Source organism: Diceros bicornis, chromosome 2, assembly GCF_020826845.1.
Source record: "Diceros bicornis minor isolate mBicDic1 chromosome 2, mDicBic1.mat.cur, whole genome shotgun sequence".
Classification (NCBI taxonomy): Eukaryota; Metazoa; Chordata; class Mammalia; order Perissodactyla; family Rhinocerotidae; genus Diceros; species Diceros bicornis.
The window spans coordinates 58,114,456-58,402,813 of record NC_080741.1 but is presented as its reverse complement, the minus strand read 5'-3'; the positions used below and the strand labels follow the sequence as shown (position 1 = coordinate 58,402,813).

Genomic DNA, 288,358 nt, shown 5'->3' with positions numbered 1-288,358 from the left:
TATCCTGGAATCTCGGATCTCTCGAGACACCCAGCCTGAGAGACCTGGCCAGAGCAGCCCTAGGAATGGACCCCACCTCTGCTCCAAAGGCCCAGCTAACTTCCAGGACAGCCCGGGTTTTCTTGGCCCAGCACCTGTGCTTTGCTAAGTTGCCCCTTTGTTCTAGCACCTATGTGAGGCTCTCCTACACGGAAGCCTCTTTTAATGAAACGAGAGGCAGGAAGGCTGGCTCCGCAGCTCTCTGAGCCCTGGCACACACATCTGTCCACGGATTTCACACGTGTTGTTTGCTGGAGTTCAGAACACTAACTGGCAAAGGCAGCGGTTTTCCCGGCCTGCAGCTCTGGGATGAAGAACCAGCCACATCCTTCAGGGTTCCTGCATCAGCTACCACACCACCCTGGCCTCAGGGAAACACCATTCCCCACTGCTCAGCTCTGATTTTTTTTCTTTTTTTTTTTTTAAAGGCGTGGAGCAGATCGTTGACCCAGAACTGGTGACTGATTAGACCTAGGGTGCAGAACTGGCCACATAATTTGCAGGGCCTAGTACAAAATGAAAATGCAGGGCTGCTCTTCTAAACTCGACCCTGGACAGGGTCCTACTGCCTCAGTGGGGCCCGTCCCAGGGCAGCCACCCCATTTGGCTGGCTGGTGACCCATGGGGTGAAGGTTCTCAGCCTGGCCAATCAGATGTTTTTCCTCTGGAATTCAACGGGAGAGAGAGACAGAGACTGCCCATGGGAAGTGAAAGAAACCAAAGTCATATAAAAAATTCCCCAAACCTGCTGACAGTTTTTCCCCACATAGCAGCGAGCATGACCTTTTAAAAATCGAATCCGACTCGATCTTTCCCGACTTGAACCCACCCGTCCACCCTCACTCCAAACACTCGCCGTGTCGCGCTCTCACGCCACTCCAGGCACACTGTGCCTTTTTGTTCCCTGAACAGACCGAGCTTGTTCAAGGTACGTGAGGCACACGTGCTGTCTCTCTGCCCCGAACAGCCTCCCTCCTCCTCCTCAACCGTCAGATCTTAAATGTCACCTCCTCTGAGAGGCCATCCCCGCACCTGGCTAAAGGCGGGCCCTCGCTTTAGTCTCTTCCCCGGCCCTCTGGTTCCTTCAGCGGGCTGCTCACAATTTGTAATTGTTTATTTTTATTGCTTCGTGTCGTGTTTACTGTCTGCCTCCCTAGGAGAATGTCAGCTCTGTGACAGCGGGAACCTGGCTTGCTTAGTTCACCTCTGTGTGTCCAGCCTCCACCACCACACCTGGCAAATTATAGGGACTCAAACATATTGTAGCATGCATGAACAATTTTATTATGTGTACTTTCTCAATGGTCATTCCTCTTTTACGGGAGCTCTTGATTTTGTGGACTTATTTTGCTTCTGGCCACATTATTGAATTCTCTCGTTGGCTCCAAATGCTTTTCTGTTAATCCATTTGGGAATTCTGGGGATATAGTGGTATCTTATACAAATACTAATTCTGCCCTCTCCTTTCCCAAAGTTGTACTACTTATTTCTGTTTCCTGCCTTATCGCTTTGGCAACATACAGGTAGTTATTTTAAAGATAGTGTGACTCATGAAAATTATGAAACTCTGGAAGGTTTGGGGCACAAAGGGGCTACGGGTAGGGTGAACAGCCAAGGGGCTGCAGTAGTTATCTCAGTGCATGTGATGATGGCCTGGATAAGATGAGAGCTGAGGACATAGGAAGGGAAGCGTATAGCTGAGAATTACCCAGGTAAAGGATTGGTGGGACTTGGTAATGGGAATAGGCAACAGAAGGGGGAAACATTCCCAGAACTCCACTCCGAATCAGAGTATTCTAATGCATTGGCTCCCAGACAACTTAATCCCATGGACTAAGAAAATATCCACATTTTTAAAAGGGGAGGGAATTGATATAGCCAACGGTTTATTTTGTCAAGTGTCCATTTTTAACAAACCACCAGATACTACCGCAGTCATTTTTTAAGAACCAAAAAATTAGGAGGGATATAACCTGAAAACAGTTTTGTGTGAAAAAAGAGAAGATAGGAAATTAATTAGAATTCTCATTTTAGAAGCAGTTCTAAGAATGTGAATTCAAGAAAAAAATTAGCAGATATGTCTCTATGTTCTGACACTTAATCTGGCTACATCCAAAATATCTTATAATAATTAACACTTTTTCCAGTTTACACAGCACCTTTATAAATTTTGGTCTCACTTAATCCTCCTAACAGCCCCCTGCAATAGGTAATAATAGAAATGCCAAACATGTGTCTGGCATGCCACCATTTGCAAAGAATGATCTCCCCTTGGATGCCTACATTCCCTGACATGTCACCTTGCAATTTACACCACATCAAACCCCCTCCTCCTGTATTTTCCAACCCCACTGAGCTATTACCCACTTCCAGGGTTTTGCACAGACCACCATTCCTGTCTAGTTTATTTGGAGAACTCCTGTTCATCTGTAAAAACCCCCTCAGGCAGAGAATGGCTTTCATCTTCTTCCCAGCAGGAAGGAGGTTGGGGAGGGGCTGAGAAGTGAGGGTCTGTCCATAGGCAACATGGTGGTCCTCAAGAGGGGGACTGAACCCTGGTGTGTGAGGTGGAGACACACCCCCTCAGTTGCCACATGGAAATCACATGCTTTAAGGCACTGGTGCCCCAAGACCAATCTCTCTGAGCGTCGGTGTCCTCATCTGTACAACTTCAAAGGTTTTATTATCAATTACCAACAACTGTTTATTCAGTGCCTGCCACATACGAAACACTGCCAGTGCCTGGCATACAGAAGAATCAACCTCAGAAAAGCAGGACTCATGGAAGGGGCAGAGCCAATGCTGAAATTTTCATTCTAATTACTATAAGCAGCTAATGGCCAGGCTGTGTCACCCTTTTGAGACTTTTTCTTAAGAAGTCTTGCTCGCTCTCTCACTCTCGTACTTGCTTTGGGGCATTTCAAGGATACAGAGCCAACTTGTAGAAAAGGGAGCCCTTCTGCCTGAATTTCAAGTAAACTGACAAATTTCAGGCTGCTATGTGGAAGTGAGGCCATTAAGAAGCCAGACATCTGCATTAAGATGACAACTGTCCCTTTGTAATTAGAGACACAGCAGTCCCGGGATTTCAGACTCTTTGATCTGGAGAAAGTAGAAAGCTGGACGCTTCCACGAGGGAATTTGGAACTATGGAGAGGGAAGTCGAACAATAAGGGGTGATATTTTCTTTTGATCACTGCATTTATCCAAATTGTCTTTAACAAGTACATATTGCTCTTTTAAAATATCTTTTCTTTTTCTGATACAAGCTTATTGAAAAAACAGAAACTCGAACATAATTCTTTTTATAGGAGGGAAAATTGTTTTTTTCAAAGTCAGGCCAAAAACATTTGCACATGTCAACCCATATTTTGTGACCCAGGAGCACTTTACCTCTATACCCACTTTACAAACATCATCTCCAATCCTTACAACTCTGTGCACAGGCTCAATTATTTCCATCCCACAAATGAGGAAACCAAGCCTCAGAAAGTGAGGTAGCTTGCCCAAGGCTGCACCGTAGCAGGTGGCCGAGGTCCATCTAACGCCGAAACTCTCACCCTTCAACTGTGCCCATGGGGATGGATGAGACTGTGGACCCGGCTCTGACCAACTCCCCGCCCACGTCTGCAGCCTCCATGTACTCAGAGATCCAGAGGGAGCGGGCAGACATCGGGGGCCTGATGGCTCGGCCAGAGTACAGAGAGTGGAACCCAGAGCTCATCAAGCCCAAGAAGCTGCCGAACCCCGTGAAGGCCTCCCGGAGCCACCAGGAGCTGCACCGAGAGCTGCTCATGAACCACAGGAGGTGGGAACGGCGCTCGCCTGCCTCAGCCTGGCAAGCGCCTCGGGCTTCTGGGGCTTGGGGGGGGGGTGCCCCTTGGGGAAGGCAGGGCTGGGGGTCCTCCTGGGGCTCCTGGAGGCTGAGGAGGGCTCAGGGTGCCCCACATGGTCAGAGCAGAAACCAGGAAGGTCCAAAAGCCTTGTTCTCCCACCCAGCTACCCACTCTGTGCCTGCCCTCCACATGCATTTACTGAGCACCTACTGTGTGCCAGGCCCTGTGCCCAGCGCTGGGGGTACAAGAAGGAAGGGGACCCAGTTTCTGCCCCCCAGAGCGGGTGGCTGGCTAACCAGGTGATATGATGGGTGCTTTGATGGGGGCATAATGGGCCTAGGACCCCAGAGGAGCCAAGGTCCAAGGGAGGGCTCCAAGTTGTCCTTATGGAGGAGGTGATGCCTCCGCAAAGGCCTGAAAGGTGGGCAGGAGTCAGCCAGGCTAGAAGGTGGGTGCTGGCTGGTAGAAGGAAGCGTGTTCCCAGCAGATGGATGAGCATGTGTAAATGGACAGGAAACGCAAGTAGCTCAGTGTGGCTGGAGCATAGATGGTCAGGTGGGCCAGAGGAGACGTGTGAACCTGGGAAGGGTCTCAGGCAGGGGTGTCACAATCCTGGAGGGGGCATGAGTGGAGCAGGGAGGCAGGGGGATGCAATGAGAGACAGGCTTGAGGTGGCAGGGCTGGGACTCGGGTAATTGAGGGAATGTGGGGAAGGAGGAAGGGAGCTGAGCCTCGGCTCCCAGGCCTGGGAAATTCCTTTCTGCTCACCAGTGTGTATTAGGATGCAGGCCGCGGCGCCCTCGCAGCTCCCTCTACTGGCCGGTCCTGGTATTGGCGTGGGCTGTGATTTTCATTCCTGTTTTCAGTGATGTCAAGGGGCCCTCCAGCAGATATCATTTTGTATCCTTAGTAGGGTTTTCTTTCCCACTTAGTATATCATGAGTATTTTCTCTGATTGCCTTTTAGAATCATCCTTTTTCATGTCAAAAAACACCACCACAATAAAAAAACCTAAAGACAAATCAGGGAAAATATTTGCAATATAAATAACAGACAAAAATTAATATATACATATCTCTTATAAATCCATAAGGAAAAAATGGACAAAAGATAGGTATAGTTAGTTCACAAAAGAATAAATGCACATGACTGGTAATCATCTCAAAGGCTGTTCCACATGACTAATAATCAAAGAAACATGAATGAAAACCAGATATTATTTCTTGTCTACCAGATTCTCAAAGACAAAAAAATTGGATGGTGACGGTGGGGAGACATAGATGCTCTTGAACACCTTTGACAGAGTATAAATTGGATCACCTTTCCTAAGGGGCAGATGGAAATATGTGTCCGAAATCTTTTCAAAGAGCCTGACCGAGCAATTCCACCTCTAGAAATTTATCCTGAGAAAATAAACAGAAGTAACATAAAACCTGGTCGTGCAGTCACACAGGCCTGGGTGCAAATCCTCATTCCCCCATCGTAGCTGTGACTTGGACTGGAGTCCTAAGTCCTGGGAGCCTTGTTTCCCTCCTCTGTATAATGGGACAGTGCTGGTTCCTCCTCCCGGGGCTGCCAGGAGGATTGCCCCAGATAATGGTGTAGCTTGGTGTCACTCAGGGTGCAGCCCTGAGGCTGGGGTAGGGGGAAGCTGGGCTCTCCTGACGGGTCCCCCCTCCGCAGGGGCCTGGGCATCGACAGCAAGCCGGAGCTTCAGCGTGTCCTGGAGCACCGCCGGCGGAACCAGCTCATCAAGAAGAAGAAAGAGGAGATGGAGGCCAAGCGACTGCAGTGCCCCTTCGAGCAGGAGCTGCTGAGACGGCAGCAGAGGCTGAACCAGGTGGGTGGGAACACCCAGCCCCGGCCCACGCCTCCCTCTGCGGAGGAGCTCTGCATGTGGCTGCAGCTGGCAAGAGGGACGAGGTTGAGCAAAACGAGCACTGGATCAGGAGTCTACCACTGGCCTGAGTCCTCACTCTGCCACTCACTTCGCTTTGTGACTTTGGGCCAGTGGCTTCCCCTCTCTGAACCTGTTTCCTCATCAGCCCAATATATTGCATGCTGATTCTGATTTCATTCTCACAACTGCCCCATGAGCCAGGTGGTGTTCCCATTTTAGAGATGGGGAACCTGAGGCCCAGATGAGGTGAGCGGTTTGAACTAGGCTTTACAGGGACAACTTAGTCTCGTGCTCTGTCCCCCCAGCTAGCAGGCTGGTGGCAAAACTGATCCCCACTTCTGTCTCCCCAAAGAGGACACTGGGTCCAAACCCAGTGGCTTTTGAGACTAGGAATTCCCCTGGCCCCACTCCCTTCACACCTCTGCTTTTCTCTCCCTCAGCTGGAAAAACCACCAGAAAAGGAAGAGGACCATGCCCCCGAATTTATTAAAGTCAGAGAAAACCTGCGGAGAATCGCCACGCTGACGAGTGAAGAGAGGGCCCTGTAGGGCTAGCTGCTGAAGCCCCAGCCCCCCGCAGCCCACCCCGGCCCCCACCCCCTCCTCCAGCCCTTCTGTATCTGGTAGTCCTGGGCCCCAGGCCTTGGGACATCTGTGATGCTTACGCTTGCTCCTGTAAAAATGCATCGCCCCTGGGGGTCTGCCCCCCTCCAGGAGCTGGGGGCCCTAAGCTCCCAGGCTTTCCTTCTGAGCACTCACCTCTCTGCTCCCAAAAGAAGCCACTGCCAGGAAAACCTTCAGCAAGACACCTCTCCCTGAAGGGGCTTCTGAGCCCCGCAGAAATTTTTCTGGCAGAATTGGGTAGGAGGGACAGGTGCCTCTCTGGCCTGACAAGCCCCCCATTCTGCCCAGGCCCCGTGGGGCCCTGCTTCTCCGGACCGCCCAGCTCCCAGGTCTCAGAAAACTTTCCTGCAGCCAGGTGTGGGGCGGCTAAGCAGAGCATCTGGGGACACCTGCCTTGAAAGCCAGCCGCGGGGAGAAGGGTTCACGTGCAGCCGTCCCTGGTGAGGAAGGGCAGGGCAGCCTGCAGGCGGCCTCGGGGCTCCCGTCAGGCTGGGCTGGAAGGGTACAAACGAGACAGCTTCTCTGAGTCGGCCAGCCTTTCCCCTACACCGAGACTTCTATTTCCTCCTCTCCACAGCCCTCCCTGTCCCGGCCTTGTAACCACACCTAGCCAGGGCTGCAGCCTTCCTGCTCCCAGAAGTCTAGAACAGTGCTTCTCAAACTTGATTGTGCCTACAAATCACTGGCGATCTTGTTAAAATACGGCTTCTGATTCTGTAGATCTGGGGTGGGGGCTGAGATCCTGCATTTCTAGCAAGCTCCTAGGCCACTGGTCTGAGGACCACACTCTAAGCAGCAAGGCTGGAGCGTCCAGGGGTCACATCGTCCCTGAAGCCATCTCTGCCCGCCGTGGACCTCTGCCCTGGGGGTTCCCACCCACCTCTGCAGCCCCAAGGGCTCTCGATTATTCACCCCACCCCAGGGACCCCAGGCCTGGGAAGACTTTTTTTGCCTAGAAAAGCATGTCGGTCGTGTGATTGTTGCTTTCGCCAGAGATGTATATAATTGCCAATCTGTATTTCTTACCACACTGTTATGATGCAATTCTAGCCAAAAAAAAAGAATTTTTTTTTTTTTACCTTTTCCTTAAGCCCAGGGAGAGCAAATACACGGTGATTTCCAATAGACTTCTGGAAATATGAACAGTGGTTTGAAGACCCCCCTGCCACTCTTAGAGACTGGCCCCTGTGAGTCCCCATTTCCAGCCTCTGCACCTGAGCCCCACGCCTGACTTGGTTTCCATCTCTTGGGCCAGCTCCAGTGAGTTGCCCCATTCTTCTTCCTCAAAATTCCCTTCCTACGGGAGACCAGGTGCTTCAACCTTTCGCTCCTATCCCATTTTTAAAGATTCAGAGAATAAACCAGGCCTCTTTCTTTTTCCCCTGAAGAATAAAATCCCTGCCCTGGCCTTATAAACTCATCAGCTGAGGTGACCAGACAGGGCTAGAAGAGCATTTCCTTCCATTCCCCAGAACTACCCGAGTGAGCTGCCACTGGGATGCTGATGGACCAAAGGCGGGACCTACACGAGGAAAGGGCTCATCCTGGTCTTCCTCCTAACTGGGTGGTTGGAGGGTGACCAAAGACGCCGTCCTTTTCCCGTGTGTGGTCCCGCGTAGGGGTATAAGTACAGACATGCTGCCTCTGAGTGCGTGTGTACGTCAAGCTCCAAAAGGCTCTGGAATGTGACTCTTAGTGAGAATGTGGAAACACGGTTCTAAATGTCTGCCAGGGGAGATGCACAGTCCCTAAGTAAAGACCACCACTTCCCCAAAGAAGCCGCCCTTGGGGGTCTATGCGTTGTGAAGAGAAGCAAGACAGAGTGTCTAGGGTGGAGTAGGCCCCTCCAAGGGAATGCTTGGGATTTCATTCCGTGGTCCCCAGAGGTCCTCCATGGAGGCGGGGAGTCATGGAAATGAAGCCCCAAGTACCTCAAGTACCACGTCGTCCAGTGGAGCCATGGCAGACACCCTTGTTCACTCCCTCGTGATCAGTCCCAACTCCTTCTCTCTAGGCACCTCCCACTGTAGAGGTTGTAAATTTAGATTCTCACTGATCAGCCTCCTTTACAGCTTGGGGTGACCAGGTATGGCCAGTGAAATTTAGGAGGAAGTCTACAGGGGCTTCTGGGAAAACTTATGCTTTTCTGGTAAAAGAGACAGACATGGGTAACACCTCCCTGCCCCTCCCTTCTTCCTGCTTGATTGAGGATGTGATGCCTGGAGCCACAGCAGCCATTTTGCTACAATGAGAAAAAGGGCAAGAGAATCTCAGAGACATTGACCCTATCATCATTTGACCAAGCCAATGCCAGCAGCCATCCTCCTCCAGAATTCTTGTAAATAAAAATAAAGCCTTCTTTGTTTAAGCCACTGTTGGTCAGTCTCTGTTACTTGCAGCCAAAAGCATTCCTAACTAACATAGAAGGCCAGCCCTGCTGCCCAGAATTACCTTTGGACTGTCTGAAAATCAAGATTCCTCTTTCCTATCAGAAACCTATTGAATCAGGATCCCCAGCAGTGCCTGGGATCTGTTTTTCTGCACCTTGTCCACGTAGCCTATGTGGCAGCAGTCTGAGAACTGGTATTTGGGCATCACTAATTCACACATCATTCAATAAACATTTGTTGAGTGCCTGCTCTGTGCCAGGAAGCAGGCCGTGTGCTGGGGGCACAGTGGGAAACAAAGCATCTGGGTTCTGGCAGTGGCCTCCTCCTAGCTAGTCTCCCTGCTTCTGCCCCCGCCCCTGCAGCCTGTGCTTAACAGAGCAGCCAAAATGATCCTGTTAAAACCTAAGGCAGGTCCGGTCACCCCTCTGCACAGAGCCCTCCACTGGCTCCCAGTAGAGTCCTTTCTAGAAGGTCCTATGTGTCCAGCTCCCTCTTAACCTCTGACCTACTTCCCACTGCTCTCCCCTCGCTCTCACAGCTCCCAGCAGCCTGGCCTCCACACCTCAGCACCCTTTCACCTGCTGGTCCGTGGCCAGGAGTGATCTTCCTTCAGACAGCCACACAGCCCACTCCGCCATTCTTCAGGTCTTTTTTCATGCTATTTCTAAACAAAGCCCCCATCTAATATCTTGGCATCTCCTACACACTTCGCATCCCTTCCTTCCCTGCCTTAGTTTTCCTCTTTACCATTTATTACCGTCAAACACATTATATACTTGATTTGTTTATCTTGTGTGTCTCTCCTAACGATAATGTCAGCTCCACGAGGGCAGAGATTTTTGTCTGTCCTGTTTATTGCTGAATCCCAAATGGCCTTCCTTCCTCCTTCCCTGCCAGCAGGTGGCCCGCCCTGTGCCAATCTGGCAGAGTGGGCCCCAGGGACAGGAATCCCAGCCCCATCCCACTCACAGCTTTGAGAAAAGGCAGTGGCCAAATAGGGCAGATGGCACAGAGTGGGTGCTCACTGATGTTTGTTGAATGAATGAGTGAGTGAGTGAGAAACCCCTTCCCCCACTTCTGCTGCAGTACACCCAGCCTGCTCCTGTCACCGTCACCCAGCTACCTCCTTCCTCCACAATCTTGACCCTGGCCCAGAGATGCCGGTGTGGTCCAGAAGCTCTCCCTGGTCTCTTGGGCTTTTGTCACCTGGGCCCTACTGGCATTTGTGCCCGCAGGACCTGCGTTGGAGCTGCGTCCATAGAGTTAGATCACCCCTGAAGGCAAAGGTCAGGCCGTCACCCAGTCCTGGGGACCTTGAAGAAGGACAGAGCTGCTGCAGTGGCTCTGACGTCGGACCCTGCCCTCAGTGGGGAGCGGAGAGCAGCAGGCCCCGTTCTCCCTGGGGCCACACTCTCACGCCCCCAGACCACAAGCATTCGTCTGGGTTAGGAGAGCACGCTCTGCAATGGTGGACCGGCACCAAACAAAACCCGGGAGAGAGAGGGAAGACCTCAGCGGGCCAAGGGACCCTCCCGCCCTGGTTCTGCAGTGTGAGCTCCAGGGGAGCCCTCCAAACCCAGCCTGGCCGCACTTGAGACGATACCAATCCCGAGCCCCATGAGAGCAGGCATCTTGTCTGACTCTGCTCACCTTTACCAGTCCTGACTCAGGGCTCTGCACAGAGTAGGTGTTCAAAAAAGTTGTGAATGGATGTGAGTGATGACCACTGCATTTATGGAGGGCCAGCATGTCACCAGCCATGACAATTCAGTATCATCCTCCCCGTTTTGCAGATGAAGAAACCAAGCCTCAGGTAAATTGAGGGACTTGCCAGAAGTCACCAAACAATGCCTGGGGAGACATGAGATTCACACAGAGCCATCTGTCTGGAAAGTCTGCATTTTTCCTTTATGGCCAGGCCTCGCTCCTAGAAAAGGCTCATAGGAGGCCCCTGTGCCACCCTGACCTTTTGTCACAAGATTCTCGGGAACCTATTTCACCTTCCATTTGTCCATCTGAACTTGAGGGATTTGGCCTCCACCTCTGAAAATAGACTCAGGCCAATGTAGACCAACGTGAGTCCTGGGGTGAGGGATGTCTACACACTGCCATGGCCCCACTCCCAATGTTACGCCCCCACCCCTAAAGCCAACCAGTCTCTGGGGCCAACCAACGGTTAGACTCCGTCTCAGCGGGATTCCTGCCACCTTGCAGGACTGGACCTATGGCTGAGCAGTGGCCTAAATGATTTGATGCTCAGTGCCCCCAAACACCCACCACCCCAACCACCTTGCTCCCACCAGGGCCTTGCCTTATGACATCCCCTCTTGCTGGGCCTCACAAGAACAGAGCCCTCACTCTCCCAGTGGTTAATTGCTCTCATCTCAGCCTGTCACAATTATTTGATTCGATGATCGGCTGGCACTCACTCAGACAGGACACAAGGGCTGGGCTTCTTTTCCAAAACTGGCCCTCTCATTAAGAGCGCCCATCCACTGCCCAGAAAAGACTCGCAGAGAGATGGGTAGGATTGCCCAGTGAGGGACCCCGGCAATGCTCCTGGGCTGCCTGGCAACAGCTAAGCGAGCTGGGGTTCCCCCTTCCAAGGAAAGGCTTCCTATGGGACCAGCGCACCCAACCCAACCTAAAATGCTCATTCCCCCTGCAAGGCCAGCATCAGGCTCGCCCTGTAAAGACGGTTAATTCCGAGCCCAGACCTGGATTCAAGCCCCAGGTCTGCCAATCACTATTTGCCACAAGCCTGGGCAACTGGCTGGACCACATTTTCCACATCTGTGACACAGGCGATGATTTCCATACTTATGGAACATTTAGTGTCTGTGCGAGGGACTGGGCTAAATACTAAATGTGAATTCTCTCATTGAATCCCCCAGGACTGTCATTACCTCCATCTTACAGGTGAAGAATTCAGTTTAGAGAGGCAACGCCACTGCCCAGGCACACGGGCAGCAGGGGGCAGAAGCGAGGTGTGAGCCCACGCGTGCCTGACCGGAGCCCGCACCGTCATCCTGGCAGCATCGCTGCTGGAGGCTGCAGAAGGATGTTTTGCAAAGCACCCACATTCAAGCTTTCCCATCTGTTACCAGAAACATCCTGCAAGCATTCTGAGGCCAAACGGCCTTCCTCCTTCTTCCTTCCCTGCCAGCACGTGGCCCGGCCCACGCCCATCTGGCACGGTGCGCCCCAGGGACGAGAATCCCAGCCTCATCCCACTCACGGCTTGGAGAAAAGGCAGTGGCCAAATGGAACGCAGGGGCCCACACGCCTGCCCTTGGCCCAGGAAGCTCAGAGAAGGAGCAGGAAGGAGAAAAACACGCAGTGAGCACCTACTGTGTGCCTGGCAGGTCCTGGAACGTGAGAGAACAGACACAAAGCACCTAGCCCAGGGCCTGGTCCATCACAAGGATGGAAGTCCCTTCTCCCAGCCCCCCATTCTCTCTCCTTTAGGGATATCTTCACAGGTGGCACAGCATGGCTGTTAAAAGCCCAGGCTACAAAGTCAGACAGACTTAAGATTTGGGGTGGGAGGGGAGGGATCTAGCTTTGCCACTCGCCAGATGAGTGACCTTGACAATTTACTTAATATCTCTGAGTTTTTCTCTGTTCAATGAGGGTTATTCATTTAACTCAGCCTCACAGGTCACTGAGAGGACTGAGTGAACAAGTATAAAAGGTTGGGCAAGTGCAGGCACACAGCCAGCGCTCAATAAAAGTTAATTATCATCTTCCCTCTCCTCGGTAGTTGCATTCTGTCATATCTGTCACCAACCCAACCCCTCCAAGTCCTAGTTCTACTTGTTTATTTCTCCTAGTCCCTAAGCTTGTCTGGCATCCAGCCGTCCCTCTTGGGCTACCCCAAGACCCCTGCCCTTCTCCCAGTCCCCTTTTTTGGGGAAGGCGTCACCTCAAACCTTCTCACACCCCATACTTTCTTCATCCCCATATTATCTACTCCTTTTACTGCTATTTTAAAACAGCTCCTGAGAATTTCTCATGCTTTCATCCACTAAGAACCTCCTCAAACCCAAGGAAGCCACAAGCATGTGTGTGGCAGGCATTGCCATGGCTCCCTGCAACCCGTCTCTCCTCGCCTCCCTGGGCGGCGGGAAGACTCTGCTTCCCAGGCCCTCGCCCTCAGGCAGGGTCCTGTGACTAGTTCTGGTCAATGCAAGGGGGGGGGGGGGGACACGAGTGTGACGGAGGTCTCTTCTCCACTGAGCAATGAGAAGCCCCAGGGGATCCTCAGTCTCCTTTCCCCACACCAGCAAGTACAGAAGCTTTCAGTTAAGGTGGAGGAGCCACAAAATCAAAGCAGCCTGGCTGGCCACATCACCACAGGGAGGACAGCTGTCCTGGACCGTTGCCACGCCAGCAGCCGGCTTGGCATGAGAAAGAAGCAAACTTGTGTTTAGCCACTGAGATTTGAGGGTGGTCCAGTACTGCAGCACAATCTAGCCTGTGCTGCCTGATACAGCGATACAAGCTAAGGCCACAGAAGTCTACAGCATTCCCATCTTGGAGTGCACAGCTAGGAAAAAGGATAATGTTCAACATAATGTTTCAAACAAGGAAATGACATGGATGCTAATTTAACTCAAAATGTGATTTATTCCAAGAAAATTATTGAAACACTAATAAAAATAACAGACACTATAGGGAAAAAAATGGAGACAAATGTGCCCCTCCGTGTTGGGAAGATGAAATGATATTGTAAAGTCTGTCTATTAATCTAGGGAGATTTTAATCTTTATTAGATTTTAAGTCCCCAGGAGATATTCGTAGACTTTGACAGACAGAGAAATTTTTAGTCAAGACTCTTTCAGTGGAAATGAAAGAAATCCAACTCAAACTGACTTTAAGAAAAAAAGAAATGTATATTCCAAAAAGGCCTCAGGTATGGCTGGATCCAGGGACTCATGGCATCAGCTCTCATTCTTTCTCTCCCTCAGGCAAGCTCTCTCCATGTGGGGGTGGGGGAGGAGTGAGAGGACTCCTGGTAGCCCCTGACCCTCCTCAACTAAGCAGGCACAGCAGAAACAGTCTTTCCCAACTAGGAACCATTTGGAGGTGGGTGATCAGAGAGGACAGTTTCTGATTGGCCCAACTTGGATCATGTGTTCATTCCTGAACCAATCACTTTTGACCAGGGAGATGAGATACTATGATTGGCCAGGCCTGGGCCATATGCCCACCTCTCCATCCCAGGAAGGCAGAAGCAAACCCACTCAAAGCATGTGGGTTCCTCAAAGGAAAGAAGGATTCTCTTAGCAAAATAAGGGGAAAGGGTTGCTGAGCAGGCAAAAACAATAGGTGTCCAGTATAGATATTCACCTCGAAGAATAAGCAAGTAGGAATGTCAAAGGGGGAAATGTGAAGAAATTACAGAAACACACATGTACACACAGAGATATATGCACATAAATGAGAGGCTCAACTCCACTATATTTTAAAATCTCAAAACATTTAACAAAAGGATAATTATAAAACCAAATAATATCAAGTCAAGGCAGAAATAATGAACCACTGACACAGAATTGATATTTCCAAAACAGAATCAAGCAAATATAAGAAGGTAACATATGAAGCGCTAAGAGTAACACAAAACTTTTCAATATTTACTCCTTCATTCGGCAAATGAATTTGTTCTACAAAAATAACAATAAATGTCTCTGTAAGAGAATAACAATATAAAAGAAAGAATTAATTCAGATACACACCTGATATCAGACACAGAAAACATTCTAAATGAAAGTTAAATATTTTTAAACTATAAAATTAGGAAGAATGCAAAATAGCATTTTAGTCCTACCTATAAGGAGTTAAATTTCTGTCTGTTGGCAAAACAAGACGGATGCATTTGCATCAACAGAAATTAATGTTATCTACACGAAGTATGATAAAGCAAATATTAACACATCAAGAGTTTAACCCCAAGACAAATCCAAATTGAGGGACATTCTAAAAAAACAGACAACCAATACAAGAACAGCTTTTCTGAGTTCTGTGAGTCCTTCTAGCAAATCACTGAACCTCAGGTCGATCTTTTGGACCCTCCGACACACTCAAATAAATTTTGAAGATTGGTTAATAGTAGTACTGTGTTAGTGTTCGTTTCTTGTTTTCAATAATGACACTATGGCTATGTAAGATGTTAACTTTCAAGGAAGCTGAATGAAAGGTATACAGAGACTCTGTACTATTTTTTCAAATTTTTGGAAAGTCTAAAGTTATTTTGAAATAAGTTGAAAACAAAAACTAGGGAGACGTAAGACGATAATTGTTAAATCTGGGCGTTAGGTACATATGGGTTCATTACGCTGTTCTCTCTACTTTTGTACAGGTTTGAAATTTTTTATAATAAAAAAAATTTTAAGCTAGAGAAGTCAATCATTTGGTGTAACAAATTGAAATGATCACATCCAAAACATATAGAGGGTCAGCTCCAAAGCTGATGACGAAACTATTTAAACATGGAATTTATCAAATATTAAAAGAACTTCAAGAAGTTAATCTCAAGAAAATCAAGATGTGGAAACTACAGCGGAGAGAAATTAAATAACCGCCCATGGGCAGTGACAGAACAAGTCTTGGCAGAGGCCAGGTTGGAATCCAGAACTTTCCCCTCCAAACAGTAGGGTGAAGGCCACCTTCCCTGAAGCCACCACTTTGTGTACAGCCACTGGCAACAGCAACAGGGGACCCAGGCCCACCGTGTCGCAGCAGGACCTGCTGGGTGATGTCTCAAATCTTGGGTCCTACCTCTTCCTCAAGACACAAGCTGGACACTACCTCGGGACACGGTGGGGAGCTGTGAGGTCCCTTAGTGAGCAGACACCCCACATCACAGATGGGGAGGCCGAGACACAGGAGGAAAGGGCACCTGCCCAGAGTCACCACATCTCGCAAGTCCTGCCAGGACAGGAGCCCTGCATCTCCCAACTTCTTTCCCAACCTTGTACAAATGGGTTAAGAGTCAGTCTTGGACATCAGAAGACCTAGTTCAAAGACCAGCTCTGAAATCTATTTATTGTTTAAACCCAGGCAAGTGACAAGACCTCCCTCAGCTTGCTTCCTCCCCTGCAAAATGGGGTGATGCATCTTACTTACCAGGGTTGTTATGCAATGGAGGTGAGGGAACCTATAAACATCCCACCCCGCTCACTGAGACCTGGTTCCCCTCTGGATCCCACCCCGAGCAGCGCCCAGTGCACTGCAGGTGTTCCAAAAATATTTGTCCAAGGAATGATGGGTAGGGGCACACAAATACTAATGCTAAACATAAGACAAGCCAAATTTTAGAGCAAAAACATGAGGAGAAAGGAAAATTGCTCACCTTACAGAACAACCCTTTCACAGAAGGACCACCTGACAGGAGCCTTGTAAACTCCTGGGATATTGACAGCTTGAGTTCCTGAAGGGCACAGGATGGCAGGAGCCATGAGGAAAGACCAGGAAAGGGGCAGAAAGATCAGGATCACTTTGGAAACACAGCGGGGTACACAGCTTTTTGGTACAAGTAGTCCCAAAGGAATCCCCAGCTTTGAGACTGGAGGGCTGGGTCTCATGTTGGAGTACACAAATGCGGACAAATAGGGTAGACCCACACACACACCAACCCCTACCTTTAAAAAAACTCCAGAGTCCTTCCTCAAGCTTGGCCATGCCCTTGGGGTAGAAAATCCTGATGGTTTCTGCCAACCTTTGTTTATTCATTCACCCACCAAGTATTTGTTGAGCACCTACCCTGGGCCAGGCCCTGGGCTGGGGCTGGCACTGCATTGGTGACCAGGAACAAAACACTCCTTGCTTTCATTAATGATTTAGATGAAAACCAAGAGTTAAAGAGAAAAACAGCCACCACTGTAGTGAGGGTACCAAGGGTATGGTGCCTTTTTCTAACACAACTTCTGACACCAAATGTATGGTTTTTCCACACCAACAACAAAGCATCCAATTCTCAACAGCACCTGGCTGTCCATTCAATTCAATTCTGACACTAACTCTTGGGATTAGCGCAGATCCTGCAGATTTAGGGCTAGGTCCCACAAGACTGCCCTCACTTCAGACATCAGTTGCAAATGCCAGGGGCCACTTGTACTTCTGACCTACTGGCTATAAATGCAGGGGTTCTCACAACCCCGTTGTAGAGAGCATACAAAATGGAAGAACTCATGCTAAGGACTCCGCACAAGAAAATGGAGTTATGGGTGTAACTGACAATGCCTGAAAGGAACACCCACAGACACACCCAGAGATAACCAGACAGCACAACTACAGACCTGGATAAGATGCAAAAGCAGCATAAAAGGGAGAGAGGAAGGAACAGTAACGCCAGTGAGTCATCCCAGAGAGAGGACGACTCACTGCTGGTCACCTTGCTGATTCCCATGCCTCTCGCCGTGCCCTTCGGCTGGACCGATTTCCCTTTCTGACACCCTGGACTTTGGTTCGTAACCCCTTGCATATGGAATGCTGTGTTTGGTGTTAATTAACATGTTTTTACGATACTCATCTGATTTAATATGTGATGTTTGATTGAGTTTCTGTAAAGTAACGCTGGGCTGTTACCACCGTTCCTGGACCTCCACCACTTACGGTGAGATCCTTTGAATTTACCCCAATAAATTTGGCATTGTGGAAAGACACAAAAGCGAGTGGACAATCCATTATTAACCGCTCATTACACCCCTCCACGGCTTCAATAATTTGCTAGAATGACTCACAGTACTCAGGAAAACACTTTACTTATGTTTACCGGTTTATTATAAAGGATACAATTCAGAAAGAGGCGATTGGAAGGGATGCCGAGGACGAGGTATGCGGGCAGGCAGCGTGGAGCCTCTGTGCCGTCTCGGGGCACGCCACCCACCCAGCACCTCCACGTGCTTGTCAATTCAGAAGCTCCCCAAGCCCTGTTGTTTAGGGATTTTTATTAAGGTCTCATTATGCAGGCATAATTTATTACATCACTGGCCACTGGTGATTGATCAATCCCCAGCCCCTCTCCTCTTCCTGGAGGTCGGGGGAGGGAGGGAGGGAGGGAGGGGAGTGGAAAGAACTAAAAGTTCCAACCCTCTCATTAAGGTTTGGCCTTTCTGGCAACCAGCCCCTATCCTGAAGCTATCTATGGGCCCCCAGCCATACATACAAAAGACAGTCTTATCACTCAGGACATTCCAAGGGTTCTTAGGAGCTCTGTGCCAGGAACAGGGGAGAAAGACCAAATGTATATATTTTGTTATACCACAAAGGGCAAAGACTTGGAGCTAAGAAAGCTGATCCAGGAGCTTCTAATCCAGACTGGGATGACTTCCCGAGAGCTTCTGACATCTGTGGTGAGATGAAAAGGTGAAGAGGAGCTGCACAGGGAAAGCAGGGGTGCTTGCGGACAGCGGGAACAGGTAAAGAGGGCAAGTAGGTTTCAAGCTCAAAAAAGTTACAAAGTCATCAGAAGTGGCTGTGAGTATCCCATCTAGGTCTCTTGCTCGGTCCTATTGTGACTGTCCTTCTCCCCAGCAGCCCCAACTCCCCTCTTGGACATGCCCCAAGGGCAAGGGACTAGGACAGCTTTGTTTTGTTTTGGTTTTGCTTCCTGCTGTACCCCAGTGCTTAGATCACTGTGGGCACTCAAAAATATGTATTAATGAGTAAACAAATCAACACATCCTGTGCAACCTAAGGCCTCACACACCAGCCCATAACCATCTCACCAGCAGACAGGCAAAGAATCCGAAATTCCACCATTAAACATCACTCCAGGGAGTTAAGAAATTCTTTCATGGGAAAGCAAGAAAACAGTGATAATCTCGAGTTACAAATGCTCCGGGTTTTACAGTTGACCAAGAGCTTTCCTTTAGACCCTGTGAGTTACAGACAAGGGGAGGGAAGCTTCAAGAGGTGAAGGAACTCAGAGTCACATCTCCAGGATTTGAACCCAAGTCTCTGGACTCCAGGTGAGGGCTGTGGTATTTCTTTATGCCCAGTAAAAGTGTGTGCATTTCACCAGGACCAGGCTCTGGGAGGCGGGGCCAGATAGGCAGGGAAAGGAAGAGAAAGCTCCATAGCTGGCCCTCACTGAACTGCCCAGCCAGCCTCGTGCTAAGCTATCTATCCTGCCTCATCCTCACAGCATTCCACCTGGGGCAGCCCCAGTGCTGGGCACAGTCACATCCACCGAGGGGGCAGGAGAGAACACGCAGTGAGCTCAGCCAAGAGCTGAGAGCCTGCCAGGCAGAGCCTTCAGTCTTCAGTGTTCCGGCCCCTGTAGGGGAGGAGAAAGGGGATAGGCAGCTGCCAGCAAGAGGCCTAGGCCGGCAGCTAGAGAAGCCGGGCCACACCTACAGTGCAAACACAGGACAAAGGTGAGTCAGGCTGAGGACGGGGGAGGGACTGGGAGACCCCTGAGGACTGGACCACCCTAGTAGTAACCCTCCTTGCCACTCCTAATGACTCTGAGCACTGCTTTCTTTCATTCAACACTGATTTACTAGGTGGACTCGGCCGGCGGACCCTGTCCTGTGCTGAGTGTTGGGGCTACAGGTGACAAGGATCCTACCCGCCCTCTTGGAGTTTACTTGTGGTAGGGGGAGACAGCAATAAACAAAAACGTGATAAATGAGCAAATTATCTTGTATGTTAGGATAAGTGAAAAGAGAAAAAGGAGAGCAGAGTGAGGAGGAGGAATGCCAGGGGAGGGGGCTTGGGATTTTAAGGAGGGTGGTCAGGTGGGCCTCGCTGAGAAGGTGACATTGACCAAAGACTTGAAGGAGGCAACGAGGGAGCCGGGAGGACACCCGGGGAAGCACGTTCCAGGCAGAGGACACAGCCCCGGCAGAGGCTGGGGGGTGAGGGGTGAGGCCTGGAGTGTTCCAGCACAGCAAGGAGGCAGCAGTGGCTGGAGTGGAGGGGGCAAGAGGCAGAGAGGAGGTGGGGCAGGAAGAGAGGAGATGGGCTAGGTGGCCTCGCAGGCATCCAGGGGGCAGATGATGGGGGCTCCTTGAACGTGCTGGGCCCCTTGTCAACACCCCCGTGGCCCTGCCACCCACTTAAGGGTATCAGTTTGGAAGCCTACATATGAATCCCACTTGCTACATGTGGCTGCATGACCTTACAAAGTCTCCTCCCTTCCCAAGGCTCCTGTCCTCTCTATAAAATGGTAATAATAACAGTAGCATATCAGTGGGGTTGTGGTGAAGAAGGAAGGGAATCAAAATAGTGGCCTCCTGCGGGAAAGATTTACAGCCCGCTTCCTGTGAGCTAGGCTCTTGGGCCCCAAGACAAAGCAGAGCCAGCACCCCCAGGCACTCACTGCCTTGGAAGAGGGACAGTCCAGTAAATAAGGAACTGTCCCTTATTATCCACTCTAAAAGCTCCCAATGGGGGCACTGAAGGGGTGCTCTGTTCCCCCAGGGGGCGCTGCAGTCAAGAAGGCTTCTTAGGGGAAGGGTCCTTGGAGGCTGGGGCTCACTAGGAACACCAGGGGAAACAGCGGGGGCAACGGGTAGGGGGAGAGGGAGAGGAGGCCCGGGGTAGGGGGAGCAGGGGATATGGGGCAAGGGGCGAGAGAGGTGGGGGTGGTTGGATGGCAGGGAGCATGGGCCCCTTTCCACAAACAGTGGGTACAGAGGACAGATTCCAAGCAGGGGTGGAAAACAATGTGACTGCAGTTTAAGAGCTCGCCCTAGCCGCCGGGAGAACAGACAAGAGTGACCCCGAGGCCAGGTGAGAGATGATGGTGGCCTGGGCGGTAGCCGCGGGGATGGAAAAGGAGCAGATAGATTTGAGAGATTCGAGAAGTAGAACGGACTGCACCTGGTGGGGAACAGGGGCTTCTAAGAGGCCGAGGGCTTGCTGTGAGGATGCAGGGTCCACTCTGGCTATTGGGGCCACACAGGGGTTTCAAGGGGAACTCTTCACAGACAAGGAGCAAGCTTCCTCCCCTCAGCTCCACAGTACCCCTCAAGGCGCACAGAAATGGGTCAAATGGTGAATTGGGACCACAGGTCCCCCCAGTGAGCCCCCATGATGGGGCTGTAGCCTGGAAGGAGCATGTGCTTTGTGGCACAGACATGTGGCTAGAGGACACATATTTAACCTCTCTAAGATTAATCTTCTTCGTGTGTGACCTTCACTGACTGGACGGCGTGAGCTTGGTGACGAGACCCTGTCCAAATCCTGACTCACACGCAATGAACTACCATTTACTGAGCAGTTACTGCACACAATGCCTGGACGATGCTGGTACTCAGCCAGTGCCCCCAGGGAGGAGCGTGGGGCTGGAGCGGCACTCAAGTATTTCAGGGGAGTTGCTTGCCTCCGTCAAGCAACCCTGGCTGACACTCTGCCCTGCACAGCCCCTCCCGCACACAGGTTCTCAGCACCGCCCAAGGCTCAGAACGGCCAGGCCAGCAGTATCTCTCCTCAGACGCCAGGCGGATCCAGGCGAGGATGGGCAGCCCAGTGCACCGAGTGTCAATGGGGGATACGTGGAGCAGGCAAGTGCATCCCGACATAGAAAGCGAGAGGTACAAGCAGTCCTTCGATGTGGAGCGGCTCACCAACATCCTTGATGGAGGCGCCCAGAACACTGCACTCCGGAGGAAAGTCGGTAAGAGGAGGCTGGGGAATGGAGCATCTGCTTTGTGTCCATGTGCTTTTCCTGGAAGAAGAGTCCTTCACAACAGTCCCACCTTCAAATAACAAACTTTGCTCTCAAAACTCAACTGTTAGAGATTCATTCCTTTGGACTATAAGGGCATCTTTAACATATCAATATTCCCGGAGCCCATCTGAGGGATAGAAAAGTCCTAGGCAGCAGAAGACCTGGATGCTGGCCCTTATTCCGCCACTGCACAGCTTTGTAACTTTGGGCGAGTCATTCTCCCCCCTCTGGGACTCAGGTATCTTGTCTATAAAAGGACAGTAACGTCTGACTTCCTTTCCATGTCCATGAGGCAACTGGGTGGGAAGATCTGAAGGCACCAGGAACCTCACTCAGGTCTCTAAGCCCTCTCTTCTCTGTCCCTGGCAGAGAACATCATCCACAATGACCCAGCGTTTAGCCTCAAAGATAATTATTTCCTGACCCAAAATGAATGCTATGAGGCCGCCGTTCGGAAGAAATTCCACTTCCAGATGACAGCACAGCGCCTGGGCTGGGCAGAAGACGGTCCTGAACTATATTACGCTTACAGGTGCTCACTCCCAGGGCAGCCCCACCAGAGAGGAATTCACCTGGGATTACCCAGAAACCCCTAGCCCCAGGAGCTGTTGTCCCCAACAAAGGCAATGCTTGTTGGGAACCCAGGAGGCCAGGTGCCCCTTCCCCCCCGCACCCCGTTCAAGCTAAGGGTACCTGGGCCCCTGTCTCCCATGGGCTGCTCAACCACAGCGTCTCTCCCCTACAGAGCCCTTTCTGGAAATCTGGCCTTCAGTTTACACAACATCTTCCTAAAAGCCCTCAGGAGCCTGGGCTCGGAGGAGCAGATTGCCAAATGGGTCCCGCTCTGCCACAGGTTCCAGATCATCGCGACATACGCCCAGACGGAATTGGGACATGGTGAGCCAGGCCTGCTGCATACGGGGTACAGGCTGTGCACTGCACAGTTCCAGAGGGCCCAGCCACATCTCAGTAGTCATAGATTTGTCTATTTAATAGGAAAACGTTACAGCAGATGGCAGTCAGGGGTCTTGAGGAAAGGGTGCCTTTTTCTAATCTGCACAAACATTGTATGAGCTAGCAGTGGGGTAGGTCATCCCTTCTAGACATGTCAGCAACCATCCCTTGTCCTGGGCTGGCCTGTGTCCCCCGGACAGCCCATGGGTGCAAGGAGAAACGCCTGTGGGTACAGCTGGGAGCTAGGCCTGTGAATCCATGCTGGGCTGGTGCCTGCGAGTCCAGGCCCACCTAGACACTGCTCCCCAGGTGAGAGTCCCTCCTGGCCTGATGTCTAACTCCTCTCCTTCATTCCAAGGGACATATCTTCCGGGCCTGGAGACTGAAGCCACCTACGATGCAGCCACCCAGGAGTTTGTGGTGCACAGCCCCACGATGACTGCCACCAAATGGTGGCCTGGGGACCGTGAGTATCCATCCATCCCACAGCCCCATCTGTCCCCAAGGAGAACAAAGCTGGATGCCAGAACAGCACTTTCACGTCCAACAGACCTCAGACTGATTCCCTATTCTAGGTTGGTGACCTTGGGCAAGTCAGTTCACCTCCCTGAGCCTCAAGGTTTTACTCCGTAAAATAGGTGGGATATGAAGAATTTTGTCAGTGAGTGGCTGAGAGGACCCCAAAGGAACTTTGAAGCTGCTGAGGAAACCGACTCAACCTTTAGGGCGTGAGGGCCAAGGTCTCTCTCACACACACTACACCCACACAGATACACACATGTGCATGCACACAACACACACACACCCCTCCTTGGCCTAGTCCCAGGCACTCCCACAACCCCAGTGCCTCTCACCTCCCAAAGCCTGCCACCAGCCAGAGCACAGAGCTCTGCGATTACACAGTTAGAGGAAAACATCCCTCCCTGCCCCTGCTCCAGACACCCGGAAAGGCTCACGCCCATCAGCGCCCATCAGGCCACTGGCACCGCACCTCCCCCATCGGCCACCAGGTGGCGATCGCACCGTGAGGGGTCCCACCAAGGCCCTCTTCCTCTGATTTGAGAATACTCCTCTGAGCACACATCTGTGGCACTTAGGGACCCATCTGGTGAAACACTTTTATGGGGAAAAAATATAAAGAATGTGAGGAGTCCAACCAAAGCAGAAAGAAACAGAGAGATTAGAGACAAGCAGAGACAGGGAGAAAGACTGAGCAAGGGAGAGAGAAATAGAGACAGAGGCAAGAGAAATAAGAGAGCAACGCGAGAGCAATGAGAGAGGAGAGAGAGAGAGAGAGAATGAATCACCGCTGCCAAAACTACAGACAAAAGAAACTAGCCTTTGAAATCAGGCAGTCTTCAAATCCCAGCTCTGCTCCCTCCAGAAACCTTGAACACAGCACTCTGCTTTCTGAGCCTCAGTTTCCTTCTCTGGAAAATGGGACTCATCAGACCTACCCTGGAAGAACTGGAAAGCACCAGCACAGGGTCTGGCACTACATGGATTTTGATAAACCGTAATTATCTGTATTCATTATTATTAGCTTGATGGCAGAGTGATTCATTAGTAGGTTTTCAAGGACAGAAAAAAAAAAAGCTTGCCCACTCCGCACTGCCTTTGGCAAGTCCCTGCTGGATTTGTTTGGCTTTTTGGGTCGGTTCCCCCCTCTCTGTGATCAGTAACTTTTTGAGGCCCCAAACGTGCCATCAGCTGGGGTGGGGGAGCAATGCACACATCTCCCTGCGACTGGGACCAGTGTTCTCGCCATAGGTCCTGACATACACACCCCAGCAGCTCTGACATAGAGATCCTGTCTCCTTGATTCCAAAGAAAATGCCTCAAGGGCACACACTTCAGTCAGAAGACTGTAGTAGAACCAAATTTTAAAAGATGCCAAGCTTTCCCAGATTCTTCCATTTAGGCTATTTTCATTAAAATCCATAGCCTTTGTCGAGCTTTGCTTTTGGAAGAGGGAGCACCCAGAGGGCTTGGAGGGCTTTGGTGACCTCAAGATCTCCATTAGCCTCCTTGAGCCTCCCTACCCCATGGGGGTCCTGCCTGTGTAATTGTAGGGCAGCTGCCACACATACTTGACATTTAGACCAAACCCCCTGTACCTCCAGCCACCAAATGGCTCTCCATAAATCCCTCCAACCCAGTGCATTCTAGAGCCAGACGCTCACACTAACGTTCTTTGAATGGTTCCAGTCATTTCCAAGGATAAGTCAAGGCCCTGTGATCAAGGGGTATCCTGAACAAGTATCCCTTTGCTGCCCTGAATGCTACTTTCTCCACTGCCTGGCCCCACCAAGCCCATGCAGTCCTCAGGCTTCTGAGCACACTGTTCCCTCTGCCTTGCACGCTCTTCCCTGTGTGGCTCCCCTGGAAAACGCCCCTCGCCCTCCAAGCTCCTTGTGATCCTCCCCCCACCACATCCTCTGAGGCAGATCAAACACACACCCATCCTGGCCTCACAGAGAGTCCTGCCCTTCCCCACACCACCACATTGGTTCTCCTAACCCATTACAGACTGGGCCCACATCCAGGCTCCTGATGGAGAGGGTTAGCACATCTGCTCTGTACACCAGGGCCTCATGCCCAGGGATCACACTGAGCCTCTCATCTCTCTGCCCTCAGTGGGACAGTCAGCTACCCATGCCCTGGTCCAGGCCCAGCTGATCTGCTCGGGAGCCCGGCAGGGCATGCATGCCTTTATTGTGCCCATCCGGAGCCTCCAGGACCACAGCCCACTGCCAGGTAAGCCCTTGCTGCTCCCTCCAGGCCCCCACCAGGAGGAAACCTTGCCAGGCCTCCCTGTCCCGGGCCCCAGAAGTCCATGGGAGAAGCTGGAACATGTCTCCCTTGGGCAGGGAAGGGTCCAGTCGGACAGACCTGGTGCTAACTGGCTGGGCGAGCAAGATTCAGCACCCATCTGACCTCAGCTTGGTCACCTGCAAAACAGGTGTAATAACCTCAATGTCACAGGCTTCTGTGAGGCTGAGATGAGCTGGAATATGTGTGAGGTACCTGGCACACAGCCAGCGCTCGACTGACAGACATTCCTGTCTCCATCTCCTTCTAGGAATCACTGTTGGAAACATTGGGCCCAAGATGGACCTCAACCACATAGATAACGGCTTCCTGCGACTAGACCACGTGCGGGTCCCCAGGGAGAACATGCTGAGTCGCTTTGCACAGGTGGGGGCCTCAGGAGGCTGCAGGCCTGCAATGCCTGGAGAGGGGACAGTGGCCCCCTGCAGGCTGCTGCTGGCTCTGGGTCCTCCTCCGCACAGCTGAGTTTGGGGCACCTCCCACCCCATAGAGTCTCCCACAGACCTGGGTAAAACCCCATTGTAGCAGCTGTGTGATCTCGGGCAAGTCACTTGGCCTTTCTGAGCCTCAGACTTCTCATGGGTAAAGTCTCACCTCATGGAGTGGCAGAGCAATCATGGGGTAGGGTGGCAAGGTGATCTGAGAAGAAGAGGGATGAGGCTGAGGGTGACATGCATATTTACCTGTGAGGCCTGGACACAACCAATCACTGAACAGACACCAGCTGGGTACTGGAGAAAGTTCCAGAGGTCCCCATTTTGCCAGGCATTACCTTTAGCTGTGGACTGTAGGGAGGTCTAGGGTGTCCCAGGAGAGGAGCTGTGAACCAGGGTACTTGGGGCAGTGGCACTTTAGCCACAAGCACAGATATGTTTCCATTTTAACCATCAGTGTGGCCATTCAAGTGCATTCTGGCTGTTGGCCGGCTGTGTCTGCTCTGGGTGAGCAGTTTGAGAACTCCGGTGCCTGCGGGGCGTGGAGGCCACAGTTCTGGGTGTGGGGCAGGCTAGGGAGCCTTGGCTCAGACCTAGCACCTGTCCTTGGTCCTCCAGGTCTTGCCCGATGGCACCTACATCAAGCTCGGAACAGCACAGAGCAACTATCTTTCCATGGTGGTGATGCGGGTGGAGATGCTATCGGACGTCATCTGCACGCTGCAGAAGGCTTGCGTCATCGCCATTCGCTACTCTGTCATACGCCGCCAATCCCGGCTCCGGCCCAGGCAAGTGGCACCCAGAGGCCAACCACTGCAGACAGGGTTACCTCTCAGTCCCACAGTGCCTGCCCCCTGACACCACCCCCTCTGCCAGAGCAGGGTGCTGGGAGCATGCATTACCTGCCTCACACGTCTGCCCAGACCTGGCCCATCTGGCCACATCTGTAGGGTCTCTCTCTGGCTCCCTCTAATCCCAGCTGACCACTTGGCCCAACCTGCATCTGTCAGTGTCCAGCCTCATCGGGCTCTGCGATTGTGCGTCTTTGGCCCTGTACCACCAGACCTCAGTCTGTCTGTCCAAGTCCAGCTGGGGCCGGTACTGGCTGAGTGCGGCTGGGTCAGCCAGTTGCCAAGCAGCAGGTGACCATGGCTCCTGAGTTTGTTCCGTCAGGGTGTGAGTGATTGTGCCTGGCAAAGCCCAGCTGTCACATCAGACCACATATGGCTGAAGCTGGTTCTGTCTGGCTGTGACTGTCAGCAGCCGACTGTGGTATGTCCAAGTCTGGATCCATTTTGTTGTACGTGGCTGTGTCCGGCCAACACTCCCTCCACTCCATGGCACCGAACCCCAAGGGCTAACTGTACTCTGTTTTAACGTGTGTAAGCGTAGACGCACACACGCAGACGCGCACACGCATATGGTTGCTAGATTCAGCAAATAAAAATTCAAGACTGCCAGTTAAATTTGAATTTCAGATAAACAACCAATAATTCTTTAGAATCAATATGTCCCAGTGGACACACTCAGGATGCAGCAAAGTGGAGCCTGGACGCGTGGTGCCGTAGTGCGGGCACGGGGAGAGAGGGCAGAGCTGGACACAGCACAACTGGCTGAACTCGTGTGCTGAGGGACGGGCTTCAACCTGGCAGTCCTTGTCCCAATTCTGCTAAGTGACCCTGGTCACGTCCTTTGCCCTCTCTGGGCCTCAGTTTTCTTACTTGTAAAGTGAAGAGTGAGGTCACCAGGACTGGAACTTGAGAACATCCAGTCCCAGAGCCTGGTGGTGTTTCACGCCGTGGGCTCAAGGATCCAGGACTCTAATGCAAATGGACTGAGGGTCGGATGCCAGGCAGACCTGGGTGCCACACTCAGCTCGGCCACTTGCTAGCCATGGGAGCTTAGGCTGGCCACAAGCCTCTTTGTCCCTTAGCTTCCTCATCGACAAAATAGGCACGAGAGGAGCAGTCTTGCAGGGTGGTGTTGAGGATGAAATGCAATAAAGCATGTCAGTCCCTTAGCCCAGGGTCCTTTCCTCTGGCAAACCCACGGCACCCGTGGCTGGCCTGAGCTTCAGAATCCCAGGCTAAGTCTCCTCCAGAGGACACAGGCACTGGGAAGAAGGTACTGCCGATGATGTCTTGTCTGGAGCCCAGTTTTCTGGATGGCAGAAGGGTCCCAAAGATGGTTATAATAGCCTGTGTCCAGGTGAGGGGCTGCTGGCCCAAAGAAGAGAACCAGGTTTCTCCCCATCAGCCATGGGAGGGTTCTCACATTCACACCTTCTTTCCATCCACAAATAGTTACCATGGGCCCCTATATGCTGGACATGGTCTCAGGCACTGAGCACACAGCCGCAGACAAGGCAGACGCAGTATCTACCTTGGGATTCCATCAGACCCACGTTCACATCCTCAGAGTTATTGATTAGGCTCAACATATTTCCCAGCACACAGCAAGTGCACCAGGGCAGCGAAAGGTCAAGGTTCAAATCATCAGGGGTATAGGGCCACACCCCCTCACCCAAAATCCTTGGGACTAGATGTGTTGGAATTCAGAACTTTCCAGATTTCAGCTGGATAACATGGTGCATATGCTGTAATTATATAAACCTCTCCCACAGGGGCAGCACCCATAAGCAAACATGTCAATATTTCTGCAGTGATATGAGTGGATATTCATGTGAGATGGGATTTTTACAAGATTATTATAAGCCTCATGTCAGTTCAGGTCAAGTTTTGTAATAGGATATAAAAACTCAGGTTTTAGGGCTTTTATGGCACTAGGGACATGGGAAGGTGGATGTGGCTTGTAGCCATCTTCTAAACCTGCTTTTCTTCCCCTCAGCGAGCCAGAGGCAAAAATCCTGGACCACCAGACGCAGCAGCAGAAACTCCTTCCTCAGCTGGCCACGGCCTATGCCTTCCATTTTCTGGCGAGAAGCCTCTTGGAATTCTTCCATCGCTCTCACGACGCCATTCTGGACAGAGACTTCAGCCTCCTGCCTGAGGTCTCTGCTCTCTGCTGGGGGCGGGAGCTGGGAGCGTGGCTGAAGGTGTCCTCCCTGAGGAGCAGCCCCAGTCCTACTCCCATGGGTCCCGTCACTTCCCCTCCCCAGCCCTCCAATATCCCAGGGCACCCAGGGCGAGCTGTACCCCGACATATAAATCCACCCCCATTTGGCCTCCAAAAAGCTCCAAAAACGTTAGAGGAGATAATCACACATGATATATAGAACACAGGTGCACAATGCCTGATGTGCATTTGAAACCTGGAAAGCTCTGGAAACCAAAAGGCATTTAGAACTCACTTGGTGGCACAGTTTGACCTGAACTGACCTGATTTATCCCACTGAGTGAGAGTACATTTTGCAGCAGAAACATTAATGTGTTTGATCACCAAGGCTGCCCCAGCCTCCTCTAGGGGTATTATATATGATCTACTGTAAATGTCCTACTTCACCTTTCTGTAATCCAAAAAATAATCTGATTCTAAAACGCATCTGGCCCCAAGGGTCTCAGATCAAGGACTGTGGGCTCACGTATACACTAAGAGTCCGTCTGTCCGGGCCCTGTGCTTTATAAGCATTGCTGCGTTAGCCCTTGAACTGTACAGCAGCCACCACTCAGATCCCCATTTTACAGATGAGGAAAGTGAAGTACAGGGAGGTTAAGGGACACGACCCTCCTCCCAACGACTTGCAAGTCTGAAGAGGTTTCAAGAATCAAAAACTCAAACCAGGTCTGCTGCCTGGCAGCCCCTTCTACAACCCCAGACAGTGGGTTGACGGTGGACCTCCATCCTCACAGGCCAGCTCTCCAAAACCTCTGCTTGCCAGCAAAATCCATAACTCCTGGATAACAGTGAGCCCCATCCAGGAAGCATCTTCTTCCCGAGATCCTGGAGACAGTGGCCTGGACAGTTTTCCTTTGTCCTTACTGCTCCTACAGCTACATGGCGTCATTGTGTGACCTTGGGCAAGTCACATAACCTCTCTGAGTCGCAGCCTTCTCATTCATAAAGCCGTGAGCTGAGGAAACAATTCCGACCTCACAGAGTTGTACTCAGCATACAGTAGGTGCTCAATGAGTGCATGGTTGTTACTGGAGGGCCCCCTTCCACTGCCTGACCCCCTTCCTGTTCTTGCAGCTTCACGCACTGGGTGCAGGTACGAAGGCCATGGTGTCGGACTTCTGCACCCACGGGGCTGAGCTGTGCCGCAGGGCCTGTGGCGGACACGGCTACTCAAAGCTGAGCGGCCTGCCATCTCTGGTCACCAAAGTGACAGCCTCCTGCACCTTCGAGGGTGAGAACACCGTGCTCTACCTGCAGGTGGCCAGGTAAGGCCAAGGCTGGCCCAGGTCTCTGCCTGGCCCCTGGGAAACCCTGGGGGCTTCTGCTGGGGTCGAAGCATCTGTCTGATGCCCACAGAGGGAGCCGACTTTGGGGAGCGCTGTTCAGGGACTGCCCAGCTCCCACAACCCGTCCCCAGTCCATTCACTTCTCCCCAGATACGCTGCAGCTCCCCGCCAGGCTGCTATGGCCTCCCCTGCACAATGGCGTCTGTCTCCTCCCTGCTCTCCCGCCTCCGCCCTGCCCCACTTCAGTCCTTCTCCAGAGGCAGCCAGGGGGATCTTCTCGAAGCCTAGGGAAGATCACACCTTCCCCCTGCTTAAAATTCTTCAGTGGCTTCCCACTGCTCATAGGAAAATGCCACCCTCCACACTGTGGTCCCTATCCTCTCCATCCCGCTCTCACAACCTCCAACCAACCACAGACTGTTACTTCCCTACCATGGGGCCTTCGCACTCACTTCCCTCCCCCTAACACTCTCTACCCCCAATTTATTGTTGTTCCGCTGGCTCCTGCTCATCCCTCAGGCCCCAGCTAAAATGACGCCTCCTTCAGATGCCCTCCCTGACCACTCCATCTAGAGTAACGCCACCCTGATCCTCCCTCTCAGCACCGTCCTGTTTCCTTCAGAGCAGTTAGCACAATCTGCAGGCATCTTTGTTTGTGTGAGCTCCTTGAGGGCAGGGAGTCTTACCTGCCTTGCTCACCACCGTGTCCACAGGCTTAGCGCAGGGCCAGCACAGGGGAGGCTGCAACCTGGGAGGCAGGAAGGAACGGCTGAGCCGGCCTCCTCCCACCAGGCGGTGTCTTTTCATCTCTCCTATGTCTGTGGGGTACTGTGGCTGACGAGGCCTTTCACATTACCTATTCTCCGGTGATTTCTCCACGCAGGGAGGAAAGGTTTACTGGCAAATATGCTATATAACATTTCTTAGAATTTTTTTTAATATATAACATTGGGGTTTTTTTCAAATGACAAAGGGAATACAATATCATGTATTAGACACACTGTGCCAAGCACTTGACAAATCTTATTCAGTTTTCACAAACCACCTATCAGGTGAGCATTATCATCTCCATCTAGAGGTGGAGAGACTGAGGCTGAGGGAGGTGAAGTAACTTCTAGAGCATCACACGGGTCTCAGCGGAGCCACATGGGAATCCGCAGCTGTCTGAGCCCAGAGCCTCTAACCACCGGATCATCACAAGGAGGAAGCTCAGGGTCACCCATAATCCTCCCAATCATCTTAGCATTCTTGCATCTATCCTTTTTTTTTTTTTTTTCCAGCTAAGAGCATTTTAATTTCCATAGTCACTGTACAACCCATCATATATCCCTAAATCACAAGATCCTAACCAACAGAAAAGACTGATCACATATCAAAGGGTTTATGTTCAGGATCTGAGAGTGTCTGCCAGCTTCCGCCCCAGCAGCTTCAGCCCCGTTTATTGTGAGAGAAATGACAGTCTCAGGAGGCACTTTTCTGAGGGCCCCATAGCGGGCTGGCTGGGGGGCGGGGGACCGGGGCGAGAAACTGGGTGGCCCTGGTTCTCCCACAGGGAGCATAAGAGCGCATGTCTCTGGGGGAGGGGTACTGGGCTGTCCCGCAGGGCTCCTCACCCTCTCCCCTGCCTCCACCCCCACCCCCAGGTTTTTGGTGAAGAGCTACCAGCAGGCTCAGGCATCCTCAGGCCCCACATCGCAGAGGTCTCTCCCTCAGTCTGTTGCATACCTGACCGCACCCTACCTGGCCAAGTGTCCGGCCCAGAGGGCAGCTGACTTCCTCCACCCAGAGCTCTACACCAAGGCCTGGGCACATGTGGCAGCCAGGTGAGCCAGAGCTGAGAAATCAGCCGTCCCACCTGGGGGCAGGCTCCTTCCCCCGCTAGGGCGTTTGGGATTGGCTGGATGGCCATTTGTGGATACTCTTCCCAAAACTACCCCCTTCCCCAACCTCCTCAGTCCTCTCACTTCTGCCACCATGGGCAGAGAGAAGGGGAAGTCACACCCATCAGCCATGGACCACCATCACGTCCCCATTCTGGTCAAGCTAGTAGAAGGACATCACCTCTGTGGCCAGTGCAAGGAATTTTTAATATCTTTAGGTTCTTATTGTGATTTGCAATACAAAGAATGTACCCATACGTAAATACTATGAACGTATCAGTATGTAAATACCAATAAATAAAGCCATACTCTAGGTTTGAAATAGTCCACAATCTAAAATAATTTCAAAAATATGACTATATCAAGGGATAGAATTAGTTTATTTGGGGTTTAGTAGGCTCCAGGGAACAAGGATAAGACCAAGGACTCATCCAGTCTGTCATTCAACAAATATCGTCAGGCACCCACTGTGTATCAAGAACATCCAAATGTGCCAGGGGCTGGGAATAGAGAGGTCCTGGCCAAACCCAGACACCATCACGGAAAAGATGGAGAGCTTTAACTACCTAAAAAGGAAACCTTCTGAACCCTCCCCAACTGAAACACCAAAAACAACCCAGAAAAAATATTTTCAGTATATAACAAGAGGTCTTATATCCCAACTTGTGGTCCCAGGGATAGTTAATAGTTATTTCAAGATCACAAGCAACTTGGGACATTCATTTATGGAGTCATAAATACTTATTAACAGCCTACAGTAAGCCAGGCTACGTTCTAGGTACTAGGGATCTATCAACAAACCTGTCTGATAAAACACCCAGGCCTCACAGAGCTAACATTTTAGTTGGGGGGAGGCGGGAAGGCAAAATAAGGCTGTTCAAGGTAATTAAAATGCCATGATATTGCTTTTCGCTTGGAACTCAATGTGACATCTGCTTATCTATTCCCTGACAAAGCAAAATAAATACTGCTTAATAAACAGTTTGCTTTGCACACAAATTCCAAGGGTCATGAGTGGATGGGCAGGGAATAGAAACTAAAAGAATAAAGGTTAACTAAATGGCAAATGACCAATTGAGTGGTTTAGAGGACAAGAATTGGTTTGCTTTTCTTTTTTAAGGTGCCTTCATTAACCAGTTGGTTAACCTATCTGGGACTCAGGTTTTCCCATTTTAAATTGGAAATGCCTGTCCTTAAAAGGGTTAAAGAGAGAATGTATATCAAGCATTTCCTTGTAACATATAAGTGGTCAATAAACGGGAATTACTTCTACTTCTGAGGGACCCCAGGCAGCCTGGGACCAAACTCCATCAGTCTCTTTCCCTCTCAGCCAAGAAGCTGACCCTTTTCTCTTTGGCCTTCAGGCTCACAAACGACTCAGTGCAACACATACAGATTCTGATGCGATCCGGGGCTGACGAGCACGAGGCCTGGAACAGGACCACTGTCATCCACCTCCAGGCTGCTAAGGTGAGCTGCCGGTCAGCTGAAGCCAAAAGGGCCCGTTTTGTGTCCCCAGCAGGCTGCCCTGCCGGGAACATTCGAGCTCTGCCCTTAGTCCCCAGCCCTGCTCAGCAGCTGCCTTCGTTTCACTCCCAAGGCTTTAGTCCAGGGTATTTTAATTAAAGGACTTAACTCCAAAGCAATCTTGCTGGCAGCTCTTAGGGAAAAACGTAATGAGGCAGTGTTATTGGATTTACTTCAGGTTGTTCAAATATTTCCTCCCAGAAAGAAAAGCAGGTCAAGTCTCCCCGTAGCCCACAGGCAATCCTTAGATGTCGCATTCAATTTCCACTGCTCTGTGTTTGTGCATAATGTACAGTCAGTCAGCAAATATTTGAGCACCCACTCAACACCAGGCATAGGGCTGCGTACTGGGGGCTCCACAGTGCCCATACACAGCTACAATCAAGGAAGCCCTGGGAGGGGGAAACGGGGGCTGCCATGGGATCCCAGAGCAGGTGCATCGCCACCCACCCCAAGGAGTCAGAAAGGCTTCCCAGAAGTGGCATATAGGCCAAGACTTCAAGGATGCGCTGAAATTAGCCAGGCAAAGGGTGGAGGCTATGGCTTTGGAGAGAAAGGTTTCTCGGCAAACGAAACAACCGGTGCAAAAGGAAGCGGCAAGAAAAGGCACAGTGCTTGGAAATGCAAATTCTCCCAAGGAGGACCTCACAGAGGAAGACGGAAATAAGGAGAGGAAGGAAGGGAGGGGAGGAGAAGAGACAGGCCCGTGAAAAGTTCATGGCAATGGGAAGCCTTTGCAGGGTTTGTATCAGAGAAGTGAAGTGATCTGTTTCATCCTGGATCATGGAGGCTGCAGGAGGAAGAACGGACTGCATGCTAGAGGCCAGTTAGGAGCAGGCAGCAGTAGTCTGGGTGAGGGTTGAGGGTGGTCCTGACCATGACCTCGGCAGAGGGCATGGAAAGAAGCGGGTAGATGCAGAGATATTAAGGGGGTAGAAGAAACGGACAAGCTTCAGAGAGTAATGGGGTGGCAGAGGTAAATATGACTCCTGAGCTCAAGCTTAGGCAGCTGGGACTCTGGCCCCACCCACAGCTGGAAAATCAACAGGATCACTTCAATCCTCAGGCATCAGGCCCTGAAAATGGCAGCCTTAGCACAGGAGAGCCCTGAAGGAGTGTTTTGCAGTGGCCCTGGTGGGGCAGGCTGGGCTTGAGTGCCACCTGGTGACCCACCACCTCCATCACACCCGCCACCATCGGTTCTGCTCAGTCCACCGCAGGAGCATTGCCTGCTCTGCTAAATGTCCTTTCAGTACAGAGGAGGGTGAGCCAAGGCTGTGCTCTCACCAGACTACCAAAAAAAAGGAACCACAGCCGCCCATTATCCACCCATTTTCCACACCTATGTCCTGCCTTCAAACGGACCAGACACTGCTTGCCAAGGTTACTCCATTTAATACACACAACCCTGGGAGGGAGAGCAGCATAATCTCCATTACAAGGGTGAGGAAGTAGAACTCAGTGGAGTTAAGTCCCAGAGGTAGGAAATAAGTGAGCTAAGACGCTTTGCTTTCCTTTCCCCCACGGACGGACGCAAGCCGTGCCCTCAGGAAGCCACTGTGCATGCGTGAGGGAGGTGAGCCCCAGGCTCTGGGGAAGGCCAGGGCGGGAAGCTCAGCCAGCCTGGGGGAGAAGAATAAGTCCCTGCAGCTTCCTGGGGAGGCGGTGCCCAAGCTGAGTCTCCAAAGTCAAGGGCAGGCAAGTGTGCACTTCCTGGGCTTTGTGCTTTGGGAGGCCGTCTCCTCTACAGAAACCTCAAGCACACAACCAGGTCCCATCCGGAAACCATAAATGTGCAAGTAGAGAGTGACGGCCACACAAGGGGGCAGGGAACAGTGGCAGAGGGGTGGACAAGCAGCAGCAAGCCGTGGCCTTAGTTCTGGGCCCAGCTCTGTGCATGACCTGCCGTGCGAACTCAGGCAGTCCTTCCTTCTCTGGGCTTTAACTTCCTGTCTTTAAAACAAAAGGGCATGGAAGAGCCCTTTGGGCTCTGGTCCTATAATCTCAGACCCTGCCCAGGAGAGACGTCAGTCCCTAGGACCACTGGAGCAAACGCTGGTACTCATTATAACGCAGCCTCAGTCTCTGGTGCCTTTGGCAATGCAGGGTAGCAGTTAGGAGTATAGACTCAACTGGCTGGGAGGCGGAATGCTCTGGCTTGGATCTCCTTGCTACCACCTACCAGCCAAGGGACCTTGGGCAAAAAACCTTCATCTCTCCATGCCTCAGTCTCCTCATCTGCAAAATGGAGCTAATAATAGTACCTACCTTATACGATTATTATGAAGATTAAATGAGTTAATACATGTAAAATTTAGAGAGGCACCTAGCATATAAGTGCTTTACATTCCACTCCCACCCCCAAATTACGCAGGAGGCAAGATTTAAACCCAGACACACAAAAGTAAATAAAGTTCACTGTGTTCAAAGCATGGTGCCGAGGTTTGGCTCAGCCTCTCTCTGAAGCATGGAGGCCACCTTCTCTTTCTGGTCCTCATCCTGCTTTCCAAGACAGTGGCCCAGGCCCTCCAGCAGCTCTTCATCACTCCACTCCTCAACCCAGGGCCCTGAGAATTTAAGGATACGGCCCTGGGGTTAGAACAGGGAAGCAGAGCCTAGCTGCAGAAAGTGCGAGTCTCCAGTGAGCACCAAGGACCGTTGGACACGGAGGGGGCAGCGGAGAGCAGCTGCTCCTCTTCCTCACCCATCAGAATGGCTGTGAGCACACCAGGTCTGGCGGCAGAGTGGTGTTGTCAGCACCCACACGAGGCCTCCCTGGGAAAGGCAGATTCTTTGCAAGTGAGAAACCTGATCAGGTCACTGGCTTGTTGAAGACTTTAGTGGTTCCCTGACCCTAGAGAATAAAATCCCAACCTGTCATTCACAGCCCTTCATTACCTGGGTGCCATTACCACCTCGTTATACTCCAGTGCTCCAGCCTCATTAAACTGCCTGCAGCCTCCTGCAAGTACAGCCCTGTGCACATGAAGTTCCCTCTGCCAGGAATGACCTTTCCCCCATTCCTTGTTCCCCTGGGTAAACTCCTTTGAATCCTCAAGACACTCTAAGCCTTGCCACTTAAAGTCACTACCAGCAGCATGGGCATCACTGGAGAGCTTGTTAGAATGCAAAGATTCCCTTATCCCGGAATCTGCGTTTTGACAAGATCCCAAGGTAATCTGTATGCAGGTGAAAATTGGAGACCTGTTTTCCTCCCCCAACCCCTGCCACCAACCCCCCAGCCATGGAAATCATAGATCCTATCTAATAAAAATAATTATGTGTGTTTGTCTTAGGGAGAGGGGGAATATTCAAAACACTTAACAACCAGTAGGGCAGGGGCACTGACCAATCAGAAAGGACTTCAGGGGGCTGGCCAGGTGGTATAGCGGTTAAGTTCGCCGGCTCCGCTTCAGTGGCCTGGGGTTTGTGGGTTCAGATCCCTGGTGCAGACCAATGCACTGCTTATCAAGCCATGCTGTGGTGGCATCCCATATAAAGTAGAGGAAGATGGGCACGAATGTTAGCCCAGGGCCCATCTTCCTCAGCAAAAAAGAGGAGGATTGGCAACAGATGTTAGCTCAGGGCTAATCTTCCTCAAAAAAAAAAAAAAAAGAAAGAAAGGACTTCAGGCCTAAGGGAAGCAGGGTCCTGAAGGCCTCCTGCTGGGTCGGCCATTAATGCCTTAGTTGCTGGGCTGTCGGGAGGAGGGAGTCCCAGGGAAGGAACCTGGCTGGCAGAGGGAACCTGCTCTCACCAGGTTGAAGGCAGTGGTCACCTACCAACTGGTTATTTTAACCACTGACAGAACCCAACTGTTGCAGGAGTTAATAACAGCCCTGATTACCTCAAGAGTTTATACTCTGGTTGGGATAAATTTCATGTACATCTTGAACCCCTACTTTCTCACCCCAAGGTGCACACACACATACACTCACACACCACTGCCTTGAACATGGCAAAGAATAGCTGTTTTCTTGAGAAAAGTGGTGCTTTCCTCCACAGTCCCCAGGCCAGCCTCCAGTACTCCCGCACTCTTTCTACTTTCAAACCTACTTGAAACTGCCCCAAGCAAAATGAGGAAAAGGGCCAAAGTCCATAGCCCATCAGCCCCCAACACACGTGTGTGCACACACACCATCAAAAAGGCTCAGTCAGACCACAGAGAGCTAGGAGAAAAGGCGGCTGCTGGTCGGCCTGCTGGGAAACACAGGGCTGCGGCAAGCTTACTCCAGCAGCCTTGCCATGCTTTCGGACAACTTCTGGAGGCAGAAATCAGAAATCAGCAGCTAATGCATCTTTGTGTCTTTGTAGGCACACTGCTACTATGTCGCTGTAAAGAGTTTTACAGAAGCTCTGGAGAAACTAGAAAGTGAACCAGCAGTTCAGCAGGCGCTCAAACACCTCTGTGATCTCTATGCTCTACACGGCATCCTGACTAACGCGGGTGACTTTCTCCACGATGGCTTCCTGTCTGGGGCCCAAATAGACATGGCGAGAACGGCCTATCTGGACCTGCTCCTCCTCGTCAGGTGAGTGGTGGCCCCAAACCATGGTGATCTTCAGAGAATAACCCTAGAGCCTTTGTTCATTTCAGACTCCAAAACCTTGCTCAATAGGGTCGGGCAAAAGCAGCAACAGCCCTGGAGAGGTCTACACCCTTGTGTTATTACACCAACATAAAGCATTAGGCAGTAATGAAAGGAAAAATGGAAAAAAATTAGAAATAAAAATGCTTAAGAATAAATTATCCACCTACCTCAATTGAACTGTTCAACATTGTCAAGGAAATAGGAATAGTATCTAAGGAATATGAATAAAATTAATGAGTCTTAATCATAGCTAATATTTAAGAAGCACTTATATGTGCCAGGGACTATGTGAAAAGCTTTTATATACATCATCTCATTTAATCCTTACAGCCTTTGGAACTGGATATTATTAATCTCCCCATTTTACCGAGGAGGAAATGCAGGTTTAGGGGACTTAAGTAACCTGCCCAAGATCACACAATTAGCCGGAGGAGGAGCTGGGTACAATCTGGGGCCTGTCTGAGCCCAGAGCACGGGCTCTTAAGCTGTATGTTAAGGTTAAGGTTGAGCTATTGTTTATTTCAAATATATCCTTGTCTTTTTTGAATGTGCTTAAGCAAACTCATCAAGTTGATTAAACTTACTTTAATCCTCCTTCAGCTTCAAGATGAAATATTTTTTAAAAACTAGTAATTCATATCCTGATTTGTAAAAACAATGCAAATAGTTTTAAATGCAGCATTAATGCCGTGCAGTCTAGGGTCATGGCACACTAATGTGATGCTTTCATCCTGTCACTGTACATAATCCAAATGATCACCGTAAAAACATTCAAAACCAAAGACCCAACCTGACCAGGGTACTGGAAGAAACAGAAATTAAAACCATACAAATTAGTCACCATTGTCCATAAGATGAAAAATGGGCTAATTTGAGAATACAACTTTTTTTTGAGAAAATACGATGCCTGCTGTATGGGGTGGGGGAGGGAGTGACACATGTGTGCCTTTTCCCCTAGAACTTCCAATAGTTCACATTATCAGGAAGACTAAGAAAATAAAAAGGAAAAAGATTTGAAATATTTCAAAATATTTATGACAGTGGTTAAAAAACTAGACTGAATTCTATTTCTACCAATATGCAACGTTACATATCACGTGTGATTACACAGAAGCACCTAACAGACAGTTGGTGGTCAGTAAATGTTTGTTCAATGAAATCATCAAAAACTGTCAAAAACACATTTGATACAATTATGCCCCAGGTATTAATCTTTCCTTAATATAGAGAATGCAGTGGTAGAAACTATTAACAGCATAATTGAGTATTGCAGAGTTCAAGCCCAAGTGTATCTAACTTTCTAAAACGCTTGGCACTTAAAAGCGGCCCCGTGGCTTAGCGGTTGAGTGCGTGCGCTCCGCTGCTGGCGGCCCGGGTTCGGATCCCAGGTGCGCACCAACACACCGCTTCTCCGGCCATGCTGAGGCCGCGTCCCACATACAGCAACTAGAAGGCTGTGCAACTATGACATACAACTATCTACTGGGGCTTTGGGGGAAAAAAAAAAAAAAGCACATGAAGACAATAGTGTTCTAGCTCTGATTGGCAGTGACGATTAAACACAAAAGATCACCTTAACCCCCTAAGCGTGATTTTTTATCTGCAGCAGCATTTCTAAGCGCTTGCCTTGGCTCCAGAGACTTAGAGTTCAAGACCAGACAGACAGCAGTGACACAAACAAATAACTTAGGCTCACATCAAACCCACAAACTGATATCTCACAGTATGGTTCCTAAGTAACCTTCTACCACGGCAGGGGAATCAGGTAGGTAACAGATGCCACGCTTTAACAGTTCTGTGTCACAATTCCCTGCCTTGATTATCCAGTATGGCCCTCAGATTTCTGAGATGGCAAATGGAGGACGGTACACTATTCTGAGTGACACTAAGAACCAGCTCTCTGGGTAACGGTAATTAACTGACCCAGTGTTTAGTCGTTTAGTGGTCATAAAATCTCAGTTGGAGGACTTCCAGGTAAAGATGGCAGACTGAACATAAGCACTGACTTTTGTTTCCTCCTGAAACCCTACTAAAACATCAGCAAATGGATTAAAATGTTTAAAAAGGCATAAACCCACAAAGAAAAAGAGAGCAGGAGAGGAAACATGAGAATTGGAAAGTAGATGGACACAGAGTGACTTAGCAGACCTGAGGAAACTGAATCCTAAACCAGAAGTGGGAAAAGCCAAGAAGCAACGAAGTCACACAACAGAACCCCAAGAACCAGCAGCCTTCTGTGCCTCTGGCAATGGGGCTGAAGGAAGACTGACAGGATGGGTAGAAAGGCTGTTTCCAAAGGAGTTGAATCCTCAGTTCCCCTCCTCCTCTGTGAGTAGTTTTAAGACTTCCCTTGATCCCATCCTGGCAGAAGGGTAAACAGAGGGTCTGTGACCTAGGGAATATCAGGCATAGGTGAGGATGAGGCCACTCTATAGAACAGAGGCTTGAATTAGTGCTTATAGGCCAAATGCTGACAGCCTGCTCCCCCAGCCCACTTTTTCCACTGGATCCCAGAAAATCAGCAGCCAGGCTAGTACCCTGCAGGAAGATGATAACATCTTCCTGCATCTTCAGATTCTCCTTCTCTGGAGAATCTGACCAGCCCAAAGTGGAGAGAGCTAAAGACGCTGATGCCAGGGTCCCCCACTGGTCCACCCAATTCACCCCCACAGGGATCCCCACATTGACGAGCACTCAGACTTCTAATCAGCTAGTTAATTCCCTACTCTTAGCTGTGATCAGACACTCAGGAATGAGCAGACACCTGAGGGAAGCCATGACATAAGAGACGGAACCCGAACAAGCAAGGAGGCGCCTCGAGGACACATAATAATCTGCAGGGAAAAGAAACTTTGTTAAAAGATCAGCGACATCCTCAGGAGTTAAAAGGACATATTGCAACCACAAAACAAGAGTGTCATTTCTTAAAAAGTGATATTCAAAGCCAGAAAGAGAAAGACAAACACTGTATGATCTCACTCATATGTGGAATATAAACCAACACATGGACAGAGAAAACTGGACTGTGGTTACCAGGGGCAGTGGAGGTGGGCGGTGGGCACAAGGGATGAAGGGAGTCATATATATGGTGATGGACAAACAAAAATGTACAACCCAAAATTTCACAATATTAGAAACCATTAAAACATCAATTAAAAAAAAAAAAAAAAGTGATATTCAGGGGCCGGCCCAGTGGCGTAGTGGTTGGGTTTCCGGGTTCGGATTCCAGGCACGGACTTGTGCACAACTCATCAAGCCATGCTGTGGCGGCGATCCATATAAAGTGGAGGAAGATGGGCACAGATGTTAGCCCAGGGCCAGTCTTCCTCAGCAAAAAGAGGAGGATCGGCAACGATGTTAGCTCAGGGCTGATCTTCCTCACACACACAAAAAACTAATATTCAGAGAACAAAAGTGGGCTCTATAAAATTAAAAAATGATAGTGGAAATGACAAAGTCAGTTGAAGGACTAGAAGATAAAATTGCAAAAATCTTGCAGAAAGAAAGCAAAAAGACAAAAAATAGGAGAGAAAAAATAAAAATAGTAAGAGGACTGATCCTAACTCTCCATCATCTGAAAAACAGGGCTAGAAAGAGAAGACAGAGGAACCTGAGGGAGCAAATCTTTAACAAAATAATTCAAGAAAATATTCCTCAAATGAATATACGTGTTTCAGATTGAAAAGGCCACAAATGCTTACGGACTAGAGAAGAGACAAACACACACACACAATGGTAATAAAGGCTATGAAGAAATGGACAGCAGGGAAGGGGGACTGTAGCTATAAACAGGTCAGAGAAGGCCTCCCAGCAAGGAAAGATCTGAAGGGAGGGAGGTGAGAGAAGCCACGTGGTTGGCTGGGAAACGAACATTCCAGGCAGGGAATAAGTACAAATGTTGGAGGCCAGAGAGTGCTTGGCATGTCCAGAGAACAAGGAGAGGTCACAGAGGCTGGAGTGGTGTGACTGACATGGAGATTGAGAGCAGAGGTCAGAGAGTTAAGAGTGTACTGGGAGGGGCAAGGGAGGGGGTGTAGATCATTGCAAAGGCTTAGACTTTGGCTTTTACTTCGGGTGAGAATGGGAGGGTTCTGATCAGAGGACAGACACAATCTGAAGTAATCGGACGTGTATTTCTAAAGGATCACTCCAGCTGCCATAGTAAGAGGGGAGGGGACCATAGTGAAAAGCAAGACCAGTTAGGAGGCTTCTGCAATAATCCAGGTGAGAAATGGAGGCGGACTGGACCAAGGTGATGGCACCGGAGGTGGTGGGAAGTGACCGAAGTTTGGGTGTATTTTGAAGATGGAACAGGATTTGCTGACAGATTAGATATGGGGTGTAAGAGACGGAGAGGAGTTCAGGTTTTTGGCCAGAACAGAGTTGCCATTTACTGTAAATGGGAAAGATTACAGGAGGGCCAGGTTTGGGCAGGATGGACAGGAGAAGGTCTAGAAGATCAAGAGTTCGGTTTTGAATATGTTAAGTTTGAAGAGCCTGTTAGAAATCCAAGTACAGATGTTAGTAAGCAGGTAAGTGAGACTGGAGATAAATTTGGAAGTTATTGGCATATGGTTGGTATTTAAAGCCGTAAAAAGGATGATATAACAAGGAGTGAGGGTATGAAGAGAAGAGACCCAAGTACTGAGTCTTGGGGCTCTTCAAAAATGATGAGGAGTTGATCTTGACAAGACCTATTTCAGTGGGTAGGGCGAGTGAAAACTTGAATGGATCCAATTCAGGAGAGAACAGGTGAAGACTGGAAATAGCAAGCATAAACAAGCACAACACTTTCAAGGAGTTCTGTCATAAAGGGGAGGCAAGACATGGGGTAGATGATGCAGAAGGAAATAGAGTCAAAAGCTCCATGTTTTTAAGATGGGAGAAACAACAGCCAGTTTGTATATTGATGGAAATGATCCAGTAGAAAGGGAAATTTTGACGTTGTAGGGGAAGGACAGGAGAACTTCTGGAACATTGTTCTCCAGTAGGCAAGAAGGGCAGGCATCTAGTGGACAAGGAGGGACTGGCCTGAGCTGGCAGCCTGGACAGTGTCCTATACTAAGAAGAGAGAAAGCACTGTACATATCAGTGCACTGGTGGGAACTTGTGGAAATGCTGTTACTGCTTCTATTTTATCAGTGAAACAGGACGCAAAGTCATCCAGGTAAAAGGGATGGGGAGGTGGGAAATAATCATCTAACAGAATGAAAGAGTAAATGAATTAGAGTAATGTAATACGACTGCTGGGCACGAACCCTTATTACACCAGTCAGTATTGGTTTTTCCAGCTATATACAGGCTACAAAGATGGTGGCACAAAGTTGGTGGAAAATTGGAGATAATGAGCAATTGGATTTTGCTAAACAAGTATGACAAAGCAAGAAAAGCGGAATACATTTTTGAGGGAGTGAATCTAATGGACTATGGAATTTCAGCTGGATAAGGAGGGAAGCGAGACCACAAGGGGGATGAGGGACATTAAATAGGTGGTAGGTGCCAGTAGGGTCAAAGAATTATAAACAGCCCTATACGAAAACTGCCTCATGACGATGCAGCAAGGTCATCCAGGAAGGATTAAAACAGGTAAGTCTCCCAGTCACTCAAATGCTCTGTGAAACGAGGGTTAGGGAGGAGTGTCAACAGACAATTGCATATTGTGTTTCACATCCTTTGCTAAAAAAAGAACGGAAGCATGAGAACGATTCTTTTCTAATATTCCATTCAGTAGGTGAAAATAAAACACATGTTGTTTGAAAGGGAAAAAAAAGAATTACAGAAGTCAGAATCCTAGAGGGAGTGAGCTAGAAAGATAGGAGATGGTGAAAGGAACATGGCTGAGGTTATGGAGAAGCTGCAGATGTTGGTGACGAGGCTTGGTGTGTGACCTTGGCAGAGAGTGACTGAGGGAGGCTGTAGAACAAGGTCAAAGGAGAAGATTCAAGGAACTGAGAAGCCGAGTTTTAGAGGTACATCCACAAAGACCGTGAAATCACTAAGAATTATGACAGGAGTGTTCGAGAGAGAAACAGTGAGCCTAGAGGTAGATCAGAGAGATGTGCGGTGGGGCCAGCCCTATGGTGTAGCGGTTAAGTGCGCACGCTCCGCTGCTGGCAGCCCAGGGTTCGGATCCCAGCCCCACACCAACGCACCGCTTGTCAAGCCATGCTGTGGCAGCGTCCCATATAAAGTGGAGGAAGATGGACACAGATGTTAGCGCAGGACCAGTCTTCCTCAGCAAAAAGAGGAGGATTGGCATTGGATGTTAGCTCAGGGCTGATCTTCCTCACAAAAATAAAAAAAAAAAAAGAGAGAGATGTGAGGATACAGCTCAGCCGTGAACAGGACACAAAGTCATAATAATATAAGCACTGGATATTAGTCTGGCCAAACTTATACCTATGTTGGAAGGCCAAGAGGAGGAAGCATAGGTTGGAGGTGGGAGGATGCTAGGTAGGGGTGAGGAGAGGGGTGCTAAAAATAAATCCTTATCTTTTGCAATGGAGAGTCAACAGATAATATCTAAAATTGAATAATCAAGAAGTAGCAATACAAACAAGATATTTAGAGACATTCAGGTACATACCAAAAATATCAGCTAAAAGACTGAAATTGATTGCCTGAGGGGTGGGAAGTGGAATGGAGGTGAAAGACAGGGATATGCTAATTTTAAGTAACAAGACTTAAAGAAAGAACTATTTGACTGTTTTTACTGTGCATATAAAACTGATCAAAAATAAAAACTTAAGGGGGCCAGCCCTGTGGCCAACTGGTTAAAGTTCCGCACGCTCCACTTTGGTGGCCCGGGTTCACAGATTCAGATCCTGAGCAGGGACCTACACCACTCGTCAAGCCATGCTGTGGTGGTGAACACATACAAAAGAGAGGAAGACTGGCATAGATGTCAGCTCAGGGCTCATCTTCCTCAAGCAAAAAAAAAGAGGAAGATTGGCAGCAGATGTTAGCTCAGGGCAAATCTTTCTCAGCAAAAAAAAATAATAACAATAAAAAACTTAGGGCCAGCCCCGTGGCTTAGTGGTTAAGTGCGCGCGCTCCGCTGCTGGCGGCCTGGGTTCAGATCCTGGGCGTGCACCGACGCACCGCTTCTCTGGCCATGCTGAGGCCGTGTCCCATATACAGCAACTAGAAGGATGTGCAACTATGACATACAACTATCTACTGGGGCTTTGGGGGGCGGGGGGGGGGGAGGAGAATTGGCAATAGATGTTAGCTCAGAGCCGGTCTTCCTCAGCAAAAAGAGGAGAATTAGCACAGATGTTATCTCAGGGCTGATCTTCCTCACAATAAATAAATAAATAAATAAATAAATAATTAAAAACTTAAAAATTAAAGCTGAGTTGTTTGAAAGTGAAAAATGATGCAATCTCTAATTAGGTGTTGTTATTTACCATCCCAGATTAATTAGATTCATATGAGCAATCTAAAATACTCACAAACTTGTTTTCTCTCACAGGAAGGATGCCATCTTGTTAACTGATGCTTTTGACTTCACTGATCAGTCCTTAAATTCAGCACTTGGCTGTTACGATGGAAATGTCTATGAACGTCTGTTCCATTGGGCTCAGGAGTCACCAAGCAATACTCAGGTAGTTGAGCAGAACACATTATAAATGATGTAAGAGAGTAGAGAACACGCAGTGAATACACCTCCATGTTTTCCCATTTTAATTGATTCCCATTAGGTTGGAAATCACTTGGCATAGCATGTCTGTTTAAAATATTTTGAGAACACAAAAAAGAAACCAGGAACGAGGATGTGGCCGGGCAGGAACGGAGTCTGGACTGTAATCAGCAAAATGTATTGCTCAGAATTTGGTAAAGGGAATTAGGAGGAAGGCCCAAGCTCTAAATCAGGGCTTGACATACCCAAGGGCATGCACACATGGTGGTAAACTGGCTTTTAAGTAACAAAAATAAGAAGATAAATCACTGTGGGGATTTAACCATCTTATTTTCAGCCTTTTAACTCCCGGTTTTGTGTTGATAAAAGTGGGTATTCAAAGGTGATAGGATCTAGGGCGGGTGGTCTCTCTAAGACCTGACTGCCTGCTATAGACACCTCCTCCCTCTTCACTGAGGGACACAATCCCAGGAACAAAGACGACTCCTGCACTGCCATCAGTCGCCCAGGAAAACATACAAATGACAATTAAAAGGGTTAAGGTGAAAAGATCCCTAGCTGTCCTAGGAGAGAAAACCAGAACTCTAGGTCATTAACAGAAGAGGGGGAGGACTCACAAAATCCTAACAGTCTAGGGCCAGGGTCCCAGACTCTCTGCTATGAGACTTTTTGGGAAAAGTTATGAATGTCAATGACTATACTAACTGAAGGGAAGAAATATGTTTAATAGCAGATACAGATGATCAAAACAAAGGCAGTCTATAGGTACACAACAGATTATTTTAAGTTCTATAACGCAAATATGTTATTCAGATGGTGAAGCTTACTTTTTACCTCTTAGGTCAAATTTCAGAAAAGGTGTCTTAACACCTCATCAAATTGGCAACTCGCAGGCCTTCATTCACACTTGGCATGGTGTTAGACTTGCTCTTAACATTCCGCATCCTGTTATACCTCACAGCTTAATTTAACATGATTATCTCAAGTTACAACACAACCGGTTACCCCTAACATGGTTGTCAGATAGAAGGCCAGTTCATTTTGGTCATTCCTGTCTCCAGGAGGGTATCCTTTTGACAAGGAAATATAAAGAACTTACCTAAAGGAGGTATGATACATTTACTGCTTAGTAGTTAAGCTACTTCCAGCGTGTTACTTTTTCTAATGATTAGATCTGTGTACTGATGTTTAAATCCTGGCATAAAATTACAGCAGTCTTCCCACTCCAGATCAGCTCACGTAGTCTCAAGATAAACTAGGCCCTCTGGTGCTCCAGAGAAAAACCGACCCAGCTGTACCACCAGTCAGGAAACGTGGACATATCCAGCTCAAAGCTGTTTTACTAGCAACACAAGGAAACATGCCAGTCCTCCTGATTCCTCATCTTCACTAAAATACATAAGGGGCTTTGTTGTTTTTTACTTTGTTTCTAATCTTTATAAGAATTTAATCTGGATACTGAATGAGGGCAGACTTACCTAAACAAGGGTCATGACTGACCCACAGCATCCACAGATTTGGTAAAACCTTGATGCACTTCATCCTATTCACTTTTCTCTTTTCCCTATCTCCTGCCACTTGACGGTGAACAAGAATGGAGTCTTCATCTTCCTAACTCCAGGATCTATCACAGAGTAGACACTTTGCATTTATGGAATAAATGGACATGGTCTTATGACCTACACAGTGAGATGAAGGCAACTGCTACATACACATTGCTGCAGACTCTCGCCATTACATTACCTTGCTAAAAAGGTGACAGGTACAGCAATGTGGCTCTTTCACGCACAGCAATTTAGGAATGTGAGATTACAAATGACCTTGGAGAACTCTTTCCAGTTATCTAAAATCACTCGGTTGACTGCTTATAGCCACATAATCATACATTGTTGGCTCCTTTAGAGACCATCAAAATATCACTTTTAAAGTGTATTTTTCGAGCCAGCCCTGATGGCCTGGTGGTTAAAGTTCAGTGCTCTCACCGCTTCAGTGGCCTGGGTTCGCTTCCCAGTTGCGGAACCACACCACCTGCCTGTCAGTTGACATGCTGTAGCAGAGGCTCACATGGAAGAACTCAGAGGACTCACAACCTAGGATATACAACCATGTACTGGGGCTTTGGGGAGGAGAAAAAAAAACAAAAAGAGGAAGATTGGCAACAGATGTTAGCTCAGGGCGAATCTTTCCCTGCAAAAAAAATAAATAAATGAAGTGTATTTTTCTAATCTGCTGTACATAATTTTGAAACTGCGATAGGAGACATTTTTCCTCATTTGTACTAGTAGAAAATAAGTTAAAACAACAGCTACATTGAAACATGACTTGTAGACACAAAAGTACAAGTGGGAATATATTTCAGTGACGTTTTCTACCGAAAGAAAAGTGTTATGCTAAGTTAAATGTCTTAGAATCATAAGCCAGTCTCTCTTCTGTCTGGGCAGGTTAAGTGTTGAGCCTTATCCCTAGCCAGGATGATGCACTCGCTCATGGTTTACTCTGGCCATGGTGTCTGCTTTTTGGCTCTTTTCCTGATGTGGATGCTATTTCAAGCCAGTTTCTCCAAAGTGAAATGCAAAAGGCTGCTCCCCCTCCCCACATGAATTCATAACTAAGTGATTCCCTATAGATGCAAGCAGTGGAGGAATCATTGGGGATAATTGCAAAACAAGAATCCTATTTTAACCTAATTATTCTATTGTAAAATTTGTCCAAGTCGTTGCTAGATGTGTTAAACGCATCTACTCATTCATTCATTCAGTCATTCATTCAACAAATATTTACTGAGCATATACTATATGCCAGAATCCATTCTAGGTACTAAGGATACAGTGGAGAACAAGAGTCACAGACCTTGTCTTCAAGGAGCTTGCAGTTTTAGCCTAGACAGGCAAAAAAGTTAATAAATAAGCAAATATTACAAAAGATGAGACTAGAGCTGTAAAGAAAAGAATCAAGACATTACACTAGAGAAAATGGGGATAACTATTCTGACATAGAATATTGCTTACCTGATTCCACCTTCTGGTTCCTTGCTTTGTGGTTAAAGTTCAGTTTCAAAGAGCCTCAAAAAGTCTTTTATTTGTATTAAATTCCAAAAGCAAATGATAAGCTGTTTTTTTAATTGGCCACCTTCATCACAATTTAAAATCTGCATGAGAAAAGGAAGGATGCCCTTTGGAAAAAATGGTTCTCCATATGTTCACACAAAATGAATTTAAAAAATAATTTTAAAAATTAAGAATCTTATGTAATGTTACTTTTTTTAAACTAAAAACTTAATTTGAAAGTAAAAGTCATTAATCCTGGGAGAAATAGTCTGTCTTAATAATGCACTTCTTTCTACAAACAGGGGAACCCTGCCTATGAGAAATATATAAGACCACTACTGCAAAGCTGGAAATCCAAGTTGTGAAATAATCAAGCATTCAAGAGGCACCACTACGTGATAATGGCACTATGGCATATAGATCATTAAAATTTAAAAGTACATATGTATGTATTTTTAAAAAAGAGTCATTATCTTTTAGAGAGACAGTCTAAAGTGGATGAAATATCTGTGATTTACTTCAAAATAATCCATCGGAGGAACGAGGGAGAATAAATAGTTAAAGTTGGTCAATGGGCACACAAGTGGTTACACTATTCTCTATTTCTAAATATGTTTGAAATTTCCCACAATAAAAAACAGTAGCACTATCCATTTGTAGCATCTATTTTGTTAAATACCAGGGTTTGGCTTTAGATCTAGCAAAAGCCAACAGGCTCATCAGTTATCACTGTCTTTAGCACACATTTATCTGAGGGTTTAAAAGGGCACATACACGATCCTCTCCAAAAGTATATATATATACACTGTACTTGGGTAATCTAAACAAAATGTAGATCCCTAAGAATGCGACTATCAATTTTTAAAAATCAACTCTTTCACAGTGAAAATGATTTAAAATTTCATTAAAAAGACATAATTGTCTCAAATTACCCAAATATAATCAAGCTACATGTTTCATATCATTTCCAATTACCCAAATAGAAAAAACACTCAAAATCAAACGCCATCAGACAAATTAAATTGCAAAAAAACTCAGCTGGCTACTTTTCCTAATTTACTCATATAATCATTTAGTTGTTAATAATTAATAAACCTGAGAAAATCTACTAAAAACAAACTTATCTCCAGTAAACTGAGCAAGGAAGAGATCTCATAAGTTTTTAACTTTTAAAACCTTAGAACAACTAATATTATTCCCATTTCCACACCTGTTTTCAACCCAAATCATTTTATCTTGCATTCACCTCAGCTAACTCAACAACACATAACTGGCTGGGGGTTTCATTTGTTTATCTCGTAGGTAACCAATAATCAATTTGAAGTAGGAGACAATTTTCTTAAAAGATAACCTCATACTAGTACATTTACTGAAACCATAGCAACCTGCCAATAACATTAGGAATTTTAGTTTGAAGAGGGTGAAAATGGGATAATTACAGCCTTCTGGATGTCGGTCATTTGTCAAATCTTAAAATAAATTTTCAGAGATATATAGGCACAAATGGATGTAGGTAAGTGTTCTCATCCTCCTTTCAGAGAGAATCTCAGAATCTTCTCATAGAGAGAAGAAAAGGAGTTACCTGCCCCAGGCACACAGCCTCAGAGCTCCACTCCTCCCCTGGAACACCAGGAGGAAATTACCTTCCTTTCATAAGGTGTTCTAGCAAACTAGGAAGTCTCGCTATAGTTAACATAATCCCTCCTGTGAGTAACTTCCAAGAAATGGAATCAAATGAACTATGCAAAGTAAGACTATGGCAAAATAAATAAAAGTACATACATATCTCCAACTGTTCCAGATCCTTCACTGACTGCAGTTTATTTCTTCTCCTCAGAGATAAACTTAACCATAATAATAAAATACACTTGTGAGTCACCATAATATACGAGAATAAAGTGGCTAAAGAGTCAGTTTGTCCCTATTCTCAACACAAAAAAAATAAGGGTCATATTCAGAGATACGACAATTAGTGGCTTATTGAAGAAAAATCTATAAACTTCAACATAAGTCCTATTTGAAAAAATTTGTCAGACTGTATGTTCACTGTTTAAATATGCACTCTTTTAGACAAAATTAATAATACCACCTATCTCTGCTTCAATGACACAGTCGAGTTCTATAAACTGCACCCTAAGCTTCCACTGAGTCCTCTTGAATTAAATACAAGTGTGCTATAGGCATATATATTGGGACATAAAACAAAAAATGCATACTTTAGACAAGGAATATGATTTTCCCCCTTAAGTAATAATAATCAATAAATACAAACCTAATTTTCATATTTCATTTTTTTATTAGTTTTTTTCTGGTAGACAGTACACTTGGGAATTATACTGCACCAGGCATAAGAAGTAAGATTTCTACCACAGGGACATTTTGCATTCAGAATCCAATAAATATTTCTAGTCAGACATTTCCATGGCTACAGATATTTGGTTGCTTGATTTATATGCATAGAAAGAAACAGTTGTCATAACTGTAAAAAGCAGTACTTAACAAGTACTTTTAAATGATTGGAACAGTTTTCCTTTAATATTACAATACTGCTTATTGGTTTGGAAACTAGGTCGCCCTACATGATGTTCTGATTTTTCTCAAAGGCATCATGAGTACTCTGTTTATTCTTTCATTCCCGCATTTTTAGCCTTCTAGTTGAGTTAGGGACCATTTAATCAGAAATCGTTTTAGCACTGTAATAAAAAAGCTCTGTTAAGGGTAGATTATATACCATAATGATTTTCTGACTTCTTTTTATAAAAAAGGTATCTGGAGGCTCTGAACAGGCACATGCATACTCAGGGTGAAAGGAACAAAACACAGGAGTCTGCTAAAGCACAAAACTTCCTTCTGGTCCTCAATGCCTTCAAATAAATACAAATATTAAAAAAAAAAAATCCCACACTGTGATTTAAAAATAATCAGCCTCTTCCACCTCCTGGAGAGTCAGTTTCCAGGAACTTCTAGGGGGGCTGGAGATCAGTCATCCGTCTTCCGAGCCAGCCTACAGAAAGTCCAGTTGTGCTCCACCGTGTTCTCATTGGCCCGCTCACTCATGTGATGCACCCGGGTGTTGCGGATCGTGAAACCTTGTTTTGTAATGTACTCCATCAGATGGACCCGGAGAGAGACTTCCTGGTGATAATCACAGGGTCCAAAAGTAAAGGAAACCTGGCAATCTCTGGTATCCATCATGTGCTTATTCCACTTCGTAAAATAGTTTGAGATACCTTCTAGTAAGGAATGGACCTTGGTGGTGATGGTTAGTTGGGTTATGATGACAGCTACTGGATTGGAGTACTTAGAAAGCTTCCGAGTACTAGATAACTCCACAACTTCTTCAAAAGTATCCATAGGATACAAAGGCTTAGGGTCATTGAGACACTGAATCAAGGGCTCAATCTGATAAAAATCTGCTTCTTTCCGAAGCAGATCAAATTCCTTAAAATCCAGGGGTAAGGTCAACTCTGAAGTTCTTAAGAAGTTGAGGACATATCGGAAAAGTGGTCCATCTCGATCAATGAAGTAATTGCCTTGAGGGTCTCGAGCTGTGGGGAAGTCCCCCCCAAACATGGCTCCAAGCATGGAATCCGGGTATCGCGTCAACGTGGTGAGAGACGTTGTGTACAAGTGTCCACCTACATTTAACGTGACTGGATCAGTCATCTGAAATTTTTTAGAAAATGATCAGTCATCTGAAATTTTTTAAATCCTAACTTTGTCAAATTAAGAAAATTAACAGTAACAAGCAAAGCAAAAGATTCCTTCAGGCTATAATGTATTTAGCAATCCTATAATGCAAAATAGCCTTACTTTCAGTGACAAACCCACCCAGACGAAAGGATCTAACATTTGCTTTCAATAGGGGAAAAAAGGGATAAATACAACTCTTTTAAAGATTACACTAAGAAAGGGGGGGCATGACTTCCAAAGCGATTTAATTTCAGGCCCATATCTAGAGGGAAGTTTTAGGTCAGAGTATATCATGGAAATAGAAAGGCCAAACTAAAATACACTAATTTAAGTCTCTTTCTTATTTAAAAAAAAAAAAAGGGACTTTCATTTTTTTTAAGTTAATTTAACATAAAATAGAATAAAAGTGATTGGATAACGTAAAGACATTTACTTTCAACATTTCTTTTGTTTCTCCCCCCTCAAAAAAAAGGGAACGCATAGTGAAATTTATTTGAAAAGTGAAAATTTGTGCAGACCTAATCTTCATAACTTTTTCATGTAAATAACAGTGCCAAATACTAAGTTAAAATACACAGTTTGGTCAACACAATCTCATATACCCAAAGGCTAACAGCAGCTTTCAAATTTCATAATCTGATAGTGTATTCACTTTTGTAACATCAATGTTGCAATTTGGCCTTTAACTTTGAAAAGCAAGCTTCTCTAAATAATACATACCTTCCGTTTCAGAAATCATATTTAAGAAAAAAAATAGACAGACAGACTTCAGGTACTAGGCAAGTAAAATATTTCTTACCAAAGGAAAAGAAAAATAGGAAGACATGCACATGCAAAAAAAGTACAAGTGGGAGAAGTGGCACCTTCTCAACCGTTAACCTCCCTCGCCACAAGAAAGTGTCCTCTGTGCCATTACCTACTAGACCCTTTTAACAGTCACTCTTCTAGGAAGGAAGAGTTTTAAGAGCACCATACTTTAAAGACCAAAGAATCATGACCTCTCTCAAATAAGTGATTATAAAAAGTTACTTGGAGAGTTAATATTGAATATGCTTACATAAAAACACCAAACCAAATAAAAACAATCAAAAAAAATACATCTAAATTAATTAAGGGGGGGTTGCACCAATTTATAATTTTCATTCTTACAAGATGTGTTATACTTAAGAATACACAAGAAGAGGGAAAAGACACAAAAACAATTTGCCAGCCTTCAAAATGCATCTGCAAAGCCTCTCACCATATAGCCCCAGTCTCCATTATCCATCTGCTCCAGCGCTGCGTCTCCGGGAGCCCAGGTTCCAGGGAGACTGGGGAGGAGAAAAAAACATGTGATAGCGCATGTAACTATGAAAATAGAGAAGAAAGGTTTTTCCACCCAACGGAGCAACCCAAACACTGGAAAACTACTCAGCTTTGCTCAACTAAAACCTGCTACATGGCAAAGATCTAGGGAAGAAAGCATTCCCCCAGGGCCTTCAATGGGGCCTCTATACTTACCACAGGTGCACCTAAGAGACTGACAATCTTCACAGAGAATCATCCTCTACTTAGAGGAGGAGGAAGAGCCTGTTAAGTAAACCAGTCATTCAAATTCTGTTGTCTCTGAAAATTCAGTTTTTAGAATTTCTATAGGAAAACATTATGATTAACTCTACAACCTTATGCTGGTACACACCTCTGATGATCCTTATCAAAGGATCCTTATCCAGGTCATTTAAGAGAAAAAGAGCAAGACTTTTTTTCATAGCATTTCACCTCAAACTAAACATCTCAGTAAAAGCATGAAAAACCATAAACCTCCAAGACACCAGTATCGCTTTCCAAGAGAAATACATCAGAATAGTATTTTTTACAACATAAAAAAACTAATTATACTTTTAATAATGATATATTTCACTTTGTACAATAATGAAAACAAATAGAAAACAGTTTAAATGCCAAACCATTAGAGCACAACTTGGGGCAAAAAGAACCTTACAAATCTGTATGAGAGTCACTTGGCCAGCACTTTTGGAGAGCCGGGGAGCCATTCTGAAGACACTGATAAATACCCAGATACTAATGATGCCAGTTTGAATTTATTTTTATCTACAATTCAAAAGCACTTAAACAGTTTCCCAGCTACTCAACAGCTTTAGTTAGTTCCCTCTCACACACATCATTCCCCAAATCAACCGGCAAAGCAAACTGCAGAGCAAATTTCAAAAGCTCTGGCAAGAGACAGTAAGAAACATGGATTTATCGGTATTTACCCAGGAAAAGCATAGGCTTTTTTATGTGGTCTTTGAACAGACTCACTTTTCCCACTTTTGGAGGAATCTGGCGCACTATTCCCAGAACAGGCCTCTGGCTACAGAAGATCACAAAGGCTCTTTCTCAAAAGGTCACTCAGGCATGTAGAGAACATTTGCATAGCACAGCAGGGGCTGAAATCAGAGCCTGAAGCATCTATTTCTCCACCTTGCAAATTCTTCAAAGCAAACAAGCTAAAATGTGGACCAGACAACGTGCAGTCAGTTTTTATTCTCCACACTCAGCAGCTAGATATAGATAGGCCTCCACATGCAACAGGGTGAGAAATGGAACAAATGTCAAATTCAGGGCTGTTGTGACAACCTTTCATTCCCGACTTGCTTCACAAACAGTATTTGAAGTAAACAGAACCAAGAAACAGGCTTTACCAATTTGTTTATTAGAAGCATCTGATTCAGTTACTGATACAACAGGCAGCTCAGTAACTGAGAGATTTAAAAGGCCAGTCATCCAAAAGTTCTGGAAAGATGCTCATCTTTGGCATCTTCCCATCAACCAAAGTATTCATTCTTGACAGCCTCAAAAATAATTCAGTCAACCAAAACATTTATTGTAGGTCAACTGGGGGGCGGGGGGGAGAAAAGCCCATGCACAAGGTGGATACACAGAAACAGGATATGTACAATCCTTGCTCTCATGGAGCATTCACTCTATGAAGAAAGGCAACATGTAATAACTGAAGTACAGAACAGAATTCTACAGCACTATATAATAGATCGACTGGCAGAGGCCTGCAGGAAAAAAGAGCAACAACAATTCCAAATGGGAAAATGGGAGGACTTCCGAGAAGAGCTCGCTCAGTAGAACTCTGCAGGAATATTTGGACAACCTGAGAAGAGATTCTAGAACCAAGAAACAATTTAAGTAAAAAGGGGGGGGCCTTTTTTCCCCACAACATTCCTGATACGTAAGCAGAGCGTGAATTACTGTCCCCATTTTAGAGATGCAAAATAGAGAAACAGCAGATTAAGTGACTTACTCAAGGCCCCACAGCTGAAAAATAACAATAAGAACTTGGGTTTTCTGACTCCTAGTCTAGATGTTTCCCTAAATCCCCTCCTTAGGTGGAAATCGACAGAATCTGAGAAACAAGAAACTGAAAGGATTAACCTTAAACCTCCTACAGCCATCTATTAACCCTATCCACCTAGTAGGGATTTATTTACAAATTTAACAGTAACTCAGTCTAAGTGAAGGGTCATAATGAGTTTTTAAAAATTCCCCTGAGGCAAAATAGCAAGAACCTACTCACTAGCACTATTGAAGGCTGCGGTCCTCTGTCTTAAGTGAAGTAAAGAACTCCAATCCACGAATATCCAAAAGGTTAAATGAGAAATGGGAGACCAAAGACAAGGAAAAAACCAGACATCGTCAATATTGCAGCTGTTATGCAAGGTCTATCCACTATTAATCCTTCCTTTTCTTTTTTACCGCTAAATCAAAACAAGATAACTTCTTGAGCAATCATAAAACGAAAATTAGATGATGCTCCTGAATCTGTCCACAACAAAAGCCAAGGTCCTGTTCCAGTACAAAGATGTAATGAAACCTTTAAGCTTAATAATTCAGGAAAGCAATTATAGGAATCTATATAAGCCCATGTTTCTTAAAAAGCACCCAAAAGCCTTCCTACACTCGTGTATAAGATCCATCAAAATAAAACGAAGTTACTATTAGTCACTTCCAATAACAATGACTAAACTGTCCCAAAAAATCAAATTGTTCACTAAAGAACTCCAAAGGAAAAAACTGTATTGATTAGTTTAAGTTTTACCTCTATTTCTTACTTCTAAACATCCTCTGTGGAGATGCTTAGATACAGCAAGAAACGAAAAAAAAGCAGAAAGATTCCTGGTCATCCGGAGGCTGGATAATCAGCCTCTGAATTGATGACTATTAGCAATATCTCAGAGACAATGTAGATGAATGAAATAAAACATAATCCAAAAGAATTTCCAGAATAGCTGCAATCTCTTCTACTAAATCATTTTCCAGAGCTGCTAACAATTAAAAAATGATTCATTTGCTTTTCATCCTCTCCCCCTTCTGGCACAGTCTCCAGTGGAGGGCTTAATGAGAAGTTAAATGACCACAAGAGAGGCAGCAGAAGGAAGATATTGAAATGGGCATCAAATGGGCCTGTTTTACTTGATGAAGACAAAGGAAAATCTAATATTTCAGAAAATTTGCCAGGAATGGAGAGTATGAGGGTAATGATGAAAAAAATTTTCCTCAAAAGTGACTTTCCTTACTAAATATCATTTCAAACAGTGAATGCAACCAAGCACAAACAATTATAAAGTTCAAAGAAAGGCTTCTGACCTGTAAAATCAGTTCACCTGAAAAGATCTGACCTCTGGCGCAAATAAAATTCTTGTGGAAACAACTGGCCGACCGTTCCCAAAGAACATAAAGCAATACTGAAAATTCACCCACATTTAAGCTTGAAAGGTTAACTATGACTAATGTATAAATTCTGACAGTGTAATGTTAGCAGACAATTAAGTTAAGGAAAACACACACTAGAGAATTTATAAAAGCCTTAACAGAAATTGCTAAGAATTTTCTAAAGTAGCAAACCTAAAAAATGCACAATTCAACAAGTTAATAACTTAATGAGTAACCTAAGAACCCCTGAAAGCCATATTCCTCACCACTGCAGAACTGCAATTAAAGGCTTTCTGGTTATGACAAACTAACTTACGATAAACCCAGAATATTTATGTTTTCTGCTACAGACTAAGACTAAGAATTCTCCAGGACAAAAGTCCTACTCCTACATAGCAACCTATACATTGCAATCCACACCTCCAAACTTGAATAAATAATAAAAACCTGTAATTACTGCCTTCCCAAAGTTTCCAGGTAGCCCTTTTAAAAAGTCCTTTCTACTGAAATCTTTGTATCTGGCATTCAGAAAAGACGACACAATAAATTCCATCTATACATACCTTCAAAATTACCTTTGTACTGAATTTCTCTGTTCTTGAAATGTGGGAGTTTGAAAGTGAAATACTTTTTATAGTAACTAGTTCAGCGACATCTAAAGGAGTCTTCGGGTTAACAGTCACATACAGGCTGGCACAAGTGGCCAGGTGCACAAGGAGAATGTGATTATGGTGTTAGGTTACCCTGAACCATACCACCGCAGAAATGGATTGTTTTTTCCTAAAACTAATTTTTTTTTCCTCTCTCCTCTCTCCATGTGGTCTAGAAGAAAGGTACTTTAGGTTGAAAAGTGACCTTAATACTAAAGAGCTGTCACAAATAGTCACAAAATCATAAAATTCCTCTAACCCTCAGTTTCTACAAGATAACACAGGTTAATACTGCCTTCCCCAAAGTAATGATACCACAGGCACAACACCAAGGCAACAGCTAACCCAAAGGGTAACAGATCAGGACTTGGGTTCTGAGTCACATGCAGGCCAGTGCAGAGGAAAGAGAACTGGTTACTGCTGAGGATCTGTATCCCAATTCTGCTCTGTTAGTAATTATGAGACCCTGAGTACATCATTCTTTATGGCCAGCTTCTTGTTGGCAGAAAAGGAGAAAATAAGCGAGATCATGCAGAAAAAACCATTTGTAAACTGGCAAGTATTAAACAAATGTGAAAATACTAGTGGCAGGAGCATAAACAAAATTTCTGTGGTAAACTGAGAAACTTGAGAGTGTGAACACAAGTAATTTAGAGCACTGGCATGGAGACAGAGCATATATGCAAGAGAAGCCTTCTTAATTTGTTTCCAGTCTCCCCAGATCCTCCTTTCCCCAGAGCTCCAGAAGGAGAAGTACAGGTAAAGAGGAGCACTCAGCTGTTACAGAGACCACCAGACATCTGAGCTCTCGATCACAGAAGGAACTTCTCTCTAAAGCATGACTCAGGATTATCTCCACGGTAAAGCCGAATCCCAGTAAACACGCATATTCTGTTTTAAACAGACTCCAAATATCAAAATCCAAGACACATTATAGAAGGACTCACCCTAGGATTCCTTTCGTGGCAATGCTTTGGTTAAAATGTGACTTGTGGAAATTCAAATCACACAAACCTTAGGAGTGGCATCTATGGCTGTCCTGACCACTGAATCCTTAGTATCTATCGCATTACACAAAACGAAGTAGGAGAATGGACTGATAGTTCTCAAAGAGCAAGTTCTCTCAACCTACCAAACCTGCAGACAAAAACATTTTTCCTTTTCCTAGCTACACATTTGTTCATCTGAAAACATCTCAGTCTTGGGCTCAGGCCTGTGCTAAACGCTGTCGCCCAGCTTCTTTCCTATCCTGCCATCAGTCATGTACTTGGGCATTTGTCACAGCAAGAAAATGAACATGCCAAGGGGAAACGGTAAGAGACACTCGGCTACCCCAGACATTCTTAGCCAAACCAGGTCACCCCGGGTCTCTTCGCCACTCAAACCTCTTCTATCACCAAGTCCTAGAAGTGGATTTACCAACTTGTTCTAGAACTGGTATACCTGAACAGAAACATAACTTCAGCAGAATGCCCAAACAGGATCTCTGTTTCATTTCTCCCGTCCCACCCCCAGCCAGCCTCCACGACCGTCGGCCCAGCAGGTGCTTCAGGGGCTCCCCATGACTGCGGCCATTTATCACCCCTGACAACAAGCATTAAAAACGCAAAGACACACAAATATGGGCATAAAGAACTCAGCGGCAGTCAGAGTGTCTCTTCGGGGCAGAAAACCCCCGTAGGCTTTAAATGAGGGCAAACGGTGGCTAATAAGCGCCACCCCTAAAAACAATCATTCTCGAGCAAACCTCGAGGTGTCCCCGTCCGGGCCGTGCTTCGCTGCTGCCCTGACCCGGCCCCAGCGTGGGACGGGAGATGCTCCGGGCCCGGGCGGGGGGCGCGCGCCGGAGCCCCGAACCCAGGTCCCCCGACAGCGCGCGTGCCCGCCAGGCGGCCCCGGAGCCCCCGCCCAAGCCCGGCCGCTCGGCCGCGGGCTCGTGCCAGCCCCGGAGCGCGCCGCCCGGGCTCCCCGCGGGAGCCTCAGCGCGCCCCCGCCCAGGTTCTCCCCAGCCCGGCTCCCCGGGCCGCTCCGCGCCGGCTTCTCCTCGCGCCCGGCCCTCCCGAACCCCGGGCCCGCCCCCACTCACTGCGCGGCGGCAGCGGCGGCCCGGCCGGGAGACGCCGGCGGCCCGAGAGCGCGAGCGCGAGGACGAGCGAGCCCGCGCCCGGCGGCGGCGGCGGCGGAGGCAGAAGGGACGACTGAGCCCGCGCCCGGAGTTGCGGCTCCTGCCGCCCGGCGCGGGCGGCGCCTTCCCAGCAGAGCCGCGGCGCCACGAGCGCGGGCGCCCCCTAACGGCGGCGGCGCGGGTAGAAGGCCAGAGAGCCGGACGGCCGGAAGAACTCAGCCTGGTGCAGCCTGGACCCCAGCACGGTCAGGCCAGCTTCGCTGCAGCCCCGAAGCCACACCCCGAGGCCCCAATCCCGCCCCCGAGGCCCCGCCCCGAAACCACGAGGCCCCGCCTCCGCCCTCAGTTTGGGATCAGCCCAGCTCCCGGCAGTCTTGGCTGAGTTCTCGTTCTCGGGCCTAGGGTCCCCAGAGCTGTTTCTCTTGTCATTTCACGAGCATGTATGGGGCACCGACTGTGTGCCAGGCCTGAGGGGTACAGCGGCCACCAAGACAGAGGGGGGTCGTAATGAGAGGAGAAAACAGACAAGACTCAAGGAAACAGCCGGTAGACAAAATAATGACAAGTTGTGATCATAAGTGTTGGAAGGTGCATGATTAGAGGAATTAGATAGAGAACAAGGGGAGGGGTCCTCTGCTTCAGACGCAGTGGCCAAGGAAGACCTGGACATCAGGCCTGTGGCCAGAGCTCCTGCTGGCCTTACCCTCCGTTGGGGGAGGCGACACTGTAATAAGGTCACCTATCCAGTATGGTGGGTAGGGAAGGGCAGCCAGGTGGAGAGAAGGCAGAGCTGACTTCAGCAGAGAAAATGACGGCTGCAAAGGCTCTGAGGTCTGAAGCAGCTGGCCCTGGATGAGGCGCTCACCGGTATTGTCCTCATTTCGCCGAGAAGGAAGCCAAGGCTGCAGAGGGTGCGGAATAACCTAAAGTCTCAGAGCTAATTGGTCTCCAAGTATAGACTCCTTCCAAAAGCATTCGCTTCCCACTAACCAGATCTGTCTCCTTCGGGGAGGGACCAGGTATATGATGTTGCTTCGCCATGTCCCCTTCTCCGCCAGGATAACCACCGGCCTTAGGAACTCACTTGCGTTTCATGTCTGCATGCGCGTGAGCTGGCTCTGGGGTTTAACTTTTATTGGCATGATCATCACAGTCATATCTGATATGGTTTTTCTCTGAAAACTCAAATCGATAGGTTAAATACGTAGACATATGCTTCGTCAACATAATTGAGTGCTAAATTATCAAATTCAAAAAGTCTAGGTGAGGATACAGGGAAATGTATGTAAAAACAAGCAGTGCACAAAATGGTATACCTGGTATAATCCTAATTTTATTTTTAAAAACATAAATATACATAGACAAAAATTTTGAAGGAAATACACCAAATCATTGATCATAGTTCTCTAGGTAGTAGGATGGGAGTGATAGTGACATTATTTCTTAATGTTCTTCTGAATTTTCTATATTTTCCAGAACACATGGATATTGAATTCATAATCAGAAAAATACAATTAGTTTTATTTTTCATAAAAGAAAGACAATACCGAAATTACCCAACACTCAGACCTCCAGCATTTGGTGCCACTGAAAATCCAGAACTGCCCCTGGCTTACTGGTGTCGTTGGAAGAGTCATTTCCCCTCTTGCGGCTTCTATTTCCTCAACTAAAAACTGAGAGGAATTAACTTTGTCGGTAGTTTACTCAGAACTATACCTACATATCTCTTAAAGGTTTAGTTGCTATTGTAAATTATATTTTCAAATTTATATTTTGTATTGATTATTGATTATTATTTTTATATCATAATCTTGTATTCAACAAACTTGAACTCTTTCTTAGTTCTAATGTGTTCATAGGCTGTCTTGAATTTTCTGTGTAAATAATCATAGAGTCTGCAAGTAATGACATGTGGTACATTCCTGTCCGGTCTTTATTTTCTTTCCCTTTCCTTGTTTTACTGCACTGACTAAAACCTCCAACACAATGTTGAATAGCAATGATGATAGTGGGTATTTCTATCTTGTTCTTGACTGCTTCTAATATGTCACCATTAAATATGGTGTTTGCTGTAGATTTTTGATAGATACCCTTCATCAGGGTAAGGAAGCACTATTCTGCTTTATTATGAATGGATGTTGAATTTTATCAAATGTGAGGGTTTATTTCCTCAAATATAATGAATTACAATCATGGATTTTATTATATTAAATCTTCCATGGGGGCCAGCCCAGTGGCATAGTGGTTAAGTTCATGAGCTCCACTTCGGCAGCCCAGGATTCGCAGGTTCAGATCCCAGGTGTGGACCTACACACCATTTATCAAGCCATGCTGTGGCAGGCATCCCACATAAAAAAACAGAGGAAGATGGGTACAGATGTTAGCTCAGGGCCAATCTTCCTCAACAAAAAGAGGAGGATCAGCAACAGATGCTGTTAGCTCAGGGCTAATCTTCCTCACCAAAAAAAAAAAAAAATCAAAAAACAACCTTCCAAGCATTCCTGGAATACACACACATTGATGATGTGTAATTTTTTTTAATATAGTGCTGGATTCCATTTGTTAGTATTTCATTTAGGGTTTTTGCCCTGTGAATGAGATATGACTACTATTTTCCTCCTATTCTGTCCTTGTCTGATTTTGCTATCAAAGTTACATGAGCCTCATAAAATAAATTAAGGACTGGTTCTGTTCACTAGAGCAGGTTCAGTAAGACTGAGATTTTCTGTAGTTTGGATTTTCTATAGGATTCTCCTGTAAAACCATCTTAGCTTGGGGCTCGGAGGCAGAAAGCATTTGCACTGGAAGCTGTTTTCCCCCAAAGAGCTCAGGTGGCCAGCCTGTGGGGGAAGGCCAGCTTCTGGTTTGCAGCTGTCCCCGGCCCCTCTGGGCCTCCCTTTTCCACCTGGCCTCCAAGCATCCAGGTTCCCATGGTGAAAAGATGGCCTGGATAAGCCTTGTCTGCCCCATGACCAGGCTAGCCTGAAGGGGGCTGTTTATTATGGCAGCTCCACTGTTACTGGAAGGAATGCAGCCCAGCAAGGTGCCAGGAGGACAAAGCAGAAAGCAGCAGTTGACAAAATTGATTGTTACTCTTAGAGGAAAGTGGGAATTAAGCCTGGAGTTCTGAGTCCCACCCACCTCCTCCTCTCCTTCCAGCTCTCACTCCCCATCCACCTCACCTGCCACATGTCGGGAAAATGATGCGCCTTCAGGGGACTCCCTGGCCCCCTCCTCTGCCCACTTTTGGATTGACTTGCATTGCACTGTCCTCTCCTCATAAGGTGGCTGGGGATCTGCCTCCTATCCAGGTGGCCCCTCCTGGGCTCTGGGCCCATGCCCTTCTCCAGTCCTTGAGCCTCTCTAGGTTCAGATCTGCACCCCTGCCTCTCCAGGCCCCTGCCATCAGCAGATAAACAGCCCCAGGACTCTATCTGACATTAAATAACTCTCTGACCTCTCGATCACATCTTCCCCCATCCCAGACCCCCTACCCCAGGATCCCCCTCCCTTTTTTTTGCTGTGTGAGATGTGAGATATGCCTACTATTTCCCTCTCTTATTTCCTCCTTTTATTTTTTTTTTGTGCGGAAGATCAGCCCTGAGCTGACATCCATGCTAATCCTCTTCTTTTTTTGCTGAGGAAGACCGGCTCTGAGCTAACATCTATTGCCAATCCTCCTCCTTTTTTTTTCCCCAAAGCCCCAGTAAATATTTGTATGTCATAGTTGCACATCCTTCTAGTTGCTGTATTTGGGACGCGGCCTCAGCATGGCCAGAGAAATGGTGCGTCGGTGCGCGCCGGGGATCCGAACCCAGGTCGCCAGTAGCGGAGAGCGCGCACTTAACCGCTAAGCCACGGGGCCGGCCCTCTTATTTCCTCCGTGTCTGGTTTTGCTATCAAAGTGACATGAGCCTCATAAAGTAAATTAAGGACTGGGTCTATTCACTAGAGCAGCTTCTATAAGACTGAGATTTTCTGTAGTTTGAATCTTCCGTAGGATTCTCCTGTAAACCATCTTGGTTTGAGGCTTAGGAGTGGAAAGCATTTACACTGACACTCCAAGCCACAACATTCAACCTGGCCTCAGGGCCCACCTCTCCAGCTAAATAGCTCTCATGGGGTCACCAGGAATCTCCCTGTTGCTGAATCCAAAAGAACCTCCTCAGATTGCCCCCTCCCCAGGCCTCGCTGTGTAGATGCCATTGACCACACCCTCCGAGAGACAGCCTCTTTCCCTGGCTTCGAGGATGCCCTGTTCTAGTTTTCCTCCTTCCTCTGCAGCTGCTCCTCTCAGACTCATGGAGATGCTCCTCCTCTTGCTTTCCCATCCCTTATGCCCCGGGTTCTGGCCAAGGCCATCATCCTCTCCTCTCCATCCACCCCTCTCTGTGGGCTGGCTCAGCCCCCTCCATGGATTCCATTATTGTCTCTAAGCCAAAGGATTCCCAAATCCATACCTCCAGCCCAGGCCTCTCTCCTGAACTCCAGACCTACAGCTGCTGCACATTTTATGGCCCCTCCTTTCTGCTAAGTGGTAGTGCTTTTACCCTCTGGATCAGTTCTCTGTTGCCACACAAATTATCCCAAAACTTAGGGGCTTACAACAACAAGCATTTCTTAGGTCAGTTTCTGTGGGTCAAGTATGCAGAAGCAGACTAGGTAGGTAGCGGATCTTGCAGTCTGGATGTCACCTGGGGCTGCAGTCAGCTGAAGGCTTAGCTGGGGCTGGAGAATTCACTTCCAAGCTCACTCATGTAGTATTTATCAGGAAGCAGTAGTTCCTCTTCACATGAGCCTCTCCTGACAACGTGGTAGCTGGCATCCAGAGAGCGAGTGACCTAAGAGAGAACAAGACAGAAGCCACAATGTCTTTTACAACCCAGCCTTGAAGGTGACATACCCGTGGTCCCTTGGTTTCACAGACCAACCGTATTACAGTGTGGGAGGGCACCACACAAGACGTGAATACCAGGAGGCAGGGACCATTCGGGGTTGTCTTAGAGGCGCCCACCACACCCTCACAACAACTCTGAGGGCGGATTACCCACATCATCCCATGGTACACATGAGAAGTCATTGGTCAAGCCACACAGCCGGGTGTGAGAGAGATTTGAGTACAGCTCTGCCTGTCTCCCCATGGTTTTTCCTCCTTCACAGTCGGTCCTCTGATGGTCCACCACAAGTTTCCTCACATTCAACATGTGCAAACCTGAGCCCTCTCGCCTCACCACCCCCAAACCTCCCAAGTCCCCAGCTCAGTTCAGCAAACGGCTCCACCGTCCTCCATCTGTCCAAACCAGAAGCCTTGAGTCACGCCTGCTCCTCCCGCCCCTCACTTCCCAGTGCCAGATAACCCAGCCCTGCCAAGTCTTCCTCCTCAGTGCAGCCTGGACCCATCTCTCCTTCTCTCTCTCTCCATTCCACCACCTTCATGCTGGGCCAAGCCACCAACTTGTCCGTCCTGGACATCTGCAGTAGCCCCCTCCCTGATCTCCCTCATTCTCTTTGTCCCCACACTACCCGTCTGTCCTCCTCTCTCCAGCATGAGTCACCTTTAAGAACGCAAAGCTGGTTGTGTCACCCTGCCTGCTTTCAACTCCTTCAGTGGCTCCCGCTGCCTTCAGGATCCAGCCCAAATTCCCTCGGATGTCATCCGGCCCCTGCCCACTCGTCCAGCCTCCTCCTCTACCCCCCAGGCCACATTTCGGTATCTGGGACCCATTGCACATTTTTTCACTCCAGGGCCTCCATTATGCTATTCCCTTAGCCTAGAACACTCTTCCCCCTTAGCATGCCTGTCCCCTCGTCCTTCAGCATATTGTTACCTCCTCAGAGAGGCCTTTCCTGACCTCCCAGCCAGGCTGATGGCCCCAGCTATACCTTCCACAGCGGCTGTCCTTCTCTTTCCCCACCTCAATGCTTCTTGGCTGAACTGTGAGGTCCCTGAGAGCAAAGCTGTGTCTTTCTGGCCCTCAACAGCACCCTAGAACATGCCTGGCCCTTAGCACATACTCAACAACTATGGGACAGTTTGGTGCATGCTCTCTACTCCCTCCTCTCCCCCTTGCACTCCACACTCCAGCCACTGGACAATGTTCAGTTCCTTAAAGGAAGCATGAGAGTCCTCACCTCAGGGTCTTTGCACATGCTGTTCCCTCTACAGGGATACCCTTCCCTCCCGTTTCCCTTTTCACTCAGCTAAATCCTGTATATTCATCAAGAACTAGGGTTGCCAGATTCAGCAAATGAAAATACAAGATGCTCAGTTAAATCTGAATTTCAGATAAACAACGAATAATTTTTTCAGTGTAAGTATGTCACAAATATTGCATTAAATACAAGCATCCTGTATTTTATCTGGCAACTCTAGCAGGAATCAGCACAAGTACCCCCACCTTTGGGAGATCTCCCTGGCCTCTACCCCCACCCCCTTAGGTCTGCTCACCTCCCATCCCTGGGCTCCCAAACCACCCCGCTGCTTGCTCCCACTGAGCATACAGCTCACTCTGTTTTGAAATTGTCCGTTACCACCTAGAATGTGACCTCCATGACAGAGAAGATTGTGTCTCAGTCTTCATTCAGTGTCTCTTTTCGCCTGGGACGACCCTGGTCACAGGAAATGGTCAGTAAGGTTTACCGAGTGGCGAAATGAAAAAGCACCAAAGAGAAAAAAATAAACAAGATGGAAAAGGGAACCAGCAAATGAAACTTGGCCCAAAAACCAGATGAATCTCACAGATGATTACCCACAGTGGGGAGCTCCCCTTCCCACCCCACCTCCATGCCCCGTCTTGCCTCGTTAGTTAGAGCCCCCCACCCCCCAGCCCAGCCTCAGGGAGCCTTAGGATTGGTGGAGCAGGAATGTAAAAAGAAACAGTCTGTGTCCCTTTAGCAGGTTTTCCAAAACAGCCTCTTGACCATTCAAATGGGAGGCCCTGTGGGGTGCATGGTGGGAGTGTATGCCTCAGCTGTAGATTGGAAAGGGCTCTGAGGAGCCCCTGGGTGGGGAGGTGCCCCCAAAGGTTGAAAGGTGCTGGTCCATTGCTCAGAGAGCTATTGAAGTCCAGGCAGGTCACCTGGCAGCTGAACCTACATTCAGTCCCCCTGTGGCCTTCCAATAACCTCCCATGACCCCTCCCAAGATGGGGATGGTCCCTATGGACCCCAGAAGGTAAAGGACCCTACAGCAGCTAATTGTATGGATTATCTGGACCCAAGACTTTGCTGAGCTCCTTCCAACTACCCCTCCTGGAATATTTGGAACAGCCGAGGAACAGGCCAGTGGGGAAACTCGCTCCACTCTGCATCTCTTGGTGGCGGGTTCTGTTTCTTCTGTGTCTGTCTCTCCCTCCCTCGCCCTCAGTCGCCTTTGGTCCTTGTGTCACTGGTTTCACCAGCTGAGACTCTCTTGGGGCTGGTAAAAGTGTTCCTTAGCCTTTGACTCACTGGCTGCCCTGACTGGGAACTCATTTCTAAACAGTCTCCCCCATCCGCCCCTGGGGACCGGCTCCAGTCCCTCTGCACACTTGCCCCAGCCTCTAGGCCCCCCTCCAGCACAAGTGACCCTTGCAGCCGGCAGTTTCCATTGCCTCCCCCACTTCCAGCCATGCAGATGCTTTGGTAAGTTTGACAAGGGCATTGTTCCTGTTTATAAGGCTTCTAATTACCTATTATTTCTGATCCTCTCTTTAATCAGCTTCCAGAACTCTGCTGGGAGCTACAGAACCGCGAGGAGGAAACTGCTTCTCACCAGTGTTCAGAGAGAGGCCCTGTGGTTGTCCTTGATGTCATGGTCCTCTTCGCCATTATGACTCTGTAATTAGAGAGAATGGACCTGACGTTAGACCAGGAATCAGAAGCTCTGGCTTCTGTCTTTAGTCCCACGAGTGTCTCAGGGTGCCACATCTGACAAGTTCACGGGCCTTGAGAGTCCTTATATGTCAAATGGGAATAAAGCTGCCTGACCATAGCATAGCCAGCTGGCGTGCAGGAGGCAAGACTACTCTGGATTCTGAATTCTCACCCTCCCTGACAGCTCAGTGCTCACAACGCTCATCAATAACACATTTCAGGCCTTGATTGTCACCCGCCTCATTCCTAATCCAAACCACTTCCTCTGCACGTGTTTGCTTATTTAGCAAGAGTTTATTCACTTACAAAACACAGCTCCTGCCTGTTCTGTCCAGTCTCTCCCAGGCTGAGTCTCTCCAGGTCCTATGGCCTTTCGTTCCTAATACAACCAAGGCCTCTCTTTCCACAAGTCCTCCTGCATGAATGCCCACCCCCTCCCTCAACCCAATGAAGGCGCACTCGTGCACCCCCTACCCCCCCAAATGCATCACTTTTGTCAAGGAGTTCTGCAGGACTCTGTCTGAAATATGCTTGTATTACCTTTAGAGAGTTCCTATGTTTTACACAAAGTGCAAATAGCAATATTTGTAAAGCTGCCATAGTACAGGATCTGTTCTTGTTCTAAGAGCTTCTGAAATAAAAGGTATGATTAACAGGCAGGAATGCTATTTTAAACCTATTAAAATGTCCCTTGGGTTTCAGGATGATGGTGGGGGTTAACACCTCAATGGCTAACAGTGGATCCATTGTTAGTTACCCTGGCAAAAATGAGAGCATCATGTAGAGAAGTAACTATAGTAACCGAGTGAAGAGCCATCTTTCAAGATTCAGAATTCTGTTACACATGTCACTTATTTCCTGTTACTGACGTCAGGTCCCCAGACATACAGCAAAGCACACTGGATGGGACTCCAGCTTGCTCTCTGGCTCTGTCACTCACCAGCAATGTGGGCTTGGACCCACTCAGGAGACCACAGCCTCAGTTTCCTTGGCTGTAAAATGGAATAAAACAACTCCTTGGCAGGGTTGTTGTGACAATGAAATAAGGCAATTAAAGTATGAAAAACTCTGATAATGCAGCGCCTGGCATGAAGTCGGCACACAACAAATCGGTAGCTCTTATTATAATAACTAATTGCTATACTGCTGATTTGAAAAGATAAATATAGAACTGAAACTCTGGCAGGCAGCAGGAGAACTAGGCTGAGAGAGGGGGATTTTTTGAGACTGATGATTAGATTGCTCCACCAAGGCCTCTCAAAACATCCATTTATTTTGGTTGCAAGTTGAGTATTGTCCACTTTGATAATTGTCATGAATAATTAAGGGACAATGGCTTCTTCTGACGTTCTTACAGCACTTGTGTGATTAGCTAAATATATCTTTTTATAACCCTTTCTTTATTAAGACTCGCAAAATCTAAACTAACATTGTCAAACTAAGTTGGCAGGGTGATGTAATTATACAAAATAATACATAGGAAAGTAATAACTTTTTATTACTTGGGAAGAAATGGTGCCCCCATCTTGGCTGAATTTTTTTTTTTTAGTAAATTTTGTTATTGGGGTATAACATTCATATAGAAATGTGCACAAAGCACAAATGAACGGCTTGATGAATTTTCACCAACAACCAGATCAAGAAACAGAACATCACCAGGACTGTAGAAGCCCCTTTGCGCCCCCTCCAGGCTGATCATTTCTTTTCCTGTCCTCTCTTTTCTTTTCTCCTCTTCCTCCTCCTCCTTTTTCTTTGAGATATAAGTTACAAACCATAAAACATATCCATTGTAAACATACAGTTTGATGATTTCTTTTCTAAATTCATACAGTTGTGCAGTCACCACCAGCCAGTTTCAGAACACTTCCATCACTCCTGGTGCCTGTTCAAGGTCGGTCTCACCTGCACCCCCGGCCCCGGGAAACACTGCTCTGCTTTCTGTGTCCAGAGTTTTTGCCTTTACTAAAATGCTTATATAAGTAGAGGTGTACAATGGTAGACATATAATAGTAGTCTTTCGTGTTATGACTGGTTTTCTTAATCATAAAATATGTAGATATGAACATGGCCAGGTTAGAGTTTCCCAAGTGTGACACATGAAATAACTTTAGGTGGCAGGTACATAATGATTTGGTGTTGGTTTTTTTTTTTTTTTTTGAGGAGGATTAGCCCTGAGCTAACATCTATTGCCAATCCTCCTCTTTTTTGCTGAGGAAGATTGGCCATAGCCTAACATCTGTGCCGATCTTCCTCTACTTTAAATGGGACGCTGCCATAGCATGGCCTGGTAAGCGGTGTGTAGGTCCACACCCGGGATCCAAACCTGCGAACCCCAGGCCACTGAAGCAGAGCGTGCGAACTTAACCACTATGCCACCTGGCCAGTCCCTGATTTGATATTTTAATTGTGTGTTTTCACTAGGATACATGAAAATGACTAGCACATCAAGCCCCTGATGTCACAGATACTATTGCTTAGATCTAGAATCAGATCAAAAATTAATCAATGTAAGGAAACATATTAATAACAACACAGTGCATAGGTAATGCAGCAGTTGTAAGGGTGTATGCAAATAATTGAAGCCAGTAAAATAGTGACTTAGATTAAGAAAGAGAAATCGTTTCTGTGAGCCCTGAAATTCTCTGCATATTCATCAATATGTAGCCTTTTAAAAATAATCTTCAGAATTTTAAAGCCACGTAGGTGTTTTCTTGACCATTTCAACGCTGTTTATTGAGTGCCTTCTATGTGCTAGATGCTAGATAAATGTTCATTTAGAGGTTCTAGTCAAACTGCTTTTTGTATTTATATCACAAATATTTTTTAAAGAAATCTGATGACTTAAATTAAGTCAGAAAGTGTCTATGGAGACTCAGGACAGTGACAAGGTGCCATGCTGTCCCCCGCCCCCTGCAATGCAGGGGCCACGGGGGTGTCAGGAGAGAGCCCTGGCCTGCAGAGAGTTAATGATGAGGTTGGTGAGAAAAGATACAAATGAGATGGGAAACAACCGTAAAAGGTGAAAGAATAGTCCCCCGCGATGCAATGACACACAGGAGTGTGTGGTTATGTGCTTGCATGCAGCAGTTGCCACAGAGGTTCTGGGCTGACAAGAAGAACCAGAATTCAGGGAAGGGAGAGGAAGTGTGTTTGGATGGTGAGGGATTTGGCTCAAGGGAGGGTGGAATTTAGACAGGCAGAGAAGAGGGGAGGATGGTTCTAGCAAAAGCAGAAGCAGAACAGAAAAAAGCACATTCTAGGGTCACCGAGTTGACCCTACTGCTAGTGCAGAGTTGAGAAGGGTGAAGCGTTGGGCACAAGACCAGAAGGGCTGATCCAAATGCTGACTATTCATAAACAACTATGGGCTGGACACCATGAAAGACAGCCAGAGATGTAGTCAGAATGTCTAGGCTGCCTCAATCCTTTGTGGAAGGTATAGAGGATAGACGGATGGATGGATGGATGCATGAATGGATGGATGGATGGACGGATGACGGAAGGCAGGAAGGGAGGTTGCTCAGATGGATGGATGGATGGTCATCTGCTGTAAGGATGTATCTCACATTCATCCCTGTGGTGTAAGGCCTAAAATTAAAGTTCAAGATTATGTGCTGCCTTGACATGTGGTAAAATCAGGAAGATCTCAAATGGCCTAACCACAAGTTCCCTTCCCCATTCTGCTCCCACGGATAAGGTGCCCTAGCCAGACAACCCTTCTTGTTGCAGGGATTAGGCATAGTTCCTGCTTATCCCTGAGAAGTGGGCTTCAGTTCCTGCCAGCCCATGGAGTTATTCCAACAAGCCAATCATATCCTCCGGCAGGAACTAAGGGGCACCTCACCCTCTTGATACTACAAATACTCTGCTCCCAAGTGCAACTCCCATGTGGCCCTGTGTGGCACGCGGTGTCCTCCTACCCCAGGCTGTGAGTATAGGTGACAAACCACTGTCAATCTCATCTGTCCAGTGTCAAGTGTCATGTGTTCAGTCATCCCCATAACCCTAGGGTGGAAATCCCTCCCACATTAGCAGAGTGAAGAGGAGGTGATCAAAACAATCCTCCCCATTTTTCCTTGCTGAGGAACCTGGATTTCATTTAAGGAGCCATGCTGCCCCACATGACTTAGGAAAGGGTCACCTCATCCCTGGCTCAGAGATAAATCCTAATTGGTTTAATTCCATCTTAGTGGTCCCATTAGACTCTAGCACATGACCCAGTTCTGCCCATTAAAATGTGAGGATACATCTGATGGGAGGTTTCTAGGAAAGGTGTCTTGGCTCCTAACCAGAGGACACTGGACTAAAAGCCCCTGTTCTACCTCCAGATATGGCTGTGTCTAGACATGATGCCTTTACTTGCTGCTCCAGTTAACCTGTGACCCTGAGCAGATATAACCCACTCTTGAGAAGGTTGAGAAAGAGCCGGAAAACCTCGGTCCTTACCAACACCAGTGAGCCACTGAATCAACTCGCACACCTTTGGATAATGTATTTTCTTATTATTTATGCCAGTTTGGGTCAGCAATTTCTCTTCCTTGCAACTGAAAACATCCTACTGATACATTATCTTTAAGCTGTATTGGTAAACATGAATTCCTAAATCCATCCAGAGGGATGGCATCCTTTACTTAAAGAGTTTTCAGAAGGACCTTAAGTTTAAAGTTCGAATTGATAGAATACTCTGATGAAGCTGATTTAATTAACAGAGAAAGGAACTAGACATTGAGTGCCTACTATGTACACTCACTCTATCCCTGAGGAAGGTTTTATTAATGTTCCTGTTCTGTGGACATTTTACAGAGGCTCAGAGAGGTATGGGACCAGCCGAGGTCATACAAACAGCAAGGTCCAAGCCAGGATTTAAAAGCCAGGTCTGACTGTCTTGCCAAAACCCTGCAGGGCATCCCATCCTGAGTGAGTTTGGCTGGGAGTTGGGAAGCCAAAACAAAGGAAGAGTTGAAGGAGTCAGTAGGCAAATTTTTATTTTTTAAAAAGCAGAACTGAAAGAGTTTTTCTAATTTTTTAGAGAAGACAATGCTGCCAACAACCTCTCACTTTTTCTGCCACATCTGAACCAGACACAAAATGATTTGAAAATGCAAAATTGCTTATGAGATGTACAATCGATCAGTCAACCAGTATTTTTTGAGCTTGTAACACAAGCCCTGAGCAGCTGGAGTGACTGTTGGGTGCTGTTTTATAGTCCCACTAACAGAAGGGCCGGACTATAGAACAAACTCCATAAAAATAGAATTTTTAAATGTCACACCAGGCTTACAGGTCTGGGTTTTTTGTTTTTTTTGTTTTTTTTTTTTTGAGCATCTAAGATGCAGTTGAGCACTGCTTATAAATGAAGACTTGGACTCTAGTGTCAGGAAGACTGGGATTCAAATCCCAGCTCTCCCACTGCTTGCTATGTGACCTTGAGCAAGTCTCTTATCTCACTGAGCCTCAGTTTTCTGATCTGTGAAATGGAAATCATGATAGTACTTAGTTCAGAAAGCTATTGTGCTGATTAAATCAGACAATTCCAGGTTCAGTTTGTACTCAGTAGATGTTAGAGAATATTACGATTTATCATTTTATTATTCCTTTTGAAAAAGTACACGCCTGTAATCTTCCATTTAGAAACACAGAGCTGGCGTAAAAAGAGCTGGCTGCCAGCCTGGATTATACTGGAGGGTGTTAATGCACACAGTTGGCTCTTCTTGTATTTTTCTTTTTCCACTCTTCTCATGTAAGAAGGGAGCTATCTAGAGTCTCGAGGCTTGTGGAAGGTGGTGCAACCAGCCACTGGGACAACCTCAGAACGATTCCCAGGGCCCCAGGAGGGCAGGAAAGCTGCAGAGGGCCCTGGAGCCAAGGGGGCCATGTGGGCAGGGCAATCAGACCCCTCAACCAGTCATGTGACTGATGACCCAGAGCCGGAATCACCCCCTCCCTCACCTTGGCCTTGCTTAAACCCCCAGGACTGTGTGACACTCGTATGTGTGTCTGGTCGAGGAGCGAGAAGTACGCGCCCAGGCAAGACTGCAGTTAGAGGTTTTACACCAGCTTAGCAGGGTGGAAGCCTGGACTCAGAGTGAAGTTCTAGAAAAGAAAGCTTTATTTCTTGTCCACTTGAGTTTCGGACTGAGATTCATACAAACTATGGCAAGAAGAGTTCAGAGTTGCCTGTTCCCAGGAGATTGGGGTGGATATGAAGGTCATAGATTCCAGCAAGGAGTAGGAAAGAAGGTAAACCTGTGGTCGACACTGCAGGCCCATCACCTGGAGGACAGCACACTGGTGGCAAAGATCCAGAGGCGTTTGGTCTGGGCTTGAGCACAAACAAGGAAGCAAATAAGGGAGAGAACGAACAAACAAACACACCTGGCAGAACACCACCACCATTCACCGCCTTTCACATTCAATTCTTATTAAATTCAGAGATTTAAGTTTGCAGCCAGGGTTTAGCAATTAAAACTGTCACGTTGCGACACCTTTCTGGTTTAAAGTGGTGAAGGCATAAGGCCTGTGAATTTGTGGATTTGACACCACAGCCTTCTGTGCAAACAGCTGACTCACTCTGCCCCTCCAGGGGGGAAGAAGCCAGCACAGATTTCACTATCAGCCCCCAAACCCCTCTGTGAACGGTCAGCTCTTTCCCAGAAGCAAACTGAACTACCAAATCTCTTTAAATCAGTGCTGACAGCCTAAACCCAAGTTGATGAAACTTCAGGCCACAGAGGAGGCCCTCTGCTCCAGGGTTATACCGTCAGAGGTGAGCGGCTCCAATTCAAATGAACCAGAGCCTGGATTTCACTGTTTCCATCACCTTAACATTTACATTCTGAGCACCTGGGGAAATGAATCTTTGAGACACAGAACATTAACCTTTGCTATAGCAAAGTCTTGGCTGTGTTCAAGTGCCAAACAAAAAATGGTACTCCTCATCTCCTTTCTAGCCTCAAGTCTATTGGAAAGGTCAAAACATGGGAGGAGCTCTAACAGGCAGGGAAATCTCAGGAAATCTCAGAGCTTACAGGGACAGCTGCGAACATCTAAGTCCACTCTGGCATTTTATGCGTGAGTGAACTCAGGCTGAGGAGAGATTAGGGAACTTTTGAAAAGTCACATTGCTGGATGGTTGATGAACTGTGACTAGAGTCCATGTTACCTGATTCTGTCTATTCATTCACTATAATGAACACCTGTTGGTTACTATTTGGAGACCTCTATGGTTGTGTGGGTCATGAGTCAGCAAAGCCCCAACTTCCCCTATAGAAGTCAGAGGTCCCAAATCCCTCTCCCCACTCCCTGGAAGCAGGGGTATGACCAACGGTCAGCCAACAGGACACTCCCATCCAGCCCTAATGTAATGTCCAACCTGCCCATGGCCACCATGTTGGTTCTGCCCTAGGAGCAGACTACACTGACCAGAGCCACAGGTTCTAATGATATATTTACCTGGTGACCAGTCACTCATTAACCAATTTCCATAATGAACAGTTTGCCTAAATTCAAGTCTCTTTTGACTATTTCTACATTCATTCAGCTGCCATATTCTTTTTTGTTTTGGCCACCTTTGTGGCATTTTTTTATGGATGTAAAAAATTAATTTCCTCTAAGGGTTTTTTCCCAAGCTAAATTTTGTATGTCTGATTAAGTATTTATGAAATGTGCCACCTCTTATAAACAATGGGAAATTGTTCTTTATTGTTGTGGGAGTCTTTTCATAATATATGAACCTTCAAACACACTGTAAGGGACTTTTTTTGCCAGTTTGTACAAAGACTTATTCTTCAAAGTTGTATGTTTACAGCAAGAGATCCTTACTGAATTTGATATTCAAGATATTAAATTCAGAATAATCCTACGATTTAAGCACAAAATGGAGTGCCCTTGGTCAGCAATTGATCTGACTTGAGCAATGAGATGAGACCAGTACAGCTTCTAACAATTAATGGTAATTAATGTCTGACTACAATAAATGAGAATATACTAGACCAAATGTGTAATACTGGGTTCATGTTCCGTTCAAGTCCATAAACAAGTATTGAGTTTGACTATAAGCGTAAAATAACTAATGTTTCTTAAAGGCCAACTTCGTGCCAAAGGCCGGGCTAAGCACTGTACTTGTGTTTTCTCTTCCAGTTGCTCTCCCTGAGGGCAGGGCCTCCTCTTTGATCACCACTGTACCCTCAGCCAAGCCATAGTAGACACTAGAACTATCTGCAGAATAACCCAATGGACTGTTAGCTGGTTCTGTTATTATCTCTCACCGCAAACGTACAGGTGAGGAAATTCAGGCTCAGGAGTTGTTACCTGTCCAAGGACATCAGGAAGGGTGGCATGACCCTGAGCCTGCACTTCTAACCCAGAGGAGTGTGACCTCACCCCTGTACTCTATTAAAGCCTGCAGGGTGGGGATGAGGGTGGACAGATGTATGCAAAACAGTCTTCATGCTGTTTAATGCTGGGGGCCTGGGGTCGGGGTGTGTAGGTACAGAGAGCCCTGGGAGGGGATGGCTCTGAAATGACTCTCTAAGGTCTCTAAATAACTATTATTGGGGGTAGAACATTCCAGAATGAGCCCAAGCTTCATGGGGAGCCTTGGGACAGAATATAAGCAGGGGTCAGAGGTCACGGGTACACCAAGTGGCCTGTGCAATGTGTTCTAGCTTTCCAACAAAAGGTTAGCTTGATAATGAGGGAAGAATCATTCTGAAAACTCCAGATGATAAACATGGGGCCTTGTGGGACAGCAAAGAGATTAGTCTTGACTTCTCTTTTTTTCTTCATATATATTCTAATGTATATCAAACTTACTTTTTCTAGAAATTAAAATTGTCTCAGATTCTCATGTGCCTTCGGCCTAGCGCCACTGTGCTAGCAGCAGTCAATAACATTTTACATAAAAAGAAAACTGTGGTTGGGAATGTAAAATGGTACAGCACTCTGGAAAACAATTTGGCAGTCTCTGAAAACCAAAGCATACACTTATCCTACAATCCAGCAATCTCACTCCTGGGCATTTATCCCAGAGAAATGAAAACTTATGTTCACACAAAAACCAGTACATGATTGTTCGTAGTAGCTTTATCTGTAGTAGACCAAAACTGGAAACAACCAAATGTCCTACAATAGGTGAATGATTAAACAAACTGTAATACATCCCTACCATGGATTAAGATTCAACAATAAAAAGGAACAAACTACTGATTCAGGCAACAACTTGGATGGATCTCAAGGGCATTATGCTGAGTGAAAAAAACCAATCTCGTGCTCTATGATTCCATTTATTTAACATCCTCAAAATGACAAAATTTTAGAGATGGAGAACTGATTAGAGGTTGCCAGGGGTAGGGACGGTGAGGGAGAGGGTAGGTGTGACTATTACAGGGCAGCATGAGGGAGATCTTTGTGGTGATGGAACAATTCTGTATCTTGATAGAGATAGTAGTTAGTCAGTTCTACACAGGTGATAAAACAGCACACACATGCATTGCACCAATGTCAATTTTCTGGTTTTGACATTGTACTATAGTTCCCTGAGCTATTAGGGGAAACTAGATGAAGGGGACAAGCACCTCTCTTTATCATCTTTGCAACTTTCTGTGACTATATAATTATTTCAAAATAGAAAGTTTAAAAAAAGAAAAGAAAATTGCGGTTGAAGGCATCACCGGATTTCTCAAATTTCCCTTCATAACCATTCTGAAGAACTTCTAGTAAAGTGGAAAGATGGATATGTCTGTCACATACAGAAAGCTTCTTTATTCCTTTTACAGCTTCCTAATATTCTATTTCATGGCTGTCTATATATTTTTTTTAATCCAAACTCTGAATATTTAGCTTATTTCCATTTTTTGCTATTGTAAATAGTTATCATAAATATCATTGTAAATAGTTACCATAAATCATCTTATACATAAATCATTTCACCCATTGCTTTTATGACTATGTTTGCAGTGCAAATTCCTTGAAATGGCAAAACTGGTTTTCTTAACAACTATGCTATGTTGCTATATTTATGCTGTATTTTAAGCAACATAAATTTTTTTCAAAGAGCCTCATTTCTGAAAATAGATATTTATAGACATTCTTAACGGCAAAAATTTTTAGCCTACTTCCAGTTACTGGATATATCCAACATTAATAAAATATTTCTATTTGATTAATTTAAGCTAGTCATTTATATATCAGTGTTGATTTAAAACAACTTTTTAAGTTATACACTCACTATTATAATAGAGTACATTTTTACAGATAATGTGGTGAAATCGTGTCTCCCTAAATATAACTACACATAGAATAAGACTGGTATTATTAGAGACATCTTCCAACCCATATTAAAAATGGGTTCTAATACATTAAACAAAATGGCTTTCCTTTAGTCAAAAAAAATTTTTTTTAATCTCGTCAAGTAATCAGCATCAAAATGCCTGGGATGCTATGAAGTGTCTCGTGCCCAGAAACGGGGCGTGTGATCCATCCTCTCAGAGCTCATGGTACAACCTGTGGGTGAAGCTTTCTGGGCGACCTTTCCTTCTCTCAGACTCTGCGGCTGCGAATCCAAAACGTGCGCTCTGAGTCTGAGTTTTGCAACCCACGAAGAACGTGGCTAAGGCCAGGGAACAGAAGTGTTTACGCTTTCGGAGGCCCCACTTTTCATGAGCCACGTGGCGGCGGCCCTGACACAGTGATTTCTGCTCCTTCTGCGGCTTGCTGCTGCCAGTCAAGTGGAGAGGGCGCCCTCTAGGGGTGAGCCTCGGGAACAAAATAATCACCGACACCTGGGAAAGGGACTGTGGGAATTCACCTGGCTGGCCTTTCCTAAACACCTTCGCTGCTAAAGCTTCCAAAAACTAAATTCTGTCAATGAGGTACCAGAAGTAACCTACTGGACCGATGCGTGTGCATGCACGAGTGTGCATGCATACGTACCCATAAAATCTGTGTATCTCTGGAAGGAGAAGCAGGAGCTAGAAACGGTGCTTGCCTCCTGGGAGCCTGATGTCTTAAGGGAGATGGGGACAGGAGGGAGACTGACTTTCCCTCCCCCCAGTTTATTATGAAAAACTTTCAAACATACAGAAAAGTTGAAAGAATGGTGCAATGAATTCCCACATACTTACCACTTAGATTCCACAACTGCTGTCATTGCCATATTTGCTTTATCTCCATATTAATTTGCTGGAATTATTTGATTAGAGACCCACATTTCACAGTAAAATATACCCTTTGGATTTTGTACTATGTGTATATCATCTATTCAAATACATAAGTTTATAAATAATAACCACCACCTTTCAGAGGAGTCATGGGGGAGGATTAATTAAATGAGATGTATGTAAAATGCCTGGCACAGTGCCAAGCACAGAGTACCTGCTCAGTAAATGCTAACTATGGTCATTCTCAGGTTCACCTTCATTTGCTTTTAGGTCACACAGTTAACTCATCATCTTTGATTTGACCCTGAGGTGGGCAGCGCAGATAGGACGGGACTGTTTTTGGAGCAGCGGACAGAGCTCCAAAAACCTCAGTGACTCAAAGTTGGTCAAGTACCAAGAGGCCCCCAGACAGGCCTGGTGTCTGGGCCTTTCCCTAATCCGGCACTCTTTCCACTTTTCCACACCTCTCTCAGCTTCTCAAAGGCTCCTGGCAGGCCCAGAGCAGGAGGGATAATCACACCCACAGGAAAGTGGCAGGGCCTCCAGACCACCCTGTTAGAAGCAGGCCATTGAGCAAGGAAGAGGCCCAGGGCGACCATGGTACTTAACCCCTCCATGCTGCTGCAAGAAAACTGCTTCATGTCTACAAATATCCACCTTTCTCCACAGACTATCTTGTAACGTTTCACTATTTTCTGATATCAGAAAATGTAACATAAATATAAAATATAACTCAGTATGTGGTAAAAACCAAACAGAAATACTAACTAGGTCTCTAAATATACATATCATATAATATACAGTCGTCCCCCCTTATCTGCAGCAGATACCTTCCAAGACCCCCAGTGGATGCCTGAAACCACAGACAGTACTGAACCCCATAGATACTATGTTTTTCCTATACACACCTAACCTATGATAAAACTTAATTTATAAATTAGGCACAGTAAGAGATTAACAACAGTAACTAATAATAAAATAGAACAATTATAATGATATACTGTAATAAAAGTTATGTGAATATGGTCTCTTTCTCTCTCTCTCTCAAAATATCTTACTATACTGTATTTTTGGACCACTGTTGACCTCAGGTAACTGAAACCTGGAAGCAAAATCGCAGACAAGGGGGTACTACTATGTGTAATTCGTATTACATATATATGGGATATAATATACATATATTAATAATATATATACATAAGATACATTAACATGTAACATATGTGTTATCGGATAACATAAATATAAAATACAATTCAGTATGTGGTAAAAACCAAGTAGTTACAGATTCTATGCTAACTAGGTCTCTCTCTCCACACATACGCACGTATGTACAACATATATAACACATATATTACATGTTATATACATTATATATGTATATACATTATATATATGGTCTGATATATTTTTTAATTAATTAATTAATTTATTTAGAGACCTAGTTAGCATCTCTAACTACATACTTGCTTTTTACCACATACTGAATTATATTTAGGCAGACTAACCCTTTTCCCAGCCCAGGGCCATAATTCCCGTCTCTTATTTTTCTAGGTAAACCGGTTGAGTCACCACCTGCTGTATTAGCCGCGACCAATGTTTCTCTGGGGCCTCAGTCCTTCCTGCCAACTGCCTCGAATTGGAGACTTGCTCCAGTCCTTGTGGAGAGAGAATTGGGAAACTCACCTGCCCAAAAGGGCCCCATTTTTCAGCTGTTCTGGCTCTGTTGCTGCCACACTGGGCACAAGTGAGAGTGGGTCCCTTAAAGCCATGTGTGCTTCTCCACTGCTGGGAGGCTGCTCCTCGGGGCCTGACCCTGCTGGAGTCTGATTGTTCCTAGAGGAAAAGAAGCCCCCTCTGCAGGGTTGTGGTGGACCTGGATGCATTTGTTCTGGGTGCCAATTCACAGCCACTCACTATGGAAGGGCCCACAGAGAAAACCGGGGGAAGCCTCAACAAGAATAATGGTTAGCACTTAGTGAGCATTTACTGTGTATCAAGCACTGTGCAAAATACTTTAAATACATTTTCACATTTAATTTTATCATCTCAACCCCTCTCCAAGGTAGGCATTGCTCCCTGGCTTAAGCCTTGCCCTTTTGGTAAGTTCCTCTTGGAAGACCTTAATTTATTTTTAAAAATTAACTAATTAACATTTATATAGCACTCAGTATGTGGCAGACACTGTTCTAAGCAGCTTTACAAACATTAACTCAATTAACTCTCATAACAGTCCTATGAGGTAGGCAGTCGTATTATCTCCATTGCAACAGACTGAATGTTTTGTCCCCCCAAAATTCATATGCTGAAATCTATCCCCAATGTGATAGTATTTGGAGGTGGGACCTTTGGGAGGTGATTAGGTTATGAGGCCAGAGCCCTCATGAATGGAATTGGTATCCTTATAAAAGAAACCCCAGAGAGCTCCCTTGCCCCTTCTGCCATGTGAGGACATTGAGAAAATGGCTGTCTATGAACCAAGAGGCAGGCTCTCACCAGACAACAAATCTTTAGGCACCTTGATCTTGGGCTTCCAGCCTCCAGAACTATGAGGAAATAAATTTCTGTTGTTTAAGCCACCCAGTCTGTGGTATTTTGTTACGGCAGCACTAGCAAATGAATACACCTATCTTTCTGGCTGGAGGACTGGAAAGGGAGGCTCTAGGACATCAGAAAGTATTGGGGAGATCATAGAGATGAAGGAGATCAAGAGAGACATCCCAGAAAGCTGTGTATGAACTACTGGGCTCACCCCCAGCTTGCATGTACAGATTTGACCCTAAACAGCAAACCACAGGCTTTGCCAACTGAGCTACAAGATAGCATACTGCCCAGGTCCCTGCCTGACCACTGGGTGGCGCACACTTGGGACTGATCTGAATAGCACTACAAACGCTGTCAAAACTGATCTGACTTTGGAACCACAGCCCACAGCAGGCAGGTTGAAACTTGCAACCTGAACCTAACTTTCTGGATTACCCACGAAAATTTAAAATATCGATATTCTCTAGCCAGACTGATAAAGAAATAGAAAAGACAAGGTTACTAATTTCAGCAATGAAAAAGGGGATATCACTACAGACCCCACAGATGTTAAAAGTGAATCTTATGAACAAACCAACACGTATAAACTTGGCAACTTAGATGAAATGTACCCATACCTTGAAAAATGAAACAGTCACAATTTGCCCAAGAATACAGAGATAACTTGAATAATCCTATATTTATTAAAGAAATGGAATTTGTGGTTAAAAGCTCCTGGAAAAAGAAATTTCCAGATGGTTTCAGTTACAAATTCTGCCAAACATTTAAAGAAGAAATGAAACAAATTCTGTACAATCTCTTTCAGAAAATAGAAGAGGATGGAACAGTTCTCAACTCATTTTGAAGCCAACATTATTCTAATACCAAAACCAGACAAGACAATACATGAAAACTATAGACCAATGATCTTTTATGAACATAAACATAAATCTCCTCAACAAAATATTAGCAAATCAAATCCAGCAATGTGTGTGTGTGTGTGTGTGTGTGTGTGTGTTTATATATCTCACCATGACCAAGTGGGGTGTATACCAGGAATGCAACATTGGTTCAATATCTGAAAATCAATCAAACATTGTTAACAGACTAAAGAAGAAAAATCAAATGATCATATAAATTGATGCAAAAAAAGCATTTGACAAAATTCAATGGCCATTCATGATAAAAGGACTCAGCAAACTGGAAACAGAGAGAACTTCCTTAGCCTGAATAAGGACATCTACAAAAAAATTAAAACAAACATCACACTTAGTGGTGAAGTTGAATGCTTTCCCTCTAAGATAGGGAACAAGACAAAGATGTCCATTCTCACCACTCCTATTGGTACGAGAAGGCCAGCAATAAGGCAAGAAAAAGAAACAAAGACATACATATTAGAAAGAAATAAAATTGTCTTTCACAGACAACATAATTATCTCTGCGAACAATCCCATGGAATCTACAAAAAAGCTTCTAGAAATAATAAATGAGTTTAGCAAGGTTGTAGGACATACTGTCAACACCTGAAAATCAATTGTATTTCTATATACTCGCAGTAAACAATTGGCAACTGAAATTTTTGAAAATAAAATTTACAGTAGCCTAAAAAGGACAGAAATACTTAGGCATAAATCTAATAAAATATGTGCAAGATCTATACACTGAGATGTACGTAGATCTGTATGTAGATATTTTTCATCTACAAAATGCCGATGAAAGAAATCAAAGAAGACCTAAGTAGGGGCCGGTCCAGTGGTGTAGTGGTTAAGTTCTCGCACTCTGCTTCGGCAGCCCGGGGTTCGCAGGTTTGGATCCTGGGTGCGGACCTATGAAACGCTCATCAAACCATGCTGTGGAGGAGTCCCACATACAAAATAGAGGAAGACGGGCACAGATGTTAGCTCAGGGCCGATCTTTCTGAGCAAAAAAGAGGAAGATCGGCAACAGATGTTAGCTCGTGGCCAATCTTCCTCACCAAAAAAAAAAAAGACCTAAGTAAATGGAGAGACATGCTGTACTTATGGGTTGGAAGACTCAATATAGTTAGGATGCCAGTTCTTCCCAAAATGTTCTATACATTTAACACTATTTCAATCAAAATTCTATCAAGATTATTTTTGTAGATGCAGATAAGATAATTCTAAAACAATTTTGAAAAAGAAGAGTAATGGTGGGCTCTCACTACCTGATTTTTAAAATTAGTATATATACAGCTACAGTAATCAAGACAGTGCAATATTGAAGAAGGGATAAACACACAGATCAATGGAACAGAATAGAGAATCCCAAAATAGACCCATTCAAAACAGCCAATTGATTTTTGTGCAAAGGCAACTCAATGGAAAAACAGATGATCTTTTCACCAAATTGTGGAAACAATTGGACATCTATATGCAAAAAAACCCTGGACCTAAACTTCACACCTTATACAAAAATTATGGTCAAAATGGACCATAGATCTAAATGTAAAACTATAAAACTTTAGAAGAAATCATCAAAGAAAAACTTTGCAACCTCGGGTTAGGCAGAGTTCTTAGATATGACACCAAAATATGATCCCTAAAAGAAAAATTTCATAAGTTGACTTTCATCAAAATTTAAACCTTTTTCTCTGCAAAAGACACTGTTAAAAGAATGAAAAGACATGCCACAGACTGGGAGAAAATATTTGCAAATCGCATATTCAACACAGGTCTTGTACCCACAAAATATATATAACTCAACTGTAACAAAACAAACTCAATAAAAAATAGTAAAAGATTTAAACAGACATTTCACCAAAGATGACATACAAATCGCCAATAAGTATATGAAGAGATGTTCAACATCACTAGCCATCAGGGAAATGCAAATCAAAACCATGATGAGACATCACTACACACCTATTAGAAAGGCAAAAGACAAACAAATGATAATACCAAGTGTTGGTGAGGATGTGGAACAACTGGAACGCTCATACATTGTTGGTGAGAATACAAAATGGTATTCCAGAAAACAGTTTGACAGTTTCTTAAAAGTTAAACATACACTTACCATATGACCCAGCAGTCCCAATCCTAGAGAAATGAAAATGTATGTTCACACAAAACTCTCCACAAAAATTTTTATATTAGGTCTATTCATCATCGTCCAAAACTGGAAATAACTCAAATGTCCTTCAACAGGTAAATGGTAAACAAACTGTGGTACATGCATACAATAGAATACTACTCAGCAAAAACAGAAGAATGAGCTATTGATACACACGACGACTTGGATGAATCTCAAAGGCTTTATGTTGAGTGAAAGAAGCCAGTCTCAAAAAGTTATATGCTGTAGATTTCATTTATATAACATTCTGGAAAAGGCAATAGTATGGCAACAGAAACACAGATTACTGGTTGTCAGGGATTAGAGGGTGGACGATGTGGCTTCACAAGGACAGCAGGAGGGAGTTTTGGGGGTCATAGAACCAACGTATCTTGATTGTGGTTGTCATTATTCAAATCTATCTCAGCTTCAAAACTCATAGAGCTGTGCACGCGCACACACACACACACACACACACGTGCACACACTTAATTTTACCATATGATCATTTAAAAATATTTTTTCAAAAAGCTTCTTTGTGTAAAGAAGGGGAGATACAGAGCCCTGATGGCCTAGTGGTTAAAGTTCAGCGCTTTCCACTTCGGCGGCCCAGGCAGACCACACCACTGGTCTGTCAGTAGCCATGCTGTGGCGGCAGCTCACATAGAAGACCTAGGAGGACCTACAACTAGAATATACAACTATGTACTGGAGCTTTGGGGAGGAAAAAAGAAAGAAAAGAGAGGAAGATTGGCAACAGATGTTAGCTCAGGGTGAATCTTTCCCAGCAAAAAAAAGGAAGAAAGAAAGGGAGATAACAGACATATACACTTATACACATATATATACACATACACAGAGAGCCCTCCTCTAAATACACAGGACTGAGTCATAGCCGCTGCTGTGGCAGGGGGAGGGGAGGAAGTAAGGTTCAGGGGCAGGAAGGGCGATTACTTTATTTCTTTCTGTACTACTTGAATTTTTTTCCCACAACAGGATAAATTTCCTATTTGAAAACATTTTTTAAATTAAAAATGAAATAGAAAACATAAGTGCATATGGATATATGGGAAAGAAATATGCAAAAATTCTAAAAGATATTTTACTCAGAAGTGGGATATAGAGTTTCCTTTTGGGAAAATGAAAAAAGTTCTGGAGATGGATGGTGGTGGTGGTTGAACAACAGTGTGAATGTATCTAATGCCACTGAACTGTACACTTAAAAATGGTTAAAACGGTAAATTTTATGTTTGCATATTTTACCACAATAAAAAACAATCTAATTAGTATATGAGCAAAAGACTTGAACAGACACTTCACCAAAGATGGATGGCAAGTAAACACATGAAAAGATGTTCAATATCCTTAAACATTAGGGAAATATAAATTAAAGTCATGAGGGATACTACCACACATCTATTAGAATGGCTAAAATGAAAAATATTGATAATATCAGGTTCTGGCAAGGATCCAGAGCAACTGGATATCTGATACATTTGTGGAGGTAACATAAAATGGTAGAGCCACCCTGGAAAAACAGCTTGGCAATTTCTTAAAGGTTAAACACACACCTAACATACAGTTGTACTGCTGGGTATTTACCTGAAGAAATGTTAAACTTATGCTCACACAAAACCCCGCAAACCAATGTTCATGGCAGCTTTATTAATAGCTTAAAACTAGATACAACCCAAATGTCCTTCAATGAATGAATGAGTAAAGTGATATAGCCATTCAACTAGTAAGCCATAAAAAAGAAAGAAATGTTGATACACGCAAACACTTGAATGGATCAAGGGCATTAGGCTGAGTGACAATAGCTAATCTCAACGAGTTACATATTGTATGATTCCATGTATAAAACACTCTTGAAATAACAAATTATAGTGATTGAGAACAGATCAGTGATTGCCAGGAGTTAGGGGTGGGGGAGGGTGTGACTTTGAGGAAACACGAGGAGTTCTTTCTGGTGATGGAAAAATTTTGTATTCTGATTGTGGTAGTGGTTACATGAATCTGTACACGTGATAAAATTCTATAGTACTATACACATACACACACAAAAGAATGCATATAAAAACTGGTGAAAGCTGAATAAAGTCTCTATCCAAGTTAATAGTATTGTACCAGTGTCAGTTTCTGGGTTTTGACAATGTGTATGGTTATAAAAGATATTATCATTTGGCAAATCTGGGTGAAGGGTGCATGGAAATTCTTTGTACTATTTTTGCAACTTCTCGTGAGTTTTAAAGTCTTACAAAAGAAAAAATCAGAAGAAAAAAATAGGAGTAAACTATTGATACTTAACAACAACGAGGGGCGGGCCCCGTGGCTTAGCGGTTAAGTGCGCGTGCTCCGCTGCTGGTGGCCGGGGTTCAGATCCCGGGCGCGCACCAACGCACCGCTTCTCCGGCCATGCTGAGGCCGCGTCCCACATGCAGCAACTAGAAGGATGTGCAACTATGACATACAACTATCTACTGGGGCTTTGGGGGAAAAAATAAATAAATAAAATTATAAAAAAAAAAACAAGGAGGAATCTCAAACACATTTTGCTGAGCTAACGCAGCCAGATACAAAAGGGTATACACCGTCCAACTCCATTTATTTCAAGTTCTAAAACAGGCAAAGGAAAATACGATGATGGAAATCAGATCTGTGATTGCCTGTGGGGTGATGTGTGGGGAATGATCGGGAGGAGACATGAGGGAACTTTCTGGGGTGACGGAAATGTGCATTTTACTGTATTTAAGTTACACCTAAGAAGGTAGAAGGAGTGAAAAGCCCCCTTTAATAAACCTTGTTTGCAATGACAAAAAAAGTTGGTCATGTCCATAGATATCGAAAACTGGACAAAGGACTTTCTGACAACTGACAAACCAAAGTGACTTGAGGACAAATGTTCCTATAACTTTGGAAAGATTTCATTCCAAGAGAGAAATGGCCTGATTGGCCAATATATACTTTCCAATCCCTTTCTGTAAACTCTAGTGAGCATATGAATGTAGACTTTTTGAAATGATTATGGATTTAAAATTCACACTTTTATCTTTTGTGTCTTCTACACTTAAGGGAAATTCGTGCCTAGCTTTTCCAAACTGGCCATTTATAGAGTTTGAAAGGAAAGCCCATGTACCAATGAATATACCTAATGTATTTGAAATGCCCACAGCCATCATTTCAAAAGAAGATTTTCAGCTGAGGCCAGCTGAGTCCTGTGGAGTTGCACTGTCTTCCTGACTGAGCTGGCCAGACTAGCTGCACAGACTGAGTGTTCCTGGCGATTTTGGATCTCTGTATAAATATGGCCCCAGAACACTCTCCTTTGTCTAGACAAAACAGTCCAGATTCTGGCTTCTCTTTGGGTCATTCTTCCTTCACTTCGAGATCTCCTTTTGCTTTGTAATTTTAATCCCGAAGTCTTGCAGTGCTGGGTGGTGGGAGAGCTGACTCACATTTTCATTCTAAGCAGAATCCAGTGTCCACACAAATAATCCATAATCAATCTATAAATCAAAATTGGGGGTGAATTTATTACCAGCCTGGTCTGAGAACTATAACCCAGGGAGCTTCCTTCCCCAAGGAAGGAAGCAAACCTAAGAAATGGAGTGTACAGAGTGGTTATATACTGCCTTGGAACAAACAGCATACATCACATATGATAGGAATATCTCTTTTACTACTGTCACAAGATGCTTAGCTGGCACAGCAGGTCAGTGGTCAGCAGGTCAATGGTCACGAGGTGAGCATAACAGATTGGTAATTAATCCTTAGTTTCTAGGAAGAGATGCTTATCCTTAAGGAAATGCCAATGTGGGGCGAAGCTACATCCCTATCTTTAATGGCATCATTCTTATCTTTGGGAAATTATAAATATTTAAAGCAGATGTACAATGCATGCTCAACAGGCCACATCAGGCACTTTGGAAAAACAAAGTCAAGTCAAATTAGTTTTAAATCAAATGGCTTCTTCATATACTCCAATATGTCCTATTGATTTTCATTTATTTTTCACCAGGATTCCCTGACGGCTGACATCTCAAATTCAGGGGTTTCTCAGGGATGCTGGGGCTGTGGGGAAGTGCTGAGGTTTCCTGCCAAGGACTGAAGGGACTAGATGGTGGCACCAGGTGAGGGAGACACGGAAGGTCTTGACTCCATACCTTAGAGACTATCTCTCCATTTTACAGATGATGAAGCAGAGGCCCAGAGATTAAAGGCCATCTCTATGCAGCTGTCCCCAAATTTATATTTCTAGCCCTACCTAGCCTCAAGCTCCAGACTCCTCTATCCAACCTGGGTATGGCCCAGTCATCTAAACTCAGCTTGTTCAGAATAGACTCTTAACCTCCCACCTGGTCCCAGGCTCCACCCCTCCCCCATCCACCCAACAACAACAAAAAACCCGAAATCTTCCCCAACTCTTCCCTTCCCTCACAGCAATCCTACTGATTCTAGTCCCAAATAGATCTCAAATCTGTCCCTTCCTCTTCACCCTGAAACGGCCCCCTAGTCCAGCTCTCTCTCTGCCTAACACTCCCTGGGGTGTCCCTGCTTTTGCCCTCATCCTCCACCTCATTCTCCCTCACCAAGCAGATCTAGTCACTTCCTTGTGGCACCTGGAGCCCTTAGATACAACCCAGACTCTGAGGTTGCAGACCAGCAGCATGCAGCCCACAGAAGGTTTTTGTCTGGAATGTCTTGGAGATAAGTGAGGACTGAGGGAGTCCCCAGTGGTCCCGCCTGACCCCCAAGGGTCGAACGGAGACCAATGAGAGGAAGCTTCCAGATGCTGCCCCTAGTCAAGTATTTGGCTTCATACGGTCCTCTCTAAATGCAAGTTGTTGTAACCTCCTCCCAGGCGGGACCCCAACTTCTGCCTCAGAAAGCAATGGGAAAAGTCAGACAGTCCTAAATTAAAATCCCGGCTCATTTAACCAATCTGCTTCAGTTTACCCATCTGCGAAATGGAGATAATAATAACAAAATTACCTGAGAGGGTTCCTCTAAGAATTAAATGAGCTGTAAATAAAGCACTTCCCTACAATACCTGGCATGCAGTAGGCGCTTAATGCGCCAGTGAAAGCTCTTGTTCGCATTCTAAGGGACCAACAGACATTGCTGTCCAGAGAAAAGTAGGATCGCTCATAATGCAGTAAGTGCCGCGCCACTGGAGTGTGTGCAAGCGCTACTTGGTGCCCAAAGGATTTCAGTGCCCGCAGAAGGCTGGCCCTCTAGCCTCGAGTTATGCTCCTTAGTGTCTGACTTGTGGTCCCCGCGCTTCATCCCACACCACCCAGGGACGTGTCCCCAGCGTGCAGTCCGCATGTCAGCCGCAGCGCACTCTCAATAAAGTTCACTGAAGTCGCCGGAGCAAGTGCGGCAGGCCCAGCCCAAGCGCCACCTCGGCCCCGCCCCTCGGCCCCTCACCCGGGGAGGGGATGGGCGGGGCACGCAGGCGTCGCGCCCTGCTATTGGCCGGTGCCGGCGGGGGAGGCGGGGCCTGGCGCCCCCGCGGCCCCGCTGTGTTGTCATTCGGCGGCCGCTAGAGGACACGGTCAAGATGGCGGCGGTATCTGGGCTGGTGCGGAGACCCCTGGAGCAGGTAGGCAGCGGCGCGCGGGCCCCGGGACCCTGCGCGATCCCTGCCCACCTTGCGTCCCCTCTGAGCGTCCTCTCTCTCTCCCCGCCAGGTCTCCGGGTTCCTGAGGAGACGCTTTCACCGGACGGCGCCGGCGGCGCTACAGGTAACTGGCCTGGACGCTAGCCGGGGCGTGGAGGGGCCCCTGGTCCCGCGGCGGAGGCCGGGGTCGCGCCTGCGCTGTGGCGGGTGGGCACCGAGGGCAGAGGGTGGCCGCGGGCGTTGGGCGTCTACCGAGTCCCGCGTCGGACTGGTGCTGCCTCTGTGATGGCCAGTCCCCAATCACAGCAGCATGTCACCCCCGCGAGGCTCACTGGAATCAGATGGGCGATCTGAGGAAACGAGACTACGCTTCTTCCCTGACCCCCTTTTATTAATTTTTTATTGTGGCAAAATATACATAACATAAAACTTACCGTTTTAAAGTGCATCTTGAGCGGCGCTAAGTATGTTCACCATGTTGTGCAACCATCATCACATTCATCTCCAGAACTTTATCATCATCCCAAACAGAAACTGTGCCCACTAAACAATAACTCCCATTTCCCCTTAGCCGCTGGTAACCTCTGTTGTACTTTGTGTGTCTATGAATTTATCTATTCTAGGTACCTCCTGTAAGTGGAATCATACATTAGTCCTTTTATACCTGGCTTATTTCACTTATGTGTTTTCAAGGTTCATTCATGTTATAGCAGGTGTCAGAAGTCCCTTCCTTTTTAAGGCTGAATAATAGTCCATTGTATGCGTATACCACATTTTATTTATCCATTCCTCTGTTGATGGACATTTGGTTGCTTCCACTTTTTGGATTTGAGAATAATGCTGCTGTGAACGTTGGTGTGCAAGTATGAGTCTCTACTTGGGTATATTATCTAGAACGGGAATTGTCAGATCATATTGTAATTCTGTGTTCTACGTTTTGAGGAATTCCCCCCTCCTTTTATTTTTTATTGGAGAATTCTACCAACCTGTATAGTAAAATAACTCCTAGATCCTGAAGGCAAAGTGTTTGGCAGTGCCTGGCACCTAGTGAGTTGTCAGTATGTAGTATTATTTATGCTTTCTTGACAGTTCTCTGCCCCACAGTACACCACGTGTGGAAATAAAACAAACCACTATACTTTCTACTTGGGAAACTGCCTATGAGCTGGTCTGGCCAGCAAGCAGATTTTTTAAGCTTAGGTGCACGTCAAGAAAAGTGTTCAGTAAACTTCTCATTAACACATCCAACCAAAGACTGGCTGTGTGTGATAGAAATGTTACTTTTAGAATTCTTTGAACTTTTAAAGAGAAACCTGTTCCAGTGGTAATTTTTATATGGTATGCTATGGACAGCCTAGGTGATTATAAAGAGAGAGACTCTCAATAGTATCCTAAATAATCCTTTAGCTTATTGACTGTTTTCCCATACCTGTGACAGGTGACAGTTCGTGAGGCTATAAATCAAGGTATGGATGAGGAGCTGGAAAGAGATGAGAAGGTGTTTCTTCTTGGGGAAGAAGTTGCCCAGTATGATGGGGCATACAAGGTAACCAAGATACGGGAAAGCTATACAAAACTGAGGTGGCCGTTTGCCCCCAGATACACTTAAAAGTAATGGGGTCAATGCTTAATTGTAGGTTAGTCGAGGCCTGTGGAAGAAATATGGAGATAAGAGGATCATAGACACGCCCATATCTGAGGTGAGCCTTCCATCAGGAAGCTGACTTTTGAGGGGCATGTCTATTAAAGTGTACGCTGTTATAATTTCTATGGATTTTCACTTATGTTTGTGTTTTACTTTATAGATGGGCTTTGCTGGAATTGCTGTAGGGGCAGCTATGGTATGTAATCCTCTTTATGAATCTGATCCAAAGAAATTCTTTTAACATGACCTTTTAAAAACGTTTGAATGTTGGAAGAGCGGAGGGGTTGTTTGCCACTCTTCATTGCTGTTTTTAACATCTGTGTTTTTTATTTGACAGGCTGGATTGCGGCCCATTTGTGAATTTATGACCTTCAATTTTTCTATGCAAGCCATTGACCAGGTTATAAACTCTGCTGCCAAGACCTACTACATGTCAGGGGGCCTTCAGCCTGTGCCCATAGTCTTCAGGGGGCCCAATGGCGCCTCAGCCGGCGTAGCTGCCCAGCACTCACAGTGCTTTGCTGCCTGGTATGGGCACTGCCCAGGCTTAAAGGTGGTCAGCCCCTGGAATTCAGAGGATGCAAAAGGACTTATTAAATCAGCCATTCGGGATAACAATCCAGGTCAGCAGAGTAAGCCTTGGGTCTCTTTTGAACATTAAAGAACTAAAGTGAGGGCCGGCCCCGTGGCTTAGCAGTTGGGTGCGCGCGCTCCGCTGCTGGCGGCTCAGATTCGGATCCCGGGCATGCACAGACGCACCATTTCTCCGGCCATGCTGAGGCTGCGTCCCACATACAGCAACTAGAAGGATGTGCAGCTATGATATACAACTATTGACTGGGGCTTTGGGGAAGAAAAATAAATAAATAGAATTAAAAAAGAAAAAGAACTAAAGTGAAATCTTTGCATGGAAGGAACCATTAAAGTCTTCTAGTTAGGCTTAGACATATCATATAAATGTTAATGATGTAGAGATAGAATAAAAATAGTAAAAAATGTTTTTCTTATTTCTGACTATAAGGGGGCCAGTAAGGTATAGGAAACATTTACTACACACTTACAACGCTGGTTTAACCTCAATAGATAAAATTAGGATTGACCAGACTACAAATATCAGTACCTAAACCATCTTCAAGGCTGCTGGCCAAGATAGATAGATACAAGGCTTCCTAATCAGCACAGTGAAACTTTTCACAAAATGAATAATAATGTTGTGTATACATTTTTAGTCATGTAGTTACTTTTGTTTATATTTTGCAGTGGTGATGCTAGAGAATGAATTGATGTATGGAGTTCCTTTTGAACTTTCCTCAGAAGCTCAGTCAAAAGATTTTCTGGTTCCTATTGGAAAAGCCAAAATAGAAAGGCAAGGTAAGAGAATTTAGTATACATTTAAACATTATTTGTAATCCAGCCCTTCTGTTTATGTTGGTCAAATTCAATCTAGAGGTTATTGCCCTTTGCTTTGACTAGGAAGTTATAGGATGAGTTCAAGTTAAGGATGTGTCATGCCCTGATTGCTCATACACTTGTGCGTTTCTAAATATCAGTCTGGTAGATTTTTGTTTCATTTCTAGGAAGGCTGCTACACTCCTCACTGGAATGAAGTTGAGTTGAAGATTTTACAAATGAACAAGAGCCACAGCTGTCTGCAGAGTGGTACAGCGCCTTTAGTTTCAACCTGACCTCTGATCTGTGACCACTTTGTTTCAGGGACACACATAACTGTAGTTTCCCATTCAAGACCTGTGGGCCACTGCTTAGAAGCTGCAACAGTGCTGTCTAAAGAGGGAATTGAATGTGAGGTGAGTGGACATTCACTTGTTCTTACAGAATCAGAAAGGTTCTTTTTAAATTTAAGACCCAGAAATTAGAGTTTGAGTTCTGTAACAGGTTAACTAGATGTAAAATCTTGCTTTGTCCCTCAGTTCTGCCTCTGCTTGAAGCTGGGGACCTATTTGCTTTTCACACACCTAACTTTTTACCACTTGGTTCTGGATCTTCTAGAATAGTACGTGCTTTTGCAAGTTAAGCTCCAACCTGGGAGCTGGGGGTTGGGAGAAGGGGAAACTGAGAAGTCAGTGAGTCTAACCTTTTCATATTCAGGACCTACCACTTGCTAGTTACACTTGGGCAAGTTATGTACTCTGAGTCTCGGTTTCATCAGCCATAAAATGGGGATAATATATTTTCTGTCCCATCAGGGTGGTTGTGAGAATTACACTTAGTGTAGTATCTGGTACACAGTAAGCAGGCAAATGTTAGTTATTAATTATTTTGGTGAGAAGGAAGTTAGAGCCAAGGGAAGATGAGTGAATTTAGTAAGTTAGAGCTACTTTTGGTAGAAATCAAGCATTTTGTTTTAATTACAATTTCCCCTTTTACATTTTGTTCATGAATAGGCAGGTTAGATTTTCCTAGACCCAAAGATTAATTGGAAACAAAAAAGGAAGTGGTATTGGGATAAGACTATATTTGTGATGTAGTGGCTCTATTATTATGTTATCTGTTTAGGTGATAAATATGCGAACCATCAGACCAATGGACATTGAAACAATAGAAGCCAGCGTCATGAAGACCAATCATCTTGTAACTGTGGAAGGAGGCTGGCCACAGTTTGGAGTGGGAGCTGAAATCTGTGCCAGGATCATGGAAGGTATTTCAGAGAAACGGGTTGTAGAATAGTCAAACTGTAATAAACTTTGTGTACCTGGATACTGGATAAAGAGAGCAAAAGCTAGGGGTGGCCAAACGACTTGAACTTTCAACTTGTAACTTTGGCATTTTTCCTTTGGGTAAATGTGTAAAAAAGCAAAGCCAGAAACAGTTCCCCATAATTAGCATTCCTTTAGATTTTCCCTCTTCCTTGGGCACCCACACCTTTTGTGCCAAGGTAGTGGTGCTCAGCTGGCTTTTCTTGCCTCTCTCAGTTCAGCCTCCTTCTCTTCTAGGCCCTGCATTCAATTTTCTGGATGCTCCTGCAGTTCGTGTCACCGGTGCTGATGTCCCTATGCCTTATGCAAAGATTCTAGAAGACAACTCTGTACCTCAGGTTAAAGACATCATATTTGCAATAAAGAAAACATTAAATATCTAGTTTGGACTTGAATACCAAGGCATTGAGATTTATTTAAAATACTTGCTGACACTTCACCTGGAGTGTACTCTAAGACCTTGTGATTCATAAAGTTATCTCTAAAGCAACATGTTTTTGTACTGGGAAGAAGTTTAAATGTGCTTGTATGTGGAAAAACTCTCCCCTCTCCTTCCCTAGACTCCATGCTTTTTTTTGTCTGTTATAATGGCCATGTTCTTTGAATGAGACTAATGTAAAATTGACCCTCTCACTAGAAGGACAAGGTGTGCAGGTGGCAGAGTCCTGATGAAAGATATACCAAAAAAGACAACTTATGTGTAAAAATAAAAGCATATAATCTACATTTACTGTTAAATTGTTTTGATAAGGAATAAAGGAATCCCTAACCATGACTAATTGTATTTTTATATTCTTGAAGTAATAAATGTGAGGTGGAGTCTTAAAATTCCATTAAGAAATAAGTGCCATCAGGAACTAATCACTAATCATTAATCACCTAGACTGCATCACACTTAGAACAGGAACTTGCCCACAGACTCTTCAAATGCCTAATTCTAACAGGGTGCCCTTTAAAATTATTAGGGTATTTTTCCCATTGCCAAAAAACAGACATTCTGCCATACTCTTCCCCTCTTCAGAAGTTGAGATGGAAAAGGCAGGTTTAAGTTAGTTACAGACGTGTACAACTGGTACCTAACTTAAAGACCAAGACAGGATTGTTAGCTCTTATTACTTAAGAGGGAAAATATGACACAAAAGAAATAGAGATAGGATAGGCAAGAAGGAAACTTTAGAAATACTGTCTGGATCTTTTTTTTTTTTGGTGAGGAAGATCAGCCCTGAGCTAACATCTGCCAGTCCAGTCCTCCTCTTTTTTGCTGAGGAAGACTGGCCCTGGGCTAACATCCATGCCCATCTTCCTCCACTTTATAGGGGACGCCCCCGTCTGGAATGCGAACCGGCAAACCCCGGGCCACCAAAGCGGAGCGCGCACTTAACCGCTTGCGCCACTGGGCTGGCCCCTGGATCTAGTCTTTATGTTTACAAAAGGTACTACAAGAAGTTCCCATTTAACATATCTAGCCAAGCTACAGACAACACATTTTCTTGACATGGTTTATTTTAATAAAAAATACAGCTGAACATTTATCACAGATTACATGAAACTATACACAATGACATTCTCTCTGCATAGTAACCAACACTGATGTGTATACTTGAATTTTTAAATGGATTATTTATAATCCTTTAAAGTGCAATTTATTTAAGAGTTTAAGCAAATCATAGGATAAAGGATCTTTCTAATAAATGAGTAACATTAAAAAGATGTATCCGGATAAATCTTTCAAAAATCTGAATTGATTTCTTAGATGCCAAATTTACTTGTGTTGTAATAATAATAACCCCTTACAAACCACAAACTTGACTTAATTGCTGAGGATTAAGAAGATCCTCTAACTGGCAAGAGCTTTTTCAGATGTTAACATTTTTTGTCTGTTCAATACATTCTAACTAAAAGGACTGTGAGTCGGGAGTAGTTGCTTTAGAAGCCCTGAGCTCTGTAACCACAACGGGAGTCCTGTTAGAACTTAGAGGAGGCTACCAACGTGCCCCGTTCTGTTTGAGGGGAGAAGGAACTCAGGTGCTTCACTGACTCAGTGACATAACTTGCTTTGGGCTACAGTGTTAATGTCTAAGATGAAAAAAAATGGGAGTTATCTAAGAAACAACCAGAAAATGCTTTAGAATAGAGAAATGAACTACGAGAGGAACAATTCTAGGAGCTGTCTGACGGGACAGGGGTTGCAACACAAAGGCCATTGGCTGCTATGACTGAATATTGTCATTGTTTTTGTTTCCTTCAGTTGGTGGAAATATTGATTCCAATAAGCTGCTGCCCCAAAAAGATGCCCATTAGAGGATGAATAAGACTCCTTTAAAATGGTAATAAAGGAGCAAAATATTTCTTAAGGCAGCAGTGCCAGCCTGACTTTATTCTACTTGAAGAATATTTCCCTCTTGAAAAGCCCCTTCCATCAGCATCTGCAAAATAGCACGTGGCTGTACTGGCTCAGCAATTATTCATCCAGAACAGGGTACTTTAGGGGTTGGAGGTGGGAGGAAAAAATTCTTTTTTTTTTTCCTCCCAGTGTAAACACGAAGCTTTAGCCGATCTTAGGAGCACTATGATCACAGGTTTCGGCTTTCCTCAAAGTTCCTTTTTGGAAATTCTGGATGGAGCTGAGTAAAGCTCCTCGGCTCGTGCCATTCACAGCCTGGGGCGGGAGCTGTGTGGGCGCCTCTGTGCCGGCAGGAGGCAAGGGAGCTGCTGGTGGTGGAGGCGGAGGTGGAGGAGGTGGAGGTAATGTGGACATCCCTGCAAGAGAAAGGGACAGTCACTGTCATCTCTCCAGATACCCTGCACACGTGCTCCTGCTCAGTCTGGGCAGGACAGACTACGGTGAAACTGCAAAAGTTTTCCCTCAGAGGGACCAAGATACCCAATACTGTATGTTTTTTTAAATAAAATACTGAACAAAGAAAGCTAGAAGCATCAAAGGGGAATTAATTAAAGGTTACTGTTTCTCCCAAATAACAGTCACGTGAGAAAAGACTGAACAAATATCACAGATTACGTGAAACTACATAGTGACATTCTCTCTGCGTAGACGAGGCTAACTCCATTTCCAAATTTTAGTAATGGTCCCAAAAGAAAAGTTCCAACAGCTATTTAGCCAGAACCTACAGCTCCACCTACTCCTGAGCTAGTAAAGACAGACATCTGTACGCACACCTGGGCTACCTGAATATCAATTACTAGTAAGGGATGAACAGTTCTTTAGCTGCTCCAATACACAATATTTGAAGGATGTGATTTAATATAAAATGACAAACCACTCAGGATTCTCAGCAAGGAACCAGCACCTGCTGGGTTATGGGTTCCTCAGGGGCGTCTGTCTTGAATAACCATTTCCTATTACGTTGCATTAAAGAACGGTAAAATGCTAATAATTGTAAACAGTGCAAAGCAGGGGGTAGAGGGCTCTCTCCCTGGCAGTGGTACCCTCAGGGAGGAGGCTTCCTCAAGCACCCTTCTTTCCGCTGTGGCCCAACCCAGGAACAGAATGGATCTGCCCTACCCCTACATCTTTCTGAAGCATCAGGAGAGACAATGTCAAGCTCTACCCCAGTGGGCAATGAGAAGGAGATGGACAGGTAAACTACCCTTAGCTTCCAGGCACACAAACATTTGGCACTTGAATTTTATAGTTTTGAATCAATGAATGTTTCTTGAAGTCCTGCCTTCAAGAAACTGCCTGTGCCACAGAGTTAGCTGCCCCATTTCCTGTGAACCTTGCAGCTCTCAGTGACTCCATGTTTCTAGCCTTGCCCTCTACCCGCTCCTAGGGATACGCCAGGAAGACATTCTGCTGGGTGGTTTCCCCTCTAAACTGCTACTGAGCTGTGGTGATAACAGGTAAACATACCAATCACCACTTGAGATTATATGGATGAGTGGTTCAGTATCACCAATAAAATACTCAGGTAAGTGCATCCTTTTTACCAAGTGTGACAGGCAATGTTAAAGTCTTATATCTCATGAAAATCACTTACCTTCCTTTACATCTTTTACCCAAACCTAAAGCAGCTGAAATTAAAGAATCACACAGATACACACACTCATGCTCTGCAATCTTGGAATTCTCAAATAATGGTAATATAGCAATACAAATAAACATTAAATACAGACAGATGAACAAAATGTAATTTTCATTGGTTCTATACAATAACAACTAATGAATGAAGTTCTATTATGTTCTATGCCAGGGTGAATTGTGGAAAAATGTTCCTGGCCTTATGTTACAGGGTGACAAAGATAAAAAAGACTTTAAACCTGAAATGCCTGCTGAGGTGAGAAGAGCAGGGAGAGTAAGTGTGTGATACAAGCATTCCTCTGAAGGGGTTTTTGGATAGTGACCAGTGAAACACCAGGAGGAGGGGAGACCGCCTCTGAAGGCTCTTGGAACTCAACTGCAGCACCAAGAGAGCCTGGAGGAGTGAGGGGGCACCAATGCCCACCCTCCGCAGCACTCCTACCCAATGGCCAGAAAAGGGCAGCAGAATCTGGACTTGACATTCAGGGCCCAACATGAACCACAACGAGCTCCAGCGTTTCTGCCTTCCAGCTTTGTGCTTTGATCCGGGCAGAAGAGTCACTGCGAGTTAGAATGAGAAGACAGGCTCTGGGCTGCAACAGCACTTGTGTTCTCCAAAAGGCATGGAACTGGCCAACCTAGACCAGCCACCCCTCTAGTCCAGGATTCTGGGAGGCTAGAGATGGGCTTCCGGGGCTGCACTTGGGGATGAACTGCAGTCTTGCCACAGAATAAAACTGCTTGGCCCTCATGAGGAACCAACCCTTGACTTTGGCCTCGTTAACAGGCACTCAAAATTAAAAATGCAAATTCACTATCGCAGTTTGGGAGTTGGGGGTAGTGTTCAGTAAATGGATCTTCATTTTCCAAGTAAAGGCTGAAATTGTTACCACTTTAAATGAATCTCTTTGAATATGTAAGTAGCATAAATAAATACACTGTCCAAAGTGCCACAGGGTAACCTGTGCCTGGAAAGCAAATGGGATGCTGAGGGCTGTGGGAAAGGAGAGGCTGCTCATCCAAGGGGTAAAGAGTAAGGTCACTCTGATGTCCACTCAAAGAGGGTCGGCCCAATCCCAAAGGGCCTGGTTTCCCATGAGGTCCACTTTTCCTCACTGGACCTGCAAACTAGGGCAGGTCTTGATGTGTACGATTAGGGCAAGGAAAACCAAAACTCAGCTCACCAGCTCAGAACATTCTGGAAGGGGAGAGGAGGTCCAGGGGTCAGAAGGTCAACACTGGAGGGGGCAGGAACATAGACCCAGGGACTCAGTCTCTGACTACAGGCTCCATCAATTTTTGGGGGAGTTTTTTCTTTTTGCCTTTTCTATGGTCCAGAAGCTTCCTCTAAAGGTTCATTGGAGCTTAAGTTACAATACGTTAGTAACAATGCGGGGAGTGGGGGTGTGCTAATAAATTAATATTATTAATTTAATAATAAATTAGCCAAATTCAGAGTTGGCTATTTGGCCTGTGACCAATCAGAGAAGAACTGCCTAATGCCTGAGCCCCCTCACTCCTCAAATGTGAATGAACTCCTCTCTCGCAAGGGGCCTCTGATAGCCATTATCCCCAGGCCGGACAGAGGCCATGTTAGGTTGATTGCTAAATGAATTCACCCAGCTTTGAAAAATATGGGCCTGCAACAACCCAGGATGAGGGACACTCCAAAACAGCCTATCTACAATTACAACCAGGTCAGTCCTGAGCTCTCCAATCTCACTTTCTCTCAGACTAAACCCCTGAGAGCCAACTATTCCACCCTCGCCAGAATGCCATCCACCAAACCAAATGGGAGCCTGCAATCCAGTGGAGGCCCTGGAACAGGCCACAGATGGTTGCAGCAGGAGCGCAGGCTAGATCTGAGGAGGAATGCCTTGCCAGAAACAACCTTGCCAGCCTTGGAGAAAGGACATCTGAGGGTCCCCTTACCTTGGGGCCAACTTTGACAGTGGGCAATCTACAGGTGTCTGTAGGTCTGAGTTCCTCTGTGGTCCACACAGAGGCGGGGAGGCCATGTGGCCACCAGACCAACACCAGCCACCCTCGAGAGGGAATGGAGAGCAGTGGCCCCTGGAAGCAGGCAGCCCCCAGCTCTTGGGAACTGGTCGCCTTTCACCTCAGACAGATGAGGAGGCTGCACTCATGTCCCAACTCAAGAATTATTAAGGATGCTTAAAAAACTCCTGTTTTTCCCTACTGTCGGTTATAAAAGCCAGTAAGTTGTCTCCCTGTAACCAAGAACTGAACTGCCTAACACCCTTTCCCCTTCATCAGAGTAACAAGGAACCAACATTTTTGCAGCAACAGGACTTTGAGATTCTGGTTTCCAAAATTAAAATATACCAAAATGCCATGCAGTTGATTTGCAGGTTTTTAGAGCTGTATTTTAAAACTAAAATCAGAGTGAAAATGAAGACTGAAGGTCATGATGAAAATGAAATGAATGTAGATGAAGTCACTTGGGTGCTTTTTAAAGATGCTGTATTTCATTTAAATGTTCAGATAAGGAAATCCTCTTGAATCTGCTTTCCCATTTGTTCATCACTTCAGTGATCTAGACACACTGGATCCCATTTTACATACAGAAACAGAGCATCTTTAAAGTTAGAGAAATCAGTATAGCTTACTTTACCGAAAATTCACGTTCAGAATGGTGCATGCTCTACTGAAAACAGCAAAGAGAGAGAGAGAGGGGACACAGTCATTATTCAGATTTTAGTGTCATTTAACCAAATAGTAAGAGACAGTAAAATATTAGTCTGAATCACGTGCTGATTATTCTTCCTGCCAAAGAAGGACACACTTAACCACAAAATGCACTGGTTTGTAAACACGATTGTGACCCGTTTTGGACATGGCAAACATACTAACAGTAACCAATGAGTCGCTTTCCTCTTCACTTTCTTTTTTTTCTTTTTTCTGAGCCACTTAGGTGTTATTTTTATTTATTTACAAGCACAACACTCACTCCAGGAGGCCTGTGAAGGTTTTACCTCCCTGAAAGGTAGAATGGGTCCTGGGAGTGTACTGAGTGCTATTACTGAATAAGGACAGTTGATCAAGAGGGGAGAAAAACCAGCACTCACTATTTTTTTCCAAGCAAGTCTTGTATAGTCTAAAATAGAGACTTTTCTTTGTAAAGTTGAGAAGAGTAAGAACACAGGGCAGGTCTAAGGTGGGGCTCCTGGCAGGAGCATGTGGACCCCTCCCCCTGAAGGCCCTGGGCTCTAGAGGCTGAATTGGGCAGTGAGTGGCATTCGCTTACTTAAAGCTAGAAAACCATTAAAAAAGAAAAAGGCAAGGCAAACATTTTTCCTGTCTTCTTTTTCACTCACTAGATTTCAGGTTAAATGTGAAGGATAACACTTTCCCCACCAGTGAATCCTAGAGTTCCCAATGGACCAATTGGCCCCATTGCCCAGAAGAAAGTCTCTTCCTCTGGGGAGGGGCCAGGAAGTGAGGCACGCAGGCCGACCACGCACGACTGACAGCTCTGGGAGGATGCCGGGGACACTGCCCTGCCCCACACCCCACCCACACTAGCCAAGGGCTATGGGCAGGAGCTCACACACTTGGACTTGGAAGAGGGGGAGGAGGGCTGTGAGGCGGCAGGAGAGCAGAGAGCCAACACTCTTCAGTGAAGCGCTGCAGGGCCGACCTGCAAAACGGCGACTGACTTGTGTATATGTAGGTTTTGAGAAAAAGAGGCAATTCTTATGGCCAGAGAAGTGGATTTTGAGCCTAGAACAGCTTTCAGACTTTGATTTGGCTACACAAATTCTGGAAACTCCAACATTCTAAATAAATTCATCTTTTTGTTCCTTACTTATTCTTAACCCTCCTTGCTCTCAGTCACTCTGTGCACATCAGTCTGTTTTCCCTCCTCCAGCTCTCCAGATATGCAACTTCCTCCTCTCTCCAGTCGTTCGTACAGACCGAGTTTTCTACAAACTGCCAGCTCTCCTTCTTCAAAATTATTGCTTAAAAATATACACTGCAAGCAAGAAGGGCTAGAATTCTCTTGCAGGGCATTCATAGCTTATCCCTGATAGTACTTTATTGCTTATCAAGCTTTGTCGTGTACATTACCTACCTAGTAAAGACCAGAGATTCTTTTAAAAGACAGCTTCAAAGAATGGAAATTGCTTGGCCAAGGTCACAGCAGAAAGCGGTAGAGCTAAGACCCACGCCCGGGGTTTCTGACTCTACTTTCAGGGTTCTTTTCATGCCAGCTATGCATAGTGTTTAACAGCACAGGCCCTGCAGTGCATCCGAGAGCAGGCACTCGATGAAAATCAGTGGGGTGAATGAGCAAAGTCAGAACCAAGTTTGAATCCTGGCTCTAGCATTCCCCATTTGTGTGACCTTGGTCAAAGTCCTTTAACCCCACTAGAGCCTCAGTTTATTTCTGTAAAATGGAGCTATAGTAGAATCCATTATCACTGGATAGGAAGGTACTCATGTGGATTAAATGAAACAATGACTATAAGTCACTTAGAACAGTGCCTAGCACAAAAATAAGTGCTCGAAACATGTTAAACAAGATTATTACAAACAACAAAAACAATTTAGGGTCTCCTGCTTACTTAGCTTTCCCAAAATACTCTTTTGCAAATCTGTTTTTTTAAAAAAACCACACACACACACAATAGCAAGGCACCAGGCCTGTCTGCTCCCAAAGGGAGGGTGGAAGGGATATTTGTATGTATGTGGACTGGGACCTTCTAAACTACTCAGCTCTATAAATACAGAGTTTAAACGCGAGTTGGTGACATTTACCATGAAATAAATCAGGATAAAGAATTTTAAAGTTCTTGAAAGAGTGACCTTCTAGAGGCAAGAAACATAACCTTTAGCAGAAGAGAAAGTGCTAGGAATGTTCTCTCTGAAAAAAAAGTTTCAGAGAGTCCCACACCACCTGATGGAATTGCCAGCAGATTTAGGGAAATGATATTTCTCCCATGGATTTGGTAAGGACCTCAAGAAGAGGCCCCAGGGCAGGGAGGTGCAGTGAGAAACAGGAGAGGCCCCAGCCCTTACACAAAGGCTGGAAAGGGCTCAGGAGAGGAAGACCCCTTCATTAGGAACATCTGTCACTTATGCCTCATCCTAAAAGCAACTGAGCTTAAGGCCACCCTCAGCTACCGTGAATGTGCTTAAAACTGACGCTTTCAGGAAGAAAGGCAATACTGTCAAACTGAACTTGCCTAAGTTGATCTACTGCTGAGCAACTGCCAAAGGGCAGGGTCCATAGTGGAGTCAGAGCATGCTTGACTAGAAGGAACTGTGAGATTGTCTCCTCTAACTCCCACCCTTTGGCCATTTACAGAGGAGGCAATCAAAACCCACACACGGAAAAGACTCATTCAAGGTCTTCCGGTAACTAACAGTGTATCGAGGGCTTACCGTGTGCCAGGCGCTGTTCTAAACCCATATGCATGGAACTCACTGGATCCTTGTAATAACCCAACTGGGCAGGCATTGTTATTATGCTCATTGACAAATGGGAAACCTGAAGCACAGGAGGTCAAGTGTCTTGTCCAAGGTCCCAGAACTAGCAAATGGTGGCCCTCAAGTTTAGGTTCCCCATCTCAAGGTGTAGTTCCCAAGGGCTCCCAGACCGAGTTGTATTTGAGAAGCTACCTTTAGCATGAATTCTTTTTTTAAAGCCCTTGAAAATTAAGAATTTTCCTTTATTTCTTGAGAAAATTATATTTCATCATAAAGCCAGATGACATTAACCTTGACTTAGTTCCCAGATAAACCATAAGCTTGGCCTAGAAGTAAAGACATAAATAGGAGTAAATGTGATTCCAGCAACAAGAAGTGCAGTGTGCAGAGAGGCAGTGAGAAAGACTAGCCCAAGGAGAGGCTGGACTCCTGTCCTGGAAGGAAGGACCAGCATAAGCAGGGGCTGACCAGTCAGAAGTTGCCCCTGCTAGGCTGAGAGTCTTGCCCTCACCCAGCAGAGGCCTTGAAGGCAGAGCAAGCCCAAGCAAATCCACCCAGGAGGATTTACCAATCCTCTCCGATGGGTACGGCAGCATGAGGCTACCACCTGTCTGCAGCTCCCTGATGCCTTGCACAGAACAGAAGCTCGAGATGTTGCTTGTTGGTGGACTAGTTTTTCAGGTGGAGATTCTCTATTTAAGGATGGAAACTATTCAGAGAAAAAATTACCATGGTCGAACCCAGAGGAAAGCACTTACTTGAATCATGTCTATCATTTTGGAGCTCCTGAGAGGCCCTGGAAATGTGACTCCACGCCAGCTGGGGCCTAGTCTGTCTGTGTGTCTCTGTAACCCAGGGCCAAGCACTGTGCCTGGCACACCATAGGCTCTCAGTAAATGCATCTGGAGTAACTGAATGAAGAAACTCACTGTGGGTGCCCCATTCAGGGCCTGAAATGCTAGGCTGACAGGCAAATGCATTTTTATGACATGCCTTACAACAAATGCCCAGCAGAGGTCAGAGTACAGTCTTTGGGGCTGAGTCAATAATTCCATCAACAAAACATTAAAGGAGATAAGGGAAAGAAGGAGCCAGTATTCGCTGGGAACCTCTCATCTCTGCCAGGCATTGTGCTTGGGCCTCACATATGTTTTCCCTCTGAATCCTTACAACTCCACTTCAAGATGGGTATTATCAAATTCACAGTAATGCCCCTACTGCTCCCACTCACACCAGGGGAAGTTTTTCCAACACTGACTCTAATTACAAAAGATTCCTCTTTCTTGTCTCCTCTCATTCTAAAGGTTACCTCATCTCATGCACCTGCTACAGTATGAGATAGCTACCATTCAAAACATAGGTAAATTAGAGGATTCACAAAAAAAATGCAAATCGATTGTGAATTCCCTGAGGCATTTAAAAATGAGAACTTGCAGTTAACTTCCCAGGACCACATCTCATGCATGTAGCAAGGTACTCTGTACTACTAAACAGACTTCCTTTGTCAAAGGAAGGTTTCTGGACGCTCACTATTAATTCTCTCCAATTTCCTTAATATGTCTAAGCAGTGTGAAATTAATATCCTGTCTTCTAGAAAATGGCTCAACATGATCTGGGGAGTGCATCTCCAGAAATTTCTGATCAGCCTATACAGGTCACTTCTACAAAAGACAGAGAAGTCTATTTTCTGTCTTGATCAATAATTGGGGGCTTTCTTGTAAAATCTGCTGACAAAGTCAGACAGGGAAAAGAATATCATCCCCCTGAGCCAGGTGCTTTGCTACTCAAAATAGGCCCTGGCCCCAGAACACTCGGCAGTAAGCCACAGTAACCATCCTCAGCCAGCAAGGAGAGACACCCACCAGCCAGAGGTAAGTTGTTCCCCTTACATCCGCTTGTCATTTCTTTAGGAAGGTCGGTCAGAAGCATTTGAAAGCAGTCGGGTAATGCTCTTGGTAGCTCCTGGGTGCTGCCTTAAGCCTTAATGAATATGGTCTTGTCAACTCATAAATCAACCCCAGCCAATCACTCTCCCTTCAGACAGCTGCAGCAACTCTTCGACGTTGACAAGCTCTGAAGGGCAGAACCAGCTCCTCTGACATCTAGAATATCTGGTTCATTTAGGAAGTGAAATGAGATACTGGGACCCCAATGTGCTCTTATGGGGCTTGCAAAATGATTAGGAGAGAGATTTTAGTCCAAAAAGGAAAGAAGAAGAGATAACATATGAGGCCACTCCACAGAATTTGAGATTATTTTTGTAAGTATTCCCCGAGATAAATTCTTTTTACATCTTTCAAACAAAACTCATAGTATCTGATTTAATTCACAAATGTGAAACAAAGACTACCCACAGAAAAATATTCAGATGATTAAACGCATTGCTGAGCAGAGCAGAGCACAAACAATTATCAGGAAATCAGAAACTCGGTGGTTTTTCACTCCCTCACCCAGGCATTTCACCAGTTTTGCTCCGTGACAAAACCGACATTACGGCTGGGCTCCCTAAGGCAGGAGCTCTGGCAGGACAGGGCCCCTGGGCAGCAGTGCGATTGTTCTGTTCAGCTGAGCATGTACCAAGACAAGCCCTGATCTGAGGAGCCCTGCACGAGGCGTTTCAGCAGAGAGAGCAAGCGGGAGGTAAAGGGTGATCAGCGACCCTGAAACCAACTATTGCATTCCCTGTGAAATCTGAGTTTGGACATCTAGACCCTCAGCTCTCCCAAATGACACTGCTAATTTGCATTCCCACTGGTTTCTCTGGAGAAGGCTGGTACTATCTAAACCCTGAAATGCTTGGGCCAAGGTAAGAAGAGAATGGGCCCCGATCCTCTTCCTGCTGGTAGAGAGGGGGAGCAAGGCAGGTTACTTTGCCTCCATCACTAACCTGCTGTAGAGGGTGGAGTCGGTGATGACGGAGATGTGAGAGGTGAGCTGGCCCCAGATCCTGCTAAGAAAAAACACAGAGAAACCCTCATTGGGACCAAAGAAAGACATTCGGAATTTGTTCCAAGCTGGGACCCACTATTGTCTGAGAATCTGCACTTGGCTTAGTGTGTGGACCTTGTGGTAAAAGGTGAGGAGGGTCAGAGGGTTCAGAGACTGGATCCAATGGCCACAGGCTTAGATCCCAGTGGAAGTCATGCTTCCTTCCCCAGGCCACTAAAAGCTCGTCACCTCCCACTGCTCCCCACAGCCTGCCTGGTTTGAAAACAACTTTGCGCAATCAACGGCTTATGCAATTGGCTGCAGTATCTCTTCCTGACCCAACCCCTATCCCTGGGTAATGAATGACAAATGACAGTGCCACAGCAGCAGAGGGGACAGAGAGGTGCAGAGCAGTCTGGTGGAGGCCTCCCCAAAGGAAGCGAGAGTTCCCCACAGCATCCACCCAGCAGTGCCCTCTGTAGAAGTTCCATTTTATCAGCAGGTACGTTCAATTAGATAAGGTCAGCCTATTTTGTGGATTTCCCAGGCCATTTCTTACCTCAAATTCAGTAAATACCCTTAATTACATTAAAACAACATGCATATTCCCATATGTTGCATGCTTTTTCTGGACCTAGTAACTTTGTTATATTTCAAATATTCCCAAGTTCTCAGCATCTCCCCATTGCTCAGAAATCCCCAGAACATACCCTCCTGGCCTGACATGGAAGTAGCCCCATGGGCAGACAGAGGTTCCTACATAAGCCCCCTCCCCGACATGGAGGTCCTATCGAGGGGTTAACCAAAGCTCCAGGGAGGACTGTGATCATGCCCCTGAGAAGCCCCAGCTGTTCCGGGGAAGCCTCCAAACATCCCCTCACCCACTACCCACAGGACATGTTGGGCCTGGCATGGACACCGGGCACGAGGAGAAATGTCTTAATTAAACCACGCCTCCCTTCAGCTGAATACCTTTCCACTATTTGCAATATTCTCTCACCTCCCTATAAAATATGAGAGGTGTTTTACTGAAAAAGGAGGTAAAACTCAACCCATCCTGTTTTCATACTGCTTGGTAGTGCTAACATAGATTCTAAAGGGGAGAAGACTGAACTTGTGATTCCACTGGGTCTGGAGATGATCTGCACATTTCCATCAACTGCTATTTTGCTTTCCTAAACTCCTTGAGGGCATGGTGGTGTCTTGGAGTCCTTGGAGTCCCATCTGGCTGCATGTGGCACAGAGCCTTGCAGGCAGGCAGGCCCTCAGCAAGGTGGAGAACATAGACCCAGGCTTTCTCTGCTTTATAAAGAATTAGCTGCTGGACAGAATGTCTGCCAGTTAGACATGCTGGTTGGAGACATGAATCTCAGCCTAATGACAATGACTGGCCCATGTCCATCCCATCAGCCATGGAGATCATAGACCTCCTACTCTGAAATTACCCACCGGCCACAACAGTCTCCAGCCCCTCCTCCCCTCACAGCCTCCATCCCCAAGAAGCATGCCTTGGTCCTCACTGGGACCGCCAGGGTCTGGGGCTTCCCCTCCTTCCCTTCCCTTCTAGCTCTGCCTGAGCCCATCTCTGGCTTGACTTTGTAGGCAGTGGTGTCTGCATGATTCTCACTCTCCTTCTGGAGTCTATGATCTTCTCCCATCCCAATTCTCCCAATTTCCAGTTCCACCCACATTCTCTGGCTGGGACCAGTCCAGCCCTCAGATCTTGTGCATCCCTCGTGTACTGTTTCGCCTTGTACCCCAGCAGACACCCTCCTCACCAACTTCACTGAGACGATCTGAGAAGGCATAAGCTGTGAACACCCTCAATTTCTTCCCTTCTACTTTTAAACTCCTCTGCCTCTTCACCTGCCCCTCCCAGCTCCTGCCTCCAGGAAGAGATGGATGGGCTTCCTCCAAGGCTAAGACTGACAGCTGGGCTCTTGATGCTAATCCCTTGGTCTTCTAGCCCCCGTCCCTGCTTCCCCACCCCCCAATCACTCTCTCTTTTGCATCTTCAGCTTCTCCCTCTCTACTAGGTCCTTCTCCTGCCTGAAAGTACAGCAGCTATCTCTCAACCTAAAAAACTTTCCCTTCCCTTGGCCCTCCCGGGCTAGGCCAAAGCTGCCTGGGTTAGGATGAAACCTCCCCTTCTCTGTGTGGAACTCTACTTCACAGATTCCTAAGATAGAAGAGCTGCAAGGCCTGAAGGGATCACTGAATCTGGCCCTGATTTCCAAAGATGGGGACACTAAGGCCCAAAGAGGGACAGCCAGGAGTGGCAGGGAGGACAGCCAACTCAGGACAGTGCTGTCTGTACCCTCTTGGCCCTTCTGAAATGATGCTTTTTGCCATCCCCACAGACTATCGAGTCCTTTACTTAGTCCATGCAGGAGGGCACGTCCTTCCACCACATGGGGACTGGAGCAGCGGGTAGGATTTAGGGTTGTTTCTGTTCATGTAGGCTCTACTGATAAACAGGAGGCCTTGCCTTGTAAGTTGGATTGGTTTTTTTTCCACGGCTAACACTCATCTTTGGTTGGAGTCTCACCATCAGTGAAGAGGCTGGGTTACCCAACAACCTTCCAGCACTTGAGTCCTGTGAGCCTATGAATGCTGTCACAGTCCTTCCTTAGAGACACAGTTCTTTTGTTCTCTACATTCACTACCACTCTGCCCAGTGTCTGGCCACCAGAACCCAAGAACTCTTGACTCCTGGTCCCGACCTTTGGGACCTGGCCCACTATAATCTATAATCAGGTACCTGAATTATTGGAGTTGCTGTATTTTGCTGAATGCTCCTCACTGTTTTCAACAGCGGATCGTTTTGACTTCTTTAAAAAAAAAAAAGAGAGAGAAAGAAAAGCAAAGAATAAACACATTGAAGCTGGGAGTCAGAACAAAAATATTTTCCAGGTACACAAACTAGCTACACGCAAGGTCATATTTGGCCTCATAACTCAATACAATGAAGAAGCCACAAGCCAAAACCAAAGAGGGAAATAAAACCAAGAATGCTGAGTTCACTGTCTCAGGCCAATCATTCCCCTCAATTACATTAGGCCATAATCAGTCCAGCAAGCCAGAAAACTATATGGTCCATTTCTCTGCTGACATTATGTGGCTCTTTTTTAGAAGCTACAAACCAGTCATCTGGAAATAGTTTTAGCTTTCAAGGAGATATAGCACAAAATCTGTCATTAACTAAATGCACACCATTAACCTAGAATTTTCTTCAAATGTAGTCAAGAATTCACAGAGAGAATTCAGAGAGACACCAGGCTTACCTTTCGAGCTAAAATCTTTCTCTTTTTTCTTTCTTCTTCAGATCCATGGTGAGATTGAGCTCTTGTCAGTCTTCGATGCTGGTGGATCTTTAAGAGATCACAATTTGCCACAAATGTAAGCATATCCTACACTAATGAAAATCCCTAACATGTTTTGCCAAATCAAATTATTTCGATGAAAAATCTTTCCTGGGCCGGCCCCGTGGCTTGGCGGTTAAGTGCGCGAGCTCCGCTACTGACAGCCTGGGTTCGGATCCCGGGCACGCACCGACGCACCACTTCTCCAGCCATGCTGAGGCCGCAGCCCACATACAGCAACTAGAAGGATGTGCAACTATGACATACAACTATCTACTGGGGCTTTGGGGAAGAAAAAAAAAGGAGGAGGATTGGCAATAGATGTTAGCTCAAAGCCAGTCTTCCTCAGCAAAAAGAGGAGGATTAGCAGGGATGTTAGCTCAGGGCTGATCTTCCTCACAAAAAAAAAAAAAAGAAAAATCTTTCCTTGCTCAGCCTGTCTGCCTCGAGGCTCGGGTCTAGATGTCTAGCAGAAGAATATGCCAGAGGACAAAGACCTTTCTCACTTCCCCCAGTTCCTTGCTGCCTCTCTCTCTCTTACAGAAGAGTGTGATCCCCAGCACCTTTAGAGCATGGACCATGTGTGCCTCCCTACGGCCCAGCCTGCCCTGATCATAAAGGATGGCCACCCTTTGTGGATATGTTTGTTTTCCCCCCAAGCTGAGCTCCTTGAGGGCAGGACTGTGAAGTATTCAACTGTCTCGCAGCCTGGAGCCTGGAGCCTGATTCAGAGCAAGAATGCAAGAACTGTTTATGGAATGAACAATCAATTAAAAGTAAATTACTGTGAATACCACGGCAGAGAATGCGGACACTAAAAGATCAAAGAGCAACGAGGAACGATTAGCAATTACCTGTTTCTGCTCTTCAATTAGTCTCTTCTCTATACATTCTTTGGCCGTTTTCAATGCCTCTTTTAACTTGGTGGGGATCTGAAAGAAGAGAACATGCATAATCTGTTGAGTAAAATGGCTGGAGATTCTCAAGTCCTGGTTTTAATGAAAGAGCAGCTGGTTATCAAGAAGGGGGACATCTGGAATGAAGTCGGTTACAAGCTGTCTGCTGGAATCCTATCCTGGCCACTTGTGGTATCCCCAACACATTCATCTCATTAGCATTTTTAAGCAATGAATATATAAAACTAACACATAAATAAACATGATATGTTTCAAGTATTTCAAGTAATTCTCAAAGGACCCTGAATTACCAAAACTATCTTGAAAAAGAAAATCAAAATTGGAGATCTCCCACTTCCTGATTTATTATTTACTACACACTTCCTGATTATATTATATTAAAAATATATTACAAAGCTACAGTAATCAAAACAGTGTGCTACTGGCATAAAGAAAAACACTTGCACCAATGGAACAGAACAGAGAGCCTAGAAATAGACCCTCATGTATATGGTCAAATGATCTTTGACAAGGGTGCCAAAAGCATATAATGGAGAAAGGATAGTTTCTTCAAGAAACGGTGCTGAGAAAACTGGATATCTACATGAAAAAGAATGAAGCTGGACCCCTACCCTATACTATACACAAAAATTAACTCAAAATTGGATTGAAGACCTAAACCTAAGACCTAAAACTATAAAACTGCTACAACAAAATATGGGGGAAAGCTTTATGATATTAGATTTGGCAATGATTCCTTGGACAGGACACCAAAAGCACAGGCAACAAAAGCTAAATAGACAAATGGGACCACATCAAACTTAAAACTTCTGCACATCAAAGGAAACAATCAATAGAGTGAAAAGACAATCTATGGAATGGGAGAAAATAATTGAAAATAATATATCTGATAAAGGGTTAATATCTGGAATATATAAAGAACACCTACGACTCAACAACAAAAACGTAAGTAATTAAATTAAAAAATGGACTTGTTATAAAAAATGAATTATACCACAAAAAAACCTCAAAAAAAAAAAATCAGAAAATCAAAGGAAAAAAAAAATGGGTAAAGGACCTGAATAGACATTTCTCCAAAGAAGATATACAAATGGCCAAAAAGAATGTGAAAAGATGATCAACAACTCTAATTATTAGAAAATGCAAATCAAAACCACAATGACATATCACCTCACACACATTAGGATGGTCACTATCAAAAAAACAGAACATATCATGGGCCGGCCCTGTGGCTTAGCGGTTAAGTGTGCGCACTCCGCTGCTGACGGCCTGGGTTCGGATCCCGGGCGCGCACCGACACACTGCTTCTCTGGCCATGCTGAGGCCGCGTCCCACATACAACAACTAGAAGGATGTGCAGCTATGACATACAACTATCTACTGGGGCTTGGGGGAAAAAAATAAATAAATAAATAAATAAATAAAATTATTAAATTCAGCATATTTAAAAAAAAAAAAAGAACATATCAAGTGTCAGCAAGTATGTGGAAAATTCGAACCCTTGTGCATCAGTGGTGGGAATGTAAAATGGTGCAGCTGCTATGGAAAACAGTATGGAAGTTCCTAAAAAAATTTAAAAATAGAATTACCATATGACCTAGCAATCCCACTTTTGGGTATATATCCAAAAGAATTGCACACCTCATGTTTATTGCAACATTATTCAGGATAACCAAGAAGTAGAAGACGGCCAAATGTCCATCAACAGATGAACGGATATACAAAATGTAGTATATACACACAATGGAATATTATTCAGTCTTAAAAAAGGAAATCCTATCACATGCGATAACATGGATGAAGCTTGAGGACATTAAACTAAGTGAAATAAGCCAGTCACAAAAGGACAAATACTGTATGGTTCCACTTATATGAGATATCTAGAGTTGTCAAAATTACGGAAGCAGACCAAGTAGAACTGTGTTTGCCAAAGGCTGGGGGTGAGGAAACGGGGAGCTGTCATTTGATAGGTCTCGAGTTTCAGTTTTCAAGATGATGAAGTTCTAGAGATCTGTTCACAACAATGTGAATATACTTAACACTGCTGAACTGTACACTTAAAAATGGTTAAGAGGGTAAATTTTACATTATGTTTTTTAACATAATTAAAAATAAAAAAATATATAAAGCTTATTAGAACACATACACAAATTCAAGTAATTATAATATTTTATAACTTCACAGGGATTTTCTCTGTGAAGAAATTTCACAAGATTTAAGCTTTTTCCTGCTGGAAGATACTCTTGACAATAGCCTGGTGTGCTTCTAGCCTGTCATGTCTTAATTTATTAGTTTTTCAAACCATGAGGAGTTCAGGCCTGGAAAACAGACACCCACATCATTTTCAACTTTTTGTCTCTATTATTCTTTAAAATTTTTAAATTTAAAAAAGTTTTGAGCAGGTAATACAGTCACATGGTTCAAAACTCAAAAGGCATAAGGGTACATACACAGTAAAAAGTCTCCCATCCAGTTCCCCTCCATGGAGGCAACCAACATCACCATTTTCTTGTGTATCTTTCCAGAAAGAAAATGCATATACAAGAAAGTAACACTGGTGTTTAAAATCCCATTGTCTTTGCTGCATAGACTCTCTGCCTTAGGGGAAGAACAGGCCTGATAATATTCCCTGGCCTAGATTCTCAGCGTTGGAGGAGAGCATACTTATTTACTGGCTGAATACATTTCCTGAGGAGCTTCAGTGAAGAAGAGATGAATTTAAATGTTCTTTCCTACTTCAGATCCAAAGAAACTGTCATTGTCAGAACTCCTCTAACTGGCGAAACAGGACAGAGGAAAGTGTCTCTCGCGCCTATACGATCTTCTGACCCCATCTTGTTTTTGCTTTTCTTTTCTTTTTTCCCCTAAATTTAATTTCATCATAATAGTATTACATGTTCTTTTGGAATATGGAGAGAAAGAGAATTATCCCTCATTCTACTACCCAAAATGATACTAACAGTGAGCTCTGAGGAGAGCCAGGCGCTGAACCAGGCCTCCACGTAGAGTATCGCAGTTGTCCAACGACAACAGACAGGTATTACTCACCAATTCTACACACTGAGTAAACATAGACCCAAAGATTCAGTGCTTGCCCATGGATCACTGGCTCGCAAATGGGGTGATTCTGCCCCTGTCCCCTCTCTAGGGGACAGTTGGCAACGTCTGGAGACATTTTTGATTGTCACGATGTGGGGGGTGGAGGGAGAGTACTACTCACACCTAGTGGGTACAGGGGTACAGGCCAGGGAGGCTGTTTAACATCCTACAATGCACAGGACAGCTCCCACAACAAAGAACTATCTGGCCCAAAATGTCAAATGTCGTGGCTAAGAAACCCTGCCTTAGATAAACAGCTGGTGTTAAAACAGGAAAGTAAGGCATCAACCTGGATGTTTGGGTTTCAAAGTGCCTGCTCTGTCCATGACACCACTGACAACATTGCTCCTTCCTGGGGTACTTCCTTCCAATCTGTATTCTAGACATAGGTATGTTTTTACACACTGTATTTTATATCCTGCTTTTTTTCCCTTAGCCCAAATAATAATTTTCCATGCTACTATAATGTCTTTATAAACTTTACTTTTATTAGACAAAAAACATTTTATCAAATAGCGGCACTATAAATTATTAAACTATTCCCTAGTTGTAGGACATTTAGATTGTTTTCAAATTTTCCTTAGTATAAATACTGTAACTTCTCTTTTTTGATTTAAAAAGCATTAACTTTCAAAGTCAACTTATTTATGTCACAAACCAAAAATGATGATTTGCTTTACCTTAAACTGTGGCTTTTCAGAAGTGGTTAGTAAAACATCACTGAATAACCTGTAAAGAAAAGAAACAAACAAAAAAATCTTTCTTAAACCAGGTGTACTCTCAGAACAGAATCAAAGCAGAATGTGACATCTTAGTTCATGAAGCCCCTACCACAGCCCCCAGCTCCGGCCCAATCCACCCTTTCATGTTTATCAACAAACTCAAAGGAGTTTACGGGCCACCCAGTGTGACCTTGGGAAATGCCCCACACCCCACCATCTCCAAGGTGTTACCAGGGGGCTGGGTCAGCTATGCACTGGAGGTTATGTCCCCACCAAGGGGCAACAGTCCTCTCATGTTATATAGTAAATTAATTTACACTTTGAAAAAAAATCTTTGAAAATTATTATTTATATTGTATTGCAAACGATACACGTAACAGATATTTCTAAACAGGGGCTGGCCCCATGGCTTAGCGGTTAAGTGCGCGCGCGCTCCACTGCTGGCAGCCCGGGTTCGGATCCCGGGCGCACACCGACACACTGCTTCTCCGGCCATGCTGAGGCTGCGTCCCACATACAGCAACTAGAAGGATGTGCAGCTATGACACAACTATCTACTGGGGCTTTGGGAGGACAATAAATAAATAAATAAAATCTTTTTTTTAAAAAAAAAAAGATATTTCTAAACAGAATAACTGGTTTTCCTTTTTTTTTCTTTTTTGCCCCAGAGAAGGATTAAATTTTTTCTAGAGCTCAATAAAATAAAAATGTGCAAGTAAGTAGAAAGGAATTGTTCTGATTAGAATTTAATGAGAAAATAATTTTCTTCTAAGAAAAGTAGTGTTTCTCATGCTCTCTTAAAAAAATAGCAGCTTTTAGAGTATACCAATTCTCTCTTCAAAAGTATGTAATTAAAAACAATAGTATGAGGAACTCTGAACCGTTGTGGCTAAAACAGGTGGGAGAATTTAAATGGTTGTCTAGGCAGTGCCCAAATTGCTTAAGCGAGTCTTTCCTTGTACGGCCCCCCTTTTCAAAAAACAGCAACTACATCACAAGTAGAAAAGACAGGGTTGAGGCCGGCCTGGTGGCATAGTGGTTAAGTTCGAGCGCTCTGCTGCTACAGCCTGGGGTTCGCAGGTTCGGATCCCAGGTGCAGACTTACACGCTTCTCATCAAGCCATGCTGTGGCGGCATCCCACATACAAAATAGAGGAAGATGGGCACAGATGTTAGCTCAAGGCTAATCCTCAAGCAAAAAGAGGAAGATTGGCAACAGACATTAGCTCAGGGCTAATCTCCCTCAACAACAACAAAACATAGATAATAAAATATAAGCTTTAAAAAAAAAGGGGGGGGGGCCAGCCCCATGGCGTAGCGGTTAAGTGCGTGTGCACCACTGCTGGCGGCCCGGGTTTGGATCCCGGGTGCACACCCATGCACCGCTTTGTCAGGCCATGCTGTGGTGTCGTCCCATATAAAGTGGAGGAGGATGGGCACAGATGTTAGCCCAGGGCCAGTCTTCCTCAGCAAAAAAAAAAAAAAGAAAAGAAAAAAGAAAGAAATGACAGGGTTAACTTTTCGCCACAGAGCTCCTGGGCGGCTGTGGAGGTGGAGACGTAATTCTCCCCTTCAAGGCCATTGGTCCATCTACTCCCAGACAACACATTTTAACTGAACACAGTTCACACCTCTCCAAGTGCTCTTCTTGGAGAAACTTCTCAAGGTTGAAGCCCACTGGGTAGAAAGACTTAAGTGAAACAATATTTGGCTTCCCTTTAGAACCAGAAGACTGGGGAAAAAATGTAAGAGCTTTGGAGTAAGGGGTGCAAATACAAACCCCAGGTAAATCAGCATGAATACAGGCTGTTTCCTAATTACAAATGCCTTTCGTTCTAAAAGTTAGTGTGAAAATTGTTGTTTCCCTAACTGGATCTATTTTTCCACCTTTGCATTGTTATAATGGTGGCTGGTTTGGAGAAGGATGCACAGTGTCAGTCAAATATTAGAATGTTACAACCACAGGAAGGGGCTCGGGCTGCTCTGCTCATTAGCGCCTCCCCAGGGCCAAGGACAGCGCCTGAGCTACAGCAGACCCTTTCTAAACACAAGGAACCTGACGTTATCGCCTCCTCCTCTGAACTCTGGCTATATGCACTTCAAGCTGTCCCCTGCCTTGTTTCCCCATGTTATTGTTTCCTGGGTACGCCTGTTTACAACAAGCTGGTACAGACAAAGCACTGAGTACATCACGTGTCATGTGATGTTCACAAACTATAAGCTGAATCAATATTAAATCATAGCTAACATTTAATAAGCACTTCATAAGTGCCTGGCACTGTATTAGGAATCATCTCATTAAATCCTCCCAATGACCCTCTGAGGTGGCGACTATGATTATCTCCATTTTACAGATGAGGAGACTCAGCTTCCAGAGGTTAGGAAACTTGCCCAAGGTCACCCGCGTAGAAGTGGTAAAGCTGGGTCCTCCCCCAGGTCTGTCTGACCTCAGACACACCCTTCTTAACCACTCTGCTGCCCTTCCATGAAGGGAAAGAAACAGGCACCTAAAGGCAAGGCCCCAGAGCACTATTCCCATCACCTTGATTAACCGACTCATAACCCCGTTTAAGGGAGAATGTCTTCTGACCCCTAAGCCCCTAGCACAGCGTTACGTTAGTGGTACGTTAGATATTTAATAAATGTGACCCAGTGAGTAAATGAACAAACCAGCGCGTGGGAGGCCAGAAGCACGTAGCCCTCCTCCTAGAGGGCGGACCCTAGTGAACTAGCCACAGCTGTGGGCCAACGGCCGTGCTGTCATAAAGCACAGCAGCTCGAGCGGACCCTCCTTCGGTATCTCCTGAGCAGGGGGCTGCCACCATACACGTACACAATGCTGACATCGACAGGGAGAGACACACGTGAAGACGACACTGATGTGAAAGGAGAGCAGTCAGACTAAGGTAGCAGAGAGCTCACAAGGAAAGGTCATGATATCATGCTGCAAGTGACCACCTGGTCACTTCACCTCTGCCAGGACCACATTTGAGTCTTTACCGATACCAGGCACTTAGGTTAGCGGTCCGGTGTTCAACACAGTTATGACGATTACAACCAAGGCATACAATTGACTTACGGCATCTGTAAGAGCCGGGAGACGGTGGGCATGCCATTTTTACAGGCTTCACAAGACAGCGTAGACTCCAACACGGCCACTTGAAATGAACAGATACACATTTTAGTTCCACGGAACACGCTGGCAAATCCACTTGGTGATGAAAAGTTTGACACCGCTTTGCAGCAACTGTCTGCAGGCTGATCAGGACAGTGTCAAAACTCTTCACGCACAGACAGATGGTAAACGTGGGGAGGAGGAATGTTGGCAACATTGATGTTACCGATGACTCAAAAAAACAGTTCAGAAACCACATGCTGACAGAAAGCTAAATATATTTCAAAGATAATTGGAAGAAGGATTCAAGATATCATTCATAAAAGTGTTTGCCCTCTTAAAAGTAAATACTACACAGAAGTAAAATTCTGAACCTGAAAGACATTTTGCTGCTTGCCTGCTTTTAATCAAAACTAGCACACAAAATGCCCCTTGTTGATATCTCAGCATCGAACACCTTGGATGATATAAACAAAACCAGCCAGATTTTTCTCCTCACAGGTCACTGTTCAGTTTCAGCTGTTCAAACTCAACATAAAGCAGTCTCAGGACCTATTCTCATGAACCACCTCATTTAACACAAAATTAACACTTGGCGGAGGGTTGACTTGCACAACTCAAAGGCACAGTGGTCCAATACTACTCTGCCCTCCTCTCTCTGTGCTCCAGCAGTGAGTTCTGAGCTGGCTGTGGAGAGGATGAAAGGGTCCCTGGATGAGCCTGCCTCAATTCCTACATCCCTCTCCTAAAGGTGCCCTCCACCTGCCCTCTGGCTCTCCTCAGCCCCCTCAGTAAGGCTGGAAGAGCTCCTGGATCCAATTTGCCAGTGTCTACATTCCTGTCTGCCTTTCTTAGCTCTGGACCTGCTAGGCTTTTATCTACCAGGTATCCAGCTCATGGCTCTCTTGTTCCTTGCAGGTCCCACTCCAGCCCTGGTCTGACTCCTGACACCGGCCCGCATCTGCAAAACTGGCTTCATAGTTGCCTGCTCCTGGCTTCTGCTTCTATATCAGACTCGGTCTGGCTATACTTCTCTTTACATCCTTCTGCTTCCAAAATTCTAATGCATATTATAAAATGTCCCCTGAGATGTCAGATAGCCTGACAAATGGACAAGCCATCTGAATTTTCAGTTAAGTACATCAAAGTAAATTACTCAAACCTGGTCTACTTTTAAATTGGATAAGAATTTCTGGCTGTGGAGCAGAGCAACTTCCTCTGGGTCTTTCCTGGACTCTGGAGAGGGGGTGAGTACCTTTGCAGACTACACGGCCCAGAAGATCCCTCTAAACCCCATACTGACCCACAGCCATAGATGGTGCCGGAGGGAAGGAGTCTACAGGCACCGAGTCCGGCGGTCGTCCGTAAGTCATTTCATACAGTAAGTGGCCAAAGCAGTGGACATCCACACTTTCCAATGTCTGTGGATGAAAAGAGAGCAGTGGCGTATTCATCCTTCAGTTTGGCTCTGTGAATCCCAGTGCTCCTGCCCTAAGCTTCCACTGAGAAATATGGCCCAGGGGCGACCCCACTCATAATTGATAGTGAAAACACAACTCCAAAGCCTTTTGTAAAAGCTCACAGGGCATTGCTCTGACCAAAAGTCTGGGTCCTACCCTCCATAGTTTTCCAGTCAGTGGTTCTATACCCATCCTCGTCCCATCTACCATTTCAACTAGCCTCTTGGAGATACAGCAATGCTCTGTGGGAGAAGCAGGGCCAATAGGCCTGGCCAACCCTAACTGTACCTCTCACTGCTTCGCGCATGTTTCTTACACGGGCAGGTCACGGGTGCTGCCATGGGGATAACTGATACCTAAAAATGAACCTGCTGTTTCATTACTTTCAGCAACTTACGTTGATTTTCCTGAATTGTGAGAAATAAGATCGGTAGAAGGAAGGAAGGCCCAATAAGGAATTCTCAAGGTCTAGCAGCCGACAAGTGTCCCCGTCTAGCATCACATTGGAGGCATGAAGATGCCCATAAGGGAATCCCTTGTCATGTAGAAACTTTAGTACCTATTAAAAATATGTACAGGTTACATTTTCCCCCCAACCCATTCAGATAAAAGACAGGTTAAGCTTTGTTTTTTAAGTCAATATATTTTGAAACAAAACCAAACAAGTCACTGAGGAGATTCCTAAAGGAAAATGCCTCTTCCATCCGTTTCTTTGGAAAAGGGAGTGATGCTGAATGCTTTCCAGCTGTGAGACGCAACGCCAATCTCCTTCATTCCCACAGAACAGAGGAGCAGCCTGCGTCTGCTTGGGGTTAACAGCTTTGATGCCAAAAGGCTCTACTTTCAGCACTTTCTGATCCCAACAGGCCAGCTCTCTTCAGGACAAAGTCTTGATCCTCCTGCACAGATGGGTAAAGCTATCGTCTCAGTGCTTCGGCCAGTCACTCAGGAAAAGGGGTTGAGTTGAAAACATCTCTAGTCAAATCTCTCCTCAGAATCTTTTTGGCTGTTTATTAATAGAAACACAGGACAGGCTCCCACAAAATGAAGCAAACTTTTCAACTGCCATTTAATAAACAGTGGCTCACCCAGTAATGAAATGCCTGGATAGAGCGCTGCAAAGACCTGGTGAACTAGGGCAGTGCACACCAAAGAGGGTGCCTAGGACAATTCACTGAGGACTAGAAGAAACTATTACAACTTTTCGATTTGTTTTGTTTTTAATCTCATTCTTTCTTGACTTATAACATACAGGATATATTATTAGTAGTACATTCATATAATGGTTAAACATATGCAACATTAGGGGGGTTATGCTTAAACTGTTTTCACTGATAGGGTTGCACAATCCAAGAAGCTTGGAGAATACTGCTCTAGTTACACTTCTGTAAGGGAGCCACATGGTTATATATGTGATATAACAAAATCAAGAATCTTGACACAACAATAAAGATCAACCAAAAATAACACAAAAGTTGGTATCTATACAGAACAGTTCCTAAAAATCAGACACTAAACCAATAGCTAAGCTTTTGGAATTGTGTAGATCTAAATTACTGCCTTAATTAATTAATTAATTTTGGGATAAAATATGACAGTGCCATCAGTTTATAAGTGATCAGACAACTTAAACTATTTTGGATCTTGCCTGAGAACTTTCCCAAAAGAATACTGTAACGCTGGATAAAATTTCAATGCAAGTTAAACAAAAATTAATTATTTCTTACCTCTAATATTTGCCGCCCATATGTTTTTATCTGCTGGAGTTCAAGGCCTTGAATCTTCTTAGGGTTGCAGTACTTCTTTAGGAACGGGTCTTTTGGTTTTGCCTTTGGAAAGGAACAACAAATACATAAGAAAGCAGCAGAGGGGTCGAATTCTGCACACGGCCTCCCAGAACAGATAGGACCCTAAGAGGCTGGGGTGCCAGACAAGGCCAGCCTGCAGGATGTGGGTTTCTTTCTTTTTTTTTTTTTTTTGGTGAGGAAGATTAGCCCTGAGCTAACATCTGTTGCCAATCCTCCTCTTTTTGCTGAGGAAGATTGGCCCTGGACTAACATCCGTGCCCATCTTCCTCTACTTTATATGTGGGATGCCTGCCACAGCATGGCTTGATAAGTGGCACGTAGGTCCGTGTCTGGGATCTGAACCTGCGAACCCCAGTCCACCGAAGCAGAGCACATGAACGCAACCACTACACCACCAGGCCAGCTCCAGGATGTGGGTTTTTAAGTACAACAGTCTGCATAGTTGATAGAAAGAGGCTGACCTGGGTTCCGTCCCTTCTCTAGTCCAGTGAAGATATGCCTGGTCTTGGACTTAGCAGCCCCCAAAGTCTTGTACACCTTTAGGATTCTTCAGTATTGCTTTTTTTAAAAAAATTTTTTTCCAGCTTTATTGAGATAGTTTAATATTGCTTTGTTAAGTGAAAGACACAAATTTTAAAACTGACCTAAGAGATCATCCTACAATGTAATGGACATAATCATTAACTGTTCAACCTTCCCTCATATGGGGAAAAGAATGCTCTTTAACCAAAGTGGGTAGTTTTTATTCCTAAAATAAAAACAAATTCCAAATAAAATCAAAATTAAAATAAAATCCGCAGGGCCTAGCTTCTGGAACCTTAGGGATGAAGTATCAATAACAGGTTCTTAAGGGACTTGAGAACTTCTTTATGACCATGAACTTGTACCACAAGTACCTTGTAGATCAGGTCCTTCAAAGTTCCTTTTTCATTAAACATCCTAATTAGCAATGCTGAGGATTCGTTAGCTGTGGCAAAGGTAACCCGATAGATGTAAGGATGCTGCCAAAACAAACAAGAAATTCACATTTATTTGCATCAGCATCGAGGTCATTTTAGATCCAGGAACTGGTTATGCAGAGTCACATACCATCTTGATAGTTTAGTTGCATATAAATGTGGGATAGTCCCTGAACACACGGCATTTTTAAGTTATTAGATGACTAACTAGTAACTCATTCTTTAGATGAGAGAAGGAACATAAACTATACTGACCACAGGAAGTGAATAACTCACGTGGTCAACTCTACATGTGAAGGTATCTGCTTTGGTACGTGTATTCTCACAGTGTCAGCTTGGGTGTGCATATTCTCACAATTCAGACAAAGGTGTGGAGGAAGAGGGGGGAGTCCGAGTTTTTGGAACAGTGGTTTTAATATTCTGCCTCTATAAATTGGTAAAAAACACAGCCAAATCCTAGAACAGCCCAGTGAGAACCAGGATAAACGTGTCTTTACTCACAGCTTTGCCTAACATTCCACACTGCTGTTTGGTGCCAAGCCAGGGAGCATGACAGCCAGAAAACAAGCAAAAGCAGCATCTTTTGGTATCTTGGCCCTTTTCCAAAGCAGTTAGCATGAATCTTCCTGTCCTTCTACTGGAGTGTGCAATAGAATGAGTCACAGTGTCCTCCTGAGATGGGGACATTGACGTCAACCAAGTGGGGTGGGGAGTAAGGCAAATTATTTAATGACTGAAAGTCCTCATGTGACCTGGAATTTGGGTTACGTGAACCAACTGGCTTCCGAGACGTATTACAATGTCCATTAGCTCAAAAGATTACCATGAAAATTTAAACCCATGGGAGCTGAGCTGTGCAAGAATTTGGGGGGCAGGGGTTGCATGGGTTGGGGGATGGAAGGATGTGTCCAGGAAAATATAGTAATTGATCATCAAGTTTCTCCTAATCATCACATCAAAATGGTTGCTGTTGATATTTCAATAGGTTTATTGAAATATAATTCACACACCATTATAATTCATCTATTTAAAGTATACAATTCAATGGTTTTCAGTATATTCCCAGTTGTACAACTATCACACAATCTAATTTTAGAACATTTTCATCGCCCCAAAAAGAAACCCAATGAATAAAATAAAAATCCTTAGTCAATATTTATATAAATAGATAAGGGAGAACAGGAAGCTCTTCTTTACAATAGGATGCCCACTAATAAATATAAAAGGGATAAAGGAGTTCGAAAATTTCTATGAACACTAAAACCAGTGGGTTTGATAAACAACAGGTATTTATATAGCCTCAAAATATCTCCCTACAATTACTTATTAATTAATTCCAGTTATTTATCTTATAAATATAATTAAGGATGGGTACAAATGTTCAGCTAAAATTGTTTGCTATGGCTTTTTTTTTTTTTTTTTTTTTTTTTTGTGAGGAGATCAGCCCTGAGCTAACATCCGCCAATCCTCCTCTTTTTTTTTGCTGAGGAAGACGGCCCTGGGCTAACATCGGTGCCCATCTTCCTCCACTCTATATGGGACACCGCCACAGCATGGCTTACCAAGCAGTGCGTCGGTGGGCGCCCGGGATCCGAACCAGCGAACCCCGGGCCGCCGCAGCGGAGCGCGCGCACTTAACCGCTTGCGCCACCGGGCCGGCCCTGCTATGGCTTTTTTTTAATAAGAGCAAAAAACTGGAGGTGATCCAAATGTCTAGAAGATTAGTTGAGTAAACTGAGACGCAACAAATGATAATTCTATGCAGCCAGTAATAATGATGTTATACTATATTTACTAACAACAAAAGATGTTCATGGTATGCCATTAACAAAAAAAAAGGGGCCAGCCAGGTGCCGCAATCGGTTAAGTGTGCGCGCTTCTCTGTGGCGGCCCAGGGTTCGAAGGTTCGGATCCCAGGCGCACACTGACGAACCGCTCGTCAAGCCATGATGTGGTGGCGTCGCATATAAAGTAGAGGAAGATGGGCACGGATGTTAGCCCAGGGCCAATCTTCCTCAGCAAAAAGAGGAGGATTGGCAACAGATGTTAGCTCAGGGCTGATCTTCCTCACACACACACAAAAAAAACAAGTTTTAAAACAAGTATATAATTTTTCAAAAATAATCATATAAAATTCTAGAAAAGTAACAACTGAACATTTTGCTTCATACTTCTGGTTGGCTGAGATTATGAATAAGTTTTATTTTATTGTTGCATATCTGTGTTTTCTGACTTTCTGCAATTAATACGCACCACTTGTCTGCATTGTCTTCTTTTTACAAAGCACATCCATGAAAAGAAATTTAGAATTGGGTGCTGACAACCTGTGTCACACCACTCAAAGACCATAGTATTTTTCTTGGCCACACATGACATCTTATTAAAAGTTTGGTTTTGCCAGCTTGACAAGACACTCTATCTTCAAAAATGAACTTGCCAACCCAACTGGACAGGTCAACATAACTGTGCTCAGTCCATGAGCGACTCATTCTAGGGTCCTACATCCTCATACAGACCAAATAAAGAACATCAACACTAACTCAATTTTCTAGCCAGATTAGTCTTTTTCTGAAGACATTCTGTGTATATTTTGAAATATATCCATGTGGTTCTTCCCACTGAAGACCTTGGGTTAGAATTGTGCATTAGCATAAATAATGCCAGGTCCTCTTAAAGGCCAACTAGTTAGCTAGCCTGTGAGAGTAGTAACTCAGACAGCAAAAGGGCTATTTTGCCCTTCCATCATCCAGCTTATCTAAATCCGTATTAGTTCTGTTTTCTCAGGCTAGAAACAGATCTTTCAGTTTCACTGATATAAACAAGAGGCTCAGAGAAGTGGCTGCTTTTCTACTCTGATATTTGCTTAAAACACAAAGGCTACATTCAAATTACCACATGGTTCATGGGTTGTGCAGATGTCATGAATGCCATCTAAGTGACCGCTGGGGGCAGCCCCAGCACTTTCAGTCTGAACTGAAATCCCCTGTACCTCTCCATTCTCTTGAGCCTACAGAGTATTTCCAGCTCTTCTGTCCACGGCACCCCCCGCAAGAAAACATTGTGAATCTGTCATCAGCTCTGAGAATAACAGAATGACTTGTACTCACCGAACAGGAAGGCAGAAGTTTGATTAGACACTGAAAATCTTTATCTGACAGATACTTGTCAGGGCCAAGGTCAGCCTGCAAACATGGGAGGAAATATCAGGGTGCAGCCTTGGTTATCAAATGAAAAATTCCTTATAAGTCTTTCTCTTTTTTTATTTGTCCAAAGATATGACTGGAAACTAAAGATGAAACCACACTAAGTCTTGCTGCCTCAAGGCCTTTCTGGAGAGGTAGTATATAAACATATCAATACCAGGACTTAACTGTAATCTTATCTAATCCATTAACCAAACATGTCCCTAGAACTCCCAAAGTGAGAGATAAAACAAAGTAATGCGCAAGTATTTTCTTTAAAACAAACTGCCAACCCTAAAGAAGTTCCACAGGACTATATTAAACTGTTCCTATTTCTTTCCAAATGTTTACTAATTGATCAAATATAATCACATCGATACAACCAAATGCATAATCAAAGTGACTTAAAATGACTCTCCTTTGATGTGTGACTGAGAGGCCTTTACGACATCACTCAGGAATACAATAAAATTTAGTAATTCTCTTGTCAATATCTACTTTCATAAACCTGTCTAAAGTCCCTGAAGTGAGACTGAAACAAAAAAACTTAGCTTACCCAACTTAACACTAGCCGTTCCTTTGGCTGATTTTTAATCTTCATCAAGAAATATTTCTTTCTTATCCTCCAACCTGCCATAAAACCAGAAATGTGTTTATAATTACATGATTTTTATACCAATTGATATGTTTCATGGACTAAGTAAATAATAAAAATTAAGTTTGGCAATATTGTCCAGAGCTATTTAGCACCAGTAAAACGTTTGGTAATATTGACATGGTAAAGGCTGCACTAAAAAAAAACAACAAATAAATTACTCTATTCACAGAAATAGGAAAACAGCACTTCAGTTTAGATTTAGTGAAAAAGATAAATGAGGAAGGAATGATGGTTCTGCAAGTACAAGTTACTACCATGCAAATCCTCAGATGGGGCTTTAACCAAGATTCATTAGGTATTAAAAGTTAAGGACTGCATCCTCGAGCAGTAGGGAGGCAAAAAGAAAAAGAAATCACCTGCATTTCTTATGCATTTCACCTGCATACGAGATTTCTTGGGATGCATATAAGAAAGCCTGACCGAATCCAGTTCTGTGATCTGTCTTTTTTAACAGAATGGGCACGCCCGTTTCTCACCTATGTCTTTCAGTGGTTCTACCACCTCCCACTTTGGTTCTGATCGGAAGAACATGGAAACGTGTTGTAAGGCAATCTCTGCAAAAACGTTTAGAAACTCATTAGTCAAACATATCAGGAAAGTACCATATGCTTAAGATATTATTCTTGCAAATGAAATTCTTACAGTCTATGACCTTCTTAAAAAACTTAATTACAAAAAAAAAAATGAACACAGACTAAATGCAATGTAGGATTCTAGATTGGATCCTGGAACAGAAAAAGGTCATTGTGGAAATACTAGTGAAATCAGAATAAAACTATAGCTAATGGTAACGTACCAATGTTAATTTCTTAGTTTTAGTAAATGTGCCATGCTCATATAAGATGTTAACATGAGGGGGAATTGGGTGAGGGGTATATGGAAACTCTGTGCTATCATTGCCATTTTTCTGTAAATCTGAAATTATTTCAAAATAAGAAATTTATTAAAGAAATTACTAAAGATGTGGATAAAAAACACATACATATATATATACACATACACATATGTATTTTTTAACTTATATATATATAAGTTACATATATATATTTAAGATCTAAAATACGTAAACTAGCTGGCTTAAGCCAAGAATTCAATACATGCAGCAGACCACAACCCAAGCACAAAACTCAAAACACGTTCTAAGGTCAGCCTGGAACAGCATTTAATGTTATTCCAAGTGATATTTATCCCATCTCCATTCCTCCTGAAATTATAGCTTTCACCAACAAAGAAGTGATTAACCTTAAATATATATTGGAAATAAAAGCCAGTGTTTTAGAAAAACATCCATATACAGCAACAACACGGTTCTATTGTGGGAAGTCACCATATGCCTGTTTACTGGAAAAAATCCATTCTTCTTTTTGTGTTCATTTATCATGAGAACTTTTCCCCCTTTTAAGAAGACAATAAGAAGAGGAAATTCTTTAAAGTTCACTGTATCAAGAAATTATCAGAATAACTGTGCTTTTACATTTCCTGCAAAAAGCAACATCTGTAATTTGCTATTTTCTCTCAACGCAGTGAGTAAATGAAGCCACTCTAGATTCCCGAAAGGAAACAGCAATCCTGCAAATTCATAGTGGAATTTCACCTCTGCCTAGCCTTAATTACACTCCAGGCTGACTGGTAAGGCATGAGGGAGAATGCTCAGCAGAAATGCTCTCCATATGTCAAAATGATCTAGTCTGGAATTATTATGCCAAGAGCGTGGCAACAATATCATTTTGATATATTTTATAGTACATTTAAGATAAGAGATTCGGGGAGGAAAACAATCTACTAGCTATTGGTTTACTGACTCAAAATGTAAGTATCAACGCTATCCACACAGAAGAAAACATGAGATGACCAAATACTAATCTGACTCCATTTACATTTGTGACAAACCATTTGAAGGGATTGGGTGTGGCAGAAGCATATAAATTTTCATGATCAACACTGGAAACTCTGAACCTCTTCCATAATTAATGTTGATATACAATGTTTTCAGTACTTCTAAAATAACCTGAACATAACTTAAAAAAGGTATTATTTTAAGTGAAAATCATATCAGCTTTGAGAAGGACCATGAAAAATAGTTTTCTAAATGAGGTACAATGTCATTCTAAGAGACTATAAAGGACAGTTGGTTCAAAACCAAGAGTGATTCATAATTCCCCACAAAATCATTTTCGACAATATTTACCATATGCTACTATGTACCATAAATTATCTTAGGAATGGGGGAAACAACTGTGAACAAATGGAACATGCTAGATTTGTACTGATAAATTGAGGACTGGGAAATAGTTTTTTTATCTTAGGGGGTCAGGGAATTATAGAAAGATCATTTTCTTTTCTCTGAACTATGATTTATTGCCAAGTAAATCATATGACTACTATGACCCCAATATTAATTCCCTCCCTTCCCAGATTCATGTATCACATTTCAATCCTAAACATCTACTCCTCCGCTTAGAAGCCTTTATTGGTGCCCCATTTCTTTACCAAATCAAAACCAAGCTGCTAAACGCGGTGTTCAACCTAGCTCCGGCTCTAGCTTACCTTTCTGTCTTTACCCCGCCTCTTCGCTCTGAGATTTGCCTGCCTTGGCCCCTGAAGACTGGCCTGCCCCCACCCCTCAGCATTTTCCACTCCTATCCACCTGTCCTTCGAGGCTCAGACCAAATTTGCTGCTGCCCTAGCCAGGACTCCCTCCTCTGTACACCCCCAGTGCCACATCTCTCCCACTAGACTGTAAACTCCAGCTGGAAGGATACATCTTAAGCTGGGTGAAGCCCACAGCCGTACGGAAATACTTCTTTCTCTCCTGGAGCAAGCGCCCTGCCTCTTGGCCTGGCTAACTCCTACTCACCCCTCAGATCTCCGTGTAGGTATCACCTCTTCTGGGAAGCCTTCCTCCATCTTCATATCTGGATCATCTGCACCCTTATGCTACCCTCAAGGTGCTGCCCCTTGTTACCCTGTCATAGTCTTCACCTGTCAATCTCCCTGCAGAAGTGCCTAGGGATGGGGCTGGGGGACTATTCCTTCCTCATTGCTGCATTCATAGCACCTGGCACACAGTAGGTGCTCAATAAATATTGATGAAGCAAGAACTAAGGGTTCAATACATGTTCAATGGATGTGGATGCTCTCTCCCATTAGAATATGAAATCCGTGAAAAGGAAGGCATCTGCCCTCCATTTCCTTAGCGCTGACTGACACATGGGGAAAAACTGCATGCTCAGTAAATGCTGATCCACAAGCCCCAGACAGGAAATGCAGAGCAAAGCCTCACGTCCATGCTGTGCTTCCCACAGAGCTCAGACTTCTCAGCTCAGAACGTACCAGCTGCCTCCACTGTGTGCAGCCTTTGAGCTCATACATCCCAGCCCCATGGGACAACTACAGGGAACAAACATTGACTCCTCCAGTCCTACAACTGGGCTCCAGAGCCCCAATCTACTACAGCAGATGGCATTGCAGAGGCCCGCACAGGGGACGTGGGCCTCCAACCTCTCCAGAGCATCCTGCTCTTGTTCTGAATATAATCCTCCACTCCCAATCCCTCCCTCCCTCCTTTTATCTGGAGCCCACTACTATCCGACCTATTCAAGGGATTCCTGGGGTTCCAGAACTAGAAAGGAGCTTCAGCACTCCCTGGTCCACACCCCCTCCCCCACCTCCTGTTTTATAGATCAGGACCCCGAGGCCCACAGAGGGGAAATGCTGCTCATGACAAAGCTGGGACCAGGATCCAGGCCTCCTGATTTCTGGTCCAAGTGACTTCTGTGTGGACATTAAAAACCCGGGGCCGGCCCTGTGGCTTGGTGGTTAAGTGCGCGCGCTGCGATGCTGGTGGCCCGGGTTCGGATCCCGGGTGCGCATCGAGGCACCACTTCTCCGTCCATCCTGAGGCTGAGTCCCACATACAGCAACTAGAAGGATGTGCAGCTATGACATACAACTATCTACTGGGGCTTTGGGGGGAAAAAATAAAATAAATAAAATCTTAAAAAAAAAAAAAAACCCCTTACCCTGAGGGAGTTTGAGGTTTGAGGTGGGAAGATGGCTACAGTGAAGAGAGACTTTAAAATGATAGAAGCACCTTGTTAATAAGAGGAATAAGGTAGTGGGGGTGTGCGTGCGTTTCCCAACACAAATCCCTCCTGACCAGGAGACACCCGTTTTCCCTGTACAATAGCTGGCCCTCAATTAGACTCTCTAATTCAAATGAACACCTCACAACTCCCCACCAGAGCACCAAGGACCTATATTTCCTTTCTGTGGATTTGGTCATCTGGAGAACACCAGGAAAAGAAAGGACCAGCAATCCCATGCTGGTGACCCAGGAAGGAGAGGAGGGAGCTGCTGATGTCCTGAGAGGTCCTAGTTACCCATCCCCAGGGGTTTGGGGTAGCATCACAGTCCCCTTCTACAAGGTACCTTCAACCTCAGTCAGAGCAAAAGCCAGAAAAAGTGGCCAGGGTGATTTCAGCAGCACTTGAACCCAGAACTCAAACCCTGCTAGAGTGAAGCCAGGACGTGACTGCAGATTATTTGCAAAATGATAAGAGCTAGAGATATTATCCACATTAAAGGAGGAAGCGGCCCTGCTTGGGGAAGTGCCAGAAGATGGAGGAGTGCTGAGTGCCCTCAGGCCACGCTGTGAGTTTCGGGAAGCCTGGACACGTTCTGGCTTTCCGGGGAATGGCTCAGTCAAGCCCGTGCAGAGGAGGCGGCCTGGGCTTCCCTTTCCTGAGGCTGCTGGTGAGTCAGCCTAGAGGCAAGACAAGTTCTGGCATTTCATTCAAAGGGGAAAATAAATCAACATCTCTCTGAAAACAGCATCCATCCCCTATTGTTTCACCACAGGACTGCGCCCTCTGAATAGTGGCGGCTTCTTGAGCATTTGGGTTCTGGTGGGCATCTCTGGCAGCCTTCTTATACCCCTGCCCGCACCTGCTTTGGACTCCTGACTGTCTGCCATGCTGGGGGAAAGATCAAGGACAACAGTAGCATGTGAGAGAGGTACAGAAGAAGTATAGGGATCAGACAACCTTCCAGGGGCCAAGCAGCATTTTAACTGGAAAACACTTGGACACTGCACTCTTGTACAATCATACAAATGTGCTACCTTAAGGTAAGGCCTTTCCCCTCAGGGAGCCTCTAATCTATAAAATGAGAGGGTTAGTCTTGATATGCCTGCTCCAAGATCCCTTCTAGTTCTGACCCCAGATGACTCAACGTACTTCTGGTGAAGGCCCCTGAGAGCAGGGAGCACATCTTCCTCGCACCTGCATCCCCAGCACAAGGCCTAGGCAGAGCAGACGGTCAAGGTCTGTGGAATGAATGGCGTCATCACGTGTGCACTACACCCTGATGCTTGCCCTCATGAGAACTTCAGCAGACACTCAGCAGGAAATAATGGGACAATGAATAGGGCTGGCCTGGGGCTGATTTGATAACAGTCAATCCAGACTGCGGGCTGTCTGACAATTGTGGGAACAATCGAGGTGAAGCATGGTGAAATGAAAACCATGAGAGATGCTCCTCAGAAAGAAGGCGAGCTGTCCCGGGAGCCCCAGTCCTGTGCTGCCTTCTCTCTTATGTGAACCAAAAACAAGTGAGGGAAGAATGGAAGCCTTGTAACAACTCAGTGTTCGATTTTGTAACTTGTAGTAAGTGGGAATTTGAAATAAACTTTCCTTCACTTGGTTGAATTCTGGAAAGGCCCTATAGGCACCGCCACTAGAGGATGGCAGCTACATTCTAGAACAAGGCTTATCAAATGTAAAGCGCATGCAAATCAGCTAGGGACCTGCTTAAAATCAGATCCTGATTAGCAGGTCTGGGAGGGGGTGTGAATTATGCATTTTTGAGAAGCTTCCAGTAATACCAATGCTGCTGGTCAGGCAACCACACCGTGAGTAGGAAGGCCAAGGGCTGTGGTTTTCAAACTCGGCTGCATATTGGGATCTCTTGGGAAGCTTAACAAACTGCGAGCCCCACCCACAGAGACTCTGATTTAACTGGCATGAGTGTAGCCTGGGTATCAGGATTTTTTAAAACTCCCCAGGTGATTCTATTATGCAGAAAAGTTTGATGCCTGACAAGTAGGCCTCTATTTCTCTCTCCCTGAAACAAGAATAAAAGTGCTCCCTCTAATTACTTCAAGAGCAGTGTTTTGAGGATCCAAAAAGTAGCATGTAAACAATCCATTCTCTTAGCAAGGAAAACAGCTTACTAATAATACCCAGAGTTCGACATAAAAAGACTCTAAGCATGGTTTACCTTTAACAAGTCAGAGGAATTTTAGTCATTGGTTTAGTCCTACAGTGGTTTCTATTGGTCTCTTCAAGGCCACACCAGAGTGTATTAAAAATTCAATCACTCTGAGGAAAATCAAAACCAACACAGGAACCACAATGCAAAAATATATGAAATCACCAGACCAGAAACAAAATGACAAGCAACCAGAAATCAACCCCGAAGACACAGAAATCCATAAACTAAATGACAGAGATTTCAAAATAGCTATCATAAAAACACTCAACGAAATACGAGACAACACAGACAAACAATTAAATGAGATTAGGAGTTTCTTCACAAAAGAGATTGAAATCATAAAGAAAAATCTATCAGGGCTGATGGAGATGAAGAACACAATGGAGGAGATAAAGGAGAATCTGGAATCTTTAAAGAACAGAGCTGACAATATGGAGGAAAGAATTAGTACTTTAGAGGATAGGAATACAGATATACTCCAGATGGAAGAAGAGAGAGAACTAAGACTAAAAAGAAATGAAGAAAGACTCCGAGAAATATCGGACTCTATTAGAAAATGTAACATAAGAATTATAGGTATTCCTGAGGGAGAGGAGAGGGAAAGAGGAACAGAGAGCCTATTCAAGGAAATAATAGCTGAAAATTTCCCAAATCTGGGGAAGGAGCAGGAAATACCAGTAAGCGAAGCCAACAGGACTCCTATATATATTAACAGACAAAGGCCTTCACCACGACACCTAGTGGTAAGGCTAGCCAGGGTCAACGACAAAGAAACAATATTAAGGGCAGCTAGACAAAAACAAAAAATAACGTACAAAGGAACTCCCATCAGGCTCTCAGCGGATTTCTCAACAGAAACTTTTCAGGCTAGAAGAGACTGGAATGATATATTCAAAATACTAAAAGACAAAAACTTTCAGCCAAGAATACTCTATCCAGCAAAAATATCCTTCAAATATGATGGAGAAATAGTAACTCTCCCAGATAAACAAAAGCTAAGGGAGTTCATGGCCACGAGACCGCCACTACAAGAAATACTCAAGAAGGCCCTCAGGCCTGAAAACAAGAAGAGAAAGGGAACACAAAGCTCGGAGTAAGGAGAAAAGTAGGTAGACAAAATCAGAGAAATAGTAGATCTTTACCGGAATAGGTTAGCAACCACTTAAATACTAAACTCAAAGATCAAAGGAAGAAATTCACCAAAAATAAATTTAACCTCATCACTGTAAACACACAGCCACAACACAAGATAGAATAAGGTATAACAAGAGCAACTTAGAAGGGGAAGAGGAAATTGACTGAATTGACTTAGTATAAGGAAATAGGAGGCTATCAGATAATGGACTATCTCATACAGAAGATTTTTCGCCCAAACCTCAAGGTAACCACTAAACAAATAATCAAATTAAAACCACATATGATAAACAAAGAGAAAACTAGAAGAATCATAAGACAGAACAACCAAACTGAATTGGCAGTCCAAAACAAATGGGACAAGAAACAAAGGAAATGCAAAAGAACCAGAAAATAAGTGACAAAACAGCAACATTCAACCCTCATATTTCAATAATTACCCTAAATGTAAATGGATTGAACTCTCCAATCAAAAGATACAGAGTGGCAGGATGGATTAAAAAGCAAGACCCAACAATATGCTGCCTTCAGGAAACACATCTTAGCACTAAAGACAAGCACAGGCTCAGAGTGAAAGGATGGAAGACAATACTCCAAGCTAATGGCAAACAAAAGAAAGCAGGTGTTGCCATACTCATATCAGACAAAGTAGACTTCAAGATAAAACAGGTTAAGAAAGACAAAGAAGGGAAATATATAATGATAAAAGGGACACTCCATCAAGAAGACATATCACTTATAAATATATATGCACCCAACATAGGAGCACCAATGTACATAAAACAACTATTAACAAACCTAAAAGGAGAAATCAACAACAACACAATAATAGTAGGGGATCTTAACACCCCACTTACAGCAATGGATAGATCATCCAGACAAAAAGTTAATAAAGAGATATTAGACTTAAATGAAAAACTGGACGAGATGGACCTAGTAGACATATACAGAGCACTCCACCCAAAAACAGCTGACTACACATTCTTCTCAAGCGCGCATGGAACATTCTCTAGGATAGACCATATGTTGGGAAACAAAGCAAGCCTCAATAAATTTAAGAGGATTGAAATCATAACAAGCATCTTTTCAGACCATAAGGCTATGAAACTGGAAATGAACCAGGAAAAAAAAACTGGGAAAGTGACAAAAATGTGGAGATTAAACAACATGCTACTGAACAACCAATGGATCATTGATGAAATTAAAGGAGAAATCAAAAACTATCTGGAAACAAACGAAAATGATAACATGCCATATCAAACCATATGGGACGCAGCAAAAGCGGTCCTGAGAGGGAAACTCATAGCGATACAAGCCCACCTTAACAAACAAGAAAAAGCCCTAATAGGCAACCTTAAATTACACCTAACAGAACTAGAAAAAGAAGAACAAACAAAGCCCAAAGCCAGCAGAAGGAGAGAAATAATAAAAATCAGAGCAGAAATAAATGATATTGAGACCAAAAAAACAGTAGAAAGGATTAATGAAACAAAGAGTTGGTTCTTCGAGAAGATAAACAAAATAGACAAACCCTTAGCCAGGCTAACTAAGAAAAAAAGAGAAAAGGCTCAAGTAAATAAAATTAGAAATGAAAGAGGAGAAATTACAACGGATACCATGGAAATACAGAGGATTATAAGAGAATACTATGAGAAATTATATGCCAACAAATTGGACAATCTAGAAGAAATGGATAAATTCTTAGACTTATACAACCTCCCAAAATTGAACCAAGAAGAAATGGAGAATCTGAATAGACCAATCACAAGTAAAGAGATTGAAATAGTAATCAAAAACCTCCCAAAAAATAAAAGTCCAGGACCAGATGGCTTCTCCAGTGAATTTTACCAAACATTCAAAGAAGATTTAATACCCATCCTCCTCAAACTATTCCAAAAAATAGAGGAAGATGGAACACTTCCTGAATCATTCTATGAGGCCAACATCACCCTGATACTGAAACCAGACAAAGACAATACAAAGAAAGAAAATTACAGGCCAATATCGCTGATGAACATTGATGCAAAAATCCTCAACAAAATATTGGCAAACCGAATACAACAATATATTAAAAAGATCATACACCATGATCAAGTGGGATTTATACCAGAGACACAGGGATGGTTCAACATCCGCAAATCAATCAACGTGATACATCACATCAACAAAACAAAGAATAAAAACCACATGATCATCTCAATAGACGCAGAGAAGGCATTTGACAAGATACAACATCCATTTATGATAAAAACTCTCAATAAAATGGGAATAGAAGGAAAGTACCTCAACATAATAAAGGCCATATATGACAAACCCACAGCTAACATCATACTCAACGGGGAAAGACTGAAAGCCATTCCTCTGAGAACAGGAACGAGGCAGGGCTGCCCACTCTCACCACTCCTGTTCAACATAGTACTGGAGGTTTTGGCCAGAGCAATTAGGCAAGAAAAAGGAATAAAAGGAATCCAAATAGGTAACAAAGAAGTGAAACTCTCACTATTTGCAGATGACATGATTGTATATATAGAAAACCCTAAAGAATCTGTTGGAAAACTGTTAGAAACAATCAACAACTACAGCAAAGTTGCAGGGTACAAAATCAATCTACAAAAATCAGTTGCATTTCTATATGCTAATAATGAACTAACAGAAAGAGAGCTCAAAAAGATAATACCATTTACAATTGCATCAAAAAGAATAAAATACCTAGGAATAAATCTTACCAAGGAGGTGAAGGACCTATACAATGAGAACTACAAGACATTATTGAGGGAAATCTACGATGACATAAAGAAATGGAAAGATATCCCATGCACGTGGATTGGAAGAATAAACATAGTTAAAATGTCTATATTACCTAAAGCAATCTACAGATTCAATGCAATCCCAATCAGAATCCCAATGACATTCTTCACAGAAATAGAAAAAAGAATACTAAAATTTATATGGGGCAACAAAAGACCCCGAATAGCTAAAGAAATCCTAAAGAAAAAGAACAAAGCAGGAGGCATCACAATTCCTGACTTCAAAACATACTACAAAGCAATAGTAATCAAAACAGCATGGTACTGGTACAAAAACAGACACACAGATCAATGGAACAGAATTGAAAGCCCAGAAATAAAACCACACATATACGGACAGCTAATTTTCGACAAAGGTGCTAAGGACATGCAATGGAGAAAGGAAAGTCTCTTCAATAAATGGTGTTGGGAAAACTGGACATCCACATGCAAAAGAATGAAAGTGGACCATGTGCTATCGCCATACACAAAAATTAACTCAAAATGGATCAAAGACCTGAAGGTGAGACCTGAAACTATAAAACTCATAGAAGAAAATATAGGCAACACACTATTTGACATTGGGTTTAAAGGAATCTTTTCGGATGACATGCCTACCCAGACTAGGGAAACTAAAGAAAAAATAAACAAGTGGGACTTTATCAGACTAAAGAGCTTTTATAAGACAAATGAAATCAGAATCAAGATGAACAAACAACCAACCAGCTGGGAGAGAATATTTGCAAAACATACATCTGACAAGGGGTTGATCTCCATAATATATAAAGAACTCACACAATTGAACAACAAAAAAACAAACAACCCGATCAAAAAATGGGCAGAGGAAATGAACAGACACTTCTCCAAGGAAGATATACAGATGGCCAATAGGCACATGAAAAGATGCTCAACATCACTAATCATCAGGGAAATGCAAATCAAAACAACACTAAGATACCACCTCACGCCCGTCAGAATGGCTATAATCACCAAGACAAAAAACAACAAATGTTGGAGAGGATGTGGAGAAACAGGAACCCTCATACACAGCTGGTGGGAATGCAAATTGGTGCAGCCTCTATGGAAAACGGTATGGAGATTCCTCAAAGAATTAAAAATAGAGATGCCCTATGATCCAGCCATCCCACTACTGGGAATCTATCCAACGCACCTGAAATCAACAATCCAAAGAGGCTTACGCACCCCTATGTTCATTGCAGCATTATTCACCATAGCCAAGAAGTGGAAGCAACCTAAGTGTCCCTCGACTGACGATTGGATTAAGAAAATGTGGTATATATATACAATGGAATACTACTCAGCCATAAAAAAAGACAAAATCGTCCCATTTGCAACAACATGGATGGGCCTGGAGCGTATTATGTTAAGTGAAATAAGCCAGAAAGAGAAAGACAAACACTGTATGATCTCACTCATATGTGGAATATAAACCAACACATGGACAGAGAAAACTGGACTGTGGTTACCCGGGAAGTGGGGGTGGGGGGTGGGCACAAGGGGTGAAGGGAGTCATATATGGGGTGATGGACAAACAAAAATGTACAACCCAAAATTTCACAATGTTAGAAACCATTAAAATATCAATAAAAATCAAAAAAAAAAAAAAAAATTCAATCACTCATTCTGCTGACACCAGGCTCAGGTTATTGATGGAATTGTGTGGAATCAGTACCCTTTGCACATCAGACCCCTGGCTGCTGCCCTGATCCAGGAAAGGTTTGTAAGAGGACTCCCTCCTCCTTAGGCTTTGCACTGAGCAGGTGTCAGGGAACAACCAGGAAGACACAGAGAGGACCCTTCTGAATCACTCTTGTGTTTAAAGTAATTCCCAGAAAAAACAGACATACGTTATATTTTAAATACAAAAACGGAGCCAGGGGCCGGCCTAGTGGCACAGCAGTTAAGTGCGCGCGCTCCGCGCGCTCCACTTTGGTGGCCCCGGGGTTCGCAGGTTCGGATCCCGGGCGCACACCGACGAACCCCTTGTCAAGCCATGCCATGGCAGCATCCCATATAAAGTGGAGGAAGATGGGCACGGATGTTAGCCCAGGGCCAGTCTTCCTCAGCAAAAAGAGGAGGACTGGCGACAGATGTTAGCTCAGGGCTGACCTTCCTCACAAAAAAAAAAAAAAAACGGAGCCAAATACAATCAAATTGAGATTACTGTACAGATTATTGTGGATTATTTACTCTCTGCTCTGTTAGGGAAGATAATAAAGACAAGACTGCAAGTACATAGACACAATAACTTCTCTCCCATATTTTTCTGTGCAGACATCACAAACATTTTAGAAGTAATTATTTTCTTCTTTTACGTCTATAGTAAATTACAGCCAGGTAAGAATTAGTAAATGAATAATGCCCTATAACAAATGTATACATCTCCCCGATTGTAAGTAGAGTTTCTCCCTCACGTTACCTCCAGCAAAGAACAGTGCCTCTTTAGCCACGTGACCCCACCCCAGCTCACTAGTCCCTTTGCTTACCAGTGTAGTTTGCAGAATAGTTGTTTGGATCTAAAAACTTCTTTACCAGCTCACAATTAGACAAGATATGATTCGTGGTGATAACGTTGAGATAGTTCTGAAGACCCTTCTGCCTCTCAGCTATGAATTCACGATCCATGTTACCAATCAATTTTTTGGGAGGAAGAGGTAGACTTAGGCCTGCAATCTTTAATTAAAAAAAAAAAAACTATTAGACTCATGTCATCCCCAAACAAGATACATTGTCATAATCCTGAGCCATTATATTTCATTAAGTGTAAGACACTATAGATTTTAAGATGCATCCTAATTTCAGTGATATTAAAAAAATGTGAAAAAAACTGTACATCTTAGAATTGTAAAATGCTTTATTAAGCACAGCAACTTTAAAACAATTTTTTTAATGTGTTATTTTTATCACACTTACACATGAACATGATTTCAAGAGTCAAATAGCTCTTTTTTAAGTATTATTAGCAATCCCATGACACTACCCCACCACTACCCCTGCCACCAGGTGACACCGACATTCCCCACTCCCCAGAGACAGCCACAGTCAACTCTTTCAACTGATCTTTTGGCAATGAGGAATGTTCATATTGTTACGTGTTGATTTTTCATTTTTAGGCATTATCTATAAATTTCCAACTATGGAAGATGAAGACTAAGTTCTCTTTCAAAATCCTAACCTCATCCCGAACACATCCTGTTCCCAATCCTTCTAATATAGTTATGCTATCATTTTATTTAGTGCAATATTCACCTTTACATTAGGTAAATGGTATTCACAACTGAGCCAGAGTCACGCTTACTCTTCCTTTCTGTCAACTGATAGTCTGCTTTTTAACATTTTCTATTCAACTCCAAACTCTCCAGCGAAGTCTTCTCTCAACACACACACAGATGCATCAATTTCATCTTCTTGAGGAGTGTTTTCCAGAACACACCAACCTGCTTCAAGCGGGCCCAGTGGTCCCCATACCTGCTGCAGAGCAGGCATCCTGGGACCACCCTTCCCATCATGCTGGAGAAGCTTTTGCCTTTCGCCTGCTGAATGCCATTTCTATATCCATACCTTCCTTTTTCTTAGAGAATCCCCTTATTTTTGGTGGAGCATACCCTCAGTCAGCTTCTACAAAAGGGGACAAGGGGGATAAATTTTTTGAAACATTTCCTGTGTAAAAATGTCTTTATTCTACCCTCACACTTGATTGATAGCGAATATCGCTATGGAATTCTAAGTTGGAAAGTTTGGGGGCTTTTTTTGCTCAGGAAGATTTGCCCTGAGCTAACATCTATTGCCAATCTTCCTCTTTTTGTACGTAAGCCACTGCCACAGCATGGCCACTGACAGACAAGTAGTGTAGGTCCGCGCCTGGGAGCTGAACCCTGGCTGCTAAAGTGGAGCATGTTGAACTTAACCACTAGGTCACCAGGGTTGGCCCATAAATATTTTTTCTTCAGAATTTTTAAGAACTACTGCATTGTCTTCTGGTTTCCAGTGCTGCTGTTAAAGGTTCAAGCAGCAGATTCTCAATTCTCATTTTTCCTCCCTGGAAGCTTTTAGGATCTGCTCTTTGACCTCAGTTTGTGAATTCCATGGGTCTGTTTTCATCCTCTGTGCTGAGTACTCAGCCCTTTTAGTCTAGAAACTAATATCCTTATATTCTTTGGTATTTTATTGTATTAGGTCTTTATTTCTTCCCCTCTGTGCCCTTTGCTTTCTTTTTCTGGAACTCCTATTTTCCAGTGTTGGACTTCTGGACTGGTCCTCTATTCTTACCTTTTCTCTTCTAGTTTCCACCTTTGTTAAACACTTTTTTTCTACTGAAAAAAATTTTCTGGAGTAGTTCCTGTATCTTTCAGCCCTTCTAAAGAGTTTTCACTTCTACTATTATCTTTTTTATTTCTAAGTACTCTTTTCTTTTTTTTCCTTAACAGCATCCTGAATGGAATACAATTTCTATCTCTCTGAGATCATAAAAGATAATTTTTCTAAAGTGCCTGAAATGTTCTTCAGATTGCATATATTCTGCTTCCTGAAAGTTCTTTTTTTCCTGTTTGTTTTGGTCGTTATTTTTCATGTTAAAAGTGTTCCTTAGGAATCTGGTGATCCTGGGTTGTCTGCTCATATTTAAGAGCAAAGCACCAAAAGCTGACTAGAGGCTCTGGGTAGGCAGCTGGGTTTACCTGCTGTGGGCTTTGTTGTAGCACATGATCTCACTCAGCTGTTTCACTGGAAGAAACTGTGACTTCAGTGTCTTTAGCTCTTTCCTCTTAGGCTGGGCACAATCCTCCAAAAAGAATCTTCCAGTCTCCTGCCTGGAGGGTCTAGGCTTCACTGCCAGTATTCTGGGAGCTGAGAAGATGAAGGAGGCTTGGGGAGGAGGGTGGAGTGTTGGGAGGGGCGGTGCTCCCATTTATTACATAAATGTTCTCAACCGTACAAGCATTCCCCAGTCCAATGACTGTTTTACCCTCTCCAGGGAATAAACTTCCAGTTTTCTGCTGGAAGGAGAAGGGCAGGCAAAAATGGCTCAGATGGGGGAGATTTGGGGATCTGACTGCTTCTTAAACAAACCTTCGACTTCTGATATTAACTTGACCTTGCCCCACACTGGAGGCAGCACCTTGTGCTGTCAATTGCTAAACCTTTTAGATGTTCTGTGGTGTAAACTGGGACCCAGTGGGGTTATCCACACCCCATCTCAGAATTCGGCCTTCCCATGTCTGCTTAATTAGTTAGCTCTCATCCACTGGATTTTCAGCTTCAAACGTTTTGTTGTAGTTTTCTCCTCTCCTATTCTATTTGTCCTTGAGGGTGTGTGTGTGATCAATTTACTGTTGTTTTAGAGTGGCTTCAAGAGGGAGGAAAAGTAAATGCAGGTGCTCAATCTACTATCATTTTCCAGATCATTTAAAACTTCACGAGTCTATTTTTTAAACTTAAAAAACAAATTGTCATACTGGTATCTTAATTTAACGAGGAAAATCGCTTTCAAAGAGCACTTGTACTTGGATTAGAGCAGTCCAAGTGGCCTGTGTATTGATCGAGGGGAAGGTCCAAAGAGAAGGGCATCTTGAGTTCAGATAAGGATGTAATCTAAACCGACCATGTAGGCAAACCTAACTTAGCCTGTTCCACTCTGTATTTTTCAAACAACAAGAAAGACCTTGAACTTGATATTGGAGAAGATGAAAAGGTTGGCTGACAATTCTAAATTGCCTATGTCTCCAACTTAATTATGAAAATACGTCAGAGCATACTTAGAGCGAATTTTCTACTATGGCGTAATTCACTGCCAGATAAGACATTTAAATTTCACGTCATTTTCCTCATTCATACACTTAGGCTTGACCTAATAGCAGTTTCTTTATTAGCTAAATTAAAAGCACACTTATGAAGAAAGCATATCACTCAGCTAGTACACATCCAAGCCAATCACTTTATTATTATTATTTTTGTTCAGGAGCATTGAGTAATATAGGGTAATCAAAGGTGATATGTTACTGAAAACAAACTGACGTATTTCTTTTAAAAACTCTTTTATTAAGTTGCAGTACATAATCTCTGTGTGTGTATAAACCCAGGGATAGTTACATATGCACAAAAAATGTCTGAAAGGACTCACACCACTTGCTTGAGAATAGCTACCTCTGGGAGTAGGTTAGTCAATTAATTTTTATTTTGATACCATGAAATGTTTACATTGTTCATTTACTACCTTTTTCAATTAAAAGAAAGAAAAACCCTTTTCCTTATCAAACTGATCATATACACAGCAGGGATAAAAAAAAAAATTACCATCAGCCAATATCACTAGATTTGCCTGCACTACCCGCCAACAGCAGACCCAGCAGAATCCCACATCACTCAGAATGCAGAGTCACGTCTGACATCATCAGATTCAAACCCTACTATTTTTTATTCACGGTGGGGATATGGGAATAAATTTGATAAAGTATCTGTTTTGAACTTTGTGGCCTCCAAGCTTAAACCAATCTATCTTTTCAAGCTTCATTTCACTTCAGGAAAATGTACAGATCTGTCCAGATCCCATCAGCTCTCAAATCATCAGGTGAGACAAAAAGTTCTTTGCCAACAGCTGTGGTGACAGTGTCCCCACTATGTCAGCCTGCTAGACATACTGGGGGTGTTTTCCTGCCCTGGTTTAAGATCTCACAATAGTCCTAAAAGTACTAAAACTATGCAATATGTGTGTTATTTTAAAATCTGGCCTTTAAAAAAGATTAGCATTCAAGAGACACGTATTTTCTCTTTCAGTTTTCTCCTAGAATTTCTAAAATGCTTACCAATCACAGAATATAAAATTTAGAACTCCAGTGACTAATTAGAAGGGAGGGAAATAGAATACTAGCACGTAGAGTGATAAAGTCATTAACCAGTGATTTCCTAGACACCTCCACATTGAAGGCTTCAAGCCATGACACCTCACCATTCCCTTTTCAATGGCTTTCCTCTTTAACATGCACTACAGATCCCCTTCTTGAGTTCTTTGTATAAGGGAAAGAGAACACAAAAGCCGGCAGAGAAGTCCTCAGAGTTCCATTCATAATACCTGCAGAGCGGGGATGATCGCCAAAGAGGGGTCTAGAGCCCATAGCCTGACCCATGCCAGCTTAGGAGAAACCTCTAAATTACCTGACAAATTATATCGTAGTTACAAGAAAACTAGCTTTTGTCTGGAGGAAAAACCTTCAAACTCTGAATCTATTAATCTCTCACTTCCATTATCAGATCTTAATGATCTACAAATTGTCTTCAACCATATTCCAGTGAGTATTCTAGGGAGTTCTAAGCTCTCAGTAGACCCTTAATTTGTCCCAATTTCCCGCCAGTGCACAGTAGTCTCTCCTATGTCAACAATGGGCAGTAAAATTCAAATCACAAAACATTCGTGCTACAACGGACCTGAGAAGTCATCTGGTTCAACCCCTTCATTTCAGATGGAAGGGGAAAGTGAGGACCAACAGGGAATAACTGACCCAAGGGCTCAGTGCTGCTAAGGGGCAGAGCCTGGGTTCCTTCCCACGTCTGAGGGTTCCCTGCCCAGTTCCCATCATTTCAACTCCTGCTTCTTTCTTTTTCTTTGTTGTATGCTGTCTCCCTAGATGGTTACTAATTTGATGTTGTCTTTAAAATAGGGTGGTGATTTTTCTTCACTGTTACCACAAATATGCTCACTATAAAAAGTTGGGAAAGTGCAGCTCTTTTCTATTTTTCTACTTATATAACTTACATGTGCTCATTTGTAGAGAACTTGGAAAGTACAGAACAGTATAAAGAACCAGAAAAAGAAAATGTAACCCATAATCCCGCCACCTGGGGATCACCATTGTTAACATTTTGGCATATTTCCTTCCAAACAGTTTTTCTAAACATTTCATGTAATTATATTATATTGCATGTATAATTTTACATCCTGCTTTTTTTTTCCACTTAGGCATTTTTCCTATTGGACTCAGACAACTCTGAACATGTGTATTATATTTCTCTTTCTTCAGCAGGAACTCATTTATTTGTCAGAAGGGTAATCAGACACTGAAAATCATGGTCACAGCTTTATTCTGTGGTTTTGGACTCTTTTTGGTCTGTTTTATGGAAGTTGTTTTGAAATTATTTTGTTGCCAAAAAGCTGTATGTACTTTCTTCTGTTTGTTTACTTGGATCCAGAAAAACCTCCCACTGAACTGATGTCTGGCCATATCCTGCCCAAGACAAGCCAACATCAATACACGTGGATATTTGCATTTGAAATAAGATGCACATTGACAGTGCCCATTTTAAAAGGGAAAATTACACTGAAGCAAAAATAAAATTCTACTCTATTAAAAAGGCCATAATTGAATAGCCATGGAGATTCAACCTCATATCCCCAAAGCAAGAACAAAGAGGAGATAAAACCCTCTTCCCTACCCACCAGGCTTGGGGGCTGGGCCTAGGCAATTTCAATTTCAGAAGTGTTTCTCCCATGATTCTTACTCAGCCCTGGCTGAACGACATTGGACAAGATCACTCCTCCTTCTTTAAAACTAGGCAAAGGTTCACTTGCGCACAAAGGTGAAACATATAGTAGGCCCAACACTAACTCCCAAATGCTCACGCCACTGTGGAAATGTCATATGGAAATGTCTGGAGGGGCGTGTGGGGAAAATCCACTGCTGGAATAAACTGCACATTGGTACCTTATTTACAATGTCATCACAGGCCCGGCTTTTGTCTAAGCGGAAGGAATATGCTATTAAAATCCACAATTGAAACCAATTAAACTCATCTCTGAGGAGAATTCAATCTCTGCCAATATTCTATCTGGAGATTTAAGTTGGTCATACTACAATTAAAATTTAAAAAGACAGCATGTGTCAAATGCATGACCATATGGCAATTAGATAAAGGTCTGCAGATACTCAGGCCAATCCTATCAGAAGGAAAATAAGGCATTCGTGCTTTCAGCAGTGTTGCAAATAATGTTAAAGTTTTGACTCCACAAATGCTATTTTCCAAAGTCTGATCAATAAAACATGGCCTTTTGAAGGAAAGGAAGCATTATGCTCCCTCCCAGCCAGCAGTCCTCCTGACCTTTGTGGGCAGGATCAGAGGTCACTCAGAATAAGTGATGATGGCCACCTCACCAATGAAGGGAGCAGTCCTTCACTTCTCTGCTGAGCTGGTCATAGGCCTGCACTCTGGCTCAAGTTTAAAAGGTTTTATGTTACCAATCAAATCTGAGATATGACACAAGCCCAGGGGTCTTCAGTAACCTACAGCCAAGTGAAGACATGGGTGGTACTGCTAGTATTTCCTATGGTGCTAAAGCCCCTCTAGGACTCTCCAATCATTACTAGCACTGGCAGCGTTTCTGGAGAAAGACTCGGCAGCTCACCCTTCTTTCCATTATGGCCACCACATTAGACCCAGTTAAATCAAAGTGATTTAGAAATACGTATTTAAGAGAAAAAAGTTACACTGGAAAAGGCTGAGTCTCTAGTTGCCGCTGAGTGTTGATCTGCAATGCTGACTATGCAGTTTAGCGGAGAGAGCCTGAGAGTCCCAGCTCTAAGCGAACAACTCTAGCAATCCATTTAGTCATTCCTAATCTGCAAAAAGGAGATGACACACAGCATCCCATGATGGTGGTAAGAATGCAGGCTAGTACAAAGGGACTCAGCTTCAAGGTGATTATTAGAAATCACATGTTTGTTCCCAAAAGTTTATTTTTAGAGCCATACATCGTCTGTTTAAAGTATGAGTTTATCTCTTTTGGCAGGGAAATTTGCTAATTCCTTGTTCCTGACATTGCTGTTTCCAACCAGTTTCCAAGACACCCCTAGTAATCAATGCGTATCATTGGTGTTTTAAAATACTTACCTGCAAGCTGTTGTTCAGCAAATCAAAGTCACTGTATCTCCTAACGATCTGTAAGAGACAAGACAGTGGTGTTTGGATTCAGCAAAGACCATCCCTTTTCATTCCCTTATTTAATATTTATCAGCATTCTAGAGGGGCTTGCACTAAGGATAGTAAGGCTTATACCTGGCGTTTAACCTACTTAACCTGACAAGCCCAGAAAACAGACCCAGCAATGCCCCAGAGTTGGCTGGGCCATGGGAAACTGGTTAATGCCAGCCAAATTCACAAGACGCCAACAGGTAAGAGAGAATGATGATGTATTTGTTTTCAGGGCAAATAACTCTTTAAATATCTTTCTTATTAACCAGGCACCTGGAAAGATGAATTAATGATTTACAAAAAAAAAGAAAAAATAATTTCACTGAACATGAAATCAAAGCAAAAGGAGGTAGACAGTTTTGAGGCCATTTCATCCTTGCCCTGGATAAAACTTCCCCCAGCTGAGATCCCACCACTCTAGAGACTGGACTGCACCTGCAGGCAGAGCAGCCACACCTCTCCCTGATTTCCCATGTTTCCCCTCTTGGCAGACAGTCAACCTCCCACTGTCTACACTTCTTTCTTAGTTACGTTGATGCCATTGATTACGCCATAGCCAAATTCTACTAGCTCTTCAGGCTCTGGGCAAGGAAATTATTTTGCTTTTAAATAGTTTTACTTCGGGCCGGCCCCGTGGCCTAGCGGTTAAGTGCTTGCGCTCCGATGCTGGCGGCCCGGGTTCGGATCCCGGGCATGCATCGACGGGCCTCTTCTCTAGCCATGCTGAGGCCGCGTCCCACATACAGCAACTAGAAGGACGTGCAGCTATGACATACAACTATCTACTGGGGCTTTGGGGGGGGAATAAATAAATAAATAAATAAAATTATTTAATAAATAAATAAATAAATAGTTTTACTTCAAGCTTTATTGATGATTCTCAAATGTTAGTGTGTAGAAGTATTACCTGGAGATCACCTAGGAGCCCACTCACAGAGAATCTAATTCAATAGGGCTATGGTGGGACCCAAGAATCCACATTCTTGGGCCGGCCCTGTGGCTTAGCGGTTAAGTGCGCGCGCTCCGCTACTGGCAGCCTGGGTTCGGATCCCAGGCACGCACCGACGCACCGCTTCTCCGGCCATGCTGAGGCCGCGTCCCACATACAGCAAGTAGAAGGATGTGCAACTATGACATACAACTATCTACTGGGGCTTTGGGGGAAAAAAGGAGGAGGATTGGCAATAGATGTTAGCTCAGAGCTGGTCTTCCTCAGCAAAAAGAGGAGGATAAGCATGGATGTTAGCTCAGGGCTGATCTTCCTCAAAAAAAAAAAAAAAAGAATCCACATTCTCGTTAAGTATTCCCTGGGATTCTACGGCATTGGATCTAGGCCACTGTGATCACAGACTGCTTAGAGTGAGAGGTAAGGTTCAAGCTGGGCTGTGAAGAACAAGGTAGGATCTGGAAGATGGGAGAGGAGGGGGTTAATTATAATTACTAAAACAGGAAAGAAATGGCCCTATACAGAAGTCAATCACTCTCTGCAAATCAACTGGGATGGGAAGGACCTCTAGATCTATGAAGGAAGTTTTTTCTCTCTGAGGCCACCACCAAGGAAAGCAGAGCCTGGGGCTGTAAGAAGACCCTCCCCTAGATCCATGAGGGAACTAGCACTAGAAATTGCCCATGAGTGGACTTGGGAGTCCATGAAATGCAATGTTCTAAACTGTATAATGTCCAGCACACTGTCTCGCCTTTCTACCTGGCAGACTGAACTCTAACCTCCTCCACCCAAACCATAGCTGCAGGGGAGGAGGTTTGAATTTCTAGGAACAAAACAAATAATTTGCCTATCCTACTTACTCTGAGTCGAGCTAGAGTACAACAACATCTGTGGCAACATCATATGCGAATTTAACCAAAAAACTGGGAACAGAAAAGCCTTTTATAAGACATGTCTTAAAGGTAAAGGTTTACATCTAAGAGAAATATGTTTTATATTTATACATGTTCTGATTCTTCCAGATTTTTAGATGCCCCCAGTCAGAATTTTGTTTGAATATTTTTAATATTTTTCTAATGACAAAAAAATGCTTACCTGCCAGCTGTTTTCTACAGAAATTCCTCTTTGAACCCGAATGATATATTCCTAAAAAAGAGGAGGAAAAGAGAGCCTCAATTATAAATCAGAGGAACAAAAATAAGTGAAAATATCAGATAAAGTAGACTGCAGAGCAAAGAAAATTACCCAAGACAGAGAGGGACATTACGTAAAGATAAAAGGGTAATCTACCAGCAATACACAGCATATTAAATGTGTATGCACCAAACACCAGAGCTACAAAATATGTAAAGCAAAAACTGATAGAACTGAAAGAAGAAATAGACAAATCCACAATTATAGTTTGAGACTTCAACACCCCTCTCTCGGCAACTGATAGAACAACTAAACAGAAAACCAGTAAGGAAATAGATGAACTCAACAATACCATCAACCAACAGATTTAATTAGCATTTATAGAAGACTCCATCCAACAACAGAATATACATTCTTTTCAAGAGGATATACAGATGGCAAATAAGCACACGAAAAGATGTTCAACATTACTAGTCATCAAGGAAATGCAAATTAAGACTACAATGAGATATCACTATACACCTATCAGAATAGTTAAAATAAAAAATAATGATAACACCAAATGCTGGCTAGGATACAGAGAAACTGGATCACTCATGCATTGCTGGTGGGAATGTAAAATGGTACAGCCACTCTAGAATACAGTTTGGCAGTTCCTTAAAAAACTAAACATGCAACCATCATATGTTCATAGCAGCTTTAGTAATAAGTGCCCCAAAGTAGAAACAAGCCAGATGCCCTTCAACAGGTGAACGGTTAAACTTTGCTACATCCACACCATAGAATACTACTTAGCAGGGCCAGCCCGGTGGCATAGAGGTTAAGTTCACGTGCTCCACTTCAGTGGCCTGGGGTTCGCAGGTTCAGACCCGAGTGCCGACCTACACACCACTCATCAAGCCATGCTGTGGCAGTGACCCACATACAAAATAGAGGAAGATGGGCACAGATGTTAGCTCACAGTTAATCTTCCTCAGCAAAAAGAGGAAGATTGGCAACAGATGTTAGCTCAGGGCCAATCTTCCTCACCAAAAAAAAAAAAAAAGACTACTACTTAGCAACAAAAAGGAATAAACTATTGATACACACAACAACTTGGATAAATCTCTAGAGAATTATGCTGAGTGAAAAAGCCAACCCCAAAAGATTATATACTGTATGACTCCATTTATATAACATTCATGAAATTACAACATTACAGATGACAACAGTTAAGGCTGGGATAGTAGGGTGAGTGTGGGAGGGAAGTAGGTGTGGCTATAGAAGGGCAAAGTGAGATGCTATGGTTTGAATATTTGTGTCTCCCCAAAATTCATATGTTGAAATCCTAACCTCCAAAGATAAGGTGTTAGGAGGTGGGGCCTTTGGGAGTTACTTAGGTCACAAGGGTGAAGCCCTCATGAGTAGGATTAGTGCTTTATGAAAGAAGACTCCAGAGGGAACCCTTGCCCCTTCAACCATGGGAGGACACTTTGAGAAGGTGTGGAACCAGGAAGAGGACCCTCACCGGGTGCCGTGAAGACACCTTGAACTTGGGCTTCCAGCATCCAGAACTGTGAGAAATAAATTTCTGTTGTTTATAAGCCACCCAGTTTATGGTATTTTATTATAGCAACCCAAACAGACTAGGACATGAGGGATCCTTGGATTGATAAAAGTTCTGTAACTTGACTGTATCAGTGTTAACGTCCTGATTGTGACATTGTACTATAGTTTTGCAAGATGTTACCAATGAAAGAAATTGGGTATGGATATTTGGTCTCTTTCTTCATTATTTCTTTTTTTTTGTTTTTTTGTTTTTGTGAGGAAGATTAGCCCCGAGCTAACATCCATTGCCAATCCTCCTCTTTTTGCTGAGGAAGATTGGCCCTGGGGTAACATCCGTGCCCATCTTTCTCTGCTTCATTATTTCTTACAACTGCATGTGAATCTACAATTATCTCAAATAAAAAGTTTAAACACAGGGGCTGGCCCCGTGGCCTAGTGGTTAAGTTCAGCATGCTCTGCTTCAGTGGCCCAAGTTCGGTTCCCAGGGGCAGACTTACACCACTCATAGGCAGCGACGTTGTGGTGGCGATCCACATGCAAAATAGAAGAAGACTGGCAACAGATGTTAGCTCAGGGCTAATTTTCCTCAAGCAAAAAGAGGAAGATTGGCAACAGATGTTAGCTCAGGGTGACTCTTCCTCAGGAGAAAAAAAAAATTTACAACACAGGCATTCAAAACTAGGTGTAGTAGCAGTCAGAAGACTAAGATCCATGATTTTACAAATTTTCAAAGTGCACATTTTTGTATGCATAGTCAGCTATAGAAGGCCATGATTAAGAAAACAAGCGAAAAGGTGAAACAGATATGCACTGATGGCCTTTTCCAAAGTACCAAATCCAGTGACCCCCAAACCTGCCTGATCATAAAAATCACTGTTGGGGGGCAGGGCAGGGAGAAGAGGAAGTGTTAAAAATACACATTCCCAGGCCTTGCACCAGACTTGCTGAATCAGAATCTCTAGGATAGAAACCCAGGAATTAGATGTTTTAATAGCCTGCCCAGGTAATTCTTACTAATAAAGAAGCAAGAAACACAGGCCTAGTCCATCCTTCTGCTTATACCCACAGGGAGTTATGACGAAGGCAGAGATTAAATCATTTAAAGAATGTCAACGTTTTTTCCTCAAATGATCAGAATTACTTTAATATCTTAGACGGTATGACAACGCGTTACTCATAGTCATTATTCTTACCAACACAGTACTCAACGAATCCTTTCTACTGAATCAATTCTGATTTGAATAGAATACTTAGAAAATAAAGCCAAATAAGCATTGTTAAAAGGTAACTGGACATTAAAATAGACCTTATGGGCCGGCCCTCTGGCTTAGCGGTTAAGTGCACACGCTCCGCTACTGGCGGCCCGGGTTCGGATCCCAGGCGCGCACCGACGCACCGCTTCTCTGGCCATGCTGAGGCCGCATCCCACATAGAGCAACTAGAAGGATGTGCAACTATGACATACAACTATCTACTGGGGCTTTGGGGAAAAAAAAAAAGGAGGGGGATTGATGATAGATGTTAGCTCAGAGCCAGTCTTCCTCAGCAAAAAGAGGATTAGCATGGATGTTAGCTCAGGGCTGATCTTCCTCACAAAAAAATAAATAAATAAATAAAACTGTTTAAAAATAAATAAATAAATAAAATAGATCTTATTCTACTATCATTCATTTCCATTCTGTTTATTTAGCAAAATATGGATAAAGTCCACACAAGCAGGAACTTCTGCCTCCTCTGAAATGTGTTAAGGATGGTACACTCAAAAATATCCACTCAATTATAAGTGAATCAGCTATGTACCTGGCACCATGCTTAGCTGATTTCATATAGAGTTATAAAATAAATATTTCAAAACTGATTTGTGTAGTGTGGCAAATCTCTTAAGGAATATGCTGATACAATTATTTCTGAATAGGTAAAGATACAATGCTAAAAATATCTGACATTCTTATAATTTGGGATCAGTCCTTTAGCTTTGAAATTTTCCTCCTTTCTCTGGTTTGTCTTACTGGCAAATTTTCTGGGCTTTTGCATTCTTATAGTAGAGCTGAAATTAGCACATATAATTGAGTAATTCCAAACAAGTACCCATAGACTAGTTTTTTTGATGTCTAAAGTTGGGGGAAAATATTAATTCTCAAAAATCACTTCGGGCATGCACTGCTTCACTATGATTTATCAGAGGAATGATATTAATTTTAAAAATTCCAGCTCAGTGTTGGGCACTTGGTAGGTACTAAGTAAACAGTTGCTGTCCTGCCTTATATACTCTGAGCTTGATGTATGGAACTGTGTTTTACAAAGATGTTGCTGCTGATTGTAAACATCAACTAAGTAACTGTCACGTTCCCATCCCTGTGCTTCATTCATGCTGGGGATATGACTCCAAACAAGAGAGTTTGACTCCATTCCTTCCCTGCGTAGTCACATTTTTTTTAAACTTGCCTATAAAACAGCACACAATAATGTTTGGGAGAAGCATGTGGCAGAAGAGAAGCAATAGCTACAAGATAGTGCCTGGGTCCTGATGTCAGATTGCGATATCCCAAAAAGGCATCGTAATTAATGTTGCTGCCAACTCTTTATGTTTAGGTCATTGTTCTCCAAAGAGGGTGCTCCCACCCCCAGAGGACATTTGGCAATGTCTGGTGACATCTTTAGTTGTCACAGGGGAGGGGCGAATGCTACTGACATCTAGTAGATAGAGGCCAGCGCTGTCTACTGCTTGCAACCAGGCTGTAGCTCTTGTTAAAGCCTAGAGAAGAGGGCCCTTGGGACCAGTAGAAACCTGACATTTGAAGTCAGGCCTCCACCTCTTGAGCTGGAGTCAGCAGCCCAGAATCCTCCAGTGAATTACTACACTCTCTGATGTGGAACAGAACGTGTAGCGTGTATAAAAGAGACGATAAACCACCAATGCCCAGCGGACATAGGAGGGAGAGCTAGGAGCCCTGCAGGGCAGCCCTGAGTCACATCGATCTATGCCTGCCACCAAACCTTGCCATCTGCTGCCACTTCCCCAAAGGGCCTTCTCCTTCCTGCTCCTCCTCCGGACACCACACCCTTGTCTTGGTGGGGCAAGGTGGCCACTTGTCAAGCCCTAGCATGTGAGCATTTTGGCAAGTCAATGTGGTCTGGTGCCGAAGTTCTTCAAACTGGCAAGGCACCAGGACGTGATTTCTGACTTAAGTGAGAGAAGAGAAGAGTGAATTATCATAAAATGAGCACTGATCTTGTGCCAGGAACTTTGCTAAGCCCCTTACTCAACACTTTTCATTCAATCCTCATAGCCGCCTAGAGGGTATGAGATCTCAGCTCGGCTCAGCAAAATCAAATGAGCTGTCCAAGGTCACATAGCTACAAAGCAGATGATCAGGAACTGGAAGCCAAGTCGCTAATTCCTAAGACTTTCCAACCTGCCAGACAGGGCTGGCAAACCCCAGTGACCTGGGAACGTTCTAAGCCTGGCTCTTTCTGCGGTCCTGAAAGATGGGGCTCCTCACTAGTCCGTGGAACTCAAGTGGTTCACCCCTAATGATGCAGACCTATTGACCCTTATCCAGAGGGTGCTGGGATGGGGGCTATCATTTCCACAACTGTTGATTAATGCTTCCAACATAGGCTTTTTCCAAGTAAGCATCCTCACTGGCATTTTGTGTTTCCTGAGTTTCTGAAAAGGTATTTAGATTTCACTGCACAGTAGCTGGTATTCAAAGATGCTTCGGTTTGATGAGATTTTAGGAAAACTTACTTTGAATCTGTCTGGCCCCAAATTACTTTAGTGAGGTTACAAACGCAGACCACTTTGAAAGAAACGTGTTAAAAGGAGCTAAAGCCGAAACTTAAGCAAGCCTTCAAACCAGCCTAACCCATGTAATTCTCTCTTCTCTTTGGGCACAGCTACCTAATTTACTCTGAGACTCAAAGTACAGAAACACAAGGGCAGCTGGTATTTTACAGATACCTGTCAGTGTTCCCATATCTCTACCTCTAAAGTGGAGGGTCCCAACCCTGCTGCCTTCTAGAATCACCTAGAGAACTTTTTTAAAAGATACTTAGGCTTGCACCCAGAGATTCTGATTTATCGTGTCTGGGCTGGGGCACCCGTAGATCTTAAAAGTTCCCCAGGTGATTCTAATGTGCAGCCAGGGGCAAGAATCACAGTTCTAAAATCTCTTAAACAGGAAGCAGCCTCACACTACAAAAATAAAAACCCTTTCATGAGAGGAAGGAAACGAACCAAGCACCCACCAAACCTCACAGTCTCCTCTACCTTCACTCTCATCCCTCCCTGCCTCTTCATAAGAGCTCAGCTCTCCTGTCTTCTTGGGTATAGTATGTACCCATCCTGAGCCCTCTAGGGATCCCCTACTCTGGGCCCTGTAGTGGTGGCCTCCATTGCCACCACTCTCCCGATCTGCTAATGGCCCTTTGAGGTAAGCAAGGAAGAACCATCACCCTCCTTTTACAGCGAAGGGAAATGAGTCTCTGAAAGGATGAACGCATGGGCTAGAAAGCGGAGGATCTGGGATAAGAGGCCAGGTCTGTTTGTCTCCACCACCCACTAGCCACACCACTCCTCTGAGTTCATTCCCAAACCTGCTTCCTCCTGGCACTTTTCCTTCATAGGAAGGCCTGCAAAGAATGCTGAGCACAAGCGACCTTGATTCAACATTATGCTGCTTCCCTGCTCAGGAACCTTCCAGGGCTCCCACCAGCCACAGGATAAAACCCAAACTCCCTAGCCTGGCTTCCATGTTCTTCCTCCACCTGACCAAACTGTCCTAACCCTTTCTTTCTACTCAAACCCTCCTTACCCACTCAGACTCTTTGTATCCTAAACATCCCTTACCTCCTCCCCCTCTTTGCTATTCTACCTATTCAAAACCTGGGAAATGCAGCTTTTTAATCACAGTACTGCTATTTTTGTTCCATGTCTGTCTATGTTTGGGGAGGAGGGATCTCTCCAACTGGATTAAGTTCTTCAAGGACTAGAACCACACATTTCTAGCACCCAGCACAAGATCAGGCCAATGGCAGAAGCGCAGCAAATACAGTTGCTGGGTATTTGCTGACTGACTGCTTGCACCTTCGGGAAGGAGGAAGAATGTTGCTCTTTTTCATGTGCACCGACATCAGGGTAAAGTCAAATAGCACGCTCCAGAAAATCTCCACGTGATCTCCCAAGCCCTCAGACTTATCATCCCTTTATAAAATCAATATTCAACCCACAGGATCACACAGCACAAAAGCTGCAGCCCACGGGCAATGGGCAGCATGGCCCTGAAGGACAGAAGGTTTCTGGGGAAATTCTCATAGTTGTAGGACTTCTGCTCAGCTCATCAGTCACCTGCCTGGCTGCTAACAGTCCTCAATATTTCACTTAGAATTAATGATTACTCCTTGCTCTGCTAAGTATTCAGTATTTATCATTGTTTCATCCACAGATTTTCAGGGCTAGAATGTACATTTCTTTTATTTTAATTGCTGTGCAATCCAACAATGTGCAAAACCTGCCCCCAAACAAATGAAAGCATGATGAGTTTTAAAAGGCATCTGAAGAATCACCACCATCTTAACCTAAATTTTGGCAGGCGAGGAAAGCCTAGTGTATCTCCTTTTCAACCAAGTGAAATAAATTTCATTTAAAATCTAACTGACTGAATCATAGAACCACGTGCTTTAACTTTATGCAAAACAAAGTCTCCAGTTTCTACTGTGTTCACAGAAGGGACAAGGAACACATCACAAACACACTGTGACTCCTGCAGGGAGATGGAGCAGCTGGTACTGCGCATGCTTCTGCCTTCCACCGGCCTTTTGAAGTCCACACTCCCCTCTGCGGGTGGGTCTCCTGCCCTGCCAGGGAAGCTGGTCTCCACGCCGACTTCAAAGACAGCCAGTGTTCCAGCTATGAGAAATACTGCAAAGCAGCACGCAAAAATCCTTTTGGCCTCAGACATGACTACAGAATAGATATGGCTTTGTAAGTAGCAGTTCCTGGAGCATTCTATAGTACAATGACCTTTAAATGACGCCAAAGCAAATTACATAATTTGCCAAGATGGGAACCCAGTAATTCCATCTTACATCAAAGCAAAGGAAAAAAACCTCAAAAATCTGAGATTCAATTAAATAGTAATTTAAAATGAAATATAACCTTCACTTAGTTCAGCAATCCTCACATCACTTGGGCTGATGCCCTAAAAGTATAGAAATGGAAGCAGTGAACATAACCTCAGAGAACCACCCACCACATATTTAACCGGCTAGAAAGGACGATTAAACACAGAAACTCTGATCTGGTTGGAAATGATTTTTATGTGGGCTCTGGTATCTAAGGTGGCCAAATCTTCATCCCTCCTGCCTTCAGCTGGCACCAACCTGAGGACCTGCTAGGACGGAAGTGCTCCTCCTCCTGGGGCCACTTCTCTACCTACCCCTAATTGCCACTGCCCCAAAGACAGACCACTGGGAGTCCTTCTGGAGCCTGACGGAGGAGCTGGTCACCATCTGATGATCAGCCACAATGTGCCACCCCTCCCCCATACCACAACCACAAGTCCTCAGGGGGAAAGGGAACCAGCTTTCCATTCACAGAGATCAGAATTCAAAGCCCAACTGCCACTTACTAGTTTTGTAACCTAACTTCTCTGAGCCTCAGTTTATCCATCTGCACAATCATACCTTTCCAACAGGGTTGTGGTGAGGCTCAGATGAGATCATATATTTAGAGCATCCAGCACAACAGCCAGCTTTGTATCTTAGTTTTCTTTTCTGCTAAGAAAATAGCAAACACCAGGTATCTGCAGGCGAACATATCATGGCTTTATTCAGCAAGCACAGGAGACAGCAATAGCACTATTAAGAGCACTAAGGGAAGGCTGGCCCCATGGCTTAGCGGTTAAGTGCGTGCACTCCGCTGCTAGCACCCCGGGTTCGGATCCCGGGCGCGCACGGACGCACTGCTTCTCTGGCCATACTGAGGCCGCGTCCCACATACAGCAACTAGAAAGATGTGCAGCTATGACATACAACTATCTACTGGGGCTTTGGGGGGAAAATAAATAAATAAAATTATAAAAAAAAAAAAAAGCACCGAGGGAAAAAAATTATAAAAAGATGTATTAAAATAATTTTTCATTACACAGGAAAAGGCATATGCTATACTCCTAAATATTAAAAAAGGATAAAAAATTCTGTGATAACATTGATAGGTAGAGGGAACTACACCAAATGTTAACAGTAGATGTCTCTGGAGATGAAATTATGTGTGGTTTAAATTCTCTTAGCTATTTTTTCTATACTTTTCAGGTTATCCTCAATGAGCATATATTACTTTTATAATCAGGAAAAACAATTTTTTAAAGTTTCTTTGTTTGCTACACATGTAACTTAAAACATGCTCCTTTAAAATAAGGAATCCTGAGGGATAAGATAAGGATTGAGATTATCTGAGCTTGGACAAGAGCACAGTATGTTATCAATGATAAATGCAAGCTATCATCTTTTTTCCTTTGTCAAGGGAACGTTTGGTCATTTTACGACTCATTAGTACTTTTACTGTGCTGAGGAGGCTGGGAAAACAGAAGATGAAAGTCAAATAAACGAACTCTTCCACTTGTATCGGGAGTGGTAAAACATTTGGTAGGAAAGAAGCTTGAAACTATGAGTTGAAGTCAAGCTAGTGGAGTCCCTTCTGGTTTTAACAATTTATAGTAGAAACGGTCACCACCACTAAGGATAATGGAGGGTTGTCTACACATAAATTTATTCTACCTAGCCTAAAAATGTCGCTGCGTTCTCCTCAGACACCAGTTCTAATTCAGAATCAACCACGAAAGTGACTCTCCATGCCATGCTGCCATATCTCTTCAGAGCTGAAGGTAATGACTGCTTGTTTATGGAGCACTTACTCTACATCTTCTGCTCCTCAGCTTAGTCCATCTCCCAGCAAGGACTGGAGGCACCTGTCACTATCTCTCTTTCCCAAGAACCCCCAGGCTCAGAGAGGTCGATGCCTTAACAAGGGCATATAGCTAGTAAGTGATGAGAATGGACTCCACCCCAGGCCAGCATCGCAGTTGTATGGATTTAGGAAGAATGCTTTCACATCACATGCCCTCTCAATCAGATGAATAGAAGTCAGCTGAACAAGCAGAACCAGTCCATCAAGTCAGGACACAACCGGGAGCAAGTGAGAGGCAGAGTAAGAGCCCAGGCCTGGGGAATATGAGTTAAATATACCTGCAGAACTCAGTCTCCCAACTTTACTGTCCCTGCACTCTGCAACTCACCTCCTACAACACGTACACAAACTGCTGTCTGTAAATCTGGGCTGAATGTAATCTGGACACTGCATAGAAGCTGTGTGCAAATAAGAAAACTATTTTCTCTTTACAGTATTAAACACTAGGAAGGTTCTGAAGAAGCATAAAGGAAGCATTTTATAAGAACATGACTAAAATGGACACCAGATTTATGGAGTACTCAGCAATTTGAATGGTAGTTAATTTCAGTTGTACCAAAATGGAACAGAGTCTTTGACTAGCTGTTTTGCTTCCACGCTATGCTCCTATTAAACACTAACAACAGCTGCACAATAAATGAACTTCTTCCCTGTGCTTTACTGTTAAAAACCATGAAAGGGGGCTGGCCCTGTGGCATAGTGGTTAAGTTCAGCATGCTCTGCTTCAGTGGGCCGGGTTCATGGGCTCAGATCCCAGGCAGGGACCTACACCACTTGTCAGCCATGCTATGGCGGCAACCCACATACAAAATAGAAGAAGATTGGCACAGACGTTAGCTCACGGCTAATCTTCCTCAAGCTCAAAAAGAGGAAGATTGGCAACAGATGTTAGCTCAGGGTGACTCTTCCTCAGCAAAAAAAAAAAAAAACAAAAACATAGAGGCTCTGGATCTCAATGATCACAAAGTCTCGCTGGTCACAGGGCTAGAAAGTCCTACTCTCTAGCTCACCCTTTGTCAACTGGTTCAGCAGTTTGGAGAAAGTAATGGCCTAAGGCAGTGACATCCAATATGGCAGCCACTATGCACATGTGTCTAGTGTGACTAGGGGATTGAATTTTTAATTTTATTAAATTAAAGTAGTCTAGTGGCTACAGTACTGAACAGCACAGTTATAGACTATTTGCAGATATAAACACAGATATTTATGAAAATGTAAGCATACTAAACATAGTGTTATGACTTGCTTTTTTTCCACTTAATATAACATGAATCTCTTTCCATACTAGTAACCATACGTCTGGGTATTATTATTTTTAATGTCTATATCTGTGCTGTCCAATACAGTAACCACAAGCAATATGTGGCTATGGGGTACCTGAGATGTGGCTAGTTCACATTGAGATATGTTATAATTGTAAAATACACGAGATTTCAAAAACTTTATATGACAAAAAGAATGTAAAATATATTAATAATTTTTATATTGATTACATGTTGAAATCATAACATTTTGAATGTAGTGAGTTGAATTATCTCTACTCCTATACAGCCCAGATGGGAGAACTGAGAAAATGGTCACCCAAAATAGTGTCTGGGTCTGTGGTTCAGGGGAGGACCCCTAACTTGTCCTCATCTAGGCCTACGCTTAGTGGAGCCATCAAACAGGTCCATTGCTCTAAGGGCACTAATAACAGATCAAGATGGGGACGGCTCCCCACTGGTTCTCTTTCATTCCAAGTCCACTGGCCTCATACAAACCTTCATTCTGCCGCCCCCAGCCCGGTGGCCTGGAGCAAATTACTTACCCTCTCTGCACCTCATTTCTTCCAACTGAAAAATGAGGATAATAACAAACTCAATTCAGAGTTGTTACAAGGATCAAATGAGAATCTACAAGAGTTTGGCAATTTCTTATAAAGTTAAATATACACTTACTGTATGACTCAGCAATTCTATTCCTAGGTATTTACCCAGGAGAAAATATGTCTACACCAAGACTTGTACTCAAATATTCACAGCAGCTCTATTCACAATAGCCCCAAACTGGAAACAACCCAAATGTCTACAAGCTGGTGAATGGATAACAAACTGTGATACATCCATACAGTGGAATAGTACTCAGCAATAAAAAGAAACATGTAACAACATGGAAGAATCTCAAAGCTTTATGCTAAGTGAAAGATGCCAAACACACAAAACTATACCCTGTAAGATTCCATTTATATGACACTCTAGGAAAGGTGAAACAGTAGTAACAGGAAGCAGATCAGTAGTTGCCAGGGACCAGAGGGAGGGTACTGACTGCAAAGGGGCACTGAGGAAATATCTGGAGTGATGAAAATGTTACACAGTGGTTACATGGGTGTACACATTTGTCAAAACATCAAATTGTATACATAAAATTGGTGAATAATTGCACGTAAATTATACTTCAACAAAGCTGACAGAGAGAGAGAATAAGTAATTCAAAACGCTTAGCACAAGACTTGGCATGTCATAAGTTCTTAAACAATGTTAGCTGTTATCATGACAAGTACCCCTGCCTTTTCAGTATTACTCAAAACATGTAAAACCAAAGTTAGACTCATCATCTTCCTGGGAAGACCAGCCACCCCTTGTTTCCCTTGTACTATTTCTTTGATCATTTCTGGTGCCTCTGTTTCCCTCATGGCTTCTACCTAGCAGACTTGTCCTCTGTTGTGTTCCTCCCTCTCTCCCTTCCTTCTCTCTCTCCTGCCATTGACCTGAGATGTGGCCTTTCTAACTTCACTGCTTCATTATTACCCTGGACTCTCCTCTCCCCTTCCTTCACCCTTCTTACCAAACCTTGCACATGGCCAGCAAATGAAGCTTTCCAAAATACCACTTTCACATGCCACATATCTGCTCAAGTCCCCTCACTGCTGTTCAGATCCCTTAGCCTGACTTCCAAGGGGCCCACAATTGGCTCCAGTCCCCCTTTTCCATCTTTTATCCCACACCAGAATCCTCCACAATAAATCCTTTTGGAATGAATGAACAAATGAAGGCAGGGACTAAGTCTGTCTTGCTTAGACCTGCCTTCCCACTGCCTAGAAGGTACCAGGAACACAGGGGCGTATGCACAACTGTATCTGCTGAATGAACTAATGAACTCTTGAAGTCTGCAAGTGCAGCCTGGCCTCAGAACATAGCTAGACATTCTTTAGTTTTTTAAACCGAGATCTTTATGGGGGGTTAGTAACAGTTTGGAATAGGATAAACGACTAGGGGCTCTGGAAGGTGTTTTAGGATTTATGTGTTAAAGGTTATAAGTCTTCTGTTTCTACTACTTTTTTAAAAAAAATCCATCAATAAAATAATTATTTAAACATTTTCACCCTTTAAATCAGAACAGACTAAAGAGTCTCCAAGTGCGCACGCAGGAAGCATGGGAGGGGTCATAGAGATCAGATGAGTGTGTTTGTGAGTTAGTTGGTTTATCATGGTTTTGACCATCATACAGCTTTTTAACTGATTTTGTTCTTAGTCATATGTTTCATTTACACCGACAATGGACCATGACTAAAGGCAGGCTTAAGGAATGCTAAAGGCAAATATGAGTTAGTAAGAAGTTAGTGAGAGATACAAGAAGTGAAAATCATCATAAGATTGGTAATTCTGCACTATCTGAAGATGCTCTTTATCGGTGCCTTAAGTTGTATTCATCTTATCACAATTCTTATTGTCTCTAATATTGCAGAAATCCATGTAATTCAGATACCAAACATCAATATAATTTTTAATAATGTACTAATCTGAATAAAATATTTTTTAAATTTAAAATCACTTTCAGAGGGGTTTTTTACAATTCAATATTACTATGAAAGGAGTTTGCAAGTTAAAAACTGCCTGGGGAGTGCTGATTTAGAACGTGTTCTCTGAAGGGCTCTGGTAAGCCCTTCCTCGTTCCCAGGACGACCTGGGTGGAGCCACTCCCACTATGCCCTCACTGCTCCCAGGCAGACTGGCACTTTCAGTACCTTACTTCACCTTTGGTTTATTTGTCCGCCACCTCTACCAGGATGGAAATGCCCTGTTTCATTCATCTTTTTATCTTAATACACAGCACAGTGCCTGGCACACAGAAGACTCTTCATAAGTGCTTGCTAACGTTCCAGCACCTTAGAGGCTTTCTGACGAGGCAGAAACTGTGTGCTTCCTAGAGTGAACTGCATCCAGCCTCAGGATATGCACCCACACAGCCTGATTACTGGTGCACTCCACTTAGGAAAGGAAGTCAGCTGGGCGGTATAGAATACAAGTACATTTCTCAGGAAACAGCCTTCTGAGGACAGCAGCTGAGCACCACCCCCGCATGTCAGCATGGTCACTTGGCAGGGGAAGTGACGGGGGAAAGAATAAAGCAGAGGGCTTTCTATTTTATTTTTTCACCACGCTGCCAGAGGTCCAATGTGTGTGCACGGATGTTGGGACTCCTCCGGTGATGAACGAAAGCTGGGATGTGAAGAGCTGAAATGGGCATTTGCCAGGGGCCTCCTCGCTTCAGGCCTGGCCTCCGGGAACTCATCTGCCAGCTCAGTGGCTGCCAACTCAGCCCCGTGGCCTGCCCACTTGCCTCCTGCACCTCTTCCACTGCCTCTCAACACCAACAGCCAGTTCTGCTGCCAGGCAGGCACGGTAAGGAGACCTCGTGCTGCATCTCCCTGAACCTGGCTGTCAAAACGTGTTCCTCCAGGGTAAAAAAGAAATAAAAAGGAGGCGGGGAGTTGCTCTTTGAGATGTCACTGGTCTTTTTTGCCATTTGTTAGCAAGTAGTCAGAGCTGATGGTGAGACAAACTTTTAAATAAATAATTTTCCTTTTTCCATTCAATATACTTGAGTGCCTAAAAAGAACTAATGCCTAAAAAGTTACTGGTGCTCTGGCAAATACAGAGGTAATAAACTCCAACAGTACCGCTGACACTTAGTGCTGAGCTCTGTTCAAAATGCTCCGTGTGTACAAGCTCAGTTAATCCTCACAGCAGCCCTAACAGACTCTTACTATCCCCACTTTACAGACGAAGAAACTGGAGAGATTAAGAAATTTGTCCAAGGTCATTAAGGCATTGTCCCTCTCCTCAAGTTATTCAGTTTCACCTGTGTCAAAGGGTGAGGCTATAAATAGAAAACGGGGTAGTAAGAAATAATACGGGGCCGGCCCCGTGGCTTAGCGGTTAAGTGCGCGCACTCTGCTACTGGCAGCCGGGGTTCGCATCCCGGGCGCGCACCGACGCACCGCTTGTCCGGCCATGCTGAGGCCGCGTCCCACATACAGCAACTAGAAGGATGTGCAACTATGACATACAACTATCTACTGGGGCTTTGGGGAGAAAAAAAGAAGGATTGGCAATAGATGTTAGCTCAGAGCCGGTCTTCCTCAGCAAAAAGAGGAGGATAAGCATGGATGTTAGCTCAGGGCTGATCTTCCTCACAAAAAAAAAAAAAGAAATAATAGGTGTGCAAAATGCTTGCACTTTGGGGACAAATAAAGCTGAATGGATATTTCAGAGGAAGTAAAATCATACCCAGCGTGGTCGGTAAGATGGTAGGTAGTAGTCCACGAAGGGTTTCCTGAGCTACCACTCAAATAACTGTATTCCTTCAACAAATTCACTTATTCAACAAATATTTATTGAATGCTACTAGCTATGTGCCAGGGACTGTGATAGTTTGAAATGGAATCAAAATAACAATACATAGTCATGAAAGGCGGGACTTAGAGGAAAAGAAAAACATTTAAAGAGAAATTCACGGCCAGAGGCAGAGCAAGCTGCTCAAATGGCCCTTACCATCTAAGGAGTGGGAAGGGCAGAGATGTGCCCTCCCTTCACAGACCCACCTCTCCATCCTGAGAGCTCCTAGAGCAGGGCTGCTCCCCACTGCATCCTGACAGTGCCCACCAGAGAGCCAGAGCTCGAGAAGTGCCCGTGGAATAAACATACGCAAGGCTGCTAGTGAATGTGGTGATCACATGGTCACGTGCAGAGATGCCTAGAGCATAGCCACGTGCCACCCAGCCATTCCCTGTGCTCTGGTGGGTCAGTGGGTGCTGCAGTGCTGGCCAGACCCTTGGCCCGATGCTAGAGGTCTGATGTGAGCAGACCCGCTTCCGGCTTCATATCCCTCTGCTTCTACAAAGAGGAAAGCTTGCAAGACTGAAGTGCACTGAGTCCTTGCCGGGGAATCACTTTTCACCTGGGAGAAGGGCACCTCAAAGGAAGGCCCTGGATGAACAACATTGCTTTCCATTTTCACCTCTACAGATGGTTCTCAGACACTTCAGATCCAGGATTCTCTCATCCCAACATTTCATTCATTCCCTCTTCCCATCACCACAAAAAAAACCTCAACTGAATTAGTGAGGAGAAATGACTGGTTCCTGACAAGCCATGTCAAAGCAATGTGGGCAGCCTTGTTTAGACATCATCAACAGAAGTGCTGCAACAAGCAGGCGGAACCATGGCTAAGGTTCAAGCACCCTGCTTTCTGGCACAGAGCCCTTTGCCCTTGCCCTGGGCCACCCTGTCTAATAAACCATCTAGACACATACACCTCAATGCACTAGGCAAGCTGCAACCTACAGCGATTTTTTTCCCACTAACAGGATGTAATTCATCTATTGTTCTAAATATTGGGTCTTCTTAAAGTAGGGAATATACGGTAGTGTAGCGCTTTTTTTTTTTTTGGTGAGGAAGATCGGGCCTGAGCTAACATCCAACGCCAATCCTCCTCTTTTTTTGCTGAGGAAGATTGGCCCTGAGCTAACATCTGTGCCCATCTTCCTCTACTTTATATGGGACGCCACCACAGCATGGCTTGATAAGCGCTGTGTTGGTGTGCACCCAGGATCTGAACCTGTGAACCCCGGGCCACCGAAGCCGACTGCGCGCACTTAACTGTTTGCGCCACCGGCCCAATCCCTAGTGCATTTTTTAGATGCACATATCTCACCAAGTAAAATAAGCAATTCTCCAGGTTTACAGTTTTTAACATTTTTCCAACAGTGATTCTTACCCTAAGATCCATAGCCTAAGAGCAAGCTTCAAGTCACTGAGGTTCTGAGAGGTTATATAAACATATGTACAAGGGTTTATGGGGAGTTTGTCTCTCTGATGAGAACCTTAAAGGAACTGGATCCAAAGAGCTAAAAAACTTGTGCTTAGAATATATCCTGAGTTTAGCATCTTGCAATGTTATAAAACTTTCCAGGGTGATGGCTAAGGGGTTCGGGGCTTCTTTTAGGGGTAATGAAAATGTTCTAAAATTGATTATGGTAATGGATACACAACTTTGTGAATAAGTTGTATACCTTAAATGGGTAAATTGTATGGTATGTGCATTATATAAAGCTGTCCTCCCACCCAAAAAAAAAACTTTCCAAGAAGACTCCTATTACTCTGCACGAATTCCCCAAACTAACATTATGTTTGTGTGTGTGTGTGTGAGGAAGATCAGCCCTGAGCTAACATCTGCCAATCCTCCTCTTTTTTGCTGAGGAAGACTGGCTGTGGGCTAACATCCATGCCCATCCTCCTCCACTTTATAGGGGTTGCCGCCACAACATGGCTTGCCAAGTGGTGTGTCAGTGTGCGCCCGGGATCCAAACCGGCGAACCCCGCCCAGGCCGCCACAGCGAAGCGCGCACACCTTAACCGCTGCGCTACTGGGCCGGCCCCTAACATTATGTTAATAAACAGGGGAAGATTACCTCTCGGCCACCAAAAAATGGCTAGTTCCCCACTGTATCTCCAGCATGTGCCTGGCACGTAGTAGGCACTCAACACATTTTTGTTGAATGAATGAGTGTTGCTGAATAAATAAACTGTGCAGGAATGCGGTTTCCAAAAGTCAAAGGCTCAAGGAGAGATCCATTTTCAGTAAAGATCTTCACATGTAATATTATCTTTTGCAGATTTTTTAAGTGTTCTCTATTATGCCTCAAATATCACTAAAATTATCTTTTGTTTCTCAAGAACAAAATGCACCAAATGCAGAGTAAATGGGCCCTGATATGGGTGAACCTCACAGAAAAATATTTAAAAAGGAGAAAACTGAGATTAAGAGATACACACTACAGGGTCGGCCCCGTGGCTTAGGGTTAAGTGCAGACGCTCCGCTACTGGCCCACGGTTCGGACCTCGGGCGCGCATCAACCCACCGCCGGTGGGGCCATGCTGAGGCGGCATCCCACATACAGCAACCAGCAGGATGCGCAACTATAACGTACAACTATCTACTGGGGCTTTGGGGAGAAAAAGGGGAAAAAAAAAAGAGGAGGCTAGGCAATGGATGTTAGCTCAGGGCTGGTCTTCCTCAGCGAAAAGAGGGGGATTGGCGTGGATGTTAGCTCAGGGCTGATCTTCCTCACAAAAAGAGATACACACTACAGCATACTGACCAGCAAAATCAGATATTCATATTTGATAACAACCTTCTCCAAAACTTTCATTTTCCTCGGGTTTCTGTTTCAGCTAGGTAAGCATCTTTTCAGTCCATTGACTTTAAAAGTTTTCCCTTTCACAGAGCCAAGAACTTATACAGTTCCCTAGTCTTTTCTCTTAGTCCTCCCAAACTTTCCCACAATTCACCTGTGTGGCTTTTGAGTAGAATTCCTTTTGCTTGGAAAAGCCTTCCCTTTCCTCCCGCCCTACACTCAAAGCATCCTCTCCCTAAATACTGTCCTTTCTGGTTTTATGGGAGCTTCATTTCCTTGCAGTAGAAGCCTGGTCTATTTCCTGAAGCTAAATTCATTGTGCTCCATAAAAGTGAAAATAAAATCATTCAAACCACAGTCAGGCACAGAATCACCTACCAACCTGCGCCCTTTCTGCCAGTTACTTATCCCAATACGGCTGTCCGGTGGTGACCTTGTGTTCTCTTCATCCCTCTGGCATTGTATTTCCAATCCACAGCATTTCTCTCCCAAGTCCACAAATCCTAAGCCATATGTAACCTAAAGTTTTCTGCTATAAATTGTTTCCCAAGACTAAACAGCCTTGATAAATGAAAGGAACTATGGACAGAAATCAGCTTACTTGCAATAATAACACTTCAGTGTGTTTAACCCTTTGGATATATGTCGCCAGAGAGTGAACAGATGAAAGAAGGAAGGAATGCACTTTACAAATACTTCATAAAGATTATTTCCTTTGATCTTTGTAACAACTGTTGGGAGGCAGGCAGGGCAGGCATTTATTACCTCATATACAAATGACGAAACTAAACATCAAAAGGTTAAGTAACTTGCCCAACCAATGTCACATGACTAGCAAATGTCAGCCCAAACCTCTATTAAGGTGTTGCCTCTTCCAACCCAAAGGCTGTCTACTGTATACTCTCTCTGTATGTTTCTGTCCTACAGCCAAGGAGCAACTTCCTAGAGATTCAGCATTTCAAAGGGAGGATGGCCCTCTGACTTTTGGGATACCATCTCCCTTCCCCTAACTGGAAAGCCACCTTCAACTTTCTCAATAGAAAACAATGCCTTTTTCTTCTATACACCACCCTTAACAACTACTTCTTTCCAAAATAGTTTCCAACAGTTCCGGTTTTAAAGGGACTTACTCATAAGGCACTAATAGTCCAAAAAGTTTGCATCAGCATACAATTTTCTACAAAAGCTCAGGGCTGATGCAACATTTCTCAGTCTCAGATTTTACAGCTAAAATGACAAGAACACAGAAGAGTCAAAAATTACGCAAGACAATGCTACATTTTTTTACTCCACCACATCTGCCTCTGTGGGTCTCCTGTGAGTCACTGTCTTTTGTGTTCAGTCATCATTATAGGAACTGCCATTCTCTACCCTAAATTATTTTACTTTATTTCTTAAGGAAAAGCTCTCCAATAAAAATGGAATTTTATTACATATTTCACCACCTTGCTGAAGCACTGACCCCTTAACTTAGTGCCTCAGATGCCATGTTGTTCCAATTTTCATCACTGCTATTTTACACAAACAGAAAAAGAGGCCAAGTAAGGTTGCAATTTATTTATTTATTCATTCAACAAACACATGAAATCCTATCAGATGCCAGGGACTAGGACACAAAAATGAATAAGAAGTGTCCCTCCTCTCACAGCCTGGTAGAGAGAAAAAAACCAAAGAAGTAATTACAGAATAAACTGATTAAGGTTAAGGTGGAGGTGAGCACATGGCTTGGGGCAGTGGCCATCATGGAAGGGTTCCTGGAAGAGGTGGTCTGTGAGCATTTATAAGCATCTCTCTCTCTCAATACAAAATAAACCTAAGAGACTCAACCCCACTCCCTGAAAGGTTATAAGATTTACTTGGCAACAGTCAAGTCAAAAATCTAATTTAATAGCAGAATTTATTCTTGACTCTCTGCCCTAAATTTCAACCCTTAACCCATACTCCCTTAGGCACAAATTACAAAGGGTTTAACAAATCCTGTTCTATACAGTGCCTTCTCACAAGTCTGCAGAACAGGATTAAAGATATGCACAATAAAATGAAATGCACTTTTTAAAAATATAATCATTTCTCTAACTGGAAATGAACACTTTGCATTCCAAGCCCTGCAAAGCATGGCTGTCGGAAGAGGAAACTGAGGTTCAAAAAAGTCCCACTTTAATACAACAGAATAAAAGGTCTCTTTGAAGTGACCAGCACAGCTTGAACAAAAAGAGAAACAGAAGGCTAGTGTGGGGCTTTAGCCTCCAGATGATGAACCCCAAACACTGCAATGGTAAACAAACAAGCCTCTGAGCCGGAATCTGATTTGGTGACCTAACAAAACACCACAATTTAAGGAATCTCTCTCTCCCCATTCATTATTGCCCAAACAAAGTCCCACTGGCTGGCAGCTCCTGTTTTTTTGCTGGTTCCTGGGTTTATTGCTTGTAAATTATACTGCATAGTGTGCTTTTCAAAAAAAAGGTACAGGCAAATGAAAACCACCATGGTTTTAAGGCCCCATAAAAGACAGCATATGTAACAGAAATGAACTCTGCCTGTGTTGACTATGAGGACCTATTACTCCTTTATGCTACTCCAGTGGATTTTAAACTCAAATGAATGCTACCCCTGGCCGCTCAGAAGCAGGTGAGAGGAGGGAAGGAGCCCATTCGTACACCTGCCTCGGCAAGACCCCAGATTGCCTCTCTCACCATTTCCTCGTGCCTCGGCCAAGCAGCCGACCTAGAAGTGGGGATGCAGACGCCAGCCACTTTCTTTCTGCTATCCCGACAAGGAGGCTCTAAAATCATATTTCCATGTAGCCGGGCACACTCTTATCCCCACCACTCGGATCCCCAGCTGAAAGGAGGGAAACTCAGCGGCCCCAAAGAGCAGGAGAAGGCTGGAGGCGGGCAGAAGTGGAGAGAGGGTCCTGAGTGATCTTTTTACTCCGCCGGCCCAAGGTGGGCCCGAGAATCCAACACCCCCCCCACTCGGAGTCCCTTTCCAGGGCTCTGCCGAGTCTCCTTGGCCCTGGGGGCTGCGATCCACACCTTCGGCCCAGGGGGCTGCGGTTCCCACCCTCCACCCCTCCGGACCTCGGCGATCGCCTGGCCCCCGGGGGCCCTGACCCAGAACCACCGCCACGCCAGAGCCCTCCTGGCCCGGGCCACCGACCTCTGCCCCTGTCCCCGCCCGGGCCCCTGCCCGGCCCGCGCCCGGCCGCCCTCAGCCCTCTGCGGCCCGGGGGGCCCCGCGCCGCCCGACCGGCGGGCCGCGCACCGTGTGGGACTGCAGGCTTTGGCTCGCCTCGATGGCTGCTGTCAGCGGCACCGTGTCGTCCAGCAGCACCTTGCCGGCCGGCGGCTTCTCCATGAAGGCCATCCCGGGACGCCTGTCCGCAGCCGCCGCGGGGCCAGGGGCAGGAACCAGAGGCGCCGACTCCCGCCGCCCGCCGAGCGCCGCCGCCGCCGCCGCTGTCAACACGCGCCGCCCCGAGCGCCGCCGCCACCCGCCGGGCCCGGCGGGCCCGCCGGGTCCTAGTGCCGACCCGCCCCGCCTCCGCCGCTGTCAACACTGGCTGCCCTTCCCGCCGCCGCCTCCCGCCGGGTCCTAGCGCCAACCTGCCACGGTCGCCCCTGACCTGGACCCGCGCCTCCAAGCTCCTCGCAGCGCACCGCACACCTGGTACCCTTAGTACCAGCCCTCAGACCCGGGGACTCTCCACCCGAAGCCGTCACCTCCAGGGATCTTCAGATCCGAAGACACTGCATCCTGAGCCCTGGGATCCTGCAATCCTCAGGCCCCAAGATTCCCAAACCAAGCCTCTCGGTGCTGGGCTTTTCACATTAAGGCCCTCAGAGGCTGGGACTGTCAGACCCGAGACCTTTACAACTGGACCCTTCCCACCGAGGCCTCCCAGGCCCAGGGACCCTACGATCCAGAAAAAGGCCCTTCAGGATGGGACTCTCATTCTGAGCCCTACAGACCCCGAGACTTTCTAAAACAAGCCCCTCAGATTCAGGTTTTGCGGGAACCCTTGAACCTGGCTCTTCAGACCCAAGAACCTAAGAGTTGGGCCCTCAGAATTGGACCCCACAGTTGGAGCCCTTGGACTCTAGAACCCTCAGACCCAAGCTCTTTGAACTGGGGTCCCTAAAAACTGGACATTGGTCCAGGGACTCCCAGCCTCTACCCTTGGCCCCAGCTCTTAGCTTACAAGACCTTCAACCCTGAGAACCCTCAACCAAGATGCCTCAGACTTGGAGTCCTCAGTCCCACTATACTGTCTCCAAGAACCTCAAACCCAGAGCCAGAGAACTTCACAATCAACTTCTCAGCCCCAAATTTGTCCTACAGTCTGCCTGAACCCAAGGCCACAATCCTGGCACCCCACCCCCACCCCAAAACACACACACAGAAATCTCACCCACAGTGCTCTCTCCCAGAGCAGCATCCCAGGACAGTAGAGAGAGTTAGACTTGGAATTAGATAACCAGATCTCCAGGTCTCTGGCATTTACCAGCTGTGTGACCTTGAGTGAGTTACCCAACCTCTCTGAGCCCCAGCTCCCCCTCTGCAAAATGGAGATAATAATACCTGTATGAAAAGGTTGGTATGAGGAATGCAGTAGGATAGGAAGGGGCTTGGCACATAATAAAAGCTCAAACAATATTAGTTTCTTCCTTCCCCTACAGTTCACAGAAGGGAAGGTTTGTAACTCTTAAATTCGTCTCCCCTAAATTTCTACATTTCAGACAAGAGAACAAAGTTTCTTGGTAACCACCCCCGCAACACACACATCAAAATTTGACGTCACAGCAAAGGCCTAGATGATATCTAAAGGGCACCCCCCCCCCCATCTCAAGCTTAATGGGATTGTTGGGCAACCCTAAGTGGCAAGGTAGCCATAATATGCTGACTTAAGGGCCAAGACCCAGTGGAGAGACATGTGAAGAGGGAAACATGGAACTTCATGATTCAGTCCTAAAATAATCAGAACTGTTCCTACCTTCCATTTTTGTCCCAGTGTTTAAAAGCAGCAGTCTATTAAAACAAAACCATATATCATCATTGAGGGAGGATTCAACTTTTTACTTCCATTTCTTAAAGGCAAATGGATTATTTCATTGCCAGAATCACAAAAACCAAAATTCTGCTTTAATTACTACTCCCGTCATGATATGGACTGACCAAGACAAGGCTCTTCTCACATACTGCTGGTGGGAATATATATTGGTTCAACCTTTCTGAAATTCAATAAATTGTTGAATTTATTCATTCAACAATTACTTACTGAGTACTTACCATGTAATAGGCCTTGTGCAAGGAGCTGGGATTTGACAATACACATCAAGGGCTTTGAAAATGTTCTCACCCAGTAATTCCACCTCTAAGAGGGTATATACTAAGGAAATAATCAGAGATCAGTGCAAGTACATTAGCACGCAAGGATAAATATCTAACAAACAGGGAATCGGACAAATCATGGTACAATCATAAATAGAATATTTTACAATGATTAAATATCAGATTATCAAAGAATATTTAATGATGTTGGGAAATGCTCTTGATATAATAGTGTGAAAAAAAAATTCAACTGAGTAATTTGAAGATCTAATTGGCTTTATTAAACAATTCATGAAGGGGGCAGTATCCCTCCTGGCAAGTAGAGAGATTCTCCAGGAATTGTACAAAATGGAAGGTTTCTATAGGCAGAAAGAGAGTTGGGCAAGGAAGTTACTAGCCGAAGAAAAGAAAGCATTGTTTCAGGCCAGGACTTCTCCTTTTGGGGGAAGGGGTTTTATCATGCAGATTACCTCACTAGTGCTCATCAGGAAATTTCAGGTTGATTGTTAAAAAGGTCACATTCCTGGGATCCGTTGAAACTGTAATTAAGTCTTGGTTTGTTGTCCTGGAGGCAAATGATTCCATTTTGGGCCTGTTATTTATTTTTTAACAATAGCACTGTAAGTGAAACAGGCAATATATGCATTTGTATTATCTCAAGTTGAAAAAATATATTTATAGGAAAAACACCAGAAAGAAACACACCAAAATATTAACTGAGGGTCTCTAGGAAGTGGGACCATGATGCTTTTTATTTTTATGCTTTTCTGTATTTTTCAAAATGTCTCTAATAACGATATTTTATTTGTTGATTATGAAAAAAAAAATCATACAACTGAGTTGGAAAAATCCTAAAATAGCAACCTTGTCTAGTCTTCCTTACTAGGAAAAGGAAACCGAAAGTGAGAAATCAGATATTTGAGGGAGTGAAGCCAGAGACTAACTCACAATGGAGCCTTTCCCTTTCTCTGGAAATTCTTGCCTGAAGTCAGCCCCTCAGAATAAATACAATGGTGAGCCTTCTAACTGTATTTTCATCAACCCAAATCGGTGCCTTGTCAGTGATCCCCTGAGGATCCGAGACTTAACTGGATCCCTAGATCCTCTGGAGACCAGGCCCCAAACCCTACAGCCTCAACATCCATTTGGCTTTTGAAATGGCTCATGCTGAATGTGGGGAGACCCTCCCCAGGCCAGAGCTGATCTGAATCAAATCAGCTTTGTTTCCAGTCTCAGGCTGAGTAACGCTAATGAGGTACGTGGCACTTCAGTTTTTGCCACATACACAACTACTCAGGGCTAGCAGTAAAAAAAATTATATTCGTGTATGTTGCCAAGTGTTTAGATGCCCCACAGGTTATCTAAAGACCTGGCAACTGCTCTACAAATCAAATCATAGAAGCTTGTGAAAAACTCAGTGCTTCCTAAGCAGCATCACCTCCCAACTCAAAATTTTCTTTCTTTAAATATTCATGATCTGGAGAGAAAACAATAAAATTCAACTCACATTTGATCATTCTTATCTCCCTTACGTGTTGATATTTTTCCATCACATAGCAGAATTTTGCCCAGGGTTTATAAGAAGGTCATATGAACTCTGTATAGCTAAGAGCCACCCTAGAAATTGATTATGCCCTAGAAGTTGACTGTTTGTGGGCCCCCCTATTAATCCTGTTCTGCGTATGTAGTGTCAATGTTAGTCTCGGGTTTTCTTATGATTTTAAACTTAAATGGTTTCTTCTAGTTGATTTTGCTCCAACCGAAAATTTCTCCGAAGATGTTGAGAATTCTTGTTTCTGCTGTTTGTAATCCAAAGGAAGACAAGCCAAGAACAAAGGAAGTGAAACATCTGGGACCCTGGAGATAGTCAAGTACAGCCCAAACTAATTCCACAGCACTCCTATTCTGCTCAGATAGAGCCAGTTAATAAATTATGCCAACACATGAGGCATTCAGAGTGGCACAGTTGCTCAGAGTGACAGTCAACCTTTGGTAGAGTACGTTTTAATATAAAAACTATTATAGATGTAATTTAATAGCAATTTTCTTTGGGAATAAATTGGTCTATGAATCATACTCTAAGAACATAAAATAAAAGTGACTAATAATTCAGCACAAAATGAAAACCAGTGGTTACCTAAGAAGTACCAGTGTTCATTTAGCAATTTCTTCTTTTTCTAGATGAATGCACAGGTCAGGTACACAAGGTGAATGGTGGCTGTGGTGAGGCCTTGTCCCCGTTGCTACTCAAAATTTGCTGCTCAGAAAAAGAAATGAGTGGCATTTCACCAATATGGAAATGTTTCTAATAGAATATAAAAATCTGTTAAGCAATTTTCCAGTACATTAGGCTGAAATTGCTTAAGATGGGTATATCTTTCTGTGGCAATAAAATATTGCATAAATTAGTCTTATAATGCCCCTATGTGGAAAGTCCTAGTATAATTCGGCCTGCTATTTTAGTCAGTACTTTTGTACTCAATTCCTCATGTGACCAAGTACAGTCAAGGCCACGTCTCAGTTGTCTGGGAGAGGATTTCCTAATTTGAGGGTCACCCATGCTTTCATTGGAAAAGTCATTCCTTCTGGCAGCTCATACAAGGTTCAAAATGACCAGCCAGTTTTCCATATAGCCAGCTTTAACAAAGCGTGAGTGGTTTGAGAATCTTGGCTCTGAGTAGGCTCTGCCTACTTCTCTATTCCAACTTTTTATTGATTTACAGAGATCAAAGACGACCACGACACCTAGGGAGCATTAAAAAAATGCAAATGCTCCTGTTGAGAAGCTACTTCTGAGTTACACAGCATAAATCACTATCAGCCAGATCTGACATCCCTCCCTCCCCACTGGACTTGGCCTGAACATAATTCTTCATCTTTAGAATAACTCTTTCAGTAATTCTGCTCTGAAGACAAATAATCACTGAATGTCAACTTAGAAAAAGGATAGGAGATAGGCATGGGTGGAAGCCATCAAGTAATAGTATATAGGAAAACGCTACAACTGTAGCAGGGAATAAGATCTAGAACATTCTGAATATAAAAAGAATTCTATAGAATGGTGGTTCCAAATACTTTAATGCCACATAACAAGATACTATTATAGAAACTGACAGTGCTCCTGTAATAGGAACATTGTAAGATCCAAGGGTGATAGAAAAAAGAAATGCTTTGGAGCAAGGCAGGCCCCAGTTTGAATCTCAGCTCTACTGCACGCTAACTGTACAACCTTGGGCAAGTCACACAGCATCAGACTGTCTTCTTACCTATAAAATGGAACAACGTTAACTTAACTTCACAACGTTGTTTCAAGGATTAGTTTATGTAGAAAATTGGCTCATCAGACCTTGAAAAAATAGTAGCTATCAGTGTTGATGATCACAGCACCCTCCATTTATGGACTCTACTTCAAGACTGCTGCCAAGGCCAGAGAATGAGTTCTGCAGGAGTAGGCAGTCTCGGCTTCGAGTCCCTCTTTTGTGCCTCAAGTTCCCCACTTCATTTTCCAGTGTTATATCAAATTTTCAGCATGTGTAGTATTTCACTTGTAAATAAGCTTTCTTCAGGTGGATCTGAGCCTGCACATGCTGCCTGTTCTGAAACTCATGAGAATGGCATCCTTGCTTCTCACATGGATTTTGGTCTTTTCATCTCACCGTCACAAACTAGAGTATGGTACAATATTAAACCATTTTAAAACACTTTATTTATATGCATCACTGCCCTCTAGTGACTAGAATAATTCTTTCTAGTAATCCATTTAACTGATCCCTTGATGTAAAATAAATAAATAAATAAATAATCTAGTTACTGATCCACCAGCAGGAGAAAAAATTTTTTTCCAGGTAACATGGGTTGATCCAACCAATTAAACTTGATCTTACCTTCCTGATCAAAGCATCTAGCTGTGGTTTAGAGACACTGTCTAAAACCACAGAGCACAGGTAGACCACATGTATGTTCCATTATAGATTCTTGTCTTAAAAGTGATGGCTGTGTTGGAGATGACCATTTAGTACTAACACATGAGGCACAATGTCTTCAATACCCCTCAGCTCTTAAGAAGTTGGCCTCCATGTGTTCCTTATACTTTTTATTTCTTTTAATATTTTACAACACACAAACATTATTTATATAATGGAGGGGAACAACCCACAATATTTTCAAGGGAGGGAAAAAATAATCTGGATTACTAAAATAGAAACTTTGCATTCAAGATCTGTTCCAGGTTTAGAATACCAATAGAGATTGGTTGACGTCCTGAAAGATTGGTCTGTTTTCTGTTTAACTGTGGGCCAGTTAGCTTTAAACTCTGGACAACCTCTAATCTCATTCACAGGGGAGAATGGACAATAACAGTTAGCTACTATTCACAGGCTAGGCCTCGGCTTAGCTACTTGTAGCTAGGCTGAAAGATTTTACATAACTGAGTCCAAACCTGCACACAAGCCCTTCTCTCAATTCAGGAAAACCATGTGAAAGGCAAGTGCCACTGAAGGTTGAGCAAGATGCCAGCTTGGTGTAAACAGTAACAAATTACAATAAACTCTGACCTGGAAACTGCTGAAAAACAGGAACTAAGAATATTTACCGGTAAAAGGTAGGTGCTCAAAGATGACCCAACTTCTATTGTTGCCTTCAATAATTAAATGCCAGCTAGTTACAAATGCAGTGAGAAACTTATATTCTACACAGATATAGGTAGGTTTATTACTTTTATGCAAATCTAACTAGGTTTCAAATCCTAAAAGCAGAACCTTTAGCTAAATGAAAAATTTCCCAATACTTTTGTCATTTTTAAAAACCTAGACAAATGATGAATATACTCACATCCGTGTGAAGCATAAGGCCAAATTGGAAAGTAGACATCTGAACACCCCTCTACCTGTTCCCCTCCCCCTGTATGGGGTTCTGGATCTCTCAGCCACACCTTGGTGAAAAGCAGCAATCCCTGTTTTCCTCAGAGACTCTTCAATAACAATAATATTAATGCCTGAATTTGCATCTTTAAACACATATTTCAGGATTTGGGAGCTTCTGGGACCATAACTTTAACCCAGCCTTCCATAACAGTCTTTTGACTGTCTATTACAAAACATGACACCGCAATAATAGCAATGAACCGCTTCAGCTTTTTCACTTCTGCAGAAGCTGAAACAACTTCTCCAACATATAAAGGGGCTGGAAATTTAATTTCCTGGGAAAGAAATACACAACCTGGCCCTGGCATTTTAGTACCCAGTAGAGCTGAAATAAGTCCATTGATCAAAACTCCATGTACAATTGTCTTTCCAAACTTGGTGTGTTTTGCAAAATCTTCATTTAAATGCAAAGGATTGACATCTCCCGTTAATTCTGAGAAGGTAGCCACGTCCCTCTGTGTGAAAGCCCTGCTGAGTTCAGCCCGGTCTCCAACTCTGATGTGCATATGCTGAAAGTGCTGCCTGCTTAACACTGCTTGGTTTAGGCGGATTCTCCTCTGAAGCCCACCCCACCAAAGGCAATGGCTGGAAATTACTGGGAACATCTTGCAGCACCCCCAAATTCCACCAACAGGAGCTTTTAGCCTGCTTCAGTCTTCAAACATTGTGCTAGTACCAAAAAGTTCTTTTGAGAGCAGAGGAATGTTGCTGAAAAGAAGACTACTCAGTCCAATACTAGTTCCCTACTATTACCAGATAATGCAAGGAGAAATGGAGAAACCTATAAGAGAAAGAAAAAAGTTAATGCAATATCAGGAGAAAACTGCACTGAAACACAGAACAATGTAGAAACATGCCCAGTTTTACAGAATAAGCCAAGCTGACGGAGTAGCATTTTAAAGAGCATCCTGAGCATCTAAGCATCCTTAGATCGACAAGTGGTCGTAAGCTCAGAAAGAGCATTCCAATATATAAGACACTAGGCATTAAGCTATAAATGAAATGTTAAGACTTTTCCACAAGAGTTCCAAGTTTTATCCCAAAATATCTCCCATATAATCTAAAATCTAAGTACTTTGTCTCATACTTTTGGAAGCAATGAAGTCCTGGATTGCCACCACCACCGCCGGGTGGATGATGGGAACCATACTAAAATTATGCAAGCACAAAAATGGGACATATATTAAAAAGCAGTTTGATCCACTACTCAGCCTCATTTGGAATATGTGAAGGAATAGTCTTTACCTGAATCACTCTGAAAGCACATTTCTTGCCTTTATAGGATCCTAACAGAGTCAAAGAGCTCCATAATTTGACAAGACCACTGTGGAAAGATCAAGAAAGCATAAAGATTTGTCCCTGCAACACTTCTCTTGTACTTTTGTTTGTGATGCTCCAGAAAGTAGTTTCTACCAGAAAACCTAATTTAAATGAGAAAACTTTAAAAGTAAAAGCATAGTATGTCAAAGGCAGAGAAAAAAATGAAGCTCAACTAGGAATGTTTCTAAAATATACATTTCTGAGTTTGCAACCCATGACCATCAACTGGGAAACACTACAGTTGTAAGCAAATCACAAGTTTTGCTCTCTAGAGTGTAAGCTCCTGATGGGTGAATGTTCATATTCTCCCCAGTTTAAACTTCCAAAAGCTGCTCAGAGCTCACAACGACAAAACTCTTCTCACTCTCAGAAGAGAGCATTTCTGCTCTATTTCTCCATCCGTCTCTCCGCTCTGTTATACTGGAAATGTACCACTGTCTGTCGTACCTGCTACATATTCTCAAGATGGCTGATGAGGTCCTCTCTTCGTAGGTCAGGATGTCCAAGGGTAAGGCAGCATCAACCTAAGCATGGAATAATGCTGTTAGCAGACTATTATCATCATTACCCTTGAACTCTAATAACCAATCCTGTCAACTGCTTTTCTCCTCCAAAAAAGCAGTATTTTATTTAATGGTGCTGCAGTACTGAGCCTGCTTATTTACAACTTCCCCTGCCTGGAATGTTCTTCCTGGACTTCCTCATGTTGCTAATGCCTCTTCATCCTCAAGGCTTCGTTTAAATTGTTCCTTCTCTGATCCCCGACATTAAGCTCAATCGCTTACTATGCTCTTTCACGCACAGGACCCACATACTTCCTCTTTCATAATACTCATCATTCTTGCCATTAATTGTTCGACACGGTTTCCTATTAAAATAACCAAGACCATCAGTCCATGAGGCAGAGGCTATGTCTGTTTGTTTACAGCTATATCCCCAAGAACCAGGTTTTATACCTGACACATAGAAGGTGCACAGATTTTTCTTTCTTAAACTTTTTATTTCAAAAAATTAGAGTCAGAGGAGATTGTAAAGAAATGTACAGGAAGGTTCCATACACTGTTCACTCAGCCTCCTCTAATGTCAACATCTTGTATACCTATAGTACAGTATCAAAGCCAGGAAACTGAAATTGATAACCCAGAGTTTATTCAGATTTTACCAGTTACACATGCACTCATATTTGTTTGTTTGTGTGTATATGCATAGTTCTATGCAATTTTACCACGTAGGTAGTTTCATGTAACCACCACCACAGTCAAGATAAAGAACTATACAACCACCACAAGGCTCTCTCCTTCCACTCCTTTATAGCCAAACCCACTCCTCATTCCCATCCCTAACCCCAGGCAACCACTAATCTTTCTCCAGATTATATAATTATGTTATTTCAAGAGCATTATATAAACGGAATCACCCAGTATGTTACCTTTTGGGACTGGCTTTTCACTCAGCATAACTCTCTGGAAATTCAGTTAAGCTGTTATGTGTATTGGCAAGAAATTTTCACATACTCAGGTATATAGGGTAGCTATTCTGGTTTAAAACTGATTTGGCTTGCACTACAGAAGCCTGACTTATGGCCTACCAAACACACACTGTACATCTGCTTTAACCATTAAAGAATGCATTAAACATGATCTCAAAGTAAAAGAATGCACTCTTTGAAGATAAGAATGCATACTTTCCCTCCTACAATGCCAGTATCAGTAACACCCACATCAGTACTCCTGAAGTTCCCTTTCCCTGACATCAGGGTCATGTTGACCTGCTAATTTGCAACTGAATACCTCTTTCAAACTTTGATGAATACATATCCTGGGCATGTTTAATGTATGTTCTTTGTTTTAAAAAGGTATAAAACTACTGAAAACCATGTTTCTCTGGAATGCTTTCTTCCTTTGTGGAGACTGCCTTCCTGGGTTATAATGCTCAGCTTGGCTCAAGTAAAGCCTTATCTCTTTTACAGATTGGCTACTGATTATTTGCATTGACAGTATCAGTAGTTTGTTCCTTTTTATTATTGAGCCTATTCCACGGTAAGAATGTACTGTACTTTAACTATTCACCCACTGAAGGACATCTGGCTTATTTCTGCTTTTGGGTTCTTCTTAATATAGCTGTTATGAACATGTGTGTACAAGTTTTTGCGTGAACATAAGTTTTCATTTCTCTGGGATAAATGCCTAGGTGTGCAATTGCTGGTTGTATGGTAGGTGCATGTTTAGTTTTTTTAAGAAACTGCCAAACCATGTTCCGAAGTGGTTGTACCATTTTACATTCCCACCAGCAATCTATGAGTGATCCAGTTTTTCCGCATCCTTGACAGCATTTAGTGTTACCACTATTTTTCATTCAGTCATTCTGTTAGGTAGGTGGTGATATCTCATTGTGTTTTTAATGTGCATTTCCCTAATGGCTAACAATGTTGAACATCTTTTCATTCATGTGCTTCTTTGCCAATTGTACATCCATTTTAGTGAAATGTCTATTTATGTCTTTTACCCCTTTTCTAATTGGATTGTTTGGTTTTTTACTACTGAGTTTTGAGAGTTCTTTATATATTCTAGATATTAGTCCTTTATCAGATATGTGGTTTGCAAATATTTTCCCCCAGTCTATAATCTGTCTTTTCATCCTCTTAACCAAGTCTTTTGCCAAGTTTTAACTAAGTCAAAGTTAAAGTTTTTAATTTTGATGAGGTGCTTAGCAGATTTTGATTTGATAGAATATACGAATTAGGAAATAACTTCCTGAGAATCATGTCTTTGTTCTCTCTCAAAACTCTACTTGTTTTCAAGTGAATGCTAAAACAGGACTACTCAAAGTGATGGTCTATGGGAAGACAAAGAACTGCTTTATAATGTACATCAAAAATATCACTAAGCACACTGTTTAGTTCAGCTCAGTTTTTTTCATATGGAGACCTTCTCCGTAAAGAAAGCGGTGTGCTGATTTACATTCTGGTGAGAGCCACCAATGTTTGCAATGGGTAAAAAAACAGTCTGCAGGTTGCCAGTCTGGACCATACTTTGAGCAGCACTGCACTAAAACAAACATTTGTCTAACAAGTTCCTTGTCAAATAGAAGGCATATTAGAACAAACCTACCAAAAAGTCATCATTTCTGAGTCTGCTTCTGCAATTTCAAACATGGTTTTAAAGTTTTAAAATGATGTTTGGAAAAGTGTTCTTTCAGTATTTCTTACAAAGATCTTAGGAGTGTCTGATGTATCAAGTGATTCCATACCTCCCCAAACAGGTCCTTCAGGGCTGAAACAAGCAGTTGTTTGAACTGTGCAGCATTCAGTCCAACCCCACAATCTTGAAATTCTCTGTAAAAAACATTAAAAAGAAAAAATACGTTGCATTAAATTTCATGCTATTCAGATTCATCAAAAATAGAACGTAGGAGACTGAACTTACAGGCAGACTTTCATGTAGTGGTGCTCGGAGGGATTTTTGTAAACTATTCTTTCATATGTGGTAGCTGGAGCTGGCATCTTTCCCAGTGCTGATCACACCTACATTAAGAATCAAGAGAGCTAAAAAGAAGTGGTATATATACACAATGGAATACTACGCAGCCATGAGAAAGAAGACAAAATCTTGCCATTTGCAACAATATGGATGGACCTTGAGGATATTATGTTAAGTGAAATAAGCCAGACAGAGAAAGACAAACACCGTATGATTTCATTCATATGTGGAAGGTAAACAAACACATGGATAAAGAGAACAGATTAGTGGTTACCAGAGGGGAACAGGGTGCAGGGAGGGCGAGAGGGGTAAAGGGGCACCTATCTGTGGTGACGGATAAAAATTAGACTACTGCTGGTGAGCGCGATGCAGTCTAGACAGAAACTGATACATAATAATGTACACCTGAAATTACACAATGTTATGAACCAATATGATCTCAATAAAATAATTTTAAAAAAAGAATCAAGAGGGCTGGAAACTACCAAGGTACAAGCTATTTTTCACTTTTTTAATGAGAATTTGACCTATTTGATTTTTTAAAGAACTCCTAGTACAGTAACTCATCTAATTCTGGTCAAACTAAGGTTACCTGTACACACACAAAGGAAGTTTCTACATTTTATATATGCCAGACCACTGTACTCTTATTTAAATTCTAATAATATAATACCAGCAAGCATTTGTCCTGAGTACCCAGTTCTGTGCTGAACCATGTCACATGCCTTAGGTCATACGTCTTCAAAGTCATCCTATGAGGTAAAAGCTATTATTATGTCCATTTCTGATAAGAAGACATTGAGGCTTGGCAAAGATAGGTAACATCTGCCCAAGGGCATACTGATTCCAACCACTCCTGAGCCCTATCAAAACCACTCTGGTATGATGCCTCTTAATCAAATAAAAGTAAAAGCATAAAGGAGTAAAATGTGGGATCTGAAGACCCTCTTCTTGTTTACTTTCAGTCAACATACAACACGAACACAAGAATGAAAGGTGGTAGTTCTGCTGTCCCCTCCCATGCTGGATCTGCCTGTGCTCAGGCTGGAGGCGAGGCCTGCGCAGGGCTATTTGGCAGCCCTGTGAAAGACTGAGCTTAAACAGCAAGGGGTTGGAGAAGAGGAATGCCTGGAATGGGCACTCAATGCCATTTCTAACAGATCTGGAACTTTCAAGAACTCAGAACATACATACTGATCCCCCGGTAGAGAATCCCTGTCCTTGGCTCCACTCCCACCTCACTCTCCCTCTGGAGGCTCCTACTTATCCTTCAGATTTTAGCTTAAAGTTCACCTCTTCCAGGACTTTCCCTTTTCAGGGAGACCTTCTTTGACACCTTGTTCTAAGTTAGGTTCCCTTGTTAGGCAATCTCTTAACATTGTCCATTGTTTAAAGCACCAGAAAACTGAGGCCTAACCAAAGAAAGGGATTTTTCCAAGGTCATATAACTACAGACCAGCATTTACAAAAACATCTCTGGGTCAGGCCCAGTTCCAACCACTCCCAGATAACAAGCTCCAGAGAAAATGAAAAATCAGGGTCAAGGAGCTACATCCAACCATCCATTCAACAAACGTGAATATTTACTGTTTGGCACAGAGTAGGTATTCAACAAACACTGAATATATGACCGACTGAATGGTGGTAGTGTTAGCCCTCTACGCTCAAGAGCATCTTCGGTTTCAGGACTGCAGCAATAGTTACTGGGTGCTTCTTTCCCAATCACTAGTCTCCCGACCAGAATGGCAGCGAGAACAAGGACCCTCAATCATTTCATTCATTGCCTGGCACATGACAGGTGTTTTGTTTTTGTTTTTATTTTTTGGTGAGGAAGATCAGCCCTGAGCTAACATCCATGCTAATCCTCCTCTTTTTGCTGAGGAAGACTGGCTCTGAGCTAACATCTAGTGCCAATCCTCCTCCTTTTTTCTTTTCCCCCAAAGCCCCAGTAGATAGTTGTATGTCATAGTTGCACATCCTTCTAGTTGCTCTATGTGGGACGCGGCCTCAGCATGGCCAGAGAAGCGGTGCGCCAGTGCGCGCCAGGGATCCGAACCTGGGCCGCCAGGAGCAGAGCGCATTACTCAACCGCTAAGCCACGGGGCCGGCCCATGACAGGTGTTTTTAAAGTGTTACTGAATGCCTCGATGGAGTTGGCTACCCAAGGTAGGGGAATAAGACTGTTCCTGGGCTTAGGATGCCAATAACAATGAAGACTTAAGGAATGTCCTGGAAATGGATAGTAGTGATGGTCACACAGCAATGTGAATGTACTTAATGCCAACCAAATGTACACTTTAAAATGGTAAATTTTATGTTATGTATATAAAAAAAAGACTTAAGGGGCAAGTGTTTACCAAGCAGTCACCTCTCCACAGGCCTGAGCATCAGGGTCAAGGTCAGCGACAGCACTGCCCTCTGCAGGGTGTCCTGAGATTAAAGGAGATGATGCCTGAGAAACCCTCCGTACAGCCTGGCATATTCACCAGGCTCACCACAGAAATGTGAGCACCTCTATGGTGTCATCATCATCTTTGAAGGCAGCCTTTTTAATGGATGCAGGGATGCTCATTAACTGATCTGTTAGTAAGAGGTGTCCCTGCCTCACCTTCCCTCCCCAATCTAGTCTCTACAGCCTATTACAACTTATTCAAGCCACGCCATGCCTCTGCTCAAAACCTTGCAATGGTTCCCATTTCGCTCAGAGAAAAGCCCAAGTCCTGACAGCCGCCTGCAAGGCCCTCCCTGAGCTGTACCACCGCTTCCTCCGACGCTCTGACCTCAGGTCCTACCATTCTTCCCTGCTCAACCCCTTCCACCACACGGGCCTCCCAGCTCCTCCTCACGTTTCCCTCCCGCCCCTGGGCCTCGCTCCTAGCGTTTCCGCGGGCTGGGAAGCCTGTTCCTCCAGGTAGCCACACGGCTCACTCCCTCGCCTCCTTCACAGCTTTGCTCAAATCTCACCCCTCGATTTGGTCCAGTGGCTATTCTGTCTAACACGGCACCCACCTCCACCCCCCCCATGCCCCTGCTCTACTTTATTCTCACAGCACTTACCACTTTCTACCATAACTATGTAATTCACTTTTTCTTTCTTTGTACCCCCTCCCCTCCCCAACAGAATGTACCATCCACAAGAAATAGGGATCTGTCTCGTTCACTGCTGTTTCCCAAGAATCTAAAATAGTGCATCGCACACAGGAAGCATTCAATATGTAACTTTTGGACAAAGTCAATAACTTTTTTCTAAAAGCTCAATCGCCTACTGTTGGGTACTTAGTGTTCAACTTTTTTCGACTACTGTCCGCCCCTTATTTAGCGCCCACCTGGCGGCCGGCGCATGCGCTCTGTACACGTGGTCGCTCTCAGTCCTCGCAGCCACCCTCTGCTACCGAGACCGCGTCGTACGGCAGCCCGGGGAAGTTCCCGGCCGGGCCTCGCCTTCCGCCCGCGCCTCGCCTTCCGCCCGCGGCGTCCTCGGCCGGAGCGGAGAGGTACCTCCGGCCGCTCAGCGCGGCCCGCCGTCGCTCCCGCCTTGCGCATGCGCGCCTGGCGCGGGTGGCCATGCGTCTCCAGCGCGGCCAACTGAGCCCACCCCCGGGAAACAGCCGCTCTGCTGTGGGCTTCCGCCTACCCGCTCTCCGTCCGACCGGCCTGACGCCTCCCTGACGCCTGTTTGCTGCAAGAGTCAGCCAGGGCTTGGAGCTCTCACGTAGAGGCCGGTGCCTGGGCCGGAGAAACTCCGGGGTTGTTTACGTTTGGCTCGTGTCTGCCCGCCGCCCACCCCCGGATGTGTGACGTCTAGGCACGGATGTGACGTCACCGCGCAGAGTTCTAAGGACCCAGGCGTCACTCCGGATCAGGAGCTGGGAGCGCCAGGCTCAGTGCCCTCTGGTGCCCACTCCGGAGACAGCCGTGTGTAGGGATGTATGCATGGGGTCAAGGGCTCCGCGCATGTGTATTTGGCCCGGGTTCGCTTCATAGTCATGCATTTACCCATGCATTTATTCATTTAACAACTTTGTATCTAACATCTCTTCTGCTGAGCGTCTCGTAGGTCAAGCACTCCCCAAGGACAGTGGTCCTGTCTCCACACGTAAGCCCAGTTTCATCTGTGCATTTATTCAGTAAGTACTTGGTGAACGCCTATTATAAATGCTAGGTACTGGGAACTCAGTGGAGAACAAGATACGGTCCCTGCGCTCGTGAAACATAGTGTTTATATTTAATAACAATAATAATAGCAGCTAATATTTATCAAGTACTTTGTGCCAGGCGCTATGAAAACAACTTTACATATGTTATCTCTTGGAACTCGGGCACGATCCTAAGGTAGCTATTATTATGATCATCTGTTTTACAGAGGTGGAAACTGAGGCGCAAGAGGCTAAGTTACTCACCTAAGATCACAGTTGTTAAGTGGTGGAGCAGGCCGTCTGACTAGATGGTGCTCTCCACACTGCGCCACACTACCACCAATTGTGTGCTATGAGTCGGGGCGGGGGGTGGGTATGGGAGAAGGGCTGGGGCTGCCAAAACTCGACTGTAAACCCCCTTGTCTTGGAGTGTAAGCCGGGTGAGGACTGGGCCTTGTCTGTTGGCTCACCGCTGTATTCCAGTGCCTGGCACTCGACACACTTTTACTGAATGCAGTAGTTCATAAATGGGTGTGCTGATTCTGCCTGGGCTGGGGGCAAAGGGTTACCCTGCACAGCCAAGCCTGAGCCTGAGTCAGCTGGGACCTTCTCTCTCATTTCTTATCTCAAAATCCCACTATCTGCTATTTACTGAAGCTTCAATCCTTGGCTGTAGCCATGTTCTGTAGTCCTGAGGCTTCTGCTTCCCTTCCTTCTCCCCTCAGAGGAGACAGGGCTTGTTCCAGATGGGGGGAGAGGTAGAGGAAGTCAACATAGACCCACGGACAGTGACATTTCTCGAAAGAGTTTGGGTTTCAGAAGCTGCCACAACTCGCTTCAAATCCATTCTTTGCCACTTATTCCGCTTCCTCATCCGTCCGTCACACGGAGTGATCAGTCGCATCTGTCTCAGAGTTGTGAGGAAAAAATAGTTGGTGTGAAATATCTGGGACCCAGATAATGCTCTGTAATAGGGGAGAGTCCCCTAAACCAGCCACCTGGCAAACCCATCCTGCTGGGCTGCAGCCCCGAAAGACCAGAGCAGCTCGTGTATTTTGGACTTGAAAGAGCTTGAGTTAGTTTTCGCTGTCCTGCACCGGATCCTGAAATGGAAGGGGCTTCCAAGCTGCTTGAATTCTCTCTGCTGTCTTGTTAATTCAGAGTTTAGGGCAAGAGAGATACCTTTGGATGGTAAAGACAATAGTTGGTTGACTTTTGTTTTCCAATTAAATTTTATTTACTTTTTGAGTAGATACTGCAGGCATGTGGCATACACTTCAAATGGTCTAAAGGGATAAGCAATGAAAAGTAAGCTTCCCTCCCACCCCTTACCCAGACAGCCTCTCTCTCCCCAGGGGCAACCACTGGCATGAGTTTAAGTCATATTTAAACTTAGTTTCCCAGAGATACGGTAGGGGGGCCTTCCCCTTTTAACAGTGTGTCTTAACATCACTCCAAATCAGCACACAAGGCTGCCTCAGTCTCTGTATAAATTGCCCAGCGTTGCAGTGGGTGGAGTCAGTTGGCTCATTCAGGGCCATTCAGGACACTCTCTGTGTCTGTCTCTGACATTTCAGAGCAGAGTTGTTGGGGCAGAACTTCGAGTATTTAATGTTCCTGCAAGCTATGGCAGCCAAGAAAGAGTTGAGTCCACACTTCCTCCGCCTCTGCTGTGTTCAGCTCCCCTCCCTGGCCTACCTTGCAAACTGGTACCAAATGGATTTTGCTAAAGTTGAGGAGCTTTCACAACTTTGAGAAGAAAAGGCAAGAGAGAGGCCCAAGTAAGATCATAGTCCCTTAGCATCCACAGCCACAACTCTCCATCAATCACATGGGAATTGTATCCGCTTGTGTCAGCAGATTGTGAAGATAGGACAAAGAAGGTGAAAATGATCAGAAGTGAAAAGCTACGAAACTGCAGCTGTTTCCATTCAGGGAGACCTGCCAAGTGCCGGATAGCTTGCTTGCATTATCCCATCTACTCTGCAATGTCACTATTATTATTGCCTTTCACAGATGAAGAAAACATATTCAGAGAAGTTAAGTCATCTGTCTAAGGTGGTGAGAGGCCCCAGAACCTAAAATGCAGTATTCCATCCCTGCTATGTGATGACAGGGCTGGGAGCTGCTCCTTTGAGGCAACCCTGAGCATTATCTCCAAACAGGAAGCTTTGAAAAGCAGGCCTGCTGTCTAGTCCCTAGAGCCAAGCCTGACACAGGGAGCCTCATGGAAGTGATTTATTGGGGGATGGCTCTCATGTGAAACATGTAAGGGAGGAGGGAAGCAGGATGGGGCAGGGGAAGAAGCTAAGCAAAGATGTGGGTTCAGCTGAAGTCTAGCCTCAGCCTGATCCCATAGGAAGTCCTGGAGCATAAATGATATCAGAAAGTTTCCAGCCTTGGAGGTAAGGGGCCAAGTCTTACTACTCCCCCTCAGTCCGTCCTTGACTGCCAGCTGCAGGGTTGCCAGATTGAGCAAATAAAAATACAGGTTGCCCAGTTAAATTTGAATTTCAGATAAACCATGAATAGGATATCCTTATACTAAAAAAGTATTCACTGTTTATCTGAAATTAAATTTAGCTGGGCGTCCTGTGTTTTATCTGGCAACCCTAGGAGGTGAGAGGAAGAGAATAGAGCATAACCTCCCAGGCAGGTGCTGTCATCTGAGGGCAGTTCTCTGGGGGAAGGGGCAGCTGTGAGCCCTCAGCAGCCAGCTCACAGCAGGTGAGGGTTGGGTGCAACAGTCAGTAGAGGGGACCTGGGAGGGATGGCAGCAGCATCCTCTACAGCAGGGACTGCCAGGGCAGCTCACCAGTCACTGGTAAAAAACAGAAGCTCCTGCCCAGACTGCCAAGTCCAAACCATCCCCATCAGCAGGTGAGCAGCAGGACGCCCTGCCCCAGCCCCCAGCCCCCTCCCTGGCTGTCCTCTGAGGGTGTTTTTGCTCTTTTAGAGAAATTCTCCTGCTTGTGTTGGGGCTGGAGCCGAAGCCAAGCTGTTTAACTTTGTCTCATCTAGCATTTCTGAGATATATTTAAATGATGGAGGAGACTTTCCTGAGAAACCTCTCCCCAAGAAAAGGGCTCCAGAACCCAAGAAAGGGAGAATTTGGGGAGGGGATAGCCACTCTGTAATTAAGCAGCCAGTTTCTGGAGGACCCTAAGATCCTTTCTTAAAATTCAGACATCCTCTTCCAGGGATTCAGAGGGGTCCTTACAAAGATGTCACCCCCCACAGCACACACACTTTCTCTGGAGGACTCTGCATCCCCATTACAGGAATCTGTGGGTTCTGACCTACAAAAGCTCCAAGATATAGAGGTAAGTGAAAAGAGCAAGTGGAGGTGGGGGGGTGGGCAACAGTAATGTCCAGCATGGCTCTGTTTATGTAAAAAAGAAAACCCACAAACTGACTGCAGTGTCCTCTCTGTTTATACGTATGTATGTATGTATGTATGTATGTATGTATGTATAAGCCCCCATACACATACATAGAAGGGTTCCAAGTGCACTGATGGGGGAAGGGTGGGATTGTGCAGAACGTGTAGGAGATGCTTACATTTTTTTAGTATACGTTTTGTTTGATTTAGTTTAAAGTGACAGGGCATCATTTTTATAATACTAATAATTGTTAAATAAAAATCAGGACTTGCCCCTTATGGTCACAAGAGGGAGCTGTGGACCGCACCGTCTGCCTGCCTCTCCTACCTTGGAAGAATAGGCTCCTCCTCAAGATGCTGCTTCCCACTCCCACCCCCCACCCCCAAGGCAGGAGAGATGGAACTAGAAATGCCGGCTGGCCATCCTTTATCTGCAAGCCTGAAATCCAAGAAAAATCTGCAAACGAAATCTTTCCTCATCTGGCACCAATACTTAATCTGAACTGAGGTGAAGCTTTTTATAGCTTTTGTCCCATTTACTGTGGATATTCATACATTGCACAGCAGAAATATGAATGCATTTGATCATGTAAGGCAGCCCCAGACCCCATTAGAGGTGTTACATAATGTATGGTTTACACACCACGATACCTTTCTAAAATTGGAAAATTTCTGAATTCGGAATCACATCTAACTCTGTGCACTTTGACATGGGAGTGTAGACCTATACTCACGTCAACAGTTGCACTTCAGTGACGCTTACCCACCCCTAGCCAGCTTTGACCTTGGGTAATTGGGATTGTAGTGCCACTTTCTGCCCCTAAGAATCCTTCCAACTCCTCCCATCCCCTGCTGGAGCTTAGCATCTTCCTAGGTGTGCCCTAAGGTTCCTGGTCATTGCCTTGAGGGTTTAGATACCAAAGATCCAGAAACCAATGAAGGAAAGGTTCTTCCCGGAGCCGAGGGGGAGAGGCTGTCCTCTTGCTGAAAGGAGCCATCAGGTGTCCTCTCCCTTTCCCCGACTAGGCTAATGATGGTCACACAACCCCCTCATTCTGTCACAGGCACAGGCAGCCCAGGCCCACATCCTGGTGATTTCCAGCCCAGCAAGCAGCAACACTGGGCCCCAGAGCCCCAGGGCAGCAGGGGTACCTGGACAGCAGCCCAGCACTGTATCCCTCTGGCTCTGACCTTGGTGGGTAATTGGAGGACATCTCCACTGCCCCATCTGTGACCACTCCCACTCCCTCCACAAAACCTTCTATTTTTTTGCTTCCTTTCAGGGAATGGAGGGGTTGTATGTGCGTCATCCAATTTTGGGGTGGATGGGAGGGGGAGGGAGAAGAGGCTGATGAGAAAGCCCAGTCTGTATGTTAAAGGAGTGATGTTGGAAGAGTTAAAAGATGAAGGATCAGAAGAGCCAGGCTGCCCACTGTTAGGGGAGAGTGTGTCTGTGTGTGCCTGTATGTGTGGGTGGCAAGAGACAGACAGATTGGATGTGAGACAGATAAAGTGATGAAATGGAGATGGGGCGAGGGAGGGGAGGAGGGGAGAGAGAGACTAAGAGTGTTAAAAAAAAATTGCTCCCAAACCTGGGCAAAGACTATTCCAGCAAACATTTCTGAAACAGACGTAATAAACTGCCACTTTTTTGTGTGTGTGTGAGGAAGATCAGCCCTGAGCTAATATCCATGCTAATCCTCCTCTTTTTGCTGAGGAAGACCGGCTCTGAGCTAACATCTGTTGCCAATCCTCCTCCTTTTTTTTACCCCCAAAGCCCCAGTAGATAGTTGTATGTCATAGCTGCACATCCTTCTAGTTGCTGTATGTGAGATGCGGCCTCAGCATGGCTGGAGAGGTGGTGCGTCGGTGCGCACCCGGGATCCGAACCCAGGCCGCCAGTAGCAGAGCGCACGCACTTAACCGCTACGCCACGGGGCCGGCCCTGAACTGCCACTTTTAATAAAAGACTTCTTGGTCTAGTACAGGCAGTCCCCCAAAGCAGAAGGCTGGTACCTGTGGATGTTAAAAGCTGCATACATCATTTTAGAACAATGCTAATTAACCAACCCATGATTGTCCTGAGATCGATATCCAGGGCTTGGAAAGTAGATAAGAGGACCTAAATTCAGCATTTATATTTAATTAAAACCTACAATTTGTCTGAAGACAGTGGAAAAGCCCCTGGCTGGTAAGAAGTCCAAAGCGTTGACCTTCCCTTCAAAGGGTGCCTGAGCTGATCCCAAGCAGAGCCTCGCCTGCTTTTGGAGTGGCAGCTAGGAGCAGGGCCACATCTCTTGATGCTTCCCACGCCTGACGCTGAGGGGCAACAAGAAAGACAGAGGAGACTTCTCCTCTCCAGAAAACTGCTTTGGACAAAAACACTGATGATCATTTCCAGAGTATGGGGGAGGGAGGAGGCTATCAGCAAGGTGAATGAGCCCTCCAGGGAAGGCTTGACATCAGTCCTGGGTATTAAAGACACTGGAAGGATGAGGGCAGGCTGTTCCTTGAGGCAGCCTTAGCAGGATGATGGTGGAACCCAGGTGAGCTTGTTTCCTGCCTAGCAGGAGGCTGGGCAATGGGATGTCCTTAACTATTTGCTGAGTGAATGACTGGGTCACTTTCCAAGCAGAGGCCCGAGGTGTGGTCTCAGTGATCTGTGGCTGAAGCTGTCACACACTGGCCTGGTCCAGGTGGCCATCAGGGCCCCAGGCTCCACTGGAAGTCGGGCCAGAGAACTCCTGCCTGAACCGTGAGAGCATTCTCTTTGCAAGTCACCTTCAATCATAAACCAAGAGGCTTCTCTCTACTTGTTATCTGTCTGACCTTGGGCAAGATACTTCACCTCTCCATGTCTCAGTTTCCTTGGCTGTAAAATTGGCACAGGTCATAGGTACTTCTTGGGGCTGTGTGAGAGCTTGATACGGTGATACATGAAAAACATTTAGAATATGCCTGGCACATCGTCACAGGATTCAGTCCTCCAGCCTGGCCTGACATTATAATCTCAGCACTTTCTAGGAACTTCCTTTGGATAAAACAACAAGTAAGGTTCCCTGGGATGGGGAATACTCATCCCCATGGGGCTCAAATGGGAGACAGACTTACACACACGGACAGCACCGTCAAGCTATGTTTCTTGCATCAGTCACTCCTGATGTCGCCTCTGCCCTGGACAAGAAGCCCAGACTGACGGCAAATTGAGTCCTAACCACTGCCTGTCCCTCAGCCTCTTCAACCTGCCAGGAGGGTCCACCGTGAGCAGCCCTGAAGGCCCGACTCCAGGCAGTGAGATCAAGAGCCCACTTGTGATTCCTGGGGCTTTCCATTGTTATTTCAGAAGCTTCTGGCAGTCTTTCAGGCAGGGCTGTGATGAATGACCCCTTTCTTCTTTCCAAGACTGTCATTAAAGGCACACACCACAGGGCCTAGCTGGGTGTGGCTTGGGGGGCAGGCAGCTGGCAGGAACTAGCAAGCTCTTCATAATCACAAAGGCAGGAAGCGGGGTGCCAAAGGGAGCCGTGCTTTACTGCTTTCGAGTCTTCCTAGCACGGTGAGACGAGAACTGCAGGCCCAAGGGAGAACCATGAAAACCCACTTGATAGGTCTGTCAAAAATGACTCAGGGCCGGCCCCGTGGCTTAGCAGTTAACTGCGCACACTCCGCTACTGGCGGTCCGGGTTCAGATCCCAGGCGCGCACCGACGCACTGCTTCTCCGGCCATGCTGAGGCTGTGTGCCACATACACAACTAGAAGGATGTGCAGCTATGACATACAACTATCTGCTGGGGCTCTGGGGGAATAAAAAAAAAAAAAAATGACTCTTTCGTATGATCTGTCCGTGACTCCCAGTCGATGTTTTTGGGTGACAGCAGAGGAGTGGGAGCTGATTCCTCTGCAGACCCTGCCACTGTCCTTCCAGCACACGCCCCTGCCTGGGTGACCCCACTGTGGGTGCCCTGCAGCGGCTCCTCTGGATGTGATCCTGAGCTGCTGGTCAACCCAGGGCATAACATTTCCTGCACCTAGTAGGGTTTCTGATCTGAGGTACTTATCCCAGGCCTGGGACTTCTTCAGTGACTCTGGAAACCATCTCTCATCACCCAAACCCACCAAGACTGACGCCCTCTCCCAGAACCTCACTAAGCTCGGAATTCTTGGTGAATATGGGAGATTAGAACAAGCAGCATGTCTAATATCTACTTTCTTTTCTATTTCATTGATTTTTGCTCTCATCTGTATTATTTCCTTCTATTTTTTCTAGGTTTGATTTATTATTTCTTTCCAACTTCTTTTTTTTTTTTTAAGCAGTTTTTTTTGTGTGTGTGTGAGGAAGATCAGCCCTGAGCCAACGTCCATGCTAATCCTCCTCTTTTTGTTGAGGAAGACCGGCTCTGAGCTAACATCTATTGCCAATCCTCCTCCTTTTTCCCCCCAAAGCCCCAGTAGATAGTTGTAGGTCATAGTTGTACATCCTTCTAGTTGCTGTATGTGGGACGCAGCCTCAGCATGGCCGGAGAAGCGGTGTGTCGGTGCGCGCCCGGGATCCGAACCCGGGCCGCCCGTAGTGGAATGCACGTACTTAACCGCTAAGCCACGGAGCCGGCCCCTCTTTCTAACTTCTTAATGTGGAAGCTTAAATTATTGATTGTCAGCCTTTCTTTTTTTCTAATGTATGCACTGAGGCCTATAAAATGCCCTCTGAGCACTGCTTTAGCTGCATCCCACATGTGATACATCACATTTTCGTATCTTCTTGTTTTTAAGATCTATGCTCCACTCTTCTCTGATAAATTAAAATATTCAGACCAACTCCCAGATTCCAATGTAAACTATAAAATTCACCTCACTTTATTTCCAGAACTACTTGGCTGCAGACTCTCTGTAAAAAGATTTGAAAGAGTGAAGGTCCTGGGAAGTTTAGAGTTCCTAAATGCAACAGAAGAGAGTCAAAAGGAACAGTCTGATGACTCTTGCCTTTTGTTTCTGATATACCATTTCAACTGAATAAAAATTGCAAACATGATTTCTTAAAATGAAACAAATAACCCACCCAAGCAAGGTCTTCCAGTGCCTGTAGAATAAGTCCTAATTTAAAAAGCGCTTTTTAAAGTTAACAGAGAATCTGCCAACATTGCATTTAATTAGGAGCTTAGAAATAGAAACCATCTGCATGTTGCTGATGTAGACTTCTTAAATTTATTTCATGTCATTGTGATCACTTTTACACCTGTTTAGACTTATTTTCAATCACATTATTGTTCACAGAATTCACAGAATTCATTAACAAACATTACATCCAAGGGTTTTCAGTAGCACAGCAAGATAGAAAAGAGGCCCCCGAGGTGCTTGTGTGTGGACCCCGAGTGACTGTTTAGATAGATGTCTGGAACATTATTGCTTCATTAGTCCTACTTTAAAAAATAATAAATTATTCCCAGAAAACCCATCCTGCCAGGTGTTCATCATACTGCGACTGTGCTGGGTTCACGCATGACATACCTGACACGTGGGGCCCATCAAACCCCCCACCTGTGTTCTCCGCTGCTCCAGCAGCTACGAGGGCTGGCAGAAGCACAACACCACCCTTCCTCACATGTAGCTATTTTGCACAGCTTGTCATTCTCCTCCCTGGTCTTGCAGCTGATACTGCATTCACATATGGGCTTCTATGTAAAACTTAAATTAGACATAAACAAGAAGGGCTCAGCGAATGGGGACTAATGCTCCTAAAACAGCCACTGACCATGCAGGGGAGAACGTCTGAAGCAACAGAAACACCTCGAGTCTCCATCTGTGAGGAATGTTTTAAAGAGAATGGCCTTGGTGACTATGGTCCAAGGTGGCCACTTTGTGACATGAACTTGAAGACTTCTCGGTAGATTTCATGGCTGAGTTTTCTTATTTTGTTCCATATGAGTTTCCATTTTGTGAAAAACATCTTGGAGATTTCCTTGTGGCCCCCGAAGCTCTGTGCATCTGTTGAGACCGGGGACAGGGGACTGGCTTCCTCAGGGACGCTGGCTTGGGGCAGGATCCCTGAGAAGTGGTGGCCGCGTCAGATTTTGCAGATGGGAGCGGATGCTGTGTGCTGAGTGCTGGCTGCAGTCGGGGCCTCAGTCTAGCTTCTTGTCGTTGTCTGTGTTGTGCAGAGAAGCTAAAAAGTCGACGATGAGCTTGGCTGTCTTCCTGGGTCTCTCCATCACCACTGAGTGCCCACAGTTTTCCAGAAGTTCCACCTGGCAGTTGGCGATTGACTTGGCCAACATGTCTGCCCCGGACACATCGAGAACCTGCGGGACAAGACAGGAAACTAGATGGGAAAGATTCAGACACCTGTGTGTGCTCAAGGGCCAGAACTCCCGCCCAGGCCTGGCAGGGGTGATTTTTAAGACCAAGCCACTTCGGTGCTGGGGCTTGTGGCTCTCTGATGGAAGTGACCACACGCTCATGTTTTATTCTGCAACTCAGTGCCAGGAGTTGTGCTGCTGCCAGCATTACTGAGATGCAAACACACAGTCCCTGCCCATGAGGAGGTTCTGGTCTGGTAGGGAAGCCAGACAGGTCAGCAGACAAATGCAGCGCGATGTGATGAGGGCTCTGATGGGGGAGGATCCTGGGCGCTAAGGGAGCACAGGGGAGAACAATTCATGGAAGAGGGTGGGAGGTCATGGCAAGTGCAGGGGACAGCCATTAGCTCGATGCTGAGACACAGTGCACAGAGTGGGGAAGGCATGGTGGAGAGTGGGGTGAGGAGGAGGGAACCGCCCTTCCAGCCACGTTGGGGCATCGGGCCTCAATCCAAGGGCAGTGGGGAGCCGCGGGGCTGTGTTAAGGACGGTGATATGATCAGGCTGGGCCAAGAGAATGCACCCTACGGCTAGACTAGGGAGGCCAAGCTGTGGGAAGGGCACACAGGGAAAATGCAAGAGGTGAACACTGGGCTGTCTCGGTGGCACAAGTGGTTAAGTGCGCGCACTCCGCTGCGGTGGCCCCGGGGTTTGCCGGTTCGGATCCTGGGGGCGCACCAACGTGCTGCTTTTGGAACCATGCTGGGGCGGCGTCCCATATAAAGTAGAGGAAGATGGGCACGGATGTTAGCCCAGGGCCAGTCTTCCTCAGAAAAGAAAAAAAAAAAAAGAGGAGGACTGGCATCAGACGTTAGCTCAGGGCTGATCTTCCTCACCAAAAAAAAAAAAAAAAGAGGTGAACACTAATTATCGCAAGCTGGGGAGAAGTATCTCTTTGAAGGCCTTTTGGGGTCCCCAGACCTGTGTGACCCAAGGCCCAGAATTTGTAAATAACAAGGCATGCTTTTCCATCATGAAAGCCACTTTTCCAGGGCTGACACTTTTCAAACAACTCATTTAATTTCACTTTTGTCTGGGTTACACGTTGCTATTATGCCAACTCAATGCACTTTTTCTCCCCACCTTCCCCTGGCGTTGGATTTGCATTCACTCCGCTTCTCTTAATGGCTTTCACCTTTAATTCATCCCAGACAAGAGGGCCCTCCTTTCATCCTTAACAGCAAAAGCAAAACCCCAACAAACTCGAGCACTGTCGGTTTCTGAGCTTTAGTCTCATCAACCCAGATCATGAAAATCAAGATTCTCCACCCACCCGGCAGTGGGGCGAGCGGAAGGCAGAGCACCCCTGGGCCAGGAAAGGGAATAGCTAATGGGAAGCTCAGTGGGAGGGGGGCACCCCAGAAGGAATGGGACACCTCTGCCTGTCACACTCACAGCTAAGGCCACCCAGCTACTGTGGAAACATCCCCAGAGGAAATGCAGGTGGAGTCACCAGATCAAAGCCTGAAAAAGTAGAAATTTCCAACTGAGTGTGGATCCTGCAGAGAGATCAGAGACCACAACTCACAGCAAAAATACCTGCAGGCGCTTCTGGCTTTGACACTGTAATGTTGGTCACATCCAGCATTCCCCAGGGTCACCCAGGGGTATGTGAAACAGCTGGATGGGCCCTCACAAGACATGCACACCTGTGGGAACCACATCAGCTATTTCTAGGGCAGCACATCCATATAAATAATCAGTTTTCCTCTCTTCTGTTTCAGGCCAGGACTAGGGTGAAGGAAGTGAGGCACTGGCCCCAGGCACAAAACTTAAGTGGGTGCCCAAAAACTCAGTAATCAAGAGGAATACTATTTTAATGCAGTATTTTAAAAAATAAACATTCATGCAAAAAGATCCACGACGAACAAAATATCACAATTACCCACAGGATCTGACCCCGCACTTACACGACACAGCTCACCTAGTCCCAGCTCTGCCGTGCAGCACAGTGGTGAGTAGCTGATGAGCTGCTTGAGGGCAGGGATCCTGTCTGCCTTGGTCCCTACTGTGTCCCCAGAGCCTAACGCAGTGTCAGGCACATACTCGGTGCTCAGTATAATCTGTGAGCTGACGTAAATGGGCAGGCAGGCAGTTGGTTCTTCCCTTTGCTAGTTTGTTCCCTCACTTTCTTGCTTGCTCCCTCACTCACTGTGTACTCTGGGTCTCCTGCATATCAGGCACTGTGCTGGCAGGGAGAGGGGACACAAAGAGTAATAGACCTTGTATATCTCCACAACGCCCTCTTACTCTGGTGGACTGCACATAGAGAAGAAATACTTGAACTGATGTGCAGCAATCCTCTCAGGAAGGGCTGCCAGGTTCAGTTGTGCAGGCTGTATACTGCCCAAATCCAGGGGTATCATTCACATTGATGACAATGTGCATGGCTCTGCCTGCAGTTGTGCAGTACAGTGGCCAGCCTACAGGGGTCCAAAGAAGAGGGAGGCTGAATTCAGCCTGGTGGGGGGGGTGTGTGACAGCAAACGTTGATGACACAGCAGGAAAAGAGCCAGACAGCTTGGGAAGCAAAAGGCCATGAAATAAAGGGGCCCCTGAAGCCTTTGCTATTTGGATTCTGCCCTGGGGACGGTCCATAAAACACACAGTATCTAATCGTATTTACAGCAGGCCCATGGAATGTTAGGCTCTTTTTCCAGAATAAAATGGACTTCAGAAACCTGGAGGAAATCTGGACCATGGGCAGAGGCCAGCTATCAGAGGCAAAGGACATGAGTAATGAATAATTTATTTTTTGATAACTGGAGAAAGATCACCTTCATATACATGATCTCACTTGAGCCTCACCATCACCCTAGTTGTAGAAGAGAAACTGCGATTTGGAGCAGCTGAGTGACTTGCTCAAGGTCACAGGCCGCCAAAGGGCAAAGGCAGGGCTGGAACCCAGACTTTCAGAGCTGAAGCCCAGTGATCTGGCTTCTGCACTGTCTCCGCAGGGAGATGGGTTCTCGCCTCTCCGTTGGTCCCTAAGAGCCCCAAATCACCTCTGGAATTTTAGAATGAAGAAAGGCCTTCTTTGTTCTGACTCTGATTTCTGACTGAATGACGCCCTGCTGGCCTAGCCTGGGTCCTGCTTCTCCATTCGGGCCCAGACAAAGCTTCTTTCAGTCCCTCGGCGGCTACAGAAGGGAGCACGTGAGCCCCCTCCTCTCCACACCCACATCCCTGCACTGTGCATCGTCAGCCACACCTGCCTCACTGAGATAGCTGTGTGCTGACTCCATCATCGCTCCCTCCCCCCATGCCACCAGGGGCACAGCCTGGGCTTCTCCCCGCCAGTCTCTTCTCCTGGGCCATCCCGCACAGTTGTGAGCCTTGGTGGCTGCAGCCTGACTTCCTACCTGTGCTTTCATCAGCAGATATAATTGGGACGTGCAGCAGACCCAGGCAGGGCTCACAATGGCAACATTCACCTTGGGGTCCTAAGAGGAACTGTCTCAACAAGGAAAGCTTTTGTCTAATTTCCTTTTTTCACAATGTTCAATAGCAGAAGACTCCTGGATACCCTTTAAGAGACACTGTAGGGCCCGCCCCGTGGTGTAGTGGTTAAGTGCGCGCGCTCCACTGCTGGCGGCCGGGGTTCGGATCCCAGGCGAGCACTGATGCACTGCTTGTTAGGCCATGCTGTGGCTGCGTCCCATATAAAGTAGAGGAAGACAGGCACAGATGTCAGCCGAAGGCCAGTCTTCCTCAGCAAAAAGAGGAGGATTGGCATGGATGTTAGCTCAGGGCTGATCTTCCTCACCAAAAAAAAAAAAGAGAGAGAGAGACACTGTAATTCTGTCTGCCTGTGGGCTTTATAAAGGCTCCATTTCTCACTGCCTCCTCTTGCTTTAAACTTTAGAAGAACTTGCAGTAAGATATGATTTCTAAAGAACATCTGCAAAAAAGGAGCTTCTGGGGTATAAATCAGTATCTCTTTGGATGGTCTGTTATGGCTTGTGTCCCCCCAAAATCCATATGTTGTAGTCCTAATGCTCAGTACCTCAAAATGTGACTTATTTGGAAATAGGGTCATTACAGATGTAATTAGTTAAGATGAGGTCACACTGGAGCAGGGTGGGCACCTAACCCAATATACCTGGCATCCTTACAAACAGGGAAATTTAAACACAGAGACACACAGGCACAGGGAGAACGCCATGTGACGATGAAGGAGAGATCAGGGCGATGCATCTACAAGACAAGGAACAGCAAAGATTTCCAGGACACCACCAGAAGCTGGGAAGAGGCATGGAACATCTCTCCGTCAAGGCTTCCAGGAGGAAGCAACCTGCTGACAACTTGATCTCGAACTTCTAGCCTCCAGAACTGTAAGACAATCCATTCCTGTTGTTTAAGCCACCCAGTTTGTGGAACTTTGTTACAGCTGCCCTAGCAAACTAATACAGAGCTATCTGACAAAACCTATTAAAATTTAAAAATGCACATGCCCTTTGACCCAGTGACTGCACATCTAAGAATTTACCCTTCAGGTATGCTCTCACACTCCACAAACACAGATGTATACTGATGTTCACTGAGGTCTTGTTTAAGAGCAAAAAACTGGAAACGACCTAAATGGCCATCAGTAGGGCACTAATACAATACATTGTGGCAGAGCCATATAATGGAGTACTAGGCAGCTGTGAAAAAGAATAACGTAAGATATCATTTGGGGCAAGAATCATTCACAGATGGTAGCTCTAGGGGGGAATGTTTGATGAGGAGCAGGATAGCTCAAAGTGTCTCCCCACAGACTGCTTATTAGTTGCAAGGGGTGAAACAGTAACTCTATAATGAAGAAATCAGACAACACTGTGACCAGGCAATCAACTTTAACATCATCAATGACGGGCAGAAGGACATCATGCATCTGAGGATGTGATAACATGTCACTCATGAGATATTCTGGCCAGGGATATATAACCTGAATTTAATCATGAGGAAACAGCAGACAAACTCAAACTGAGGAACATTTCCTAAAATAACTGGCCTATACTCTTCAAATACCTCAATGTCATTAAGACAAAGGCAGACTGAGGGATCGTTTCATATTAAAGGAGACTAAAGAGACATGACATGTAGTATGTGATCATGGATTAGGTCCTGGTTCAGAGCAGGAGGAGGAGGAGGAGGATTCTGTGTCGGACGTTATTGAAACAACTGATGAATTTGGAATATGGACTGTAGATTAGATGAAAGCATCACATCAATGTTAAACTTCCTGAATGTGATAATGTACTGTGGTTGTGTGAGAAAATATTCATGTTCACAGTAAATCTGTCCTGAAGTATTGGAGGTAAAGTGGCATAATGTAAGCGACCTACTCCAAATGGTCCAAAAATATATATTTCTAGATAGATAAATGAGAATGATAAAGCCACTGTGGCAAATATTTAAAAAATTGGTAATAAATAAAATGTGGTACATACATACCACGGAATGATAGCAATACAGAGGAAGAAACTATTGATATATACAACAACATGAATGAACCTCAGAAACATTATGATCAAGTGAAAGAAGCCAGATGTAAAAGACTACATGTTACATAATACCATTTATATGAAATTTCTAAAAAAGACAAAACTATAGAAACAGAAAATAGATCAGTGGTTTCAAGGGGCTGGGGAGATTTCAAGTGGAGATTAACTGCACATGGGCAGGAGGGAACTTCTGGGAGTGACAGAAATGTTCTACAACTGGTTTGTGCTGGGATGGACAACTAGGTGAATTTTATGGCATGTAAATTATACCTCAGCCAGCCCTGGTGCTCTAGAGATTAACATTCGGCGCTCTCACTACCACGGCCCAGGTTCATTTACCAGTCAGGGAACCCCACCACCCATCTGTCAGTTGTCATACTGTGGCAGCTGTATGTTGCTGTGATGCTGAAAGCTATGCCACCAGTATTTCAAATACCAGCAGGGTCACCCATGATGGACAGGTTTCAGCAGAGATTCCAGACTAAGACAGACTAGTAAGAAGGACCTGGCCACCCACTTCTGAAAAAATTGGCCATGAAAACCCTATGAATAGCAGTGGAGCATTGTCTGATACAGCGCCGGAAGGTGAGAGGATGGCACAAAAAGACGGTGCAGGGTTCCACTGTGCTGTACACAGGAGTCACAGATGACTCGATGGCACTAACAACAAAAATTATACCTCAAGAAAGCAGTTAAAAATTGATGAATTTAGGTAAAACACACACAGGAGTACTCTGTACTAGTCTTACAACTTTTCTGTAAATTTGAAATTATTTCAAAGTAAAATATTTAAAAAAATAGAATGAGTAGATCTGTATGGGTTGATATGAAATGATTTCCAACATATATATTTCTTATATATAAGAAGTAAGTTGCAAAACAGTGTACACAGCATGTTTGAAAAACTTACAGATAAAACTTATCTATGCATAGAATAGGAATAGGCAGACAATGGCCCGCTGCCTGTCTTTGTGAATAAAGGGTCACTGGAACTCTGCCATGCTACTTGTTTGCATATTGTCTACGGCCGCTTTTGCACCACAACAGCAGAGTGGAGTAGCTGTGACAGAGATTGTATGGTCTGCAAAGTCGAAAATAGTCACTACCTTGCCCTTTATAGAAAACATTTGCCAACCCCTGCCTTAGAAAATTGAAGAAATATACACAAGACAGTAAGGGTTGCCTCAAGGAAATGGGAAGTGAGATCTGGGATGTAAAAGAGACCAAGTTTTCATTATAAACCTTTTTGTACTCTTTGAAGTTCTTTGTACCATGTGACTATATGGCCTTGATAAAAAATAATCTGTAAAAATGATTTAAAATTGCATTTCATTTTAAAAGACCAATGTCGTTGCTCTCAGCTCACAGAAGGACGCTCCCCGTAAACACTGGCACCTGACTCAGGTGTGTTCCACCTCTTCCTGATATCAGAAACCAGCCCGCAGGCTCACTTTATAAATGACCACTAGCTTTTCCTCAGAGGCCGGTGTAACTGGCCCAGGAGACCCCAGGGACACGCTACATACCTGGTCTTGCTTCCCCCAGATGATCTGCGTGGGGACCTTGATCTTGTCCATGTTCTGATGGAGGGAGTATCTCGACTTCTCATTGACGATTTCCAAAAACACTTTTCAGAAAAGGAAAACAAAGTAAGGGTACATTGGGCTGTGCCTCTGGGCACTACCATAGAGTATAGGGACAGTCATCGATTCCAGGCCACGACATTCTCTCTTTGGGGTCCCAGAAAACTATCAAAGTCTCAGAAATGTGAAAAATAAAAGCCAGCCACCCACAAAGCTTAGCTTGTCACAAGCTCCAAGCTTCAAGTAGGGCTACTTACACTTTCGGTAGAAGTTGTTATGAGGGATGCGGACGTCGACAAGGCCTTGCAGAATCTGAGGATAAATAACCCAAAGTTAGAAGGCAAGTGAAGATTCGTTTCTTCAGGCCTCTCGTGGCTGTGGGACAGTGAAGGACGTCAAGTCCAGCAATTTATGGCAGGGTCAAGGTTTTTAGGGCCTGGTCCTCCAAATTCCCGAGATGTAGTATGCAATGTAATTGGGAGTTAGGTTCATTAGCGGCTTTTTCTTTTTAATTAGGAAGGAACTTGGGTAATACTGTGAAGCCAAAGGTCCCCCATGGCACGTAAAACACACCTGAGATGGCCTAAAAGCTGCTTCTTGAGAAATTCTCTGCTTAGCCTAAGACACAATCAGGATGAAAATAATATCAAGTAATTATTCAGTAATATCCAAATGCAAAACAAGTTCTAGTAAAAAAAAAAATTAAACCATTGGGGATGAAGGGCCTCTTAAACAATGAAGAAGTAAACTATTGAGAAAATTCTGGGAAGGATTCCACAGTCTTTGTTTATTATTTGACACTGTCTTTAGCTTCCCTGCTGAGGGCTGGTGAAGGCTGCAGCAAATGTGAACAGGCCTGATCTCCTGGACCTGGGATATTGACCCAGAGAGGTGCTGTGGCCAGAAGGAACATGGCCCCCTCCTCCTCCTGCCTCAGGATTCTTGAGGTAGGGTACAGGGTTCACATTAGCAACTGTCACTCCTCTCATCTACCTGGGATGGTCTGAACATCTTAAAGGCACTCTCAGGAGTTCTGTGTACTGATTGAAGTGGGAAGATCCAGCCATAACTGCTTTGGACTAAACTAACCCTCTGGAGCATGACTAGAATTCTGATTATTCTGGAAGTGGAAGCCAAGAGGTGAGACCAATGGCAAAGTGTCCAACACATTGTGCTCAGCATCAGACATTTTCTTTGTCCTACTATCTATTATGCACCCATACATCTATCCATCTTGCATCCATCCATCCTCCACTTTGGCTCCACCCACCCATCCATCCTGCATCTCTGACTAAGATATGCATAGATCTATCCATACATCCACGTATGCTGCATCTACCGATCCATCCATCCTCCATCCCTGCTTCATGCAGACATCTATCCATTCACCCATCCATCCTGCATCTCCGCATCATATGCATACGTTTACCCATGTATCCATCTATCTTGCACCCATCAATCACCGTCCATCCCTGCAGTCTCCAGGCATCCTCCCATCCATCCAACCAAGCATTCAGCCATCCATCTGTCCTACATCCCTAAATCATCTATGCACGCACATGCATCAATTCGTGCATCCATCTATCCTGCATCCACCCACACATCCATTCTCCTGCATTATCCAGGCATCCCCTGGATCACCCATTGATCCATCCAATCTATACGTAGGCCCTACTTCATGCAAGCATTGTGCTAAAGGCTGGGGATAGAACAGCCAGTTAAGACAAAGTCCCTGATCTTACAGAGCTTAGAGTGGAAGACGTAAACAAGCAAACCACCATGACACAACGTGACACAGTGGGCTGAGTGCTCGGGTACTCCTTCTCTCCTAGGAGGGAAAGACTTTTGGAGCAGCCATTTATTTTCTCCCGGGGTTTTCATATCCCTGACACCTCAAAACACGGAATTTTCTAAAACACTGTTTGGCCACTCTGTTCTGGGAAGAGACCAGTGTCGGGAGGGGCAGCTTCACAACTAAAAAGAGGATTTCAGGGATAGAGCATACCACAGACTCAGATTCTGTGTGCTTCCTCAGAGACGGGCTGCACCTGTTAACTGAGTCATGTTCACAACTTCTGAATAGAGCCCATTCTTTCAATTCCTGAGAGGACCCCCCCCTCCCCCACCAGGCAGCATCCAGTGCCTAGAACAGAGGGAGGTAATTTGCTGTTATGAGGCCTCAGCCATGGTCTCTCCTCTCTGGGTTCTCCACATCTTTCCCTAGATGACCTCATTCACACCTGTGACCTGTAATCTCATCATGGGCAGACGGCTCTAACTGTACAGCTCCAGGCCAGACTCCCCTCAGCTCCACTTGCGTATCCAGCTGCCTACTTGACATCTGCACTTGGAGGCCTCACAGGCAACTTGAACTTAACACATCCAAAGTGGAGCTCTTAGCTCATCCCCCAAACCTGCCCTCCCTCTCCTTCCTCTACTCAGAAAATGCTACTTTTATCCAACTCAAGTGCCAAAGGTCACCTGGGACTCCTCGCCCTCTCTCATCCCCCAGTTCCAATTTGCCAATAAGTCCTGTTCTCTCTTCCTCCCAAAGCTTCTCAGAACTCTTGTCTCCACTGCTGCCACTGTAGTCTACACCATCGTCTCCAAGCCACAACAGCACCCTAATGGGTTTCTCTGCTTCTGTTTGTGCTCCCCTACAATCCTTCAGTGGTTCTCCTATTGCACTTAGAAAAACTCCAAGCTCCTTCCTATAGCCTGTAGGGTCCTACGTGATCTAGGCCAGTGGTTCTCGAAGTGGTTCTTGGAAGTCCATGAGGTCAAACTATTTGCATAAGAATGCTAAATGTTATTTGCCTTTTTCACCTTCATTCTCTCAGAAGCATACAGTTTTCAGAGCCTGCATAATGAGGGATGATGTCATCACTCTGATGGCCAATAAAATGAGTGCTTGTACATCCTTGTGTTTTAAATTTTTCTGAGTTTTAACTTCTAATATGGTAAATATCAATAGTTATAATCTCCATAAACAAAAGCTCTTTGGAGTTCTCAATAATTCTTAAGAGTGTAAAGGAGTCCTGAGATTAAAAAAACAAATGAGAATCTCCGATTTAGCCCCTGCCTGCCTTTCCAACCTCATCTCAACCCATTCTCTCCCTCACCCTCTAGGCTCCAGTCACCCTAACCTTACAGCATCATGAACTTGCCTATGTTTTTTCCACCTCTGCACATGCTGCTTCTTCCGAGAGGCTTATCAAAGCTTCCCCTGCCTGTTTTCAATCACTGCACCATCTTCATTTCCTCTATAAAACTTATTATAATTTGTAATTATTTGTTTGTTGTTTGCCTCTCCCACTGGTCTGTGTCTGCCTAGGGATCTTCTCTGTCTTATTTATTCACCACTGTGCCCAAGCACAGTGCTTGTCACGTCACGGGCACAATGTGGATACTTGTTGAATGAATACGTAAATGAGTACAAGGAGGGAATGCATGAAGGACGTTGGCACCTGCCACCTGAGCGTTTGGCAGAGGGCAGGCATACTGCTGCTGAGACCACGTTACCTGCTGGGGCACCTTGAAGCGGACATAGGAGCAGAGCTGGAGCATTTCACTCATCTCTTCTGGGGTGGACGGGATCAAGGGAATCTTCTCTACAGCAGCCGACTCCTGCAGTTCTTTGAGCCGTTGTATAAATCGATTATCACTTGAGTACTGCAGGCCTGTGGGATTCAAACCAAAACAGCTTGGCAATACATTTATCTTCCTAACAAATCCCATTTTATATACAGAACATCCAATATCAGCCCAGAGCTAAGGTATTTTAGGGTTTTCACTAGTAGATTTCTTTTTAATTGGTACTGCCATGCTTGCTCCAAGTTAAAACAACACTCTGAGAAACACAGAAAAAAAATCCTTCAAGATATTTTAGAGACTGGTTACTCAAACTGTGGTCCATGGACCAGCAGCATTGGGAGCCCACATGAAATGCAAAATCTCAGTCCCTCCCTAAGTCTCTTGAATCAGAATCTGCATTTTAACAAGTTGCCAGGGGATTCATAGGTATGATAGAGTTTAAGAAGCATTAGTTTAGAAGACAACTCACTTGCCTGAGCCCCTTTCACATCTGTATCATTAAGAGGAGATCTGAGGAAACACCCAATAGAAAGAAAACACAGGACTGGAGTGACTGATTACTCCTTCCCTTGGCCTGGACCCACTTGGTAATCTCTTATTTGGGTTGATACACAAAACACAGTGAGAGTGAGTCCCCTTCTGAGCTGTCCCCCACGTTGGGGCACTAGCTGCCCTCTACACAGTCCCTCCTCCTCCAGGAGAGCATTAGATGATCGCTGAGACCAAATAGCTTTGAGATTATTTTCCATCACCCTGGAGCACGACACCAGAGAGCTCACACAAGCAGATGCATACAGGAGGGCAAAACTAACTCTCACTTCCAACACTGAGCAAACTTCTAGGTGTTTAACTTAGCTGAAGAGCTAGATTTTAGAAAGAAAGGCAATGGCATCAATACTATGCTGCAGAAATCCACACTTCGTAAATCTCCCATATTCAGCAACTCCTTTAAATCTAACATGGGTATTGTGTGTGGTTTTCACCATGCCATGGGGCAGATTATATGATCTATTTCCTTTCACTTTAAAAACAATCCTAGGCTAAATGTCATGTGGTATCCTGGATTGGATTCTGGAACAGAAAAAGGACATTAGTGGAAAAACTAATGAAATGCAAATAAAACCTGGAGTTTAGTTAACAGTAATGTACCAGTGTTGGTTTCTTAGTTGTGACAAATTTACTCAGGTAACATGAGCTGCTAACAATGGGAGAAACTGGGTGAAGGGTTTATGGGACTCCCTGTACTGTCTTTGCAACATTTCATTAAATTTACAATTATTTCAAAGTAAAAAAAGTTTATTAAAAAAAACTAGGTAAGATATAATCCTGAATTTGTTTCTATTTTTTCATTTTCACATACGAACAGACAATTTTAAGTTTCCAATTGTAACTAAGGTGTAAAAACTCTTCTTTGAGAAATGAACATACACTGGAAAAAGCCAATTAGATCTGACCTTCCCTAAGGGATTTAAAATCTAATAACCTTCCATAGGGGCCGTTCCTTCAGTTCTCAAACTTTATTATTAAAAGACCAAATGATTTCAGACACGGTGCCTGGGAAAAGCGGAAGGGAAAACCCTTTGGGAGCTTGCCTTCAATTTCAATGCCCTTAAGAGACCTGAAAACTATTAACTTTCAGAGTGACAGAAAGATTTTAAAGGCCAATTTAGTTACATTTCAGTAGAAAGTGTGTGTGTTTGACTCATGGCTGGTTCTAGTTGAATCATATAAAGGAGGTATGGATATGAGTCATATGAAGGAGGTAGTGAATACGAAAAGACTTCCAAAACAGCCAGCTTAGGTTCTAGAGTCAGAGAGCCTAGGATCAGTTCCTATTCTGGCTCTGGCACTAACATAATTTCTTTGTGCCTCAATGTCCCCACCTATACAATGGGCATACTATCTTGATCTGGATACTAATTACATATGTAAAAAGTCATTGAGACGTACACTTAAAATTGTGTAATTTACTATGTGTAATTCACACCCCAATAAAGTACTAAAGAGAGAGAGAGGCAGTGAGAGTAGGAAACACATAAATCCAAGTTTGAAGACTTATACAAGAAAAATGAATTAAAAAAAATCCAACTTCAGATCATAATTTCTGGGGACATATTACAACTCAATTTGACATGTATACATGTAAGAAGGGAGAAACTAAAGTTTGTTGATTTTTTTAAAAAGATCTTGTAATGAATAAAGATCCGTGAATTTTCAGGAAAAAAGGAGAGAGGCATAATAGTACCTTCACTTCATAAAGTTATGGTGAGAATTAAATCCATATAAAGAGTTTAGCTCACAAGAGTCCAAGAAATGTTGAATGTTAATACCATCATTACATTTCAAAGTATTTATGTGCTGCAAAGTACTATATACATTTTAATTAACCACTCAAATTCTTTGTGGAACAAAGCTGGCTCTATATTTTAAAAATCAGCATGGTTATACAACCATTGTTTGGTTAGTTATCACTAAAGCATTGCATATCTCTAAAGTAGACATCAAAAAAAGATTCTAAAAAACAGTCATAGCAGACACTTGCCACTTGTTCCTTCAGAGATTCAGACCCCGCTGTGCTCAAGTCACTCACAGGCTTATTTCAGCCTCATAACTCACCAGCAGGGCACACGAGACATAGGCTGCAGATATCCGATGGGTAGTAAGCAGCGTACACCCCAGCCACATGGCCACCCATGGAGGTGCCTACCAGGTGGAAAGGCTTTTTGTTCAGCTTAAGGCATTCTACAAACTAGGAGGGGAAATGAGAAGGAGGCTTGGTTATATAGCTGTAGACAATGACAATGGTGATTACAGAGCAGAAAACCTCTGTACTTCCTATGGGGACAATTGAAAAGGGCTATTGATAAAAGGGGATCTGAAACCTACTGGATCCATTATCCAGATGAGTCCTGTGGCATGCAAGTGCTTCTCTTTGCCTGGCACAGGTGATTGAGGGGTCATTTATAAGTATAAAGCCAACAAGGATTCCCCTAATTCATGAATCAGCAAACTTTTCTATAAAGGTCCCGAGAGTAAATATTTTCTATTTTGTGGGCCATATGATCTCTGTCACAACTACTCAGCTCTGCTGTTGTAGCACAAAAGCAGCTAAAGACAATACGTAAATGAATGAGGATGACTCTGTTACAATAAAACTTAGCTTACAAAAATAGGTAGCAGGCCAAATACAGCCCACAGGCTATAGTTTGCTGACTCTTGCCCTAATTTAAAGCCCTTCCTATCCATCCAACCATCTATTCATAACTATCCACTCATCCATCTATTCAACCATCCAACCATTCATCCATCCATTCATATAACTATCCACTCATCCTTCTAGTCAACCATCTAACCATTCATCCAACCATCCATCCATCCATTCATCCAACCAACCATCCACTCATCTAAAAAATATTTATTGGATATCTATTATGTACAAGGAACAAGGTCAGCTGCTAAGGATACAGCAAAGAGTCAAAGAGACAAGGTTCCTGACCTCATCAGAATACATAGTTTAAATGGGAAGGGGGGAAGAGATTAAATAAATATCCTCACCTGGAGAAAATACCTAATGTCAATTTGAAACTTAGGACTACCAAATTCTGAAATGGTTCATGAGCCCCTTGACCACAAAAGCCCAGCCAGAGAGGGGCTGAAGACAGATGCTAAAACAGAACAAAATGCAAAGAGCACCCTCCCCATCCTCCACAACTAGGCAGCACAACTGCTGTCATCATGTAGTTGGTAAGCAGAAAAACAGACTCCAAGGAAAAGGTCTTGAGAAATTTTTAACTCTTTTTTTTTAAAGAGCTGAGAAAATGCACAGATCCTATTTCTTCAGAAGCAACTGCAATGGGCTTAGAGGAGAACAGTCTGCAGTAAGCCCTGGTCTTCCACAGCTGACTAAGGATACCACTGGGCTGCCATTTTGTTTGCAACTACTTGCAGACAGAATGCACTGGAAACTCTCCTGCCTGCTTGCCAGACTTAGACATGCAATGGTGGGCAAGACTCAGTCTGGGCAATTTTTGACGGAGCCTCCTGCTTACCTGGTGTATTCTCTTGACTTGCCCATCTATGGACAGGTCATCCAGGGAGGAACGGGTGGTGCCCTCATGTCCTGGCATGTCCACGCAGACCAAGTGCAGGTTCTTTGGGAGGAACTGAGGACACACAGGCCCAGAGAGTCAGTATGTGGTATGTGGAACAAGTCTGCCTGCTTTTTTGGGGAGGTTGCCCCCCACTTACCAAGTGACTTAGACAGCCATCCCCGGGGATGTATGGGTCTGGGCCACCCAGCGTTTTACCCTGGTAACATCTGATGTAAATAAGCATTGCCAGTGCCTTATAGGGAGCAGAGGCCCCCAAAGACTAATACACAGATGGGAAGGGGACTTGGAGGATGACTGGAAAAGGGAGACAGAGGTCAGGGTAGCAGGCTTGAGGCTCCTGCTCTTTCTTGACACCAGTTGGCAGGTACTACCTCCTTCTCCCTTCCCCCACCCCTTTCACACTTACTCCAGTGATGCAGCCACTGACTTGGAACTAGAAGGAATGGTTCTGTTCTCACAAAGCCCCGGCCAACTCTAGAGCCAACAGGACGAGGCTTTCCCTAAGAACCATGTCTGATAACTCTGATTTGGATTTCAACTGTTTTTGTTTTTTTTTTTTTTGCATTAAGGTCTAATTCCTAGGGTGATTATTATACTAAAATACTTTCTTCCATGTAAATAGGTGCCACTTGTAACCAAGAAACTGAGAAACATCAGTTATCAATAAACAAATATCTAGTCATATGAAAGATGCTTATCTGAGGCAGGGACAGGAAGTGAGAGGTTCACTAAGGCATGAGGGTGACTGTTCTCATAGTGGAATTTGGAAGTAAGAACACAAGTAATTAGAGGATGTGTGACCCTTTTGCCCCTGGTGTAGATCACACTTGAGATCATTCAAGTATGGTCCTGGCTTGAGGTGGGAGCCAAGACCTCTCCCAGCCCCAACCTTCACCAGCTGGTCACTCCTACCCCGTAAAGCAAGTTGCCACACCCAAGTAAACCAGGACAGAAAATGAGTGATGGAAAACTATCCCAGAAAGCCCCCAGATCAAGACCATTTTTCTAAAGGGCTAAAGAAAAGAAAAAGAAAAAGCAGAAATAGAAGACGGAGGGAAGGTGGGGGGAAGGGAGAAAAAGAAGACGCAGAAAAAGGAGAAGGAAGAGGAGAAACTTGGAGCGTAAAAGAACAAATGACTTTTTAAAGCCCCGATCTTGATAGTCATGACAGTTCTGAGACACAGCTGAGTGTCAGAAACCTTCCCTAAGAAATCTTCATGAAGTAAAATGATTTCTAAGATTTTACAATAACATTCAACTCAATAAATTTTGTCTGACAAAAGGATTTGAATAATATATTGCATTAGTTTTAAGACCAGTTGAGCCATGGTTCTGGGTTCCTTTTGCTTTCTACCGTTGCTGATGACATGTCCAAGGGAAACCCTTTTCTTTACTGAGTGACACCCTCTTGAGAGAGAAGAATCTAGAACTGCACCTTGACCACGCTGAGCCACATATCTTTGTGTGCAGAGAATCCGTGGAGCATGAGGATGGAAGGTTTCTGCCCCGGCCTGCCACGGAAGGAATAACAGAACTGATAGTCTTCATGGTAAACATAGCGGACCTGCATGCCCAATGTCCTCCGCCAGTACCTGGGGAGGAAAAATACAGGCAAAACAAACATCAGCACGCTCCAGAGAAGTGGCTTCAGGAGGGGCACAGGTCCTCTCCATAGTCCTACGTCATGGAAAGGCCAATACTTCTCCCAGCCGTATCCTCCACGTACGTCTCTGGAGTCCCCTAGAGCATCACCCTCAAGAAGCACTAAGCAAAACCATTCCAGAAAGCATCTTAAAAGAATATTCTGGTGTTTATTTTACTAATCACTCTAACTAGGAAGGGAAAAAGGAGTGTTTTCTTAAGAAGCGTAATACATAATAACCTTTTGTTAATATATATTTCTAGCAGTTTGAATCACGGTGCAAAGAAGTAGGCGGTGGGATCTCACTGGGTGTCTGACTAGCCCTTTCTCTGCCTTGCTTATTTGAACTCCAGCAGAATTTGGAATAGTTGGTGGTAAGGCTGAGAAGGTCTCCGGAAAGACCAAGACAAAGGTGGTTTCCCCTCACAGAGAGCTGGCTTGCAGTTCCTGGTGGGCCACATTCATCGACACCTGAAATCTAGGAGGAGCAGCCGTGGACGTATGGGCAAGACTGCAGCTGGGTACAGTGCAGCCAACCTGGAGTAAGTACCTCACCACAGAGTACCTGAATTGGCAGGAAATGCATCAAAAGACTTAAAGGTAGGAGCCGGCCCAGTGGCGCATTAGTTAAGGGTGCGCTCTCCGCTTTGGTGGCCCAGGGTTCGCAGGTTCGGATCCCTGGCGCACACCAACGCACTGCTTGTCAAGCCATGCTGTGGCGGCGTCCCATATAAAGTGGAGGCAGATGGGCACAGATGTTAGCCCAAGGCCAATCTTCCTCAGCAACAAGAGGAGGATTGGCATCAGATGTTAACTCAGGGCTGGTCTTCTTCACAAAAAAAAAAAAAAAAAAAAGACTTAAAGGTAAAGTGTATTACCCCTCGTCACTTGCAACTTGTTATTAGTGGTGGTGAAGAACTGGACTCTCATCCAGGCTACGATTGCTAGTGGTGGTGTCATTCCACACATTTCAAATCTCTGATGGGAAAGAAAGGATAACAGAAGACTGTCTAAAGGATGCCTGGATTCCTTATTATCTCAGGACTCTCAGTATGCTAACAGCTGTCCAGTGTTGGTGATTCCAGTGGACTGCATCTCCGTGAAAACACAATTTTGCCTTTTTGTAACTCTGTGTGAGCAAGCTGGAAGTTTAATTAGCTTTCCAACAAACCAAATTTCTGCATTCAATTCTTAACCATATTTAAGCGTTGCTGTGGCTTCAAAGCTATTGATTCTGAAGTAGTGGATTTTGATTGCGTTGACCGTTTTTATTTATTTCTTTATTTTTGTGAGAGAGATCAGCCCTGAGCTAACATCCAATGCCAATCCTCCTCTTTTTTGCCAAGGAAGATTGGCCCTGGGCTAACATCTGTGCCCATCTTCCTCCACTTTATATGGGACGCCGCCACAGCATGGCTTGACAAGCGGTGCGTCGGTGCACGCCTGGGATCCGAACCCATGAACCCCGGGCCACTGAAACGGAGCACACGCACCCAACCGCTTGCGCCACCGGGCCGGCCCCTGAGTTAACCGTTTTTAAAAAACTGTTTGAATTTAAACTTGATGCAGAAGTTACAGTAACAAACATTTGGTTTTATACAGACATTATTTCCACTCCATTGGATAAGATCAATAAAGGTCATATCCCACCCCCACCCTCCAAATACATATATATATATACACACACACACATATACACACACACATATATATTTTTTCCCCCTAGAGATTTTGAGAGTGAGAACTTGTTTCTTACGAACTATCTGCATCGGACCTCTGGTTTTATTCCTCACCACATATGGCAGCTGGTTGAAACCTCCGCTTCTGTTGGTTACATAAGACTTGGCAATGCTGGAGTTTGGCTCGAAATCAATTTCAATATGAAATTACCATCTAAATAAACTGAACTCTATGCATGAAGCATCTCTCCAAAATGAAAGATAATTAATTCAACCAGAGATTCACTTTGCAGTACACTTTGCACCAAAGAGGTAGCAAAATCTTGCAAAAGCAAACAGCCTAAACTGACTGGTTTTAACCCTTTGTGCAAAATAAAGAGGGGAGGACGACGATATACATTCATTTTTTCTTGTATCTGCATACAAAAGGCATGGGAGCATATTCAAGACACTATTAAGATTAGTGTCTGCAGCGGAGGTGGGGAATGTGGGGAGAAGCAGGTGGAGAGGGAACGGCAGTGGGAGGAAGACTTGGATCGCCGTTCTTCCAGTACGTTTTCAATGAATGTACTGTCTATTCAAAACATCAAAAATGTAAAATTGGCTAGCTTAAAGCTCTTATGACAAAGCAAGCATATTTCAAAATTCTAAATCATGCAGCATAACATGAATTTGTTCATTCATTCATATCCCAGCTCAATCATTTACTGACCATATCATTTTTTTTTCCACAATTTTATTTATTTATTTTTTTTGTGAGGAGGACTAGCCCTGAGCTAACATCCGATGCTAATCCTCCCCCTTTTTTCTTGAGGAGGAGTGGCCCTGGGCTAACATCCATGCCCATCTTCCTCCACTTTATATGGGATGCCGCCACAGCATGGCTTACCAAGTGGTGCGTCGGTGCACGCCTGGGGTCTGAACCTGAGAACCCCGGGCCGCCGCAGCAGAGCACGTGCACTTAACCGCTTGCGCCACCAGGCCAGCCCCATGACCATATCATTTTGAACCTCAATTTCCTCATCTATAATATGGGGAAATGTTGCATTCTACTAAGGATATGGTAAAGATTAAATGAGATAATCCATATACAAAATTCTGTTCAATGCTCAGAACATGGTAAGTATTCAATAAACGGTAGTTATTAGTATTATATAAGAAAGATTCTATCCTTCAAAATACATCACTTGCCAAAATTCAGGGGAAAAACTGGGGAAAAATTTGCAACAAATATGACAGCCACAAATTGATATCCTTAATATATAAAAAGCTTACAAAATTATAAAAAAGTTCGTATACATGAAGTTATATGAACGATGCTGAGACCCCAATTCAACCCTGGGCAAGATAAATGAAAAGATTACTCAGAGTAGAAGAGACATTAATGACTAACAAACATACAAACACAGGAAACACGTTCAACTTCACTAACAATTAAAGAAATCAATATCACAACAAGATATACCTTTTTTACGGGATTCTAAATTACAAAAGTGCTTTTTTTTTGTTTTTAAACCAATTATAATGCTCAACCTTTCTAGAAAGCAATCTGGCATTAAGCATCAGGAGTCTTTAAAAACCTCATGCCTTTTAACCCAATAATTATATTTCCAGGAATAATCTGTCCCAAGGAAATAAGCAGAAATCATGAAAAGAAAATATTTCTAAAGATGTCCAAGACAGTGTTATTTAAATTAGGAAAAAGAAAATTAGCACTAACCTTAATGCTCATAAATAGAAAATTTAGTACATAAATTACAATGTATCCAGACAACATACTTTTTGCTGTTATTAAAAATGAAGTCTTCAGGCCGGCCCGGTGGCGTAGCAGTTAAGTGCGCACGCTCAGCTGCAGCGCCCCAGGTTCGGATCCCGGGCACGCACCAATGCACCGCTTGTCAAGCCATGCTGTGGCGGCGTCCCATGTAAAGTAGAGGAAGATGGGCATGGATGTTAGCCCAGGGCCAGTCTTCCTCAGCAGAAGGAGGAGGATTGGCATTGGATGTTAGCTCAGGGCTAATCTTCCTCACGAAAAAAAAAATGAAGTCTTCAAAGAACATTCATTAACATAGGAAAACAGTTACGACGTGATGTTGAGTGAAAACATAGGACCCAATTTTTTTATATTATTGATTCCAATTTTGTTAAAGTTTTTAAAAAGTATATGGTTGGGGGAGGAAAGTGTGCCCTGAGGTGGGCGCAGCAGAGGCAAGGGGATGGGAGATAACCAAGCATGACTTGAACCCAGAGTGAAGGGAGATAGGGTTGGAGAAGCAGCCTGAGTGCCAGGCCCAGGAATTGAGGACTTCTTCATTACCAGGTGGAGCTCTTTGGTACTAATCTGCATTTTTCATTTAATTGGTACATCCTTTGGAAAACCTTACTTAGGCTTTGGAAACAAGCAGCTGGAGGACCAATATTTTCAAATGATCTTCTCTACAAAAGAGTCGGAAGAAGAAGACTCCTTAAGCTACCAGGTCAGCTAAAAAATTATGAAAGACCAATGGCCCGGATGGAAAAAAAAAAACTTGTTTGGTTTAAGAATAGAGAATAAATTACCTGTAAATCATAAACATCACAAAGGCAGAGATCAGAAGTAGCGCAAGCTTACAGAACAGAAACAAAGAGAAGAATTACGTCGGGATGAACGAATGTCTCAGGAGCAAGATCTTTTACAGACAGACAATCTCAGTACAAAAGCAAAACTGCTCCTGTTTCAGGGACAGAAGTCACTGAAGGCTCTACCGACCTAAACAGAGAAGCCCAGAAAAGCAGCCTCCACGGGCTTCCTCTTTGAGAAAGGCTCCCAGGCTCCAGACCCTTCATCCTACAAGTCTTGCCTTCTCTAATTTAGAGGAACCTCTAATTTAGAGAAACCTCTTGATGAATTACACAAATAAGTATACACATTTCTTTTTTTAAATTATTGTAGTAAAACATAGACAAAATTTACCATCTTAACCATTTTAAGTGTACAGTTCAATGGAATGAAGTACAGTCACAGTGTTATACATCAACCATCACCACTATCCATTTCCAGAACTTTTCATCATCCCAAATAGAAATTCTGTACCCATCAAACAATAACTCCCCATTCCTCCCCTTCCCTTAGCCCCTGATAATCTCTATTCTACTTTGTTTCTATGAGTTTGCCTGATCTAGGTACCTCATATAAGTAGAATCATACAATATTTGTCCTTTTATGTCTGGCTTACTTCACTTAGCATAATGTTTTCAAGTTCATCCATGTTATAGAAGGTATCAGTACTTCATTCCTTTTTAAGGCTAAATAATATTCCATCATATGGATATGCCACATTTGTTTACCCATTCATCAGCTGATGGACATTTGGGTTGTTTCTACTTTTCTGCTACTAGGAATAATGCCACTATGAACATTCATGTATCAGTTTTTGTGTGGACATATGTTTTCAGTTCTTTTGAATATACCTAGGAGTAGAACTGCTGGGTCATATAGTAGCTCTTTTTTTTAACCTTCTGAGGAACTGCCAGACTGTTTTCCAAAGTGGCTTCACCACTTTACATTCCCACTAAGAGTATATGAAGGGTCCAATTTCTCCACATCCTTCATTGTTATTTTTTACAGAAGCTTTGAAGTATTAAGTCATATAGAAAAGTGCACAAATTGTAAGTGAACAGCTTGATGAATTTACACAAAGTGAATGAACCCAAGTATCTGCCACCCAGATCAGGATCAAGAATATGACCACTCCAGATGCCTACCTCATGTCTCTCCCCACTACTACCCCCTAAAGGTAACCACTACCTCACTTTCATCTCTCCAGAGGAGTTTTGCCTGTTACAGACCTTTATCAAACAATAAGTGTTTGTTTGCCTCTGACTCCTTTCACTCAGTGTTATTTGTGAAGATTGTTCATGTTGTAGAATATAGCACTATTTCTTTCCTTTTCATGGCCATATAGTATTCCATTGTATGAATAATTGCATGACTAGATCTCAATTTATTTATCTATTACAGTATTAAGGGACATGGGGTGTTTCCAGTTTGGAGGTATTATGAATGAAGCTGCTATGGAACATTCTTGCATATGTCTTTTGATCAACATACATACACATTTCTGTTGGGTGAAATTAGTGGGTCATATTGTCAAATGGTTTTCCAGTAGATGAACCAATTTACACTCTCATTAACAATATACCAGACTCTAGTTCCTCCACATCCATACCGGGTTGAATAGTATCCACCCAAAATTCACGTCGACCTGGAACCCATGAACATGACCTTATCTGGAAATAGGGTCGATGCAGATATACTCAAGTTAAGTTGAGGTCACACTGGATTAGGGTTGGCCCTAAATCCAATATGATTGGTGCCCTTATAAGAAGAGGGAAATTAGGACACAGAAACACACAGAAGGAAGAACACCATGTGAAGACAGAAGCAGAGATTGGAGTGACACATCTACAAGTCAAGGAACGCCAAGGATTGCTGCAATCACCAGAAGCTGGGGAAGAGGCATTGAACAGATGCTCCCTCTGAGCCTCCGAAAGGAACCAATCTTGTCAATGCCTTGATTTAGGATTTCTCAAATAAATTTCTGTTGCTTTAAGTCACCTGGTTTGTGGTAATTTGTTACAGCAGCCCTAGGAAACTAATACAACATCCTTGCCAACACTTGGAAGTGTCAGTCAGCCTTTTTCATTTTAGCTATTCTGGTGGGTGTGTAATGGCATCTAACTGTGGTTTTAATTTGAATTTCCCTTATGGCCAGTGAAGTTGAGCACCATTTCATATGTTCAAGTGGCCATTTGGTTAAACTCTGTTGTGAAGTTTTTCTGTGTTTTCTCCTAAAAGCTTTATCATTTCATCTTCCACATTTAGATCTACAATCCACCTGGATTGATTCGTGTGTGTGGAATGAGGTTTGCAGATGGGACTGTATTCTTTCCTATTGCTGCATTACAAATTACCACAAGCTTAGCACCTTAAAACAATACCCGTCTATTAGCTCACAGTTCCAGAGGTCTGAAGGGAGCTCCACTGGGTTCTCTCCACACGGCTAAAATCACAGCATCAGCTGGCTCTTATCTAGAAGCTCAGGGAAAGAATCCACTTCTAAGCTCATTCAAGTTGTTAGCAGAATTCAGTTCCTCATGGTTTAGGACTGAGTTCCCTGTTTCCTTGCTCGTTGTCAGCCAGGGGCTCTCTGCTCCTGGGGCCCACAGGCATTCCTTCTCATGTGGCCATCCCCAGCTTCAAACTAGCAAGAGCACTGAGTCCTCCTGCTTCAAGTTCCTTCCCTCTGAAGTGCTAATGGGGTTAGATCAGGCCTACGGGGAAAATGTCCCTGTCTTCACGTCAACTGTGTATAACAACATAAGGTAACCATGGGAGTGATGTTTCATCATATTCACAGGTTCTGGGGATTAGAAAGAGAAATCTCTGTGGGGCTATTTTAGTAATTCTGTCCACCAAAGGGCAGATTAACTTTTTTCCAGATGGATATCTGGTTCACCCAGTCCCCTTTCCCCACTGCAGAGCAGTGCAAGCTTTGTCATAAATCAAGAGACTGTATCTATGTACATCTGTTACTGGACTCTCCTGTCCCCTTGGTCTTTTTGTCCTTCTTTGTGTCAATGTCACACAGTCTTAATTTACTGTTGCTTAATAATTAGTCTTGATAGCTGGTAATGTAAATCATGCAGTATTGTTCTCCTTCAAGATTGTCTTGCTTAATTGGCTCTTTGCTTTTCCTTATAAATTTAAGAACCAGTTTATTAAATTCCATCAAAAAAACCTGCTGGGATTTTAAATGGGTGTACACTGAATCTACAGATCCTTGTAGGGAAATCTGACATCTCTATGACAGAAAGGCTTCCAACTCACAAACATTATCTATCCCTCCATTAATTTAAGAGTTTTAAAATTTCTCTCACTAATACTTTGTAGTTTTCTGTGGAGAGGCCTTCCACATTGTTCTTTAGATTTATTCTTGGGTATTTTATATATATATATATATATATATTTTTTTTTTGGAGGAAGATTGGCCCTGAGCTAACATCTGTTGCCAATCCTCCTCCTTTTTTTCCCTTTTTCTCCCCAAAGCCCCAGTAGATAGCTGAATGTCATAGTTGCACACCCTTCCAGTTGCTCTACGTCGGACGCTGCCTCAGCATGGCTTGATGAGCGGTGTGTAGGTCTGCGCCCAGGATCCAAACCAGCGAACCCCAGGCCGTCACAGCAGAGAGCACAGACTTAACCACTATGCCACCGGGCTGGCCCCAATATATTTGTTGATACTATAGTAAATGGTAACATTAACATTTTTTTTCATTTTCTATTTGCTTGTTGCCGTTATATGAGAATACAATGGATTTTTGTTAACTTATCTTGTATTTAGCAATCTTGCCAAATTCACTTATTAATTCTGACAAATTATCTATAGATAATCTATAGTCCAGGAGAGACCTGACGTGATGATTTCACCACATCCTTATGCTCACAGGGCAGGGGGGTCTGGGGTGTTGGGGATGCCCTGATACCTCTACCACCTGCTATTCCTGGTCACACAGCAATCCTGAAAACTGTCTTGACCAACCCAGGTCTGCAGGGTGAATCCTCTGGTGGTCACTGTGGGCAGCTGAGCAAATGAAGGCCTTTGGAGAAGTAGCTGTGGTTAAGGGACATAGGGGACATACAGTGAAGCTGCTCATCCTATGACAACTACTACATAAATGTCACTTGCAGTGAGGTGATTTGAAGGAAACAGGCTGTGCATATAGGTCGGGGCGGGGCAGCCACCCACAGGATTTCCGACAGTGCTCTGCAGTGGTGTCATGGGTCTGTTAACTGCAATCGCAATCCCCCACATCACAAGGCTTCCTGGCACGAACTGGAAGACTTACTAGGATTTTCATCCTCCCCAAACCAACTGGGTTTCTTCTTGGCCTGTGTGCCCAAGTTCATAAAATAAAGAGCATTGTGTTCGTCCTCCAGCCACAGCTCTGAGCTGCGTGACAACAGGCATGGGCAGGCTCTAAGATCACGTGCGTCTGTGCTCTCAGTTAATAAGGGACTGAATGCTCTGCCCTGTGGGGCCTTTCTGGGTTTTGGTGGTATTATCTGTTAATAGAATTGAATTATTTGTCTTGTGGTATTACTCATAATAGCCCGGAAGTGGAAACAATACAAATGTTCATGTAGATAAATAAATGTGGTATAACCATACAATGACTGTTATTCAGCCCTAACAATGAAAGAAGTACTGGTGCATGCCACAACATGGGTGAACCTTGAAAGCATGCTAACAGAAAGAAGCCAGACAGGAAAGGCCACAAACGGTATCATCTCATTTACAGGAGATGTCCAAAACAGGCAAATCCAAAGAGACAGAATGTAGTTTCTAGCTGCCAGAAGATGAAGAAAGGGGGAAACTGGGAATGACTGCTAACAGGTAGGGGGGTTCCTTCTGGTGAGATGGAAATGTTCTGGAATTAGACAGTAGTTGCACAATACTGTGAATATATTAAAACTACTGAATTGTACACTTTAAAATGGTGAGTTTTATGTTATGTGAATTTTAACTCAATAAAAAAGTGAATTATTTGCTATGAAGTTATTTTTCTCTTTAAAGATCAAATGTCACAATTATTATGACATTCTGACTCTGAAAGCCTTCTTCTTGAGGACCCAAGGAACTTGGGGGTTGGGGGACTATGCAGCTTGGAGGCTGGTTTCTGCATGCGGTGGGTGGAATTAGCCTGTATATAATCACACCTCTGTATGCAGCTATATCCATGGTTACAGGCCACATCACTGAACTGCATTCTCTCTGTTTCAATTTTATTTGTTTAAGAAAAATGGCATTTGTGTGTGGAGGTCCACGGTGCCTCTGCAGGGCCACTAAGGGCATACAACTCTGGCCTCTCCATGTCAGGGGCCACACGGAAGCCTTGGCCCCGAATCACTCCCGCTGCCAGCACCGCAAGGGCAACGGCCTTTAAGCAGCCGGAGTCTCAGCTTCCTCAATGCAAGGGTGCGTCTTGGGTGACCCTCTAAAGGGGTCACCACCCCGCTAAGAGAGATCAAGAGAGTGAAAGATGAAAAAGCTTCCTTCTGTTCAATTAGCTTCTTTTCAAGGATCAGAGCCTGGCTGGCAGGCGGAAAATTCCACACTCTAATGAAACAAAAGGGAGCCAGAAGGAGGGCAGATAAAGGGCACCAGTGCAACCTCCCTGCATTCTTCTCTCTGTGCACAGAGGGTAGTTCTAACTTCTGGTTAAATCTCAATGTGCTTCCCTATGGCACAGAGAGGAACCAGGTCTATTTTGGTATTTCCTTCACGTAGGACGCATATCACGGGGGTGTGAGGGGTGATTTTATTTGGTAAAAGGACTGTGGCATGAAAAGCCACTGAAGCAAATCATGAGAAAGCTACTCTCTCTCCAACTGTTAACCTTCTGACTCCATCAAGGAGAAAGGCTCTGTTCGGAGCTGCTACATCTATCATGCCTCTCTCAGACTTTGTAATAAAGAGAGAGGAGATACAGAGTCTTTGGCAGGCTTGAATTTAAGAACATTGTTTAATGTTATTGTGTTTATTTTTACTTTTTTATATTAATTTACTATTTATGGCAAGTATGGCAAGCTTTCCACTTAAGGTAATGATACTTATATCACCCTTAAAATAAACTGATTAAAGGTAAAAAAAAAAAAAAAAAAAGACTTATGCTAAAGAAAATACAAAAGAAGAGGTGGTACACAGATAGAACAAGAATCATAAAGATGGTACGAGAATGACAGAAGTTTTGGAAACTTCTTTTTCTTTCTGTCACTTGACTAAAGACCACTTTTAGGACAAATCTAAAACCATTCTGTCCTACCCATGCCATCTCCACAGTCCTGTTCTTTCCAATTCATTATTCAGTGCAAATCACTTCCCCTGTCAGGACATCACTGGATCAGAATCCAATGACTAAGAAAATACCAAAGGAATTCCCATAAACACACACCATCCTTGCTTAACAACAGAACCAGTGACTTTGGGAGGGAGGGTGGCCTCCTGGGCAAAGAAACTTGAAAGAATTTACCTGGTGAGAAGCTACCACCACCAATTCTTCAGGAACACTCCCAAAATTCAAAAAAGGATGTCTTTCAACCTTTCTGTATGTTTGAAATATTTCGTGATAAAGTGTTGGGCAACCACCAAAAGGACCAGCAGAGAAGATGACAATGTTACGATACTCTTGAAAACTTCCATTATAAAATTAACTTACCAGTAATAGATTCTGATCAGCGCTGAAGGCCACAGGAGAAACGAGGCTACAAATGCCAGGATTGGGATGGCCAGCGTCCCGCCCGCGATCACAAACATGTTAACCACGTCAAGATCCATCCTGCTCTTTGAGGCTGGCTGACACCTGCAGGGGCTGGAGGGAGCTGACAGTGTTGAAACTCCGTCTCAGAAGCAAAGGTGAAGAAGCAAAGGGGAACAGAGAAGTGAAGGACTCAGAACGACGGTAAAGATCAGGAGGACACAAAAGCAGGCAAGTGCTTTAAAACTGAAATAGGGATGACAACTAAATGTAATGAGGAATTCTTGAGAGGACCCTGGATTTTTTTTTTTAAGCTATAAAGGAAATTGTTAGGACAACTGGGGAAATCTGAGTAAGTACTGGATATTAGATAATATTATTATATCAGTGAAACAATTCTTGAGTGTGATGATGAAACTGTGGTTACGTTTCTATGTAGGAGAATGTCTTTGTTCTTCAGAGATGTCTGCTGAAGTATTAAGGGGTAAAGTAGGGTGATATCTGCTACTCACTTTTAAAAGTTGAAAAGAGAAAAAAGTGTGTGTGTGCGCGCACGCGCGTGTGTTGGTGGGGGGAAAGGAAAGAGAAATAAAGCAAACATGGTGAAACATTTACCATTGGTAAATCCAGGTGAAGGTTACATAGTAACCTTCAACTTTTCTATAGGTTTTCACCTTTTAAAAATTAAAAATTAGGCAGGACAGATGATCTTAAAGAAAGAAAGAAATGAAAAAATCTACATGTCCACATGAATGCTTAGACACACACAGAGTATCACTGGAAGGATGTACAAGAAACCAGGAACAGTGGTTGCATCTAAGGTGGGGAACTAGGTAGCTGGGTGTCAGGGGTAGAAGGGAGACTTGTTTTTCACAGTCTACCTTTTAAAATCTTTTGGATATTCATTATGTCTATGTATAGCCTATTCAAAAATAAAGAATATACAATAAAAAGTTAGGAGGGAACAAATCAAAACAGCAGAGTTTTCAGTGGACTTGCTGATGTCTTCCTGAAGACTTCATGGACACACCTGAATGCTAGAATGCAAGCCCCAGGAGGGCAGGGACGGGTCCTCAGCACCTACACTAGGTCCTGAGCCATTTCCAGGTGCTCTAGAAATCACAGCGGAATCAGAAGCCCCTACCCAGTCCTGTCTCATGAGCTCACAACGTGGTTCATTTTTTCATGGAATGAAAAATATGTCAAGTGCTGTCCTCCTCCCCAACAGAGAAGACAACGCCTGCAAGGAGCTGTCAGTCAGGAGTGGCCCTTTGCCACCTGAGGATTCCCAGCCACTTGTGTTAAGTATGCATTTCACCAAACATAAAAAAAGACTTCTTCAAGAAAAAGCACTGACATCTAGCAAGTCATGGCCTTCCTTGTATTTCCTGTGAAATGGAGAGATCTTGCCCATATACCTCTGTCAACTGATATGTATTTCAATTTTATAATGAATTCATGATGGCACAGTATGACCTCACAACCATTGAGCACAGGGTCAGTAAACTTTTTCTGTAAATGGCCAGATGATAAATATTTTAGCCTTGTGGGCCACAGAGTCTCTGTCATAACTACTCAGTCTGCCACTGTAGTGAGAAAGCAACCATACACATGTAATAAACAGGCATGACTGTAATCCAATGAAACTTTATTTCAAAAAATAGGCTGCAGGCCGAATTTGGCCTGCGGACTGTAATTTGCCAACCATTGATATAGCACACCAACCCCATCAAAAAGGCAAGGTGGGTGTTTTATCTATTTATAGGTTGAGGAAACTGAGGATCAAAAATGTTAAGTAACTTGCCCACAGCCACTCAACTGGTAGAGTCGTGATTACACAACAGGTCTGTGACTTGGACCCACTCCCTTTGCACCTAGCTCCACTTCGTCTAATTTTTTCAAATGGCCTTTTCTCAATCCTTATAACCTCTTTGCTGTTAAATACCTACACACGTCACTCCTAATTTCTCCATGGAGATATGACATCTCCACTTAGACGTTTTGTCTCTCGAAGAGGTTTGGTGAAACAAGCCCGGGCGGGGGAGAGAGATGCATGTAGAGGTGGGTTAGATGGTTCTTTTCAGCTACATACACACTCTCTCTGGGTACAATCCTGAGTCTACAGGAATGAAAGCTGTGCCTTCTCAGGGCAGAGGCACTGTCTGTGTTTCTGATTCAACTGTCCTCTCAGTTTCTCAGTCACTGTAAACACTTTTTCTAGCACACTTAAATCATTGGCCCATTTCTACTTCTAGAACCAGAGCTCCTTGAGGGTAGGGACAATCATATATGTTGTTTCTCAGTGCCTATACTAGCATAGGACACAAACAAGGTGCAAATGAATCAATGAAAAGCAAAGTTACAAAATGAGCTCAATCCTGTTTGTTTTGGGGACAACCAATCCCAATGATGCTGTAAGAGACTGACTTTTTCCTCTTTCAGTAATTACAAAACTCCCCAGAGGGCTCACCTATTTAACACTGGGTACAAGTTACGATGCCAAAAGGCCTCACTATCAAGTGGTAAGCAAATTAATTGCAGAGTGAAGGGAATTTTACAAATCTTTTTGAACATTAGAGGTCAGAAAAGAGTTGATGAAGATGGGAACTGCCTGCTTCAAGAGGACTTTTCCATATCACACAAAATCTTTAAAAACTGCTGAGGGTCACCATGAATTCCGATTCCTGAGCTGCAGGAAGTTAATTACATGATGTTCCTTTGGACTAGGAATTAGAACATTTTATGCCCAAAGCCATATTTATCACAGACTCTGACACTGGAGATGGTAGCCCCAACTTGAAGGTATGATCATCAAAAAGAAACCTCATGGCTTTGTCAATGCCTGCTACGAATGTCGCAGTCAGTTTTGGAGAAGGTTTTATCTGGCTCCATCTTCCACTTAAAGGCAGAATAAAGTCTTCAATAAAAAGAGCTTTTGTAGAGCCAGTTTAGCAGGGCTCGGACTTATTACAGAGCACCCTGCACACTTTCCCTAATGAGGTCAAACAAAGACAGGCCCTGGGTGAAGAAGCTAATGCTTTCTGAGTTTTCTAAACAGATAAAGAGCAGGGGATCATTCCTATCTCTGCAACATCTTTCATTTTCCAAACGACTTGCCCCAGCTTTCCTTCAGAAAGGCAGCTCTTCTACCCTGCTGGGCTTTGTTCATAGGATACTTTGTACCTAAGGCAGAGGCTGGAGATGGAAAAGCTAAAGCCTTGTGAACCCAGACCCATCAACGACCAAAAATCAACTTAGGGCGGAACATGCAGTTTCCCAAAGCAAGGGGCCTGTACAACTGATGTTTGCAAGATGGCTTTAGGAGTAGGAGAGTACTAAATAATGCTTCAGGGCCACACTGCATTAGGTAACACTGACATACATACTGAGAAAGCCATCTTTTCAGTTCTTTTCAGTCCTGCTTAGGTCAAAAAGAAACTCAGTTTGGTGTTATTAAACAGCTCTCTAACCCTTAAGCTTCCTACAGGCAACAGCATCTAGCTATTTAATAATACTGTTTCTTTGTGTTGATTTTTATGATACTTTCAATTTATGGTAGTGATGCAAATTAATTTTTAAAATTAATTTAAGTTAAAAGAAGGAGTCAATTTAAAGAAAAATGCTAACTAGGCAATACACAGATCTGGTGAAAATCGTGATGGTGATACTTGAATGGCCGCCACTGGGGCAGATTCGTGCGACAGATGGGCACTGGGCTGGGGGGTGGGGCATTCCAGCTGGCTCTCTCCTACCAGGCTCTTCCACACACCAGCTGCAAGACCTCGGTTTCCTCATCTATTAATGAGAACATTCATCCAAATCATCTCTTCTGTCTTTTCCCACTCTGGTGACTTAAAACATTTCTGAAATTATGTCAGGGAATTAAAGAGTAGGGTCTGGCTTGCTGCCACTTCCCTGTTACATTTCCCTATGACATACCATTACCCTAAAACAGTACCTGGCAAATATTTGGAGCTTGATAATGTTTATGGCCTAAATAGACTGAAAAAGAAAGATGCACTCATTTTACACATCTGTTGTGTAAGGGAGGCACCTCAGGGTTCAAGACAGTGATTTCGGTGGCCTTGCAGCACAGTGTGAAGCGAGGCGAGGTCAGGAAGGAGAGCCGGCCGTTACGGCACCAGGGAGGGTAACACACTCTCACGTCCCAGACCAGAGCCTCCCACTCGGTCTCCTCCCGTTAGCATCCAAGCTGTGCATTTGGGGCCTTTACCTCTGAACACAGTGAGCAAGATTAACTGGATAGAGGATGCATCAGTGGATGCAGATAAACATTGCATCTCATGTTCCCAAGTTTAATGTGGGGTTAGGGGTAGGGCATAACGTGTCATAACTATCTTTTAGTGTTCTCATCGATTTTGAAAACTGGGCATCCTGAGTTCCAATATCTTAATCTTAAGGTATAAAGCAAAATTCCAAGAATAAATAGAATGTAAAACGCTATCATAGAATCTTGCCTTTCCCTAGATATCTACCCATATTCCATCAAATTTGACAAATTAAAGTTCTGGTCTCTTCAAAGTAATGATTATTATAACACCATAGCAACAACAATAATAACAACCACGACCACCACCACCATAGCCAAAGATATGAGAGCGACAGCCTCATCTACTAAGTAATGACAGTATGCCAGGCCCCATGTAGGTGGTTCATACACATCTTCTCATTTTATCTCTCACAACACTATGAGGTAGGAAGCATTTCTCCATTTTAAAAATGGAGAAACCGAGGCTTAAAGAAGTTAACAAATGCCCTCAAGGTCACCTGGCTGGTAAGTGGCATGATCTGTATTTCAGTCCAATCCTGTAGGTGTTCCTGGGTCAGGCTACCTTTGCCTTCGCTCAGTGCTTGCTGTAAGCTGATACTTATTGTGCATCACTTATGCACAAGGCACAGAGTTCAGTGTCCCCATCGATATTCTTTGCACTTCTCTAGAACTGTTTAAAGAGCAAGCAACATGCAAACTTTACAAGTTAACAATTAGCTTATTACCTTATTCCTGCTGGTGTTTTTAAAAACTATCCAGTGCTGCTTATAATTTTTTCTTTAATTCTGCAATATGAAAATTCTTTCCACAATGTTTTCCACTAGGAAAACACTAAGGTCTTGAAATCTGGTATAATATCCCAGTTGTTAAATATTTAGTATTGCATCTACCCAACACTGATTTCTGAAACTAGGTTCTTGTCAAGATTAACCGATTCCTCAAAACTATCACTAATGATCAACAGCTGAAAAAGAAGATAAGATTCTCTTGTGTGGAAGCCCCAGGATCGATGAGACAGAACAATTCGAGAAATGGGCAGTTCTAACTCCTTGTCATATATATCTTCTCCATCACACAGGAAAATCACACTGAGATTTTCAAGCAAGCAGTTAAGCTTGCCCATTTATCACCGAAAGCATGGCACGGCCCCCAGGATTACTGCCATAAGGCACTCACTTCTGCCCCCCTGGCCTTACTGTCTCCCTCTCACTCTGGCTGAGCCCATTCCTCCTCTGTACTTTGCAGCTCTGACAGCCCTGCTGCTGAAACAAGCCATGGCCATGAGCATCCCTGGCCTGGATGCTAATGCTCTCTCCTCTCTTTCTCACCTAGATATTCCCATGATGCTCTCCTCTCTCTCTCCCCTAGATATTCCCATGATACTCTCCTCACCGTCTGTCTTGGAGAGCTCTCCATTCCTACATCCTCCACCACTCCCTCCTGCAGGGAATTCGAAAATCAACATACCTGGCCAGGACCTCCTTCTAGACTTTTCCAAAAGCCTGCTTGACCACCCCCATGACCCAACAGCCCTACAATGTCTCAGACACATCTCTCCCCCTTCTCCTGACTTGCTGATTTCTGTCAACAGTATCCCCATCAGTCTAGATTCCCAGACTCTGACGCATCTTTCACTCTGCCCACTTGCTCACCACTCCTATTATGCAATGGTGGAGAGGTGCCAGCACTGAAGCCAACTTGTCCGAGTCTTGACCAACTGTGCTATTCAATATGTGGCCATTTAAATTTAAATTAATTAAATAAAATTCAAAGTTCAGTTCTTCAGTCACACCCATCACATTTTAAGTGCTTGACAGCCATATAAGAATAGGAGCTACCATACTGGACAGCACAGCTTTAGGGGGTTACACCCATGAAAGCCTATTGCAACAAATTCTTTAGGCCAATTTGGTTCAACATTTACTAGGAATGTTGGGTGGGAAGAAAACTTCCCACCAGGTGTGAGACCTTGTATGCGTCAGACCACAGTTCCCTCGGCCACCACACTGGGTCCTGGTACTCATTTCTTCTCGTTGCCATTTCTGTAGAGGTTGCTCTTTCACACACCGTTCAGTCCTTCCACCACCAGCTGCCAGAGAAATCTTCTCAATTCACACCAGGAATTAGGCTGCTCTGGTCTAATGTGAACTCTGACCACTCCGTATAATCCCATGACCACTCCGTATAATCCCAACTCAATTTCCCAGTCCGGACTCCCACATCTCTGCCTGCACTCCAAATAACCAACTCCTGTCCCCACGCAAGCCCCACACAGCCTCATGCTTTGTCTTTTCTCCCACTGTCCCCTTCATGTGGAAAGTGCTCTCATGTCCTCTCTGCCTCTGGGGCTGATTCAAGTATCACACTCCCCAGGAAAGCATCCCGGTCCCCATAGGCCCAGGTCTTCTAGCCAACCTTCAAACTCAGAGCCCTGCTCCTGGCACAATCTTTGAGACTGTTTGTAGAAGGCTTCTGGATACATATCCGAGCTTTGAAAACCTTCAGGTGCCCTATCCCCTTCCACCAGACCTACTGAACCAGAGAAACCACCTACCACAGGCTGGCCTACAGAGGGCTGCAAGGGAGCTTGCAGAGTAGCCCCAGTCCCATTAAAAGGTGCTTTTTTGGGGTAATCTATGGTGTTAAAAATCCATACTTACTCTTTAAAGAGCACAGCCTTCTCTCCCAACTGCTACTGACTCTGGCAGAAGCTGAAAATGAGATTCTGGAATCACAAGAAAGAAAATGACAAAGCATTAAATCATATCAGGGAATATGAATGAAGTGCTAACAGCCGGCAAAATCACTGGCTTCGCTAAGGTGGAGCACCAGCCTCCTTGACACAAAGTCCTACAAACATCCCGTGCCTTTATAGTCCACCTCTTGTTCAGTCACCTCCTCCAATTAAGCAACCTGCACAGAGGGCAGGGCAGGGCAGGTCAGATAACCACCGGATGTAGGAGAGTGTGAAGGAAGTCAAAGAAGAAATCTGTGGTGAGAGGACAGAGCACGGGAGTGAGCTGGTGATTCCTGGGCTGCATGGGTGAGAAAGACAACAACGGGGAACGGGCAAGCTCGGATGAAAGGGGGTTCTGAGAGCTACAAACTTAACTAAGACCCTCAGATAAAGATTAAAACTCTCCTTCTCCATCTGGGATTAGGGTTTACCTAAAAGTTGTACTCAGAAAGGAATGAGAGGAAGGCAGCAACCAATGGGCAAATGAGGATGCTATTTCTACTAGAGTGGCTAGTGAGAGGGGACCACACAGCTCAAACACAGAGCTGGACAGAGCCGAGATGCTACAAAGGCATCGGAGCAGGAGAATGAGAAGATGGGCAAGGAAGGTAAATCCACGCAGCCCCTGAATTATTTCAGAGGGGTCGAAGAGTTAAACACACAAAAAATAAAACCATGCAAGTTCTAGAAGAAAACCTGAGAACTCTTATTTTAAAATATCTTCACCAGGAATGCTTTTCTCTATATATAACTAGTTCTAGATATGTAACTATCTAATATATATATATATATATATTCTAGATATAAAACCCAGAGGCCATAACAAAAAGATTAGTAAGTTGAATGCAGAAAAATGTTTTTAAATGTCTACATGGAAAGAGATACCAAGAACAAGATGAAAATTTGTCAAAACATATTAGAGGCAAAAGACTAATTTCCTTTTAATGTATAAAAGATTCCTACAAATCAATAAAAACAACAACAAAAAATTCAATAGAAAAATGGGCAAATGACCTCAATAATTTATCAGAAAGGAAATACAAATGACTCTTCAACATATAAAAAGATGCTCAATTCATTTATAATAAGAAAAATGCAAATTAAATCTACAAGGTGATGGTGATATTTATTTATGGTACTGGCAAAGAAGAAAAGTTTAATAACAGACTGTGTTGCTGAGGCTATGGGGAAATAGATGCTCTCATACGTGTACCAATTTACATTCCCATCAACAAACTCTATGGATGGCAACTTGGCAAAATCTGTGGGAATGTAAAATGCACATATCTTTGACTTAACAATCTTCTAGGAATTTAAGTTTATACCCCAACATGTGTGAAAATATATTTGTGCCAGTTTATTTGTTACTGTATTATTTATCATGGCAAAAGACTGGAAATAAGTCACATGCCCATTTATAGGGAACCTGTTAAGTAAATGATGGTACAGTTTTAAATGATGGTACAGTTTTATAGAAGTATTATGTATAGCCATTTAATACAAATAAAATTAAAATGAGGCAGTTCTATTTGTCTCTACAGGTAATGACCTCCAAGGTACACTGCTGACTAAAAAAAAGCAAGGAACAGTAGAGAGTAGATAAAATAACAGCTCTTGCATTAAAGGGGAGAGAGAGAGAGAGAAATATATGTTATGTTTTTATATGTGTGAAATGTTTCTGGATGGATACATAAGAAACTGGCAATCACAGCTGGCACTGGGAAGGGAAACTGAGGGGCTAGGGGCAGAGATGAGGGAGACTTTTCACTGATACCCTTTGGTACCTTTTGAATTGCTACCATGGGCATGTGTAAGCTTTTCCCTGTTTAATTAAAAAATATAATATAAACTCCTCATATAAAATAGTCTATCCTGCATTGTCCAATACAGTAGCCACTAGCCACCTGTGGTTGTTTAAATTTAAATTATCAAAATTAAATAAAATTTAAGTCAGTTCCTTGGCTGCATTAGTCACATTTCATGAGCTCAACATGTAGCTAGTGGTTACCATACCGGACAGCGAAAATAGAGAATATTTTCATTATTACAAAAAGTTCTACTGGTAAGTCTTGGACTCTATGCTAGTTAAAAAGGCCTGTTAGAGAGAGCAACCAAACCTTAATTGTTTCTCATGATAAGGGAAGAAATGCAAATGTGAATGCTGTTAGGCTGAAAATCCCTCTCTTTCTACATGACCTAGATGGCTTGGCTGCCACTAAAATAATAAAGACTGGGAGGCAGGATTCCTGTATGACTGTCCAAAGGTTAAGTCAGCTTGGGAGAAACTTCAGTCATTAAGGGTCAAAGTCTAGCACTCTAAGATAAGAATTTCCACCCTGGAACCACGCACGGTGCATAAACCAGAAATTTGTGTCTCCTTTGCGGTTCTGGGAGAGGTACCAATAAGAGGATTCACTCCGTCCTGCTTTGTACTGAAGCGCTAGCAACTGGTTCCCCATGGGCGTTCTTGCTCAAGAACCAGCCAAGCCCAGCCCCCTCCCCTGCTTCTGCCACCTGGCGCAGCACTGTGAGCAAGGAAACAGCCTAGCCAGGCTGGTCCTGTGGGCAAAGAATCAGAGAACCAGAATATCCTGCTACCCAATCCTGTGGAGAAGGGACACAGCCAGAGAGAGAGGCAGGCAGATCAATCAGGGGCCCAACTGGAAGGCAGGTGGCTTACGGAACCTGCGTTCTATCTGTATTGGCCAAGAAGCAAGGCAATGAAACATGCAACACGTGCCCTAGCCTAGCCCTGCACATTCAAAACATCAGGCTTTGGGGTCAAGATGTGGATTGTGGTGATAATCTGAAATAACCTCCTGCTTGAAATCATGTTTAAAACAGGAAAGCCCTACAGAAATACAAGCCAATCTCCTACTAGACAAGAGAGGAGCCAAAAGTCACTTGACCCTTTACCTCCAAGGACCCCCAAGGCTTCAGGCTCTCAGGGAGCCCAGAACAAGCTTTTATTCCAACACTTCGCTATGAATTAGTATGAATGTGCTGCCATCAGCCAAGGTCACCTCTCAAAAGTAAAGCGCTAGAAAGAGCATCACATAAGTGACTCTTTTCCACATGACTGAAGGGAATTAAAATAGCCCTCTACACGCATGTGCAATAGCCGAGGGCCTAAAATAGAACCTCAGCACCCAAAAACATTCTCCCATTGCCCGCTGCGCTCTAAGCAAAAGGAAAAGCAAGGAGATGACAGAGGGTTTTGTCACTTCTAAAGGAGGTGAAGTTGCTCTACAGTATTTTCTAACTATAGGAACAAAGTCAGTGTTAGAGAAAAAGGAGCCCTCTTATAAACAGCCAGCAGGTCCTGTCAGGACACAGGTTCTATCAGGACACGATTTCTGGCTCCCAGCAGGAGGTCCAGCCTTCAGGGCCTCTGTGAGCTGGTCCCCACCTTCCTTCAGAATCTCCTCCCCAGAGGGATCTCTGTAACCCATGACAATTAGCATCAGAAAAAGAGACAGGTGGTGAAGCCACACGCAAAATTTCATAGTTGAGTGAAATAGTTTTGTTTAGAACTTAATCTAAACAAATAAACAGAAATCAAATCTGTCTATTTTAAAAGCAATAGTAAATATTAAACAAAATTTAGGTTATAACTGCAATCCTGTGCTAATTCTTTGAACAAAGGATAAATCTCATGTAGGCTATCTTGTAGTATCATAAATCCTTACAGCTAATATTTGGTTACCACCGTGCTGTCATAAAGAGGACATTTTTGCAAAAATACCTTATCGATTTCTCAAGGGCCTCTCGATTCTTTGATTTTCAAATCTCTCTCCCCTTCTCTTCATCAATTAACAGGTCTCACATTGCCAGACCCCCTCTATTACCGTCCTAAAGCGTCCTTCAGGCAGTTCTCCACCATCACTTGCTTTGATTTCACGAGATCCCGACTCGCACAAGAGTTACAGTTTCACTTTCCACTGTTTGTCTTGTATTTGCAAAACGTCCTACGACCCGGGAGAGACAGATGACCAAGATGTGGATGCTACTGGAGGCCGGCTGGACACCAGGGTTGAAAACAGAGGGAAGCATGATGGAGTGAGATGCAAATTTGTAAGTGACAAGTCCACTAATGAATATTTTCCTGTTATGATGACTTCTGCTTCCCCTCTACAACCTGGAAATTGCGAGGAATCAGATACTCAATACGCTAATAACCTGACTCGGTGACTGTACCTGAACTGGCTTTCTATTTTCTCCATTTTCCCCTACTCTCTCTACCTGGAAGATACCCTCAACCTACCCCCATCTTCTTCTCCTTTATAAATTTTTCTGGCAGAGCTAGGAGTTATCTCCTTCTGTTAACCTTCCCTCAGCCGCCCAGTTGTTAGCAACCCCTGCTTTGTTCTCCGTGCCCCAGAGTGTGTTGTAGGAATGCTTCCCTGTTGCGGCATTTGTGATCTGTGCCTTTTATCACAGTACTCATTAGAACACTGGCTGAACTCTTCACTAGGCTGCAAGCTCCTCGAAGACAAGTCTTACTACACCTCTGCATCCGCCACAGCACTTTAGCACACACTGTGCCTTGCCTTTGGCAGGCACTTGCTAAGTACCAAACAATAAGCTGGAAGGTCAAGAGTCAACAGGGCTGCCACACCAGTGCCCCTGCAGGCCACCTCGTCATTCTGTTCATTATGGCCACCAACAAAATGAACATTCCTCATCAGAGCAGTGTAGTTTTAGAGGCTCCAGTCCAGATGAGAAGGTGGGACCCAGAGAGGTTAAGCCAGCTGCCCAGTGTCACACAGCTCTTCTCTTCTTCTGCCTCCAATCCACCAGTGGCTCACAGTGGCCCTCTGCATGATGTAGAAGGTCACGTAGGATTTGGTGCCAGCCCATCTCTCATGTGTCATCCTCTTCTATCACACCCCACTTCATTCCCTTCCCTGAATGATCTACAATCCTAGCCATGTCATGCTCTTTCACACCTCCAAGGCTTTGGCACCCACGCTCCCCTCTCCCCGGCACACCCTTTTTCCCTCTTTCCTGGTGAGCTCCAGCTCATCCTACAAACCTTGGCTAAGAAAGCATTACCCCTGTCTGTAAATGCTCCTCTGAGGATTCAGTTTTGCAGTTTCATAACCTGGGTTCAAATCTCTGCTCTGCCACCAACTAGCTGTGTAAACTTGGCAAGTCTCTTAACCCCTTAGAGCCTCAGCATGGGGACAAAATGAGATGCCTGGACACTGCTCAAAGCAGTGACTGGCAGATACCAAGTGCTCCCTCTGCACAGCTGGGAAGACCTCGCCTCCCTCCCAGGCCAAGTCAGGCCGCTCTGCCATACCTCCACCACCCTGCGGTATCACTGTGCCCCGGTCTGCTCAGATGCTTGAGTCTGTGGGTAGCTCTGTGTCGCTCTCTTTATACTTCCAGAGTCTAGCCCACAGCTCAGTTCCCAAACTTCATCACATACAAGGCTTGAATCCTGTTCTGAGAATATCACACAGCACACACCAAATGCCAGCAGCCAAATAGCTGAAGCTTCTGGAAAACCACCTAAGAGCAAAGGCTGCTGTTCCTTTAATTACTTAACAAGAAGGGGATCCCAAACTGCGGCAGTGTAAGCACCTCCGCCTGGACCTCTGCCCACTCCTTCTGCAGGCTGCCCCGTTCCCCTGGATTAGCAGCTTCCTTGGTGCAGCCCCAAACGCATCCAACCACAGGCAGCAACACCCTACGTGGCTTCTGGGATCAGAAAGCCTGAAATACAATCTAGAAGGTTTCTGAGGGTCCAGTTTAGAAGAATATCTTGATCTTCCTTGAAGAGGCAATTACATCCAAGGTCAGAGAGGACTTTGGTTTGCAAAAATTATGTCTAGATCAGAGTTTCTCAACTGTGGCACAACTGACATTTTGGGCCAGGTAATTCTTTGGGGGGGCGGGGCTGTCCTATGCATTGCAGGATATTCAGCAGCACCCCAGGCCTCTACTCACTGGATGCCACTCCCAAGTTGTGACAAGCAAAAGTGTCTCCAGACGCTGCCAAATGCCCCCTGGGGGGCAAAGGTGCCCTCAGCTGAGAACCCTTTTGGAGGAAGTGAGCCCAATCAACTCCAACCCTTGATTTATGACTGCAGTAAATCAATGAGGAACATTTTTAGCCACTCACTATATCTACCTTGAAACATTGTCTTCCCGTTCTCAGGGATTTTTCTTTAAGTTTGCAGTCTTGAAGGCAGTTGTTCTCAACCCTGGCTGCATATTAGAATTCCCGAGGGAGCTTTTTAAAAATACGGATTTCTGCACACGCACACACACCTATCCCCTCTACCCTCCCAAGATTCAGTTGCCCTGGGCCAGAGGCGGGCATGGGTGCTTTTTAAAAGTTCCCCAGGCGGTTCTACCATGCAGCCAGGGTGGAGAAGCACTGCCCGGAGACATTTCATTTGATTCCACTCTACCCCCCATCCTTTGAATCTGGCAGTGTTAAAAGCCAGTGAGCCAGTCAGCCAAAATGAGGCTAAGGGGATTTATTTTTTTTTATTTATTTACTTTTTGGGAGGAAGATTAGCCCTGAGCTAACATCCATGCCAATCCTCCTCTTTTTGCTGAGGAAGACCCGCTCTGAGCTAACATCTATTGCCAATCCTCCTCCTTTTTTTTTCCCCTTTTTCTCCCCAAAGCCCCAATAGATAGCTGTATGTCATAGCTGCACATCCTTCTAGTTGCTGTATATGGGACGTGGCCTCAGCATGGCCAGACAAGCGGTGCATCGGTGGGCGCCAGAATTCCGAACCCGGGCCGCCAGCAGCGGAGCGGGCGCACTTAACCACTAAGCCACGGGGCCTGCCCCTAAGGGGACTTATTAACATCCCCATTCTTGACAATGAGACATCCTCTGCCCACTCCATTTCTTGGCCTGCAGATGACTTGCCAGAAAGAATGGAATTTAGCTCCATAATCAAGCAGCTTTCCCACGGCCTTATGGATCTAAACAGTGCTGTCCCATAGAACCTGCTGCAAAAACGAAAATGTTCTCTATCTGCTCTGCCTAATATAGTAGCCGCTGGCCACATGTGGCTATTAACACTTGAAATGTGACCAGTGTGACTGAAGAAAATTTTGAATGTTATTTAATCGGAATTAATTTGAATTTAAATAGCCACCATGTTGCACAGTACGAAAAGTGCTTATGTCCCTACAGGGTCACAGAAATAAAGAAAAGTCCTATAGTTTGCTGAATGCCATACAACTGTGAAATTTACAAAAATTTATGTCTTAAAATATCTAAACTCAACAGTCTGTAAATTATCAAATGGGATCCTAACTTATTCCAATAAAGAATCAATTTAGGAGAAATTTTAAAATAAAATTTTTTTCAACCTGCAGAACTAACTTCCCAGCATACTCCCAACACTTAGCTTTGAGGTGGACATTCCTGGCGCTTTTCTTTTGAACACTCACTGTAATAATTGATTTCACCACCAAAATAACCAGAAGATGGTAAAGAATACGACACAGGAAAGCTGATTTCTACTCTGAGCTGCTGACTAGCCTACGAGGATAAAGCACTCACACTGGCTTTCCTTCGCTCCAAATCCAAAGATAACCTTAGATTCGAACCTGTCATCCCCAAGATAGGCCTGAACCAACACACACTGCAAACCAAGGTCACCTCTAAGAACAAGGTTTTTTTCCTCATATCATTAAGTTTTGTAATTACTTACAATTGCACAAACTGCATTCACACATTCACTCTAGAGGTGTGGATCCTCACAGAACTCAAAGCTCGTAAATTTTAAAGCTGAAAAATAGAAAGGCAATTCTTTCTCTTATTGCAAAGGCAATGGATGGCTTAGAGCTGCAGAAAGCTCACAGGCCCTGCTGAGCACACACACACAAATGCTTACCTCTTCTTGGCCCGAACCCCCTTGGCCCACCACTCAACAGAGTCAGTGTGAACCATTTAGTAATGATTTAACATTTCTCCAATAATTCCAAGTGGTGGTCAACCATCGCTAACTCTTCATGATAGCTGGCACTTATCGAGTACTCACCACTTGCTGGGCCCTGAGCTTTATTTTACCTAAATCTTACCACTGCCTTCTAAAGCAAGTACTATTACCAGAAGCTGAGACTCAGAGAGTTAGGTAACTGGCCCATGGATACACAGCTAGCAAGTGGAAGAGGTGGGATTTGGACTCACGTCTCTCTGATTTTCTGGTGGAAATCCTTTGGGTTATGAACAAAAACAAACGTGATTATAATGTTAAGTACCAAGCAGAGCCATTCTCCCTGTGATCAGGTGGCAGCTCAAGGAAGGGAGTTTGGCGTTGCAGGGTTCAGAAATCCTGAGCCTATCTTTACTTCAGAAACCATGCCATCCCCCCACCGTGGACCCCCTCCTTCTGTCCTGGAGCTTCCGGTGGGAAGAGGGGTCTTGGGGAGAACTTCTGACCCTGCCAGCACAAGTGCACACAAGAGGAAAAGGCAGACACGTATAGCAGAACTTTCCAAATGCCATCATGGGGGTGGAAAGTAGTGGGATCCCAGCTATGGGATCCCAGGGGAGAAAGGAACAGCTTTCACCTGGGGCCAGGGTAGAAATCAGAGGAGGGTTCCTGGAGGGGACAGCCAAGCTGGAGCGTTAGGGGCAGGTTAAATTTAGACATCAGCGATTCCAGGCAGGGCATTCCCAGAGGGAAGCGCTGAAGCAAAGGCAGCAGTGGGGAAGAACATGTGTTCACCTGCCTGGGGCACAGCAAAGGAAGGAGGAAGGAAGCAGGAGATCAGGAGGCAAAGGCGGGACGGGGCAGGGTCTCCAGGGGCAGAGGCTGATGGGCTGGGGCAGCATGGGGGGGGGGCGGGGGGCAGGAAGCACCCACTAACCATCCCAGGACTGTTTTGCATCCCAGCCCTGGTGGCCTGGAGCCAAGTCCCTTCTCTCTGGGCATCAGTCTCCTTGAGGTGGATACCGAGGACCACTTGCTTGTCTGAACACCTAATTTTAGAAAAATAAATTGGTGCTAAGAAAACGGGTTATTAACTTCTGTTATTTCTAACTTCCTATATCATAAAAATGCTGATAAGAATTTACTAGTTACAACTGGGTAAAAATAAGTCTAGTGGTTCCAAATGGAGGCTTTGAGGCCAGACTCACTGTGTGTCCTGGGAAGGGGCCACCTTTGGAAGCCTCACATTCCTCCTCTGAGAAATGGGCATAGCATTGGCACCTCATGGGGCCATTGGGAGGAATAACGCAGGGAATCTTTCAAAGGTGCTTAGGGCAGGGCCTGGCACCCAGTACTTGCTTATTCCATGTAAGCTATTATTAATAATAAACTATTTTTAACTCCCAGCCAGGTGGAGCTAGCCATTAGGGACTGCTGAGCAAGTGAGAGATGTTGGGACCTCTTCTTAACCACCCAGCCCCTGGGGCATAAAAAGGGCTCAACATACACATCCCTGGATGCACAGCCTCTAGACCCTCTGGCACCCCTCCCTCCCCTCCTACCTCACTGTCAACTTGGCCTCCTCCACTCGTCTGCGGGTTCAGGGGTGCAAATCTTGCACATGCTCTGCCCTGCAGCCGGCGTTACACAATCCGCATTTCCAAAGCTGCCAGGAAGCGGGCGAAGGTGTAGGCGGGGGATGCTGGGTGGGGTTGCGGGAGGGCACCGGGCTGTCAGAGTGGTTGGACCAGCATCCTGACTCTCGGATTGAGGGGAGGAGGGGGCGCAAGGGTGAGGGAACTGGGGCAGGCCGAGAAAGGGGAGCTGAAAGGCTGCTGGGGGTGGGTATTGGCTTTGAGAGGTCTTGGGGGGTGCAGATGTCTGGGGCGGGACGGGGGAGATGACACCAGCTGGGAGGGCGAGCTGCAGCCCTTCCCCAGGAAGTGGGAGGAACGGGGTGCAGTCCGTCCAAACCATCCAGGCACTGGAAGGGGCGCCTAGGGGCCGGGGCCGGCGCAAGCGGTGGGGAGAGGCGGAGGGGGGAGAGGGTGCAGGTCCCCGACCCGTCCTCACCTTGTCCCCGGGCTCAGGGCGGCAGGCAGCCCGGACCCGGGAAGTAGGGGGACCAGGGACTTGGGAATGTCAAACCCGTCCAGGCACCGGAAGGGAGCGCGCAGGGGCTGATGCCGGAGCTGGGGAGCGGAGTAGAAAGGGAGGTGCAGGTCCCCGACCCATCTTCACCCCGCGCGCCGCTCGGGGGCAGGCCAGGCAGCCCGGACTCGGGAAGCGCAGGGTAGGTCGCGGGGCCATGGGGGGAACCGCCGGACACCCCCTCCTAGGTGCGCAGCCCGCGCTCACCTGACCTGACCTCAGCGACGGGGTCCCGCCGCCCGATCCAGACGCCGGTCCTCTGCCCCTGGCCCCCGGCTCGGGTCCCGCCGCCGCGCCCGCGCCCGCGCCGCCCTCAGCTCCCGGCGCCGGGCTCGGCTGCACGCCTTAAAGGCGCGGCGCGCCGGCCTGCGTCCTCCGACAGAAAAGCCAGCTCCGCCCGCTCCGGGCCCCTCCGCGCTGCTCCCCGGCTGCCGGGCTGGGTCTTGAGAAGTCTGGGGCGAGAATCCCCAGCTCCCCCGCACCTCCGGCTCACAGGGTTAAACTCGGAGAGTAAAGTTAGTATCTTGCACAATGCGACCCCAGCAACTTGTTTCTCAGCATCCAAGAGCCAAGGCCGGAGCACGAGTGCCTACTGCGGAGGGCAGAACCCGATTACCCCGCCCCCGCCCCTAAAGAGCTCGCGGGGAGTGGGGGAGGGATTGGAACCCGAGAAGCCAAGTTGCACAAAGCCACGCCAGAATTCGTCGGGGCATCGTTTCATTTATTGAGCACCTACTCTGTGCCTGGCGCTACTGAGCACGGCACCCGCCAAAGTGACTCAGGCTGGATCTCTGCCCCCAAAGGGCTCGGAGGGACAGAGACGGGTTCACAGGCAAGCGAAGCAACACTACCTTAACGTGGGTTGTGTCATTTAATCCTATGAGATGGGCATTGTGGTTGGCTTCCTTTCCCATAAGCAAGGTGAGGGGCTTGCCCAGGGGTTCAGCCTTAAAGGACAGAACTGGGAATTCCAACCCAGGATCTTCTGGCTCCAAAGCTTTGGGGGCAAAATGGCCGTCTTGAAAGGCTTTCAGCCACCACTGGTTAAATCCCCACTATGGTTATTTTGAAACCAGCAAACGGTTAGCTGTTGATGATTAAGTAGCTAGGAACTAAAGGTTTTTTTTTCCTTTTTGCAATTACTTATTGTAGTTTTCAGTTGTTCCCCCACCCATTGTTAATTGCCTTGTTAGGCAATATGCTATCTGACTCCCACTAGGTTGTTATAGATAACATCTCTCTGGTTATTACCACCATAATGAGTGTTTGAGCCGTTTTTCAGGAATTTGAACCCCTTGTCCACTTCAGCCAGATTGAGACTACCAACCCATCAACTGGGCCGGCGCAGATGTCCGATAAGCGACCTTTTTGACGTCAAGAGGCTGAAAACTCCACCCTCAGGTCATGCCAAGGCTGCCATTTTGTGAACATGAGTTCTCTGAAGAGGCATGAAGTTTGACTACTCTTGTGCAGATCATCAATTACCTCACCTCTCCTCACCTCCAATCATCTGTCTCCACATTTCAGACCACCTTGCCCCCCTATCCCGTAAATATCCCTGAGTCCCTGTTTTCAGGGAAGCAGATTTGAGACTCATTCTCCAGTGTCCTCACGTGACTGCCTTGTGATTAAACCCTCTCTCTCTGCAATCTCGTCGTCTTGGTGATTGGCTTTCTGGGCGGCGGGCAAAACGAACCTGGTTTGGTAACAATTTCTTCCTTTTAAGGAAGATTATAACCTCACTAGGCAAAAAATAGGGAGGGGAGCATAAAAGTTATCACCCATTAAACTCCAACAGTGTTTTCTGACTAACTTCTCTGCCACATAGCCTGGGTTTTTGAGCATCTAGCCTCAGTTTACCACTCCAGCCTCATCTCCTAGTGTTACTGCCCAACGTGGGGCCTTCTGCTCACTGCAAGACATGCCAATAGTCAAGGGGCAAGGTGGTAGGAGAAAAAGGACGTTTTTATTACAGCTTGCTAGCAAGAGGGACGATGGTGGACTAATGTCTGAAAAAAAACCATCGTAAGGGGGCACAAATCTTACAGCAGTTATATAGGCCATTGGGTTATAGGGGAGGGGGTTAGGAATGTTGTCCTTCTGGTGTTACAGAAGGACATGCCAGATCTTTCCGTTTTCACTGATGATGGCTATCAGCATAGACTCTCTGTTCAGGGGTCATCACATTCCTAAGGAACTCAAAAGAATGAAGTTATCATCTTATCGCAGCTGGGAGGTACATGCACAGGCAGGGGTTGTGAAATCAACATAGCAGTTAGATCTCCTGGAGGGTGCATACCCAGCTGGGTTAGTTTGTCAGAGGTCATTCAAAGTTACAATAGGGTTTCTTTTCTACAACATGGCTTCCCTTATGTCAACCTTGTCTTGAGCCGGGTATCACTAGCATTCCAAGGGCACCCAGGCTGAACTCTACCACCTCGGTTTTTGCCTGGGCTGTTCCCTCCACCAAGAACTCTTCCTTTCCTGCTTGGCCTGGCTACACCTCCTGTTACCGCCCAAAAAGGGTGTTCTTCTGCACACTGCAAGACATGCCAATAGTCAAGAGGCAAGGTGGTAGGAGAGAGAGAGCTTTATTACAGCTTGCTAGCAAAAGGGAAGATGGCTGACTCATGTCTGGAAGAAAAAAAAAAACACCATCTTCCGGAACAAAGATTATAGGCCAGTTATGTGGGGGTCTGGTCTCCAGGTGGGGGAGGCATCTGGTCTCGGTCTCTGGGTGGTGGCAGACATCTACTCTCCAGGTGAGGGCATCCATCTGACCTCCAGGTGGGGGCAGACATCTGTTCTTAGTTCCTGATAGTCTTTGGTTTTCCTGGATATGCATCAGAGACCAGAGCGATGCCCTATACCATGATCTTTTAGTTGTCCTTGATGATGGCTATCAGTATAGACTCTCTGCCTCTGTTGGGGGGTGGGGGTCATCACATTCCTAAGGAACTCAAGAGAACAAAGCTATCAACTTATAGCAGCTGGGAGGGGCCATAAAATCCACAGAGCATGTCTGGGCTAGTTAATCAGAGGTCATTCAAAGTTACAATAGGGTTTCTTTTCTACAATATGGCTTCCTTTATGTCAACCTTGTGTTGAGCGGGTATCACGTCCTCTTATCTGTGCCTCAATTTAAATGTCACTTCCTCCAGGAAGCCTTCCTTAAGTCTCCTTTGGGCCCACCATCCACTGTGGGCTTCTTCCATCAAAGTGCTTATTCATTCAACAAATATTTACTGAACACTTACTATGTGCTGAGCATGATACCAAACCTCTTAATCTCAAGTTCGTGTGCCTGATGCCCAGCAAGCCAAAAACTGAGATATTGGTGCTTGGAGATGAGAAAGGTTTATTTGAATTGGCCAAAATGAGTAGGTGGGAGCCTGAGTTTGCTGAAATCCACCTCTTGTAGAACAGAAATCAGGGGAGGTTTATAAGCTAAGGGGCTTGGCAGGAGGGGCTTCTGGGAAACAAAGGGGTCGCTCCTGATAAGCCTCTGGGCAATCTGACTTCTGGGCTTCACAGCTGCTGAGGGCCGGCCATCTGTTGGTGATCGGCCATCGGCCATCCAGTGATGGCAACCTGCCCGAAGGCATTCTCTTTCTCCTGCAAAACAAGCTCACAAATCCTTGAGACCCCTGAGTCACCCCTCAAGTTAAACAAGAGAAACAGCACATTGGTTTAATATCTATAGCACCCCTCAGATACCCGGCTTCAAGCACTGTGTGTGTGTGTGTGTGTGTGTGTGTGTGTGTGGTGGTGGTGGGAGGTGTCTTTCTGCTGCGTGAGTCTGTAGCTTGCTTGTCTGCCTCTTGTTCCAGACCTAGATGGGATGTGCCCAGCAGGACTCTCTTGGCCATTTAAATCCACCACAAAGGCAGCCTCCAGCCCACCAAGCCCTCCAGGCTGGCAGAACCTGGCTGAATTGGACAGGTCCTGCGTTTTAAGAATGGGACAAGAAGCCCCAAAGATGTGGCAGAGGGGCATCTCTGAGGGGCATCTCTGTAAAATCTGCCTCTGTCAGGGCTGCTGGAATCCATCCTGAGTTTGGGACAATCTCCCTGGCTTGGGCTAGAGCATCTTCCTCTAAGATGTTGGCCACCTCATCAATCAGACTTCAAGAGCTGCATTTAACTTGCTTCATGGAATTGTTCTCAGGGCTTCAGAGACAATTTACTTATCAAAGGGCACATGCCCAGTTCTATCTTTCTGGCCTTATCTCTCCTCACTGCCAAATTTGAACCTTTCCGAGCTAGTTGTCCTCCAACACCCCCAGAGCAGGCCGGGAGAGGCCACAAGGAATAAGACTGACCTGCCTTTTAATCCCCACATGCCACTTATTAGCGATTTTAGGCTCAGGGAGCATTCACCAAGCAGATGTCGTAGGAGTGAATAAATAAGTAAATGAATGAGATGTATGAATGACTTCCTGGAAGACCCCACCCAGGAAGACATCAATAAACTTTACCTGGTGTATTTGAAAACAACTGTCTTTTAAATTAAAAAATTGTCCCTGGGCCGGCCCCGTGGCTTGGTGGTTAAGTGCGCGCGCTCCGATGCTGGCGGCCCGGGTTCGGATCCCGGGCGCGCAACGAGGCACCACTTCTCCGTCCATCCTGAGGCTGAGTCCCACATACAGCAACTGGAAGGATGTGCAGCTATGACATACGACTATCTACTGGGGCTTTGGGGGAAAAAATAAATAAATAAAATCTTAACTCCCAAAAAAAAAAAAAATTGTCCCTCTCCAAAACCTTAAAAACAGGTCATTCATCTTTTCTTTTAACTCATAGCCTGTGGCCCTAGGGGCTTCCTAGGGTCTGGAGTTTCTAAATCGAGAGATTTTTTTTACCTGGAGTTTTGTACTTAGATATATAAAGTTGAGCCCTAGAAGGGAGTCACGATCTCTGTGACTCTTCTCCACTTGGTGACTGACAGGAGAGAAGCCTTATTTAGCTCCCATTTCACAGTGAAGCCAAGGAGGCAGGAGGGATGAGGGACTCACCTGCAGTCCCTCCCTGAGTCAGCGATGCCCCTGAGTGCTGTCACTGAGGAATGGGGGGGGACCAGGGAGCAGTCCTAGGAGCCACCCACATTCCTAATGGGGCCTTCAGTCCTCCCAAACAGAAACTCCTTATTACCTGACAGGTCCCTCCAGCATGAGGAAAGACTTCTAAAACCTCTCCTCTGCTAGGAGCTGCAGCAAAGGGCCCCAGGCTTCACCCTGCCCCGCAGTCTGTGGACATCTCCTGGACTCAGCAGTATACTAGTCAGAGCTGAGTGGTGGCAATGGTTGCCAAAGTTTAATGCACACTTATTACCTACTGGACACTGGGCATCACCTCACTTAGTCCTCACAATCACCCTGTGAGATGTGCTAACCCACCTTACAGACGGGAGCACTGAGGTACAGAGGGGTTAACTGACTCACTCAAGATCCCATAGCCAGTGGTGGGGCCAGCAGTCAGAGGAGTTCATTCATTCATTCATCAAACATTACTGAGAACGTACTACACACTAGGTACTCTCTGGGTGAACACTGCTTGACCTCAAGAACTTAATTCTATTAATAATGAGAAAATATTAAAAACTATTCAATCAGGGACCACACACAAACTATGATGGAATCATGAGTAACAAGTACAAAGGCTATGTCAGCACATGAAAATGTATGTAGGAGAAAAATGAAAAACACAAGATACCATGTGTACACAGACGCCAACTGGGCAGCATCCCTGGGCCTATGAGCCATTTGCACAATCCATTCTCCAAGAATTCGCTACATGGCAACTCTGAGCCAACCACTGAGCCCCCTGCCCAATATGTAGTTCAGATGTCACCACCTTCCCCAATTACCTATGCAAAATTCATTCTTCCATCATCCATACCTGTGTAGCACATTGCCCATGATATATTTACTCATGTCAGTGACTCTTGACTCCACTGAGTTGTGAACTCCTTTTCCACCTCCACCTCCCCAGGAACCAGCAGGATGAGTGGCACAGAGCAGGCAAATATTAATTAGCTGCCATGTGTTGGGCTTTTCCTGTGTGCCTCAGTGCTTTACATGCAGTATCTCACTGAATCCTCCCAACAACTCTATGAGGTGGGTACTATTAATAGCCCATTTTACAGATGAGGAAATTGAGGTTCAGAGAGGTTAAATAACCTACCCAAGGTCACACGGCTAGTAAGTGACACTGCCAGAATCCAAACCAAGTTGTGTATGGCTGAACACAAAATCTATGTTCTAACCACTAAGATGCCTGCTGCCATAACTAGTAATGAAATTAAATATGAATGATATGGCAAAGTCTCACCTTAAAAGAGCTTGTGTCTAGAAATCTATGAAATAGTAACATTTTTAGGCAAAAAAAGCATCTTCTCTCTAAAAAATTCAAAATATTGCTTATGTTTATTTGTGAATTAAATAAATATGAGCATCTGTTTACGCATAGGACTCAAGCTGTGGAAGATATGTAAGATACATTTTAACCCCTTCCTTCAAGGATTACAGTCTAAATTACACAATGAGTTATGTACACTTGAAAAAAAGAACATCACGGGGCGGGCCCGGTGGTGTAGTGGTTAAGTTCACACACTCTGCTTCGGCGGCTCAGGGTGTGCCGATTCGGATCCTGGGCGCGGACCTACTCACTGCGCATCAAGCCATGCTGAGGCGGCGTCCCACATAGAAGAGCTACAACTCTACAACTATGATACACAACTATGTACTGGGGCTTTGGGGAGGAAAAAAAAAAGAGGAAGATTGGCAACAGATGTTAGCGCAGGGCCAGTCATCCTCAAAAAAATAAACAAATAAAAAAATAAAGCGTGGGAGTCTGACTAAGCTGTCCGTTTCTGACATGAATCTCTCAAGTGAGTATTTACCAGAATGCCTCTCTAAAAAACAAAGAAAGAAAGAACATCAATGCAAGAGACAATAAGTCAACATGTGTCAAAATGTAGCATATGATCATGGAAAAGAAGGACTCAATAATCAGAAGCTTCTAGAACTACAGTTCTTACTGTATTGATTCATCTGTTGAAAATGCCAACCGAGCACGACACTAGACCACAGAAGATCCTGGATGGGAAGGGAAGGGAAGACTTTGAGAGAGCAGTGTGACTGCACAAGTAGCGCTCTGCTTGGCCCAGATTTTCGAGCACGTGTATATAGGTTGTAAGATGATAGAAAATTTCCAAAAGATTAACCTGACCCTTTAATAAGAGTCAAGGGAGACTGATACTCAGAACGGTTGTGACTGAAATACTAAAGACAGAAAACAGTTAATTTAAATTCAGGTTTGGATCAAGAAGATGAATAGAAAAGGAACTGAGCATGTGTAATGGTAGCAAATGGCAGAGGGAAAGCAAACCACCAGTTTCCTATTTTACTTCATCTTTGTCACAGAGAAAGAGCTTCCATTTGGTCAGGTTACAACCTCACAAAGAGAGAAAACAAGCCCAGGATAGAAAGAAGAGGGTTCTAGGTATTTTCACCATAAGAATCTTTGCCACAAGCTGTTTTGCTGCAAGCAGTTTCATGCACAATTGGCCATAAAGGCAATTTTGCCATAAAAAATAAAATAACTGGAATCAGCCATGATGGCCTAGTGGTTAAAGTTCAGCGCTCACCACTTTGGCAGCCCAGGTTCGTTTCCTGGTCATGGAACCACACCACCTGTCTGTCAGTTGCCATGCTGTGGCAGTGGCTCACATAGAAGAATTAGAACAACTTAGAACTAGGATCTACAACCATGCACTGGGGCTTTGGAGAGGAAAAAAATGAAAGGAGGAAGATTGGCAACAGATGTTAGCTCAGCCGAACTCCTTCCCTGCAAAAATAAAAGACTGATTAACAGGTTTTGGTTTCATTCATTATGGTTTCATTTGGTTACAAATGGTTTTCATTTGGTGCCTATGGTTTTCATTTTGTTACAAATATGCATCCTAGTATTTGGAGGAAACTGACACCTCTCTTAATGAAGGAAGCTATTTTAGTGAAGAAAAGAAAAGAGTGCGATGCTGAATGAAGAGATGAATCAACGAGCAAAAAAAAAAAAAAGTGTAACACTATGTACAAAAGACTTAGAAGACAAAGTGCTTAGGTAACAATCCACAAAATAAAGCCATTTTTTTGTGCGTTATTGCCATGAATCTACACACATTTAAAAACTGAAATATTTGTATTCAAATATTTTGTATTTTCATTTTTCACAGTCAAGTCTTTTTAATTCTGTTATTCACTTTTCATGTTTCATTACGAAAACTATTTGTAACAAATGAAACCAAAACTGTCAACCAGTTATATTTTCTAACTGCCTTATGGCCAATTAGTAGTGTGGGGAAATGTTTGTGGCAAAGACGCTTATGGCAAAAATGCCGGACACAGAAGGAAAGACGGGGAAAGAACACCCAACAATTTAAAAAATTAGTTCAAGTTACCAGATCAAAAGCAGTTATTGTCCAGGATACCAAAAGGATGTTTAGATATGATCACAGAAACATATTCAGGGATCTTCAAGAAGGCATGCCAGAAGACTCAAATTAGAGTGAGGGTCCCATCTCAAGTAGCAAGAAAGACTGATACATGAATCTAGAGATGGAGAGATATGGTGTTGATTTCTAGCAAAATTCTGCACTTGATGATTACTCTAAAACAAACAAGGTGAGTACCAAGAACTCGTACGAGTTCACATGCATAATCACACCAAAGGAATGATTTTTCACTGTTACTAGCATAGGTTGATCTGGAGACTGTTGTAGGAATTATGTACAGAACCTTGACTGTAGTAGGTTTTGGATAAACATTTTATTATCTTTTTATAGTCAAGATGAAGCAACCTAGGCTTCATAACATCACAGCTAAATGGAATCACAGAAGAGTAACCAACAGTGACCCAACATTCTTTAATCTGACAATATCAGACTGAAAGCAATTTTCTAATGGAAAACGCTCCAGTTCTCTGTCCTTGACATTTAAAAAGAGAATTTAGATAAACATAAATCCAGACATGTCATCAAATATTAAATAGAACAAAGCTGGGAAGAAAATCAGGGGCCAAAATTGTTTCAATAATTTAGAATATGTCAAAAACATGGTGATATTTAACAGTCTCACCTTTAGGCTTTTAAAATTCAAATTGCTCTCAGCATATGGCAGACCAGATATTCTGAGGCACCCTTCTTCTCAAAACACCTCTATCCCAGATAAAATAGACTGTCATATGTTGCTTGGCTAGAAGTGTCTCAAAATAAGAGTAGGAGGCAGTGAGCAGCAAATAAATGTGAGAAGACCAAATGTGTATATCAGAGCCATAAACAGTATTAGGAGATTAAATCTTAGCCAGTTCTAAGTCAGGAGAGGAGCTGAACCTGAGAGTCCCATATTTATCTGGACCCTCAGATGGCTAGAGCAGTCTCAGATAGGTGGCATTCCTTCACTCCAAGCATAAACAAACAAGGATGTTCTCTGTAAGAAAGCACACAGGATTCTCATAGATCGTGATTAACCAAATATGGTGATTTGGAAGACATATCTGAAGAAATTACTCAGAATGCAGCACAGAGTGATGTGACGTGAAAAATATGAAAACAAAGATATTATGAAATATTCAGGATAGACTGAGAAGATCTAAAATCCATTTAATCAGCATCAAAGAAAGTGAGAAGAAAGGAGAGGCTGTATTTGAAGCAGTAAATGGCTAAGAATTTCCAGAGCAGAAACAAGACATGAATCCACAGATGCAGGAAGCATAACCTATCTAAATCAGGATAAATCATAGGAAATCCAGACCCAGAAACATTGTAGTGAAACTGCAGAACACTAAAAACAAAGAAAAGATCTTAAAAGCAGCTAGAGATAAAAAAGACAGATTACTCACAAAAGAAGGAATTAGATTGGCAGCAGATTTCTCAGTGGCAACATCGGAAGCTAAAAGATAGTAGAATAATATCTTCAAAGACCTGAGAATTGGATGCTCAGTATTTCAAGAATGAGGGTGAAATACAGATAAAAACGAAGTGAATTTACAACTGGAAGACTTGACTAACTGAACTTCTAAGACATACTTCAGAAAGAAGAAAAATGACCCGGTTAAGATGAACCAAAATGAATGAAGTAATCGTGAGTGGAGAAATTGGTAAATATAGTGAATCTAAACAAAATTGTCAGTACAAAACAATAATGACAACAATAATATATAATATGCAGGTTTAAAACAAGGTCAGAACTAAAATATTGGGCAACAATAAATTAGGAAGGAAATGATTGGAATTAAAGTGTTCTAATGCCTTTGCATTTGTGTGGGAAAGGAATTAAGATCTTAACTATGTTAACTTTGGCCTTTGTTAAATATGTGTGGTAAAATGTCAATGGTGTTCACTAAAATAATACAAATAAGATATGTATCTTTCAAACCAGTAGAAGGGGGAAAATGACATAAGCTAATAAAAAAAATAAACACCAGTCAACCCAAAAGAGGTGTAGAAAATAGTGAGACTCCTCCCCCTCCAAAAAAAAATAGTAAAAATAAGTCCAGATTTACTAATAATCACAGTAAATGTAAATTAACTCAACCCATCAGTTAAAAGTCAGAAATTGTCAAATCAGATATTAAAAAATCTAAGACGCACTGTTTAAAGAGGCACTCCTGGGCCAGCCCAGTGGCGCAAGTGGTTAAGTGTGCGTACTCCGCTGTGGCGGCCTGGGGTTCGCCAGTTCGGATCCTGGGCGCACACTGACGCACTGCTTGGCAAGTGTGCTGTGGTGGCGTCCCATATAAAGTGGAGGAATGTTAGCCCAGGGCCAGTCTTCCTCAGCAAAAAAAACAGAGGAAGATTGGCAGATGTTAGCACAGGGATGATCTTCCTCACAAAAAAAAATAAATAAAATAAAGAGGCACTCCTAAAACATAGGAATTTGGAAAAGCTGAAAGTAAAAGTGTGGAAAATGATAGACCTGACATGTACTATCCAAAAGAAAGCTAGTGGCTATATTAATATTAGATAATATAGACTAACAAAAAACATTATTAAGGATGGTGAGGATCACTACATAATGATAAAAAGTTCAATTCATCAGCAAAATATGTCAGTTCTAAGCTATAAAAACATGAATCTTGTAATTATTAAAGAGATTAATGAAATCTTTAATCTAGAGGACAGCATTAAGCCCAGACGGTCCTAGAAGCAAGTCTAAACTTTCAAGGAATAGATCATTCTACTCTCTCATAAGCTATTCCGGAAAATAGAGAGAGAATACATCCCACCTGACTCTGTGATGCCAGTCTAAATTCAATACCAAAACAAGATCAGACCAATATTACTCATAAATCACTCAAAAACATAGAAGCAAAAATCCTAAATAAAATATTAGTAAATGGAGTCCAGCAACATATAAAAAGGATGATACATCATAACCCAGTTAGGTTTATCCCAGGAATGCCAGGATAGTTTAACATTAGGAATTATATTCCAGTAGTTAACCACATCATCATATCAAAGGAGGACTGTAAGATCGTCTCAATAGTTGCAAAATTTTAAAATTCAACAGTCCCTCATGGTAGTAACTTATAGGAAATAAGACGAGAACTTCCTTAACCAGTTAAAAGGCATCTACCAAAAACCTACAGCAACTATCATCCTCAATAATGAAAAGTTAGAAATGCTTCCTTCAGAATCAGAAACAATTCCCATCGAAATCTCAATGGGGCTTTTCGAGGAAGATGATGAGCTGATTCTGAGATTCATATGGAAGAGAGCAAAGGGCCAGGAAAGGTCAAAATACGCCCAATGAAGAAGAAAAAGTAGACGTCAAGACTTATTATAAAAGTACAGTGATTAGGACAGTATGTATTCATGTAGGGATAGATAGAAACACTAATGAAGCAGAATAGAAATCACAGAAACAAACCCACGCACACAGGGAAACTTGGTTTATGACAAAGGTGACATTTCAGATCACTGGGGAAAAGGGGGACAATACAGTAAACAGTGTTAGGACATCTGATTATTCATATAGAAAACTATGAAATTTAATGACTCTCTCACTCCTCCCTACATATTAATTCAAGATAAATTGAAGACTTTAATAGAAAAGGCAAAGCTTTAAATTTTTAGAAGACAATAGAGGAGAATCTTTGGGATCTTGCCAACGCTTGGCACAATCAGACTTTTTCTAATCCAGTGAGTGTAGAAAGGTGTCTCATGTGATCTTAATCTTCCCGCCCATGATTAATGGGCTTGAGCAATTTTTCATATATTTATTTGTCATTCATGTGTCCTTGTCTGTGAAATACCTGTTCATGTCATTTCCCCATTTTTCTTTTCTTTTCCTTTTTTTTGGAGGATGATTGGCCTTGAGCTAACATCTGTTGCCCATCTTTCTCTTTTTTTTCCTTTTTTCTCCCAAAGCCCCAGTACATAGTTGTATATCTTAGTTGTAGGTCCTCCTAGTTCTTCTATGTGGGATGCTGCCTCAGCATGGCTTGATGAGCAGTGCGTCGGTCCGCACCTTGGATCCGAACCTGCGAACCCCAGGCTGCCAAAGCAGAGAGCATGAACTTAACCACTATGCCGCCAGGCTGGCCCCTCCTCATTTTTCTAATTGTCTGTCTCTTAATGGTTTGTAGTTATATGTGTTGCAAATATCTTCTCCAAGTTTGGGGCTTATCTTTTCATTTTCTTTAGTGTTTTTGGATAAACAAACATTAATTTTAACTTAGTCAAATAATCCGTTATGTTTAGTGCTTTTTATGTCTTGTTTAAGACGTCCTTTCCTAACTCACCTGAACCACAAGGATTGAGGTTACGGGAGATATAGCAACCCCAAGGAAACTGGGGATGTGGATACTGAATTAGGACTAATGGCTGCTGAGCTGGCAAAAAACCACAGATGGCCACAGTACAGATGAGGAAACACAAGGTCCAAGTGTTTGAGTCACTTGAACACATCTCAGAGGAAGATGGTGGGCTCTGGCTTCATAAAGTCCAGCTCTGCCACTTATTAGCTATCTGTCTTTATAAAGCTGAGTTTCTCCATCTATAAATATGAGATGATGAAGAACTGATGATGGCACCAACCTGAGAGGGCTGCAGAGAAGATCAGGCTGAACAATGTGTTTCAAGGTTAGCACTGCACCTGGCACAGAGGAAGTGTGCATAATGTTGGCTATTAGCAGCATCACCGTTCATACACCAAACATACTGGGCTCACCAAGTCCTTAGAGGGGCTGAAAACTGTCTTTGAATAGTCAAAGGTCAGTGGTGGAAAAGAGATTACGAAGACCCAGAATGTAGGCTGGGAATCAATGCGTGATGATTACCAGCAGGTGTGTGCGTGCGTGTGCATATGTGCGTGTGTGAACGTAGGGCAGAGTTCTTGCAAAGAAAACACGTATTTCTCCCAGGATGCTTGCTGGATGCCTCATAGGCTTCATTTCAGCATCCATATCACCCATGTCACCATACTAAGACCTCTCCCACTTAGCCATCCCTGGTGTCTCTCCTGGGGACTTTAAGCGCCCCACCATATAGCCACTTAAACATGAACATCTTAAACTTTCAAAGATGTGCGTCACATTATGCCATCTAAATCATGATGCTTCTTGATCTAATTTATCAAAAGGATAGTGCGCCCTCAGTTGTTCCCAGCTTGTCTCTTATCTGAGCTGCTGAGGTCATGCAGGGAGCCAGGTCACACATCTATATGGATGGATCATAGTCTGGTCACCCTTCAGGAGTGGTCTTGGTGCCCAGGATGGGGTTCTGGGGATTGGGACTACTGGGTACGCAGTGGGGCCGGAAGCAGGAGAAATCAAGTTTGGTCCTCTCTCCAGTAGCACAAAGTGGCTGAGAACATGCCAAAGAGTCAGAAGTGGGATGGATATTGGGACAGAGCAGAGAGGGTTGGGGCAGGTGAAGCTAGGAGAAGGCAGTTATGGGGAATAGACTGTCGTCTGCTCCTTTGTGTTGGTTCTCAAATGGATTGTTCTCATTTAAAGCCATAGGGTGGGCAGATGGCAATTAGTAGCTAGTGTACATGTCTTCATTGCCTACTCTGTACCGGGCATTGTGCTTTTCATGCATTATCCCATTTGTTTTCACCTTCACGACAGCCATGGAGTGCGGGTGTTATTACTTCCACCATTTAACAGAAGAGGAAACTGGGCTTAGATGTTGGGTAGCTTGCCCAAGATCATGCCATTGGTGGGGTAGAGACTTGTCTCCTAAATCCTTGATCCTAACCACTGTATCACATAGTGCTCAGCGACGACCATCTAGGACTTTGTGCAAGACTTACATTTTGCAGGCTGCCATGGAGACTCCACCCAAATTGTCAATGATAGAATGGGCATTGGGGGACGCTCAGGAAATTTCTACTGAGAGTCTTTTCCCTAAGAAATGCACCTCATTTTAATGAGGGCAGCTCCCCACCGTTGTGGGTACATGTGAATACAGCCTGGTTGGATATGACTGGGTCTCCACAGAAAGAAAACTTCCACCGACTTCTGCTTCCAGAGGGGACTGCTTCCAGTATCTGAGAATTAATTTCAAATATAATTTTGAGACTTTATTTGCACCACATTTACACATGAGACCTCTGAGACAGTGCAGAGTAATGGTTGGGAACACAGGATTTGCTCTCTGGCCGGCCTGACTCTGCCATTTACCAAATGTACACTTCTGACAGGTTGCTTACTCTCTCTGGGTCCCCGTTTACACCTCTGCAAAATAGGGGTAAGATAGTACTTCATAAATTTGTTCTAAGTATTACTAAATTCTTAAATTAAGTGTTGGCTATTATTATTCCTCTCCCACCAACTCATTCCCCTCCTACTGCCCCTGTTCCCAACACTAGGGTGACCATCAACCCGATTTGCTTGGGGCTTTCCCTGTCTTTACACTGAAAGCGCCCCCTCAGTCTTCGGTGAACTGGAATGGTTGGTCACCCTCCCCAACTCCACAGTCAGAGAAGTCATAATAGTCCAGAGAAAATGGTGGCCAATGGGGCTCAAGAAGGTTTGAGTCCAAGATTTCCACTGGTAATTCAAAATCATTGGATGTAGAATGATAGCTCAGAGGCACAGAAAACTTACTGAAACCAAAAGTAAGTCCAATTACTATCTAATTTTGAGTCCTCAGGGGCAGGATCTCTCTTATTCATCGTTATATCTCTCTCCACACTTAGTAGGCTGATTTCTTAAGGTTGTGTGTTATGAATGACACTGGCTTACATCTACATCTGGTTCTGGGATGACTTGGGAGCAGGCTCTGCCCATGGCAGGGAAATTCCATCCTGAAGTGGGATTCCTGCCTTGAGGATCGTTCATGAGTCACTGTTTGATTAAGGAGTGAAACCTTCTGCTCTTAGCTACCCTCCTCACCCTGTCTTTGGGACTGACGTGGTTTTCAGTGGATTCGTAAATAATTGTCCAATGTATGAAGACCCAGGAGGGGTATCTGCCCTAGAGAACACCACACAACCCATTGAGGTCCCCTACTCACAACCTGGGGTGTCTCCCAAGCTCTCATGCTCCTTATGTGTAGGGTAAGCAGGAGGGTTCAGAATATGGGGAGAAAACATTCCCATTTGCTGGGAGTTTGATGGGTCAGGGCCGTGGATTGTTCTCAGTGTTCCAAGCTGGAATACTGGCGGGTCCTTGTCATTGCTACATGCCAGAGAAGACATGGCATAGGAGACTGACCAGGTGCTCACACTCTGGTGTCGAACAGTCCTGGCTGTGCCTCTTACCAGCTATGAGACCTGAGAAAAGTGACTCTCCCTCTCTGGTTTCCTCATCTGTAAAATGAGGATAAGAGTAGTACCTGGGTGGTAATGAGGCTTAAAGGACATAGTGCATGTAAAGAAGATGTGTAATGTGAGGCCTAATACAGCTCAATACTGTAGCCGCTATTATTGTTTATTATTGTTGTGATCCAACGTAAGCACCCCACACCATATAGTTTCAAGGGGAGAATAGCCCCCAGATCAACAAAAGCAGAGAGGAGTGTCAAACAGCAAGCACTCAATAAATCTTAGCTGCTGTTATTAAGAACTTTAAAATCATAATCCGATTCCCGTGTCTCAGAGTCACCCAGCTTCCCTGTGAATACCAGGAGAAAGAAGCTCATTTAAGAAATTCCGTAAGACACATCTCAGAAGTAGTATTTCTGCCCAGAATGTATCACCTGAGTCTAATCATAAGGAAACCTCAGACAAACCCAAAATGAAGGCGATTCAACCAAATAACTGGCCTGTAAACTTCAAAAGTGTCAAGGATATGAAAGATAAAGAAAAGCTGAGGAGTAGCTCAAGGAGAGGAGACCAAGGGGACAGAACAGCTGAGTGCAATGCATAATCTTGGATTGGATCCCGGACCAGAAAGAAAAAAATGCTGTAAAGGACATTATTAGAATAATTGGTAAAATTTGTATAGATTAGGTAATAATATCATATGATTGCTAAATCTCTGGCTTTGATAATTGTCCTGCAGTTATGTAAGGGAACGTAATTGTCCTTCAGAAACATGCTGAAGTATTTAGGGGTAAAGTGTCGTGATGTCTCCAATTTACTCTTTTTTTTTAATAATTTTATTTATTTACTTATTTTTCCCCCAAAGCCCCAGTAGATAGTTGTATGTCATAGCTGCACATCCTTCTAGTTGCTCTACATGGGACGTGGCCTCAGCATGGCCGGAGAAGCGGCGCGTTGGTGTGCGCCCGGGATCCGAACCCGGGCCGCCAGCAGCGGAGCGCACGCACTTAACCGCTAAGCCATGGGGCCGGCGCTCCAATTTACTCTTGAACGGTTCAGGAAAAAAAATCCAGAAATATAGAAAACTAATGAAAAAGCAAATGTGGCTAAACGTTCATTGGTGAATCTGGGTGAAGGGTACATAAGAGTTTTGGGGTTATATTTGCAACTTTTACCCACTTTTGAAATAATTTCAAAATAAGGAGTAAAACATAAATGAAGCTAAGAAACTACCAAATCCTTTAAAGAAGAAGAAGACACTGTGCACTTAGGCAAGCAGCCAGGTCCCTACTCACTGCCCACCAGTCAGCAGCTGTGAGAAGCCTGGAAAACCCAACCTTATACTGACAGGCAGCTTTAGAGCCTGCCATCGAAGCAGGACAAGTCCTTGGGCACGTTTGCACAGGTGGTAAGCGGGGGGAAAGCAACAGATCCAGTGCTGTGCGGTGGCCAATGGGAAGGGCTGGGGCTCCAATGCATCATTTGACCTGCCTGCAACATTTTAACCTAGATGTCTCATGAAGGGCTCAGGGTGAAAAGCGTTGTGGTGCCTGAAGAGACTGTTCTAGCACTAAGATGCTGCGTTAAGGGGCAAAGGTGGATCTTGGCTATCCTAGGGGAGTACTCATTATCTGCCAGACGAGGGCACTGTTTCCCCCCTTTTCATCTTGGAACCAACAGGCTTTCCCCTTCAGCTCAGCCCAGAGTGGTTTCCCAGATCTGCAGATCCCAGGGGCAGGATTAGGGTGAGGTGAACCAGGCAGGGTCATGAAAGGGCAGGGTTGGATCCTGTCTTTATTTAAGATTTTGATACTTTGTTCATCATGGATGTTTCTGCATTAATTTTGATTAATCTAAGTATTGCATTAAATATTATTTATTGTGACTATTTTGAGTTGTTTGGCACTCCCTTAAATTTTGGGCCTGAGGCCAGTGCCTCATTCACCTCACCCTGGTTCCACACTGGCGGATCTAACCCTTTCGTTGCAATACCACCAGCTCAGAGTTTGCAATTTGTCAGATGAGGGCTGGAGTTAATGGGCCCTTTTGTATCTATAAAGAAGTGGCTGGCAAAGGGAATGAATCCTGAGAACTGAATTCCTGCCTTTGATAGCAGCAGGGGCCTGACTTCTTTATCACTAAGTTTCAATTTTCTCATCTGTAACGTGGGGATGGCAATACCTTCTTGGCACAGTTTATTCTGAAGACACAATATCGCCCCGATTGAGTACCCCTAAGGGCCAGACACAGGGCTGAGTCTGCCTTTTAGTTATAAGCTCACTAAAGCTTCACAGGTCTACCATGTAAGAGCTATTATTATCCCCATTTTTAAAGGTAAGGAAATGGGCACAGGGAGGTTTAGCTGCTTGCCCAAGGTTGAACAGCCAGTAAGTGTAAATGCATATGCTTTAATCTCCTCACAAGCATTGTCAACAGGGGGTGATCCCCACCCCTTGGGGACATTTGGCAATGTCAGGACACATTTTTGGTTGTCATGACTAGGAGGGTACTACAGCATCTAGTGGTAGAGGCCAGGGATGCTGCTAAACATCCTACATGCCCCTACAGGGAAGCCCCCACAACACAGAATTAACTGGCCCATAAAGTCAGTCCCAAGACTGAAAAGCCTGCTCATGCTCTGCTCCCGAGCTCAGGGAGTTCTCTGAGAACTCAGCACTCGGTGCTCCGTGAAAAGCAGATGTTGTGTGGTGGTGGTGGTGATTATTTCTTTTCTCTCAGTGGCCTGAGGTTTCCCTTGGTTATCCAGGGCCTGAGTTCCCCTGGCTCAGCACCCTCACAGGGTGGTTGAGAAGCTGGGCTCTGGAGGCAGTCAGAGCATCATATCATGAACTCAGCAGGAATTTATTGAGCGCCTGCTACGTGCCAGTCCTGTCCCGAGCAGTGCAGATACACGTAGGGGTCTCTGCCCCACAGAGCTGTCTAGAGGGGAGACAGACATTAGACAACACAAGCTCATAGATCATAATACATTGTGATACATGCCACAAAACTGAGGACCTGGGCACCATGAAAGAGAATAAGAGGGAAGACCCTGGTGGGTTGACGGGGGCCAGCAAGGCTTCTCTGAGAGAGTGGCATTTAAGCTGAGACCTGGAGATGGGATGAAGGGAGAGCACTGCAGGGGGAGGAAACAGCTGTGCAAAGGCCCTGAGGTGGGAACGGAAAGCCAGGCAGTGTGAGGGAAGGCCAGTGGGGGAGGAGGAGGAGAGTAGAGCAATGTGATCTTGAAGAGGTGGGTAGGTAGAGGCCACAGTAAGGAGTTTGGTCTTTAGGTCAAACAAAGAGCCTTTGCAGGGTTCTAATCAGAGTGGTGACACACCATAGCCTGCCCTTCAGAAAGTGGCCCCCTTGAGGTCCAGACGCAGCCCTGTGTGGAAGATGCTGTGTGAGGTCAACGCCAGAGCCCCTTCCTCAGCTGGAAGCCATCATACAAAGGTGGGGTCTCTCACAATTATGCAACCTCGAATAATACACCTTCCCAGCCCCAAACCCCAAGCTGGTTGTGAAACGTGATGACTGAGCTATTTGCATACATTACAAGGTTGTTGCTAGGGCTCACTCATTAGACAAAGAGCGGCATCAGTCCCTGGGAACACCTGCTTGGGTCTTGTGGCTCATTCGCTGCCAGTGTCGGGGCTTTCCCACAGGCCCCTACTTCTTTTTGCTGCTTCGGGTGACTCAGCCCGAGGCACTTTCATTCCCCCTGGAATCCCCATCTCGCCCTCCTCAAACTCCCAGGTGTCCTCTGTCCCATTGTGTTGGCCCCCACTGCCTCCTGTCCCGCCAGGGCCCGGGGTGAACGGCCGTGGCTGCCGAGGATGTTTGGGGCCATGTGTCTGGACTCCTGGTCCTCATTTCTGCCCATGCACATGACGTGCGTGGGACTCTTCGGTAGGGACTTATTGACAAGGACTAGCGCTCAAGGCTGAAGGGATCTGTCCCTGCTCAATCGGGACGGTATTTCCCAAAGTGGACTTTGCTCAAGATATTAAAAGAAATTACATGAAGAAAAGGGTTCCGTGGACAATAAATTCAGGACGCCTTGTTGCAACACAGTTAAGCAGCTTTCTTTATTACAGGACTTTCCAGAACATTTAATATGCTAATGTGCACTATACAGCTCCAAGGAATGATATATAATCTTTTCTTCAAGAGCATCTTACAGACTAGAGTTTGGAAGGACATGCCGCAGGAAATGCCATCCATAGCCACTAAGCGGCAGAAGGAAGGACACTTCAGAGTGTTCTGTGTGGGTCAGGCCAGTGTCTGCTTTTCCTTCCGGGCTCCAGGTTTCTGGAAGGGACTGTCTCAAACTCCCAATTCCCAACACTAGAGTCCAACAGAAGGATGAGGGAGTGTTTATGCTTTCCCTGGGCCGGCCAGGACAGCCTTGTCACTGTGACCCTCCACGTGATCAATGACTCCTGGGGCTGGGGGGAAGCTGCCCTGGGCTCAGCTGCACACAAAGACATGTTTGTGCGAGCATTGTTTAGCTTGCTTGAAAGAATAAAAAGCTTTTAGCACTTTTATCTTTCTTTTTAACTACTAAACAAGTACATGTTTTTGTAAAAAAGAAAATCAAATAATATCGGTGAATACACTTAAAAGGGGAAGTTCTTTCCTCTCCTGCCCACCCCCACCCATGCTGTTCCTTAGGTTTTGGTACGCCTGGTTTGGCGGGGAAGAAGGCTGGTCTGGAGTCAGACTGACTGGGTTTGAATCCCAGCTCTGCCACGTGCTGGCTGTGTGTCCTTGGGCACAGGCCTCAGTTTGCCCATCTGTGAAATGGAGGGACCATCGTAAGGGCTTAGGGGGTATCGAGTGAGATGAAACACAGAAGGCTCACAGCAAAACATCTGCACCTACTTGGATTCAGTTAAATTTGACTCTCAGGATTTTCCTTCCAGAATCCAGGCCCTTTTTTTTTTTTTTTGAAGTTCAAGTCCATGCAATGAATGTGCTAATTACAGAATGAGGTCAATCTCTTCAGTCTGTTCATGTGACTTTTTAAAGTCCTCAAGGGCAGTTTCTATATGCAGAAACCACTATTCAGAGGTTTCTTTATTTTCCAAATTAATATTCAAATTATCAAAGTTAAAAATTCAAAAACAGATTAGTTGACCCTTTCATGCTACTGCTTAGTTTATTTTTGACGCTGAGAACTAAAACCTTTCCCAGGCCCCAACAGGGTGGTTATTGCGTTAGAAAATGTCATGCTTTAAAGTTCAGCTTATAAAAGTTCTTATTCTTTTTATAAGTCCGGCTAGGATTGCCAGATAAAATACAGGAAGCCTAATTAAATTTGAATTATCTAAAATTCACATTTACCTAGTGCTCTGTATTTTTATTTGCTAAATCTGGCAACCCTACATACAGCAAACTTAAATAATTACTTTTAAGGGGTTATGGACCCATTTACAAACATCTTAAAACTTCTTTTATAAATTTAATATACCCCATTTCCTTTTAAAGTTATTCAATTGTCTGAACTAACAAAAAAGCCACCCTTTTTAACACTAAAAGTACTAAGTCTAATAAACTTATAAAACACTATTAACCCAAAATTCTTATAAATGTTCTAGAACCGTAAATGAACTTAGCAAGTTTTCGACTTCAAGTCACGAATCTAAATCGATCCCCCCAACTGCACATTTTATGTTGGGGTTACAAGATTGTCAATTTAATAGGCCAAAATCTCTCATATGTTACAAGTTCATAAAATACCACATATGCACAAATAGATTCCTTCTTAATAGACCCAAAAAATGGTCTTTAAAAAAGGATTAAATCTTCCTCTGGTTGGAAGATGCCCATTCAGCAAGGAAGACAATCACACCCTGTTAAACAAAGCTGCTTTTCATCAGAGATTCAAGTAGGCCTGAGGTCTGCGCTGTGGACAACAGGAAGATTCATCTCACCAGAAACTCAGGAAATCATTATTTCCTTGCATGTGCTATTTGGGGTTATCTCCTTAGGATGCCTGGGGTTGGCTTGAGATTTTGGCCAGAATGCTGACTGGTTGTATGTTGGTGATATATGCACGGTTTTCCCTGTGGCTACCGCCACACGCCCATCACTTCAAGAACGGGTGGCCCAGAGAGCCCAACGCTGGTTTCAGGTTATTCTCATTACCTACCCTCTTCACCGAAGAATTTTCCTTGCCAAAGTCTGCAAATCTTACCTGGGTTTATGACTTGATCGAATTTTTACACTTCTTTTGCTTTTCGGATCTTCATCTCTTCTGGCCTAAATCTCTAAAAGTCGTTTTCCTTAGGCTGAAATCCTACGATTCTTGCAAAACCTTCACTTCTTGGGTCCACACGACTCTCACAACATTAAAATCATATCGGGTTGAACCGTGGATCCCTCCAGGGGCTTTAACTGGCTCTTTGTCCTTAAAGTCCGAGGACATTTTGCTGACTCCTTCTAGCGGACCAGCAATCGTTCTCCCTGCTGACACACTGCTAGTATTTGGTGTGTTCAACTGTATACAGTAAAACTGCCTAAAAAATTGTGTAACTCAGACTAGACTTGACTTTAATTACACCCATCAGGGCAGTTAGAGGGTAGGATCCTGGGTGTGTCCACAGACAGCTGGCTGCCAAATCCCAGGGATGGCAGAAAACACAGCAGAATATCCCACTGCCCCCGGCCTCATTGTCCCCCTGGAGAAGGCTCCATCACCCCAGGTGCCCTCTGGGGTGGACTGCTTCCGAGTGCGTCAATTTTCAGGAAAAGGCACATGGCCTGTGACCACAGGAGAGACAACCAGATACCACAGCTGGCTCCCGGTTGGGATATGAGTGACTTTGCGGAGGATCATGCCCAAATTAGGCAGGGCAATTTCCTCACCAGAGTGACAGAAACTGGGGCGCTTAAAAGACTAGAACATTTTCTTCATTTCTTTTGGGAATGAAACCTATGACCTTCAGTTCCTCAGAGAAGTGAAAGTAGCAACAAGGAATCCAGTAATTCCTGTTATCTGCAGGCTGTATAAGTCAGACAAGCCTGAGGAGGTGGCCGGGAGTCCGCACTCCAAACACCGCTGTCCTCGCAGGGGCCCTGAAGCCAGAGGAGCGCCAGGATGTCTCAGGCGCCCGCCGCCCTGCTGCTTCTCCTCCTCTCCATCAACAGCGCCCTGGCCCTAAGGATCTGCTCCTTCAACGTGAGGTCCTTTGGGGAAACCAAGAAGGAAAATCGGAACACCATGGATGTCATTGTGAAGGTGAGCCCCTGTTCCTGTCAGGAGGATTGATGGACACCCGTCAAACCCTCTCAACTGCTTTCAGGCTTTAAGAGACTCAGGAGGAATTTAACCAAAGTTAGTTAGATTAACTAGGTAAAGTAGGGTGAAGGTAGCTGCTGGCTTGGAATTTTATAACGACAGCAACAATGACAACAACCACTTCACCTCTCTGGCCTCGTGTCATCACCTTTATTGGGGATAATAACAGTACCTCCCTGTAGGATTGTTGTGAGGAGTACGTGAGTTGGTAAATGTAAAGCTCCTAAAACAGTGTCTGACTCACAGTAAGCTCCACGTAAGGGTTGGCTGTTACTCTGACACTTATTACCATTGAATGAATGCCGGTGTCAGGCACTATACACACATATTTCATTTCATCACCCTTAGCAAGGAAGATTGTTATCCCCCATGCAGAGACGATGAACGACAAAGGGGAAGTAACATCGTATAGCTGGGGGGGGGGGGGGACCGGCATGCCCGCCCAGCGTGGTCTTTTAACCATCAATGCAGCAGAGTTTTGCTTGTTCTCTTTCTTTCTCTTTCTCTATCTCTCTTTCTTTTTTTCTCTCTCTCTCTTTCTCTCCCTCTCTCTCTCTCTTTCTCTTCCTCTCTCTCTCCTCCTTCTCTCTCTCTTTCTCTTTCTCCCCCTCTGCCTCACTTCCTTCTTCCCTCCCTGCCACCCCATTAACCTCCTCCCAACTCTCAATTCTAATATTTCTCTCCACTTGGATAAAACTTTCCTTAGGTAATATGACCAATGTCTCTCTCTGCTTACATTTCTCTGGAGTCAATTGATTCTCTTTACCCTACAGGTTAATTTATTTTTGATGCTGGGAGTTGAAACCTTTCCCAGGATTCTGATAGGTGCTATTGCCTTAGAAAACCCCGGAGGCACCTTGGTATGGTGGGAATGCCAGGAGTCGCGGGTTCAGATTCCACCCGGCAGCCATGTGAGCAAGCCGGGAAGTCCTTTCTCCTTCCTGAGTAAAATGGGCCTTACACGACCTGTAGTGCCAGTTGGCTGAGAGAACTCAAGGTGTGTAGGGCCCCCACCAGAGCCTTCAACCAGGCCAGTGATCATGAACGAGAGCTGCCGCTATTATTATCAGGCAAAGTGGATTAGAGTGAGGACTGGTGTGCTCTGTTCTTACTCAGACGGTCCTCTCAGACCCGGTCCGCCCTGCCCTTTGGACAGTACCCAAGGCCTTCCAGATGCCATTGTTTAGCCAGGTCAGCCATGCCCAGCCTGTGGGAACCGTGACTCCTGGCTCAACAGGGAACTCTGACATGGAAGGGAACTATTTTCCCACTTCCTCACACATGGGCCCATGGAGCCTGGGTACCTACTGCGTTCCTGTAGCCTTCCTCGCTTATTCCATCTGGGAAATGTCACCACAGTCTTAGGAGGCTGTCTTTATGCTCCTTGGTGATTCCACCGTGGGGGGCCTACACTCAGTACCTCCTCTGAGCTGTTGTGCCTTAGAAGGCAGACTAATGGACAGCCCACCACACCAAACACCAAGTGTCTGAAGTCTTTGTCAAGGCCCGCTTACCTTCCCCATCACTGCAACACCACCCTGTGAACAGAGGCTGTCCCCAAACACTGCCAGAGCCACCCAAAGCACGTACAGTGAAACCCAAACCCGGGCATTCAGGATAATAATATTTATAGGGCCCATACGCACCTACTATAAGCCAGGAATTTTATATTCTTATTTAAAACTGCAGGGGGAAGAGGGAGAATCCTCCTCTGCCCTTTCCCTTAAGGTTTGTGGGGAAAGAGGGAGAATCCCCCTCTGTCCTTTCCCTTAAGGTTCTTATGGCTGGCCAAATAATTAACAAGACAGGTTAGCAGGAGAAAATAATACCAAGTTTAATAACATGTATACATGGGAGAAACCAGGGACACTGCGTTTCTCAACACAATAGCAGAAATTCTCGTCTTAAATACCATATTCAGCCAATGACAGAGGAGGATGTTGGGGGTGGGGGGAGTCAGTTACAGGAGATTACCACTAAAGCACAGTAAACAGGAGTAAGGTTATTATGCAGATTTAAGGCCTCACCTTCCACGTTGATAAGTTTCTAGAAATGAGGCCATCCCCCCTCTTCCCAATACACGGAGGGAGATACCTTTACAAATGGAGATTTCCCTTATAAATGTAAATGTTTGTCTGGCAACTCCTCGCAGGGCCACCCAGAGGATGTGGCCAGAGACAGAACTTCCGATAAGATGGGCTTGTTGGTGCCTTTTCTATTGTAACATCTATTTTACATTATATTACAGCCATCAGATAGAAGATCTGTTCCAGGAAGGAGTTACTATGTCAAATTCTTTAGGCAGGTAGTGGGGGAGGTCAAATGTCCGTCACAGAAAACAATCAAGGTAAGAGATATATTTCAGGGTGGCCAAATCTTGATCTCGCACAATAACCATGGTGTAGGAGGCATTGCCCTCACTTTATAACTGAGAAGACTGAGACTCAGAATAGTGAAGTGACTTCTCCAGGTTTCCATAGCTAGTAAGGGGAAGATCCAGGATCGAATCCAACCGTAGAACCCAAGCATATAGTGGAGATGCCTTTTCCGCTTTTCCGTCCTGGATTCATCACGCAGTTGTCATTGTGACCTTCGCTGGGGTGGTTGGAGAGCGAGGCAGGCCTGCCTTCTCTATCTTAGGTTTGCTGGCTGGCACCTTGGGCAGTTCTCTAGATGCCAAACTCTGCCTGGGCAAGGCTCTTTCTGTCCGTGTCTTCTTCAGTTTGTCCTTGAAGAGCAGAGCTTGTTTAGCAATGGATGCTCGTTGAAGGCAGGCCATGTGCCAGACGCTCCGAGGCACTGGGGATGCAATGGTGGAAGTGGGAGGCCTTGTCTCCCACAGCACGTGATAAGTACAATTTTAGGAGTGCTTCCTGTGTGCCTGGCCCTTAATATGCAGTATCCAAGTTCAGCCCCACAACCCCCCTGATTAATATGCCCATTTTGCAAATGAGGCAACTGGATTCAGAGAGGCGAGGTAAGCGCCCAAGGTGATAGGGCAAGCAAGTGCAAGAGTGAGGGCTGGAGCATGGGCTGACTGACCCTCTCTGGCCTCTTCCCCGCCACGCTGTGCAGCTCCTTCTTTAGAGGCGTGAAAGAGGGTTTCATGACACAGCGTGTGCCCCAGATTTTTCAAGAGTTCTCTAGACTGTCCCTTCCCCTCTCCCCAGGCCTGCTCATGACCCCCCTGCTGGGATCCCTCACCATTGGCCATGCACAGCCCCTACTTTCCTCCCCCCTCTGTGAACAGAGTCAAGAAAATCTCACCAAGTTTCAGGTCTGGGAGGGCCTTTCAAGGACCCCAGTCCTTGGAGCCTCGTCCTGAGGAGATGGAGCCAGGGGAGATACATTTTTCTTGGTCCTCTGACCTGAAATGGGGGCAGGGAAACCATGTATCGTTAATGGATTTGAAAACTGAATATTTAATGACTGTGGGGGAAATGCTCACAATGTAACGCTAGGCTAAAAACACAAGACCCAAACTCTACGATAAATATCCCCACAATTTGCTGAGCATCTGTTCTGGGCCAGGGACTGGGCTGAGCATTTTATGTCCATCATATCGTTTAACCCTCACAATGACCCCATGACGGGGATATTGTCCCAGTTCACATATAAGGAATCTAGTGATTCAGGGAGTCGAAGTGACTTGTTCAAGGTCACTGTAGCTGGTGAGCAACAGAGTCAAAACATAAATCCAAGGCCCTTCGATTCGACATCCATACTTTGAACCAATGGGCTAGTCATTTTGATGCCAATTTTATAAATATATGTGAGTATAGAAATCACATGGAAAAGTGTCTGAGTGGTGGGGTTACAGGTCATCAGGTGATTTTTATAGTCTTCTCTGTCTTTTCTGCCTTTTCCAAATTTTTTACAGTAAGCCACATTATTTTTGAAATTAGAAAATTGTAACAAAATTATTTTTAAAAGGATTGAATATGAAATGTATTCCCATTTGTCTTACAATGCCATAAAGAAGATTTAAAAGCAGAAGATATATGTGTTTTCTGAACTTGTCTTACCTGGTTCCACTATGGCCCTCTTTCCCTCTCTCCCCTCTCTCTTTCATGCGTGCCAGATGCTGTGTCAGGAGTTGGGCATAAAGTCGTGAATAAAGCAAGGCCTAGCATACTGTGCTAGGCACACAGCACACAGCAGAGCCTTGATAAAATTTTGTTGGAACCCAAGGATGGATAGATGGGTGGGAGGATGGATGGATGGATGAAGGCCAACAGCTCAAGTTATAGGTTTCATCCCCAGGAGAATTCTGATCATGGGATTTTGAGCCATTGCTCACTGCAGTGTAGATTCCAGTCTATGGGAAATATTCCCAGAGGTGCAGGGGAGACTGCCCAAGGGAAGTGGAAATCAGTAACGGCTGTAGCTGTGGGGCTCAGGAGTGTTTGTTATGCAGGCAAAGGGGCTGTAAACGGGAAATCTGGAGGCTCAACACTGCTACTCAGGAAAGGGAGCCTGGTTCATGTCTGAGTGGCACTGATGGATCACATGCAAAAAGGGACCTTGGTCTTTGAGGAGGAGTGGTCACAGGGACATAGTGGTTTCCTTGGTTGTCAAGAGGGGCTCTGTAGTAGCTATCCCATTATTCATATTCACACGATGTTCAAATTACTTAACTTCACTGAGCCTCAGAGTCCCCAACTTTACGATGGGGAGGATAGGAAGACTGGCATCACAGGGTTATTATGAAGATCTAAGGAGCTAACTCTTCTAAAGCCCTCACTACGTGCCAGGCACCGTATTAGTCACTTTACATAAGACGACTCATTTAATTTATGTTAAAGTTAGAATTACACCTGTCATGTCTTAATAAATATTGGCCATCATCTCTTTTCCCACAATTCCTTCCTCATCAAGCAATTTTCTTTTTTAAATGATGCTTTAATTTTTAAAAAATTATACATATATAATTTTTAAAATTAAAAGCTTATAATTTATAAAGTAATTTTATGAAACTAAAAATAGTCATTATGGACTATTTCGAAACTATAGAAACCTAAAAAGGAGGGAAAAAAATCACCTGTTATCCTCTGACTCAAAGATAAACGTTGTTGGTGTTTGGGTAACTGTTATGGGCATTTTTCTATGCAAAAATAAATACATAAATCTGCATCTATTTTGCATCATGGAGACCCTCCTATATCATCAGTTTTGTTTTCTGTTTTTATGTTAGAGGTATTTCACATGTTGTTAACATTCTTTTAAAACATGGCTTTAACTTCTTCTTCTTCTTTTTTTTTTTTTTTGTGAGGAAGATCAGCCCTGAGCTAACATCCGTGCTAATCCTCCTCTTTTTGCTGAGGAAGACCGGCTCTGAGCTAACATATATTGCCAATCCTCCTTCTTTTTTTCTTCCCCAAAGCCCCAGTAGATAGTTGTATGTCATAGTTGCACATCCTTCTAGTTGCTGTATGTGGGACGCGGCCTCAGCATGGCCTGACAAGTAGTGCCTTGGTGCGCGCCCAGGATCCGAACCCCAGGCCGCCAGTAGCGGAGCGCGTGCGCTTAACCGCTAAGCCACCGGGCTGGCCCATGGCTTTAACTTCTAATGCTATATAATGCCTTATGCTATGTTTGCAACATATTTCATTTAATGCTTTCCTATTTGGGGATGCTTAGGTTGTTTCCAATTTTTTTGTTGCAATGCATCTTCCTTTTTGATCTGTACAAGTAATAATAATAATAATAATAATAATAATAATTTATTGTGTGCCTCCTACATGGCTGGCACTGTTCTAAGTACACATTTAATCCTCTAGCAACCCTATGAGGGAAAGACTATTATCATCCCATTTATAGATGAAGAAACTGAGGTGCAGAGAAGTAGTAGATATTTCTTTACAATGGAAGACACTCCTCAAAATGGGAAAACTAGAACAAAGGAAAAATACATTTTTTAAGGCTTTTGATACATATTCTAAAATGCCTTCCAGAAAAGTCTGATGGCGACAAGTGACTAAATCAGCAGGCTGGCTTGGTGAGCAGCACCCAGCTCTCCCTGATGAACCCTGCAAGGCTAATGCCATGGATTTCAAGCCTGTTGGTGGAAGGACTCAAACTCAGACATAGTCTTCCTCCTCAGTCACTGCACAGGTGCATCTCCAGGCCCCCCACCCCAGCTTCTTCAAGGCTGCACAAGCCGTGCTTCTCCCTGCTCTAGGTGGCTCTGCCCTTTAGAGAGGGAACGGGAACATACCTATGCTCTGGAAATAAGGCCAGTGGCATAATCCTCCTGCTCCAGGGCTTTGGAGGCTGTGTGAGAAGACAAAATTAACCTTGGCGATGCTCTATCCTTGACCAACAAATTCCATAGCATCGAGCCTGCCAGGACCCCAATACAGAAAGGTCCCTGTGGTCTCCAAGGGGAATCAGCGCCCTAGCCTCCAGGTTATTGCTCACCTTTGTTAAAAAACAAAATTCAGCCAACTCAATTTGAAGATCTAATTGGCTTTGTTAGGTGATTCACGAATCGGGCAGCATCTCATCTAGCAGAGAGATGCTCCGAGGGGTTGTACCAAATGGAAGGTTTTCATAGGAAGAAAGGCGGGGCAAAGGAGCAATTAGCAAAAGAAAAGAAAGGATTATTTGGGGCCAGGACATCTTCTTTTTGGGGGGAAGGGAGCAGCAAGGGTTTTATCGTGTAGATTGCTTCTTCTTCCTCTGGGGGATAAAGAGGGTCTACAGGAGAGATCATGTCATTGGCGCTGACTGGAAAATTCCAGTTTATAAGGAATTACATTTCTGGGAGAGGCTGAATCTGCAATTAGGTTAGTTATTAAATCTAAGTTTGGTATTCTGGGCTTTAGCAGGAGTGATGCCATTTTGAGCTCAAGGTTTTCTCTTTAACACCCTCAAGGAGGCTCTCCTGCATTCTGTACCCACGGAGCTCCTCTCCTTTCTGGGCCTGTTCAAATGCCACCTTCTCCTTGGAGCCTTCCCTGATCCTCTGAGCAGAAGTAATTAATTATTCCTCAACACTCCCGCAGCTCTGACTTTTACTTAGCACAAATTTCATCCGCCTCTCATTATAGCTCGTTGTTTCCATTTGTCTCTCTCACTCACAACAAGTCTTTGAGGGCAGGGACTGTATTTTAACAGTTTAGCATGGTGGGCTTTGTAGTCACACAGACCTGAGTTCAAATCCTGACTCTACCACCTATACTGGCTGTGTGACTTTAAACTAGTCACTCAATCACTCTGAGCTTGGTTACCTCCTATGTTTAATGAGCTAAAAATCATAGTTGTCTCATAGGGGTTGGTGTTTCCCAGAATAGGCTCACAATAAACGTCAGTTTCTATAATTATTATCACTATAATTATACCTCATTTCCGCAGTAGCCAGCCTGGTACTTTTTACTTACTAAGGGCTTAATAAATATTTATTGTTATTATTGTAATTATTCAAGCAAATCAAGAGGTAGGACGTGCAGTGGGTTATGGCCGTGGGCTCTGGCCTTGGATTACCCAGGTTCACGTTCTGCCTCAGCCAATTTCTAGCTGGGTGACTTTGAGTCACAGCTTTCCTGGAGCCTCAAGCTCCTTGTCTTTAAAATGGGCATAATAATAGTACTTACCCCAGGGAGTCCTTCATTTATTTCAGAGAGGAAGTTAATTCATTTAACAAAGCACCCAATGTGAGACTTGAAAGGTAGTAAGTGCCCAATAAAAGGTTTAATTATTTGTAGTAAATGGCCTCAAACACCTGGGAATTCTCTCCACAGGTCATCAGGCGCTGTGACCTCATACTCCTGATGGAAATCAAGGACAGCAACAACATGATCTGTCCCATGCTGATGGAGAGGCTGAACGGGTAATGACAGTGCCCCTGGACCCTCTGCGGGCTCCAAGTCAAGTGCAAGCGCACCTGAAAATCCCCGGGGAATTGAAACTAGTGTGAGAGCCGGCACTCGCTCTAACCACCAGACCACGCGGCCAACACTGCTCAGGCTTCCAACTCTATTGACCACGGTCCTGAGAACTTTCAACCTGCTGCTTTTAATATGATAAAGCAAAAGAGGGAAACAGGTTAGGAGTAAGAAATGAAAGAAACAGACAAGAGGCTGAACTGAGAAGTACTGTTATAAAGAACAGATTGAGGACAAATGTGAAATTATGATATGCGCACATGCTGGAATAGTATGTAGCCATTAAAAATCATGTTTACTACAGAATAGGTTAGAGCTAAATATTCCAGCATGGAAAGATGGCTGCACTACATTGAAAAAAGCAAGTTCAGAATTGTGGGTAGAAGAGCCCATTTTAGTAATCACATTATATTATACACGAATAAGGGTAGGTTTGAGTTTGCATGGGCGTAGAAGAAAGACTGGAAGGATGTGCTCCAAACTGTTAATAGTGGTTACTTGGTGGGGGAGGGGGTGATTGGAGGAAGACTGTGGAGGGAGTGAGTGAAGGAATGGGGAACATTTGCTTTTTATTTTATATACTTCTGTATGATTTGAATATTTTACAAAAAGTCTGAACTAATTTTATAAATTAAAAAAAAATTTCGAATAATGTCCTTAAATGATTTTAAATGACGTTGGGTTATGTTTATGATTTGTATTCTTTCTCAAAGAATAATCAGCAGACCCACCTACCTAAAAATCACTCCCGAGTGAGTTAAAACACATATTCAAGGATCCCCTCTATTGCATGAGAATGTCTGTGAGAGGGGAAACTTTATGTTAATAAGCTTCCCAGGTGATTCTGATGCACCTAATTTTTACAAACTTCTAATATAATGTTTGTTATACTCTTTACAATAGAGTATATGACAAGTACCGAGTAATTCAATTATGTAAACAAAACAAAACAAAAAATAGATAAAAGATTCAAAGACAGTGAACCACAACGTTGATGGTGGCTACCTCAGAGTACAAATTTACAAGGAATCTAAATGTGATTTCTTCTATGTATTTTCTGTATTTTCCGAATTTTCTACAATGACAATGTCACATACACCCCTTCCTTTTCCTTATGATATATTTTATAAATTTTTTTTACAATCCCCCCCCCCCAAAGCCCCAGTAGATAGTTGTATGTCATAGTTGCACATCCTTCTAGTTGCTGTATGTGGGACGCCGCCTCAGTATGGCCTGAGAAGCGGGGCGTCGGTGCGCGCCCGGGATCCGAACCCGGGCCGCCAGCAGCCGAGCACGCGCTTAACTGCTAAGCCACGGGGCCGGCCCTTATGATATATTTTAAACGTATTTAAAAGCACAGAGAAAGTGATAACAAATAGCCATGTATCCACCATCCGGACTGAAGAAACAGTGACATCTGGCCATTATTATTCTGCTAAAAAACAAAATTCAACCGAGTCAATTTGAAGATCTAATTGGCTTTGTTAGGTGATTCATGAATCAGGCAGCATCTCCTCTAGCAAACAGAGAGATGCTCTGAGGGCTTGTACAAAATGGAAGGTTTTTATAGGAAGAATGGGGGGCAAGGGAGCTATTAGCAGAAGAAAAGAAAGGATTATTTGGGGCCAGGACATCTTCTTTTTGCGGGGAAAGGGACCAGTGAGGGTTTTATCATGTAGATTGCTTCCTCTTCCTCTGGGTGATAGAGAGGGTCTGTATGACAGATTCCTCAGTGCTGATGGCGAAATTCCAGACTGGTGGGTTAAGAGTTACATTTCCCGGAGAAGCTGAAACTGCAATTAGGTTAGGTATTAAATCTAAGTTTGGTATTATGGGTTTTAGCACGAGTAATGCTATTTTGGGTTTATGGTTTTCTCTCTCTCTCTTTTTTTTTTTTTTTGTGAGAAAGACTGGCCCCGAGCTAACATCTGCCAATCCTCCTCTTTTTGCTGAGGAAGACTGGCCCTGGGCTAACATCCATGCCCATCTTCCTCCACTTTATATGGGACACCGCCACAGCATGGCTTGACAAGTGGTGAGTCGGTGCGCGCCCGGGATCCCAACCAGCGAACCCCGGGCCGCCCCAGTGGAGCGCACGTGAACTTAACCGCGCTTGCACCACGGGGCCGGCCCCTGTGGTTTTCTCTTTAACAATATTTTTATGATCAGGAAACCCACACTGTTTTCTAAATGAATGGTCATTCAAGCCTCATTAGACTTGGGAGGAACAGCCTTGGACCCTCTCCTTCACTTGGGGTCCCTTGGTCTGGCCCCACCCCTCTTTGGGCCTCAGTTTCTCATCTGAAAACACAGAGTTGGAGCTGAACTTCTCCCTTTTAGCCTCAGCAGGTCTTCTGTTTCTGGATCTGATTTTTGACAATGACAGAGGGAATGTAGCACAGGAAGTAGGCCCCTATGCTCAGCTCAGACCACTTGGGTTTGGATTCTGGCTCTGCCATGACCTCGGGCAAATTACTGAAACTCCTTGTACCTCATTTTCCCCGTCTATAAAATGGAGCTAATAATAGAACCCACTTTCCTGGGATGCGGCGATAATCAAATTAAATCATGCATGTAAATCACACATGCCTGGCACATAGCAGTGGTCACTAAGTGCTGGCGATGTCCATTACCAGTAGAAGGAAGGGAATTATAATGGCAGATGGTGGTCTCTGGGGGCCACATGTAACAACTACTGTAGACACCCTAACTACGTGCCAGGCATCCTGATGATCAGTTTACGTGTGCTATTTCATTTACTCCCCCCAACAACCCCGTAGGGTAGGCACTATTACTGCTTCCCTTTTAGCTGAGAGAACTGAGGCACAGAGAGAAGGACATGCCAAGGTCACCAAGTTGGTAAATGGCCGAGCCTACCTCTGACCTGGGTCATGTCTGACTCCAAAGCCAGTGCTCTATTCTGAGCCCCCTCAGCTTTCCTCAGAGTGGCTCCAGTCAGTTTTCAGAAGTATGGAGACTGAGGGGACAGGGGTCTCCAGGCACCTCCCCACAATTGGCCTGGATTGATTCTTCCCACCCTCTGTGGTCTCAGTGCTCCCCAATCTCCCTAGACTGTGCTGCAGACTCCAGGCAGAGCCAGACCTGCTTGTCTCCTCATCCCCCATAAGCCAGGAGTGGCCTTAGTCACCTCACGGCTGAGTCATTGCAAGCTGTTTGCCAACTCAGGACTTGGCAGCCTGGATTCAGAACAGGGCCAGCCTTCCCAAACTGGAGGCCCAGCAGAATCCATTGTCCACACTCCCAGAGTCCCAATGGCTGGATCTGCCTCAGAATATGCATTCCCAGAAATTTCTGTAGGGTCTAAGTTGGCCTCTAAAGACCCTCTCTGCTTTTTTCCAACTGAACCTGAGAATATGCCACCGCTTAGACATGCCCTGGATCTTTTTGTAGGCAGATGGAGAAAACCATGTCAGGCTCTGCCATGGGTGGAGTTATCAGCAGTTTTGGCAAACACACTGAGCATCAAGCTTCCCTCGTATAGATGAGGAGTAGGGTCCATGGGACTTCACGGCTGTATCCCCAGGCCCTGGGATATAAACAATAGCTAATTTGGAATTACAGTTCCAGGACTTGTGAGAAAATGTCTGGGGATTTTCAAAGCAGGAAAGAGTGTGCAACGAAAATGTTACTAGGAATCCTGCTTATGATAAACGCTCAGGATGACCTGATAAGTTTTACTCCACTCAGAAGTATGAGATACAGCCCCAGCCATGAGCCAGAGTGGGATTTGGGGCAGATTCTGGGCTAAATCTTCTATGGTCTCAATTGTCTCTCACATGTGCAGGCCATAGCATGTGGATTTGGGGGTGAGTAGGATCTGGGTCCAAATCCCAGCTTTGCACTTGCAAACTATAAAAAGGAGGTAACAATGGTACCCGTCTTATAAGGACAAGAAAAAATGGCTATAAAGATCCTGGCAGATGTCACATTCTTAGTCAATGGTAGCCCTTCTTATTAAACTCAAAGGTTATGATAAATGGTAGCCCTTCTACATGATGTCATTGGAGATATGGAAGCAGATTGGAGAGAGGGGAACCTATGCAGTAAGGGAATGTTTATTCTTTAAGATGCAATGTAAAATCTTTATATTTTCTAGAAATTCAAGAAGAGGCATAACATACAACTACGTGATTAGCTCTCGGCTCGGAAGAAACACATATAAAGAACAGTATGCCTTTCTCTACAAGTAAGTATAATCTATGCTTCCTGGAACATGGTTCACTTATAAATTATGACTGTGAATTGAACCAAAATGTGTATCTTTTCTTCAAAACAAAATGTTGACCTCTAATCGGTTCTCAATATTGATCAAAATAATTGCTGTCAAAATTGGGGCTGATGCAAAGTTTTAACTCTTCAAACTAGAAAACACGAGCAGCTTCATCAAGTCTAATTTATTGGTTGACTCAGTGGTTCATCTGGTCAGGTCAGGAGTTTAAATATATTTAAAAAATAAAATATATTTTATTTTTTATTTTTTTTAACTTTTATTTATTTCTTTATTTATTTTTTGTGAGGAAGATCAGCCTTGAGCTAACATCCTTGCTAATCCTCCTCTTTTTGCTGAGGAAGACCGACTCTGAGCTAACATCTATTGCCAATCCTCCTCCTTTTTTTTTCCCCAAAGCCCCAGTAGATAGTTGTATGTCATAGTTGCACATCCTTCTAGTTGCTATATGTGGGACGCGGCCTCAGCATGGCCAGAGGAGCAGGGCATCGGTGTGCGCCCGGGATCCGAACCTGGGCTGCCAGTAGCGGAGCGCAGGCATTTAACCGCTAAGCCACAAGGCCGGCCCAGGAGTTATTTATTCTTCATAGTCAAGTCCTGGCCCAGGGATGGAAACCTGAGTTGCCCAGCATGGCTGACTCTGGAACTTCATATTCTCGTCTTCTTCCTACTAGTAATTTGTTTTAAGTCTGAACATCAACTTGTGGGTGCCCCATATAACTAGTACTGCCCAGATCTTCAGCTCCCAAAGCACCCTGGCCATTGAGAAAAGTTGACTGAGCCTTGTTCTCAGGCTAAGATCCCTGGAACTGCTTGGGAGGCTAATGAAGATGAGGGAACCTACGTCTCTGCTTCTCGAAAGATGTAAGAACACAACTGACTCAGCTCAACGGGCTTCCTTTTTTCTCTTCTAGGGAAAAGCTAGTGTCTGTGAAGAAAAGATACCTCTACCATGACTATCAGGCTGGAGACGCAGACGTATTTTCCAGGGAGCCCTTTGTGGTCTGGTTCCAGTCACCCCACACTGGTGAGACCCACAGGCCCCTCTCGCCCATGATCTCCCCAGCGATCCCAGGAACAGGCAGCAGCCCTGAGTGTGAGCTGTGATCCTAGGGTTTATGCAGCATCTTTAGGGAGGCATGAGGCTTGAGATGGCCATTAAGAACTTCTAATACTTGAATGTAGAGGATGCAATATAGTTTGATGACACCAGGCTGGCTTCTCAGAATGCCATGACTCAAGACCTCCTCAGCCTGGAACCCACCTTCTGGAATCAATGATAACTCCACCATCTTTGGAACACTTAGGCTGATGGAAATTATTTACCACAATCCCTCAGTCCCAATCAAGTATAACTATTCTGTCATTTAAAAAAATCCTGGTGATGACCAGCAAAGATGAACCCCCAACCTAGAATCTCATTGTCCCTCCAGTAACCACGTGGCAACATCCTGCACAGACTGGGGGTAGAGAGGAAGTCCAAACGATTGCACCCTGAACTCTAACAACAATAGCACTTGTATTAGCCACTAACAGGTGTTGATTCCTGATTAGTGCCAGGCTCTTGTCATCCTTGCAACACCCTGCAAGGTAGGAACGAGGATTATCTCCACTTTACTTCTGATGAAACTGAGCTTCACAAAGATGGAGTCTCTTGTCCAATGTTACCCAGCAGCTATTGGAGCAGATGAGTCAGAGTTGTAACCCAAGCCATCATCTCGGGAGCCCACGCTCTTAGCCACTATGAGACACTCAGTGGAAAGTCAAGATTTAATTTGGTTTGCAGATTGGAGCTTTATAGAATCAAATATTTCTCCAGTACCTCCTATGTGCCAGGCTCTGTTCCTGGCACTGAACAAGACAGACAAGGTCCCCACCCTGGTGAAGTTGTGTCATAGTAGGGGAGACAGATAACGATCAAATAAATATACGCAGAGCTGTAAGTATGTACACCTGTATCTACACTACACAAATATAAACGTCCTGAATGGTGAAGTTAACTATTTCTGCCCAAGGTTAATTAGCTCAGAGCAGAGTACTTCAGGGAAACAAACATGGAGAAATGTGGGTAAATTCCCCGTAGAAAAAGAGGAGGTGGGAACTATTGAGAGCAAGAAATGCCCCTCAGAGAGCACGTGCAATAATCATCTCTGTCATGCACACGATTCACTTTTGACTGACTGGGGCAGTGTTCAGAGAGCCGCTCCTCCAAATGATTATTTCTTTTCCAAGAGAGTCTTCAGCCTTTGTGAACAGCTAAACAAACCTGTTTGTCTTGAGCTTCCACCCTTCCAGTCCTTCCTACCAATACCCCTGCCCCCACGGCACCATAGCCGTGCCCTGTTTAGAGTTTCCTCTCTTGTACAAGGAAACCTCTTTATGTCCTTTCTATTTGGGATTAAAGATGAAGGAGTTATCCATTCATCTATCTTTTGTTTCCTTCATTCATTTACTCAATCATTCATTCATTCATTACTCAATCATGTATTCAATCAACAAACATTGTTGAGCACCTCCAATGTGCCAGGCACTGCGTTAGTTGCTGGAGCCAAGAAGGTGAACAAGACAGATAAGCCTGCCCTCACAGAGCTCAGGTTCCAGCGGGCCAAAGAAGCAAAGCAAGAAATTTCAGAGCATGAAGGAAGTAAACAGGGTGCATTGAATAGCAGGGTGAGGGGCCCACCTTAGATGGGGTGACAAGGGATGGCCCCTTGGAGGTGACATTGGGCTGTGACCTGAAGAAACCAGTCACAGAGGGCTGGGGGAAGGGCATTCTGGGGGAGGACACAGTGAGCACACAGCTCCAAGGTGCGAAAGAGGTTGGGATGTTTAGGGGGACCAAAAAGAGGATGGAGAGTACAGTGGAGGTGTGAGAAGGAGAGCGAGAGACGAGGCTGCTGGATCAGCATGGGGTCCTGGAGACAGGCTGCCTGCTCTGAGTCCTGGCTCCCCACTGTGTGACTTGAGCAGTGTCACCCAACAGCCCCCAGCTCCCGAGTAGGAGTGGGACCCAGGCACTGAATGAGGGAAAGCCAGAGACAGAGGCGTTCGGAACACGACAGCTGCGATTAGCAGGTGGGCAAGGCCCAGGTCCGAGGCTCTCTCAGCCCCTCCTGCTGGGAGGAGTTTTTAGACACTCCACAAAAACCTGTTTTACTTTTTAATAACTTTTTTTGGCTTTTTTTTCCTGATTACAAAAGGAGTATAAACTGACCAGCCTCAATTTTTTTTAATTAGAAAAAACTTTTTTCCTTAGTACGAAAGCCAAACAGGCTTATTATTTTTAAAAAATAGAAAATACAGTTTTTCATAAAATGAGAAAAATAACAATACCCACAATGCCAGCAGGGAACACTGTCAGCTTTCTTTTAGCCATGAAGGATGAGTGGGAGAAAAGAGGCTTTCGTGTACCTCTAAGGTGCATAACTAAGGACTCTGAGATCATCCAAAGCTCAGCCACTGGCTGGACCCTCTGGAAATGTGGGGACCAAGACGACACAGTCCATGTCCTCCGAGGGGCAACCTGTTTCCCTCAAGCAGCGTGCCTGCGACTTGACAGGGGAAGTGTGTGACCTCCGCCTCTTTCCCGTTCCTCAGCTGTCAAGGACTTCGTGATTGTCCCCCTGCACACCACCCCTGAGACATCCGTTAAAGAGATTGATGAGCTGGCTGAGGTCTACGTGGACATGAAACGCCGTTGGAAGGCGGAGGTGATGATCTTCTGTGTCTGTTGAATTCCCATTAAGCAAGGGCAGAATCTGGTCCTTGAGAGGATGAATGGACTGCCTGGGCGCAGGGCATGTACAGACCACCAGTGCTTTAGAGCCTTACTTTAGGCCTTTCCTCAGCCTAAATATCCTTCTTGCTAAATCTGCCTGGGTACCATCCATGTGGGTCTTGAGAATTCATACCCTGTGCCACTAATAATAGCTGCTAAAATTCATGAATGAATAGCTGGTGCCGGGCACTATGCTGAGGCTGGACATGGACAAGTTTATTTAATCCTCCCAGTAACCCTATGAGGTAACTACTTTTCTCATTCTCACTTTGCAATTGACAACAGTGACACACAGAAAGGTCAGGAGTCTTTCAGTTGCAAGTGACGGAATCTGAAAGTGGCTCATGAAAAGGAGGAGCAATTTATTGGTTTGTGTAACCAAAATGTCCAGAAGTACTTCAGGCATAGCTTGATCCAGGGCTCAGACAAGGTAATCAGAGCCTGTCTTGTCTCTTTCTTTCCCTTTCTTGGTCTTCCATTCTTCTGGATGGGCTCCATTCTCAGCCCAGTGCCACCCTTGGGATCGCGAGATGGCCACCAACAGCTTCCAGACCAACTGACCAATTTTCTGTCCCACAATGCAACAAATACCTGAGATTGAGTCTTATTGACTCTGATTGGGTCACGTGTGCATCCCTGAACCAATCACTGTGATCAGGGTTAAATGCATGTCAGCTCCACCCGAACCTCATGGACTGAGGTGGAGGAGGGAGGTAGTTTCCCAAAGAAACTAGGGGTGCTATTCTCACAGAAGGGAAATATGTCCACTATTTGGCCTTAATTATCTCCTCATCTGGTAAACAGGGACACCATCCTCTGTGGCTGTGAGGGTCTGTGAAAGCTCCTGGAAAATACGGAAGTGCTCCGGAGGCTCTTCCACATTTCTCTTTCCTCCTTTTGGCATGTGACTCCAGAGGTCCCCCTTCTTCTCCCTCAGTTCAGCTGCTCAAAGTGCAAAATGCATCAAGTAAAGCCTGGACACAGAGCTGGGGCGTGGACAACACAGGGAGTGTATTTCATTGCTTATTTGTAAAAAGCAGAGCAATAGGAAGACTCATTCATTCATTCCTAAAGTTATGAATCCATTCATTCAACAAGAATTTATTGAGCATCTGTAGGTGGCAGGCACTGGGAAGGCATCAGTGGCGCAGGAGTGAACAAGAGGGGAAACTTGTGCTGGGGCCCTGCTGTGAGGCAGACCCAGATTCAATTCTTGACCTCACCACTTGAAACTCCAAGCCGAATGGCCTAGAGCGGGTCACTTTATCCCTCTATCCTGTTTCCACAGGGATTAAATGTCTCTTCTACCTCCTAGAGTTTGTTGTGAGATTTACATTAAACTGTATAACACCTAATGCTGGGCCTGGCACACAGCGAATGCTCAGTCAGTCGTGCCTGTATTAACAGAAGCTGGTGGTCCCTAGGGTTAGGGATGACATCCTGTCCTCAACTTCTCCCATCAATCCCAGGGAAAACCATCATCTCTGAGGTCAAAATAAAATGTTTTTGAAGACAACTCTAAAGTCAGCAACAACCCCAAACAATAACACAAACAAGGAAGTCTGACACTTCCTCTGGATGGAGGAATATTAAAATTCTGTTTCAAGGGTCCTGCAGGGAAAAACACTTGCAAGAGAGAAAGCCCCTGTTGGTGATCTTAGGGTGGGCTGGACAGCTCAGTCCATCGCCTCCTCCCCTTATGGCTCCTCCCGCTTCCTCAATAGACAGAATAGCCAGAGGAATAAGTTCCCACCTTCAAAACAATAGGAGAGAAGGAGGGTGCCACAGCTGTCAGATACACCACCCGGGTTCACTTTTCCTGCTCGGAAACAGAAGGCGTTGCTTCACTCATATGTTTATACTCTGCAGTGGTTTGAGCCAGAGACAAAGATGTGAGGGAAGAAATGAGCTGGATTCCTTTATCCCCACCTAACACTGCGTGCTGAATTATGGAGACATGGTGACTAAGAACAGGAGGGAGCAGCTACAGCAAGCATCCTACTTCCCATTAAGAACATCCTCCCTTGGACATATTTGCCTGTCAAACACTCATCAAAACTGACTCACTTTTAAACAGTGGCCTCTTATTTACAAAAGCAAGAATGAAATTAAGAAAGACCCTGTGTTAGTTTGCGAGGGCTGCCATAACAAAGTACCACAGACTGTGTGGCTCAAACAACAGAAATTTGTATCCTCACAGTTCTAGAAGCTGGAGGTCCAAGATCACTGGGTCAGCAGGGCTGGTTTCTTCTGAGGCCTCTTTCCTTGGTCTTTTCTCTGTGTCTCTCTGTATCCTAATTTCTTTTTATGAGGACACCAGTCATTTGGATTAGGGCCCACCCACATAACCTCATTTTACCTGAATTACCTCTTTAAAGGCCCTATCTCCAAATACAGTCACATTCTAAGGTACTGGGCATAAGGATTTCAACATATGAATTTGTGGGGACACAAATCAGCCCATAAGAGAACCCATTGTTTACTGGGGGTGGGAGGTGGAGTTGTTGCTAGCAGTTCTGAGCAAAAGCATTGGCAACAATGCTCACCAGGTGACAGTTCCGAATCTCGTCTTTCAGAATTTCATTTTCATGGGTGACTTCAACGCCGGCTGCAGCTACGTCCCCAAGAAGGCCTGGAAGAACATCCGCCTGAGGACCGACCCCAGATTTGTTTGGCTGATTGGGGATCAAGAGGACACCACGGTCAAGAAGAGCACCAAATGTGCATACGACAGGTAGGAGGCGTCTGCCAGACCCCTGCTAGCCCGTGCACTGCTTGGCATGCGTGAGAAAAGGCACTGCCCGCTGGGCGGACGAAGCACTGGGCTTGGAGAGCTGAGTCAAGTAGACTTTAGGCCCCTCCCCCGGGTACTTTGCGCAGTATACAAATGGCAGGACCACATACGGTAGCCCTGGGCACTGTGGCTTACCAGTGACAAGTGCAGGCTTTGGTGTCAGACAGGCCCTGTTTCAAATCCTGGCTCCACCACTTACTATGTCTGTGACTGAGAAACTTCAGCTCTCTGTGTCTTCCTTCCTGCACCTGTAAAATGGAGATTGCAGTAGTGCCTCACTCATGGATATGGGATGGGGATTAAATAAAGTAACATGTGGAAACCTTCTAACAATGCCTGGCATGTGGTAAGTACATTCATTGGCTGTTAATTATTCCATCACAAAGACATACCAAAATTTATTCCCTCAATTCCCTATCACTGGGCATTAGGTTATTACCAAGGGTTTGCTATTAAAAGCACTGCTGAAATGAACATTCTATATGTGCCTTTTGTGCATATGTTTATGATTTCCTCAGGGTAAAACCCTAAAAATGAGATCAGTTAGTGCAAGGATATTAGTACTTCTAAAGCTTTTGCTACGCATTCCTAAACGTAAATACATACATTTAAAGAATAGCATTCTCTTGTATTTGTAAAGTCTCTCTGGGGATTTTCAATCAGTTTTTACCTTTGCTTCTTAAATCAGGAGGGAGGTGGGGGGGCCACCTGAAGCGTGAGAATGTTCGTGATCTTCCCAGCCATAGCAGAGACCACAGCAAGAAAAACTGTAGGACCCTGGTCTCACGGTGGCTGCCGTTTCCAGAGCTCAGCCCGCCACTGAGGAAGCGTGAGATAGCCATCTGCGAGAGGACAGTGGTTCTCACTTCTCTAGTTTTGAGGTCTGGCTTTTATTTCCATCCCATGACCTCCTTTGTTCCTCTTGGAAATGTCAGGGCTGGTGTTTCCTTTGCAGAAGTCCTCTCTCCAGCTCTCAAAAGTGGAAACAGCCCTAGCATTTGGGGAAAGCAGAATCAAGGTGCAAAGTTACAGGAGACTGAGCTCCCAGGGCCTGCCCCCTCCCTCTCATTTTGAGGGGCTCTTGGCAAAGCCGCTTGGAGATGGCCACTTGCCCACTCGCACATGCCAGTAGTGTGACCCTGGACAGGTCAAGTCCTTTCTGCAGCCCCGTTCTTCTCCCCTGGCAAACAAGAGGAAGCTGATTGGAACTGATGAAGCAGAAGGACAGTGACTCAGAGGGAAAGATGTTCACAATAGATGACGTGGGATGCGGGAACAGGTTAAAAAAGGTGTTTACCAAAAGAACCCCGGTTTTATACACGTGTATGCCAAACGAAGGCAGGATTATGTGTGATTTTTTTAAAAACGAGTTTCTTATTTTGCTGCTCTGAATTTTCTATGTTTTCCATAACAGCATGGACCTTTTGTGGTTTTTAAAAAGGCGTATAAATGTTTAATAAGGGGAGTAAGACGAAACGGCGACAACTCCAGTCTTTGTTCTGCGTTCAAATATTGATTAAACACCTGCCATACACTGAGCGCAGTGGACAAGCAAAGATGCCAAGAGCTGGCCCAGGCACTGGGGCAGGCTTGGGGGAGCTCCGCATGATCAGGTGACCCACCTGCACACATACCTAGAAGGAGTCAGAAATGAGGGAGTCTTAACTATGCTGTTCTTGACTCTCTGGGTCCAGTCAGCCAGTCGGAATCAGGGAGAGCTCAGTGGATAGTCATGGACTGGCAGTTTGACTCATCTTGGCATTCTTCATTCAGTCTGTTGGGGCCGTGTAGACCCCAACTGCATCACCCCGCTTGGGATACATTAGAGTCCACATAAACTCATTTAACTACCAAGTTCCCATTTTTTGTCATTGCTACAAAGCAACTGTACTATGGTTCTTCTCTATATTTGTCTTTAAATCCATTCATTTCTTACTGGAATAAATTAATTTTTGAAGGAAACTTCATAATACTAAGCTAAGAAAACAGCATCATTTGCCATAAGTCAAAAATAACTGTGAAAATAAGACCAGTGAAAACTGAACCATGTTAAATTCTGCCGTAATTCTCTCACCTACAGAATGTTTGGCAGTTGCAATCTGCTCCCTCTTGGTCAAAATGGGAGCTTAGGGAGTAATTATAGAAAAACCAGTACCTTTCTTCATAATCAAATCAGGAAAAGTGAAAAATAATTGCAAAGGGAACAATATCCTCCGTAGGCAAGTCACTGCTACATGGTATGGTGTCCATGTATCATTAATAAAATCTCTTCCACCACCAGGGCTACGGGCCCACACAGGGAAACACTGTCCAGGTGCCCACAGTGCCGCAGCGGAGGCTGATCCTATTTCCCAGTATTAGACACCATCCTAAGAGTCATAAGCTAAAACCAGGTCTGGACTTTGAGCACCAGATGAAAGGGCCAGGCTGCTCGGTCAATTCCAGATGTCAAACAAGAACCTTGGTTTGATCTCAGAGATCAACAGGGTGAATTAATGTGACTATCTTCCCTCCCCTTCTCCAGGATTGTGCTTAGAGGACAAGAGATCGCCAGCTCTGTTGTTCCCAAATCAAACAGCGTCTTTGACTTCCAGAAAGCTTATGAGTTGACTGAAGAGGAGGTATGGCTGCCATGTTGTCTTTCTATGCCACCATCCTGGGAAGATGGGTTGGTGTCACCCTTTGAGGCCACCACTGGAGACATAACATTGGGCTGTTGGACCTTGAGTCTCGAAGCCTATGATTCTGTGACTTGAGGACCTGCCTCCATTTCTGATGGAGCTGGTCCAGGGATGAGGCTCACCAGTATGTGTTCTGTTGAGTTGACTTTGAGCATTTCATCTTCCCTCCCTGAGCCTGAATGTGCTCATCGCTAAAATGAGTGTCTCCTAAATCTCAAATTTATCTCCTTTTTCTCCTTACAGGCCCTGAATGTCAGCGACCACTTTCCAGTTGAATTTAAACTATGGTCTTCAAGGGCCTTCACCAACAGCAAAAAATCTGTCTCTCCAAAGAAGGAAAAAAAGGCCAGTTACTCCTAGATACAAGGGTGCCATTTTATTAACCATTTCTTGCCTCTAAATAAAACAGCTCCACCACGTATGAACTGCTCCTTGCACTCAGGACACAAGACTGGTCCAGCTGCTTTCGTTTTTCACCTTGAATTTAATCCAACTTGAGCCAAATTAGGAGGAGAGTCTTGTATTATCCCTGTTGGGTTCATACCTCCTCTGAATTGCCCAAAAGGAAACTGGAGGCTTCTGTAGTCCAAAAGAATGGTCTTCACGTCCTGAGCCAGAGCGCCATCAGCTCACCCCTGCCATGAAAGAGGCCCAGGAGGAGGAAGGTCAGTTTTCAGTCTTCATGAGGGGATCCTGTTCCACAGGAAATGACCAGAAGCACCAAGGCCCCGTCTGCACCCCATGGTTTGGGCAATTAACTGTTTTAGGAATCTGCCGCCTCCTGTCTGAGGTCAGCCCACCATCACACCTTGCGAGGATGAAGGATGAAGGCCTATCCCACCTGGTCTCCCTGCCTCCAAATTGTCCTCCAACTCAGCCAGCCCAGTAACCACCAGTATCATCCCTTGAAATTCTATTTTGACCACAGCCCACTCGCATTTCCACCTCTGCTTATAAATCCTTCAGGGGCTCCCATCACCATCTGGAGAGAGCCCAGCCAGAGTTTTTAGACACCCACCAGGTCCCTATTATCTGGCATATCATGTCAATCTCACCTTTGTCCCACCTTGCACTTTATGCCCAGTAGGACTGCCCCTTTCCTGCACACCCCACACTCTCCTCCTACTGGACTTTGGCTCCACCCAGGGGCCTCACCCCACCCCAGAGCCTGGGGTAAGTGGCCCCGGCCCCCATGTATACTATACCTCTATTGCAACGTTCACCACATTGTATTTGTCACCAAGGCCACTATTAGGGCTCCTTGGGTTACCTGGTGGGACAAAGGCCCAGTTGGCTGGCTGAGACTTGAGGATTTTGTTGTCTTTCTGCAACCAAAGACTTGCAGGGGAGTCCAGCAGCAAGGCACCATTTTACCTGTATCCACAACCATTTTTGTTTGTTTTGCTTTGTTTTCCCTTATGTTGTTTCCTTGTTCAGGTAGTGCAAGAACATGGCTAAATATGCAAGCAGTACCAAAGAGAAAGCAGTCACGAGGAATGCCCACCCGACCCCCATCCCCTAGTTTCCTGTCTCGGAAGCAACTGCTCTCACCAGCTTGTGTGTTTGTCCAGAGAGTCTATGCGTAAATATGCACCATGTGTGACCTTGGAAAATACAGAGTACGGCATTCTATATGCACAGTCCCCCTCCTTGCTTATTTTCCTTAATATATCATGGCCAATGTGACTTTTGACATAAGAAAAAGAGACTGCAAGCCTGATTTTTGAAATTTGGTTACATCTGAGGGAATAAAATCGAAAGGGTCCTGCTTAAATGGAGAATACCATTTCCCCAAACATCCGATTAAGCTCAGAGGTCTTGATGGCCTTGGCGGGGGAGGTGGCAGGGCTGTAAAGCTTCTGTCACCCCCTCTTCTGAGCAGGGCTTACTGTCCCAGGAGAACTTCAGTTTCCAGGGTCCAAAGCAGTCAAGTAGGCAATTCACACCCGAGCTTATCCCGGAAAGGAGGGTCATCCTTCAGCCCCAAAGGGCAGCGGCAGGGCTGGACAAGAGCCCTGTGCTGGGCGGGGGAGGCGGGGGAAGTGGACCAGACACTAACTGAGCCTGTCCATGGCTCTGACCTGGTCCTGCCACCCCGCAGCCTCCTCGGTGACAAGACATCCCTCTGTCCCTCTACTGGAGAGGCTTCCTGGAGCCCCAGCCATCTGCCAGCTCTCATTCTGGGCAAACTCTGCTGGGCAAGAGGGGATAGAGTGGGGCTTCTTGTCACTGGCCACAACCTAACAGAGCCACAGACATCCTCCTGTCCCTCGGTGTCAACTGGCCTGGCTGGGGTAAGAAACTCCCATGGCTTTTGGGGGAAGGAAGGTGGATGCCCTTGTGGTATACACCCTTTCAGCTTTGGCTTTGTCAAGAGGGTTTGAAACGTGTGTGCACCAGAATCCCAGGGACCCATTACCATACCAGTTCCAAGGCCCCAGCCCCCCAGAGTCTGTCTCAGGATGTCTGGGGCAAGGCCCAGGAACCTGCATTTTTAACAAGCTCCCAGGTGATCTGAGAACCAGATGTTTTTTTCACTAATTATTTATTGAGTTCAGAGTGTGAACTCACTCTCCCAGCCCTCCTTAGTGAGAAGAGGTGTTGCGTGGTGAAGGGGACAGGCTCACTTTGGAGCCACACTCTGCTTCACTGACTAGTTGTGGCATGATGAGCAGGTCACTTACCTTCAGTTTTCTTATGTGTAAAATGGGGATAAGAGAACCAGCCTCATAGGTGAAGTTTAAATAAGATAATGCACGTAAAATGCTATGTGCCTGACACCTAGTAAGCCCTCAACAAATAGGCTGTACTTTTATTAACAGGACTTGCTCCGTCAAAGTGGTGGCCGCTTTAAGTCTTTGGGTACATATGGCTCTTATTTCCTTATTTAGAATGACTTTTTTCCACACAAGGAATTGGGTCAAGGTTCCATTTCTTTGTGATTCACCACAGCAAGTTTTTCGGCACGTAAGCCTTGAGAAACGCAGATGCCCCTACTTCCAGGCCTCGTTTTTTTCTCTTCCTCGTCAACATCCCTTTCCTGCCTCAGACACAGACACTCTGCCCCAGTGCCCTTCATCCTGTCCCCGTGTGGAGGTGGGTGATGGGAGCTTCTTCAGTCCAGCAGCCCTGGCTCCTCTCTCTCCCTTGGGTTGGAGAAGGCAAGAGTAAAGGGCAGTTGCCAAACCAGGAAAGGAAAGGGTGACAAACTGGAGGCCACATCCGTCTTCTCTTGGGGAAGGAGGAAAGGCAAGCGGCCAGGGGGGTGTGTGAGTGAGAGAGGTTCACACCTGCATCAGCTGCTGCATCTTCCCCTTAGGGCTTCCACCCAGTGGTGCTGAAGGCAGAGGCCACAGCAAGGAGCCAGCATGCCCATGTCACTTACCCACAGGCACATCTTGGAGGAGGAGTGGGTAACCACAGTCCCACAGGACCCTGGCACTAGTAGCTTCAAGCTTAGGTTTTAGGGAAGCTACTGAAATTAAGTAAAACTAAGGAAATTTCAAGGATGTGTGCGTGAGTGTGTGTGCACACGCACACACACACACACACTCGATTCTTCTGAGAAAATGGAGTTGGGAAACAGTGCGTGCCCTGAATGGAACACTAGCTGAATGATTGCTTGGTTCCCCAAGTCTCCACGTAAATAAGACAAGGCTGCAGACGGACACCAGGCCTCATGGGGCCAAGGGCACAGGGGGCTGCCGCAGTCTACTCACCGATTCTTGTTCAATGACTTCAGTGGCCTCCTCACTGGTCCCACCACTTCCATCCCGCCTCCTACAATCTGTCCCTTCTCCACAACTGGGATGTCCTTCCTAAAATGCAAATCTCATGCTATCTACCTACTGCCTAAAACCCTCAATGGCTCCCCAGTTCTCTCTAGATAAGGACCCAAGTCCTTACCATAGCTTACAAAGCCCTATATTTCTTGGCTTTCACCTCCATTTTCAACCATCTGTATACTCTAGCCACACCATCTAGTGCCATTCTTCGGCTCTCCCCAGCCTCTTTTCACGTGCTGTTCTCCCTCTCCTGGATTGCTCTTCTGCC

General features: G+C 44.7%; 9 protein-coding genes and 1 long non-coding RNA gene across 25 annotated transcripts in view; 5 read left to right on the top strand and 5 right to left on the bottom strand.

The window, feature by feature from the left end:
* FAM107A (family with sequence similarity 107 member A) overlaps positions 1–8,201 on the top strand; it is a 12,054-nt gene extending 3,853 nt beyond the window's left edge. The window contains exons 2-4 of the mRNA XM_058562086.1: positions 3,673–3,847; positions 5,559–5,715; positions 6,216–8,201. Coding sequence (XP_058418069.1) covers positions 3,678–3,847; positions 5,559–5,715; positions 6,216–6,323 — 435 coding nt within the window. The 5' untranslated portion in view covers positions 3,673–3,677 and the 3' untranslated portion in view covers positions 6,324–8,201. The remainder of the gene's footprint in view (positions 1–3,672; positions 3,848–5,558; positions 5,716–6,215) is intronic.
* A 9,864-nt stretch (positions 8,202–18,065) lies between these two features.
* ACOX2 (acyl-CoA oxidase 2) lies at positions 18,066–49,381 on the top strand. The gene is made up of 15 exons (XM_058562085.1): positions 18,066–18,210; positions 21,163–21,416; positions 21,840–22,002; positions 22,216–22,367; positions 22,783–22,890; positions 25,062–25,181; positions 25,507–25,622; positions 26,309–26,478; positions 28,538–28,700; positions 29,840–30,030; positions 31,695–31,874; positions 33,296–33,401; positions 37,773–37,990; positions 45,525–45,657; positions 49,042–49,381. Exons 2-15 carry the CDS (start codon positions 21,257–21,259, stop codon positions 49,102–49,104), a joined length of 2,043 nt encoding a protein of 680 aa, XP_058418068.1. The 5' UTR covers positions 18,066–18,210; positions 21,163–21,256; the 3' UTR covers positions 49,105–49,381.
* Positions 49,382–50,351: 970 nt separating this feature from the next.
* On the bottom strand, positions 50,352–59,654 carry KCTD6 (potassium channel tetramerization domain containing 6). 5 transcript variants are annotated; one of them, XM_058562080.1, is made up of 3 exons: positions 53,933–59,654; positions 53,673–53,742; positions 50,352–52,405 (listed from the first exon to the last, which is right to left on the bottom strand). In XM_058562080.1, exons 2-3 carry the CDS (start codon positions 53,697–53,699, stop codon positions 51,719–51,721), a joined length of 714 nt encoding a protein of 237 aa, XP_058418063.1. In that variant the 5' UTR covers positions 53,700–53,742; positions 53,933–59,654; the 3' UTR covers positions 50,352–51,718. The 5 variants fall into 5 exon arrangements, with proteins under 5 accessions (XP_058418063.1, XP_058418066.1, XP_058418064.1 ...); XM_058562083.1 differs by having other exon boundaries at positions 54,688–59,654; XM_058562081.1 differs by having other exon boundaries at positions 53,673–54,001; positions 57,700–59,654.
* A 30,396-nt stretch (positions 59,655–90,050) lies between these two features.
* PDHB (pyruvate dehydrogenase E1 subunit beta) lies at positions 90,051–95,273 on the top strand. Its single transcript, XM_058562078.1, has 10 exons — positions 90,051–90,121; positions 90,210–90,263; positions 91,578–91,685; positions 91,777–91,839; positions 91,945–91,980; positions 92,122–92,407; positions 93,045–93,155; positions 93,498–93,589; positions 94,299–94,440; positions 94,736–95,273. The coding sequence occupies exons 1-10, from the start codon at positions 90,080–90,082 to the stop codon at positions 94,879–94,881; spliced, it is 1,080 nt and encodes a 359-aa protein (XP_058418061.1). The 5' UTR covers positions 90,051–90,079; the 3' UTR covers positions 94,882–95,273.
* A 708-nt stretch (positions 95,274–95,981) lies between these two features.
* On the bottom strand, positions 95,982–169,872 carry PXK (PX domain containing serine/threonine kinase like). 8 transcript variants are annotated; one of them, XM_058562065.1, is made up of 19 exons: positions 169,695–169,872; positions 148,414–148,464; positions 146,292–146,339; positions 138,902–139,088; positions 126,678–126,755; positions 126,100–126,173; positions 125,469–125,543; positions 122,299–122,403; positions 121,322–121,423; positions 119,992–120,153; positions 119,438–119,555; positions 118,099–118,177; positions 114,978–115,026; positions 111,136–111,213; positions 110,204–110,290; positions 109,681–109,750; positions 106,879–106,941; positions 98,497–98,530; positions 97,072–97,258 (listed from the first exon to the last, which is right to left on the bottom strand). In XM_058562065.1, exons 1-19 carry the CDS (start codon positions 169,794–169,796, stop codon positions 97,072–97,074), a joined length of 1,749 nt encoding a protein of 582 aa, XP_058418048.1. In that variant the 5' UTR covers positions 169,797–169,872. The 8 variants fall into 8 exon arrangements, with proteins under 8 accessions (XP_058418014.1, XP_058418019.1, XP_058418041.1 ...); XM_058562072.1 differs by having other exon boundaries at positions 106,879–106,938; XM_058562048.1 differs by lacking the exon at positions 98,497–98,530 and adding an exon at positions 101,168–101,205 and having other exon boundaries at positions 97,169–97,258.
* Positions 169,873–174,820: 4,948 nt separating this feature from the next.
* HTD2 (hydroxyacyl-thioester dehydratase type 2) lies at positions 174,821–177,298 on the bottom strand. Its single transcript, XM_058562004.1, has one exon. It carries the CDS (start codon positions 177,286–177,288, stop codon positions 176,782–176,784), a length of 507 nt encoding a protein of 168 aa, XP_058417987.1. The 5' UTR covers positions 177,289–177,298; the 3' UTR covers positions 174,821–176,781.
* An 82-nt stretch (positions 177,299–177,380) lies between these two features.
* Positions 177,381–184,931, bottom strand: RPP14 (ribonuclease P/MRP subunit p14). Of its 2 annotated transcripts, XM_058562021.1 has the most exons (7): positions 184,809–184,931; positions 183,840–183,912; positions 181,429–181,526; positions 181,253–181,337; positions 178,451–178,527; positions 177,929–178,007; positions 177,381–177,464 (listed from the first exon to the last, which is right to left on the bottom strand). In XM_058562021.1, exons 3-7 carry the CDS (start codon positions 181,503–181,505, stop codon positions 177,408–177,410), a joined length of 375 nt encoding a protein of 124 aa, XP_058418004.1. In that variant the 5' UTR covers positions 181,506–181,526; positions 183,840–183,912; positions 184,809–184,931; the 3' UTR covers positions 177,381–177,407. The 2 variants fall into 2 exon arrangements, with proteins under 2 accessions (XP_058418004.1, XP_058417996.1); XM_058562013.1 differs by lacking the exon at positions 183,840–183,912.
* A 25-nt stretch (positions 184,932–184,956) lies between these two features.
* LOC131417919 (uncharacterized) lies at positions 184,957–198,256 on the top strand. Its single transcript, XR_009222784.1, has 4 exons — positions 184,957–185,609; positions 188,819–188,941; positions 189,267–189,508; positions 197,079–198,256. It is a non-coding gene; the product is annotated as an uncharacterized LOC131417919 (long non-coding RNA).
* On the bottom strand, positions 193,833–240,431 carry ABHD6 (abhydrolase domain containing 6, acylglycerol lipase). Of its 4 annotated transcripts, XM_058561976.1 has the most exons (15): positions 240,050–240,431; positions 239,254–239,357; positions 238,629–238,740; positions 237,467–237,543; positions 233,627–233,798; positions 229,702–229,766; positions 229,010–229,130; positions 222,712–222,864; positions 211,568–211,724; positions 210,070–210,183; positions 208,637–208,769; positions 205,949–206,106; positions 202,684–202,738; positions 202,370–202,470; positions 193,833–195,297 (listed from the first exon to the last, which is right to left on the bottom strand). In XM_058561976.1, the coding sequence occupies exons 5-15, from the start codon at positions 233,659–233,661 to the stop codon at positions 195,121–195,123; spliced, it is 1,269 nt and encodes a 422-aa protein (XP_058417959.1). In that variant the 5' UTR covers positions 233,662–233,798; positions 237,467–237,543; positions 238,629–238,740; positions 239,254–239,357; positions 240,050–240,431; the 3' UTR covers positions 193,833–195,120. The 4 variants fall into 4 exon arrangements, with proteins under 4 accessions (XP_058417959.1, XP_058417975.1, XP_058417969.1 ...); XM_058561992.1 differs by lacking the exons at positions 229,010–229,130; positions 233,627–233,798; positions 237,467–237,543; XM_058561986.1 differs by lacking the exons at positions 238,629–238,740; positions 239,254–239,357; positions 240,050–240,431 and having other exon boundaries at positions 237,467–238,588.
* Positions 240,432–262,659: 22,228 nt separating this feature from the next.
* DNASE1L3 (deoxyribonuclease 1 like 3) lies at positions 262,660–284,802 on the top strand. Its single transcript, XM_058549767.1, has 8 exons — positions 262,660–262,857; positions 270,660–270,748; positions 274,921–275,010; positions 275,967–276,079; positions 278,650–278,762; positions 281,407–281,564; positions 284,149–284,245; positions 284,549–284,802. Exons 1-8 carry the CDS (start codon positions 262,717–262,719, stop codon positions 284,663–284,665), a joined length of 918 nt encoding a protein of 305 aa, XP_058405750.1. The 5' UTR covers positions 262,660–262,716; the 3' UTR covers positions 284,666–284,802.
* The last annotated feature ends 3,556 nt before the right edge of the window (positions 284,803–288,358 follow it).

What these genes read in the sequence shown, in the direction of transcription:
- ACOX2 (XM_058562085.1), top strand. Translation starts at nt 21,257, where the DNA reads ATGGGCAGCCCAGTGCACCGAGTGTCAATGGGGGATACGTGGAGCAGG. An exon ending in GGACCACAGCCCACTGCCAG is followed by an intron (nt 25,182 to 25,506) that starts GTAAGCCCTTGC and finishes ATCTCCTTCTAG; the next exon opens with GAATCACTGTTGGAAACATT. An exon ending in ACTTCAGCCTCCTGCCTGAG is followed by an intron (nt 28,701 to 29,839) that starts GTCTCTGCTCTC and finishes CTGTTCTTGCAG; the next exon opens with CTTCACGCACTGGGTGCAGG.
- KCTD6 (XM_058562079.1), bottom strand. Translation starts at nt 53,699, where the DNA reads ATGGATAATGGAGACTGGGGCTATATG. An exon ending in ATGGAGACTGGGGCTATATG is followed by an intron (nt 52,406 to 53,672) that starts GTGAGAGGCTTT and finishes AAAAAATTTCAG; the next exon opens with ATGACTGATCCAGTCACGTT.
- PDHB (XM_058562078.1), top strand. Translation starts at nt 90,080, where the DNA reads ATGGCGGCGGTATCTGGGCTGGTGCGGAGACCCCTGGAGCAG. An exon ending in TTGCTGTAGGGGCAGCTATG is followed by an intron (nt 91,981 to 92,121) that starts GTATGTAATCCT and finishes TTTATTTGACAG; the next exon opens with GCTGGATTGCGGCCCATTTG. An exon ending in AGCCAAAATAGAAAGGCAAG is followed by an intron (nt 93,156 to 93,497) that starts GTAAGAGAATTT and finishes ACTTTGTTTCAG; the next exon opens with GGACACACATAACTGTAGTT.
- PXK (XM_058562065.1), bottom strand. Translation starts at nt 169,796, where the DNA reads ATGGCCTTCATGGAGAAGCCGCCGGCCGGCAAGGTGCTGCTGGACGAC. An exon ending in CAGCAACTCCAATAATTCAG is followed by an intron (nt 106,942 to 109,680) that starts GTACCTGATTAT and finishes GTTTTTTCTTAG; the next exon opens with CAGGATCTGGGGCCAGCTCA. An exon ending in GGTAAAAGATGTAAAGGAAG is followed by an intron (nt 97,259 to 98,496) that starts GTAAGTGATTTT and finishes TTTCTCTTGCAG; the next exon opens with GGATGTCCACATTACCTCCA.
- HTD2 (XM_058562004.1), bottom strand. Translation starts at nt 177,288, where the DNA reads ATGTTCCCAGTAATTTCCAGCCATTGCCTTTGGTGGGGTGGGCTTCAG.
- RPP14 (XM_058562021.1), bottom strand. Translation starts at nt 181,505, where the DNA reads ATGCCAGCTCCAGCTACCACATATGAAAGAATAGTTTACAAAAATCCC. An exon ending in TGAAGGACCTGTTTGGGGAG is followed by an intron (nt 178,528 to 181,252) that starts GTATGGAATCAC and finishes TTCCATGCTTAG; the next exon opens with GTTGATGCTGCCTTACCCTT. An exon ending in ATCTTGAGAATATGTAGCAG is followed by an intron (nt 178,008 to 178,450) that starts GTACGACAGACA and finishes ATCTTTCCACAG; the next exon opens with TGGTCTTGTCAAATTATGGA.
- ABHD6 (XM_058561976.1), bottom strand. Translation starts at nt 233,661, where the DNA reads ATGGTGGAGAACTGCCTGAAGGACGCTTTAGGACG. An exon ending in AAGGCTGTGCTCTTTAAAGA is followed by an intron (nt 229,131 to 229,701) that starts GTAAGTATGGAT and finishes TTTCTCTGGCAG; the next exon opens with CTGGTGGTGGAAGGACTGAA. An exon ending in GCTTCAAGGTGCCCCAGCAG is followed by an intron (nt 202,739 to 205,948) that starts GTAACGTGGTCT and finishes ATTTATCCTCAG; the next exon opens with ATTCTGCAAGGCCTTGTCGA.
- DNASE1L3 (XM_058549767.1), top strand. Translation starts at nt 262,717, where the DNA reads ATGTCTCAGGCGCCCGCCGCCCTGCTGCTTCTCCTCCTCTCCATCAAC. An exon ending in CTGATGGAGAGGCTGAACGG is followed by an intron (nt 270,749 to 274,920) that starts GTAATGACAGTG and finishes TATATTTTCTAG; the next exon opens with AAATTCAAGAAGAGGCATAA. An exon ending in ACCAAATGTGCATACGACAG is followed by an intron (nt 281,565 to 284,148) that starts GTAGGAGGCGTC and finishes CCCCTTCTCCAG; the next exon opens with GATTGTGCTTAGAGGACAAG.